Source organism: Mauremys mutica, chromosome 1 (assembly GCF_020497125.1).
Source record: "Mauremys mutica isolate MM-2020 ecotype Southern chromosome 1, ASM2049712v1, whole genome shotgun sequence".
In the NCBI taxonomy this organism is placed as follows: Eukaryota; Metazoa; Chordata; order Testudines; family Geoemydidae; genus Mauremys; species Mauremys mutica.
The window spans coordinates 82,447,744-82,736,101 of record NC_059072.1 but is presented as its reverse complement, the minus strand read 5'-3'; the positions used below and the strand labels follow the sequence as shown (position 1 = coordinate 82,736,101).

The 288,358-nt window shown below is 43.1% G+C and overlaps 4 protein-coding genes across 10 annotated transcripts; 1 reads left to right on the top strand and 3 right to left on the bottom strand.

Annotated features, from left to right (window-relative positions):
• Positions 1-20,281: 20,281 nt before the first annotated feature.
• On the bottom strand, positions 20,282-25,132 carry SOCS2 (suppressor of cytokine signaling 2). Of its 3 annotated transcripts, XM_044980861.1 has the most exons (4): positions 24,869-25,001; positions 24,018-24,121; positions 23,359-23,613; positions 20,282-21,730 (listed from the first exon to the last, which is right to left on the bottom strand). In XM_044980861.1, the coding sequence occupies exons 3-4, from the start codon at positions 23,492-23,494 to the stop codon at positions 21,273-21,275; spliced, it is 594 nt and encodes a 197-aa protein (XP_044836796.1). In that variant the 5' UTR covers positions 23,495-23,613; positions 24,018-24,121; positions 24,869-25,001; the 3' UTR covers positions 20,282-21,272. The 3 variants fall into 3 exon arrangements, with proteins under 3 accessions (XP_044836796.1, XP_044836812.1, XP_044836804.1); XM_044980877.1 differs by lacking the exons at positions 24,018-24,121; positions 24,869-25,001 and adding an exon at positions 25,049-25,132; XM_044980869.1 differs by lacking the exon at positions 24,018-24,121 and having other exon boundaries at positions 24,869-24,999.
• A 33,036-nt stretch (positions 25,133-58,168) lies between these two features.
• Positions 58,169-72,565, bottom strand: MRPL42 (mitochondrial ribosomal protein L42). Of its 2 annotated transcripts, none has more exons than XM_044980847.1 (6): positions 72,413-72,565; positions 68,506-68,693; positions 65,790-65,853; positions 61,507-61,591; positions 60,053-60,216; positions 58,169-58,293 (listed from the first exon to the last, which is right to left on the bottom strand). In XM_044980847.1, exons 2-6 carry the CDS (start codon positions 68,588-68,590, stop codon positions 58,248-58,250), a joined length of 444 nt encoding a protein of 147 aa, XP_044836782.1. In that variant the 5' UTR covers positions 68,591-68,693; positions 72,413-72,565; the 3' UTR covers positions 58,169-58,247. The 2 variants fall into 2 exon arrangements, with proteins under 2 accessions (XP_044836782.1, XP_044836772.1); XM_044980837.1 differs by lacking the exon at positions 72,413-72,565 and adding an exon at positions 71,814-71,962.
• Positions 72,566-90,125: 17,560 nt separating this feature from the next.
• On the top strand, positions 90,126-111,832 carry UBE2N (ubiquitin conjugating enzyme E2 N). The gene is made up of 4 exons (XM_044980812.1): positions 90,126-90,363; positions 109,804-110,050; positions 110,270-110,410; positions 111,139-111,832. Exons 1-4 carry the CDS (start codon positions 90,334-90,336, stop codon positions 111,177-111,179), a joined length of 459 nt encoding a protein of 152 aa, XP_044836747.1. The 5' UTR covers positions 90,126-90,333; the 3' UTR covers positions 111,180-111,832.
• NUDT4 (nudix hydrolase 4) lies at positions 108,845-174,141 on the bottom strand. 4 transcript variants are annotated; one of them, XM_044980793.1, is made up of 6 exons: positions 173,854-174,141; positions 155,873-155,983; positions 134,661-134,705; positions 128,276-128,363; positions 109,766-109,834; positions 108,845-108,902 (listed from the first exon to the last, which is right to left on the bottom strand). In XM_044980793.1, the coding sequence occupies exons 1-5, from the start codon at positions 173,950-173,952 to the stop codon at positions 109,809-109,811; spliced, it is 369 nt and encodes a 122-aa protein (XP_044836728.1). In that variant the 5' UTR covers positions 173,953-174,141; the 3' UTR covers positions 108,845-108,902; positions 109,766-109,808. The 4 variants fall into 4 exon arrangements, with proteins under 4 accessions (XP_044836728.1, XP_044836736.1, XP_044836708.1 ...); XM_044980801.1 differs by having other exon boundaries at positions 128,276-128,360; XM_044980773.1 differs by lacking the exons at positions 108,845-108,902; positions 109,766-109,834 and adding an exon at positions 118,825-122,680.
• Positions 174,142-288,358: the final 114,217 nt, after the last annotated feature.

Sequence of the window (288,358 nt, the reverse complement as noted above, 5' to 3'; positions counted from 1 at the left end):
ATATCCTCATTTATACTCTTTGTTTGGAAGTAGAAAGCAATATATTGTGTTTAGCCTGATACATGATATCTGGAAAAAAATCAGTAGCAAAGATTCCCCAAAGGATTCCGTATCTACATGCTACATAACTTTAATAAATATGATCTCATAATAGCACACGAGGGGATTAACTTTAAAAAAACCTTGCCACTTGCTTGTTTCTTAATTAGAAGGCTGTATGTAATTTCCTGTGTCTTCTGAGTCACATTATGTATTGTTTACATAATTCTTTGAAGATGTAAAACTCTCCAAAAAATAGGACCACTAGTAGTAGTATTTATTGCATTCTTTTCCCCCCATGCAATTGAATGACTGTGTGTTTCATATTTGAACATGGGTCACTAGGTTAGTTGTACTATCCATCAATTTATATTTTGTGAACTATCACTATAATACACTTTGCGTTTGACCCTGTGAAGTGCTGCACTTGCCCAGCTTCTGTGGACTTTAATGGGAACTGAAGGTGCTTAGAAGTACACAGGATTGGACCAAATTTCATGTTCTTTTTTTGGGGGTCTATCACTAATGAGTTTCTCTAAATGATTAACAACAATATTTAGTCCTAACGGATCTTTTTATCACTGTTTTTTTTTTTAATCTACTTACTTGAAATCTGTTGGGGTTATTGTAACAAACATTTGGACTCATTACTCAGTGGAGGTATTGACTTTGATCTGTAAGTATGTGCTAAGCCACATGAAAGTACCACACACAGAGCTGTAATGTATACAGTATTATACACAGTTACCTACTTTGCACCTCATTTGAACAGCTGCATAAAACTTAAAACAAATGAGAAAAACTTTCCCATATAAGAGTAATATTGGTAAACTAGGACCCATCTCAACAAATATATTGGTATTTTTACAGTGTTTTTACTGTACTTCAGATGCCATATACAAACCAATACTTATAGTTTATTGTTAATAATAGTATCTTATTAAATATGGAAACCTCTCTCTCAAGAGTCCCTTTTTTATCTAGATATTTGAAAATGTAATACTTAAATGACAGGAGCCTATGATCCATAGATCCAATAGTGTGATTTAATGTAATTTTTTGTCACATGTGATCAAAGTACTTTCTTCTGAGTGAGGCTAGGTGTCAGACTTCATGTGTGCTTGAGTGATGACAGGTGCTTGCTTTTTATAACCCAATTTATTTTTTAAACTTAGTTTGCAGCACATATTGTATCTGGGGACTGCAGCAGGGATTAAAGAAAAGAGCGCCTGTATTACCAGAATGTGTTGCCTTGAAGATGTAGGCAGTCACAGCAAGCCTGCTACCATCTGCTCTGAATGCTGAATGCTGTTCCTTTAAGAAACAAAAATAGCAGCTGCTGCAGCTGCTCCTGAAAATTTTGCCACCTTGTTCTGAAAATCTGATTTGTAAGTAGTTTAAATCACTCAGACAATTAAGCAGATTTGAAGTTGTTTATGGAAACTTTTCTCAGCTATTTGTTGGAGACTGTACTCCGGAAATATCTGCGACAAGGCTAAGAATATATAAACCAAAGTATTGCTGGTTAGAGTTAATATACTGCATATGCTAGGCGTATTTTGCATTATTGAGATGAGTCTGACTTAAAAAAACAAACAAACAAAAAAAAAACCTCCATACCTTTTTTCCTTCAATTCTTTCACTGATGTATGGCTTACAGCAAAGTTAATACTTTATGTAGGCCCAGGACACATTACAACCTAAAAGGCAGGATTCAAAGGTATACTGGGTTTGAGAAGTGTTTTAAAAGAGTTAAAATGTATTTTATCAGTATATATTTTATCACTTAGGTAGCATTTCTGGAGGGGCAGTCTGTTAGCAAATCTAAAAGAATATTTGAAAGTAGTCATCCCCCCAAAAAGTGGCATGCCCATTTTCTGGGATGATTTCAATGTGAGGCATTTAAATTATTTTAAAATAATGGCTAAATAGCACCTTACTCTAACACTTCCATACATTCAGGTGAATGTTTTTACCTCACATACATGTACAGATTTGTCAGTTTTTCAAGAATAGAGATTGAGACTAATAAAATCACTACTTGACTCAAACTGGTGTACCAATATATCATTTACACATTAGTGTATTTTATTGAGACAGTCACACAAATGGACAAGTTCTTCCTTCTTGTGCAGCAACACCAGTGACCTGGAAGCGGTATATTATAATTGTACCTAAAGTGCAACTGAGATGTTTGTCAGGCTTTCAGATACCACAGAGAGTTTGTAGGGCTGGCAGTGAGGAAATGCAATATTTGTAAACAGAGCAAAACTGATATGGAATCATGGATGACAATAAACAAGCAACCTCAGGATCCATTTATACAGTCACTCTTCAGAGCAGAGCCATGTGGTCTCTGAAAGCCTCCCTTCACAATTTCCTACTTTTCTGGTGGCCTGCTTGTTTCTCTCAGATGTATACAGAACATAAGGAATCATATTATCCAGGCCTGTGGTGACCAAACACTGACACCTGCAATGTCACATCGCCGGAAGCCTGAATCTGTATTTAACGTGCATACATTTGAATTTAAAAAAAAAAAAAATGAACATCTGACTGGACCTGTGCCTTCCTTGGCATGACGCAAACTATTACTTTGATTTATTATATAGTGCCCAGAAGTGTCACAGGCACTTCACAGAAGAGGGAGAAATTCATAGGGCAAAATCCTGATCGCACTGAAGTCAATAGCAAAGCTCACTGACTTCAGTCATGCCAGGATTTTACCCATTGTCTTTGCCCCCAAAGAGCTAAGGCCCAGATCCACCAAGGTACTTACATGCTTAAGTCCCAGTTTTAGGTTCCACTGTGATCCACAAAACCCCAGCCAAACTCTGTAGGTGCCTAAATTCATTCAGCGCCTCAGTTTTCAGGGTAGACGTTCCATAAGTGATTGTTTCTGCCTCCGGACACAAGGGCTGCTGCATCCCTCTAGGTATCTCACTCCTAAGTTCCAGGGCAACTCACAGCCTTGGGGAAGATAGGTATTCATAGTCATGCATGAGGCCTGGTCCAGTAGGTAGTCTCTGAACACTCTATGGGATCAAATGCCATTCAAAATGGCTGGAGGTAGTGATGGGGCCCACCTTATAAGTTTAGCCCAATGATTAGAACACTCACCTGGGATGTGGGTGACCCAGATTTACTTTCCCCCCTTTCTATCAGAGGGGAGAAAGGATTTAAACAGACTTCTCCCACATCTCAGGCATGCTGTGTTATGGGACTCCCTCAGTCTCTCCTATTGAAGCTGTTCCATGGTGGCTAACCAGTGAAAGTGATAGGAACTGGGGGACTGAAGCCAGGGGTCTCCTACCTCAGGTGGCTGCCCTAACCACTGGACTAGGTTCTCTCTCTCTCACTCGCTCTGGCCCAAAGACCATTTAAAAATCCACAGTGGAACAGTCATTGGGCCTGAGAGAGAGCAAGCAAGAATGACTCTATAATCCTGTGGTTAGAGCACCCACCTGTGAGGTGGGAAACCCTGGGTCCAGCCCCTCAGCACCTATCACACTTTCCTTGGCATCTCCCATTGGCTACCTTAGGTGGCTCTGCACCTAGTGTGTTGCCTTTTGTGGATCACATTCTTAGGCACCTGTCTCTCCTCAAATACTATATAGGGAGGCTAGGTGTCTAACTTAGTCTTATGGATCACAGTGGTGTTCGTGTGCTTTTCTAGGTGCTGAAAAGTTAGACGCCGCAATGTTCAGTGATGCTATGTCTAAGTCTCTTCATAGATCCCTCCTGGCCAAAGGAAGTATAGACATGAAGCAGAGTTAGATTGACAAACAGGAAAAGATGGGGCAGGAAATGATGAGAGCAACATCAAGATGATCATGTGGTTAATCCATTTAAGGCATGTGCTCATCTTGGTGTTTTTTAAAATATAAAGCAATAACTGGAAATAGTAAATGCAGTTCTGGTTGCATAAGTTCATCAGCAGCAATAGAAATCGGAAGTTGATTAGCTCTGTGTTTCCCCTGTAGTTAGGGCAAGAATGCAGAAGCAACACTTCAGGACTGCATGACTTCCTTTGGCTAAAATATCTAGATTAGGGTGGCCTGTCAAAATCTGGCCACCACTCTGATAATGTTATTATTTTCTTTAAACATGGATTACTAGAGATCAAAATGCCAGACTTTACACGTGACCACACATTAAAAAAAAAAGCATTACAAAGTTATCGATTCTTTTAGAAACCCCCTCACAAATATAATTATTAAAACAACAACAACAACAAAACAAAAAACCCAACAACCCACACCATTGGGAGGATTCTTTATACAAAGTAGCGTCTGGTGCTATATTAGCATCTAAATATTTTATTTATTTTCTACATGATAAAGTGTTTTTCCCCCCCAAGTGATAAAAGAGCCAAAATGCACTTACATTGGTTGTACCAATTTTACAATCAATTAAGACTATACTTTGTTTTCAGTTGGCAGTAGAATGGCATTCCATTTTAATGACAAAAAAATTGAAATCTGACAATCTACATTTGTTTATTTAAAACACACCTAATTTGTCAAATCTCTCATAAAACTTCTGAAACCAAGTTGGGAATAGAAAAATACACTACATGGTTATCAGTTTAACTTAAAACAAATAATATAGATTCACAGAAACCATTTCTGAATGTGTCTAGAAAACTAAAATTTTATTCAAGACATTAAATTTTGTAATACACTTTACATTAAAACTAAATAATATAGACTGTGTGATATAAAACGGAGGTTATATTTTCAGGAATTCTCTCTCCTTAGGACATGTTGGCAATAAAAGATCTAGTTTATTAATTAAATATGGTGCATGCACTATTGAAATATATACAAGTTAAGCAAGGAGACTTGGTATAAAAAAAATCCCTTGCTAGGCAAAATTGAGACCCAGGAACAGAGGCAGGTCACAAGAGAGTTTCAAGTATAGTTTAGAGGAGTTTGGAAGGCTCTCTTTCCAAAATCACCTCTACATGCAATTTCATGATGACTAGCAATGGAACAGTGGTGGTGACCTGCAACGGATGTGCCATGTTTTCTTTTCTACCTGAAGCCAGAAAGGACTTCCTATGCTGCTGGAGGAGAAGACTTGGATTGGAGGGGCAAGCAGAGATGCCACTGAGAATCAGAGATGTGAGGAGTTTCTAGACAGCCAGGTTTAGGAAACATCAGTATCCCAGGTTCAAGGAAGAAAGGAACTGGCCACCAAGGAGTCAGAGAGAGAGAGAGGAAGTCAGAGAGGCTAGTACCTCATAACCAGAGGCAAGAGTTCTCAGCAGTATTCTACATGGCTGAAGACAGAAAAGGATAGGCAGGCTGTGGTCACCAGCGAGAACCAGGAGGAATTCCACACAGCTAGGAGTTTCCAATCAATACCAGGTCCTCAAGACAGAAACTGTGGAAGATAAGTTTCAAGAGCCAGCTGGTCCATGGGAATGGAGAGGTGTACAGGACACAACAGTGGACAGCAGCTTGGCCCAACCTTAGAAAATGTTTGTCTACAAAAAGAGTTCTCCAACCATTCAAGAAAGATAGATGATCCTGGCAGGGGATACAAAAGAATCAAAAGAACATTCTGCAATGACAGGCAGACAAGAGGACGATGTGCTGGCTTCCAGGAGCTAAGACACAAAATATCACTCTAATATTGGATAGGCTTTTTAAGTTCATAGGAAAGGAGCCACTGGTGATGGTTGCATAGGCACTAATGACATGAGATATCTCACAGATGATAGATGATTTTAGGGAACATGAAAGTGTGCTGAAAAAGAAGAACATCCAAACTATCTTCTTGGAGATCTTTGCTATACCACAAGCAGAAGGCAGAAACTCTGGAAATAAACCACTGGGTAGGTAAGTGGGATAGGGCTGTGAGGTTTTGGTTTTGTGTAACACTGCTCCACCTTCTAGGTGGAGAGAGGGCTGTACAGTTTGGATGGCCTTCCCCTCAGTGGAAGTGGGATCAGTCTTCTCAGGGACAGACTGGCTACAGTAGTCAGATGAGCGTTAAACTAATAAAAGAGGACGGTAAAAAGAGGGAAGAGATGAGTGCTCAATACAAAACTGAGATGTTGAGAATAAAATTAATCAAGGAACCAAAGGGCATGAAGAGAAGAAATTCTTGAATTGCTTATACACCAATGCTAGGAGCCTGGGTAATAAACAAGAGGAATTGGAATTGCCCATTTATGAGTATAAATTTGCTCTAGTTGGTATTACTGAAACCCGGTGGCATGATTCTCATTATTAGAATGAGAAAATCAATGGTTATAATCTATTAGGAAGGATTGAGGGGGAAAAAGGAGAGGGGAGGGGAAGTGGCACTATCAAAAATGGTATTACCTGTTTCCAAGTCACTGATCACTTGGAAGAAAATGATCTTGAATGCTTATGCACCAATGTCCTTATAGAAAAAGCACAAGATGGGGTACTAGTTGGTGTCTGCTACAGACCACCAGATCACACTAGGGCAGGCCTGCACAACTCGTAAAGCGGCGAGGGCCACATTACTCCAAAGAAAACAGCTGAGGGCCGAAACCTCCCGGCCTCACAGAAACACCCTGCCCCAGGGCTGCCCAGCACTGTGGAAACAAACCCTCCTTCCCCAGCGCCGCCCCACCAAAACAGCTGTGGGCCAAAAAAGGAAGGTTGGGGGTGGGGAGGTGATACTTTATTTTAAATCAACCAGGGGCTCCCAGCTGAAGAGGTGGCTGGGAGCCCTCAGGGTCAAATTAAAAGGCCCGGGGTTCCGGCAGCTGGGGGAACCCGGCAGGGCCGGCTCTAGGTTTTTTGCTGCCCCAAGCAAAAAAAAATTTGGCTGCCCCCCGTCCCAGCCCTGGGCTCCCCCCTGTACCCCCCTGCTGCCCCAGTCCTGCGCTCTCCTCCCACACACCCACACCCCCTGCCGCCCCAGCGCTGGGCTTCCCCCTTTCTTCCCCACCAGTGCCCTCCTCCCACCCCGCTGCTGCCCCAGCCCTGGGCTCCGCCCCACCAGTGTCCCCCCCCCCACACCTCCTGCTGCCCCAGCCCTGGGTCACTAGTAACTCGCTCCCAGGGCGGGTCATTCAGCAGGAATTTTGGATGTGCACAAAACAGAGCTGCAGTAAAGTGGAACAATTTTCAGCTTGTGTGATTGGAGGATATCTGGATGCATATTATAAGACTGTCCTCCATAAATGAGGAAAAGTTGAGGTGCCTTTATTATTCTTTTGTTCCACTCTTTCTTTCTATGGGGAATTTGCCAATGCAATATCACTGTCTTCCTTTTAAACAAACAAAAAGGCAATGGATGTTGAAAATAGCAATTCCAGTCCTAATAAGCATTTCTTGCTCAATTTTATCCTACTTTTTCTACAGCAAGTTACAGTGGATCAGTATATTTGATTTGGGAGAAATGAAGTAACAGCTGCCCAAATGGAGCTTGAGCACTCCTGAATTTTGAGGTGTTCAAATCTGGAAAGCAGGTGCTAGGGGTGGGGTTCCATGGGGGAGCATGGCAGCAACGTGTCTGAAGCTGCACGGAGCCAGACACGCTGGTCTGAGTGGCACGGTAAGGGGGCTGGGGGTTGGAGAAGGGGTAGGGGGTTCCGGGGGGCAGTCAAGGGACAGGGAGCAGGGGGGGTTGGATGGGGCAGAGGTTCGGAGGGGCAGTCAGGGGACAGGCAGCATTTGGATAGGCATGGGATTCCCAGGGGTTTATCAGGGGACAGGCAGAGGGTGGGGTCCTGGGGGGAAGTTGCGGGGGTCTCAGGAGGGGACAGTTGGGGACAAGGAGATGGGAGGCTTAGATAGGGGCTGGGGTCCCAAGGGGCAGGGGTCTTGGGAGGGGACAATCGGGGGACAAGGAGCAGCGGCATTTAGATAGGGGGTGGAGTCCTGGGGGGCAGTTGGGGCAGGGGTCCCGGGAGAGGGGTATCAGGGGACAAGGACCAGCAGTGCTTATATAGGGGATGGGGGTCCTGGGGGGCAGTTGGGACAGGGGTCCGGGGAGGGGGCAATCAGCAGCCGCGGGCCGGGATTCAAAGGGCTCTGGGCTGCCCGCAGCCGTGGGGAGCCCTGAGCCCCTTAAATCCCAGCTGGCCCCGCCACCGGAGCCATGGCCGGGATTCAAAGGGCTCTGGGCTGCCGCAGCCGTGGGGAGCTCTGAGCCTTTTAAATCCCAGCCGCGCCTGGGATTCAAAGGGCTCTGGGCTGCCAGTCGTTGAGGGCAGCCCTGAGCCCTTGAAATACCAGCCACGGCCCCGCCGCCAGAGCCGTGGCCGGGATTGAAAGAGCTCTGGGGTGCCCGAAGCCACAGGGAGCCCTGAGCCCTTGAAATCCCAGCCACGGTTGGGAATCTCTGCGGGCAGGCCAGAGCCGTTTGATTCCTGGCCGCAGCTGGGATTTAAAGGGCTCTGGGCTCCCCACTGCTGCGGGCAGCCCAGAGCCCTCTGACTCCGGCCGTGGCTGGGATTTAAAGGGCTCAGGGCTCCCCGCCGCTGCCGGCAGCCCAGAGCCGTTTGATTCCCGGCCCCAGCTGGGATTTAAAGGGCTCTGGGCTGCCTGCAGAGCGCCGTGTGCAGGGGATTTAGAATCCCCCGGCGGGCCGCACAGTGAGGCTCCGCGGGCTGCATGGCCATATGTTGTGCAGGCCTGCACTAGGGTTTAGGATGACTGGTTCCTTATGCACCTATTTATAACGTACATTAGAACCTCAGAGTTATGAACACCAGAGTTACAAACTATTTGGAGCTGGAAGTATGAAATCAGGCAGCAGCAGAGACCAAAAAAAAAAAGGGGGGGGGCGCGACAAATACAGTTCAGTGTTGTGTTAAATGTAAACAACTAAAAAAATAAACGGAAAGTTTTAAAAAAAGCGACAAGTAAGGAAACTCTTTCGGTGCTTGATTCATTTAAATTAAAATGGTTAAAAGCAGCATTTTTCTTCTCCGCAATAAAGTTTCAAAGCTCTATTAAGGCAATGTTTAGTTGTAAGCTTTTGAAAGAACAATCATAATGGTTTGTTCACAACTATGAACATTTCAGAGTTATGAACAACCTCCATTCTTGAGGCGTTCGTAACCCTGAGGCCATGTCTACAAAGTTAAGTTGACTTAATGTAAGTTGACATGGAGCCTCCAATTTAAGCAAGTCGATCTTGAATGTCACACTATGCTCATTGTGTCAGGGGAGTGCATCCTCACTAGCAGGGCTTGCATCAACACATGGAGCACTGCACTGTGGGATAGCTACCCACAGTGCATGTAGCTGAGTGGAATTTTGGGTTGGGCTTAATGCCTTATGGGACCAAAACATTGGCACAGGTGCTTATGGGAATATGGCGTTAGCCACCCATGATGCACTTACCTCCCTCCCTGAAATCAACAGCAAACAAACCAAATCTTTCTTGCAAGCCTGGGTTACCCACGCAGACACCACAGCATGAAAAGCATGGACCCCCTCAGTTGTACACTGTTGTTAAGCATTACAAACACCTCGTGCCTTATCCTGCAGTATTTACACAGCCGATACTGGAGCCGTTGCATGGAACAATGTGATGCCACACATGCAGCTCTGCTGGAAGACAAAGAGAAGAGCAATTCGCAGTTGCTGGTGCCAGTCACACATCAACTTGACATGGATGAGTGCCATTTCTGGGCCCGGGAAACAAGCACTGACTGGTGGGACACATCGTCATGCAGCTATGGGATGATGAACAGTGGCTGCAAAACTTTCAAATGCGTAAGGCCACTTTCCAGGGACTGTGTGAAGTGCTTTCCCTAGCCCTGAAGCACAGCAATACTAAAAATGAGACATGCTCTGACAGTGGAGAAGTGAATGGCAATCACTCTGTTGAAGCTTGCAATGCCAGACTGCTATCCGTCAGTAGGGCATCAATTTGGAGTGGGTAAATCTAACATGGGATCCAAGTCTGCTGGGCCATCAACAGACTTCTGCTAAGAAGGGTAGTGACTCTGGGCAACGTGCAGGACACAGTGGATGGTTTTGCCGCTATAGGGTTCCCTAACTGCAGTAGGGCAACAGACGGAATGCATATTCCTATCTTGGCACCACACAACCTTGCCAAAGAGTACATAAACCAAAATGGATACTTTTCAATGGTGTTGCAAGCAGTGGTGGATCACAGGGGCCGTTTCACTGACATCAATGTGGGATGGTTGGGAAAGGTACATGACGTGCACATCTTAAGAACACAGGTCTGTTCAGAAAGCTGCAAGCAGGGACTTTCTTTCCAGACTGAAAAATAAGCATTAGTGATGTTGAAATACCAATCGTGATCCTGGGAGACCCAGCCTACTCCTTGTTCCCTTAGCTCATGAAGCCATAAACAGGCAGTCTGGACAGCAGTAAGGACCGGTTCAACCATAGGCTGAGCAAGTGCTGAAGGGTGGTGGAATGTGCCTTTGGACATTGAAAAGGTCGCTGGCATTGTTTGCTTACAAGGTTAGAACTCAGTGAAAGCAATATCCCCATTGTTGTTGGTGTGTGCTCCATAATATCTGTGAAACAAAGGGAGAAAAGCTTCCGCCAGGGTGGGGTGATGAGGCAGATTGCCTTGTGGAAGCCAGAAAATAATTAACAAGGATTTAAAGGAATTTTAATGCATGTCCGTTAGTTAGCATGAGTTAGGCTAGCTGTGACCCTAATGACGTGAAATTTGTAAAAGCAAAATAATGTAAAACAAAGTAAACTGTGTAAAAAGTTATTACGACCTTGCAATTCAGATAACCGAATATGCAGTCTTGCTTTTTTTTAGAAGTAAAACAAATAAAATAGCAAAAAAGCTTATGTATAAACAAAATGTATTTGTTGCTTTTTACCGTCTGTATTATTGCTAGAAATCGTCTGTAACAAAGGTATAAAGCTTGCTGTAATTGTTTACCAGTTGAGAGACCTGTCCAGGACTGGGGTGACCCTGTGTCCTATGGCACTCTCTCCCTCCATTGTAATTACTAAAGAAATAATAAAGTATTTAATTTTGCTGCACCCAAACAAAAAGCGAAAACTGAGTTTTTCTCCGACAGCCTGGCAGCCAATTTTGAGCAGCCAGACACCAGGGCAATAACAAGAGTACATCAAGGGGCTCTCTGTCTCCGTGAGGCTTTGGAATACCAAACTGTCCCCTCTGTTTGCATTTTCTCCCCTGTAAACTCTCAGTGGTTTGAGCATTGGCCTGCTAAACCCAGCATTATGAGTTCAATCCTTGAGGGGGGCACTTAGGGATCTGAGGCAAAAATCAGTACTTGGTCCTGCTTGTGAAGGCAGGGGGCTGGACTCAATGACCTTTCAGGGTCCCTTCCAGTTCTATGAGATAGGTATATCTCCATATATTATTATTAAACTCCACCCCCACCACCCACCGTGTGTTGGATGAATAAAGAGCCTTTTCTCCTCAATCTGTTGAGTTTTAATATACACACAAACACACAGACAGCAAAGAAAAGTAAGATATCAGCCCTTCTGCCCCAGGTTAACACTGTGGGGGGAAGAAACAAGGAAAGCTGGTTTACAGATGCACTGCAGTAACAATCAAAGGTGTGGGAATGGGCACCCTCTGGTCCTTGTACCCTCTCCTGGTGCATCTGACGAAGTGGGTATTCACCCACGAAAGCTCATGCTCCAATACTTCTGTTAGTCTATAAGGTGCCACAGGACTCTGTCGCTTTTTACAGATCCAGACTAACACGGCTACCCCTCTGATATTGGTGTGGAGTGAAAGGGATACTGAACTCCGTCACACCCCGCCTGATAGGATGTTTTAGGGAGGAGGATGTAGAACTGGGTGATTATAGCAGCAGGCTCAGCATAAGCTGCAGAGGGACTCTAGCATCCAGCTGCCTTTCTTAAACCTCAACCAGATGCCTCAACATGTCTGTTCCTTCATAATCCACAGCATCTCTTCCTGTATGACATGCTCTTGTTCCCTGCATGCTCTTCTATCCTCCCTCTCCATGTCCAGGTTCTCGGACAGTGTAATCCTCCATGCTCTGAGCTCCGTCTTGTCACTTTTGGAGGTGCACCTTAACTCATTAAGCATGTCTTCCCGAGTCGTCTTTTTCCACCTTCTAATCTGGGAAAGTCTTTGTCCCGGTATGGAGGATGTGCCGACGGAAAAGGTTTCAGCTGCAAGGAATGCAAAGCACAAGGATAGCATTGACAGTGCATACACGTTTTTGGTGCAAGGTTAATTTTTTTTAATTTAAAAAAAAAAATCAGCCCTCAATACACTTCATTGCAAGCCACAACATAATCACAACTCCTGGCTATTGCAAGAGTTGGTTTGCTGCTCCAGCCATGGTGAGTAAGGTGGCAAGAGGTCTTGTGCTGCTGCTTTTGTGAAGACATCCTTGGGATTGGAAGTTGGAACTTGAGAAAAGCCCCTTTTCCCCTAGGAATCTGGAGGGTGCTTGAGGGGAGGCACCATTGTAAAGCCCCCCCAAATAGTTTGGTTTTTTTACAAAAGCAAGACTGGGTTGTGGGGGAAGGGAGACAAACAGGAAGCCTCCCTTTTTTCCAAATACTGCTTGCAACACGGTGATTCCTTCCAGCCACAACCCTGGCACATTTGGGAAAGCGTGATTGTGTGACCCAGATGTCACCAAACGGGGCAGATTACTTATTGAATTATTTGCGGTTTAAGGGCTAGCATTGAAAACTTCCTCAATTTCCCCTATGTGATATCACTCTCCTGAGGGTAACAGAGGCAGCAAGGGAGCAGATGCTGCAAGCGTCTGGATGCAGACCAGGTCCTTATGCTGCAATGCTGTGTTCTGCAATGATGCCAGAAGAGTGAATAATGGAGTGGTGCGGGAAAGTGTCCTATTGTGGTGGATAAAATAAGGCAGCCCTTCCCAGAAACCTTCTGCAAAGGATTGCAGAGTACCTCCATGAAAGCTTCCTGGAGATCTCCATGGAGGATTCCTGGACCATCCCTGTGAAGATAAACAGTCTTTTTCGGAGAGCACCCTCTGCGTAGCTGGAGTGGCTACCGATACCTACTACACTTACTTTTTTGCTCAGATTAAACATAAAAAATAGCACTACAGTTTGACTGGAAATGTGTACTCACCAGAGGTGCCTTCCCCAGCATCACGCTCCGCTGCCAACTGTTCCTATGACGGGATGGGCTCTAGGGTTTAAAAACAGTTCTTGGCTGCTGGGGAGAATGGATCCTCCGCTTGCCTGCTTCACATTCTCCTCCTCTTCCTCGTTGTTGCTCGAGGCCGCCTGGGGCTCCTGGGAGGTATCTATGGAGCGTTTTGGGGTAGTGATGGGGTCGCCACCAAGAATTGCATGCAGCTCCTCATAAAGCAGCATGTCTGTGGGGCAGAACCATAATGACTGTTCACCTCCCTTATCTTCTGCTATGCTTGCTGAAGCGCCTTTATTTTCACGCAGCACTGCTGCATGTCCCTGGTGTAGCCCTTCTCCCCCATGCCCTGCACAATCTTGGCATAGATGTCAGCATTTCTTGAGCTGGATCGGAGCTCTGCCTGCCCAGACTCTTCTCTCCCCCCGCCCCCCACCAATAAGATCCATCACCTCCTGTGTACTCCATGCTGGAGTGTGTTTGCAGCCTTGAGTCTCCATGATCAGCTGTGCTGGTGAGCTCGCCACACTGATCAAACAGGAAATGAACATTCATAAGTTCCCAGGGCTTTAACAGGGAGCGGCTGTTTCCTGTATACCTGGTTGATGTGTAGTGGAGTTGAAGGATGGCAAATCAAGCACTACGCCTCTTGCAGAGGTGGAGTACAGAAGTCGACTTTACAGGCCACTAAAGTTGATAGAAGGGACTCGGTAGTGTAGACACATACATTATTAGATCGACTTAACGCAGCTCATGTCAACCTACATTTGTAATGTAGGCCAGGCCTGAGCTTCTGCTCTATAGGAAAATAGCTGTATAATCATGGAGGACTTCAATTTGAGTGATATATACTGGAAATCTCATGCTACCAATATTAAAACATCCTTGGAATTTCTAATGTTTAGATTAGTTTCCTAACTCAAAATGTGTTGGATGTCTTCTTGATATATAAAAAGTTAATGGTACCTTAGGTACAAGTGATCATGACATTTATAATGTGCAAACAAAGTCCAGACCAGTGATGATGATATACACACACACACTCTCTCTCTGCTTTAACAGGACCAAATTCACAAAGCTGAAGACAATTCTGAGCCAAAAAATCAGCTGGAAGAATTTAAATCAGGAAAATGTAAATAATAATTGGGAAATTTTCACTAGATGCCCCCAAAGCCACAAATCAAGGAAGATGGCTGTTAAAAAACCACTTTGGGCTAGAAGGGAAGTGAAGACACTTATCAAAAAAAGTAGTATGGAAGAAAAGGGAAGTGGATAGTAAGGAAAATACATCAGAAACTAGTAACTGTAGAAGATAGATAAGGGAGGCAAAGGGACATAAGAAGAAAGTTATAGCCAGGAGAGTTAAGGACAATAGGGAGATGGTTTAAGTTTTATAATGAATTGTCAATCAACATGGGTTTGTAGAAAATAGATCCTGACAGAATAAGTTGATGATTTTTAAGATATTTTATTTGAGACTACAAGTTTGGTTGATAAAGATAGTTTTGTTGATGTACTATGCTTAGACTTCTGTAAGGCATTTGACTTGGTACTGCATGACACTCTGATTAAAAAAAAGATTTAAATTAACATGGCACACAGTAAATGGATTAAAAACTGGCTGATAGGTCTCAAAATGTAAATGGGGAATCGTCATTGAACACCCGTGTTTCTAGAGGAATTCTGCAAGGATCACTTCTTGGCCCTAGGTGCATTAGCATTTTATTAGTGACTTGGCTGAAAACAAAAATTTGCAGAAGGAACAAAATTTGGGGGAGTGGTAAATAACGAATTCAAGTCACTGACACTAAGTGATCTGAATGCTTGGTAAACTGGGTGCAAGCAAACAATATGTCTAAATGTAAACATAAATCTAGGAACAAATAATGTAGGTCATGCTTATAGGATGGGGGAATCTATCCTAGAAAGCAGCAACTCTGAAAAAGATTTGGGGGTTGTAATGGCTAGTCAGCTGAACAAGAGCTAATGTAATCCTGAGATGCACAGAGTAAGCTTGAGTAAGTACAAGAGGTTTTTACACCTCTGTATTTGGACTGCTGCTAGAATACTGTGTCTGGTTCTGCTGTTCACAATTCAAGGATGTTGGAGAGGATTCAGAGAAGGCCCACAAGAATAATTAAAAGGATTAGGAAACATGCCTGATAGTGATAGACTTAAGGAGCTCAATCTATTTAGCTTAGCAAGAGAGGGTAAAGGGGTGATTTGATTAATACGTAACACAGGGAACAAATATTTAATAATGGGCTTTTCAATCTAGCAGAGAAAGGTATAACAATCCAATTGCTAGAAGTTGAACAAAGACAAATTCAGACTGGAAATTATGCATACCTTTTTAACAGTGCAAGTAATTAATAGTTGGAACAGTTACGAACGGTCATGGTGGAGTCTCCAGCACTGATAGTTTTAAATCAAGACTGGATGTTTCTCTAAAAGATATGCTTTAGGGAAATTCTATAGCATGTGTTATACAAAAAGTCAGACTAGATGATCACAGTGGTCACTTTTGGCCCTGGAATCCATGAATAAAGCTTGAAATGTTCATATAATATCTAAATTTAAAATGATGTTTACAAAATGTAACTCTTGATGAACAGTACTGGAAGCAATTTTTTTAAATTATATTTAATCTGGTATGATTAATCTCTGGCCAAAAAAAGATATTGTGTAGCTCTAAGAGCAGAACAACCTTCAAATGTGCATATAGCATATTCCTTACAGGAAGAAATCCCTGGAATGCATGGCAATAAATATTTGCAAAGTTTAATACATATTTTCTACCTAAGCAATGTTTAGTTCATTGTTTAAAGTACATACATAAAAAAAAAGAAATTTACAAATGCATTATGTTCTTTATGCAGTGAATCTACAAGTTGAATTTTTAAGTTTGAGATTTTTCAATATTTCATCCATGTTTAAAATGAAAAGCACCTATTTTAATAGTGTGTGAATTAGACATATTGAACCATATATACAAACTAACCCTAAACGTCTGACTTTGACTAATAAGGGAAAGAAAATTAAGAGTCAGGTTGGGCTTGAAATGAAGTTTCAGCTCTATTTTACTTACAAAATTACAACATATCAAACATAAAACTAGTTGCTTGGTATTCTGAATACAGGGGAGGATTAGAAAGCTGGTTTTGTTATTTAAAGGAAGAAATTAAGTACCTTATTTTGGTAAGCTTATATTTCTTATCCCAATTTTGAAATGGCCAAATCAATATATGTTACATTTTTAAAAGGCTAAAACTTTAGGGTACGTTTTAAGAAGTCATTAATGACTTATGGAAAGTTTTGCAAAGTAGTCTATTCAGAGACTTGTCATTTTCTATATTTCTTCCCTAAAACCCATTTTAAAACAGAACAGGCTCCTCCAATTCTCTACTACTATATTTATTCCCTGGTTGTAGTTAAACTAATTTTTTCTTTGACACTGCTGTGGATTGATTATGTTGTCAGAGACAATCAGGGAGCAAAGAGAAAGAGCAGATTAATGTCTTCAAAACACTGATCTTAATGCAAGTAATTTTCTTTACAGATAACATCCCTCTGAAGTACTTCAACTAATTTCCCTACAGACAGGCATTCTGTTACTACTGCTTGTGTAATGTAGTCACATATGATGCTGGGTTTCTTAATTTCATCTCTCCCCATCAAAGCATACCCATATAAAGACATCACCACCACGTAGCTTAAATTCATGGCAGATGTTATAAGAGTATAACTGAGTTTAAAAACAGATTAACAAAAATGTAATAATTAACAATACAAACCTTTACAATCCTTACATACAAGCACATATAGACTGAATCTTGTACAGGCTAAGTCCCATATAAAACTGCTTTTCATATAAGAAAGTGAACAACAAGGAATTCCATAACCAAAAAAAAAATCACAGAAATAATGATCCATGATTTTTTCCTTACTAAAGATGGTATTTTAATTATGTCCATCTTTGCTGGGGAGGAGAAGGAAAGTTGTCCCATTATATCATTAGTTATGGCTACAGTCCCACAGTTAGATCGATACATGTGGAACTTGTGTGCTATGTATTATGGGATGAGAAATTAGCAGAGGTTTTGTGGAGATTCAGATATTACGTGGAAAAATGAGTGATATACAGTACTGCAGGTTAACAGAAAAGCCCACCCTGAAATATGGACCAAATCCAAAACCCAAACTCAATGAAAGACTGACTCCATCTGATTGTAGGACTGGGGCCTGAACATGTATATTTAATTTTAACAAATACAACCACATTTAAAAAGTTCTCTTACAGTGGTTCTGACAATTCAATATACCATGCAACTGTTTCTCACATGAAGTTTATAGAGCCTGATCTAAAGCCTATTGAAGTCAACAGGAATTTTTCTATGGACTTTGGACTGGTCCTATATGAAGCAATTTCAGACATTTATTTTTCTGCAGCAGGCAGAATTTAAACCTCAATTATCTAATGCTTAAAGCCAATTTGATCCAAAACAAAATAATCATTTACATAAGCCATGCCAGTGAAAGAAAACTAGAGAGATATTTAATTTGGTTGTTTTCTTATTTTAACTCTGTATCAGAGTCAACACTGAAAAACTTTCTGCATAATATCCATCCCACTCTTTTCTAATAAAATCTCTGCTTGTTTCTCATCCCCAACTGCATAGAGCCCTGCACAGATACCAATTTTGTATCTGCATTCAATCCGCAAACACGGTCTGTGGATATAAAGTAAATACCACTACACAGCTTTTGTTCTTGCATTTTAAATTTTTTCTTAATGCAACATTCAGCTTCTGGAGCATTTTTCAAAAATTTATTTATTTATTTTTGGTTGGTCCCAAGTGTATGTGGGGGGGAGGGGGGGGAGGGAGGGAAGCAGGCCCTCTCCTTTTTAAGTAGGGTTTCTTTTAGATTTGACTGCAACAAAGAGCCACACGGTTCATCACTGAAGTCAGACACTACAAGTCTGATAGTTTTTATGTATCTTATTGCTCTCTAAAGCTCTCCTTGGAAATATGTAGACTATTATGCTGAAGTCCTTGCCCTCTGGCCCTGCTGAGAGCCCAACAGCCACATGTTTTTACCATGAGCTTGGTTTTCCTAAAGTTCAGTCTTATAGGCAACAACATATATGGATTTCAGTTATTTCTTTCCCTCCCCCCCCCCTTCTTTAAACTCACTTTCCACCTGCACTATTAGTATAATAGTACCTAGGAATCCTAATCACAGCCCAGGACCCCATCACGCTAGATGCTGTACAAAGAACAAGACGACCGTCCCTATGCCAACGATCATACAATATAAGAGACAACAGATAGATACAGACAGACGGGAAACAATCAGACAATATTGGGAGCATGAAGAGGTGGTTTTCATGACCTTCAGATCAAGATAATAGGCAGTCTTTTGTGTGGACTGGCTAGCTCACTAGGTGGTTTCTACTGGTTCCCAACAAAAACCCATCTAACTATGCTGGGAGGCCTACAAGACACCTGCTGACCCATTGTCACTGGCAAGCCATGACTCATTGATTGTACTAAGTCAATAACTTACTGTAGCTTCCTAACAACCCTGCTTCCCAAAACAACTATAATTTGTTTGATCCACTTTTCTAACATGTGGTAGATTCTTTAGGGGGCAAGGACTATCTTTAGGGGTCTGTAGTCTCTCCCTCCCCCCCAAACTTAGTACAATACCCCCCCCTCCACCCTGTGGCATCCCTGAAGTCAAATGGCCATTAAATATCACATTCTCCACCCCCTGCAACACCCCCCCCCAAAAACCCAATAAAAAAACCCAGCAGTTAGTTATCAGCAAGCATAAGAGCTTGCTGTTGGCAGTAGTAGCACATCTCAGTGGATCCGGGGAGGGGGTGCAAGAAGGGGAGGAAGACAAGGAGACAGGAGGAGACAGCAACTGGGGCTAAAAGATAGTCTCCCATAATCTCAACCATCCCCTACCAAACTGAAATTTCCAGCCAACAACTGTAGTGCAGTCATGTGTTTTTGATGCAAGTGAATCTGCAAACACTGAAAATATAGGTGCAACAAGTAGCAGAATAGAGGGATACTGTGCTTTGGTAGCTGCTGCCAGATGTTCTGGCTTGCTACTGGGGGACAGAACCTTGCAGCAATCTCCAGGTCTAGCATGTCATACATATATCAGGCCAAGGTACTCCAGAATTAGGGTTCCCCAGAAAACAGGCCAGTGGTTAGACCAAGAAGGCATGATGGGATCAGAGAGCTCTACTCTTGCACACTTCTAGGAAATCAAATTTTTAAATAAAATAAAAGCTTCAAGTGGGCAGGGCCAGCTCCAGGCACCAGCTAAAGAAGTAGGTGCTTGAGGCGGCCAATAGCAAGGGGCGGCACTCCAGTCACTATTGGGGCGGCACGTCCGGGTCTTCGGCGGTGGGTCCCTCAGTCCCTTTCGGAGCGAAAGGCCTGCTGCCAAATGGCCGCCAAAGAGTGGAACGGCGCAACTGCGCTGCCACGGCTTTTTGGGGGGGGGGCACTTGGGGCAGCAGAAAACCTGGAGCTGTCCCTGCAAGTGGGCCTTGGAGCCTGAGTTGATTCTGGTCATATAGACTGAAGTCTCTTTACATTAGTGGATATTGGGTCTGGACAGTAGCATAAAAGGAGTTTTGCTCAAAAACAAAAAGCCATTTGTTTTGCTTGCCTTTCAACCTGGGCAGGTTTAGTTTATAGTGAGTCTCAGCAGTCCTTGTTCAAGCTCTGTTCTATTTGAAAAAGCAGACATTAAGATAATCTTAACTCTTTGCCTGTTTATAAAAGTGATAACTGAGCAACAAACTGTGGACTAGTTCCTCTATGTAACCACGTATTTCTATTACCCTGCTCTGTGTGCGCGCATGCATACACACTTATCAGACTAGGGTCTTCATCCCATTTGCAGCTTCTGGGAGCTACTGAAATACAAGTATTATCTTTGCTATTTTCTCTACCATCATTTTAGTTACAGAAATTCAAACAGTCTCTACTCCACTAATATGAATAATCCAACCATCTGATATTTGTGCACTCACTTGTATATTAGTTAGGGGGAAAAGAAGTTGAGGTTCACAGGAAACATGACTATCAGAAAGTAGCAAGTTTCAACACAAATTAGAAGGAAATACAACCTGTGCAGTTAGGTACACTTTATTGAATACAGTCTGAAGTCTGACAGCTACAGCAGTGTATAAACAAAACTTTCCTATAGTTCTAGGAAACAAATTGAAAAAGCTCTTCTACATTGTAGAAGGCAGCCATAACTGCTGATATTCATGCTTAGATATTGAAACTGAGCAACTGCAGAGCTGCTGTGTAGAGTCTATGGCCTCATCCAAAAAGAGGCTAAATAGTAAGAAGGGAAGATGTTAACACATCCACAAAGATGCTGGTATACCAATCTGGTAGATCAGTGACACACTGGGGTCCCCTGAAAGATAATGAAGTGTTTTCCCTTAAATCCAGTTTTAAAAGCTTATTTCCAAAAGGTTTTTAAATTGGATTACTGCAGTACTCTTATGTTTGCAAAAAAAGACAAACAAGAGCTAAAAACCCCACAGGATTATGGTTCAGTACAGACTAAACTGAGGTTGATAGCTTTTTGGCTTGGTTGATTAGTTGCATAAGTTTGGCCAGAGAATCACAAGCACAAGCCACTTAACATTGCAAAAGCATACCAGCATCAGCACCTAACTAGCCTTGGAATCAGACAACTGAGGCCATTTACTTATTCTATGACCTTTTCCATCTAAAGCTGCAGTCTCTCCCACTTCCTGTGTATCACCACTTTAGATATTACTTGGTGGCCATTACAGTGCTCTACACCATTTTCTTCAAACACAACACTATACATCTTGGACAGGATCCCAAGGATGCCAACATACCTTGTTAAGAGACTGCAGCCTCACCCCCTCCACTCCCATCAAAAATATGACTTGGGAAGGCTCTGCGCAGAACCTTATTTGGAGGCACTTTAAATCCAAACCTTCCCCCCCCCTCAATAGACTGACCCTATTTTGATAATGAATTCCATGCTGAATTGTACAGCTGGATACTCAGTTCTTCGGCTGATTTTAATAGTTGCATTCAAAGTTACTCTCCGTGAGACATATTTAGAAAAGATATTTATACCTGGTATTGATACTCTTTCAAGTACTCTTTTAATCTTGTTGGTAAAGGCAGTTCCAAGATCTTATCTGTACATTTGTTTATAGTTATTCTACAGTGATGTTGCAGAGATGGAGTTGAAGTATAGAGAGGTTTGTTCAAATAAAGATGCACTATTCCATTTGATGGAGTTTCAGGCCCAGTTTTTCTATCCTTGCATGTAAGAACGTAGTATTCAATCAGATGGACCACACTATCAAATTGTTTAAGCCGAGATCTGACACATATGATGGAGTCCAGTCTGAATTTGCCGTCTTGATACTCGATACGCAGATTGGTTGGTCCAGCTGATGTTTTTACCGAGATAGTCAGTAGATACTCTGAATGGGAGCTGTCTCTAACCAAGAAAGTACCTTCAGGAGTATCTTGTAATCTCTCTTTGGCTTCAGCAACATTCATACTGCCCCAGTACCACCCTGTTAGAAGAGAGAGATGGTTTGTTGTTTTTTCTCTCCACAAAATAATTGCAAGAAAAAAAAAGTTTGTAGTATCTTGTTTCCTTTATCACTAGAAAAAGTAAGTACTATAACTTGCCAAGAAGCAGGCATTTTATAATGTCTATTAAATATTTAACTTAGTTTATTGTATAATGTGTCATCACGACCCTGTCAGATCACTATTTCCATGTGTATTCCTGTGTGAATACATATTAGATTTCAAAATTTGCTGACACTATCATGTACCATCCTGTGTACAACATTCCAAATAAGTTCATATCAAACTACATAAATGCTTGAAGTCAAGAATGATTCTACTTTTAATAATTCTGGTTAGCTTATTAGTCAAATGATAACTGAATTAGTTAGAAAAAAAGACAGTACAAGTAAGAGGAAATCCATGTTATGAAACAAGGCTTCCATTCTGGCAGTCTAATGAAGATAAAAATCGTGCATTTTGTAATGCCTTTGATTGTCCCTTGACCTGCAAGTATCCCTCATTTTAAAAACCAATAATTTCTAGAGCTGTATGATGAGCTATTTTTCCTTTTTCACATTTGAGTGATATAAATATAGCTGAAAAGGTTTTAAAAAGTGTATGGGAACATAAGAGGGCTAAACTAAACTCTTCTGAACTTTGGGAAACTCAAGTTTGATACTATTTTTAACAATTTATTTCCCCCTGGACAGTAATTCTGAGTTCCATCTGGGATAACAATGCTATTTAAGTGTTTCATGATTTTATTAAGGCTTAATTTTTATATATTAAGTGAAGCTATCTTTAACAAAAAAACATGGTTCTCAGAGAATTTGTAAGAGTAGTTTTTCCACCAGATACCATCCTTCCAGAACAGGCGACTTGAAGTTCCAGGATTTTTTTAAAAAGTTTTAAATTTATTTAAAAAATAGAAACCCAGTAATCTACAACTGGATTTATTCCCCCGTTCATTGCTGCGTATGGGATTGAGGTTGTGTCTCTTCCTTTTCCTCTACCTAAAGACAGAGAGAGGAGGAAACAAAGCCCCCTGAGCTGGTTTCTGAGAAACAGTCACCACAGCAAGACAATGTGTTTTTAAACCAGCAGTTAAAAGCGACGTGGTTGCAGGGCGCGCAGCGCAGGGTGATCCAATGGAGAGCGGATTCGCATGAAATTGCTACAAATCGCTAGTCCGCCCGCAGCCCGAGGGAGGGAGCCTGGGCAAGGCGGCTCCCCGCGAGTCTCCCGCTGCCTAGCGGAGCTGCTGCTCGGCCGGGGCGAACCGGAGGAAGAGGCCCCTCTGCCCGCGGAGTCGGAGGGGAGGGGAGCCGGCCCCCGCCGGGGTGGGGATGTGACCCAGGCATTGGGCTAGTAGACCGTTTATTTGCCACTGCGGGGAGACAGGGGACGCTCCCACCGGCCGGCCGCTGGCCAGCCTCCCGGGGTCGGGGGAAGCAAGCCCGGCTCCGCAAGGGGCAGCGATAGGTTGGGGCACCTCCACGCCGAAGCCGCCTCCCCAGGCGGCAGACAAGTGTCCCGGGGACGGGCCCTGCGCTAGCCCGGCCCAGCCGCGAGGTCCGCGGTGCATGTGCCCGGCCGATCCCCCGGGAAAAGCGCCTGCCCCGCTTACCTGCCCGCCTCAGCTCCTCCATGGCCGCGGCCAGGCGCTCCGCCGCCGCCCGCTCGGTCCCCTCAGCCCGGGGACCCCGCCACTCGGTCCCGGCCCGCTCCGCGCCATCCGAGGGCTCGAAAGAGCGCAGGGTCATTTGGGGGGAGGCAGAAGTCACCCGCCGGTCACAGCCCGGGAAGGACGGGGGGACTCCGCTCCGCTCTCAGCGCCGCCCGGACATGCCCCCAGCCCCTTGCCCGGGGCGCCCGCCGCAGCCTGCAAGCCGAGAGGAGAGCGAGCTTTACCGCCGAGCCTCAGCCCGCGCGTCCTCGCGCCCAGCCCAGCGCCCACCTCCCGGGTGCCGGCCGGGCGGAGCGGCCTCTCCCCGCGCCCAGCAGGGGAAGGAGCCGCCCACAAGCAGACGGGGCGGGCAGCCCCCCACTGGCGCTGAGACTCGCCTCTCCCGGCGCGGCGGCCCCGGGGGCGCAGCTCCAGCTGAGGGGCCGAGTCCCCAACGTGCCCGCGCGGGGAAGGAGCGGAGGGGCCGCCTCGCTGCAGCCAGGGCAGCGCCGCTGTTGCTGCTGTCGAGGAACACGCGGCCCCGCCAACAAACCGCCTGGCGCGGCCGGAGCCGGGCGGCCGCAGAAGGCGGCGTCTGGGGCACCGAGCCCGGCTCTTACCTTCGCCTCACCAGCGTCCCTGGGTCAGTAGCCAGGCGGTGGGGGGAGGACCGGGACTCGGAGACCAGGAGAAGCCAGGTGGGGGTCGGCCCCTGGAGCCCAGCCTGTGGGAGACGCCGGCGGGCTCAGGTAGGGGGCGAGCAGCAGGTTGCTCTTATTCGCTAGGCTGTTACTGCGCGGGGCGGGAGGCGCCCAGCCGGGCAGGGCCCCCGGGGCGAGCCGCGCGCGGCGGGGCGGGAGGCGGACGGGGAGCCCCTCTCGCCCGCACCGCCCAGGCCTCTGCTAGGGGAGCGGGCAGGAGCCGCCGGGCCACCCCCCGGCAGGCAGCGCGGAGAGGCGTGCACGTCTTTAGCCCAGGGCGCCCCCCGCCTCTCCGCGCTGGTGACTGCACAGGCTGCTTTCCAGGAACTTTCCAGGAACCGCATCATGTGACAGCGCCAGCTCTGGCGCCTCCGCACTGAAGGGGAGCCGGGCCGGAGCCGCCGCCGCCGCCAGGCGTGGAGCAGCCTCAGCAGCCGCCCCTCCCACCCCGCACGGCAGGGAGGAGACACCCGGCTGGGGTACAACACCGGCCCCTCTGGCCCGGGCCGGGGGCGGCCTCCCGGGGCTAGTGAATCCTCCCTACGCCGGCGCATCGCTGCCCTGCGGAGCCCCGACCGTCCTCGGGCCCACGCGGTCTGGGGGGGCGCGGCCGGAGGTCGAGGAGGATAGGCTGGGGTCAGCAGGCGAGGCAGCGCGTCAGGCGGCTGCTGTGATCGCAGCGTGGCTGGCTGACACAGCCGGGGGCCAGGTGTCGCTGTAGGGTCGAGCCGCCCTCCCACGCCCTCTGCCCCCGTGTCGCCCACACATACCAGCTATTCCCTCTGTCCCGGGAGCCCAGCTCCGTTGGCGGGGCGCTCTTCGGGGCCGGGCGGATTGACCCAGGAAACCCTCTTCTCCTCCTCCCGAGAGTGATCGTTGCTTTTCGGGATACAAACCTGGGGCCCTCCTTAAGAGCCGGGTGGCGCCCGTAGCAAGGGGATCGCCCTCACCTGGGGGCACCTCGCACTGCCTGCACGCCTCGGGAGTTGGGCGTCCCAGCCTGTCTCTACGCTTGATGTTGCTTCCTTTTCCCAGGGAAAGTCGGGACTCGGGAGCTGTAGCAGCACCTGAGCCTTGCGCAGTAATAAAAGGGCTCGGGAGTTCTCTTTCTCTGGGGGAAATCAGTCTCAGGCCTATTAGGTACTTAAAGGGACACTGCCAAGAGTTAGAAACTCTTTATACGGATATTTTTATAGTTGAAACTCCTGCCCCCACACATGCAGGCACTAAAATATCTTTTTATTACAACCATCTACTAGTCTGTTGTTCCATTTTTATATAATCTGTAAACCGCTTTTGGTGGGGCACACAGAAATGGTGCACTGTAGTCCTCCTTCTGCTGGCTTTGCATTGCTTAGGGCTGTTGATGTTTTGGTAGGAGGCTTGAAAGGATTCGATTTTTGCCTGGAAATGTTGATAAATGTGGATTTCACAGGACAGACACCTGTGAAAAATATTTCCATGGATAATAATTGAAATTTACAGATAGGCAAAGTACGAAAAATGCTGCTTGACAACGTTTGAAAGTTGATTTAAGGGTATTCAGTTTGTCTATTTTGATATGAGTTGACAGCTAGTGTTATAAGTTATAAGTCTCAATGTCTACTGTCATTGAATAATTATTGTCTAACCCCCCATTGTCTGATCCACCATAATTTCTGACAGCTGTGAACATTTAAAATTGATAAAAATAGAAAAATTACACTTAAAATAATTATCTGTCAAATTATCAAATAAATATTGATTTCTGCCAACCCTATGTATTATTTAAAAGCAAGCAAAATAATAACCATGTTAATATCAGGTCTATTCAAAATAGGAAAAATGTAACGAATTGCCTAACAGAAGAGGGCAAAATTGGGATGGAAAATTGTTTTTAGGTATCATGAGATAAAGGATTAGAATTTTTTTTTAAATCCTAGAGACTGCATTAAAATACTTAATTGTGTCTTTAAAAATTCAAAATCTGTGGCACGGGAAAGATGCAAACATATGTATAACATTGCTAGGTTTTGTGGCATAGCAGGCAAAAGGGTGAGGTCTAGTGATAAGGTAATGTGAACTTTACTATTAATATGACTTCTGAATAAAAGAACGTAGGTAGAATATGTATGTGGATTCACTATCCATACAGAGAGAAAGCTCTGGGAGTGTCAAATGTCTTTTGAGTTCAGACTTTGGGGTAACTCCTGAAATAACTACTTTAACATCTGAAAGGGGGGACTGTTTCAAACAGCTGTGTTTAAAACAAAACAAAAAAAAGATTATTTGTAATATATAAACATAATGCTGAGGATGTGGACAAGTGGAGAGAAAGATTTGAGTTAGTTTTGTTTAGTTTGCTAGTTGCCAAAAAGAATTGTTAATATTTAGCAGGCCACTTATACAATTCATGAGGTTCCTTTGAAAAAATCTACTTTGCAAAGTGACTCTGTAAATATGGCATTGTGGGCTTCCATGTTTATAATGTCTCAGTGATTCCAGATCACATTTGTTTAGTTTGAACAAAAAGATGGTTTTAATTACTGCCAGCATCTCAAATTCAAGATGGGAGTTAAAAATCAAGCACGCTTCTTTCTGACTCATGCATCGTCACTAGTGCTATAAAGTAATAAAGATTTTGAAAACCATATTCTGCTCCTATTTTCATCTGTGCTATTCACATGTTTTCAAATTCAGCTCTCTGTTACTCCTGTAGAACCCATTTGTTTCCAATTGCACACATGCAATGGGGATCAGAATATGTCCATATAGTTCGGAACTTAGTTAACAATTCTGATGTTGATGATGTGAGCACTTGAATAGGATTTAGCACACTCTTTCAGAACTGTGCTGCTTTTGCATTGTTAATGGGAGTTTTAAAAAAAAGTAGTGCAAATGCATTTTTGTTGTTAAAATAATTGTGTCTCTGAAAATATGCTGGGAGCAGATCTGTTGCTCAGGAAAATGCTATTTTAATTTGGTAACTTTTCAGATTAGGACCACATTTTAAAGCCACTCTGATTCATGCTGGAAAACTTTGTAATGTATTCTACCTAGAGAAAAAAGCTGCCCTTATTACAGATTTGCTGTATGTATCTTCTCCTGTTTTGTTAGTGGCATTTGTATGTAAATTGTATTTTAAGATTTCCTTTGCTCCTGCTGTTTATTTCTCATTTGAAGTCCTAATCCCCTGTTTGTAAAATCACAACTGGCTGCTGTAAAAATGATATTGATGTCACAAGAAGGAAATTATTACTTCAGATAGAGAATAAACCACAAGGACAAAGAAAGTTTTAAGAAGTAAATAACTTATTTTCATTCAAATATCACTATAAAAAGGCTAGAACAAAAATTAAATAGAAAGTATATCAGCAGGATCTCTTCTGAATAGAATGCTCTATTAAGTTTTCCATTACAAGTTATTACCTTTTTTAAATAATGTTAAGGGACTGTCAAATTTACAAAAGCGAGGAGATTCAAACTTAAGGCTGCAAATCCATTGTTAAAAAAATCACACTTTTGTGCCTTATTACTGTAGTTCAGTACATGTTTAAGTTTATAGACTGTTTTGAGACCCCCATAAATACCTGTAGGCTTGACAGGATGAGTTAACAGTTCGCTGTTCCTACCTATAATCTGTTAGTCTGTTTTCCTTTTTGCGTCGACAAGTCTTTCAAAATGAATAGGGGAGAGAAAACATTTTTTTAAATGTAGGAAAATACAATTCATTTAAATTAGCTATGGGATTTGGGGGCATGTGCAGTCTATTAAACTATACAGTATATACATTAAACTCCTTTTCTAGAAATTGCCTAGATTGCAAACTGATGGTGCTCCTTTATCTTCTTTGGCACTGCTATTTTGGGTGCATATGTGGTCTGCCCTGTACTACACAACAAAATTAGAGAGAATGGAGGAGAAGGAAAAAGGAAAAATGGAGAGAGGGGAGAAAAGTAAACTCAATTCTTAAAGTTTAGCATGGAGTAGTGCAAGCTGGAAAAAGGATTTTAAAATCTGCTCCCTAACAATGGTTCTTCTGGTCAAAAAGTGAAAAAGTTAATTTGTTACAAAACAGGGAGTTTAAAGTGATCCTTGCAACTTGAACCAAAAGGTTTATTCCTCTGTCTCCCTGCTTTATGGGAACAATTCTAGGGGAAGTGTAACATACATGTATAGTCGAAACTTACAGTTTTTGGCATGTATTGACTAGTTAATATTCTGAAGCTCTTCTGAGTATTCAAGACAGGTTAAGTCAGTTTTTAGGACCAATTCATCCACTGAAAGATTAAAAGCATGAATTTCAGAAGTCTCTTGGGAGCCTTTTCCAGACACTTTCAACAATACATAAATCTTGTTTAGTCCAGTGCAATATCCAATAGTTGAACTGATGTATGTAGTTTTGTACTACTGAGAATACTTATATTTTCAAAGTGCTATTGAAAATCAGGAACAGAATACACTGATTGGCATGTCAGACATGCTTTCAGTGATGTGCTCACAAAGAGGAGGGGTGAGAGACTGGAGGATTTATTTGTGTATTTTCTCATTTAAGCAAAATTCTTTTTTTCATAACCAAGGAGGGAGGCAATAGTTTTTGGCAAAAACACGAAGTGCCTTTTGATGGAAATGTTTTTACTTTTGTTCTTGAAAAGTATGCTGGTTGGCAGGTTAGCACAGTGTTTTATTTGTGTAATGGAATGAGTGGAGGAGGGGGGGCCTTCACCCAGATTATGGCCAGGTTAAGGTTGCTCTGTGCTTCTAAATAGATGTAAAGTAGGTTTATCCAGCTACTGAGGGGAATATATGGACAGTGTAAATGAGCCTTTCCTAATTCTTTCCATCCCTGCCCCTCAAAGCCCTGGTGCAGGATACATCACAAGAACATCCTTGTACTCTGATAATTTCCAACTGCTGGAATAACTCCTTGGCCAGGGAATATATTTCTTAAGGAGTTCAGTATTGTTTCTCAAGCATCCCCAATTACTAATTATTTGCTGTATTTTGACAACTCCTTACCAGAATTGATATAAATAACAATTTATAGCCACCAGCCCTCCACACCATCCCACTTTTGTAACAACCACCCAAATACCCTAGCTTCTGGGCTGAGAAATGTGCATGCCAAATTTCAGGCCTTGCAAATTATAACAAGCCAGTTTTACACACACCCCAAGAACAGGGTTTTTGATGGAACCCCCGAAGACTTCTTTGGTTCCTGACTCTGCAGCCAGGAGGAGAAGGAGAAGGGCTTCTTCTTCTACAAACTGTTTTTGTTCTTTCCATCAGTTTAATGGATTGAGTTAGATAGTTCCTAAAACGTAAATAAATACAACAGAGATACAACAGATATTTTTGTAAATGGGATTGGCCTGCTCTTTCCAGCCACTGAAGGAACAGAATGTTTTTATGAAATAAATCATGATTTTTATCAAATAATTTTCCTGTTAGCTGCATATTTCCTGCCATTTTAGCTATTTAGATGTGAATTCTTAATATTCTTTATGAATATGAAAGTGCTAAATGAGAATACTCATCGATTCAATATACTCAGTCATTTTTCTTTTGTAAATCACTGAAGTTGTCAAAAGACTCTAGTTATAAAAGAAATCTAGATCAGGAGATATCTGAATTAAAAGAGCAACATTAAATGACAAAATAAAAAGACATGAAGAAGGGCTCTGTGTAGCTTGAAAACTTATCTTTTTCATCAACAGAAGTTGGTCCAGTAAAAGATATTGCCTCACTCATCTTGTCTCTCTAAAATAAAAATATTATTTTCCTGCAGAGATTGCGGTGAGAGAAAAGGATCATTTCCTTTGCTGGATGGCTAGATGAATGGTTGCCAGCAAACCAAGAACTCTGAACGTAATCTTCTTCCTTTTGTCTTTCTCATTTGTTTCCTCTGTTTCTTTGCTGTGGTGGTGGTGGTGATGGTAGTGCGTGTGGGGGAAGATATGGCACTAGGACCCTTCTCTCATTTAATTATATGCTTTATATTATAATGTTTATATTGTGGTAGCACCTAGAGGCCTCAACCAGGCTGGGGCCTCATTGTGCTAGGCGCTGTACAAACATACTTAAGGAACTGTAAGAAACATGTCAAATTCAGTATTTTCATAAGCTTTGCAAATATATTAACTGCATTTTAAAATAAAATATAAACACACATTGACTTGATACTTTGGGAACTGATTGGAAATGCTGGTGCAGGGGAGGTGGAATCTGATGGCACAGAGAATCAAACATAAATCATAGCATTCCATACACATATAAAGGTCCCGTCATATTAAAGGATCTTAAAGACTCTACCAAATAATGGGGCAAATCCTGTTCTATTTGAGTGAGACCAGAGAGGGAGCACTCTCACCCGGCCAAGATCAAGGAGCCGGTTGCTGTGAGACCCCAGTTGGGTCACACCACCTTGGCCCCTTCACCTGTTAGGGTCACGTTGACCCCTGCCGCAGTGGCGGTGCAGTTGAATCCGGACCCTCCCCGTTTGCCAGCCCCACAGAGCCAACAGCTACAGCTCCCATTGACTCCTGAGGTATTTGTGGCAGCCCAGGACTTGTTACACCATACGGCGCCATTTTTCCCTGCCAGGAGCGACGAATCGCCAGAACTGGGCAGTCCTACGGCACTGTCAAGAGGAAAGCTGGTGATGATGTCACGGCACTCACCATCTCCAAACCTCCACGCAGCAGGAATGTCCCAGATGCGGGAGCCATGCCGGTCCCCTAGCCCATGCCACAAACTGTTAGTGCCCTGCATTGCAGCTCCTCAGTGCAGCTCCTCAGAGACCTCAGAATCAGAGTCTGATCCATTTGCTCAGACAGGAGTAGGAGCAGGAGATCAAGGTCACGGCGGGATCGTCATGCTTACCCAGCACCGTGGCCTGCTCACTGGCAACAACCGACGCAGTGGCCCTTCTGGACACCCTGGGCCTTCTGCCAAAGCCAAGGGCGAAGCCAGGGGTCCCAGTCTAGAGCGCATCGGTATCTTCAGTTACCTTTATACCCCTCCAGCTCCGTCGCCTCCGGGAATACCAGGAGTGGCTCTGGCTTGCAGCTCCGTGTTTCTAACCAGCGGGCCATTGTTAGCAGGTATTGCTGTAATACTTGCAGAGCAATGGCTAAGTTTAGAGAGCTGCTCCCGCAGGACTCCCATGCCGAGTTTTCAGCACTGGTGGAGGAGGAGAAGCTTATCTCCCAAGCCTCACTACAGGCTGCTCTGGATGGGGCAGATGAGGCTACTCAGGTTATGGCCACAGGGGTTGCCATGAGAAGAAGCTCTTGGCTACAGATTTCTGGTCTGCCTTATGAAGTCCAGCAGACTATTCAAGACCTTCCCTTTGAGGGTTCGGCTCTCTTTTTCCGAAAAGACAGTTAAAAGGCTGTATAGCCGAAAGGACTCAAGAGCCACCCTCAAGTTGCTGGGCCTCCACACTCCTGCCACCCAGCAGAAGTACTTCAGGCCACAACCCCCTCCACTGTTCTACCAAAGAGAGAACCGGCAGGACGATTCCCAGAGGAGGAACAGGAGTGGCAGGAAAAGACAACACCCGTCCTCAGGCCATGACTCTGTCCAATCCAAGTAATCTTTGGGCCAGAAACAGGCCTTTTGAAGGTGCGCATGAGGATGGCGCACCAGTGCATGGACTGAATCCAACCCACCTTATTGTCACGTCCTGACTATCCCCTTTCTACCCTGCGTGGGCCCGTATCACATCGAACCCATGGGTGCTCCGCACGGTAGAAAGGGGATACTCACTCAAATTCTTGGCCCTTCCACCCTCCTACCTCCTTCCTCTTCAGGGTCCCTTCTCACGAGCAACTCTTCAGACAGGAGGTGCACTTGCTCCTATTGCTGGGAGCAGTGGAAGAGGTTCCTCACGAGCTGAAGGGCAAGGGCTTCTATTCCCGGTATTTCCTAATACCGAAAGCCAAAGGGGCTCAGGCCCATCTTAGACCTGCGAGAGCTCAACAGGTTCATGAAGAAACTCAAGTTGCACATGGCCACTTTGGCCTCCATCATCCCTTCCTTGGATCCAGGGGACTGGTATGCGACCCTTGACTTGAAGGACGCGTACTTTCATGAAGCAATCACACCGTTCCACAGAAGGTACCTCAGGTTTGTGGTGAGCAACAACCACTTCCAGTTCACAGTCCTTCCGTTTGTCCTGTCAGTGGCGCCTTGAATATTTACCAAAAGCATGGCAGTCGTGGCCACGTTCCTGCGGAGGCGGCAGGTACGGGTGTTCCTGTACCTCAACAACTGGTTGATCAAAGGCTACTCCAGGGCCCAACTGGAGGCACAAGTTGACTTCATAAGAACAACGTTTGACAAACTGAGCCTTCTCCTGAATGTGGGGAAATCTGTGTTGTTCCTGGTTCAGCGGATAGAATTTATAGGGGCGGTACTGGACTTGACACTGGCCAGGGCATACCTCCTGGAAGTGAGGTTCTGGGCCTTGGGTGACATCCTTCACAGTCTCAGACAGTTCCCCACCATCACAGCAGAGAATTGCCTCAAACTCCTGGGACACATGACCACTTGTGGTGCAACACACCAGGCTTAGGGTATGGCTACACTTGCGAGTTGCAGTGCTGGTGGAGGCTTTCCAGTGCTGCAATTAGTAAGTGTCCACACCTGCAGGGCACATCTAGCACTGCAACTCCCTGGCTGCAGCGCTGGCCGTACACCTGGCTCAGCATGGGGAATAAAGATTGCAGCGCTGGTGCTGCAGCGCTGGTCATCAAGTGTGGCCACACACCAGCGCTGTTATTGGCCTCCAGGGTATTAGCAGATATCCCAGAATGCTTTTATAAATTACTCTCTTTGTTTTGTTATGCAGCCTCTCTTTGTTTTGTTGTGAACTCGGAGCTCCGTAGCTCCTTTGATCCATTGATCCCGGTGCTGCTTATCTACAAACACAGCTCCTGTTTGCTGTGATCAATCTGTGAACAATCAAATGAGATAATGAGGCAGGCAGGGAGTGAGTGTTTGCTTGACAGAAACGGGGCAGAGGGGAGAGAGGGAGTCCGTTGGCTGCAGGCTGTTTGCAGTTAAGAGTTAAGGGTAAGGGATCGGGAACATGTTCTGATTTTTCAAGGCAGGAAGGTAACACACAGTGTTGGCTCCAAAAATCCACTCTCTCTCTCGCCCGCTCCCTGTCACACTACGCCCCACCCCACCCCCGTCTTTTGAAAAGCACGTTGCTGCCACTTGAACACTGGGATAGCTGCCCATAATGCATCACTCCCAACGGCACTGCAAATGCTGCAAATGTGGCCACACACCAGCGCTGGTAGCTGTGAGTGTGGCCACACACCAGCGCTGGCCCTGCACAGCTGGACGACCAGCGCTGCAACTACCAGCGCTGCAGATTTGTAAGTGTAGCCATACCCTAAGACTCCAGCCACTCCAATTGTGGTTAGCCTCAGTGTATTGGCCAGGTCGGGACAGTTTGGATAAGGTCATGACTGTGCCTCGTGCAGTCCACGACTCCCTCCTGTGGTGGCTTGACCCGCAGGTAGTGTGTGCAGGGGTCCCCTTCACCAGCCCCCCAGCCATCCCTCTCACTAGTGATGGACGCGTCAGCCTTGGGCTGGGGAGCACATCTGGGAGACCTCAGGACGCAATGTAAGAGAGCTGAGCAGTCCTCCTGGCATGCCAGACTTTCGCCCACTTGGCAGGGAGATGTGTATCAGTTATGATAGACAACACCACAGTGATGTTTTATATCAACTGATGGGGGGTGCGCATTCCTCTCACCTGTGCCAGGAAGCCTTTTGGCTGTGGGACTTTTGTGTGGAGCATTCAATATACCTGCAAGCATCGTACTTCCCTGGTGTACAGAACGAGTTGGCGGACCATCTCAGTGGGTCTTTCCATGGCCACGAGTGGTCCCTATGCCTGCATGTCACAAACTTCATCTTCCAATGGTGGGGCTTTCCGCAAATAGACCTGTTTGCCACATGATGCAACAGGAAGTGCCGGCAGTTTTGCTTCTTCCTGAATCACAGCCTGGGCTCCATTGCGGACGCGTTCCTCCTCCTGTGGGAAAGCCATCTTCTACACGCATTTCCACCTATCCCTCTCGTTCACACGGTGCTCCACAAGATATGGAGGGAAGAAGCTTCGGTGGTATGGATAGCTCCACCCTGGCCCTGCCAACACTGGTACATGTCTCTCCTGGAAATGTCCATGGAAGCTCCAATCACTTGCCACTCTTCCCAGCCTTGATAACTCAGGATCATGGCCCTCTCCAACACCCAAACCTCGAATCGTTGCACCCCACAGCGTGGAAGCTCCATGGCTGAACCCAGTGGAGCTCTCCTGCTCAGACCCAGTTAGACAAGTCTTTGTTGGCAGTAGGAAACCTTCCACCAGAGCTACCTACCTGGCCAAATGGAAGAGATTTTCAATTTGGTCGGTGCAACCCTGTCTGTCTCTGACGCTTGCCTCCATACCACTTATACTGGACTACCTTCTGCATCTTAAGCAGCAGAGGTTGTCCATGTCGTCAGTAAAGGTTCACTTGGCCCCCCCATTTTGGCGTTCCATCCAGGCGCAGAGGGCCGGTCGGTCTTTGCCAACCCAATGGTCAGCCATTTCCTGAAAGGTCTTGACAGGCTATACCCACATGTCCGACAACTGGTCCCAGCCTGGGACCTCAATCTGGTTGTGATGTTGCACTCTATATGATTTTATGAAAATATGCTAATGAGCATGACTATAATATAACCGGAATATGCTGCATGCAAAAGGTCTCTTGTAAGGTATCATTACAAAGCCTATAATCTACTGAGTGTGGTCATCCTATTCGTATGTATGTATGATCTTTCATATTTGTAGTTTCAGATACAAGAATAACTGAGGGCCTATTGTGATTATGCAAAGTGTAGGCCATTAATGGTGGTTTGGAATCTTGATGGCTCCAATCAACCAGGACAATTAACTGTGGATGGCTCTGTTTGCTTGCAGGCCTTCCTGTGAGTCAGGCTAGGAGGAATGAAGGCTTGGGGGGGCGGGGGGGGGTCTCATAGGACATGTGACCATGTCACCTGATACTGGAATCCATCTTAAACCTGGTGCTTTTCCATTTAGGAGGAGAGGTGGGGACCAGAGAGACAAAAGATTCCCGCCTTGTGCCAAAGCTATATAAGGGGGTGGAACAGAACAAAGAGGACTGCAATCATGAGAAACCCCCTTGCTGCCACCTGAGCTGGAACAAGGGCTGTACCAGGAGAAAGGATTGTGCCCAGACTAGGAAGGCATCCAGTCTGTGATAGAAGCTTATTAAAATCTCACCCTCAGATGTTTCATCTGTATTCAGTTTTCTTACCGTATTAGGCATAGACTTGCGTATTTTATTTTATTTTGCTTGGTAATTCACTTTGTTCTGTCTGTTATTACTTGGAACCACTTAAATCCTACTTTTTTATTTAATAAAAGCACTTTTAACTTATTAATTAACCCAGAGTATGTATTAATACCTAGGGGGTGGGGGGTTGGGGCAAACATCTGTGCATATCTCTCTATCAGTGTTATAGAAGGCAAACAATTTATGAGTTTATCCTGTATAAGCTTTATACAGGGTAAAATGGATTTTTGGGGGTTTGGACCCCATTGGGAGCTGGGCATCTGAGTGTTGGAGACAGGAACACTTCTTAAGCTGTTTTCAGTTAAGCCTGCAGCTTTTGGGGGATGTTGTTCAGACCTGGGTCTGGGTTTGTAGCAGGCTAGCGGGTCTGGCTCAAACCAGGCAGGGCACTGCCAGAGAAAATGGGCTTAGAGGTAGTATAGGTATATCAGTTGGCAGTTCCCAGAGGGGTTTCTGTGATCCAACCCGTCACACTGGTCCTTTCCAAACTGATGGGGCTGCCCTTTGAACCACTGGTGACATGCTCCCTGCTCTACCTCTCGTACAAGGTGGCGTTTCTGGTAGTGATAACCTCGGCCAGGAGGGTGTCTGAGCCCAAGGCCCTAACATCAGAGCCTCCTTACACCGTGTTCTATAAGGATAACATTCAGCTCAGGCCTCACCTGGCTTTCCTCCCGAAGGTTGTCTTCCAGTTTCATATCAATCAGGACATCATCTTCTCAGTGTTCTATCCTAAACCACAGTCCAGCGCCAGGAAGCAGAGGCTTCACTTGTTGGCCATCCGCAGAGCGCTAGCCTTCTACATTGAAAGAACAAAACTGTTCCGGAAGTCCATTCAACTGTTTGTGGCCATGGTAGACAGGGTGAAAGGTCTTCCAGTCTCCTCAATGAATTTTGTTGTGGATCATGTCCTGCATCCGTGAGTGCTATAACCTGGCAGAGCACACTGCATCAGGGCGAAGGCTTCTTCAGTAGCGTTCCTGGCTCAGGTTCCCACTCAGGAAATATGCAGAGCAGAGATGTAGTCCTCTATACAGACCTTTACATTGCATTATGCTATCACTCAGCAGGGCAGAGATGACGTGGCTTTTGGTAGAGCAGTGCTGCAGTCTTCTGAACTCTGACCCCGCCTCCAGAACTTAGGGTTGGGAGTCACCTGATTGGAATGGACATGAACAAGCACTCGAAGAAGAAAAAACGGTCACTCACCTTCTGGTAACTGTTGTTCTTTGAGATGTGGTGTTCTTGTCCATTCCAATACCCCTCCTACCCCTCTGTTGGAGTAGCTGGCAAGAAGGAACTGAGCGGATGGCGGGTCGACAGGGCTCTATATTGAGCGCAATAGAGGCACGACTCCAGGGGGCACCCAGGCCAACCGGACAAATCATAGGCGCTGACTCCTTAGGTGCTCCAGGGCTGGAGCATACACAGGGAAAAATTAGTGGATGCGCTGCATGCACTGGCAGCCAATATAAGGAGGTATAGCTGCAACATTCAGGCACTTGTATTTCTGGCTGAGATAGAGGGCACAGACACTATCATGTGTCTTCTGTATAGACTCCCTTGAAGTTCTGGATATTTTTTAAATTGTGTGTGTGTACATACCCGCACACACACATCTCTGTCTTCCAAAATCCCACACATAGCACAGCTGGATGCACTACGATATTCCTGCATTCGTGTTCTAGAAGTTGCCAGGAAAAAACAAGAATTTACACTTCAAGGAGCCCAAAAGTTTTTCTTCACAGTTGTTAGTTCTGTTGCTCAAAGTAGAAGAAAGGAGTTAATGTCTGTGTTTCTGGCAGACAATATGTAGGCAATTATCTGTCCTCGGCCAGACTATGGGTAATTAGCATTTACATGGTGGCAAAAAGTCAGCTCTGAAGCTAATAGGGAAAATTAAAACAGGACATATAGTAGACAGTTCCAAAAGAAAAGAGCTGGGAGGTACCCAAAGTAAGAGAAAGACAGAACTTTTTAAGACTATACTTTTGTTTAATTGGCCCAGTGTAACCAAATTCAGACCTGTTGTTGAGGTGACATTGTCATCACTGTCTTTTTTAAAGATGAACTAGAAAACAAACAAACTTGAGATCCCTGAACAATAACAAAAATAAATGAGATTTTTAAAAACAATATACATGTGAGCACATACATGTGTTTTGGTAGAATATCTTTTCTGACTGCTCTGGGCTATGTCATGCATTGTGGATTTTTAGCACTCATTTTCTTCTCTGAGCTTACTTGCCTGATCATATTTATTCATAAAGGTATAATTTATCTGGAAAGATGCCTGAGACAAAGTAGAATTTCAGGCCACATCAATCTAGGTCCAAAGAAACTGCAGCATCTTCTGCTGTGGAACAGTTTTTATCCTGGGAGAGAGCTGAAGAGACAGTAAACCATTAAATGAACTTTTTGAGACAGAGGCTGGACACCATGCAGGATGTTGGCACAGCTACTCAACGGTATTTAGGTGCCAAACTCCCAGGAGCTTCTGTGTCTGAAAGGGGGCCAAGAATAGACTCTCTGACCCAGAGTGTCAGCAGCGCTGTACTGCAAGGGTGTAGTTTAGGGGAGACATTGCCTCTCCCAAACTGCAAGCCTTGGGAAAGCATGGAATTTGCTCTCCCCACACACGTGGCTCCATTGGTCTGACTAGAGTTGCTCCTCCCCCCCCCAATATAGAAGTCAAACTACACCTATGCTGTACTGCTAAATCAAGCAAAACTGGCCCTGGGAGGATCAGGTCAGATGCTTTCCAGTACCCACAGCATCTTGCTTGTAGCTGGAGAAGGAGAAAGTGGTAAACATTTGTTTGAACCCCAGGGATCCTTTGCTGCTCCTACAACCCCTTGTGTCCATCAGCATGACATACACAAGAGCAGAGACTAAACCAGCACACAGTCAGTCCAGAGTTGGAAGTTCAAAAAGGGCACCTGTGCAGTCCCTTCCTCAGTTGTGCTGTGTTCCTGGGCCAGAGCTGAAGATCTGGGCCAGTATTTAGATCAGTACAAAAGCTGGAGTTCAAAATGATAGACCGTGAGCCTCGTAGCTTTGGCCTTGAGGGTACTGTACCACCTGTGCTGAAAGATAAAATGACTATCCTCACATTTAGATGACCTCAGTATGAGACAACGTAGCTGAAATTTAAGAGTGGTGAGGCTCCCAGAGGGAGCTGAATCCACGACTAAAGAGCATTATTGTATCACTTTGATCTTTTGGACAGATCTCTCATCAGAGGAGTTTTTGTTGTTGATAGCCTGAAAATGTCTAAAAGAAAACAGATGGGTGTCAAGGTCTGCATTTGAAGCAGTCAGTTCTGGTGGTTAGAGCTATACTCAAGAACAGGTAAAGGGTTGGAGCTGGTTGTAGAGGTGGGACTGAGCTGAGGGCAGCTGAAACCCAAGGTTGGGGACAGACTGTGGGTCAGAACCGAGATCAGAGTTCGCAGACGAGCCAATTCAGGATGGTAGTCAGAGTCCAAACACAGGGCAAAGGTCAAAGCCTGATAGGAGTCACTCGGGGGGTCAGGAGGCAGCTACAGGGCTGGAGTGGGTCAGTAAGAGGGCATGAACAGTCAGAGTAGGGCACAGGAAAGGCTGAAGCAGGCATGAATGAAGCTCAGGCAAGGCCTGGGCAGGACCTGGATCAAGGGGAGGCTGGAAACCATAGAAGTCTGTGACACTGTGAGAAAGCAGGAGGGTTCCTGGCCAGGAAATGCTGTTGTGCAGACTAACATGCAGCTCTGGCATGGTCAGAGAAATACCGGTGCCTGGGGGTCATCTGGTCCAGGTCCTGCCCAGGGATAGGCTGCTGCAGTACACCTGAGTGCTGAGTTGCCACAGGCTCTGCTTGAAGGATGAGTCAGTGCAGCATGCCTGAATAATAAGTCACTGCAGGCTCTGTTCAGAGTGCAAGTCATGGCTGCTTAGTGAGCAGCCCTGGTCTGGTTGCAGGTTTCCCACCCATTGGGTATCCTAATCCACATACGGCATCTGTAAAATGTGAATTCTTTGTTATGAACAAGTTTATAACACCTCCTGTATCTATTTTGAATCTTTATATAAACACTTCCACCTCTCCTGCTTCCACAGTCTTGTACTGGGATTGTCAGAAGGTGAGTACACTGCTGCCTGTTTTTTAAGTTAAAGATTAAAATAATATGTAAGTTACCCTGTTCTGCACCAGTTACTGTTTTGTTATGCTTTGTCTTTAGCTGTTTGTTATACCAATGAATGTGCAATACTGTAAAGGAAGTAAAACAAAAAATCCTACTGTTCACTCTTACTCCTATCCCAGACACCCTGACTCCATGTATGACAGCTTGAGATAGGTCCATATCAAATTAGGAACTCTATTATGTTGTCAAAGGCCAGGCCTGCCCTCTAGTGCTCCCTTCCGTCTAAATATGGCTCTGGTGAGGCTAGTCTGTTTTCCCTTTACTCAGGAACCCTTAAAAAGTCCACATTGCCAAGATATTTAAAACATTCCTCTTCTGGGGTCCAATTTATTAAGTCCTACACAAAGCCTTACAAAAGAAAACTCACAAGGGCTTCCTCCCAGTTTCTACTGAGCTGACCGCCCCCTCCAGGTCTGTCTTCCTTTTCTCCCAGCACTTCTTGCCTAGGGCTTGGCCTTCTCCAGAGGTAAAACTAGGATCTTTCCCCTCCTGACTCAAGGCATTGCAGGAGCCTTCTTAGTCCCTGCAGTGTCCGCAGACATTGGTTACCTACAGTTGTCTTCTCCTTTGTAAGGCCTAGGTGCCTTCCCTTTTGCCCAGTTGGGGAGCAGATAATCAGCCCAGGTGCAATGGACCCCCCTCCCCTTAAAGAGGCCAGTCATCCAGTGACCTCACCCCATCCCCAGAGTCTTCTTATACCCAAAGTTAGGCTCTATGGTCCTCTTTTTGTTAAATTCTCCAGCCAAGGGGGCACTTCTGACAGGAAAAGATCTTGTAAATCTTTATTGATAGCCCCCCTCTTGGCATCCACGTGATCAAAGCTTGGCCAACACTATGTCTGGTGCACTTCATACAACTCATGTGGTTTTCAAGGGTTCTTGGTGTGACATTGCGCTCTGTATGATTTTATGAAAGTATACTGATGAGTATGAATATAATGTAACTAAAATATGCTTCATGCAAAAGGTCTCTTGTAAGGTATCATTACAAATCTTATAATCTATGAGTGTGGTCATTGTATTTGTATAAATGTATCACTCTCGTATCTGAAACTAGAAATATGAAATATAACTCTGAGGTCCTATTGTAATTATGCAAAGTGTGGGCCATTAATGGTGGTTTGGAATCTTAATGGCTCCCATTAACCAGGACAATTGACTGTAGATGGCTCTGTTTTACTTGTAAGTATTCCTGTATACGCATGTGCTGGCAAGTGGGTAATGAAGTCTTACAGTGACGTGATCATGTCTCCTGAACTGGAATCCATCTTTAACCTGGTGCAATTACATTGAGAAGGAGGGGTGGGAATCCAGAGGGACAAAGGATTCCCACCTTACGCAAAAGATATATAAGTGAGTGGAACAGAACAAATGGGGCAGCCATTATGAGAAATCCCCTAGCTACCACCTGAGCTGGAACAAGGGCTGTACTAGGGAAAGGATTGTGCCCAGACCAGGAAGGCGTCCAGTCTGTGAAAGAAACTTACTGAAATATCTCTGAGGGTGAGATTTTATCTGTATTCAGTTTTATTACTGTACTAGGCTTAGACTTGCATGTTTTATTTTATTTTACTTGGTAATTCACTTTGTTCTATCTGGTACTACTTGGAACCACTTAAATCCTACTTTCTGTATTTAATAAAATCACTTTTTACTTATTAATTAACCCAGAGTATGTATTAATACTGGGTGGGGGGGACGACAACTGTGCATATCTATCAGTGTTATAGAAGGCGAACAATTTATGGATTTATTTGGGGTTTGGACCCCATTGGGAGTTGGGCGTCTGAGTGTTGAAGACAGGAACACATCTTAAGTTGCTTTCAGTTAAGTCTTCAGCTTTGGGGCACGTGGTTCAGACCCTGGGTCTGTGTTGGAGCAGACGGGCCTGTCTGGCTCAACAAGACAGGGTGCTGGAGTCCCAAACTGGCAGAGAAAGCAGGGACAGAAGTAGTCTTGGCACATCAGTTGGCAGCCCCAAGGGGGTTTCTGTGATCCAACCCGTCACACTTGGCATGTCATAATTTGTACTCTGTATATTTTAAACATCCAGTCCTTGGGCTACCGGTGAAGTAAATCAGCAAGGTCATGCTGTGAGTCTGATTTAAATTTGTATAAAACTGTTTCACTGCTCTTTGGGAGTTTACCAAAATACACATAACCCCCATCAGCACTGAGACTGACCATGACGATATCTAACCTCCTCTTGAGGTTTCCAATTATTAAGGTCAGAATCACCTCGCCTCAAGCTTTAAGGGTTTCATTTAACCGAACCCCCATTTATTCTTCCACCCACATTGTTATATGAGTAAGACCCTCCCCTTTAAGCTCCAATGTTTCCTTTCACCACTTTCTCTTCTGCACATTTTTGCTCTTCCATCACCAGAGCTGGGCAACTGATTCGCAGTTACAAGGTGGACCTCATGGTCGTGGACCTCATGGTCTTACCCCCCCGCCTATTGCTGCTTCTTGGAGCTCTCCTCTTCCTCAGCTTCTGGCACATCTCTTTCTGCAACTACTCCTGTGTAACCCTAGAGTCACATCTTCAGGAAACAAACTCTTCAATGGACTTCAGTGACCTGCTTTCTTATTGGTTCAGAAGGCTTGTGACATTGTCTAGCTTGCCTTGCAATCTGGTGACTTTATTAACCAGCTCCATTCACTTTCTCTCCCACTCAGCAAGTACATTGGCTTTGCATATATGTGGGGGTGCTTTATATATTTTTAATAATTGTAAAAAATAATGCATGTTTGGAAGTGACTTCTTTGTGTTCCTCTGCATGTGTGTCTAACTTTCTGTGCTTCTATTTGTGTGACTTGTCCCGATTACATCTGATGTTCATGTGGTCCCTGTATGTATTTGCAAAATTGGCAAAGCCCTGTTAGGTAAAATCTATATATGCCTTAAATTTTCCACAAGCTCGTTTTCTATGCTTTGAATAAAGAGAAGGAATGGGTGAGTGGGGCAAGGTAGTCTGCAAACATGTGTGCCTTGCTCACCAACTATGGGCTATAACTTCTGCCTCATTGGTTGTAGGCACAGTGGCTAGATGCACTCTTGCACTCAGCCTTTTTGACAAACTAGAAGAAAGGAAGGAAGGCAGGCAGTTTTTTCTGAAGATCAATCGTGTGAGCAATTTGTTTTCATTTTAAAATAGTTAACTTCGACCATTACGTACATTTAGTTTGCAGCAGCGTGCATATGTTTGTATCTGGGGGTATGTGTATAGCGCAATCCAAGACCATACCTCAGTAGACATACTTGTGCTAGTTTTACCTGTGCTAGCACTACTAAACTGTAGATGCGGTGTGGGCTGTACAAACCCTCCTGGAATCTGGCTGCAAACTCAGTTTGCTGAAGCCCACACTGCAACCTCTACACTGCTATTTTTAGCCAAGCTAGCGCAGGCCTGTCTACCTCAGTTGCAGTCACCTTTGATTGCACACCCTTAGGCTATGGCTATAGTGTGAGGGTGTGATTGTAGCAAGATTCAGCATATCTTGCCTACTTCAGCTCTAAATATTTTGCTCATGTAGCAAACTACAAACAGAAAATAAGCATCAACTCCTTATGTGTAAACTGCAAGCGAAACTGTGATTGTAGCAAGGGTAGGTGGACCCCAGGCTAGCTTTAATTTAGCCAGCATAGATAACAATAGTAGGCATGGTGGTACAGGCTTTATCACAGGCTAGCAAGCAACTGAGTATATATCCAGGCTCCCTGGACGGCTTAAACTCAGATTGGTAGCATGCACTACCATGTCTGCACTACTATTGTTACCTGTGCTGGCTAGATTAACCCTGTCACAGTTCTGTCTACCCTTGCAACAATCATACCTTCATCTGCAGTGTAGACCTACGCAAAAGGGATTTGTGCTTTTTGTTTTCTGTATGTAGTTTGCTACATAAACAAAATATTTACTGCTAAAGCATTTGATGTGCTGAATCTTACAGAAAGCCTTTTGCTTGTGTTTACAATCTTACAGATACTAAAATGTACATTCTGAAAGAGTTAGTTTGTTAGCAGAATGGAGATACTTTGTGATAAGAACAAGCAAAAATTTTATCAAATCCTTTTACCACAAATAGTTTAAGCAAAGTGTGCATTTTGTCTCATAATTTACTCAACCCATCTCTTTACTCACAAGTTGAATAATGTCTCTTTGATAGAAAGTTAACAGTAAATACATAATGTATATTTCACAGTTAATTTCTTTTAAAGTAGGATGTTTGTGTTTCAATTATTTTGAAAAAAACAAATATGAGTGTGTCTGCATACTTTGGGGTTTGTCTATATTAATGTTATCAAAGCTGGGTGTAAAACATGGGGAAAGGAGAGGGGGAATTGGGAGCAGGGTGTGATAGGAAGGTGACCTGGGCAGCCTTGCTACCAGTGATTCAGAAAGTAATATCTTTTCTCTGTGCTTTATAAAAACTAGTTTTAACAGGTGTCTGAGTTACAATGGAAAACTGCTACCTGATGATCACTGATAAAGTTCCTCTCAGAAGGTACCAGAGTGAAATCAATTGCCTGTTCAAGAAACTTTTCTCAGGAGTTTGGGACAGTTTGAGCAACAGTCAGATGACCAGTGCTCCTGCTGGGGGGAGGGTGGGTGTGGAGAGGGGCAAAGGCAGAGTGAGGGCAGCTATCTTCAGCAGCTTTACTGAGCATGCTCAGTCTGTGCAAGCTGAGCAGCAGATTGAGGGCAGGCGGGGGGAGGGGGCACATGACCTTGCATGCCCTCCCCCACGCATCGCCTGAACAGATGTCTGCAGTTTTCTTTTTCATTTGTCAGTGGGCAGCTACAACTAAGAATGTAGTTTTGTATTTTCAGTGCTTGTTTCTCTTCAATTATTCTGTGCGAACACACATTGAGGCATTTTAGTTAACATTTAGATGTATTTTTCTGTATTTATTCCTTTGCACATATGCTACACATCTTTCTTTTTACATTTTACCTGTTCTCATACTTTTAGTTGCAGCTCTTTATCATTTCTAGGGTTGGCACTATATGTAAGTTATTGGCTTAAAGGATCTGGCCCATGAACTAAATCCTATTGGCTTCCTTCCCTAAAAGAGGTGGGCCTCGGGTGGAGGTCATAGGATTTAAAAACATTGGCTTTTGCATTTTAGCTTTTCCCCCCCGTTATTTTAGCTGTAGTTCTTTTCATTTATAGGGATGGTACTATAGGTCAGTCTGGTTTTGTGGTTCTGGGCCATACACCAAATCCTATTGGTTTCCCTCCATAGGGCCCTTGGGGGGGTCATAATGGCTTGGGCCAGGCCCATCTCCAATTATTCATGTAGGATCATTTAGATTTACAAGTATCTATTTTAACAAGCCTCTGCACATATTTTAAAAGATCTCACTGTGTTCATGTTCTAGCTTTTTTTAATGCATTTAGTTGTGCTTCTTTATAATTTCTAGAGATAGCAATACTTCTCAGTCACTGATTTAGGGGTTCCATCCATCCACCAAATGCTGTTTTCCCTTCCAAAGTGAGGAGAGTCTTCCTTTTGGGGATCAGGAGTAGAAAGGGATTAGGACAAAATCTGAAGAGGAAAGGTTTAAGTCAGAACATCAGTTTTGGGATATCATCATTTCCTATGATGTTGTCATTTCTGGTTAAGGCAAGACTTCTGGTGATACTGAGGAAGCTGGGATTTCTGGTGATGTCATCCTTCATATATTCTCTCTCAATCTCCTTGACATTTAGTACTACAATACAACTTGCAGGGCATAAACCAACCTCTAACTAATTGAAGAAAACTTTGCCTGGGGGCAGATTATCCCATATCTGCCTCCACTGCAGGGTTTTTGTACCACCAGCTGGTGCTGGCCACTGGATCTGACCATGGGTCTGATCCAGAATGGCAATTCCTATGTCTGTCCATTCCAAAATAAGATTCCTAGCCATTTCTTTAACAGATATAATAGAGATTAGAATTATTTAAAAAATAACTGTTGGATTAAATTTTAGCCCGAATATTTAGCTTACATGAGTAGGAAATAAGTGTGAGAGAGTGAATAAAAGGAACATTCTTGAATGGTTTCATAGTTAAGGTATTAAGATTTGTACTTAGAAACAATACTTACAATCCTTCTACTTCACATGTAAATAATTAGATTTAGCTTCCAAACCCAACGCATTAACTTTTCATGGATCAACTGAATTTTCCACAATATTTTCTAACTTTAGCAGAGTAACTTATGAAAATGAGCTCTATTTGAAATTTTTCCTGAGAGGCTCACATTTCTGGGGATCTCTCTCTCTCATAATAGCTCAAGGACAAGGCCATTTAAAAATGTAAAACTTCAAAACAAAAACAGTTATTCCCTGTATTTGATCTTCACAAAAACTAGCTGATAGAACAGTCAAGTTCTGCTAGCTACTTCTATTCTCTGACACTGCCAGCCTGTCTGACCAGCATCACTCCTCACAGTGACCCTGGGGAGCCAGTGAGACAGGCATGGTAGCAGGGAATATGTTTGAAAGCTAAATGTGGTAAGGGATTTGAGAGTCCTGTGATGAGAAGCAGAGTTAGGAGGTGAAGTATGTTAAGGTGTGGTGCTGTGCAGATGTGGGTACTTGGGGATAATTGCAGCTGTTGGGGGGATTTGGTGGTACAGGGAAGGACAGCATAGAATGTCAGGGTTGGAAGGGACCTTAGGAGGTCATCTAGTCCAACCCCCTGCTCAAAGCAGGACCAATCCCCAACTAAATCCCAAAATGGCCCCCTCAAGGATTGAATTTATCAACCCTGTGTTTAGCAGGCCAATGCTCAAACCACTGAGCTATCCCTCCCCCCAGCATCTATGTGGGAGGTGGGACATGAGGGGACAATACATATCAATGTTGGTAGCAATGTACATGACAAGCTATAAATATTGATTTTTAAAAAAAACCCACCAGCTTGGAAATCTCTCTAAATTAAAATAAAATAGAATAAAAAGTCAAGATTGTATTGACTTTTGCACTTATGCAACCTTAACTCTGACCACAAAAATCAACTCTCAAATACCACATTATTTCATAACATTAACCCTTCCTTATACATTCCCATCTAGTTACTACAATGACACCTTACACCAACTCACCATTATTATTTTCTCTGTTGCACTGCTCTCACAAAAGCTTCATATGCAAATGAAAAGAAACCATAAAACACACGTGATCTGAACCCGTATTCATCCCTTGTGCACTTTTATGACAGTCTTTGTATAAGAATGCTTTGTGAGGCATCATTTGAAAACTCATAACTCACTGGTCAATATTGTCTTGATAAAATGTGTGTGGGAATATTGTATGCGAAGTTATAAAATTCCACTGTATAGTGTTACTAAAACATATTCCAAGGCTGGGAAGTGGCCAAACCAGTGCCTCAGAGACAAAAGACAAGCTGATGCCTCAGCCAGGTGTAATCAGATCAAATGGGCCATCACCTGCTTACCTGGCTATTCATTGGCAGGAAAAGGAACATGGGCAAAATGTACATCTTAAAAAGAAACAGCTTGGGGTTCTCCGAACCTCAGCTGGACATGCTTCCCAAAGAAGAGAAAGAACTACAAGGGAAGGCAGACGCCCCCCAAATGATTCCTCTCTTTTTCTCTCTCTCCACAACACAGACACCTGAAGAACAGAAGCAGCACTGGACTGAGGGAGGGAGCCTGACTAAAAGAAGTTCATGTTTCAGAAATCCTGCTGGCTGGTGACAGAGACCTTGCTCTAGTTTAAGTTAAGCATTAGTTGCGTTTTACTTTTCTTGTAATCAATTCTGACTTATGCCTCTTTATTAATGACAAAAGGATAGATTTTAAGTGAATAAAAGTAAACTTGTTTTATTTTATCTAAACCAGTATGTTTCAGTTGAAGTGTTTGGGAAACTAAATTTGGGATAACAGGATTTGTGCATATCATATTTTACTAATAAAATGATGGACTTTATATGCACTTGTATTGTCCAAGAAAGAGCTGGGCAGTATAAGACATACATTTCTAGGGAAAGTCTGGAACTGGGAGTTTGCTGGTGTTGCTCTGTAGTGAGATTCAAGAGTGGCTGGCTACAGCACTCCTACAATAACTGTGAGTAACGTACAGGCTGGAGGCTGAGTGAGAGCAGAGTAGGAGTGGTAACTTTCACAAAGAAGCGGTGTAAAAGGCACCCCAGGTTAGAGATTGAGGGGACACAGCTGTTCATCAGTCCATATTGTACAACACAACCATGCTTCTTCCAACAAACTTTGGTGCACCTCTTAGTGCTATCTTATGTCTCACACTCACACACACACACACGTTCAGCATTAAGGTTGTGAGTAATGGAGGAGGTATAATTTCTTCAATTATATAGCTTATTATTAATCATAACACTCAAGTTATACACATATCTAGATTAATACTGTAAACAGGACCAATTTGCAGTCAGAGTGGTGATATGCCTCTGGGACAGGGTGTAACGGCTTTATGGCCCCTTCTGCCACACCCTGCCCCAGGAAGCAGCAAGGTGGGAGGAGAAGAGCAGCAAAGGTAGGTCCTCCAAGCCTGCCTAGAGAGGCATCACTGGGCAGCCATCTTTGAAGCTAGAAAGCCTTGGTTCTCCAAGGCTACAAACAGCAAATCAGTGCCCAGCAGGCTCAGATAAAAGGAGATGCAGGGCCTTAGCCTATTCGTTCCTGACTGGGACCAGAAGAGTGAAGAAGGGAGCTCCTCTTTGGCCAAAGGAGCCTGACAAGAAGAGGTTATGGTTGACTGAACTTACACTAAGATTGCAGTGGGAGAAGAACCTGAGGATGTTGACCCTGAGATTGGGCTGGAGATAAAAGGGCCCAATAGCACCGGTTGATTGGATTTGAGCAGTATGTGGCTGCTGTGTATAGGGTTCCTGGGTTGGAACCTACTGGCCACACACAGGTAAAGTGGCATAAACTGCAAAAGGGGGCAGGGCTGATTTGGGAGCCCAAACAAAGGGCTGAATTTAAAGGGCGTAGAGCTTGGCTGAAGAGCCTTGCAAGGGCAAAGAGACTTATTTGCTGGACTCTTCAGACTAGATTTATGTGACTTGACTGGAGGGCCAAACCACTGAAGACCTGCCATGGTGAGCAGCCTGCAAAGGTCACTAAGGGCAGGAGAAGGACTGTGATACCTCATCCAGTTGCTTGGAAGCTTCAAGAGGTGAGTGCCCTTTTACAGGCCCTTTGTGATATCGCCCTTGTTATATGAGAAACAATAAAATGTGATTATAATATCCCAATTATATCATGCTATGCCTCAAATCAAAATCAGGTGGCCCACTTTTTACTAGTCTAAGAAGCATAGAAGTCAAACCTTCAGGCCCATTGCTCTTGTTGTACGAGCCATTTTCATTTGTTTTCTACTGTGCACAGTGTTCTAAATATGATAGTTAAATACCGTAGAACTAAGACTCTAAATTGTATTAAAAGTAGAAGTCAATGAAAGGTACTACTTGTACACCTCTACCTCGATATAACGCTGTCCTTTGGAGCCAAAAAATCTTACCGCGTTATAGGTGAAACCGTGTTATATCGAACTTGATTTGATCCACCAGAGTGCGCAGCCCCGCCCCCCCAGAGTGCTGCTTTACCACGTTATATCCAAATTCGTGTTATATCGGGTGGCATTATAACGGGGTACAGGTGTATTTCAGAAGTGCCTGGGGGCTGCAATCAGTATCAGAGCTCCATTATGTCAGGTGCTTGAGAGGCATGGAAAACTAATGTTCATATTATGAGAGAGACAGGTGAACAAACGTAAGGAAACTAAACATGACTTCAATTATTTGTAGTCTGTCTTTGAGACTTATGGGGTTGATCAAGGGTTAGGAGTAAGCAGGGGAAACTTAACAAAACAAAGTATTGGTAAACATCAGTAACTTTGAAGAACAAGCCATCTTGTACAACCTTCTTTAGCAAGAAAGTTCTAAATATCCTTTAAGATGATGTGCGTGAAGAAACTAAACACACTTCACTGACTCAGCCACATCTGTATTTATTGATTCTTTATCTGAATGATGTGCTAATGAGACTCAGCAGCAGCAAGGGTCGTCTTATCACAGTTCTAAATAGAAAGTCATTTTTCTCTTATATACACACTACTGTAAGTACCAAGAAAAATAGCAAGAGTGGTTGCTGGTAGCTGTTCTTTTCCCATGATTTTAAGACATAGAAACCTGCAAAATGTACAGAAATACCATTCATATAATATAGGCAAAGCCTATTCAGGTCCACCCTTATTTTCCTCTAGATATTAAAAAGTGTTTTAAGACTGATGTGCAAATAACTACTATTGCATGACAATGCTAAAGATCAGAACCAGCTAATCAGTTCTGGTTTAGACACACAGAAGTGGAAGAGAATACCTATTAAAGAACAGCATATGTCTGTTTTTATTTGCTGTATATAGCCTTTTTCCAATGTACTCATTTGTCCCGCCTGCATGCATGCAGCACACCCCATTTGATAAATGGAAAGGACATTAAATTAAGTTCAGAATAGAATGACTTTTCTGTGTAGAAAATATGGCCTCTAACTCACCTACTGACAAAAGATACCTAAATTCTATACAGAGATAGGACTTTATCTAAAGCCTATTAATGCCAATGGAAAGACAAAGAAGTGATCCCCTTCTTCTTGTTCTCATGCAATCTTATACTAATTTTAAGAAGGGCATGAAAATATTTGAAAACTCTAGTAGAGCAGGCCCTTAAAGATTCAAAAGCAATTGGGACTTATTTTAAATTAACGGTAAATGAGTTATTTTGGGATAGTAAAAATCCTGACTAGAATTGTCAAAACTTGGAGTTTGGTTGGTTGGAAATATGTTTAGTTCTGAATAGGAACTAAAGTAGCTTTTTGAAATTTCCTGCAAAATGAAAATTCCAAAATTTTTCATGGGGGAAATGTTTCAGAACTTGACATTTTTCAATTTTATAAATTCTATAAAATACAAAAATAAAACCATAAAATAAAATGTGAATTTTTTGAAACTCCAAAGTGTTTTCAAAACAAAATTTGAAATTTTGTTTAACAGGAAACTGTCCAAATTGATAGGATTTCTGTGAAAGTTTTCAGTTTAGATGAAAGGCTTTTCTCAACAAAAACTGTTTACCCAAAAGGTTTCTGTCCAGCTCTAATCTTGCCATTTAGATGTGGTGGTAGAAGAGTAGTATAGTAGAACTAGTGTTCACAATTGAAATCAAGGCCTTATTATACTGGGCACTGAAAACAACATACGAGACCATTTCTGTGCCAAAGCATTTACAACCGATGTAAACAAGACAGGCAAAATATGAGGAAGGAAATATTACCATCTCCCTTTTAAAGATTAAATTTCTTGTCCAATGTCTCCTCGGGAGTCTATGGCGATCCAAGAACTGAGCCTACATCTTCTGCATCCCTGTCTCCGTGCTTTTGCCAAATGATCATCCTTCCTTTCTAGTAGCTCATAGGAGAAGGAAACAGGAGGCCACAACAGGTGCAGTGGGAAGGGACTCAGGAGGCAACAGATGGGAAAGCAGAAGTAGGCATATAGGAGGAGCTTTACTCCTCTTATTGGCAGGGGTGAAAGTAAAATTGAGCTCTTACCAGTATGGGGCCAGCTCTGGGCCCCCCTGTACGGGGCAAGGCCTGGGGCAGAAGGGGTGGGGCTGGGGGTCAGCATTTCCCAGCCAGCCCATCTGCGCTTTAAGCAGGGTCCTTTGCTGTGGCAGCGCTTTAACATCTCTGCCCCTTTTGCACCTCCCATCGGCGGCCCTGCCGGGTTGTCACTGCCCCTTTTGCGCTCCCCCATCGGCGGCTCTCCTGGTACGGACCCGGCAGGGCCGCTGATGCAGGGACGCAAAAGTGGCAGTGACATTAAAGCGCTGCTGCGGCAGCACTTTAAGCAGGGTCCTTAAAGCACTGCCATGGCAGCGCTTTAAAATCAGTGGTACGGGCTGGTACTGGCGGCTACTTTTTACCGGTATGGCGTACCAGCCTGTACTACCTTACTTTCACCCTGCTAATTGGCTCAATACAAGGATAATTGGATGACACAATGGCCTGTGACATACAGGAGCTCAGACTAGATGTAATGGGCCCTTCTGGCCTTAACCTGTATGAAAACTCCTTGGTGCAACAAAGCCCAGATGTGTTCATCTTAAAACATCCTCCAGAACCTCTTTAATTCATTCTTTCCGGAGGAGGAGGGGAGCTGAATTGGAGGGTTTATGTCTTTGTAGTTGGGGGAGTCTTTTACAGTAATGACCGACAATAGGTCTGCTTTGCCTTTTATTGTACTGTATATTTAATGCATTTATCTGAACTCACTACATGCTGGGGGAAAAAAAGCCATTCCCAAGGCTGGGTCACTGACTTACAAACAGCATCGGGCTGTTACTCATCTCAAAGCCTCTCTCTTTGTGCATGTGTGTCCCTACACACTTCAAGCTACTTGCTTGCCACAGATCCACTCCTGGCAGCAAAGAAATCAAGTGAGTATCCTCTTTTCTCTGGTGCAGGGAATGAGAGCACCTCCTATCTGATTCCTGCCCACTGCCTACTTAGTGCATTTTTCAAAGTAACAGTGTTGATTATTAGATTACTCTTCATTTTAAAAAGTATAAAAAGGCTCTCCAGTACCTTTTGGCATAAATTACAAAAAACAAATCAGCTAAAACTAGCAAACAACCCTAGCAACAGCCATTAGCACCACTCAGCCCACACCAGAAGAACCCACGCTCCCATTCAAACCACAGCCCCCTTCATGCCCCTCGTCCTCAACATGCAAGGTATACCTGTCTTGCTGCAGACATATGGATGGGTTAGTCCTCGTCTCTCAAGTATTTCAAAGCTGAGTCTACTTCAGAAAAAGCCATTACAAAAAAAAAATCATCCACACTTCCAGCATCCCTCCTTTCACAATATTCAAGTATACAACTCTAAATTATAGATCTGATTTGAGACTAGTCTAATTGAACTCTTGTACATGACTGCCCTCTGCTGGTTCTATTGGGAATCTACAGAATCACATCATTCGTACCTGGGAAAGGGAAGGCCTGCTGACAAATGAAAACCTCCTCTCATGCATTGCTGTGATGTCTCAGGTGTGTTTTGTTAAGGTTTGGACAGTTTATTAAGATGAAACAATCTTCCTTGCACTTGGATACAAAGAACTCAGTCCACTTAAATTATATATGAATCTGGGAACAAGTTTTCTTTAGTACAAGACTGAAATCAAACTTTCCCAGTCATAGGGTAGCAAGCATAGAAGGCTTTAAAATCAGAAAAAAATGAAGACCACAGTAAGCTAGAAGGATGTAGTATACCAAACTCTCTGTGACCACAGATAGGGGCAGGGTTTGAAAGGCAGCATTAAAAAAAAAACAAAAAACAACCATCAGATGTGTGTGCATGCAAAACAAAGTGTCTAATAGAGCTGTACAAAATTCTTAACTCAGAGAAATTTGCCTGCTTTCAGGTTTTATTACAAACATAACCCTAGGGCTAAATTTGTAAAAGAGATTTTGGTAATTCTGGTCTGACTTCAAATGGGCCTTGGTTGACTAGTTTCAAGTGAATCCTGAACCATTCAAATTCAGTTGTACTCCCCATTCGGTTGGGTTTGTCCCCATCTGTCATCTCTTGTCCTGTATTTAGATTGTAAGCTCTTTGGGGCAGAGATTGTCTTTTGTTCTGTGTTTGTACAGTGCCTAGCACAGTGGAGTCCTGCTTCAGGACTAGGGCTCCTAGACACTAGAATTAAACAAAAATATGGTTAAACTCAAAACTGTAAGTCCAAGTGAACTGAAACAATAGTCCAGAAAGCTCTCTTCCTAGCCTCTACACAGCTGTCTAATATCACAGAATTGGAGAGAAGAGGAAATACTGTTAATAGCAATATTTTAAATCTTGAAGATTTTTAGCCACCAAGGATATGTCTACACTGCAGCTGGGACTGAGCCACCCAGGCTGGGTAGACAGACTTCCACTAGCAGGGCTCGAGGTAGCGGCCTTAAACCTGTGGACATTGCAGTTTGGGCTAGAGTGTGGGCTCTTAAGCCCACTATTTTAATTGCACTAGCTCAAGCCTTGCCAGCACGTCTGTACATGTGGCCTGAGAGGATGCTTCCAGCTGCAGTGCAGACATACCCCCCCCCAAGACATCTCAGACATTTTTAACTCTAGCTGAAGAGATCTGACCACAAACTAACTGAATTTAAAGATGCAAAGAAGGGGAAGAGCAGCACGTAATGACATTCTAACATGAGATTTCTGTAAAGCAAACTGTTATAATGGAGAAAGACATTGAGCAGCATAAAAGTTTTGGATGAGGGTGGGGGGAATGGAAAGTCTAAAGAAGGCAATTTGATCAAAGAATCTAGTGATTTTTAAATTTGGGATTAAGCCAAGGAGGGGTAGATTTAGGCTCGGTGATTGATTACTGGAAGTTCTAAACAATCCATCTCTCTGTTAGGGCTTTCTATAGCGTATCATTGTTGTACTTAATGCTCAGGACACTCTGCATACTTAATAGGTTTGGGGAAAACCACTGAAGGAAATAATGCCAACTGGAAGGGTGACAGGCAATTCCAAACATAGCAAGGCAGTTTTCATCAGGGGATTTTGCAGGACAGCATCACACTATCACTGAGTATTTGAAGGGAAAAAACAAATAGGAACAGGTTAAGATCAAGTCTTATTTACTTACTCCTCTTGGGAAAACTTGACAAGGCATTAATTTCTTTGTAAGAGACAGCATGAAAAGGTAGGGGCAATATATTCAGAAGGAAAGTTAGGTGCAGAGTATTACCATGTTAATGGCATCTAATCTCCCCCACTATATCAGGCCTACTTTAACAATGCCTCCTTTACACTCTTTAGTATCTGGGGGCATAATCCATGTGCAAGACAATACACCCAATAGTTTAGACATAAGATCAAAAGTTGCAGCTCCAAACACACTACCAATATCCCTATACAATATAAACTGCTATGAACACTGAGACATATTATGCGTTTCTAACTGGTATTTCATAGGAAATAACATTTTGCAGGCGAGGGGAAAAAAATCTTCCTTTCTCATTCAATTTGTGATATTTAATGTCTGGAACAGACAACATAAAACATACGCCTTTACACAGGCCAAATCCTCTTTCACGGTAGACTTTTTTTTATTATTATTCAGCATGTCAAAGACATTGTATAATATGCTGCCAAAAGTCACCAGCCAATTTCATAATTAATTTTAAATCAGCTATCTTGACTGCACAGCAGCAGGATGGAGTGCGACCACTTCATACTCTGCTAGCAAGAATGTTTGTTTTGGGGTGAGGGGTTGGTCAACAAACCAACTTGCATTTAGATTTGGCTAACGCTTTTTTAAAAATTTGAATTTTACGGATTAAACTGTTTATCTTCTAAATACATTGAATTACCTTATGTATAGTTTTTCCAGGAGTATATAATGTCTTGCACAAAAGTCACCATTCACTGTCATGTACTTAAATAATATTGAGTTATTTGCTACCAATTTTCATGTACTGGAACTTTCAACTTCACACATCACTTGTGCTCTATTTCTTTTGGTAATAATACCTTCATTATTCCATTAATTACTATTTACAGCAACCTCTTTAGTGTACATAGCTCCTTAGAGGATGTTAACCTTACAGCAGACTGACCAATTTTTCCCCTCCCCCATGGAAATAAAATGCTTTGTAATTATTACCAAAAAAAAAAAAGACTTGTTTGCAGAAACAGTGATCAAAATGAATTGGTACTCAACTGTCTATGAAAATTAACAGGTAACACACTAGAGGTGAGACTCGATGATCATGATTGCTTTTGGCCTTGGAATCTGATTTGGCGGTATGACAGAGGCAATGCAATTGTGTGGGTAGGACAATGGACAGACTCAATAGACCACAGTTCTGTTCCTGGCTCTACCATTAACCTGTTGTGTGACCTTGGTCATTTTGTGCCTGCTTCTGTTCCAACCCTCTTTCTATTTTGGTTGTTAGCTCTTCAACGCTGTGACTGACTATACAGCACCTGACACAACCTGGCTATGATCTAGTTTGGGGCATCTAGGTGCCACTCTAGAAAAAATGATGACCTGATCCTGCACAAACATGACTCCACCAAAGTCATTTGGATCTCTCCAGACACACAAGGATCCATGCTAGCACTGCCTAATAAAGGACTGGAGCCTAAAACAGTAGTAGGCATAAGAGATCCAAAGAATCTCATTATTATTGAGAGGTCGCTGCTTTTATAGGGCATTTTAATATAAAAATACTTGAGCAGATGGTGGTGTGCTCTGCTGTTTCAGAGGAGTTATTTCCTCTCAGGGCTTGGCTACACTTACGGTTTGCAGCGCTGGTCATCCAGCTGTGTAGGAGCAGCGCTGGTGTGTGGCCACATTTGCAGCATTTCCAGCGCTGTTGGGAGTGATGCATTATGGGCAGCTATCCCAGCGTTCAAGTGGCCGCAACGTGCTTTTCAAAAGAGGGGGGTGGAGTGGGGTCTAGTGTGACAGGGAGCGGGGGGGGAGAGAGAGAGAGAGTGGATTTTTGGAGCCAACACTGTGTGTTAGCTTCCTGACTTGAAAAATCAGAACATTTTTCCGACCCCTTAGTCTTAACTCTTAATTGCAAACAGCCTGCAGGCAACACGACTCCCCGCTGTTTCCCTGCCTGCCTCTCATTTGATTGTTTACAGCCAGGTACAGATGATCACAGCAAAGAGGAGCTCTGTTTGTTTTTTAGATAGCAGCAGCGGCAACGGAGGAGCTCCACAGAGCTCGTTCACAACAGGGAGGAGGATCTCATTTGATTGTTCACAGATTGATCACAGCAAACAGGAGCTGATAAGCAGCTCCGGTAGAAACGGAGCTCCGGAGGTTCACAACAAAACAAAGAGAGGCTGCATAACAAAACAAAGGGAGTAATTTAGTTAAAAGCATTCTGGGATATCTCCTTATTCCCTGGAGGCCAATAAAAGCGCTGGTGTGTGTCCACACTTGATGAGCAGCGCTGGATCACCAGCACTGCAATCGCTACACCCCAACCTGGCCAGGTGTACAGCCAGCGCTGCAGCCAGGGAGTTGCAGCGCTGGATGTGCCTTGCAGGTGTGGACGGTTACTAATTGCAGCGCTGGAAAGCCTCTACCAGCGCTGCAACTTGCAAGTGTAGCCAAGCCCTCAGAATTGCACTTAATCCCCATCTAACATCCAGCAACCATGCCTTTTTTCCCCCCCTGGGTAGGTCAGGCATTAAAAGCCCAGAGGGCAAAGAGATGCAGGAATAGAATCTATGTAATGGTTGCTGGAGGCTGCCATGGAAAAACAAAAAAGGCAAGTTTCAGAGTAGCAGCCGTGTTAGTCTGTATCCGCAAAAAAAAAAAAACAAACAGGAGTACTTGTGGCACCTTAAAGACTAACAAATTTATTTTAGCGTGAGCTAAAGAAGAAGAAGTGAGCTTTAGCTCACGAAAGCTCATGCTAAAATTAATTTGTTAGTCTTTAAGGTGCCACAAGTACTCCTGTTTTTTTTTTTTTTAAAAAAAGGCAAGCTACCCCAAATGCCCCAGCCCCATTTTGCTAGGCACTATACAGAGATTTTAGATGCTGGCCTGGAACTGAGCTTCAGTTACACTGAAGTGTTCGGAAGTAATGTCAAATACAGCTAACAAATATTTATATGTATTTATACTTAGTGCCATACGGCAGGAGACACTTCTTTTATTAAACAGATTCAATGGGGCTGGTTTCAGTCCTCTGCCCCTTCCCATAAAATGGAGTATTTGCCAAGCTTTCAGCCTTCCAGGGTCCAAAAGGCAGCTGAGCTTGTCATAGATTAATGCTACCAATTAGCTCAAATTACCTGTAGTCAAACCCTATCTTCCACTGTCCTGCCTCCCCACAAATTTCACCCACATGAGGCAAACTTCAACTAGAACATGGAGGATATAAACATCAATCTTCTGAACTTTAGAGAGAGACTAGAAAAAGTATTTCTTAAGGGCCAAGCCTTCCCATGACAGGTTGGAAAGGCCCTGGTATCTTCAGTGACTACCCTGCCATGGCAGACATCCCTTCCGCCACACAGCTACAACCATACAGTCATGTGCATCTGACATAACCTTATTGAATGTTAGCTTTATAAATAGCTACATTTGGGAGCTCCAGGCAGTCTGTAAAAATATGAGTAATTATACCTTGAAACTAAGCTGTAACTAGAGCTAGCCAGTTTCTGTAAGAGACGATAATTTTAGACACTTGTAAGGTGCTACCTGGAGGCAATTACATTACTTGCAACCATCAACAGCTGCAGGAGCCTAATATTATTTCATCTCAATCTTAAAGGTCATCTGTGTTTCACTTAATTTCAATCTAATAGGAAGCCTGAGGCATTAAACTCTGTTGCTGGGACTTTCCATCCTGATCATCTGTTCCTACCCATACAAGAATTTCAGAATCAAGTTTTATTTATGGAAAAAAGACTAATGATAGAACACTAATACAGAATTGATCAGCAAAACTCCTGTTTTTGTGGTTTATTTCCAGTATGGATAATGACACAGAGCAGAGACACAAATTATTGTAATCATCTGTCTTTAGGAGTATTGAGTTTCTTGCGTCTTCTGTGATACCTGGAAGAAAAAAGAATTGCAGTGGTAACAATTTGGTACGTCTTCTTGGATTTTCCTGACAGGATTTGTTTGTAACCAGTAGTCTACAGCCTACATATTAGTAGAGCTATAAAAAGATACACAAGAGCTGCTCAGCACATTTGTCTCCTGTTCACAAGGTGTTTCCTACATAAATAACACTGCCCCTTCTACTGCTGCATGAACAAGTACACAATACAACCAACTTGAAAATTCACATCTGAATTTTGTACCTACTTTAGTCACAACCACCACGACCAAGATTATTAAAAACAATTGGCAAATAAAACTTCAGTTTTCCCAAGCTTATTTACGCTATGCACTTGATAGCACTTTGGATAAAATTCATTTCACTAGATGGTCAGATAGCTTCTCCCTTGCTGAAAAGGGTCCTTAAAAGTCAAGAAAATAAAAAATGACCTGATCCTTCATCAGGATCTGCTCATATGACTCCACCAATGACTCCCTCCCACTTTCTAAAAGCATTTAAAAAAAAATCTGAACATACTTTTTTTTTTTCTTTTTTTTTTTTAAAAAGGATGGCCTAACTGGTATCATTTTTTAATAGTCAATTTCACTAAAAATTCAAGTGGACAGTGTCCTTTCTACTAAAACTAGCACCACACTAAATCAGAAGATATTCTTGATTTCATATACAAGAAAGTGAAATGATGTTGCTTATTGTGAAAGAGCAGAGTTTTTACACATTTCTACAATCAATTCTTCCTCATCTAGTCCCATATGCTCTCTCTTATATAACTGCAGTCATTCAGGGACAAATTTGGACCAGCTCTTCAGTTCTCTGTTAATTTCAGCCAACCTAAAGTGTTATGAAGCCACTTTAGAAAGGACTCATAACAGAGGCTAAAACAGGCTTTGTTTCCACTGGCACAGCTGAACATAGATAGTGCTTAAAGTGAAAGTAACTTGATCAGGAGTGCTTTCTCCTCACAAATCTTACCTTTTAAGAGACTGCAAATATAAGAGCTGACAATGCTTCCCTATCACAGGCCCTTTGAGACAAAGGAGCATCCACGGGTTTTCACAGTAATGTAAGGCTCTAAAAGCAACTACTACTAGGAAGGATTCTAGAAAGTTACCACTGGAGAATGTACGTATTCAAAAGGGGTAGATAATGCTGAGAATTTTATTTCCTAAAGGCTATAAGTCTCTGAAGAGAAAATAATTTGACCGAAGTGGGAGAACTGAGATCAGTAACTAAGGTTTGTCAACACTACGGACATATTACCAAATTTATCAGCATTGCTGATATTGGTGTAGCTCCACTGTTGTTCGGAATGTTGGAAGCCCTAGTGTAGACTGCCACTGATAAGCACCGTGTCATCTAACGCGGCTCAGAGCAGGTTTAATCGACAACAGAGATATTAGGCAGAAACTAATGTTCTTGGTCAAAGGTACTTTACATAATAGATTGGTTTCACAGTGAGACATTAATGAAGAATGCAATAATCATCATCTAATCAGATGAAGAAAAAATCTCCCTTGACATTACTGTACAATATTCTTTTTAGTAAAATTCTAAGACAGTATCTCCAGTGAAAATTAGTTAAGGAATTTATCCCTATGTAAAATTAAGTGTTATATAAAATACTTAATAGTCTGATGCTAACATTACTATGTCATACCTAATGAGTTACCGTAGGAGTGATTTTAGCCCATGTTATTTATTCCTCTTACCCTTCAACCCCCAAAGGACAAATACTTCAAAAAAGACACTTACTGTCCGACAGGGTACCAGCGATGTTTTGTTGTATAAAACATTTTGCTGAGCTCCTCAAATGTAGGACCTTTGCTATTCTTTAGCTCCTTCACTTCCAATCTAGATTTCAGCACTTGATCGTGTGTTTCTTCTTTGTTATCCACTGGATCTGGTCGAGGTATGGGCTACAAAATCATCAGTAATGAGCACATTACTTTAGTAAGCTCTTAGTATTTTTTTAGCTCTAACTAAAACATTTAACCACTCCTCTGAACTGTTCACAATCCATCACTGCAGTATTTTAGTAGTGCATACGAATTAGAAAGTAAAACAGTCTCAAAAGAAAATGTCTATTTAGTCTATCTTATCCAAGTTGAATAAGTGCAAGGAATACAAAGGACACAAATGATAGAAAGAAAATTAATTTATCAAAATATAAGGTTTTAGAGGCAGGTTAGGCTCCTATAGAAAGCCAGATTCGCTTTGATTAAAATCAATCTACTTTGTGCCTGTCCTACTCTGGTTGTAAATCTCTTTCCCAGAATTGTATCCCCCATGCCTACAGGGGGATCTGTCTGCATCCCCTGCAGGTAAATCTCTCCTGTGGAAGCTATAGCACAGAGAGATTAAGTGACTGGTTCAAGATCACACAGGAGTGAGTGGCAGTCAGAAGGAAAACACAGATTTGTTCTATTCAAGTTCATATACTGCACCCCTCTCAATAGTATATTTTTCCCTGCACCCATCAACAGTTTGAATTACCACTAGATCAGAGGTGGACAAACTACGGCCCGTGGGACCCTCCTGCCTGGCCCCTGAGCTCCTGCCCCAGGAGGCTAGCCCCCGCCCCGCCACTGTTCCTCCTCCCCCGCAGCCTTAGCTCACTCAGCCACCAGCGCAATGCTTTGGGCAGTGGGGCTGCGAGCTCCTGGGGCAGCACAGCTGCCGAGCCAGGGCCTGACCCAGTGCTCTGTGCTGCGCAGTGGCATGGCTGGCTCCAGCCGGGTGGTGCGGCTGCCTGTCCTGGTGCTCTGGGCAGCGCGACTGTAGCACCGCCAGCCACCGGTGCTCCAGGCAGTGTGGTAAGGGGACAGGGAACTGGGGGGTTGGATGGAGCAGGAGTCTCGGGGGGGGGGAGGGGCCATCAGGTGGCAAGAAGCAGGGAGGGTTGGATAGGGGGCGGGGGCGGGCAACGCCTGGCTGTTTCAGGAGGCACTACCTCTGCTAACCAGCCCGCCATACAATTTTGGAAACTCGATGCGGCCTTCAGGCTAAAAAGTTTGCCCGCCCCTGCTCTAGATAGTAGCCAAATTCATTATAAATTTATATCACAATACTCTGGCCATGTTATCCAGTGTACTGAGACACTTCATAAGAGCTAAAAAAAGGATAGCCCAAAAGAACATTGTTGGCCAAATTAAAGATTGTCTGTGCTTTCAGGCAAACAGGAAACAGTTGTGCAAATCTGTATATACCTGTGTGTGCTCATATGGAATTTCAACTGAAGGATGGTAGCAGACAATTGTCCTTCCATCCGATGTCATGGCAAGTTCCACTTTACTATAAAAGATGAAAGGATTATATAGATCAGTGTATCTCTTTATTCACCCTCTTGCTCAGGTGAGAGCACTCTGGAAGAGACATGAGTTAGACTGGCTGACCAAGAAACCAGCGGAAAGTCTAGGGTATTATGTTCACAAGTTGTCTTTTGAACTTTAGATAGCAATCTTGAAAATTTTACTCACTAAGGCCTGGTCTACACTACACGTTTAAACCGGTTTTAGGAGCATTAAACCGATTTAACGCCACCCCCGTCCACACTAAGAGGCCCTTTATATCGATATAAAGAGCTCTTTAAACTGGTTTCTGTACTCCTCCCCAACGAGAGGAGTAGCGCTAATATCGGTATTACCATATCGGATTAGGGTTAGTGTGGCCGCAAATCGATGGTATTGGCCTCCGGGCGGTATCCCACAGTGCACCACTGACCGCTCTGGACAGCAATCAGAACTCGGATGCAGTGGCCAGGTAGACAGGAAAAGCCCCGCGAACTTTTGAATATCATTTCCTGCTTGCCCAGCATGGAGCTCTGATCTGCACGGGTGGCGATGCAGTCCCAAATCCAAAAAGAGCTCCAGCATGGACCGTACGGATGTGAAAGGTGTATGGGCAGACAAATCTGTTCTATCAGAGCTCCATTACAGATGACGAAATTCCAAAGCATTTTAAAAAAAATCTCCAGACAGAGGGCACAGCAGGGACTCAGCACACTGCTGCGTGACAAGCGTAACGGAAAGCCAAAGAATCAAATGGACGCTCATGGAGGGAGGGAGGGGGGACTGAGGACTCAAGCTATCCCACAGTTCCTGCAGTCTTCGAAAAGCATTTGCATTCTTGGCTGAGCTCCCAATGCCTGTAGGGTCAAACACATTGTCTGCGGTGGTTCAGGGCATAGCTCGTCAATTTACCCCCACCCACCCACCCCCAGAAGGAAAAGGGAAAAAAATAGTCTCTTGACTCTTTTAAATGTCACCCTATGTCTACTGAATGCTGCTGGTAGACGCGATGCTGCGGCACTGAACTGTAGCATCCTCGCCTCCCCTCCTTGGTGGCTGATGGTACAATATGACTGATATCCATCGTCATCATCAGCCTTGTGGCAGATAGTATAGTACAGAAGGACTGGTATCCATCCTCATCATCAGCCCATGAGTGCTACTACTTCCCAGTAGATGGTACAGAATGGCTGGTAACCGTCTTCATCATAGCAACAGGGGGCTGAGCTCCATCAGCCCCCGCCCTTCATGTGTAAAGAAAAGATTCTGTTCTACCTGGACTATCATAGCAGCGGGATGCTGGGCTCCTCTCCCACACACTGCTTAATGTCCTGTCTGGACTATCATAGCAGCTGGAGGCTGCCTTCCCCTCATTTTATCTCACTAACAAGTCACTGTTTCTTATTCCTGCATTCTTTATTACTTCATCACACAAATGGGGGGAGACTGCAACGGTAGCCCAGGAAGGCTGGGGGAGGAGGGAATCAACAGGTGGGGTTGTTGCAGGAGCACCCCCTGTGAATGGCATACAGCTCATCATTTCTGCGGGATCTGACATGGAGCGGCTGTGCTCTCTGGTTCTCTGATACACTGGTTCTCTAGTACACTTGCCCCATATTCTAGGCAGGACTGATTCTATTTTTTGATACCGTAAAGGAGGGATTGACTCAGGGAGTCATTCCCATTTTTGTCTTTTGCACCCCTGGCCGATCTCAGCCAGGGGCACCTATGACAGCAGCAGATGGTACAGCACAGAAGGACTGGTAACCGTCATCTCATTGCCAATTTACAATGGCATGGTAGATGGTACAGAACGGCTGATAACCATCTCTGCTATCATGCAAAAGCAAATGAATGCTGCTGTATAGCGCTGCTGAATCGCCTCTGTCAGCGGCATCTAGTACACATACGGTGACAGTGACAAAAGGCAAAACAGGCTCCGTGGTTGCCATGCTAATGGCGTCTGCCAGGGCAATCCAGGGAAAAAGGGCGCGAAATGATTCTCTGCCGTTGCTTTCCCAGAGGAAGGAGTGACTGACGACATTTACCCAGAACCACCTGCGACAATGATTTTTGCCCCATCGGGCACTGGGATCTCAACCCAGAATTCCAAGGGGCGGGGGAGACTGCGGGAACTATGGGATAGCTACAGAATAGCTACCCACAGTGCAACGCTCCAGAAATCGATGCTAGCCTCGGACCGTGGACGCACACCACCGAATTAATGTGCTTAGTGTGGCCGCGTGCACTCGATTTTATACAATCTGTTTTACTAAACCGGTTTATGTAAAATTGGAATAATCCCGTAGTGTAGACATACCCTCAGTGATTTAGCAGACTAAGAACCACTGACTTTCAATGGGACTTAGACTTCCGAGTCACTTAGACATCTTTGAAAATTGTACCCAGCATCAGGTTAAATGCATAAGATTTCCAAATAGTTTCCTCACAGTATTTTTTTTATTAATATTTGGAAACTAGGCTTAAAATGTCTACACGATACCTAGAAGCCAGAACTAAAGCACAAAAGACAATGGCAACTAGCCCCTCTCAATAAATTTCAGGGCCAATGCCCTACAGAAGAGTCCAGCACCTCTAGTCCACTAGGCACGAAAGGGAGCTGGGATTTCTACCAAGTGCTAGGCTCTACCAGTCAGCTTCTAGCTACTAAGCATGATAAATGTGAAGCTCCACCAAACTCATTCTGCTAGAAGAGATGAGGCCTGTCTCATCTTCCCTGGAGAGCCTGTTAGCGTCTATGAGGTGAGAGGATCTACGCTATTCTACCCTCCCTTCCCCACTTCTTTAGATTTCTATCCAGTAAAGAACTCCAGTAACTGATTATGTTGCTACTCAATTTTCCCAAGCAGCTGCATGAAAGTGCCATGACTTTTGTCTAAGTACCGAAAAGCAGCCATGCTCTTTAATTTTCACTGGGCCTCTTGACAAACCTATGAATATCAGGAGAGGTACTACAGCCCTTTGTCTATAGCAGGGGTGGGCAACCTTTCAGCAGTGGTGTGCCAAGTCTTCATGTATACACTCTAATTTAAGGCTTCGCGTGCCAGTAATACATTTTAACAGTTTTTAGAAGGTCTCTCTCTAAGTCTATAATATATAACCAAACTACAGTTATGTAGAGTAAACAAGGTTTTCAAAACGTTTCAGAAGCTTTACTTAAATTAAAATGCAGATCTTATTAGTTTAGTGTGATCCTTGCCCTTGCTGAGTTTTCCAATGTCTGGTGGCACGTATTTAGATACTTTAAGCTGCACATGGGCTTCTGAGTTATAAGCTGATAACTGGCTGGCAGGAGGTCAGCGGCTGGAACCCCAGATCGGCAGCTGAGGTGAGTGGAGCTGGTAGGGCTGAGCAGGGCCGGAAGCCTGGACCCTGTCTGGCAGGGGGCCTGTGCTGGAAGTAAGGTGAGTGGGGCTGCGACAGGGACCCCGGCTGGTAAGGGGCCAGCAGCCGGAACCCCAGAGCGGCAGCGGGCTGAACGGGTTAGGCCGCCCAGCTCTGGGGTTTCAGGGGTGGGCTGAGCGTCTCCGCCAGCCCCCCTCTGGGGTTACAGCCGCCGACTCCTGCCAGCTGGGGTCTCAGCCCACTGCCAGCCTGGGGTTCCTTCACCCAGGCCAGCAGCGGGCGCTGAGTGGGACCGGCGGTGGGATCCCAGCTGGCAAGGGGCCAGCAGTGGGAACCCCAGAGCAGTGGCAGGCTAAGCAGCTCAGCCCGCCGCCGCTCTGGGGTTTCCACCACCGGCTCCTGCCAGCTGGGGTCTCAGCCTGCCAGCCTGGGGTTCCTTCCTCCAGGCCAGCAGGGGGTGCTGAGTGGGAGCCCGGCTGACAAGGGGCCAGCAGCAGGAACCCCAGCCCACCCCGCGTGCCATCAAAAATCGGCTCACGTGCCACCTTTGGCACACGTGCTGTAGGTTGCCGACCCCTGGTCTATAGATTCAGGAAGACAACACTGCATCAATTTTTCACATGATTCACATTTGGAACGTTAATTTCACAAGCCTTATGTCTAGAAACAAGGCTCTTCAGAAAATGGCTAGATCAATCCAAAACTTGCAAGAGGAATAATTGGCATAAGGAAATCAGCAAGACTGACAGCAGGTAGGGCAATTACTCTAATATTTATCCCTGAAGCTATGGGTCAAATGAAGTCCATAGTGGGTCAAAACAGATTTGATTGTGTACCAGTTATAGTCTTCTGGAAGGACTGAATATGTAGATTTATGGCGAGCACAATGCACTGCTCCATCTGCAAAGACGAGAAAAAACACCAATGAGAACAAATGAAACTGCAGCAGAATTAATTTTATACCCGCATTCTGTTATCTCAAACATGAGCGAGCTCAACCAGAAATGCACCTTTAGTTTAAGTTTAACCGATCCATTTAGAAAGTGTCTGGAATATCATGCCAATATTTCAATCCTATTATAATACATATTTCTAAAACTGCAACTTGCCCAATACGTGGGTGTTATCCCAGTGTTATCCTTGTAGTACTCTAAGAAGTTGCAAAATACCCATACCGTACCGAACTGGCCATGCACACTACTCCTAAAGTAATAGTTTCTTACACAGTGAAATAGGATCACTGCTATGCTAGAGGGCTGCATTACTTTGTTGCTGCTGTAGGCGAAGCTGTGCACTCAGAGAAAGCAGCTTAATATGGGGCTGCCTGCTTCAAGTGCGTGTACAGGAGTGATGAAGGGAACCATGAGGGAGGCAGAAATAAAAATTATGGGGAGGTGGAAGTTACGTTCCCCAGCCCCTGCTCACAGAGCTGCCTTGCCTTTTACCTTCTAGTTACTCAGCCTATGCCTCCATCCTCTTCTTACCTGATCCCAGAGGTTGATCCCCTTGCCCAAAGCCCTGGCTGGGAATCAGTTCCCGCAAACAGAGCCTGCCTTTCTCCTTCCAGGCTGTTTTTGAAGAGGTTGAGCTGAAACCCTAGGGTTTGTTATAGACAGTCTCTGCCCTTGCCCCCCCACTTCTAGTCCCTGATTTTTCCATATCTACTTCCCCCATTCCTGGTCCCTGCTTCCTCACCACTCCCCACCACCACAACTCCCAACCCCCTGCCACTACGCCCCCAGGTCCCTGCTCTCCTCTCCCATCCCACTACCCTCCAGTTCCTGCTGCTTCCCCCAACCATCCCTGCTCCATGTCCCTGTTTCTCCCTGACTCTCAAAACTCCTTCTAAAATGCTTACTTTTCTTATACTCCAGGCTACAGACAGACAATCTCCCCATGCAAGTTAAGATACTACCTCTGATACGCAGCAGCAGGGGGCACCACAGAGATTCCTCTGCCTGCAGTACTAGGCAGTCTGATTTTCCTGTAAAGCAGGCTGTCCTGATTTTCCGATTTTCACCAAAATCAATAGGATTCTGCCCACTGATGCCTAGAACATTCCCTGAAATGTTGGAACTGATCAGCTGCAGTGTTCAAAAACTATCACATTACATACAAACAGAAATGCCAGGAAGTTATGTAGAGCCTTGCTTTGCCAGGCTAACAGATATATTGAACAAGATAAATTATGAATATAAAGACCGTTATCCATGACAACATCCAATTCCAAAAATGCTTTCATGTTTCATAGAATTGCAGCATCTTCACTTTTCCCCAAAACTGTTTGGGGTTTTAGTTCAACAGTAATTCATGAGCTCATGCCTCTTTACTACCCTGTGAACTGGCCAAAACCAGAAACAAACTCATACATTTTATAGCTATCTTATGATGTACTCTTCCACTTGTGGGGGTTTGTTATTTTTAAATATTAGCATTTCAGTGTGTCTCCACTTTGAAGATGATTTTATCAAGAAGTACATGTAGTGGTAATCTGAACTGAGATTTATGGGGTTTTTTTAAACTGATATTTTTCAGGGATTTATTAGGATGACATGCATATCTGTGTAAGAAATTAGGCTCATGAACTCCAAACTCTGAAACTCCAAACATCTGAAAGTGATCATAAAAATAACTAGTCTGGATACAGTTCTTCTAATGTTCCATTATTTTACTGTTTACTACAAGTATGGATATTGTTAAATATTAATACTCCATTGCTTATGGCAGATACGACACAAGTGTCTTACTTCCCACGTATTTCACAAAAACAGGCACAGAAACCTAAAGCTAGGCCTAATCTACAACAGAAAGTTTTACTGGCAAAACTCTTCATTTGTTGTCACTGCCTGGTGTTCATTCACACTTACAGCCTCAGTGTAGTGAGAGATTTTATTACCACCACACTTCAAGCTCTGAATTACATTCACAGGAAACAATAAGGAGTTTGGGAAGCAGAAAACCCAGAATCAGCACAACTGACAAAACATTTTTCTTCCAACTTTTGCGGTCACAATTTAGAAGAAGCGACATAGCTCATCTTCGACTTTATATGAAGATGGAGATACTATAAGATTTTCTTGGCAGTGCTTACAACTCCAGAGTCCTAACGCTTTTTCTTCCACATATTGCTATCTTCCACTAACACCTCCCCAAAAGCCAATCTGAAATACCGCAAAATCATAACATTGCATATTATTGCTCCTTGTTCAAGAGAAGGTAAACATGAGCCTAAGAAATCAAGTTTTCAAATCTCAGATTCCTCCTAATCTTAAAATGCTCTTTAAAGCTTGGTTAATGGAGCTAATCTATTTTAAAGTTCAACACTGGAAACTTCAAGGGCAACCAAGGTAAAACGTGACTTAGTAACACAGCACATACCTGGTTAAAGTTTGATATTTATGGAGTTGAAATATAAAAGTCACTTCCCTGCCTGTGTTACTGTAAACTTTGCTCAGAACTAAGTATCAATGCAAGAGTCTTTTAAAAAAGAAAAAGAAGAAAACCAGAAAATTTCTAAACATAGGATTTTCATAAAGCAGCACTATTTCTTACTCTGTACTGAGGCCTGCCTACTGAATGTTGCTACATGCATCCACATAGTACTGGACCACACAGCTCTTCTCAATGCTATTGCCATGGTCACAGGAGACAGAAAATTGGTGCTGGAGAAAGAAATATTCTGGACGCAAACGGTATCCTTTTTACTGCAGTGCACACTTCTGAAGGAGCAGGTTTCATCACTGTTCAGGAGACAGAAGGGTTGACAATTAGTTTATTTATAAAAGATTCAAGATCTATGAAAGATATGACTTGCACAGCACCTTATATATTGTTCAACAAGTGCTGGAAATATTTGTAATGAGTTAAGAATTAGCATCCACTTACTAAATAGTACTCCTGAGGGAATTCTGTGCCAAAAAAATAAAAAATTCTGTGCACAACACATTTAAAATTCTGTATAATTTTATTTATCAAAATAACACAGTGATTATATTGTGTTATTTTGACAAATAAAATTATGCAGAATTTTAAATTTTTTGTGCACAGAATTTTTTATTTTTGGTGCAGAATTCCCTCAAGAGTACATTAGTTCTGGGTGGCACAATCTGGGTGTGGGCAGCTCAGTGGAGGGGTCCAGGTGTGTGTGTGTGGGGGGGGGGGGGAATCAGGATGCACAGGAGCTCATTGGGGGGTTCTGGGTGCAGGGGGAATGGGGCTCTGTAGGGGAGTCCAGGTGAAGGTAGTTAGGGCTCAGCTGGGGGAGGAGGTGTGGGGGCTCAGCAGGCAGTCTGGGTGCTGGGGGAGTGAGGCTTGGTGGGGTGGGGGTCAGGGTACAGCTGGTTAGGGGGCTCCCAACGCAGAGGGTGAGGCTCGGGGAGGAGAGTGTGGGGGTTCTGGGTGCAGAGAGGTCTGGGTGCCAGAGGCTTCGATGCAGGGGGTCAGGCTTGGCGGGGTGGGGGTGGCTCGGTGGGAGGGTTCTGGGTGTAGGGGGGAATAGGCTCGATGCGAAGGGAGGTGGGGAGAGGGCAAAGAGGGGGAGCAGCTTTCCGTACTGTGACCCCTCCCCCCTGTGGCTGAGCAGCAATGGGGCCAGGAAGGGATCACTGTACGTGGCGCTGTTCCCCCGTCTGCCCGGCCCCACTGCACCTAACTCCTTCCCATCAAGCCTCACCACCCCCCACCCAGAACCCTCACCCCACTGAACCTGACCCCCTCTTCATGCAGGCTCCCTCCCCTCCCCCCCAGTGTAGAGCTTCCTGCACTCGGGGGAGATTTCTGGGGGTTGATTTGACCCAGCCCTGGCTGCTCCGTGCAGAGAAGGGGGAGAGAGACTTATCTGCGCTGCCAGGGAGGGGTGAGTGAGTGAGCACTGGTGCACTAACAGCAGAAGCTTTGCAGGAGGAGGCACCTTTGGTGAGTGTTCTACCCACTGTGCTAAAAGTTATAAGGTGGATACCACCACCTCCTCCAACCAGATTTTGAATGGGACCACTCTAGTAAGCAGCCTCTAAGCACACCTACCAGATCAGGCTAAGCACTTGACTTATGTGGACAAATACCTATCTTCCCTTCCCAAACTGCCCTGCAGCTTAGGCAGGAGATAGCTGTCTGGATGCTCAGAGTAAGGAAGCACTGTGCATGCTCAAAGGCAGAAAGTTAGGCACCGTAGGAACTTTTATCCTGAAAATGTAGGCACTGAGTGAGTTTAAGCACCTACAAGGTTCATTGGAAGTTTTAGCAATCACAGTGGAACCTAAAACTTGGACTTGGGCCTTTAAGTCTCTCTGTGATTCTAGTCCAGGGGTCGGCAACCTTTCAGAAGTGGTGTGCCGAGTCTTCAATTATTCACTCTAATTTAAGGTTTCACATGCCAGTAATACATTTTAACATTTTTAGAAGGTCTCTTTCTATAAGTCTATAATATATAACTAAACTATTGTTGTATGTAAAGTAAATAAGGTTTTTTAAATGTTTAAGAAGCTTCATTTAAAATTAAATTAAAATGCAGATCTCCCCGGACTGGTGGCCAAGACCCCGGCAGTGTGAATGCCACTGAAAATCAGCTCACGTGCCGCCTTTGGTATGCGTGCCGTAGGATGCCTACCCCTGATCTAGTCCTCAGTCTCTATAATATACAGTGTATGGGCCTGGCTTCTTCAGATCTTGATAAGAACATCAGCATCCTTTTCAGAACACTTCAGAATCAGTGTTGTCAGCAAAACCACCCCCACAGCAGAAATGTATAGGCTCTCGCACTGCTGTCAAACAGATATACACCTCTACCCTGATATTACACGAATTTGGATACAACATGGTAAAGCAGTGCTCCGCGGGGGGTGGGGGGGAGGGTTGCGCACTCTGGCGGATCAAAGCAAGTGTGGTTTAATCTATAACGTGTTATGATTTTTTGGCTCCCAAGGACAGCGTTATATCAGCATAGAGGTGTATTTAAAACATTTCTCCTCAAGTCCTAATAGCTATGCCAATCAGGTGTGTAGAGGGAATGACCTGCCAGGTAGTTTGCCTATAATGAAAGACATCCTATGCAACTTCATCAGAAACAAATGCAGAACATGTCTAGTAACTGCCACACCCCATTTCTGGATGTTTCTGGATCAGGACATCTGCTCTGCACTTTTCAAATGTGCTGAGACATAACATCACAATGTTAAGTGAGCTGAAAATATTTTTTGTTGCAGCCTGTGCTCTCGCATATCGCACTAAGACTTATTAATATTACCATCATAATGTAAGAGAGGTATAAGATAATGCTGTGTTTGTAAGTTAAATTTTCCTGGGACCACATAGTTAATAAAGATAAGGTGTACAGCACGTGTGGTTAGCAAGCAGATAGAAGCTGAGATCAAAAAGGAATCTTTACAATTTAAAGCACCAAACTGTAGATTAACTGGTTAATTCTCATGGGACAAGAGTGCCACCACTTTGTGTACACTGCTTATACAGGGGAGTGCCAACAGTCTCTGAATGCATGGCAGGATCTACCACAACACTGTGAGGCCTTCATTGTCCTGAACAGCACATAGCGCAGAGAAGCACCATGGTCACCTTAAATTAATCTTGAACCATATAGTGAAACTTTGTCAGCACAAAACTGATACCTGTGAAATACTGTAAAGGCTTTTTACAAAGAGCCACACTCAGAAAAGTTAAGCTCCACTGCTTTCCTCCTTTTCTTTAGACTTCAAATAACAAAACAAAACTAAGTTACACTGGGACTATAAAAGCCTTTAAAAATATTCAAGACGGATCAAAGGATGGATGATTAATATATCGTGTTTTGGGGAAAGACTCCCGTAATCTTCTAGGCTGCCCTGTCACCAAAACTAAGGCTACTTTACTTATGAACAAGAGCATCCACACAGCGATTTAAGGCGCTGTGACTTATGTGCATTAGCTTCACACCTCTATTGTGTTCACACAGACGAGCCCTTAGTAAGGGAAGGGAATAAGGGAATTTGAGGGAGGAAAAGTCACTGTTAATTCCTTTACATTGAAATGCTTTAACTGGTTTTCCATGACACCCATACAAATGGGCGGCTGCTGATGCTGCTGATGCAGTATTAACCACGCAATCAGCATGAGAGTTGCAAAGCCATGAACAATAATGGTGCCTCTAATATATAAGCCGCCCCCAGCCCCGTGAACAGCCGGGCCCACGCCGCAATCCCAGTAACGGGGAGTAAAGGCAGAGAACACGGCAGACGTTACTGCGCATGCTCAGTTCGCAGGCTCATTAACAGCCGAACAGCAATTCGGTTTGGCGGCAGGAGCAGATTGTGACGTTACGTCTCCGGCCGCTCACGCGCGGCTCAGCCTCCCGCCACGGCCCATCATCGCCTTCCATCCCTCGGCGCCCCGGCCCCGCCGAGCCCACCAGTCACAGCACCGCTGGAGCCCAGAGCCAGGCCGCGCCCGGCCGGTTGGGAGCAGCGGTTACCTGGCCCAGCCCGGAGAGCGGCCCCATCATCTTATTTTGCGGGGCTCCACAGATTCAACTGAGAGACGTCCAACTAATCAATCAGTCTGTATGTAGCTGCCCACCGCGGCGCGCGCGGCGACCGGAAGTATAGATGTATATTTCCGGTGACGTAGACACACTCAAAGCATGATGGGAAAAGTAGTCCACATCGGTGAATAGGCACAATACAAAGAGTCAGTGTCCAAAGCTCCCGCACGAGGGGTGCCCTGCCAGCCCCACCCCTCCCTCTTACCTGCCACCAGTGGGGGTGCCGTGCCAAGTCCAGCCCTGCCCATCACCAGCTTGGGATGCCAGCCTCGTCCCCCGACCTGCCTCCAGATAGGGGTGCCAGGCCCAGCCCCACCCTGCCTGCCAAAGGAGGGCCAGGCCCAGCCCCACCTTCCCTCTCATGTGCCATGAGAGGTGCCAACCCAGTCCAACCCTGCCCACCACCAGCCAGGAATGCCAGGCCCAGCCCTGCCGGCTACCAAGCCAGGGGTGCAGACCAAGCCCCGCCCCTCCCTCTTGCATGCCATCAGCTTGGGCTGGCAGGCCCACCCCCACCCTGCCATAGGGGTGCCAGGCCCAGCAGCTCTGTCCTGCCACCAGCTAGGGGTGCCAGCCCCCCTGCCTACCACCTGCCAGGAGTGCCAGGACCAGCCCCACCCCTCTCTCCCTCCTGTCACCAGCCAGGAGTACCAGGTCCAGCACTGCCTCTGCCACCAGCAAGGGGTGCCAGGCCCAGCATCCCCCCAACCCTAGTGGTGTCAGGCCCAGCAGTGCCCAGCCACATGGCCTTTAGATGAAATGCAAGGTCATCTCCATAATGTTACCTCAAAGGCTGTTTTCTTCCATCTTTATTCAGGTAATGCTTCCATTAATCTTCAGTGGGAGTCTTGTCTGAAATAACCTGTGCCCAATCCTGCAACCCTTATCTTCATAGGTCACTGATAAATATCCAGCATTAATTCTAGGCAGTTTACAGGCAATGACCATGGCTTGTTTAATTTTTGGCTCCTTAAATGCTGCATGGTTAGATTCTTGTTTACTGGCTTTTGTTTCTCTCCTTCAGCAAAATTTACCTCTTTCTGCAGTTATGTCTTATTGCTGCAGAATAATTGGTTGCACTGCTAAATTTGCAAGGCTACATGTAGGATTTTAACTACAACGCATTAGTCATCAATTGTGATCTCTCAGTTCCAGCAGAAAAACATTTTTGCCCATGAATGATCTCTTGTCAAAGGCAGACATCCATTCTTATCCTCCTGGACCTCTCTGCAGCTTTCGATCCTGCTGATCATGAGATGCTGCAGTCCCACCTGAGAGAGGTGGCAGTGATGCACTAAAATGGTTTAAGTCCTTCCTAGAAGGACTCAGCTGAAGAGCAGTGATGGGAAACTGCACCTCCACCTCACTTGTGGAGGATCAATTCTCTCTTGAGTCCTATTCAACTTCAACATGCTTCCCCTTGGTGACCTGGTAAGAATGTTTTATTAGACAGAACTGTCCAAATAATGAAATTGTTGCTTTGCTGGCAATGCTGCAATCAGTCAATAAATAAAACCTTTGTTTTGGGTCATATTGAAAATGAACATTTTTGGCAAATTGAAAAGTCTTTTTTAATTGTGGATTAAACTAAACATTTTGACCTGAAACATTTCATTTTGGTTTCAAGCATTTTTATATATTTTTAAATGCTTAAAAATAAAATTGAAGGCGATTTCTAAATGAAATGTCATTTTGAATTGAAAAATTATTCATTTCATTTTGAAAATAGCAAAACAGGACATTAGTGTAACCCCTTTGGGGTCTAGAGAGCATGGCCCCTTTAAATCTTTTTTCCCAAGGGGGAGGGGGAGAGTAAGAAAAAGGAGGGAAACTCCAGGGGGCAGTGCTGGAGCTGGAGAGAGAGAGAGAGAGGGGACGCAGCATGGCTGGCCCTGGAGAAGGAAGCAGAGAGAACCTGTCTGAGGCCTGAGGAGGACAAGCCCGATCGGGGACAGCCCAGGACAGGAGCCAGGAGGAGTCTTGTGCCAGGGGGAATCACCCGAGAAGGACAGGCCGGAGCTGGACCCAGTATCACGGCTGCCCAGAGCTGCCTGGGGCTGTGAGTACTGGGGCTTGTGACTCTGCACTGGGAATAAGGAGGGAGGCTGTTAGATAGTTAAGTGGGGAGGTGGCCGCTCTGTGTGGCTTTGCAGAGAGCGGCAGAAGAGGGCACCGGAGGGGTTTGCTGGGGAGAGTTCACTGGCGCCGAAGACGACCAGGAGCACCCAAGACTCACCCCCGGACTGGAACTTTGCTCAGGCCTCCTGAACTCTGTGTGCAGACACGTTGCTCAGTGTCTGCCCTTCCAGACTGTGCTACCACTGGGTCCGTGGTGCCTTGGTTTGAATGCAGCCCTGTTTTACTGCTCCCCCTATATTTCTCCTTCTTGTTTTTCTCCTCCCAGCCCTCTGTAAATAAATATCTCCCTTTGTTATGTCCATTGTACTTTTCCTGTGGGTGTGTGTGTTCACTCTGGGGGGTTTGGAACAGGTGCCCCTGGGGTGGAAGGGATTTCTCTTGCTGCATTCCTGCGCGCGCTGTCTCTTGGCCAGAGCTGCCTGCAGAGCAGACTCCATCTTGGCCACGAGGGTGCTAAAGTTACATTTAGATTTTAAAAAAAGTTTTTTTCCAACTCAAACAATTCAGGAAAACTGACACAAATTTGCAAAATGTTTCAGTGTCACACAATCTCTTTTTTTTTGTCAAAAAATTTTGTACAGACCTAGTTATGCACTCATGTGCCAGCGATATGCAGCTCAGACACAGGTCTATCTATCCTTCCCACATATCACTATCACCAAGACAGCCCAGTGCTTAGAGTAGATCAGCTCATAGGATACATCTACTACTCCTGGGGAAATTCTGTGCCAAAAAATTAAAAATTCTGCACAGTATTTTAAAATTCTGCATATTTTGTCAAAATAACACAATATAATCACGCACAGCTGGGACTTGGGCTGTCAGCTCCAGGTGGTTGTAGCTCGGGCTGTCAGCCCCTGGGGCTGACAGCAGAGTCCCAGCTGGAAAAACTGGACAAAGGAAGCATTCCGGTGGAAATCACAAATTCTGCATGAAAAAATAAAATTCTGCAGGGAATATTAATTCTGAGCAAATTCTCCATTATGTAGTGATGCAGAGTTCCAGTAGGAGCAATCTATACTGCATTCTCCTTTTGGCAGCATGTAGAGTATATACCTGTATAGCCCACTAGCATGGGTATAAATAGCCGTGTAGATGATGAGGCACGGTTTAGGCAAGTAGGGTAAAGACATATCTGAAGGGTGTGGGTATTTACGCTGTTATTTTTAGCAGTGAAGTGTTCTGCTGCCGGAGCCTTTCCTTGCCACAGGGAAGTACTCCGGCAGCGGGAAAAGGCTACACCCTGCCAGAGCCTTTTCTCATTGCAGTGAAAGGCTCCGGCAGCAGGGAGCTACTAAAGCCTTTTCTTTCTGACAGAGCCATACACTTTTGCATGTACCTACATATCATGGTATAAACGCAGGTTGCTTTTCTCTGCGGCATGTAGTTACAAGTGCACTACATGCAGCTACCAGTGGTGTGTAAAGTAGATAGTCATAGGTGAACAGCTGGTTGAAGCCAAACCCAGGAAAGACAGAGGTTATGCTGTTGGGCAGAAGAAAGCACTTTGAAGAACTTGCAACCATGGTGCAGTGTTGTTTCGTTTAAGGCATGTCACAGGGTGGCACTGGCCCTTTAACAAGGAAGAAACCAGTGCACCCGTGTCAGCTGCTTTCTAATTGGGTCAAGAGAGGCACATGGGCCACATAAATGGGAACTTCCTAGTCAGGAAAAGGAGACGGTGAGAGCTATTAAAAATCAGAAGACCGTAGGAGGTCCCTGAAGAAATCTGTAGGTGGTTTCTGAGGAAGGCTGAAGGCAGAAAAGCAGCAAGAGAGGCTTCCTGACTGACCTCCCCAAGCCAGGATGGAGGGGGCTGAAGGCAGGAGAGCAGCAGAAAGATTTGCCTGCTGACTTCCGAGCTGGAGAAGGCTGAGGGCTAGGGAGTGAGGAACGCTCTCCTGATGAGGATGATCTCCTAGTAGAGAGGCTGTGGAGGTTCCCGCTGGGAAGACGAGGGTTGCACTCCAACTGGGTGGCTGTCCTAACAGAAGGACAGAAGAAGACTGACAAGGAGCCCAGGTGTGATGGAGTGTGGTGTGAGGGGTGTTGAAGGACTAGTTGGCTTGGGATTTTAAGGAGTACATGCAGAGAGGTGAGAAATGGACTGTGTGGGGGACTTTTGTTATGGACCATTTGTACTATGTTTTTGTAATAAACTGGCCCTAAGGATGGTATTTCTGAGTCAAAAAAGAATGTTGTGGAATCCTTGGGGTGCCTGAAAGGGGAAACGTAGGCAGATAGATCTGTCTGGCTGCAGGAGGGTGCTCCAGGTGGGATGACAAAGCACACATATCAATTGATCAGTTCAGTCCATAGCTTAGAAATGCTTCTAGATTCTTGCCGATTCTAACCTCTCACACACAACAGCATCCACGGGTAAAGGTTTTAGTATCTCCAGTTGGCTAGAAGACTGTCCCATCTGGCAGACAATGACGTGCTTTGGTTATACAAGCATATGTCACCTCCTATCTGAACTACAGCCAGGCAGTACACCTTGATGGTTGACTATGGTTGACAACTCTGCTCCTCAGGCTCAATGGAGCTCTGTACAATAAGGGTAAAGGTCATCTGTTCAGGAGACAGAGCTTTCTTGGGACACGACTGTGGAGCAAGCTCTCCCAGAAATTAGGGGCTATCACAAACCTCACCACCTTCCAGTCCAACGTTTACTTCTTCAACCTGTCTTCTCTAATTTAAATACAGAGCAGCGTGTGAATTTTAAAAAAAAAACTAAAAAAAATTAAGCTCTACCAAAACAAAACACTACACTACCCTGCACAGACAGTTCTTCCCCTAGGGTGAGCATGAGAAAGAGCAAACCATGTGACAGATGTTAGTCATGTTGCTTAATACACTACTGGAAATTACATAGATACTATGGTGATAAGGGCAGTATAAGAACCTATGTAGAAAGAACAAATGCTATTTATACCAGTGTATTTGCTTGTACAAAGATAATTTTTATTTTGAAGTAGTGCTATGTGAATTTATTGGAGACGATGTACACACGCATGCTCTTCTAAGTGTTCATTTTGAGAGAAGTCTGGAAAATGCCACAGGTGGCTGTGAAACTACATTTTCCTAACACTAGAAACCTGTAGCCCAGTGGCACTCATTCATTCATGAACTGAACATAACATGAGAATGGCCATACTGGGTCACACCAAAGGTCCATCTAGCCCTGCATCCTGTCTTCCAACAATGGCCAATGCCAGGGGCTTCAGAGGGAATGAACAGAGCAGGTAATCAGCAAGTGATCCATCCATCCACCCCATTCCGAACTTCTGGCAAACAGAGTCTAGGGACACCATCCCTGCCCATTCTGGCTAATAGTCATTGATGGACCTATCCTCCATGAATTTATCTAGTTCTTTTTTGAACCCTGTTATAGTCTTGGCCTTCATAACATCCTCTGGCAAAGAGTTCCACTGGTTGACTGTGCGTTGTGTGAAGAAATAATTCCTTTTGTTTGTTTTAAACCTGCTACCTATTAATTTCATTTGGTGACCCCTAATTCTTGTGTTATAAGGAGTAAATAACACTTCCTTACTTACTCCACACCAGTCATGATTTTATAGGCCTCTATCATATCCCCCCCCTTAGTCGTTTCTTTTCCAAGCTGAAAAGTCCTAGTTTTACTAATCTCCCCTCATATGGAAGCTGTTCCATACCCCTAATCATTTTTGTTGCCCTTTTCTATACCTTTTCCAATTCCAATATATCTTTTTTTGAGATGGGGTGACCACATCTGCATGCAGTATTCAAGATGTGCGCATACCATGGATTTATTCAGAGGCAATATGATATTTTCGGTCCTATCTATCCCTTTCTTAATGATTCCCAACATTTTGTTCACTTTTTTGACTGCTGCTGCACATTGATTGGATGTTTTCAGAGAACTATCCACAATGACTCCAAGATCTCTTTCTTGAGTGGTAACAGCTAATTTAGAGTCAATTAATCAGAGCATCTCTCAATGAACCATAAAAGATACAGAATTTGCTATCTCACTATTTTCAAAAAGTTCTTCTATCAATATATCTGCCACCCTGTCTGTGTTACTTGTTTTCCGTTGCCATTTTTTCACAGTGTAAACACCACATGGTCCTCTGCAAGGGGTATGGTGCCTTACTGAACTCAGAAGAAAAGCTACCCACAAGAGTATGAAAAGCTGGTAGCTAGGGTTGTGTCTCACTTCTATACTCTTATCTTTTTGGTACACTACTGGAGTGGAATACATTCAATTACTCCTGAGGGAATTCTGCACCAAAAAATAAAAATACTGCATACAATATTTTAAAAATCTGCAGATTTTGTTAGTAAATAAAAGTGGAGGCTCCAACATGGAGTGGAGAGCACAGGCCACTGACTGCACAGAGGTGGGAGATGACCCTGAAGCTGCGGCTGGGTGTGTCCCTACCTGTATGTGTGCTGGTGGGGGCTTAAGAGCCTGTCACAGCAATCCAGTGTAAAGGGAGTCCAGGCTGGTAGGCCAGGTTGGCTCAGTGGTACTCCAGTTGCAGGTGGCACCCTGGGGGGAATCCATCACAGGGAGTCTGGATGCATGGGATTTGGGTGGACAGGGGAGCAGATCCCTGTACAGAGACCCTTCCCCCACATCTGAGGAGTAATGGGGGCAGGAAGCAGGGGGGTGGGTGCTTCCTGCAGCTGGAGGAGGTTTCTGGGGGGGGGTCTGACCTGGCCCTGGCCCTAGTCACTCCTTGCAGGGGGAAGAGCAAGTCCTGCCCTGCCTGTCCTAGCTTAGCCCCCACAGTGATTTACCTCTCTGCCAGTTGCTCCAGGTGCCCAAAACAATGCACCCATACTGCTCGGGAGGGGCACATGACCGCTCTTATGGCCTCCCTTTGCTTCCTCATCAGAAAGTCATTTTTCTGTGGGGAAGCAAAGAAATCTGGGGAGAACATGAATTCCGCATGCATGCAGTGGCGCAGAATTCCCCCAGAAGTAACATTCTGTGCAATAGTTTACCATGGACTACATGTAATCAACTATCTCTTGTATAAACTTAATCTACTTGCCAATAGCTTGTGATTCCCGAGGCCTCTTTCCACTGGATTTTAAGATTCTCTAATTTTACATCCTCTGACCTAATTAGTTTAAATGAAGTAGCCACTGGGTTATTGAGCAATTCTCTTCCTAAAATGTGTCCATTTTAGAGCTAGGACTGAAGTTGAAAATCCTGTAACCTAACCCCATCTCTAAATTCTAAAAGGTCACAATTGGCGGTATCTGCAAAAAAACTCTTTTCCAAGTCAACCAAATTCCCCCAGTATATTTCAAGACTATTTCTAGAAAACAGCAAACAGTTCTTTAAGCTACAGTATACTAACTCCATTTCACCTCAGACACATAATGTTCCTAAAATCTATTCTTAGAAACAGGTTCTGCCAGGTGGCAGCTTTTTGGGAGACAGACAGGAATTGCTTCAGGACTCTTAAGAAGCATGGCTGCACACCTCCCAAGTACGTCTGGAAATGCAGTTAATAAGAAACAGTTTCTTACTGTAACTGTGGTTCTTTGGGATGTGATGCAGATGTGTATTCCACTTAGGTGTGTGTGGACCCAGCGTGCTGGAACCAGAGATTTTGCTTAGCAGTACCCATAGAGTTCTGCCACTTGCACCTTGTGGCTATGGCCCCTTCCCTGGCTATATGAGGTGGTGCTGCCCTGACCCCCTTCAGTTCCTTTGCATCAAACACCCATGAGAGGAGACTCTGATGCAGAAGGGACAGAGGGTGGGTCATGGAATACACATCTGCATCATATCGTCAAGAACCAGTTACAGTAAGTAACCATTTCTTCTTTTTTGTGTAGATGCACTGTGTATTCCACTTAGATGACTCCCAAGTAGTACCCCAAGGAGATGGAGCTTGGAATCTACCTAAATAAGGATATTAGGAAATACGGTTTCACTAGGAGGGTGGTGAAGCACTGGAATGGGTTACCTAGCGAGGTGGCGGAATCTCCATCCTGAGAGATTTTTAAGACCCAGCTTGACAGGAGGGTCGGGATGGCACTTCCTCAAAATCCCTGGCTCCGCATGCTGGGCACGCACACACCTAAGTGGAATACAAGTCTGCATCTACTCGAAGAACTACCAATACTTCATTTGCCTCAGCAGGTCATGGATTGTGAAGAGGAAAGTCTCATTCTCTGTTAACCAAATCCGAGATAGACTGCGCTGCCCATTAACTGTTCAATGTTGAGGGCCAATGTAAAGGCACATAGTGGTAATATGGGACTGTGAGTCTCAGCCCCTGGGAGCCTACGCCTTTGGAAAATCATATGGTGGTCAGTTTTATTCTAGACTGGCTTTTCTGTCAAATCAAAAACACACCTATACTTTCCTACAAATTCAGATGAGAACGTCAGTAGGAAACATTCTGAGGAATTAGCTTACCAGCAGAGGAATACTCAACAGGAAGTGTTGCATGGTAATTAGTGCAGGAGCCTGAATGTCAGGACTTCTAGTGCTAGCTCTCCCATTGTCTTGCAATGTGACCTTGGGAAGTCTCTTCTCTGTGTTTCAATTTGCCCATCTGTGAAATGTGTCCAATAGCTACCTATCTCACAGGGGCTTTGTGAAGCTTAATTAAAATGTATGAAAGTCCTCTGAGATCCTTAATAGAAAAGGTGCTACATTATTACAAAAAATAATCATATTTAGAAGTGATACTTTATCCATAAATTGATGGTTTTATCCCATGTCAAAGACAATATCTTAACATTAGTGAGAGACAAGTCCATAAGCCCTTACTCCTGAAATAACAGACCCGAGTCAAATATCCAAAAGCCAGTCCCTTTCTATATATTTTCAACCCAGTGCCATTTGTTTAGGAGCATTTATCCCATTCTCAAATGACTATATAGCTAGAGAGTTCTAAATTTTCTGTCAACTTTGTAATCTAGGCTACATGTTGTATTAATAAATTGTCTTCACACAAAGATGTTTTATTCTGCCTCTCCCCTCATACGTGAATCTGATGTATTCTGTGATCTGTCAATCTGGTTAGCGCTAGGTATCAATTGCAAGTGTAAATAACAGAGGTGACAAAGATCAGCTGTGTCTAGTGCTTCTGTACAGCCGAAAGAATTTGATATATTGGCTTCAAGTAAGTGGTATAAGGCCTGTATCCAGGCAGCAAATTCATCAATAAAATCAAATGCTTTCAGATTTGACACAGAGATGGTTACTGTGAGTGGCACCCCGTTTTGATGTTCCAGGTAAGTGAAACTTGAGACAAAGTGCAAATCTCCCCCCCTGCCCCCCATTTCAAGCTCTGTCACTGTCACAAGGTAGAAGCATTCCTGTATTTTTGTGCATGCATGCTGTATAGTGTATGTGCAAGTCACATCAGATTTCTGTGCTTCAGTGTCCCCAGCTGTAAAAATGGGGATAATGAGGCTTATACCTCTTTTGTAAAGCATTTTGAGATTCACTCAGGAAAAGCACTATATAAGAGCTAGGTCTTGTTATGTGGATGTAGAGCATGTGTGTGTATTAATATATCCCTGGTGTATTTTTGCTGGTTCTTTTGTTGAAGTTTTTAAATGTCATTGACAGTTAAAGTTTCAGAATGCCTTCCATTGTATAAAATGTTGTTTAAGTTTTGAAATAACATTTGAATTGCAACCAGACTTTAAGAAGATTGGAAAGAGGATTGGGGGGAGCTAAGAATAGTCTCAGCCCCTGTCAAGCCATACATGAAGCCAATCAGTGAGGCCCAGATCCTCACAGATATTTAGGTACCTAATTCCCATTCAAATTAGCTAGGGCGAGGTGCCTAAATATCTTAGAGGATCTGGACCTGAGTAACTTGACCAGAGCCAGAGCTGTCACTGAAGGGTGAACAGGAGCACTGAAGGATTGCCCTGGGAGAACCACATAATTAAATTAATTATTTATACTTGTGGCTTACAGTGGGACGGCAACTGTGCAGAATGGCACATTGGTGGATGACATGATGCTTAGCCTTGTTCTCAGAGCGAGTGCAGTCACAGTGATGGGGTGAAACACTAGGGCACCATTGTGAGAACTGTCATATGTGGCTGCATGGTGTGGTACAGATGTCCTGGGGTAGCAATGCTAACATTCTCCTAAAGCTTTATCAGATTTAGAGTCAGTTTTCTAGTGAGACCTTTCAGTTTCAGTTAAACTAACATATCAATCTAAATTACTGCCAAAGAGGACAATCCTGGTGTGACATTGCACCCATAATGCTTTATAGAAATATGCTTATGAGTGTAAATATGACATAATTGGAATATGTTTTATGCTAGATATGCCATGTAACATATCTTTGCAAAGGTTATGATCTACTGAGTGTGTTCATCCTATTTGTATGAATGTATCATTCCTGTATCTGAAACTTGGAATATAAAATATAACTCTGAGGTCCTATTGTAGTTATGCAAAGTGTAGGCCATTAATGGGCATTTGGAATCTTGATGGCTCCCATTAACCAGGACAATTGGTTGTAAATGGCTCTGTTTATTTGTAAGTCTTCCTGTATACATGTGTGCTGGCTGACTGGAATCCACCTTTAACCTTTTCCATTTAGAAGGAGGGGTGGGAACCCAGAGAGGGACAAAGGATTCCTGCCTTGTGCCAAAGCTATATAAGGGGGTGGAACAGAAAAAACAGTCATGAGAAATCCTCTAGCTACCACCTGAGCTGGAACAAGGACTGTAGCAGGGGAAAGGATTGGGCCCATACTAGAAGGAGGCTAGTCTGTCAAAGAAGCTTATTGGAACATCGCTGCGGGTGAGATTTACCTGCATTTAGCTTCCTACTGTATTAGGCTTAGACTTGTGTGTTTTATTTTATTTTGTTTGGTAATTTACTTTGTTCTGTCTGTTATTACTTGGAACCACTTAAATCCTACTTTTTGTATTTAATAAAATCACTTTTATTTATACATTAACCCAGAGTAAGTATTAATACCTGGGGGGGAGAGGGGGAAACAGCTATGAATATCTCTCTATCAGTGTTACAGAGGGTGAACAATTTATGAGTTTACCCTGTATAAGCTTTATACAGGGTAAAATGGATTTATTTGGGGTTTGGACCCCATTGGGAACTGGGTATCTGAGTGCTAGAGACAGGAGCACTTCTTAAGCTGTTTTCAGTTAAGCCTGCAGCTTATAGGAGACATGGTTCAAACTTGGATCTGTGTTTGCAGCAGGCAAGCGTGTCTGGGTGAAACGAGGCAAGGTACTGAAGTCCCATGCTAGCAGGGAAAATGGGCTCAGAGGTAGTCTAGGCACACCAGGTGGCTGTTTCCAAAGGGGTTTCTGTAACCCAACCCATCACACCTGCAAAATTACCAGATCATGAACAATTACAGCTTATATCATGGTAACGAGCAGCTGTCCACATGATCTTGCATAATTTCATTAATAATAATACTTTGGACTTGTACAGCACCACTCATTCAAGATTCTCACAGTACAGTAAAATCTCTCTTAAATGACCTCAGGGCATAGACAATAATCAATTGCTTGAGGAGGTTTTTTTTTTTATAAATAGGTGTCAGAGATGTACCTGGTGGGCCAAATTTATGCTTGGTGTAATTTCACTGGCCTCATTGGATTTACATCAACAAGAGGTTTCATCTAGAGCTCCATTGAAGTCAACAGAATTCCACCCATGTGGAACAGCCTGCAGAATTGGGGTGTAAGACAGGACCTGGAGAATACTATATCCTGTTGAAAATGTAGCGGAAATTTGGGTAAGCAGATGTAATTATTCAAGTAAAAGTTTAGGTAGGACTAGACTCTTGTGGGCAGGGACTATCATTTATTACATGTTCGTGCAGCACCTAGCACAAAGGCCCAACCTGGCTATGGCCTTTAGGAGCTACCACAATATAAATGTTAAATAATAATAATGAACATGTATCTATTATGCATCATTTTCATAGAAGCTAAAAGAATGTGTCTCTTGGTATAGCTAAGGGGAAAGCCCCCCTTTCCAGTAGGAAATTTAAAGAAAGGATAATGAATTTAAAGAAAGGATAATGGCACAGCTAAGAAACCAACAAGAACTGCTTCTAGAAAGAAGGACTCCTTTCTCAAGGGGACTGAAACTGGATAAGCCATTGTGGAGGAAAATATTGCCATAAAAGAAGAAATGAGGAGACAGAGACCCTACAATCTGCTTTCAGAATGCTGTCTCAGTGACCATGGCTTCCAGCAAGCCTGTTACCATTTAAAAACTTGCTATTGTGTGCGGGAGAAAAAGCATATTGAGCCATGCACACAATCAAATGTTTTTAATACAAGATAGGAAATTTTAAAGGACAATGAGCATTTGTATCAAGCTGAAAGAAGGCAACTCCTATTACCTGGATAACTAGCTATGCTTTTAAAAAATATTGTTTTGGAACACATACATTATAGCCTGTGTGGAAATCCACTTTTTAAAATCTATTTTTCTTGCCCCTTTTCCCTTCAAACAAACTTTTTAATGACATACAAACCAGAGAAGCACCATTTGTGTCATTGCATAACTATATGGCTGCTCGAATTCCTTTGCCATGCCATTTCAAAGTTATGATATGACAGAAAGGTATTAACTCATTTATTACCTGGATAGTAACTACTTTGAAAGCCCATGATGCAAGAACAAACCATTCCACGCATAAGTGCATTAAGACGCATCTTAGTAGAATTTAAAAAGACCATAAATGAAGGTCAATTTTTATTATACTCCCTTGTGGAAGATACCCATTGATAGATGGAGCTTTGGATTTGTCCAATGATCCCAGGTTTAAGGCCACATTTTAAGTGGTGACGTGGGTGGTCCATGTGGGAAACTCATTGCAGGTCTTGGGGCTAAGTCTTCATAGGTCTGACCACAGAAGACAAAGTTTATTAAGTAGACAAAAAATGTTGACGGCTCCTTTCCTGGACATACAGATTGCAACATTAATGAGGAATACCTTTTCCATCTTCAGACAGCCAGGAAACTGTCTTTTTCTTTTAAGTGAAGACTTTGGCTCTGTGATCTCCATTTTTGTCACATCCAGGATAAATGACTACAACAACTCATTCTACATGTGTATGAAGGTAAATGCCACAAGAAAACTTAAATTTGCCCAGCGTACAAAAGCCCACTGAGTGAGTGACAAAAACTAGCAAAACACTATGCATCCCGCTGGCTCTTTTGAATTCAAAATCCTAATCTACAGTACCTTTAATTTTAATGGCACCTCAGAAAAACCCACCAAGACAACTATACTCCAATAAGGATGCTGCTGCTAGGCAGACATAGGATAAGACTCTCAGGGCAGACAGTAGAGTCCCCTCAGCAAGCTATGCAGCTCATTATTAGAAGAGCCTGACTTTGTTTATAATCTAAATGCAAGACCAATCTTTTTTCCCAAGCCTTTCTTCAGTAACACCGGCCCCTGCTATTACCACTATTCAAGGTGGAGGGTAAGAGAAAGAGGAGGAAGAAGAAAGACAAGATTAAAAGAAATACTGAAAAAAATGTTCTGGACTATGAAGAGATGGAAGAATGAAACTCATTTAGACTTGGTTTAAGATACCTAGAGTTATATGGAGTTTAGATAGCATAGTGATAACCATTCTAAAAATACCTAGGGCCCTTTGTTTTAGGTTTTTATTTAATTTATTTTTTCTTAGAAATTTATCATTTTTTATTACTACAACAAAAACAGATGAAAATCGATACAAAAACTATTATTAATAATTTTTCTGGGTAAATATTGGGGTTTATTTTGGTGGACGGAAGGACAGGGGAAATGTATTCAGTAGATTAATGCTTTGATGAACAGAATTCAATGTGGTTTGCGGCAGAACTAAAACAGAACTCAGAACAAAATGCCACCTATAAGTGCCACCTATAGAAAACAATCTCTCTCTAATCCCCCAGTAAAACTTTTCATTTGAATAAACAATTTACTGTTGTAGACTTAGAACTATTAGCCTGTAACTTCGATGCTACACCATTTGCAGCGCATACACTCAACTTCATTCTTTTCTCCTGTTTTTGGTTTTTTAAAACTTTTGAATATTTCTTTCTGTTCTGAAATGTATTCTGATATGGATTTTTGTTTTCTTCCCATTTTAGTTTAGATTTTAAACCATTATCTGCTAATGGCTTGAAATGTGTGCATGGTGGGCATGAGATTCATCAGTAAGTTCGTGCCTGTTTGTTTATTGTGTGTATCTTCTAGACTAATACATAGCCTTACGTCAACATGCAGCTTTGCATATACAGACTAATGTATTATCATAATACACATATAATTAAATGTATTGTATTTTCCTAATAAAACAAGTTATTTTTTACATATTTGAAAGATATAAAAGTAGAGTGAAAATTGGAAAAAACAAATACTTTTTGTAAAACCTGTGATTTTTTTTGATAAAAATTGGTTTAAACTGAAAATGAAGAAGCTTTAAAATACTTTAAATAGATATGTTCATAGTCCATAATTAATAGATTAAATTAGAATAATGATCCAAAGTTACCATTGAATGGCACATCATTATTACAAATAAAGATATATAGTTTAATAACTAATTACTTCTCAATTGCTAAGGCTGTCTCTGGATTATTTGAATACTAACTTCATTTTTTCAATAATCCCCTCCCCCTACCCTCCTCTTCCATCTCATTGATAAACCTTCACTGCAATTCGATCCCCCTCAAGTGATCAGATATCTCCTTCTGTAATCCCATTCCCCTCAAGTGATCAAATCCTCTAATCCTTCCCCATGCTGATCAGTGATAAGTAATTATTAATATGCAGACCATACAGTTTGTTGTCTGAACTAATTTATCCCATTCCCACCATTTTCCCAAATGCTAAAATTCTTGAGAATGCCACTACTGTATTTTATTCTTTGTTACAATTTGCTGCAGGTTTGTCATGCTTCAGAAGATTTAATTTTGACTGCTGGAAATGTGTGTTAAATATTATTTGTCTCAGAATTCCCTGAGTCAATTAACCAAAAGTTTCTTGAGATGGCACGTTTAGTACCATATGGATTTCTGAAATGAGTAGTAATTAAATAACCTGTATGGTTCTAAAACTGCCATGTCTATTCACAAGATGAAAGCTCTTAAATGTAATAATTCTCCAGGTTTACAGATTACCTGGCCCAAGATATGTCTCAAATTATCTTGATTTTATTTCAGCCAGGGTCCAGCTGCTGACAATTAGACACACAGTTGGAGTAGCTGGCTGTGCTCAAGCTGCTGCTGGATCAGTTTGAAAAGGAGGAGATTTCAAACTATGATGAATAAAACAGTATGTTTCTCATGTTGAAAAAATACTTAGCAAATCATAGAGTATCCCCAGAGAGAAGAACCCATGCTAAACATATAGTTATTTATAAGGGAGTGGGTTGCCAATTGACCAAATGTTTAATCAACACAATTTGGTCCTGCCTATATGCTAGGACAAATCTATGCTAACAGTAGGTTAAAAACATAGTTTAGTTCAAAAAGGTTTTCCTCTGTGTGTTATAGCCTCTTCCTCTAAGGACTAGGATTTCATTTGTGTACTGTGTCACAGCACTCATCTAACCTATGAAACTGATCCCATTAAGTTTGGTAGCTTAATACCTGACTGACTGGTGGGAACCAAATTGTTGTAACTAGGTTTTTTATATATATATATATAATTTGGGTCTCTATACATATGGACAGACCAAACTATGTTATGCATCCATGCTGTTTTGCAGGCCCAGCAATGCATTCAGGTTGGACTCTCTCCCATCTGCACATGACAGGGCAAATATCTCTGCAATCACTTGCTTAACTTTAAGTAGGAATAGTCTCATTGAAGTCAATTAAGTCAACAGAGCTACTCACATGCATAAAGTTAAGAAGGTGTATAAACACTTACAGGATTGGGACCTTATTCAATAAATTTTTATCCTTTTCCATGAGTTGACTGCAAAAAGATTAGCATTTTCTTGAATTTATTTGTAATTTGAAGTCCAATCATTTCTGTCAATAACTGTGATCCACAACTTACTCAAAAACAGTTGCAAGATTTTGATACAGTATTCAGAATTCAGGTTGTTATGGACACACAAGTTGCATGTTGTGTTTCTGTTTCTTGTTTGGAGGAGGAAGAAATTTGCTTTCTGCAATATTTCCTTAAATTAGGCTTGTCAGAACTTGATTTTTTGTGTAATTTTATTTTTAAGAATTTTTCTTTTTTTATCTATTTAAATTTTCACAGTTGCACAAAATTGTAGGTTTAAACATTTCGTTTTCAATTTTTATCGATTTAAATGTTCACAGCTGTGGGCAACTATAAGGGGAATCATAAAATTATTTAATTACACTAGACCTTGAATTCAAAAAGTTAAAGCTTTATAACCATTAAAATACAAACTGTCAACCTCACATCAAAATATACAAAGTAAATGTCCTTAAATCAAACTCTAATAAGTTCTCAAGCAGCATTTTTTATACTTTGCCTATCTGTAAATTTTGATTATCAATGACGGAAATATTTTTTAATCAGTTTCTATGTGTACAGGGAAATCAACATTTACCAGTAAGAGTCCAATCCTTTCAAGCTTACTTATGTGCTCTTTTGATAAACATTCCTGATAATAAATTCACCTGCAGAAAGCATAAACACAGTTGAAGCAAATTCAGTTAAATATTTGAAAGATTATTTGTGGAAAATCTTTGTATCTTGTGTAACAGAACTATACATTGCTTTAAAATTGATTTTATGAGACCACAATTCCCCTATGAATGTGAGACTAGGATGACATGGAGGTAGGTAAGAAAGGCCTGGAATAATAAAGAAAACTGCAGGTTTCAGAGTAGTAGACATGTTAGTCCGTATCAGCAAAAACAACAAGGAGTCATTGTGGTCCCTTAGAGACTAACACATTTATTTGGGCATAAGCTTTTGTGGGCTAAAACCCACTACATCAGATGCATGGAGTGGAAAATACAGTAGGCAGGAATAAATACAGAGCTATATGTGTAGAAGAACCTATAGCTGCATGGATGAGCCTGTGGTTGACTTGGTATGTTGGGGGAACCTATAGCTTAGGGGCAGGAAGTCTTTTCTTGGGTGTTGCTGGTTGGCAGCATCTGTGGGGCTTGGTGTCTAGGTATAGCTATATGTGTGTGGATTGGGTGCGCCTGTGTGTATGCGCAGGTGTGGGTGGCTGTTTGGCTCTGTTATGTGGTGCTGCCGTGTGTATGTGTCTGGGATCTGAGTGCTAGCTGGCATGGGGGTCTGGGCGCTGCAGGGTGTGTATGGCAGACAGTCAGGAGGCTGATGGAGTGTGGGGTGGGGGCTGAAGGGTGCCTGTGTGGGGTGGGAGCTCGGTGCTGAAAGGTGTGTATGGGGCGTGTGGGAGCTGGGGACTATAGGTCGGTCTGGGGGCTTTAGACAGGTGGGTTTGGAAGCTGTAGGGTGTGGTGGGATTCTAGGAGCTACGGGGCAGCGGTAGGTCCACGGATCTCACGGCAGTTACGCCCCACTCGCCCGGTTACGGCAGCGGTCCCTGAACCACAGACTCACCTCTCGCTCCTCCCCGCTGCCGTGACTACATTTCCCAGAAGGCTGTAGGTAGTGGAGTGACGTCAGTGGAAATAGATCACGCGTTCCTTCCGGTTGTGCGTGAGTACCGAGCGGAGCCGAGACCCAGCGGAGCCTGAATCCCGATAAGACAAGATGGCCGGGCTGCCCCGCAGGATCATCAAGGTAACCACCATCCCCCTCCCCCACTCGGCCCCCACCTGCCGCCGCCCCCCCGCGCCGGGCGCAGAGCGCGGGGTTTCCGGTGCGCGGGGCTGGGTAGAGCGCGGGGAGGCGGGTTCGGCCGCTCCGTTGACCCGGGGAGCCACGGGCAGGCCCGCCGGGCTGGGAGCGGCGCGGGAGCGGGTAGGGCCCGTGCCTGGGGAGCCGCCATTTGCCCCCCACCCCCGGGCTGCGTGAGCGAGGACGGCGGCTGCGGGGCCCGGGCGGAGTCTTGGCGCCGCTGCTGCCGACGCGGCGCGGGGAATGAATGAACAGGTGAGGCCGCGGCCTGTGCGCCGCCTCTGGGCCCCCGGTCTCTTGGCCCCGGGAGCGGCGTTAGCCGCATCCGCCCGCCGCGGCGCAGCTCCCCCGGCCAGCCCCACCCCGGCCTCGGTGCCTCCGGCCCCCCTCGGCGCAGGAGACGCTCAGTTACTGCGCAGAGCGTCCTGGGCTTCTCAGCGGGGCAGGGCCCGGCAGTGGATTTCGCAGGGGGCTGCACCTTCTGTGACAGCGGCAACGAGGAAAATGCGGTACCAGGCTGAAGGAAACAACGTGCTCCAGTGCGTCGTGCGCCAGCATCCTGCTCCCACCCGCGTTTCCTAAGGAAAGACTGTGACACCCCCCCCCCCCCTTTGAAGCCCGTCTTCAGCCTTGCAGTTAGGGCTTCCTGGTTTGCGCTAGTGGGGATTTGTTAATCTTTTGATGACTCAGGACTGACTGTCTGAGGAAATAAGGTTACACCAGTTACGGTGACTGCCCCAAATAGGAATTGTTAACGTGTTGTCTAGACTGTTTACAGTATCTGTGAAGTATGTGTTTTGCTTGAATTTTAACTGTAAAAGTTTTTTTTAATAACCCCAGCAAATTAGCTCTTTCCGCATCTTTAACACTTAGAGTAGGTCTAAAATTATTTTCATTGTAGGTGCTTCTTCCTAACTCGATGGTAATTTATAGGTAGTGAGCAAGACAATTCTAAAAGGAATTTCTCTAGGCATCTAGTGTAGTAAACAAGTAATCTTTAAACTGTATATGAATTTGAAACTCAGAACAATGAAGACCCCTTGAATTCCGGATATTTGGGGTGTGTACATCAAATTGTATATGGAATAAGGGTTTAAAATATTTTTGAATATTGTGGATATTGTAAGTAGAGTTCTTTCAGTAGTAGTTATCTAAACCAAGCAGTATGTTAACATGATCTGCCTGACTTCTCAATTTGTAACAATACATTCATGCAGTGCAATGTGAATCCAACAAATTTCTTGGATCACACTAATATGTTTGCTAAAATATGTAAATCATATGATTACTTCAGAACTACTCTAGTTAGTTCAAACCACTGAGTACTCTGAGTCTGGTAAACTTCTTTGATATCAACTTATATAAATATTACAGCAGATGGAAGTGAAATCACACAATAAAAATTCACGAATGCAGCACAATATTGACCTGATATGGATCTGTCCCCTCTTGTTAGTACAACATAAATATCCTTCTTACTACCTACATCTACAACTCCAACTTTTCAGAAATGATGTGATGACTAGTTCTATAAAAGTAACAAGTTTATTCAAGTAACAAGGTCCGTTTGATGGGAAATAACACTGTTTTTCCTATTTAATTGATTGAATGTTATACAGATAATTTATAATGCTGTAAAGCTGTTCTTGGCTGAACACACTGAAAGTTTGCAACCAATGCAAACAGCAGAGAACTGGAAAGTTTGCAACCAATGCAAACAGCAGAGAACTGGAGAACTGACAAATTAGATTGTCTTAAAATGAAAAGTTGCATAATAGCTGGGATAATAAAATTAGAATAGGAAAAAAAACACACTAAAACTATGCAAGGGTATTATTAAGATCATAAAGTTTATTATCAATTTCTTAATGTTTACGAGCCATGTTGAGAATTTTTAAGGACAAAACTGGATTAATACAATTTGATTTGTCACTCATTCAGCTATCTCAATGAACAGCAACCACTGGAAATGTTACTGAAATGTGTAAGGGTAGAATATTTAGGATTAGAAAATGTAGTGGAAACAAGATTATTGGGGTTGATAAACATTGATTTTGATGATTGGATTTTTATTTAAATAAACCTAATTAAAATTAAATATGAAATTGACAACCTGTTAAGGCTTAAACATATAATCGAGTACAATCATATAAATTAATCACAAAATAAATAGTATATATTTGCTATCATGTTTTTAAGATAGTCTAATCAATGAACTGGTGGAAGTTACTGGCAGAGCATCTAGAGTCAGAATGTGTTGAATGCTAAATCAGCTTTTGACAGCAATAGCCTCTTCTGCAGGTGTAGAGGTTATTTTCTTCACTTCTGTTTGTTCAGTTTAGTTAAATAACTAGTTCACTCAGAGTTAAGCAACTAATTGGGAATTGAGAAAGCAAGGAAGCTACTTCTCTTCCAATATGTGAATAAAAACTAGGTGGGCGGGGATGAAATCTACTAGAGCTAAAATCTTGAAGGAGACAGTAACCAGATACAATTGGTTCAACTCACTAACTACAGTTAAACTGCTTTAACTGAGTATTACATGCAAAACATGTTTTGATGAAGTTTGTTTCTAGCACATTTAAGATAGTTTTATTTAATCCAGAAAAGTTCACATTTAAATATATAAAATGTTTTTGTTCATTTGTAATTGAATTTTCATCCAAATAAAACTAGACACATCACAAATGTAATATTCGTCTAGTAAAGAAATGCAGTATCAATCATTGTCAAACAATAAAACATATAAAAAGAATCTGAATAAATGTAAGTTAAGCCATATAATTGCTTAAATAAATGTGTAGTTATAGTGTATCCTCCTGGTTAATAAAAAGAAGAATAAAAATTTGTATAAAAGCTTTATTTAATGGTAAATTGTTACCAACCAGTGAGAATCCGTTTTTCCTAAAGAAAAGGTTACAGTACAAATACAAAACACAAAATTGAAGATTTAAGTAAGTGTCCTGCTTGCTGATTAAAATCCATGATTTTAATTGCTTGGCTTTAAATAAGCCCACACTGTTTGTTATGGAGAGCTGCAGCAAAAGCTCTATAGTTAAGCTGAATCTCCCGTTATGTTTTAGGTGTCTTTGGATTCACCTCTTTATCGTCACCAAAAAATAATGAAACTACTACCTCTAAGCCGGTAACAGGTTCCTCTCCCTGCGGTGTTTTTGCTTTCTTTTCATGAGAGCTTTGAAGCAAATAACAATTTATTTCCAAGGTATGGATGGAAGTGTGTCATCCAGAAAAATATCCCAATGCTTTTTTGCCCCTTGCAGCTTAAAACTAGACTGGATATTTGTCTGATTTTTTGGAGGTGCTGGTTGATCTTTTGGAAAGTACTAATTATTAAGAGAATAATGCACACTTTAGGTTAAGTATATAGATAAATATATTCAGATGCCTCCATAGACTCCAGAGCTTTTGAATTTTGGATTGGTTATTATGGATTGTAGTGGTCCATTTTGTAATGTCCATACTGTGCCTTAGAATGGGGGTGTCAGACATATAGCCTTTGAGTCACGTTTGGCCTACATGACTAAAATTGTGCAGAGTCTGTTTATTTTTCTAAATGGAAGTTTCTACCCACCATGGCTGCAGAGAGAGATCCTTCCCAATCTAAATTGGTTGTGTCTACCTGAGTCTGCAGACATCTGAAACAAATAGCTATAGTGAATTCCAAAAGCCAGTGATACTTGAATTTCAACATCAAATATTCCATTGCTGATCGTTTTGATGGCATAGGAAAGAGAGTGGGAGTGAAGCCCTTGGTGGTCAGATTTTGGAGTTGCAGGGAAGCAAATGCAGAGAAAATAATAGAGGGAAGATAGGTCAGAGGGAGAGAAACAGAAGGTTGGAAATAGTGGTGGCCTAAAAGAGAGCATATTTTTTTTTTTTTACCAAATGTGCGTGTATGAATAAATAAAAGTTTAGTTACTAAATAAAGACTCTATTCTCCCCTTGATATCTTTGCAAGCCTTCCACTGATATTTGTGGGGGATCTGCTCTGGATTGAGGAGAGTATGAAGTTCTAAATGTATGTTCTGGCTGATGGGGCATATGGAATCCAGCTCTCTCTTCAGCAGGGGATTGACCACCTTCTTGTTGGTATGGTGTCTTCAGGTTGGCCAGGACAAAGTCTCACTACTCTTCAGTCTGCTGCTTCATGATTTTGTACAGGCTGGGTCTCCTCCAGGAGGAGGGAAACCTGCCCCATGCCTCCTCAGCAGAGGACTCTACATGTATGTGGGACTTCGTGCTACTCCAGTAAAGGATTTTGGAGGGTAGCATAAAGTGATTTAATGGTACTACTGCCAAGTATTAATGTATTATAGGGGGTAAAATTAGTTGATTTGCTGTATGTATGTGTGTTCACTAGCATTAGTTGGGAGCACTGAGTTCAGGCAGCAGGAGAGACTGATCTGTTTGGGCCTACACAATGGGGGTGGGAGACAAGGCTGGATGGGGTATAGCTTGAGGCTAGTGTATTTCAGCTGGGCAGGTAATTTTTTCAAGTCCTGAGCTGAAGACATGGTTTATTAGAGAAACGTGCACCAGAATAACTACATTGATGCAGTGTGTCTGCATTAGGGACTTCACACTGATGTGCCATTTACATTAATGATTTAATTCAGTGAATTTCATTGGAGTAGTGCATCTGCATTGGAGAAATTTACACCAGTGCAACCCATCCCCAGTGTAGAAAGGAACTCCGCTTCATTGTATAATATTTCTGGGGAATGGTCCTCTGTGTAGTCACTTTTGGTGAAGAGATGTAAAAGACTGTTTCCAGTTACACTGATCTTAAAGAACTGTTTTGCCACAATGAGATGGCAGGTGTAGTCTAGCGCAATTAAGCTATTTTGCAATCTTCAGCATCACTGGTATGGTGGTGATGAGCCTTAGGATAGAACTATCTTTTGGTTTTTGATGGTTCTGCAGGTGTTGGTAGGTGCCTAATTATGGATAGTTGACCTTCATTGTGCGCATTCATACATACATTTCCATGCTGACATTTTTCTTTGAGAAAAGTACAGCACTCTGTCCAGTGATTTTCTTAAAAGTAACCAATGGAAGTTTACAATCAACTCAGATGGTTTTTACCTAAATGTTTTAAAACTTGAGAATATGCCGTATTGTATTAAGATTTTAGCAAGTAAAATAAAACCAGTTTGGTTCATATCATACAGTGCTGGCTATGGCTACTTTGTTTTCTTCATGGGCCATTACTTATGCATCTGATAAACTCCTTTTCTAGACTTATGTGTGAAAATACAGAAGATGATGCACTGATATATGAAGTCAGTGAAACAGGTCCACAGTTGGATCTCCTCAGACCACTCTATCCCAAAACAGGAAAACTCTTTCCCCATCAATATACTGTTAGTCTCATAATTAGATGAGCGCTCTCCTTCAGAAACCCCCCCCCCCCATTTACCTTTTTACATGGAGCCAATCTGCCCTGGAGAGGGAGAAAATCATATTTTCCCACTCTGATAGAGTATGAAAAAATGAATGTTCACTCATATCATGCAGCTGGCTGTAATGTCTTTTTTTTTCCTTGTCCACATGCCATTATGCTGCTTAATTTTAACCCCAACGGCTCTCTAACCAGCTGTAGTTTCCATTCTGTATACTTCAGTTTAACTTTCCAACTGTGATATCATGGCTGGCTTTAGGCCGATTCCCCTGATTCCTGTGAATCAGGCCCTGCAAGGTAAGGCCACAGAAGACAACTGCTGCCGAGGAAGGACTGTCCGCCGAAGTGCCGCCAGAAACAGCGGCAACCGAATTGCCACCGCTATCTTCAGCGGCAGCTAAATCGCTGCCGCCAGCGGCATTTTGGTGGCAGCTCTTTTGAATTGGGCCCCGCATGTCCTAAAGCCGGCCCTGTGTGTGATAGATAGATAGTGGTAGAACATCTTAATTTACTTTATTCCAGATTCTTACTAACCGCAGGCAAATTTATGATATAATACATTTGTTAGTCTTAATTCAAACAAGTCCTCGCAAAATAAATGGTTTAATGTTAATATCAATGTTGTAATAAGATATGTAGATGAGTGGTTATTACATTGTTTTACCAGTGTATTGACTAAGGTGAGGCAAGGGGAAATCCCCAGACAGTTATGCTCAAGTCAGTCATGTGCACGTGGGAAGGAAATGATGGGAAGCCAAAACTGGGAAACAGGTCCATGACTTGCATGAGCATAGCCAGGATGAAATGGGCCCGTGACTCAAACTGAAATTGTAGGGAGAAGAAAAATGGGTCTGACTCAATGCGGGAGTCAATAGTTGAAGGCAGAGTAGAATAAAAGAAATGATTTGTCCTGCATGGTTGGTAGGTGAGTGATAATTTCAGGTTCTTTAAATTATCACTTGACTAATCTCTGATTACTGGCTAAGACTTGCTGCTTCTATCTCCTTTAGCCATTTTTCTGGAGAGTAGGGATCACACCTAAATCTCAGCTAGAGAGCAAATATTAAAGAAACAAACCAGTAGGCATTTTAAACTAAAAGCCATTTCTCTTCATTCTCATCGTTCCTGCATTTTTACCCCAACTATTTGCATAGCATCCTCCAAGTACAAAATGTCATCCTTACGACTCTTGCAGAAAGTGAACTTGAAGAGAGCCAGTCTTGAGTCAGTAATATTTTCCATTTCAATTCAGTTAAATTTAGCAATAAACCTTTTTTAAAAAAATCATAATTTTCAACGGCAGTAGTCTCCAGAACCTGACACTTACATGTGCAGCATTAATAATAGGCTTTTATGTACACCGGTTAATTATCATATTTGAAACTTATTTTGGTGATTTACACAGATTTAGTATCAGAGGGGTAGCCGTGTTAGTCTGGATCTGTGTAAAGCGACAGAGTCCTGTGGCACCTTATAGACTAACAGAAGTATTGGAGCATAAGCTGTTCTAGAAGGTGCCACGGGACTCTTTGTCGCTTTACACAGCTCTAGTTACTGCTAGCTTAGACCTGGTGTAAACACAGGTTGTACCATTTTAACTAAATCAGTGTCTAAACAGACTTAATATGGTGCAACCCCCTTTTCTGGGCACTTTGGTTTGAGTGCTTTATATTGACTGACTGTAACTTGTCTGTCTTTTATGCCATTTTAAGAGTGCCCATTTGAGGTTCACTGATGTAACTAAATCAATTCCTAAATTAATTTGATTATATCAGTAGAATTTTTGTGGGTAAACAAAGTCTTTTACTGGATATTTCAGATGTGTGCTAGGGAGGGACGCATGCTGATAAATCTTGATCTGGAGTTTGTTTTAAACTTCCGCTAAAAAGTAGCACATCCATCTACCATTTAAAGTGTTTTAATTATGAACACTAATATAAACTGGAAACAAATCTTATAAGGAATAAGTTTACAACATTCACGTATTTTTGAAAATTGGACTTGTATTGGATGGGTTGTCACAGCTCCAACAACTTCCACAAAAATAACTATTTTTTTTTTTTGCCATAAGATCTCCCTTTGAATGACTGTAAAACAAAAAATATAACATCCCTTTCAAATTTGGGTGAGGCTTCTTGTCATAACTGCCACTCAATATGTAATGAAAGGAGGAAAAATGTAAAATGGCTCTCTAACCACCTGCTTTGTAGATGTTTTTGCTAACTACATAGTGGCTAAGTGACTATTCACCCATCAAAGCATAACATTAAACATAGTGAAACCCCTTTAAAATAGGTGTGAGGCTGAATAGAAGGGGTGAGATCGGTGTAGAGGTAGTGGCTTAAACTCTTGTGGGGGGATATGTTCAGAGTGAGGAGAAAGGATCCAAGAAAAGAACCATGAGGAGAACCAGTAGATGAGGGTGAGGCGCCATTAAAGAATGAGCCAAAAGATAGAACCAGTAAAACACAAGCAAACAAGCCGAGAGGGGATTGTATAGAAGATGAGCGCAGTCAGTAGCTACAGAAACAGGCAGATTAAGGAATTCTTGTATTGTAACTCTACATTATTCCAGGTTTTCCTGAAGATGGGAAAACTTCACAGATAAGCACTAGAGATGTAGGATTTACAGCCACCAATCAATTCTTGCCTTTACACCTGCTGGTTTGCTAGTCATTCACAATAAGATCAAGCTGTTTGCATGTACAGTAGGTGGAGTTGATTTAACTTTCACCTTGATAGGCTTTAACAGAGTACATGTATACTTTTTATAGTGTTTATCCTGTAAAGACTGGGAAACTCAAACGGGAAGGCATAGAGTGTGTAAAAAGACTTCCATATTTGGCTCTGCAGATCAGAGAAACAATTATAATCAATATAAAAGGCGCTACTGAAATACATGTAATTATTGTGGCTCAGTTTCTCCTCTAAAATAAAAAGAATACTTTCCCATCTTTGTCAAATGCTTTGGGATCCTTTGATGTAAGGTGCTACAGCACTCTGCAATAATCTGCATATACCCTTGTGTATATTTTAGTAGCTTCAGCATGCTGTTGCTTAGTGGTATAAATAGGAGATATTGATCTTCTCTGATCTCATTTGTCTTTCTCTAAACAATGAGAACAATGCTGTGGAGCTTAACCACCCAGAATAAAATCTGTCCCATATGTGAGATCTCTCACTTTGCTGGGTTTCACTTTCTGTATGTTGGGAGAATCTTCTTTTCCCTCTGCTATCCTTCCTTTCTCCCAACCCAAAACAAAAAAGCCACACCCCTCCAAGGGGTGGAGTATTTCTTTTGGCTATAGCAGTTAACTGGATTAATTAAAAAAACAAATCATGTACTCCTTGTTCTTAAAATAAAATAGTTGACCCTTTCTCCTTCCAACACCCTTATTTATTTAGTTTATTTTATTTATTTTTGCATGGCTTCCATCCCCATCCTGTTCCCTGTACATCTCTTCCTCTTCCCCTTCCCCATTAGTCCCCCAGATTCAATTGGTCCCTCTTCCTTTAGGGAGGTGATCCCAGAAAATTCCCCCAATCAGTGGGACTCTCATGATAAATGAAAGATGGAATCTTTTGTTCCAGAGCCCATCATTATGTTCAGCCAGCCTGGAGGATCAGAAAGCAAGATAAGGTGCTCTTTCCACAAGGGAGAATACTGCTCCTTTTGGCTTGAAGAGAAAAGGATCAAGCTGAAGTTTGCACTGTTTAATCACTGACCCCAAACCTACCTTCCTTTAGGAAGTTCCCTGTTTCTCTCCCTCTTTTCTTCTCAGTGGACATCTTTCTGTTTGTCTTAATCAGCCCTGCAGCAGGGAATTGTGAATCTTCTGTTGTTGGTGAAACACTAGATGCATGAACATATACACCTCTACGCCAGTATAACGCTGTTGTCAGGAGCCAAAAAATCTTACCACGTTATAAGTGAAACCGCGTTATATTGAACTTGCTTTGATCCACTGGAGTGCGCAATTCCCCCCTCCCCCCCCCGGAGCGCTGCTTTACTGCATTATATCCAAATTCGTGTTATATCGGGGTAGAGGCGTATCTGGTTCTCTCCTGGTTTCAAGAATTATTTGTGGGTGGAGAAGAGTGGGCTATTCAATCACCCATAGCATGTAAATACCTATGATTGTGTGAACATTCACAATTAGGAAAGCTCTGGCTCAGTCACACACAACTGGGGCACTTTTCTAAGTCTTGCAAAGTACTGGTGAATTTGGGTGGGGGGAAGATTGGTTCTCATGCTTTTGTCTTTGCAAGGGTGCTAACCTTGTCAGGTGTGTGTGTGTTAGGGTTTTTTTTGCTGGATGGGAGGAGCTGTACTCTGGTGCTCCACTTACGAATGTGGTGAGGTGTTTTAACTGGCTTCTTGGCACAGAGGTTGGGTTTTTTTGTTTGTTTGTTGTTTTTTTTTAATCCCGGTAGTGCAATGGAGTAGTCTCCTTTGTATGAACTAACATGTCTCTTGAGTCTTGGCAAAAGGTGTCAGAATTTTAAGCCAGTAGAGCAGCCTGTCTAGTAGAATGCTCCATAGTGCATCTGGGAATCTTCAGTCAGTCAAATTGCTTGATTGGCTGAGATTTCCATGTAGCAAGGCTTTCACTACTAGCAATTATGTATTTTGGTGAAGAGTCATTCTCTTGTGACTCTGGATTTTAAAGAAAAGGAAAAGTAACAGGGTTTAAAAAAAATACTCAGTGTTTCTGAAGTTTATAACTGACTTGTAACATTTTTTTTCTTTTGAGTTAGGGGGTGTTTCATTAATGTTCAAATTAACAGGCTGTGGAAATGTGAAAATTAATCACTTGTGTTGAGAGATTTCCGGCTGCTCAAATGATACTGCCACTTGGTACTGAGCTGATTCTGTACTTAAAACAAGGCAGAGGAAGAACTTTCAGAACACCACTCTCATTATATAGCTTTAAATGACCTATAGCCAATAATAATATTAAATCGTATTTTCAAAGCCCATTCTTTCTGTGACTTAGTTTCAGTAGGCCTCAAAGAGCCACATTTTCTAGGTCTTGCTAAAACGTTTTGTTCCGAATTGCTAGATGCCATTTCTGGCTATCAGTGATCAAAAAGCTAATTTTGTACAGACATTTATATTGGGATTTAATGTGTTTTTTGCAGCCTGCCTGTAAAATGTTATACATAAGACTCCTTAATTTGCGATATTGTGGAAATTGTGGATCCCACAATATTAGGCTTCCACCATAATTTTGTCAGCTGTGCAGCACTGGCTAGGAGCCCTGGCTGCGGGTCCTACACATTAATGACTGTAATATACTTGCAGCAAAATGTCTGGTCACCACAAATTAGCAGGCATAACATAATACTTGAGTATTTATATTGTTCCAGCAAATTTTTCTTCTCTGGCTTTTCCAAATTACTACAGTTAATAAGGGTCCATTATTACTTTTTTGCAACTTTGTGTGTCTTGTCTGCAACTCAGCTGCAATTATTTGACAATCATCCCATGATTCAAATAGGGCCTTAGTTATATATTTTTTGCAATAACAATGGAGAATACTGCATATTTTTTTCTATCTTGTCTGAACTCCCTATTTTATACATAAAGTATTTATTTAGGCTGAGATTTTTAAAGATTGGATTTAGACTCCTGACTGCCTAAATACCTTTTGAAAATGACTTAGGCTCCTAAATCAGTTAAGCATTGTGATGCTGAGCACAGCAATGCCTAAATACCTGTAAAAAAAAAAATCTTGGTCTGTCTTATTTTTCTGTGAGTAAGTCTAATAAAATTTTGTGTTAATTGTAAATATAGGACTTTCTTAGGTCCTGATCCAGTAAAGTACATAAGCACATGCTCCAAGTTTTTGAGCAGTTCCATTGATGTTGTTGGCACTACTCACATGCTGAAGTGCTCTGTAGTATCAGGGTCTTGGTGAGTTGAATTTAAAGGAGACTGGCAAATACTTAAAGTGGGGGCAAATCAAATATCCTTATTTTCAAATGGCAAGGACAAGAAGGGCATTCAGCATTTGTTTGACAACTTTATTTTCTAGTCACTTTCCAGTCCCCACTGTAAAAGGGTATTAAAATACAAGCATTACCTTGCCTTTTATAATTAATCTAGGCAGCATTCTCTAAAAGGTAATGATTAATAACCTTTGTATTTTTAATGCCTGGCTTCATATTCCAACAAGTTTGTGTTATAGTGCCTTGCTCAGGTGTGTTGTTCAAGTATGAGAGCCCAGAAATCAGAGTAACAAGGGACAAAATTTACTGTATTTAGATGCTGCATAACCTCCCAGTGTAGTGTCACTACTCCTGTGCCTATACCCAACATTTTGCTTCCCTTCAAGGAGTTTAAAAGCTCCACAAGGCAGAAAGCACTGTAATGGGAGTTTTGCTGCTGGGACAGCAAACATTGGGTTAACAAGCAGAGTCTGCAAGAAATACATGAAGTGCATAAAAGTTGTACTGATGTAGATAAAATAGTTATAACTCCCCTCATGTGGGCATAGTTAGCACAGTTTTACTGTGTTTATACCAGTATAGTTTATTCTAGAATGGGAAAGGGAATAAGCTATCCTGGTGTAAGCAGGGCCGGCTCCAGACCCCAGCGCGGCAAGCACGCGCGTGGGGCAGCCCTTTCCCGGGGGGGCGGCAGGCTGGGCCGGCGGACCTGCCGCAGTCATGCCTGCGGGAGGGCCACCGGAGCTGCGGGACCAGCAGACCTGCTGCAGGCATGACTGCGGACGGTTCGCTGGTCCCGCGGCTCGGCTGGACCTCCCGCAGGCATGCCTGCGGCAGCTCAAGCGGAGCCGCCGGACCTGCGAACCATCCGCAGCCGCGGGAGGTCCAGCCGAGCCGCGCGACCAGCGGACCCTCTGCAGTCATGCCCGCGGGAGGTCCGCTGCTCCAGCGGCTCCGGGGCGCCTCCCGCGCATGACTGCTTGGGGCGGCCAAAAAGGTAGAGCCGCCCCTGGGTGTAAGACATCTCTCTACTGGAATAATTGTATCCACATTAGGGATTGTACTAGTATTGATCTAAAAATAATCCCCACACCCTTAACCAAAGTAGCTATAGTGTTATAGCTCTCAAGTTCAGACCTGGGCAAAGACTACAGCCTGGTCTGCATCACACGGTTAGGTTGACATAGGCTGCCTTGCATCAACCTAGCTGTGAAAGTGTCTTCACTTAAATTTGGCTCTGCTGACATAAGTGCCTCTTTGTGCCAGTTTAGTAATACCACCTCCCTTAGAGGCAGAGTCACGGTCAATGCTGCATCAGTGTAGACATTGTGTTGCTTACATCAGCAGTTACTGGTTTTCAGGGGTTATCCCACACTGACAATACAAGCACTCCCAGTGAGGTTGTGCACCATTGACACAAGGAGACAAGTGTGTGCATGCAGAAGTGATTTAATGACTATGGTGGTTGTATGCCAGAGTAAGTTAGGTCAACATCATTTTGTAGTGTAGATATGGCCTAAGGATATGTCTTCACTGTTTCCCCCCCCACCCCCCAAATCTCTCTCACACAACTGTTTGGAGGGGGGTTGGTTTTTTTTAACATAAACAACTAATGCAAGCTAGCTATCTTGCTTTAAAATCCTAGCCGAGACCAGGCTGTTTGATGTAGCTGGGTGAGGTCAGCCCTAGGTGGGGGTATAGTATTGATCTTGCCTTGCTGTCTCCTAAAACTAGCTGTCCCCTGTAAAATCCTGGTAGAGATAGCATCATAACTAACGTGAATTAGTTTTATTTCTGTTTAAAACAAAAAACAAACACCCTTTTTGGCAGTGAATACATAGCCTTTCACCAAATTTATGAAACAGTCAATAATTTCAGTAGGTGAGGCCTGGCTTTTCTCCCTTACACCTGATTGCCAAAATTTTGTTAATGAAAGTTGGAAAAAAAAATCAAAATTTAATGAACACTTCTGTGAAAAGCTTCCCACCATTTATGCCTAGTTACTCTCACTCAGCTTTAATCTGGTGGATATGCCAAAAAAAGTGTTAACTGTCTCTTCTAGAAAGACACATACTACATTTGTTGATACAAAATAAGTAGTCATACAACATATTTAGCCAGAGATTAAGGTCATAAGTGTTATATAACTTAGCAGGAGTTTTTATATATTTAATTAAGTAACGTGGTGGTGTGGACTGTCTGTGATCTGGGTACTTTTGTTTCCTTCTCAATTCTATTTTCATTTAAGACTCTTAATTTATTTTTTTCTCATTTTGTGGGTATTATCTGCTTAATCATAGCTGATTAAAAGTGGTTTTAACTGTGATCTTTGAATAAAACATTTGTATTATCTTTTTGTCTTTTTATAATACGGCTTGTAGCAGATTTTTATTTGGCAAGTGCTTTACAGCTAATTACTGTATGAGATAAGTAAACTGATAGTACTCGCCTTTAATGATTGTGGTGCTTTACTTTCTTTGTGATCTGATGCTTTTCTATAAATGAGGTTTTTCTGCTCAAAGTAATGGATGCCCTTTTGGCTCTGAGAGACACCTGTGTCAAAATGGTAAATATAGCCTTTAAATATTATTAGTTTCCGTGTTAATTTAATAAGTGTATTTTATCTAAACAGTACTTTGATGTACTCCAGTACAAAGAGGCACATCCATCTTGTTTTGTAATCTTGCTGATTTGCAGCTGTAGTAGTGCTTCAGTCTTTGGGGTTATGTTTTCTGGGCACCCAACATAAAATATTTTTATAAACGTCATGTAGTGTGCACTGCGTAAGCTTTAATTCTTGTAGTTGTACAAGTTTTTACTTCTATAATTTTCTCTCCCTTATTGCTTTGTGAACGATTCAGAGGGGAAATAATGAAACTGACTAGATAGAAGTAGTCAAACACACAAAGTAAAGGAGAGAGAAAATAGACGTTTTTCTAGTAATCTTAAATATGGTAATAGTTACAGTTTCAGGGTTAACTACATCTTTGACCCTCTCTTGGGTAGAGTGCGCTCACTACGCACTCTTTTTCTTCTCTCCCCCTTCAGATCAAGGTCCCTCTGTACCTCACTGTGATTTTTTTCCCCCAGTGGATCTGAGCATGGTCCTGCATTTGTGGTTAACCTTTCTCCACCACTTATCAAGCAGTCTTCACAAAGTAAAATACACTTAGTTTTAGGGTAAAAGCATTGCAAAAAAAAAAAAATACAGAAAACAATGAAAGTTTCTATGTATGTACTAAAAGCTTACCAGAGGTCACATTGTGCCCCCTGTCCAACATAAGTTTCTGGTAGATATCAGTCCGTCAAACCCCTCAACTTTGGTCTGCTCTCCTGGTTACCAGTTTGTATCAGGTTTCAGCAGGGGCGGCTCTACAAATTTGGCCGCCCCAAGCAGTCATGCCCGGGAGGCGCCCCCGAGCCGCGGGAGCAGCGGACCTCCCGCGGGCATGACTGCGGAGGCTCGGCTGGTCGCGCGGCTCGGCTGGACCTCCCGCAGCTGCGGGCTGGACCTCCCGCAGCTGCGGGTGGTTCGCTGGTCCGGCGGCTCTGGTTGAGCTGCCGCAGGCATGCCTGCGGGAGGTCCAGCCGAGCCGCGGGACCAGCGAACCGTCCGCAGTCATGCCTGCGGGAGGTCCACTGGAGCCGCCGGCCGAGCATCCCCTCCGCAGTCATGCCTGCGGCAGGTCCGCTGCTCCCGGGGCTCCGGTGGACCTCCTGCAGGCATGACTGCGGCAGGTCCGCCAGCCCAGCCTGCCGCCCCCCCGGGAAAGGGCCGCCCCAGGCGGGTGCTTGCCCCGCTGGGCTCTGGAGCCAGCCCTGGGTTTCAGACCCAGAACCCTTTGGATAGTATAACTGTTTCTTTATCAGTTTGATCTTTTGATCTCTGACCCCTGTAGCAGGTAGTATAAGTCAGTGGTCCTTTCCTCCCCAGGAGAGTTTTAAAAGGCTGTTTGTTTTTTTGTTTTTTTTTGTTTTTTTTCCCTTCCCCTCCTGCACTAATCGCCCCTTAGGGATTCCAGGTTCCACAGGTTTTCATGTTTTAAACATAAAATAAAGATGCTGCAGTGTTTGCAGTATCGGTAACAGAAACAGATTAAAAATGCTTTAACACAAGGATGGGTTTCTCTTATAATTGATATACTGCATAAACATAAAGCTTTCTTTCAGTAATGCAGAAGAATGGAATTGTGCAAGTTCAGTCTGATAACTTAAATTTGGTTTATGGCTGTGAATACATTGCACATATGTTTGTTTTATTGAATCATTCTAATGTCCTCTCCCTACTACATAGGAAAACTTGAACACTGCATATGAAATAGCTCTTCCTTCTGATTCTTTGGCCTGGTCTACACTACGCGTTTAAACCGAATTTAGCAGCGTTAAACCGATTTAACCCTGCACCCGTCCACACAACGAAGCCTTTTATATTGATATAAAGGGCTCTTTAAACCAATTTCTGTACTCCTCCCCAACGAGGGGAGTAGCGCTGAAATCGGTATTTCCATGTCGGATTAGGGTTACTGTGGCTGCAAATCGACGGTATTGGCCTCCGGGCGGTATCCCACAGTGCACCATTGTGACTGCTCTGGAAAGCAATCTGAACTCAGATGCACTGGCCAGGTAGACAGGAAAAGCCCCGCTAACTTTTGAATTTCATTTTCTGTTTGCCCAGCGTGGAGCTCTGATCAGCACGGGTGGCAATGCAGTCCCAAATCCAAAAAGAGCTCCAGCATGGACTGTACGGGAGATACTGGATCTGATCGCTGTATGGGGAGACAGATCTGTTCGATCAGAGCTCCATTACAGAAGACGAAATGCCAAAGCATTTGAAAAAATCTCCAGGCTATGATACAGAGTCCACAGCACAGTGCTGTGTGACCAGCGTAATGGAAAGCCAAAGAATCAAATGGACGCTCATGGAGGGAGGGAGGGGGTACTGAGGACTCCAGCTATCCCACAGTCCCCGCAGTCTCCGAAAAGCATTTGCATTCTTGGCTGAGCTCCCAATGCCTGAAGGGTCAAAAACATTTCCCCGGGTGTTTCAGGATATATGTCGTCAATTTACACCCTTCGCCCCCCGAAAGAAAAAGGAAAAAAAAATCTCGCCTTTTTTCAATGTCACCCTATGTCTACTGCATGCTGCTGGTAGACGGGGTGCTGCAGCGCTGAACACCAGCATCCCCTTCCCGGTGGCAGATGGTGCAATATGACTGATATCCGTCTTCATCATCAGCCTGTGAGTGCTCCTGGCTGGCCTCGGTGAGGTTGGCCGGGGGCGCCTGGGTAAAAATGGGAATGACTCCCGGTCATTCCCGGCAGATGGTACAAAACGGCTGGTAACCGTCCTCATCATAGCAACTGGGGGCTGAGCTCCATCAGCCCCCCCCCTTTCATGTCTAAAGAAAAGATTCTGTACTGCCTGGATTATCATAGCAGGCTTCCTCCCCCTCATTTTATCCCACTAAAAAGTCAGTGTTTCTTATTCCTGCATTCTTTATTACTTCGTCACACAAATGGGGGGACGCTGCCATGGTAGCCCAGGAGGGAAGCAACAGGTGGGGTTGTTGCAGGGGCACCCCCTAGAATGGCATGCAGCTCATCATTTCTGCGGGATCTCTGGGGCTCTGACACGGAGCGGCTGTGCTCTCTGGTTCTCTAGTACACTTGCCCCATATTCTAGGCAGGACTGACTCTGTTTTTAGACAAAACATAAAGAAGGGAATGACCCGGGGAGTTATTCCCATTTTTGTCCATGCTCTCCCGCCCGACCTCAGCGAGGCCAGCCAGGAGCACCTGTGATAGCAGCAGATGGTACAAAACGACTGATAACCGTCATCTCATCGCCAATTTACAATGGCATGGCAGACGGTGCAATAGGGATGGTAACCATCTCTGCTACTTTGCAAAGGCAAATGAATGCTGTGTAGCACTGCAGTACCGCATCTGTCAGCAGCATCCAGTACACATACAGTGACAAGGCAAAACGGGCTCCATGGTTGCCATGCTATGGCGTCTGCCAGGGCAATCCAGGGAAAAAGGGCGCAAAATGATTGTCTGCCGTTGCTTTCACGGAGGAAGGATTGAGTGATGACATTTATCCATTATCACCTGCGACACAGTTTTTGCATTGGGATCTCAACCCAGAATTCCAATGGGCGGGGGAGACTGTGGGAACTATGGGATAGCTACGGGATAGCTACCCACAGTGCAACGCTCCAGAAATCGACGCTAGCCTTGGTACATGGACGCATACCGCCGAATTAATGTGCTTAGTGTGGCCACGTGCACTCGACTTTATACAATCTGTTTTAAAAAACCGGTTTATGTAAAATCGGAATAATCCCATAGTGTAGACATACCCTTTTTTGCTAGGCATTTTTGTGTAGTGCAGAGTGGGAAGCATTTTCTTCGGCATAATGGTGGTGGGGTTTTCCTTTGGAGAGTTCTCTGTAGCAATCCAGCCTGTTCATAGGTTCATCACTTTTAAGGCCAGATGGGACCATTGTAATGGTCGCTGTGGATTTGATTTAAATCACTAGTCAGGAAGACTTGAATTAATCATGGTTTTCTACATAAAAGTGCATACTTGTTGGTTGTTATAACCTTAATACATATTCTTCACAACTCGGAGATGTAGGCTTCATTTTCAGAAGGTACACACTCTACATTTTTAAACAGTGATTTATTTTGGAAACTTTTCAGATTAGTTTTACAGCTATATCAGAAAATGACTGTTGGGTTATTTCATTTACCAAAGGTAATTGAAGCAGGTAGTTCACCTCCCAATGACTTCATAAATATCTCCAATTCAACAGGTTAATCATTAATATTTGGAGGATTTTTTTGCTATGCTGTATTAAGAGGAGAACATCACCAGAAGACATTTACATTTTTGTTTAAATTAAACAACAACATTAAGTATTCTGGATTTTTTTTCTTCAATGGCAAACATATAATATTTTAACAAATCAGGCGCATGTCCCTCACTTCTCACATTTATCTCCAGACTTCTTCTCCTTGTCCAGACCTATTCCACCCCCAACAATCTTCTATTCATTGAACTTCTTGAAATTTTGCACTTGTAGAGAGAGGTAAGGGATTGACTCTGTGTACACAAATTTGCAGAGGGACAATAGAGTTGAGGTCTGTTATTTCTCACCTCTAAACATTATTTATTTAAAAACATTTTTGCTGTTAACAAACATGTTACCTCTGGAAACACAAATCCAGTTTGAGAGCTGCAAAACTAAGCATCTCTGATGGTATCTTCTAGACTGAGCACTGAGTCCCATTGGGTAGATAGAAAGATTAACCTAAATAATCTATACAGAGGCCTGTGGAACCCCATAAGATTGGGTCCCTAATCCATGAACTATTGGAACTCATTTACAAAACTTTTCTTAAACATTACATGAATATATTGTCTCATACTATAGAATTAGAATTTATAATCCCTATTCCATGATGAGATACATTATAGCTCAAAGATATCTTAATTAAAACCATCTTTGGATAGGTTTTTCCTCAAAAAGCATTTTATCAAAAAAATCAGATTTAAATTAAAAAATGGTTTTTTTTATTTTTTTCTTTAAAAAATCATTGATTTTTATCCACCCTGGTAATGATCTAGTCTGACCTCTTGTATAGCACAGTCCATAGCACTTTCCCAAAATAATTCCTAGAGCAGATCTTTTAGAAGAACATTCAACCTTAATTTAGAAATTGTCAGTGATGGAGAATCCACCACGATGCTTGGTACATTGTTCCAATGATTGATTACTCTCATGCCTAATTTCCATTCTGAATTTGTCTCGCTCTTCCTATGTGATTGTTTGTTGTTTTTTTTTATACTTCACCTAATATGAAAAGTCATTTTCTATGGTTTTGCATAAATCTACTTAAAATGAATATTTGGTATCCTGGTACAAATTTTGTCTAAATATGTTTGCTGTGTTTTAAATAGCTTGCCTTGGTTACACCATGACTCTTTCTTCCTCCTCCTCCAGGAAACTCAGCGCTTGCTGGCAGAACCAGTCCCTGGGATAAAAGCAGAGCCAGATGAGAGCAACGCACGTTATTTTCATGTGGTCATTGCAGGTCCACAGGATTCCCCCTTTGAGGGTGGGACATTTAAACTTGAACTATTCCTTCCAGAAGAATATCCAATGGCAGCTCCTAAAGTACGTTTCATGACCAAAATTTATCACCCTAATGTAGACAAGTTGGGAAGAATATGTTTAGATATTTTGAAAGGTAAGTGTCATCCTTTCCACTAAATACATTTCTCTTAATTCATCCTAAGCAGGGAAAGCTGACAATTTAGATGTTAAAAGGATTACAATTTTTTTTTTTAATTTTAGCTTGCTCACGAGGCTAGTTTAAAAGGCTTTAATCTGAGAGGAAAACACATTAAATCTGGGGGTGGTAATAAAGAATGTGGTATTTCATACTACTGTAAATCTGTCTCTTTAGATAAATGGTCCCCAGCTTTGCAGATCCGTACAGTTCTGCTATCAATCCAGGCTTTGCTAAGCGCTCCCAATCCAGATGATCCTTTAGCAAATGATGTAGCAGAGCAGTGGAAGACCAATGAAGCCCAAGCCATAGAAACAGGTAGTGTATCACACAAGTCATTACTTTTGTATTTGTGTGAAATTTTATGAAAACTAGATCACGGATGTGTTTTTAATTTAGAACTTAATTGTAAAACCTGACCTCCAGTTTTGTGCTTGTGACTCACAAGAACAATAGTTTGCTTGTGCAGTTGATAGCCCTGAATGCAGGTGCAGAATCAGAGCCAGAGTGGAGGTCTTTTCCAAGGATCCACTTAGCTTGCACGTTTTAAAAAATTTAAAAAAAAAAAAAAAAAAAAGTTCATTGACTGAACTCTTATTGGGAAAGAGAAACCATTGCTTTCTGTACTTATATCCATATCCTTATATCAGTTCTTTAATAAATTGCAGTTTAGGTCCACAGAGCTCTGCAGCATCTCTAAATCTGCTTCTGTTGCAGGCTCTAATAGAATGTAGTTTCTGTGGTAATAGAATAAACAGAATAAACAGGCTGCATTACGCCTTCCCATTACAGGATCCTCTGCAGCCAGGCCATCTGTTCCCAGTGGCATCTGTTTCGGTGAATCTTGTGGGCTTGGATTGTGACTAACATTCCACAGCTAATGTGCTTATATTTGTGAAACAGTAACATAAAAATTAATTTAAAATACTCAGGTGCCTCTGCTTAACAAGCTCTTCTAATCAAAAGTTTGGGAAATGGAGTATATTGAAATGAATAAAATGAGATTTTATTTCACTTTAAGAGTGTGCTTTTTTTTTTCTTTACAGCCAGAGCATGGACTAGGCTATATGCCATGAATAATATTTAAATTCGCTCTGAACATCAAGTGTGCATCACTTCTCCTATTCTGCCAAGACCTCTTCTCTTTTTTCTTTTGTTTGCATTTAATGGACACAGTCTTAGAAACATTACAGAATAAAAGCCCAGACATCTTCAGTCCTTTGGTGATTAAATGCACATTAGCAAATCTGTGTCTTGTCCTAATTCACTGTTGTAACGCATGAGCAGAGGCTAGAAATATCATCAGGATTGTTGTGAAATTGTTTAAAAGCAGCAGCACATCTCTGCTTTTAATAACTTTTTCCATCATGTTTTAAGTATAAGCACTGTGAATGAAGGTAGTCAGGGTTAGCTGCAGGGTGTTTTGTTTTAATTTTGTGAGCTCCTCCTCTTCCCTTTTTTTATGGTGATGCTAAACGCATTGGTTAAAGCAGCTAACCAGTTACACTTTAGGATATGCTCTCTAGCCAAGTCTAACTTAGATGCTGTAGATGGACAAGCTTGATTGTTTGAACAAAAATGGGAACATTAAACATCCATCACCTTCACTAATAATATTGTGATTCTGCTGTCAAGTGTAGAAACCTCCTTTCAAGAACAAGCTTGTGACCATTTTGTATGGCTTGTCTGGAAAATCTTCTGTAAATCTTATGTTTTAGTAAAATATTTTTTTTTGTTCTACTTTGCTGTTGTACAGTTATTTTGCTGTGGTTTTCATTTCTCTACTGTGACAATTGTATTAAAAAAATTGAAACCAGAACAGAACAATTTGTCTTCTCCAGTCTGACAGATTAAATAGTAAAAAGAAGAATTTTCAAATTCCCTTACTTTTGTTGCTGCTGATTTGTATTACTAGCTCATGCCACGGTGTGTTCCGAAATTGGCCGAGATAGTACAAAATTATATTAGTAACTGATTCTTTCAAAATGAGCCTCTAAGTATAATTTATCACAGTCAGAAAGGTTTGACAATGCATTAACATGTATATACATAACATCTTATGTATCTTTAAAGCAGGAGGATAACAGAGCAAATGACAGCAGTAACTGGGTAAATGTGTCACTTGTCTGTTTTGTGCTGATTATCAGGTATTACACTATGCTCTTTAATTCTAACTCATGTCTCAAAAAAAGCATATAAAACACCAGTGTACAATACAGCTGTTAGACCAGCTAATCAGTCAATTGATATTTGCTAAGCTACTTTCAACTAGCCCCAACTGATCTTATCTATAAGCCTAAGTAAGCTGAATATCACAAGAAAGGTTTATTCATTTGGAGGAAGCAAATAATAGCTTCTTGCTTCCTTGCTATTACATTTATAATTTTTTTTTCATGTCTCTTGGAAGCCCATTTTAATTGCTTCTTCAGTTCAACTTCATATCCCTTTAAATGCTTTTCTCCTTCCTTTTTTTCCCTTCCTAGTTGCCTCCACCCCCACCCTCCAGGAATGTTTTCTGATCTCTAAGCTTTCAGTGTGGCCAGTCTGAACTGTATAAATGACAGCCTACAATGGGAATGTATGTCTTGCAATTCACAGTGATGGTTATGTAGTCCGGTGGTATTCTCTGCCTCCCACACTCCTATTCTAGTATCATCTGGAGTTTCTATAGAATGTGGTGTATTTATTGTGCTCTTATGTAAGATGAAGATTATCTATTAAAGTTACATTTTCAACATACAAATGCTTTCAGTGACTGGTAACTGGTATTGTCCCTCAAAGTTCACTGCATAGTAACATCACAAAACTTGGTTCAGAATAATTTAGTTCAGCACAAGATTAAGACACTTAAAAAGCTGGGTTTAAAGTTAGATTTCCTTATTGGATGTAGTTTCTCACATCTGTGGCTTGCAGCAGATCTTTAGTCTTATTCAGGTTGAGTAGGCCTCTTTACTGTAACTAACAAATCAGGTTTTTTGTTATTGAGATGAACATTCATGCAGTTTAGTTGGTGGAAATTCTCTTGCATGTCATTATTTGGGTGACTAGTTAACTGAGCATACATCTACCCTTAATTGTACAGTAACTGATTTTTAACATCGTAGATGGCTCTTCTGAATTCTTCTAAAATGAATCTAGCTAAAGATACACTTTAGTAGTACTAAAAGGTTTTTTTTTTTTTTTTTTACTGTTCACATTTACCAATGGATGCCTTTATTAGTATACTCTGAATATGTAACTGAATGGAAAAAGTACTCCTCCAGTCAAGCCATGGTAAAAGAATGGGGAGTGCAGTAAATTTCATTGTGTGTGTATAGAGGCACCAATGTATCCCCAGGCTTTTAAAGATTCTTAATGAGTCTGGAATGTAGCTGAGAGATCTACTGGTTGAGTGTTGAATAGCTTCCCAACCTGCTTTTTCTCTGTGCAGTTAAACAATGTAAAGGTGTGGGTAAATAGCCTTGATGTGTCTACAGATTTAAGTTGTTTAGAAGGACATGCTTGTAAATGCTTATTTTAAAAACAATTGTAGATTCTAAAAACTTCTCATGGCATAACTTCAGTGATATCCACCATGATTGTAAGAATCCATAAGTGTGGACTTCAAATCCAAAATAAATTAAAGCAAAGTAGGATCTATGAAAATATAATTGTATATTATAATAGTCACTTAACATCTGAATCTTGTGCTTTTAATTAAGCTTAAAATGCAATGTCAGATATTTTCTGCCTTGTGTCAAGTGATGCTTGCGGATATTTGACTTCCTGACTCGTATTTGAGAATGTTTGAAGTTCTTAGCTCATCTGTATAGTTGCCTGAATTATCTGAAACCGGATTAATGGAATTTATTTTTCAAACGGTAGTTAGAGATGCCCCACTATGTTTTGTTATCTAATGTTCATTCCATGACCTCTAGAATTAAAATTTGCCACAAGTACAAGTGTGGTTGCCTTACCATAATGAGTACTAGTTAGAATTGTTAACCTTTACAGAAGAATTACAGTGTTTCCTTTTATAGCTTTCCTTCAATGCTATTGGTGCTAAAAGCTAACTGGCCTGAAAGCCTAAACAAGAGTTGAAGCTGTATTTTAAATATTAGTTTATGGATGAAGTTTGTGTAGGTAGAAGGCATACATTGTAAACCAGACCCTAAATTGTTATTTTTTTGCAACAACTAACTTTAGTCTAGGTCAAGGAAATACACTGGAAGGTCCTTTGTTCTTGCATTTAACATTCTGAAATCTGAACTGTCATTTTTAAACATTTAGCCATGATTTTACATGGAAATGAGGTTGTGTATAAATCACTTAGAACTGATAGAATAAATGTCTTGGATATTAGGTGACTTCTGTAGCCTAAAAACAGTGAAGTGTTGCTTCTATAGCTTTCAAGAAAGCGTATCTCCCAACACATTATGGTTACTGTAAAACATCTTAATGGAATAGTAAAATCAAAAGTTGTGAAATTTCCCTCAATTTGTGTGTTCCTACTTGGAATTATTTTGAGGGTTACTTTAAAATAAAATGTCTGTTATAAACAGAACCTGTCATGACTGTAATGTAATGGACACTTGAAATAAAAGGAAGCGTGATTATTCATTGCATATACACTGAGCATCATTTTTTAAAAAGTGGTCCCTTTTGTAGTATGACCATGGTATTGTTCAGTTTCACAGTGGTCTTAAATGTCTGTGCAAAATAAGAAAATAAACTTTGACAAATTTTTAAGCCCTCCATAACTCTTGTTTTCCATTTGCTGCTGCTTTGTAGTGGGAAGAAAAGTAAACCGTTCTGTCCAAAACCTCTCGGACAAAGGTTAGACTCAGTTTCCTTGGTCTTGAAAAGTTATTTTCTGTTTCTTGCACAATATAGGAGTTTTTTAAATGCTTTGGAAGTGTAATTAAACTATCCAACCGACATTCCTAATTGCTTACTGTAAAAAAAAGTTTACAACACCTGTAAAACACTGAGGGGTTAATACAACTGCATGTGTCCACCACTGGTAATGGATTTCAGGCCATAAATACAAGTCGTGTCATCAAAATGTTTAAGATTTTCCTTGTGACCACTTAATTCTGTAGCACTGCAGTGTGTGTGAAGAGTGGCACACAGTATCTAAACTGCTTTATTACTGATGTTTGATGCTGCATCATCTGTAGTAAGTAGCAGCCTGGACTTGAGTGGAAGGAGTAATGATGGCAAATGAGGGCTGATTTACTTTTTCCAAGCACTGAACAAACATGAAGTACATGTTGTGACTGCAAGAGGTGGAGCAAAAGTGTAACTATTTTAGCAAAACATAATTACTCTGGTAACATGCACTAGTAAAAGAAAACATATCTGAGATAACTAAACTCAGACAGCTGTTTGATGGCAAGAAGCTGTCAATTTGACTAGCCACAGAACATCAGCTATGAGAGGAGGCATGTTCACAGTAAAGAGTTGAGGGATTAATTTATGCAAATTTGTATTTATAAAGCACCCTTTGCCAGAAGAAGTTAGCACATGACATGAAAACACAGTTGGGGGTGGGTAGGGGTGTCTTAAATATGAAATAGACATCACTGGAAGATTGGTCACACATAGGTCTTTAGTTGTGGCTGCAGCACCTGCAGAAGCATTCCTACTACAAAATTGTTCCAGAAGATGCATTTTAAAACAAGTTTCTTGCCTCTAAGGTTGTGGAAAAACTGTAAAGTGATGTACCTTCCTGAGGCTGCAGATAGCCTAAACAGTTAGGCTGACAGATGTAAACCACCACCCTGCTTCTTGCACTGGGTTAACTAAAAAGCGTATTGCTATGCAGTGTAGTAGCAGGCACATACCCAGCTAATTGCTTATCTTAGTCAACCCTTCCCCCTGCACCATCTTCCTAGGTGTTGATCTTTTCCCTTGGATCCTATGACTTCTTCAGTCCAGTTGTTTGTACAAATGCGGGCTGGGCCATCTTGAAAATTGGAATATTAGGGCAAACAGTATAAAAAAGCCAAGAAATATGGTAGGGGAGTTTACACTGGAACCCATTCAATAAAACCCTCACTACTGCAGACAGGAGCCTGCCATGTCTTAAGGTAGGTCTGCCTTCCTCTACTGTACGTGGGAGCCTACACTCCAGCAGCCTAGCGAGGGAGTGGACAGGGAGGAGCTAAATTAGATGGGAGCAACTGCTGCATCTCAGTGTGTGTATGGGGGTGGGGGAGGAGCAGTCCCTATATCAAGGCTTGGTCCCTTAAAAGGGGGGTTCTGTGTAGCTAACCCCTGGGGCAAGACTTGAGATGGTGCTGACTATATTCTTACCCTTTATTGACTAACTGAAGGTGACAACCTGGTATGAGGAAAAATGTTTGGGAACCTTAACTACCCAGCACAGCTAGATGTAGGAGTTGAGCCAAGCCCCTTAGAGAAGTAGAAGCTGATTATACAACAGGTTTGTTCATTGCCCTTGAGTTGTTCGTATCTTTGAATCAACTGCCTTGACCATTGGCAGTGCCATTCTTGGATTCTGTTTCTTTTGACAAACATTTCCCTTTTATGTAAAAGTGGGGAAATTGTCCTAAAATGACAGCCCAGGTATAGCAAAAGTAGTTTAGATTGCAATAAGCAGGTTAATACACTACCTGCTGCTTTCCAAGGATGAGACAGACTGTACCTGTCCTTTCCATCCATGAGAGGTACTGAACACAGCCTTTGTCCTTGAACAAATGTGGCAGAATGTCACCTCTTACCTCCCCAAAAAATGCAGAAGATGGTAGTTGTTCCCCTTCCCCCTCCAGTAAGTACTTTGCACTTCCCCTCCACTCAGTAGGGGACTACACTGTGGAAATTTGGCTTTATGACACCGGTGAGGTAGGTAAGTTTCCTCCCTGTGTACAGATGTTAAAAGACCTAGAGCTGAGAGGCACCAGTAAGGCATGCCCAATTTGAATTGTGTTCCTGAAGCAGCCTTCAAAAGAGCAAGGCTGTAGTTTAGGGTCAGGGATGAGATGAAAACTACTGCTGGCCCACTGCTCTAGTTTGTATCTACATGCTGCTTTATCATCAGGTGCTGAGGTTAGATAAGGGGTACATCAGACCAATTTATGCCTGCTGGGTTGCTGAGTGAAGCCACCTCTGGCAATACCACAGAGGCAAGAAGGAATGCTGAGATACCCATTAGCCTTTTCTACATTAGGAGGCAGACAATCAAATACAGATGTAGGCCTCACCACCAGCACATACCAATAAAAAAATGCTACACCAGAGAACCAGCTGGCTAAACTAAAGTAATTCATCTTCATGTCTTAGGAGAGATCTACTCAAAGATCACATGTTTGTAGGGGTTGTACTTAAAAGGAGCAACTGAAATGGGGTAGACTAGAATGCTCCCAGGCTTCCAATTTGCTTAATTACACATAACCAAGCAGACCAAAAAGGCACAATGGCTGCTTAAGACCACTGACTAGCTCGCTTTAATTAAGTCAACCAGGATCAAGGCCCTGTGTCAGAGCTTCAAACCCACACAGCAGACAGATTACAGTATACCTCTGCTACAATGCTTCCCCAGTTAACACCATATGCACCCACTGTGTCAAAAAGTTCTCCAGCTTCAGTCTGGAGTGCAACAGGATTAACTGATCAGCTGGTAGTGGTTTGGTCTCAGGGAGAACAGTAGGGAGGTGAACATCACAATACAGCCAGTCCTTGCCCTCTTTCATGCTCCCAACCTTGTCCATGAGAGGTGGGGGGGGGAGGGGAGGGGGAAGAGAGAGAGAGGAGATAGACAAGAGAAAAGGCAGTTGTCAGGATGGGGTTTTTTTGAGAGCAGCACTTGGAGGGACAGTAAATACAGACTACCCTTGATCCCATCTTTCAGAATGCTACACAAACATGGTGCTTGAACCTCAGTCTCTGAAAATGGGTATGACCTTTCTAGGTTCTCTCCATCAATACTCCTTTTAGCCTAGGGCCATTCTACACAACTTCCTGGCTCCCAAGCTCCTGGAACTCCCTGCAGGAAAATAGTGAAATGTTTTGGTGATAGCCTTCATGGCTCTCTCAGAAAGCTTTGCAAGCAGCATCAGTGTTTGCTGGGTGTCCTACATGAGATATTTATCATGTGGGAGAAAGAATGAGTATGAAGTTAAGATCCCCTCTCCCATAGTGGGAACAAGTGCCAGGATGAGGGAGAAAACTTGCCCTCCACAGCTGGTACTAAAAGACAAAAAGGAAGCTTTAAAACTGCTTTTCCTACAAAAAAGCCAAACTAGTGCTACAGTTTAGGACTATCAACCACGTCTATGTGGTAGACAGGGAGTAAGGAATGTGACTGATCTGGCTGGAGCAGAGAGGACTTGAACATTTACACACCCTGGCAATTTAATAGGCAGCTTGAAGAATGAAAACAGCTTAACTCTGCCAAGTTCAGTTTAAAACGGTTTGTGACCAGACAACTCCTACAGCACAGGGCTGTAGAAGCAGTTAAAAAAAAAGTTCTCAACTGTATTTGCACCCACACTATTACTTGGACTATTCAGAACACAACAGGAGCACGTGTGCATGACTGTCAGTTTTAGGCCACATTTACAATGATGTTTGAACTGGAGCACGGAGAGGGCTAACCATGGTTAAAGCTTCTTGGTGGAGCTATATTTAAGCAGATCTCAAACCCTTTTCAGATAGGGCATATGCATTGTATATCAGCACTTTGCTACCAGTGGTAAAACTAGTGCCTACTGAAAGATGACACACATAGCACTAGTTCAGATTTTATTTTGATATTTATCTCAAATATAAAAAGTCAAAATTCTTACATCAATCTTTAAAGAAAATCCATGCAAGCAGTTCAAAATGTTTACAATTTAAGTTGGAGATTTTCCTTCAAATTTCTCTTCTCAGAACCAAGCTGATAAACAAACCAACTAGGTTTTTCCTTTTGATTTTCTCCACAGTGACTTGTCAATACACCAATGTTCGGCAAAGTTAGTGTGCAGTAAGTCACCAAATTATGCTTTTCACTTTAACAGTCTCTGTGCAATACACTTGATACTTTTGCAGTGTTAAAACATCCATTTTAAAGTAGGTATTTATTGTAACTAAACTTCCAATTCAGGTAGAGCAGAAGCTATTTCCATTGGCAATAACATATCACATTATTTTATCTTGGGTCATGATGATCCCAAACCATGGCTGCTACAGGAAAACCATTGATGCAAATCAGATTCCTTTATCTGTTCACAGACCCAGGCAAGCCTCAGAGCCGCCAGCAGCTCACTTGGGGGGAGGGAGGTTAAAAAGGTAAATTCTAGTCCTATTTGCAAAAATAATGCACCACCGTAAGCCATAAAACCACCACTAGTTACTTCATAAACCAAACTGGAAACCTTTGTAAGAACGTGAGGAAACTGCTGGCAGTAACATGCTTCTATAGATAGTCTTGACAGCAGGAGCTGATGGAAAATTTTATCCTCCTTATCCCAAGTTTTACACCATCCATTTCTGTAGAATTTAACTTTACTGTTCACTTATACTGTTAAAAGACTCAAACATAAAAAAGGAATTTGACAGAATGGTTTTCTGTAGCATACGTAAAGCAAGAGCCTGCACAGTATTGCCAGTTTACCTTTACTGTCATATATTTCAAAGTTCTGTGAATAGAAAAACATAGGAAATCAAATTGAACAATACAGGGCTTCATTTTGAAAGCTGCATAGAGACCGAAGAGATCTGTACAATGAATGGCATTTAAGAATTCATGTGGCACTATTAACAGTCAAAATGTGTGCAACCAAAATATTAAAATATTTATAGGCAATCAACAATTTGTTAGCAACAGCAATTCTGTACATTTTTACACAGTTATCAAATACATAGAGAGCTACAAAATAAGATCATGCATTACCACTAATATCTTATACAAATATGGGTTTTCTTTTCATTCCAGGAGTCTGAAACTGTTTTGAGATAGAAGCAGTTATGAACTAGAAGCCAAGTAACTACTTTGGACTTTTGTATGTCGTTTCATGGATTATGTTGTACAATCAAAAGAAACTTCTCAAAAGGCTAACAGTTACGAGCTCAGTTTAATGTGTTAATGACTACTGAACAAAAATGAGTGTCAATGTACATGACTGAAAAGTTAAAATGGTTCACTGTTTCAAAAAGACAGACTAGATCAACTTAAAAAATCAGATGTTTCTATTACCATTAAACCATTCTGTCATTGTACATGAGACATTCTTTTCAAAGCACCTGACTTCAGCTCTCCAGATGTTTTAATTAGTAAGTCTCTTTTCAATTCTGTAAGCCCTTCAGTCAGGACGAAAGCTAGGCAATGGTGGTGGTGTTTAGATCAGAAGAATTAAAATGGGTTTAAAAATCTCATGAATTGTTGAGATTTTGGCCCTCAAATACCTGAAGTCTCATGAGATCAACTGTTCATGATGATTCCACCATTCTGTGGTGCATCTGAACTATACGTAGAAGACATGCCTGCTCTTCCGATTTTAGAAGTGACCTGGAACTAAAACCATAGGGCTAGTGCTGATCCGGGGATTTAAAAAACATCCCACCTCAAAGTTCAGGCAGCTTCTGTTTTTTGGCTCATGTTTAGGGCCATCTCTAATCAGTAGTATTTATGGCCTCTTCAAAGAGCAGTTTACATGAGGTGAAACCTCTAAAACATTACTATCCATGGTTTAAATGCATTTATATATGGCACAAAGATCTCATTCTTCAAAAAGGATCACTTGTGGCACCAATATTTTCCTAAAAAAGTGTAACAGCACGCAAAAGTTTAATTTATAGCAGCATTTTACACAATTTGTGCTAAAAAAGTAGAAGTTGTGTGTTGAGTAACAAAATGTTTAAATTACATTTACTTTCCATTTTACACTCACTATTTACCAGTTGGACTATTTACAAAGGGTTCAAATGCTATGTAAAAATGAGTTTACCCAAAACAGCCTTCACAAGACGCACAATGTTTACCCCAACCTCAGTTTTGGCTTTCTGCCCAGAAAGAAGAGGTGACTGGAATTAATATTTAGATTCCAAAAGTATCTGCATGAGCTAGATGGCATTCTTTGTAGAAAACGGTCTTAATGGCACAGTGGCAAGAACATGTTTGGGACCCATGGTTAAGTTCAGTTTCTATCCTTTTTGGTTGACAGGTACGGGGGGAAATGGTAATTATGACAGGATGCTGTCCCAAGTTTACGCCAGTTAGTTCTACTTTCACTTCAGAGAGCAAAAGCCGTTATTTTGAACAGTCAAGACTATTTTTGAAGTATTACAACTTTAATTGGGATATCCAGCATAGTCATTAATAAGGTAACAAAAATTTTGGTATATCTGAAATGTCAATACCAGCCCATTCTGCTCCTAGTCCACAAAGTGCCATTCCCTCTTGATTACTAGTTTGCTAACGGACTTAGACCTAGCCATGTTGTTCCCTTATAGGCATAAATTTCTTCCAAACACTGTACTTTCGTCTTATATGCCACAGAAGCTACAAGAGACTCAAAACTGGAAGAAACTGATGCAATCCTAGAAAACTATGGGATCGCACCATCAGCAAAATGAATGTTAGGATATCAGAGGAAGGCAACACTTAATGATCAGCGGGAGTAGGGGGGAACATGTTTTCAGTTTTCATGTACCTCTTTCTACAATTATGAATTTCTTGCATATTTGGCCAAGTACTACCAAAAAAAAAGTCTTTGAACAGCTTTTGGAATTGTAGCAACAAAGCATCAATGGTTGAGCCTCTTTTCCGAATCTTTGCTCGAGCTGTCAACTACATTTTGTATGTTAAGATTCCACAGGTCAAGGTAACAAAGGGAAAAATGTTGCTTGATGTTTGAATCCTTTGCTGTGATTGGCTGGATGTATTTAGCGCTTTATTGTAGTCATGCTTATGTATCTAAGGTGAATAGGATGCTCAGTTTCCCAGATAGTGGTAGTATTTTAGAGGTCATCTAGCACTTTAATTGTATATTTTGAGTGGAAGTTTAAGAGAAACGTTACTGCCATTTGTTCAAGAATTTTCCTGCTAAACAATTTTTTTTTTAAACGACTACCTGATTAAAAAAAATTAAACCAAAATCTGGAATAAGTTCCACTTAACCCAGATGTTTGTTATTTTTAGCAGATGTGTAAGTTTATATATTGATCATTTTTAAAAAATGGCCAGTTAAGGCATCTTAAAAAATTCCATATATGGCTTTCGTTTGCTGAAATACTATTTTACATTGTTAAAAGGGAAAAAAAAGTCAGTGTCTGAATGTTATGATGTATTCACACATTTTGCTGAGGACTGATAGTCAAAGAGGTCTGCATGTGAACACAAATACATTCCCCCCCTCCTCCACCTTGTCATGGCGCATGAGTAAAAAGGTAATCCCAATTTTTATCTCACAGTAGAGGGCAACCCAGAAGTCTGTGCAGAAGTGACATATAAGGAGTTGTTATCAGGAAGATTGGGGACCACAGAATTCCCATTGGTGGGGGAGCAGCCCAGTTTCAGTTTTTCCAGGTATTCCGCATGAACAGGCTTATGACACTGAAGAACCTTGATAGCATCTTCTACTTTAAACCATTCTCTTTTCCTTCCTGAATGAGTAATTTACATCAAAGAAAAATATGTTACAAACAAGTTTCAATAGCAGTTCAGCTACAATAGCCAGTTCCAAAAACTCCAGGTCCAAAAACTTAAAGGTCAAGTGCAAAGCAAAAATACAAACTGAATTAAGATCAAACATCCTCCCCCCAAGCGTAAGTGGGGGTGGCATGTAACACAGGAGTAACAGCTGAGCAGCAGAGGAAAAGTGGTCTTTATGCCTCCCCCTCTTTAGTGTAGAGAGTCCTAAAAGATTTGTTTTCCCTTGTTTCTTTACATTGGAAATCCAGGATGTCTGCGCTCTGGTAGACTGACAACTGGAGAACAGGGAAGTGACATCAAGAAAAGTTGGACAACAAAGATTTAGTCAAACTTATCTTGTTCATTGAAACTAAACAGATGCTAACAAAAACATTTTAGATACAGGGTCTCTTTTGTAGAGGTCCTATACCTACTCTATCCAGTCCATCAGTTTATGCAGAATCCATGCTCTTTAAAACAAACACATCTAGTCCTAATGGCTGGGAACAGGAACAGACGGATTCATGGTTGGCTTCTTTATAGCATAGGGTATGTCGACACAAACTCCTCCTGAATGACTCCTTGTGTGGACACTTATGAAAGCAGTGCCATTTGCCAAACTAGCATAATCCACTCAGTGTTCATGCCTGAAGTTATTCTGGAATAGCTATTTCACTTTAAACATACCAGAGGGAACATGTGCATTATTCATCTGCCGTCTTCAAGATGATAGAGGGGGAGTAAATTTAACATCTGACATTTGGCAGAGGATAGATTAGTAGCAGAACTCCAGGCACTGGTAACTGATAAGGAAAAACAGGCAACTCCTGAGGAGTACCTCCAGCCAATGAGAACAGAGCAGTCAGGAAGTTTGCTGAAGCAACCCCTTTAAGTTGCTAAAATGCTCTTAAACCTCATGTCTCAGCTGATAAGACTAAATGAAGCCATCTAAAGCACAGCTGCTAAGAAGCATTTCCTTTAAGAAATATTTTTAAAATATTTGAATTAGTTAAGTATAAGTTATTCCATTTTTTTCTACATCATATAGTGACAAAAAGTTGTATTTCTTTACCATTCATATTTAAAGATTGTTTGTATATCAGACTCCAACCACAAGCCCAATCCTCTTGTACTAAAATTGCAAAAATTTTGCTACTGTATCCTGAAGTCAATGTGTTCCTTCCTGATTCATGGAGGATATCCCAAAATGCAATGAATACTAGTGTTTATTTTAACCCATACAATCTTATTTACTGCCACAAAATACATGATTGCGACACCTTTAATGATCCAGAAAGAACCATAACACACCAAACTTTTCTTATTGTGTACCCCATTCCAGATCGACCAGCTGCCTGCATACCCCTACCCTTCTCATCACTAATACTGTGTGTGTTCTTAACACTGTCTTCAGCCATCTGTCCATATTTCACTGTTACATACAGATATAGTTATAGTGCAGAGGTAGGCAACCTATGGCACAGGTGCCAAAGGCAGCACGCGAGCTGATTTTCAGTGGCACTCACACTGCCCGGGTCCTGGCCACCGGTCCGGGGGGCTCTGCATTTTAATTTAATTTTAAATGAAGCTTCTTAATCATTTTATAAACCTTATTTACTTTACATACGACAATAGTTTAGTTATATATTATAGACTTATAGAAAGAGACCTTCTAAAAACATTAAAATGTGTTACTGGCACGCAAAACCTTAAATTAGAGTGAATTAATGAAGACTCGGCACAGCACTTCTGAAAGGTTGCCGACTCCTGTTATAGTGTGATGTATAGAACTGAAAAAACCCTCTAAGTTCTGAGCTCAGTACGCTGGACAGTTGCTGGGCAAATGAACCCGCAATGTATGGTGATTGGAGGTGAGGGCTCTGTACGTCAGCATCTGTGTTCTCATTGGTATATCTTGAAGTAAATTAAACTACCATATTTTATGTAACAAAATGTCCAGAGTTGTAAAGCTTCATTTGAGTAGCCTACTATGAAAATGCTATAAATAAAATCCACCATTACATAATTTCTCCCCCCTCCCAGAGATGTCTTGCATATCCCCAGGGGTACATATATCACAGTTTGGGAACCCTTGCACTAAGGGTTTGGAGTTATTTCTACACTGAAAACATGAAAAATCTGTTAATTCTATTTTCATTTTGCTGTACAACTTGCATTACATATATTGTGCTGCTATTGTAATTTTTAAAACATTCTTTTAAAGGGACACTGCCATGACAGACATACCACTTGATGGCAAAAAACGCAATTCTATACATTTATAGTATTATGTTAAAGTATTAAAATTCCAGTTCCTGAAATGGGAAAGCCATCTACTAACCAAGGATACTGTTTTGGATCACACATACTGCTCAATGAGTGCAATATGTTAATATTTAGGTAACCACATGGAAGGCAGACTAACTTGTTAGGGATATCTGTAACTGATTATATTTAGCAAAAGGGTAGTCATGTGATACATTTCAAAAAATGCTTTTTAACTAGACTGACTACATCACTGGTTCTCAACCTGCAGTCCATGGGCCACTTACTGCCCAATCAGCACACAGCTGTGGCCCATATGACATCCTCAGGGCCATACAGGTAGTACACATTGTGTGGATGCAGCCCACAACACAGAGAAATGCATATGCAGCCCACAACAGTAAATGGGTTGAGAACCACTGGACTAGATACTCTATGCATCTAAACCAGGGGTTGACACGTTTTCAGAAGTGGTGTGCCGAGTCTTCATTTATTCACTCTAATTTAAGGTTTCGCGTGCCAGTTATACATTTTAACGTTTTTTAGTAGGTCTCTGTCTATAGTATATAACTAAACTATTGTCGTATGTAAAGTAAACAAGGTTTTCAAAATGTTTAAGAAGCTTCATTTAAAATTAAATTAAAATGCTGATCTTATGCCGCTGGTCTGCTCAGTCCACTGCCGGCCTGGGGTTCCGTTCACCTAGGCTGGCAGTGGGCTGAGTAGGACCGGCGTCCGGGACCCCGGCTGGCAAGGGGCCGGCAGCCAGAACCCCAGACTGGCAGCAGGCTGAGTGGGGCCAGCGGCCGAGATCCAAGACCAGCAGTGGGCTGAGCAGCTCAGCCCGCTGCTGGTCTGAGGTCCTGGCCCTGCCCACATAGAGTGGGTACCTACCTTCTCCCTGGTTCGAGCCCATTCTCTTCCTCTCTCTCTGCACTGAGCTGAGGGTGGGAGTGCAATGAGCACTGGACTGGGGGTGAAGGAGCAGGCTGGGGGTTGGGATGTAGGGTCTGGCCAGGAGCTAGAATGAGGGAGGGGGCTCAGGGTTGGGGAAGAAGGTTTGGGTGTGGAGTGCTTACCTGGGCAGCTCCCATTTGATGCAAGGGGTGCAAGAGCTCCCATATGGTGCGAGGGGTGGGGGGTGCAAGAGTCAGGGCATGGGGTGTGTGGGGGCTGGGTATGTGTGGGGATGCAGGAGTCAGGGCAGGGAGCTGGGGGTGTGTGAGGAGTGTGCAGGAGTCAAGGCAGAGGGCAGGGGGCATGTGAGGGGCTGCAGGGGGTAAGGGCAGAGGGCTGGGTGCGTGTGAGGGGCATGCAGGGATTAGGGCAGTGGCTTGGGGGGGGCGGGTAGGGCAGGGAGCGGGGTGGGAATTGGGACTCCTGGGCTCCAGGAAGGGGCTGGTGTCTGACGCTCAGGGGAGGAGTGCTGGGAGCGAGGACTCTGGATTCCTAGGTTTCCAACTGGGCTCTAGTTGTTCAAGGGGGTGGGGGGGAAGACTGAGACTAGGGCTCCGGACTCCTGGGTTCTGCCCTCAATGCCAGAGGGGAGCGGGATCCAGTGACCTGGGGTGGGGAAAGAGGCGTGACCCAGCTGTTCCCAGGGTCCAGCAGGCGGCGAGCTGTAGCCTTGGGTTCAGGCTGTGGGACGCAGCCTGCCCCAGTACAGAGCTGAGCTCATCCCGGCACCGGGGCTGCAACCCTGGGGCAGCCTGCATGAGTCCAGGGAGCGGGGCTGGCCGTACTCAGGGCAGGTGAGCACACGGCGCAGCTGGGACCCAGGACCCTTCCCCACTTACAGGCCTCATGGGCACTGCAACTCTGGTGAGGCTGGGTCCCTCTTCCTGCCCCCGCCAGCGGGGCCGCTCAGACTCTGCGGACACCAGGTAGTGGTATGGACACGCTAACCCGGAAACACAACCTCCTGCCGGAAGTGACAGAGGTCAGGAAAGCATGTGCAAGTGCCAGCGGGAGGGGTGGAGAAGAGCGGGCCGGGCTGGGCCGGATTTTTAATGGCATGCTGCTGCCTGCCGGGGTCCCGGCCGCCGGCCCTGCTCAGCCCGCTGCTGGCCTGGGTTCGGCAGTGGGCTGAGTGGGGCCGGCGGCCGGGACCCCAGCAAGCAGCAGTGTGCCATTAAAAATCGGCTTGTGTGCCGTCTTTGGCATGCGTGCCATAGGCTGCTGACCTCTGATCTAAACATAGCACAGGGGTTCTCAAACTGGGGGTTGGGACCCCTCAGGGGGTCATGAGGTTATTATGTGGGGGGTCATAAGCTGTCAGCCTCCACCCCAAACCCTGCTTTGCCTCCAGCATTTATAATAGTGTTATAAATTAAACACTTATTTATTTATTTAAGGGGGGGTCGCACTCAGAGGCTTGCTGTGTGAAAGGGGTCACCAGTACAAAAAAGTCTGAGAATCACTGACATAGCAGGCTTTAGCCAGTGAACATAACTTATGTGTAAGGTTAAGATTTTTTTCACGGTTATTTTTAGGAAAAGTCACAGACAGGTTGTAGACAAACAAAAATTCACAGAAGCCTGCAACCTGTCCGTGACTTACTAAAAATGATTGGGGGAGGGGTGTGTGAGACTGCAGTCCAAGCAGGGGGAAAGACAGCCCAAGCCCCACTCTGGGAGGGGGGGCCAGATGGCTCCAGGTACTGCACTGCTGGTTGAGAGCTCTGGCCCTGCTGCCCTGAGGCTGATGCGGAAAATGTCACAGAGATCTCAAAGTTACGGAATCTGTGACTTTATGATCTAATCTTATCCTTGCTTATGACTAATATTGGTGTTGCTCAAGTGCTAGAGAAGTGATGAAGTACAAGTTTGACTAAAGCTAGTCAAAGTTTTTCATTAAAGTTTGATAATGCCTTTGTCATTGTTTTTGTATGGAAATCAAAACACCTTTTTGTTTTCTGGAAACAAAAATTGGAAGTTTTTCAACAAAAAGCAAAAATCTGCTAAAAATAGTTTTCCATAAAACATACCCATTTTCTAAACACTTGCAATTACGACTAGACTAATTATGACTAGACAACTGGGAGTTCCAATTATGTCTAAAGTTACCGTTTATCCCATCTTATTGCTTTATAAGGCCTACTTCATATATTGTGTTATTTCTATATTGTATTTGAAGGTTAAGTTTTGTACAGTTGAGGAAAGCATTTACAATCATTTCAGTTTTGCCACAGATTAGGGTTCTCTCCAGATTTAGAAAAGAATCCACTGTTGTAGGTTCTAGAAAATAAAAATACACTTCATAATTAAAGTTAGCACAGAGCAAGGATAAAAACAAAAACTTGCCTATATTAACTGAATCCTCCCAGTCTTCCAATATTTCAGTCACTGTCAGAACATAAACGTAAGTCCTATGCTTCCGGTCTTGGTTCTGCTTGAATGTTAGAAATACACATTTTAATTCACAGTAATTTGGAAGTTATTTTTAAAGACATACTTTTTAAAAAATTCACATTCTTAAATTATTTACCTTAGATTAAGGTGTGCAATGTATCTGCTGACAACAAAACCAACTCTTTTATTGACTATATTCAATAGTTATAAAATCCTTCATAAGCCTTACTATTGCAGCACTAAACAAGAGAATTTGAACTTCCATTTTTCCATCAAACAGGAAAGCCACCCTTAGTATTGAACAGAATCAAAATTGAAAGCATAGTGGATGCTATGGTGTGAAAACTGGATGATATTCATTTAGTTAACTCTCGAACATCTACATTTAGGAGAGAGTCCGGGAAGGACCATCATGCTCATCTAGTCTGACCACATGTATAATGGAGACTACAGAATTTCACTCAGTATAGGTGAAATAGACAAGGGATTCATGAGCAAGAGAGTGTGCTCCTTAATCATTAATACTGAATCTAGATCTACCAATAGTAAGTTATGACTGTCAATGTTCCCTCTAACTTTTTCCATCCATGTGTGGAATAAATTTTACGTGCACCAAGGTAATGTGCGGATGTGCACCACCAGTAGAAACAAAAAACCTATAATTTTTTTTTGTATTTTATATAAACACTTTACCATAGGGATAATTACTCCAGCCAGCACAGGTTAAGCATTTTAGAACTCACTACCCAAAGAAGTAAATTTAAGTGTAAGAAATAAAAATTATGAAAATGCATAGACCAGTCAAAACAGTAAAACAATACTTTGAAAGAATACAATTACAGAGAATATAGGTGCATTGCAGGAAGTACCAAGTAGTAACAACAACAACTAGTATGAGAGACGCCGTGCGTGGTCTCACTGAAAGCTCTCCTGCTCCTATCCTGAGCCACGTCCCCCCTCCCCTACTCTGCAGACATGAGGTATTGAGTGTGGGCAGCACCTGACATCAGCGCCCCCCTTCCACACCCTGCACGAGGGTCCCAGGAGCAATGTGGCTGCAAAAGGGGGGGAAGAGGGGGGCACCTGAACACAGCTACCAGATTGTGCACAGCTCTGCTAATCAAGTACGTGGCACTTGAATCACTCCCGGGCGGCTGCCCGACCACACAGCTTAGAGGGAACACAGGTGACTACTATATAACAGAATGCTTCTTTCACCCTGGAGGTCTGACTGGTTAGCAGACCCCACTAACCTATTAGAGAAAGCCTCTTTCTTCTTCCCTAATCACCCAACAGCTTACAGTTATGGGTAACTCATGGATGACAGCAAAGTAAGTACCCTTAATGGCTGCTCTTTGGGGCTCTCCAAAGCCAGTTTTAACAAGGTAGAACAGAGAAACAGATTGAGCATCAGAGACAAGAGGATTTGTAGGGGAATTTAAGCTGGCTACTGGAACAAAACTGAACCATCTAACTTGGTTTGTAGTGACATATGAGACTTCTGACTTATCTACACAGAATGTTACTGTGTGGCAAGCCAAAGTGTGAATCTACAGTGCATGAGATTGCCATGCAGTACTGTCTCGTGTAGACATGCCCTAATAGTGCATATGTAGGCTGTTTTAAATAATTTACTGTTTTGTTCTAATTCCTAAATAAAAGTTCTAAAAAGGTTGTTGGTCAACATCAGTCATCAATCCTTAAAACCCTGTTAGAGTTGCAGGCTGATAAGCAAGTAGTGTACCCAGATCCCAGTCTAAGGGTAGGAGAATTGAGAAATTCCACACAGGGACAGGTAAGGACAAGAAACCAAACACCTAAGGTGGGCACACTCAGACTAAAAAGGGGCAAAAGGATGTAGTAACTGCAACAGTGATAGAGGGAACTTCTCCAATTCAGTCAACTTAGTCCTCACAGCGTAGGCATCTTTATTGTTTTACCACTGGAGTCCAGCATGCCTGCCCAAAAACAACCTAACAAACTATTCAAATATGTAGCTTAAGTCCTAGCTTTAACCCCTTCTCCTAAAAGAGGTATAGTGGCCGGTTCCTTACCTTCTAGCTTTGCTTTAGAGATGAGGCATTACAAATGGCCTCTGATTTAGAAAGTTAAATATATTAGCTGGTAAGGAGCTCCATCCAACGTGCCCTAAAACTGAAGTCAGTTATCTAGGGGAGTGAAGCTGTTTAAGGTGCGGACATGCCTCCAACTGAAAAGCCAGATAAGGGATGAGTAACTAGACAGACATGATACAGCTGTTACCTAGTCCGAGGGCTTGTCTAGACCTGCATGCTAAATTGGTGCTGCTGTGATCGATGTAGCAGCACTGATTTAGCAGGTCTGGTGAAGATGCGATAAGTTCATGGCAGAGTGCTCTCCTGGTGACTTCAGTGCTCCAACTCCTTGAGAGGTGAAAGCTAAGTTGGAGGGAGAGCATCTCCTGCTTACATAATGCACAGCAGACACCACGCTAGGTTGAGATAAGCTACATTGCTCAGTGGGGTGATTTTTTCACATCCCTGAGCGACATAGTAACTCACATCGACTTAAGCAGCAGCGTAGCCAGGCCTAGGAGTCCTACAGTATTAGATGTAGCCTAAAAGAAATGCTAGGGCTACACTATGAAACAATCTGAGCAATAAAGTGAAAGCAACCAAAGAACAGAGGTACCAAAGAATATTGTGAGTGTTCTCAGTTAAGGGGGAATCCAGAGGAACAGGCTGCCCGCAATTAGGCTAATCCAAATTTGACGACCTTTAGGGCATGCCACAAATCCTATCTGTGTAAGATTTTGTACCAAAATGATTGTATAGGTTACATACACAAACTAATTTAGGAAAAAAAACACACAGAAGATTCCAAAAAGTCTACCTATTAGGGATCTCATGCATATCTAGTTTACCTCTGAAATATTTGGATATTATGGTGACACTCGCGTGAACAGTGGCTGAACTTGGAGAAAATATTAACCAATCAGCATTTTATTGGTTTCTGGAAACCTACAGCTAAAGTAGATATAGCAGATGCAGTAATCTCTCTGCCTCGCTCCATGTGACTTGGGCATCAATCCATCAGTTCCACAGCATCCTCCTCAAGAGGTAAGAGTATTGTACTGTTAAAGATGTTAGAGAAACAAGGTGGGTGAGGTAATATCTTTTATTGGTCCAACTTCTGTTGGTAGTATTTGACATGGAATGTGAAAGGGGTATTTAAGTATGGGAGACAGATTTTTGCCATTTCCAAAGATGGAAGTGTATCCCTGGGCCATGTATGTCTTAGCTGATTCAAAGTTTGCATTTTATCCTATTCATAGGCTGAATGACATTTTTTTTTAAGTCTGTTCACTGGCAGGTTGCTGCTCTAGATAAACTCCACCTAATATTTGATTCTGAACTTTTGTAATGTCAGTGCCTCTCTCAATATATTTCATACTACCACATAGAAAAATTGTATGTCTCTACTCAGACTGCCATTTAAGATCCAAAGAAGGAAGAAAATTTGAAGCTATCTGGGTTTTCAAAGTAGAAAGAAAAAAAATTAGGAATGCGAGTACTCAGACATCATTTAGACATTGAAGCCATATTTTATCTCCTATGGTATATGAAGCCATATTTTTTAACTCATGTCTTAAAACTAAATATCTGACAATCAAGTGAATTTGTTTTAATTTTAATTCTAGTTTTTATCTGTTGATGCTTCATAACTGTTCAACGGTCATTGCAGTTTAGCATAAAGTCTGACAGTCACACGACTGGATATTTTGAAACAGGGTATCATCAGCCTATGGAACTGACTGCTGCACAATATGGAAAACAGACAAGAACCAGATTAAAATAGAAGCACTTGTAGTTTAACTAGGCTAAAAGTTACTCTGAACATCAGTACTATATATCCAAGCTTACTATCAGCTATCTCAAGGAATTTCTGCTCTCCATGGTATAGCATATCGAAGTATGCAAGGTATATTATGTTTGTCTTTCTCTGAGGCAGTTATAGGTTTCTAAACACTTGTTAGGACTTCAGTTAAGAACTTGTGAAACAGTTGGTATAACCACCATTTAAAATACAGCTACATTCACTGCATTGCTTGATGTGTTATGTCATCAGTCAAGCCACTGTCTGAGAATCAGTCCTTGAGAGGCATGGTTTTGGGAGGTAAATAAGGTGGAAATTGAGAACTACTTTCAGGGTCTATGTAAAATAAGATTTGTAATTTTTAAATCTATTCTTTAACAATCTGTAATCCTAAACATTAATTTCCATTAAAGAAGCAAAGTTATACTGAGACTATTTTCTTGTTGACAAATTTCATCTATCTTTTTATTTACTCCAATTTAGTTTAGGATCACCCCACTTATTTTTCATACTGGCAAGGAGTTCAAGTGCATGTGTTAGATTTCAGCCATGAAATAATGGTAAAATTATCACGTTAGAACCTTTTGTAGTAGATGTAATTCACCCTACCTTTCTTTATAAGTTAATTTCCTGTGCCAGACAGTATCCGTTTATATGTTACACCTTCGCCTAATAAAATTGTTTTCATACAATGGCCAGTCAATGCAATATGTTCAACATGCCTTTTTAAGTAGGCACCTTTATTTTGTATAGCATTCCTTTTCCAGGACAGCTTGGCATCATTTAATGGATCCCACCACACACTTAAGTGGTGCTTCAGGTGCATATTGTACTATGTATTAAACTGAACCATGTAACTATTTTAGTTATTTTGGCCTTGTTAATATAAGCTATTTATTTATAAGTACCCAGTAAGGCTTTTATATGGCAGATATAATTAACACATCTACTCAAGCTTTGCTTTGATTGTGGAGCAGGGGAAGACTCCCCTTGTCTTTGAAACTATTGATCTGTTACACTTTTAAAGGGATAAAGAACCTAATATGCTACTGTTGCAACCAATGTTTAAAGTAACTATAGCAAAAATTGGAGGTTTTATTCTCCAATTCTTTGTGAGCATTTGACATTATTTTGAATCATCAGTTCCCCATTTGTGTGGGTCTGCCACAAAGCATCAGGGGAAACATTTTTAAAAAACAGGATAATAGTGACTGTCAAACTACAAAAATTGGAAGATACAGTTGTAGTACCAGAAGTTAAAAAGTAACTCAAGCTGACTAGATTGGGTCCCTTTGTCACCCACACTTCAAGGACAAAGGAATGTTGTTTTGGGGATTTTTTGCTTTTGAGAAAGCCTGATTTTTAGAATTGATTTTTTAAAATCTCCAATATACTAAGAATGTTCAATCTTGTCTTGTGTGAAGCCAAAAGTAAAACCAAGGAAATGGACTGAAAGCTCTCAGAGACCTTAAAAGGACTAGGTATTGAATCTGAGTTGCCCCCACTGATATTTTGACTGATTTTTTTTTCCCGTCTTTCATATGAAGCACCAGAGATGGCCACAGCTGGAGAAGGGACATTGGATAGTATTGGCCAGTGGTCTAAGGTGGTATCAAGCATTCTCTCAAGTCTTGCTCACGTGCTCAACAACTAACTGATGCCCATACTCAGGGTCAGGAAGGAATTCTTCCCTCCTCCCCCCGCCCCAGCCAGACTAGCAGTGACTAGGTCTTTTTGGTTTGTTTGTTTAAAAACACAAACAAACAACACACAAACCAAAAAAACCCACCTTCCCTGCAGCATGGAACTAGTCACTTGCTAGAAACATCTGGGTCTCATTCTCTGATTTCAGGGGCTTCAGGCACTGGTTCACCCTTATCTCTCCTGTTCTATGTTGCATACAACGGAGAAGTCTTACGAGGGCAGTAATACTTTGGTTTAATGCCAGTGGGCTTTTAGTGTGCAGGTGGCTGGGTAGTGTTCAGTAACCTGTGATATACTGGTGGTCAGATCAGATAATCTGGTGGTATTTTCTGGCTTTATAGATCTATGGCTATTTTAGAAAGTTGGGTGTTGAAGAAAATGTTTAGTCTGAATTAAAAAGTCTGGTTTCACTTTTTTGGTTTCCAAGTGTCAAGCCTATTAGTTCTTCAGATATCCATACATTTCTTCCAGGACAATTGGGAAGAGAACACCTGGATTTCCAACATCTTGAAGACTTCCTACTTTCCAGGCCCTAAACATCAGAGAAGCAAAAAAGCACAAGCCCATTTCCCCACCTCCTTTTCCAACTTTTTTTTTTCTTTTAACCACTTTAAATCTACTTTGTAAGATCAAAACAAGTAACACTTGACTTTCTCGGAGAACTTCAAATCTGGTACTACTGCACAGATGTCGGTTTCACCAGCCTATCAACTTGCACAGTCGACACATCTGTATTTAGGTATGTGGGTTTGGGTTTTTTTGTTTTTAAATAGCTCACCTCAAATATCCCCAGCAGTCTGCCTAGTTTTCCCTTTACTCCAGCCTACAAAAGAAAAAGAATAAAGTGTTACCATGTCAGGTTGGTTTTTTTTTAGTTCAAAACTGAAGTCTGACTTGTGCTTTTGTAATGGAGTTGCTGCAAGCCATATAAAAATGGATTACACAGTTTTATCAGCAGACACTGTAGAATATTTACCTAGACACCATTATATTACTTCAAAATGACCCCAAACTTTCTGGCGTCTGAATATGCTTATGGGTCAAAAAAATTTGTCTATTCAATAATTTGTGGACCTAATAGGAATAGGAAGATACATATCTGATCTTATTGACTTAAGGTGGTGTGCAAGAGCATATTAGCACCAAACTGCAGAGAACAAAGAATAGCTGAACTCACATATGCATCCAGACCTAAATGTTATTTTATTTGCCACATTCCTCATAAGCTATTTACACATTAGAAAGAAACCAAATGGGGGACAAAGTGAGTTAAGGTGAGTAGAATGAAATAAATGGAAGCATTAGAGGCATACTTTACCAAGACTGAGTAATAAATTCAAACTAAAGAACCAACAGAAACCCCTTTAACAGGTCAATAGTCATTCCATAAGAAGTAGAAGTCCAGCCAGTGATGTCTGAGAACACTGTCAACAGGGTAAATCAACAGACAGGACTCTAATACCATTTTAGGATACCTGATATGCCAAGCAGAGTTATATGAATTGCCCTCACACAATCTGGACATAATACTTACATTGTACATGGTTCACAAATACAGATTTAAGTCATGCCCAAACCTACGTTTGGGATCCCCACACCTGTAGTTTACATCTCTATTTTTTGAGTTAGCAATGCTAAAATTCAGAGTTTTATTTTAGAAATAGCTTCTCGGCACACCTCCTATACAAGAGAAATCACTCTCTACCTAGTTTTCTTCACTTTCATATCTACAAATAGTTTGAAATATTTCCAGTGAAGAGGCACTATTTTATGCTTTACACTTAGGTTTGGATTTGCAGTTTGTTCAGATTACTGATTTACGACTCAAGGGTAGCAGACCCATTTGCAGATGAGGCTATAACAAAGGGTTTTGTACACTTGAAATGTTTCAGCAGCACTGCTGCAGCTGCAACACTTCCGCATAAATGCTACCTATGCCAATAGGAAGGGTTCTAGGTAGTCCGCCTCCCCGAGAGGTAGTAGCTAGAGTGATGGAACACTGGTTGTTCAGTCGGCTTAACTAGGCCACTCAACTCAAAGAGTTGTGGATTTTCACACCCCTAAGCGATGTATTTAAGCCAACTTAGTTTTCTACTGTGTATCAGGCTTCTGTATAGCCTTTTGATATAATGTATATAATACATGAATTCCCAATACTGTAAAATAATTTTCCAGCCTTCAATCCCTATTTCCTGTCTTAGCTAAAGGATCAGAATAATTGATGGTATTTTATGCCTTTGAGATATTTAAGGAAGAAGATGGATTTTAATGAGAAGCTCAGACAGGAGACAAAAGCGTGTAGAGGTTTTAACAAGCTGCTAAGAGACACTGCATATTGCTTTATAATGAGCTCTCATGACCACTAAAGTGAACATTTTTTTTAATTTTATTTTAAACAAAGGCAGATGGCTGGTGTTCTTTATGAAGCATCTTTGGAAGATTAGGACTGAGCTCAGTCCTATTCCTGGCAATGGGAGTTTTGCCACTAATTTAGTAGTAAGATTGGGCCTGAAGTTACTGCAGAATACACAGCCAGCTGCTTTGAATGCATAACAGCTTGCTAGAACTATTACTACACAGCTTTGAGCACACTTTAAAAAAATAAAATTTTTTTAAACACCTGAAAATTAGGGTTGACCTAGCTACATTGCTCACAGTTGGCAGTTTCACAACCTGCCTAATGGAGTTGGGTTTACTAACCCCACTTAGATGCAGCTAAGTTGATGGAAGAATTCGTCCATTGACCTAGCTACTTACAGAATAATAGAAAAACCATGTAATTGTAATAAGTGTCTATGCTACAGCAGCATAGCTGCAGCACCACAGATGTCCTGCTATAGCTGCTTGTAGTGTAGTCATACCCTCAATGAAGACAGCAGTAAGCCTTCTGTTGAGCATACTTACTAAATAATCCTTTGTATACCACTGAACAATACAGCTGAGACTCAGAATATTTACTGCCTTACGTAATTCATTGGAGGTCCCTGTGTCTACTGTAACTTCAGATGGAATTTCTCTGGTCAAATTCTTATTTGACCAGTCTACTCTCCCAGCATGCAAGTAAAACTTGGCAATTTAGTAAATTGCCTGAAATACAGAAACCTGTATTTTTAACAATACTCTTTTTAGCATGTGGCAATTCTAAACTTTACTGTACAAGATTAGAAATATTCATTTTTTATTCTCTCCAGAAGTGGTCTCTTCTTGCCACTCCTAGAATCTGAAGTCTGAAAGAACCAGCTATTCTGTAGTAAAAATGACAGTTTACTGGAAGTAAAGTTAATGGAGAGTGTGGCTATTGTTGAGGCAAATAGATTTTCTTCATAAAGGAAACCTGTTGGTTTGCGTCTCTAACTGTACCAAGACATTTGTCATTTGAGAAAGTCAGAAAAATGTAGAGTCATGCAATTGGAATTCCATAGAATGGTTCAGTGAACTGAGAAAATTGTGTCATTCCAGAAGCTACCCTATTGACAACTTTTTAAGAATATAGTTAGGTTATGTTTCATCTGATCCAATAAAGCTTTAAGTAAATTGGGATTTGTTTTGCTTGCTTGTTTTTCAAGTTTCTCCCAATTCTAAAGCACCCTAGTCTGACAGACCATGTTAAATTGGGTTCCAGAAGTCTGACAAAGTTAGATTAGCACACTTCACTACAAATACACGATTATGGCTCCTCCCTACATCAAATGCCACAGACTCTTTTGCAAAATCAGTTTGAACTGGTAGGACGTATTCAACTGCTTAGAGCAGTGGTTCTCAACCTATTTATAATTGTGGGCTGCATGTTACCTGGGCTGCAGGTTAAAAACCACACAGACTCCTCCCCCACCCCCAGCGCCTCCAACCCAGAGATCCCTCCACAAAGTGGGGTCAGGAGTGGAGCCCTGGGCGGGGGGAGGCCTGACAACAGCCCCAACATTGAACCTGGCTATATGGGGCTGGGCGTTAGCCCCACCCTGTGGGGCCGGCCAGTGACTCCGACTCACCCTGCCCAGCAGGGCAGCCCGGACGTCACGGCGCTGGGTGACCAGGCAGCCAATAACCCAGACCTGCGAGGCCACGGCCTTTAGCACACAAGTGGGCTGCAGCTGTGTGCTAATTGGGCTGTGGGTTGCAAACTGCTGGCTTAGAGTAATAAGTTTTAAAAGAACATATTAGGCTAATCATTTAGCAGTTTTAGTCAAATCTTCCAGCAACTCAGGCTTGAGTCTGCAAATGACTTTTAGCCCATATTATAGGAAAGTTGCATTTTATACTGGAAAGTCTGGAAAAAGCTTTAGAGGTGATCCAGGGAATTACAGATCAGTAAGTCTTACACTTGTACCTAGCAAATAGGGTTGTTCTATTTTTAATTAGTTCAAACATCTAGGAGATCATGATGCAACTGATCTAATCAGCCTGGTTTCTACAAAGCAAAATCATGTCTCACCAATCTTAGAATTCTTCGATCATGTCAGTAAAGTAATGGATATAGAAGAGCCAGTTAAATTTAGACTTCCAAAAAGGTCCTGCCAGATTTTTAGTAGCCTCTTGTGCAAGTCCTGAGGCATAGGTAAAAGACTGGCTAGAAAACAAGACAGTAGAATTAAATGGTCAGTTTTCATCAATGAAGGGTTAACAACAAGCAGGGTGCCTCCAGGAAATTCAAGCAAGTTGTGTGGTAGCAAAATTTGCAGATGACTCAGTTTAGATTAGTCAGGACCAGGGAGGACTGAGGAACTTCAGAGAGACTTAAGCAAACTGGGCAAACAGGCAACAGGATGAGAATTTAAATTCAGTGTTGATAATGCAAGATAATGCACATGGGAGGGGGAAAACTGAAGTGCTCATACTCTTTACAAGGTTTCTTTCCTGTGTTAATTTAGAACCTAAGTGTCACTGTAGACAGCTCAATGAAGACCTCTGCTCTAGGTGCAGTTGTAGAAAAAAAATAAGGTGTTAAGATGTATAGGGAATAGGATTGAGTGTAAGAATTTATAATATTTTATATGCTCATGCAGTATTGGTCACCCCATCTCCAAAATAATATTGCAGAAATAGAGGGATTCCAAGAAGGAGTAACAAGTATGAAGTGAAGGGGCAAAACTGGGATTATTTATTTTAGGAAAGGAGTAAGAAGGGATGTGACAAAAGTACATAAAACAAATTGTTCAGAGAAATTAGACAGCTTCTGTTTTTCCTGTCTTGTAACAGGAGCGAGATCAGCTGGCAGATCATCCTTTCCTGAGTCCAATGCCATCTTAGCAACCTCCTTGGAGCAAGTCTATTTAAAGCTCTAAGGCCAGCAGGTCCTAACAGGACTGACACTGAGCAGCAATCTAGAATATTCTCTCTCAGGAGCTGGGGGAAAATGCATACAGTATGTCAGACTAACAGGGCTTGAAGATAAAAAGGTTTTGGCTCCACCATAAAGCAGGAAGGGAGCCTTGGTACCCGGTTTTCAGCATGAAAAGAGGAAGTTGCTCACCTTGTGTAATAATGGTGGTTCTTTGAGATTATGTCCCTATGGTTGCTCGACTTCAGGTGTGTCTGCATCCCTGCACTTCTGATCGGCGATCTTTGGTAGCAGTGTCTGTTTGGCCCACACATGTGCTCTCACTCATGTTGTGTGTTGAGGCTAATTAGCGCTGCATGGGTAAACCACCCTCAGTTCCTTCTCTACTGCAAAGTCTCCATTGAGAACTCTGAAGGAGAGAGGAGGAGGATAGGTTTTGGAGCACCCATAGGGACACACCTCAAAGAACCTTTGTTGCTGCACAAAGTGAATAACTTCCTCTTCGAGTAGTGTCCCTATGGGTGCTCCACTATAGGTGACTCCCGAGCAGTATCTCTGATGGGAGGTTGGGGCTTCAGAGTAGAGTCTTTTATGGATGACACCACTATGGAGCCAAAGATTGCTGGAGACTCTGCTTCCGATGCTATCGCATAGTGTTCTGCAAATATATGAGCATCAGATGCCCAAGTTGCTACCTTGCAAATTTAGGAGATAGGAACATTCTTGAGGAAGGCACCGTACATGGAAACTGATCTCATGGAATGTGTATGGATTCCAGATGGAAATCTATTGCAAGCATGACAGCAATGGTTAATACAGTTCAAGACCCATTTGGAGAATTTCTGGGCTGATATCACAGAGCCTTTTGACCTTTCTGCAGTGGAGAGGAAGAGCTTTGGTGATTTCTTAAAGGCCTTCATCCTGTCAAAATAAAAGGCCAACGTCCCCCTAATGTTGAGTGTATGTAGTATAGCCTCGCTGTTGTCATGTAAAAAGTGACAGAGTCGTGACACCTTATAGACTAACAGACGTATTGGAGCATAAGCTTTCGTGCATGAATACCCACTTCGTCAGATGAATCTAGTGGAAATTTCCAGAGGCAGGTATAAATATGCAGGCAAGAATCAGTCTAGAGATAACGAGGTTAGTTCAATCAGGGAGGATGAGGCCCTCTTCTAGCAGAAGAGGTGTGAACACCAAGGGAGGAGAAACTGCTTTTGTAGTTGGCTAGCCATTCACAGTCTTTGTTTAATCCTGAGCTGATGGTGTCAAATTTGCAAATGAACTGAAGCTCAGCAGTTTCTCTTTGAAGTCTGGTCCTGAAGTTTTTTTTGCTGCAGGATGGCTACCTTTAAATCTGCTAGTGTGTGTCCAGGGAGGTTGAAGTGTTCTCCTACAGGTTTTTGTATATTGCCATTCCGAATATCTGACTTGTGTCCATTTATCCTTTTACGTAGGGAATGCTGTCATGGTGAGGCTATGGGTAAAAGTGGGGAGGTGAATGCGTTGGTTTATGTGAAAAGATGAGGATGCCTTGGGGATGAACTTGAATATTGCCTAAGAGTGACCTAGTCTTTAAAGAATACCATGAAAGAGGGGTGGGGTGTGTCATTAGTGCCGCAGTCTCCCCCATTCTCCTTGCCAAGGTGATGGCCATTAGGAATGCCATCTTCATTGACAAGTAGGTAATCAAGCAGGTGGCCACAGGTTCAAAAGGCAGTCTAGTTAGGCTTTTTAAAACTAGATTTAGATCCTATGTTGGAAGGGGGTATCTGGTTTGGAAAAAATCTATTTGTAGCTGGGTGAGTGAAAACAGAGTATCCCTCTATCTGTTGATGGAAAGCCGTTATGGCCGCAAGGTGTACTTTGAGCAAACTGAGGGATAGCTCTGTCCTCTTGAGATCTAATATGTAGTCCAACATCATAGGGAGGACAGAATATGTCAGGGTGATTTGTTTGGACCAAACCTAAAACCCTGCCCACTTTTGCAGGTAAGTGAGGTGAGTAGCTAATTTTCTGCTGTTTAGTAGCACTTCCTACATCTCCTCAGAGCAGTAGTTCTGTGCTGGAATCATGAAGGAGCCAAGCCTGGAGCCAGATTATCTGCAGGTTGGATGGAGAGTTTGTCCTGTGAGACGAGGTAAGGAGTGGGTTGAAAATGGATTGATGGACACATCGCAAGCTGTGACAGGTACAGGTACCACATCTGTCTCAGCCAGGTAGGAGCAATCAGTATAACATTTGCTTTCTCTTTTTATTTTCATCAGGACCTTCTGCAGCAGAGGGAAAGGGGAAAGGAGTATGGGAGGCCCTTGTCCCATGGGAGACTCAGAGTCTCCTAACAAGAGTTTTCCCAGTCTGGCTATGGAGCATAGAGTGGGCATTTCCTGTTCAGATAAGCAGTGAATAAGTTTATCAGTGGGGTTCTCCATTGATAGAATATGCTGTGGAGTACTGTTGGGTTCATTTCCCAGTTGTGGTCATGTGAAAAATTGCGACAAACTGTCTGCTGTTATATTCTGTACTCCTGGTAGGTAAGTCGTGGACATCAAAACATTGTGACAAATGCACCAGTTCCATAGCTTTAGCGCTTCCGTGCACAGTGGGTATGACTTGGCACCCCTTTGGCAGTTTATGAGTACATGCACACTGTAGTCTGTCATGATTTTTTGTGTGCGTGTCCCTGAGCAGTGGGAGAAAGTGAGCACACACATTTGACCACTGAATTCGAGTAGATTAATATGGAGAGTCGCCTTCATGGGAGACCACTTGCCCTGAGTCTTGAGGTTGTTCACATGTGCTCCCCAGCCTATCATGGACGTGTCCGTAGTCAGAAGCAACGTGTGGGGGGGGGCGGGTAAGGGTGTGTGAACGAGACCCTCATACAGACATTTGTTGGGTCTTTCCACCACTCCAGGGAGTGTGAGCCTGGAGGGCATCGACAGAGGTTTGCGTGGAGAGGGATAGCTCAGTAGTTTGAGCATTAGCCTGCTAAACCCAAGGTTGTGAGTTCAATCCTCAAAGGGGGCCATTTGGAAATTGGCCCTGCTTTGAGTAGGGGGCTGAACTAGATGACCCCCTGAGATCCCTTCCAACCCTGATATTTTATGATAATCTGTGTGTTTGGTCTGTAGACAGATTTGAGTCATGTCACCTCCTCTGTAGTCTGGCAGGAGATATTTCTAACATGCCTGCCTCCACATGCCCAAGAAGCTGGAGGCAATGTCTGACATTTGTAGAGTGGTCAGGCTATGAAATCTGTATTGGGGAGAGATTGGCCCCTATAAACACCAAGTGCTGTACTGGAGTTAAGGTTGATTTTTGGACATTGATTTGTAGACCCAACTTTGTGAATACATCCATAGTTCCCTGGATGGCCCATAGGGCATCTTTGAAGGAGTGGGTTCTGAGGAGACAGCTGCCTAAGTATGGGTAAATCATGATAAGGTGCATAGATAAGATACTCTGGAAGCTGATGAAAGGCCAAAAGGAAGTACTCTGTACTGGTAATGGTTCTGACCTAGGGTAAATCTCAGGGATCATCTGTTGGATGGTTAAAGTGATATGTGAAAATAGGCATCCTGGAGGTAGAAGTCAAGAACCAAGTCTCCTTGTTCTAGAGATTTTTTTTTTTTTAAATCACTGCTAGTGTGACCATCTTGAATTTGTGCATTCACATATTTGTTCAATGCTATGAGATCCAGTATGGTCTCCAACCTCTTTTCTTGGGGATCAGGACATATTGGAATAAAAGCCTTTACCTCAGGTGTACCAGAATGGGCTCTATGGCTCCCAGGCAGAGCAGATAAGAGTGACTGTTAAGATGAGAAATAGCTTGAGAAGGGCCCCAGAAGAGGGATGGGGAGAGAGGGAGGTGAAATGGATAGAGAATCTATTGGAGATACCCTCCAAGGGGATGTCTACACTACCCACTGGATCGGCAAGTAACGATCAATCTATCGGGGATCGATTTATCGTGTGTAGTATAGACATGATAAATCTATCCCCTATCGCTCTCCCATCGATTGCTGAACTCCAGCTCAGCAAGAGGCAGAGGCAAAATCAACAGGGGAGTGGCAGCCGATCCTGTGCCGCAAGGATGCGAAGTAAGTAATTCTAAGTTGATCTAAGATATGTCGACTTCAGCTACGCTATTCTCATAGCTGAAGTTGTGTATCTTAGATCAATTCCCACCCCCGTAGGCCAGGCCCAAGACCCATCAGTCAGTTTTCCCAATTTTGGAGGAAAAGAGCAAGGCAGCATCCAAAAGGACACAAATAGCGAGTTGCAGTTGTTGTAGGGAGTGGTCTCTCAGGGCCTTAATCAGAGCATCAAATTGGTATTTTGAGGTGAAAGTCTGGGATGTTGATGATTGAGGGCTTGGCTACGCTTATAAATTTGCGGCGCTGCAGCAGGGTGTGAAAACACACCCTCTCCAGCGCTGCAAATTGCGGTGCTGCAAAGCGCCAGTGTGGTCAAAGCCCCAGCGCTGCGCTGGGAGCGTGGCTCCCAGCGCTGTCCGTTATTCCCCACAGGGAGGTGGAGTACGGACAGCGCTGGGAGAGCTCTCTCCCAGCACTGGCGCTTTGACTACACTTAGCGCTTCAAAGCGCTACCGCGGCAGCGCTTTGAAGTGCTAAGTGTAGCCACAGCCTCAGAGTCTGTTTACACCTCTCAACTTTAGACTTTTGTTGTGGCTCATAGTAGCGCTGCAGCAGGTATTGGGGGAGCCATGATTTGTCAGAAGACTGAGGACTAAATTTTCTTTTCTGTCCCAATGTGTAGATCCCCAAATCCTTCAGTGTGGGCCTAGAGTCTTTGAGAAGGTGAAGTGATGTGTCACTCTTATCTGTAAACAATTTGGAGCCCTCAAACATTGTCTGTACCTTCTTTGGCAGCCACAAAAGGTGTGATGCGACAAGCATCATGGTTATGACTGCTGTGATACTGAGGGGGTAGCCGTATCTGCAGCATCTAATGCAGTCTAGAATGCTGTTCTCTCCACTAACTGCCCTTCATAAATAATGGACTGTTCTCATTGTGCTCCTGGCAGATGGTCAATAAAAACATTACGTTTGGTATAATTAATGTGGTCATATTTTTGTCATAAAGGCCTGGTAATTCACAATTCTGAAGCACAAGGTTATCAAGAAGTATGCTTGCCTTCCAAATAAGTAAAGTCTTTTCCAGCACTTATCTTATGGGGGTATTTCGTGTGATGTTGGTGGCCACGGGAATTCACTGCATCCACAATGATGCAGTGAATTCCCGTGGGTGTGACAAAAATTCTGTATCCTTGGGCATGTATGTAGTTTTTAGTCAGCTATTTGCATGTTGGTGATACTGAGGCTGGTGTTTGCCATATTACCTCAGCTGGACTCAAAAGCACCAAGTTAATTAGGAGGGTGATCCTCGAGGAGGACATGTGCAGTATGTCTAACAACTTATGGTAGGTGTCCTTCACCTCCACGAGAAGGATCTACAGTGTATCACCCTCTTTGTGATGTTCTGAAATAGTTTGCCATGGACAGCGGAGGGAGAAACATCGCCTTGTCTGTGGAGTAAGATGAGATTTGTTTGTGGTGTGGCCTCCTCTTCTAGTCTGGTCTCCTTCTCCAAGTTTTCTCACCAGGTTCTAAGGCTCTGGATATAGAGGCTGAAAGACAGTGCCTCAGACTCCCAGTAGGTAACAATAGATACATGGGAAGTATGGGGCCTGTAAACTGCCCACAGATCTCCATATGACCACTAGTGTGGTGGAACTCGTGGCTGGTTATACCACAGGAGTGGAGGCTCAGAGCAAAGGTGTATCTGGGAAGTTGCCAATTTGTAGACAGAGGAACCATGGTGAGAATGCCAAGAAAGTGACCAGGTGGCCATCCTATCTGAGGATATGCTGGATACTCATGGAGCCGATAAGGAGAGTGAAAGTGAATGCCTTGCTGCTGCTGTTGATTCTGGGATTTGAGATGCAGTGAGTACTAGTACTGAGTAGAGAGGACTACGGGGATCTCAGATATAATCAGGTCCCTGGAAAAAGAAACTCCTGCAGGGCCATGATCAGTACTAGTAGGGCTTGTCAGTATTGACTTCTCAGTACTGAGAAAATTAGCAGCCTTACTCAACGTGGACATTCTGACAAGAGTTGTTGGTACAGAGGATTTCTGCGCTGATGCAGTCTTTGTAGGGATAATATGGTTTGTGTTCTTGCCTCGGACACGTGGTGCTGCTGCTTTGGAAACTGTTACTACACACTAGAACTTAATGTTTCCTAAGTTTTACAACCCCTGTTATTAAGTATACGTGGTATCTTAAATTGACAGTTGTCATAGTCTAAGATTTTCTGCTTAAATATTGTATTGTGTACAGTATATAAAAGCTTCCCAAAATGGAAACGTATCACTAAACATAAAGCAGTTTAGAGAGGTTTCTGCTTTTTTCCCCATTGAAGCCACTTCTATGGGTGAAAAATGGAATTCTTTACAAAGAAGTACAGTTAAGTTATACAGAAAGGCAATCCACATATTTTCAGTTTTGAGATACTATTAGATAAGAAGCCCCTGCTGTCAAGCAGGCTAGCTTTCATCTTGCTACTCATGACATGGGGTTCCAGGGACTAAGAGCTGTTGCCTGAATACTGTATACAAAGGACATATTATTGCAACATCTATATAAATACTTGTTCTGTTTTCATATTTCAAAATCTCAGAAATTACTGAATGACATTTAAGAACTTACTGTAGTTTGCCTGGGCTTTAGGCGACTTTCTTGTTCATAACTTAAATTTAAAAGCAGTCAGTCTTCTAATATGTCTGACTTCTTTTACTAGAAGTTTTCTACAAAATGGCCCTTATGAAGGCAAATACCTCCAAAAAGTGATTCAGTTTCAGTTAGAGACAGCATTATAAAATCTTAATCTTAATTTCAAATTATGCACATTAAATATATTCTAGAAATAAATTGCAAAGTTTTGAACTGAGTTGGTATCAGGAATTTGAAGCCTATCCTAGTTCAGTGGTTCCCGACTGGTTATCTTTAGATAGGGCTAGTTTCAAAAGGAGTAGATGTTTCCAGCTGCTTTTATAAACGTGGCCAGAACTTTATGAAGAACTACCTTGAGCCCTGTTAAAATTGTTAAAAAGTTCCCACTGCAAATACTGCTGCAAACATAGCAGTGGGGACTAGAACGTCCCACCACTAGCAGAAGATCAAGGTGGCTGGGCAGCACTTTTAGGGTGAAGGAAGCTCTATGCTGATCTTAAAAGGGTCAGATGTGTCACCAAATTTGCTCATTACTGAACGCTTATCCATTAGCTAGCATAAAGCCTTGTAAATGTGTTCTGCAAGTTATATTGTTCCAGTCTCAATCCCAATTCCACTGACAGTCTTTTTTTAAAACAAAAAATCAGAAGTGTCCCTTAAAACTATTGTGTCATCCATGAAAGTCAAGTTCTCACAAAAATAAGTCACTTATTTTTTGAAGAGCTTGTTTTGATCAAAATGCCAGTTTAAAGACAGGAGCGAAATGATTCAATTTTATATTTGGCACTCTTCAGTGGTAAAAATAGAAGTTTTCCCCTCCTCCCCATTTCTTAACAAGGGGAAAGATTTTAAACCCATTAAAAGTTCTTACTCAAGACAATCAAGAGTTTTAGAATAGTTTTAGTGTTTACTCCTGGAATGTTTAACAAACAAAGAAAGTCTACAGCAGAATGTGGCTAGATTTGAAGTTCCAGGGCATTTATAAAACTCCCTTACCCAAAGGTTAGAAAAGAATGGTTATTTACCTTAAAGTTACCATGGTTGTGAGTTGTCCACACAGATTCTACTCTTTGTGCACAAGCACCATATGCACACACGATTGGATTCTTTTGAATAGCAGTGTCTTGGAGCAGTGCTTGGGTTCTGGATACCCTCATGACCACCAAAGCTGAGGGCATAAGGGGTGGGGCAGCCTCAAACACCTCAGTTCTTTTGCCAATGAAGAATCCCAAGTTAGCAGGGAAAGAGGATGGGTCACAGAATCTGTATAGTCAACACATCTTAAAGAATCAGACTTACTGTAAAGGTAAATAAATTATTTTGAGTGATTGTCCTCACAGTATCCTGTTCCTGGAGGTGTGCAAGAGTCCTACTTATATAGATTGGAGGACCACACCCGTCTCAAGCTTGCATCTGATCTAGACGCGTGCACCAAGGTATGGATGCAGGGTGGTAGAAGTGTGGAGTGAACTCCAAGTTGCTGCCCTACAAATCTCAGTCAAGGGGACATTGTTCAAGGTGGCACCAGCAGTCATCACTTGGGCTTGAGCTGAATCAGACTTAATGTGTCCAAGGGAATTTCTTAAGACAGCAGGCACTCGTGCAGTCCAAAACCCATTTAGACAGCATCTGCACAGCTACTAGTTTGTCCTCATCTTCTGCACATGGGACAAATAGCTTTGGCAAGATCCTAGGTAGGCAAAAGGACAATGCTTTAACCACATCGAGCACATGAAGCTTTCAGTGAAGAACATTGTTTGGGAAGAGAAACTGGAAGAAGAATGGGCTGATCAATATAAATGGGCTGATCATTCTTAGGCAGGAATTTCAGATACTGCCTCACTGTAACCTTTACTTGTTTAAGGAGGACCACTCCACATAAGGATCTCCTATACTTCTGGCCAATGGGGCATCAGGAGAGGTAGCAATGGGCTCAAAGGGAGGACCCATGAAGCCAACTAGTGTGACAGAGATCCTACAGAACAGGGGAATCTGACTGGTTGAAAGGCATGGGTCAGTTCTTTAACAAACCTCATTACAGCTTTTGTTTTAAAAGAAACATTACACAGAATAGTCTTCAGATCCTTGTATTTGACAGGGTGTTACCATACGGGAAATGACTGCCTAGGAAGGAGTACTGTGGAAAGGGATATGGGGGTCATAGTGGATCACAAGCTAAATATGAGTCAGTAACACTTGCAAAAACAGCAAATATCATTCTGGGCTGCTTCCAATACTCCTGCTAATACAAGACACAGGAAGTAATTCTTCCCCTCTACTCCGCAATGATTAGGCTTCAACGGGGGAGGGATAGCTCAGTGGTTTGAGCATTGGCCTGCTAAACCCAGGGTTGTGAGTTCAGTCCTTGAGGGAGCCACTTAGGGATCTGGGGCAAAAATTGGTCCTGCTAGTGAAGGCAAGGGGCTGGACTCGATGACTTTTCAAGGTCCCTTCCAGTTCTAGGAGATAGGTATATCTCCAATTATTTATTTGGAGTATTGTGTTCCGTTCTGGGCACCACATTCAGGAAAGATGTGGAAAAGTTGGAGAAAGTCCAGAGAAGAGCAACAAAAATGATTAAAAGTCTAGAAAACATGACCTATGAGGGAAGATTGAAAAAATTGGGTTTGTTTAGTCTGGAGAAAAGATAGGGGACATGATAACAGTTTTCAAGTATATAAAAGGTTGTGACAAGGAAGAGTGAGAAAAACTGCTCTTAACCTCTGAGGAAATGACAAGAAGCAATGGGCTTAAATTGCAACAAGGGCGGTTTAGGTTGGACATTAGGAAAACTTCCTGAGAGAGTGGAATAGGGAGGTTGTGGAATCTCCATCACGGGGGATTTTTAAGAGCAGGATGGACAAACACCAGTCAAGGACAGTCCAGATAATACTTAATCCTGCCTTGAGTGCAGGGGACTGGACTAAATGACCTCTCAATGTCCCTCCCAGTTCTTTGATTCCATATTGGAGAGTGAGCATGACATGTCAATTTAATAAAATCACTTAAAATGAGTGTGTACAGATAGAGATTTCATTTAGTAGACCAGGCATGTCTACCAAATATTAATATTCAAAGAAACTGGATAGGTATACTTTTCTTGCAGGTGACTGTATTTAAGAGTATTAATAAAAAGGTACCCAAATATCAAAGTACTTATCTGTCCTCTAGTCTATTTTGGAAGCCTGCTTTATGACATATGATTTGACACTTCAAGAGGTCCTAATAGAGTCAATGTTGATAGGAGCACTGTGGGAGTGGGGATGTGTAGACCAGCTTGATGGTGCCCTTCTGGACTCTGAAAAACTATGGTATTCCTTCCTCCATTGCATAGCGAGGTCCCACTGTGCGAGCCTCAGTGGAGATAGGTCATTTCAATGAGGATGGTCTGCTGTGCTCCCTGGGAGACAAAAGTGGCAAAAATCCTCCTCCATAAGTGGGGCATGCCATTCAGATGTCTTGTTCTTAGATCTATAGCTGGTTCTGATCAGTCATGAGGGACCTGTCTATCTACTGATTGCCTCTAAATCTGTCCAGGATTGGAGACTCTGGTACTGTTCCCAGAGCCAAGCCTGCTGGTGTGAAGAACTGTCAGTGCAGATAAGAGTGTTGGTACCAAACACAGTGTCAGCTCTTCAGTGGTCAGTACCAAAGTTTTCTTCAGCACTGCATTCATCAGCACAGCACCACCCAGAGCTAGTGTAGGATCAACCGCCTGAATGGTACCAGTAGCAGTGTGGCGTTTCTTATGGAAAGCTACCATCTTTTGTACCACTTTTGCCTTGGAGCTTGGGCGAGGCTCAGCCTTGAAGCTCTGACGTATGGGAGCTTTAGAAGGGGCTGTGTCTTCTGGCTGAGAAGGGAAGGCTAGGTCCTTCCCTGATCCTTGGAGGGGTGCTCTTTACCTCCTCCCTCCTGTGCCAATATCAGGGGATATAAGTGAGATTTCTGAATGTCCCTCAAATTTGGGGTGATATCATGGCTCACTGGACAAATGAGTGACATAAGAAAGTGGCCTCTTCAGTTGCCTATTGTGATCAGATGCTTGTGTGAATGTTTAAGAAATGAAGTTTCCATCTGACTTTTCTTGCCCTCAGGGTGTGTCTGAAGTTTTGCACACTGAACAGTGCTCAGCACATGTTCCTCTCCCAAGCAGGAAGCACCTCAAGTGTGTTATTGTTATGCATCTTGCAATACAGCAGTGCCTATTTTAAATCCTGTAGACTTGCTTTTGCCCATTTATACCTAGGTGCAGGGTGTCTAGCCCTTGCACAGAAGGTGGAGGATGTAAGAAAACCTATCTATACCTTGAACCTCGAAACTACAATAAACTTTACAAATGGGTCTAAACTAACTTATTAGAATAAGTAACAGTTCATAGATAACAAAAAGGTCAAATTATACTGTCAACTACAGTGGCTGCAAAAGTTCTTGCATGGTCTCTACTTTTTTAAATTCTAGTTCATAGCAAATATTTCATGACTAAAAGCAGTGTGTTATGAGCTCCTTGATATTTTAGTATGAACAGTGAGCAAAAACCAAGTATTTAAGGGTACCTTTAGCTAATGCATGAACTGTTCAAATATATAATTTTAATTGCAGGATCATGGCTTGTTCATTCAGCTATTCCCAAATCTAAGCTAGAGAAGAATCCTAGAGAACTATTTAATGAAAAACAGCTTAGAAGTATATTTTAGTATGAATTTCAGGATTTCATGTAAAACAGAAAGGAGTCCAATATGGTCTACATAGCCATATTTAAAAAGCTCTTTCGAAATACTCACTAAACTATAAGATGCTTCAGAAGATAAGACTTCAGGCTGGGATTTTCAAATAAGCCTAAGACCTTGTCTACAGTAGGAAAGGTTTGCTGGTGTCACTTACACCCGTTCACCTTCCCCTAAACAAAATAGATTCTCTCAACCAAGTGACCTTTTTGCTGGTATGCTTCATTTATACCAGGACTTTCATTAGGGGTTTTATTTCCCCCCCCCCACACACACACACACACATAACTATGCCAGCAAACCTTGAGTAGACAAGGCTTGAGCATCTCTGCTTTGGAAGATCATAAATTAGTGAGCCAACAGACTGATACCCAACTCAAACTCATTAATTCATTTTGGCTGATCCAGAAGAGAGTCACGATAAATCAGACCTGGGAACAAGTATATCAACAGCTTTTGTGCTGACATGTTACTTAGGACAGTTTTATGGCAACTCTTCAGCATTAAGAGAAAGGGGAGAAGATTCATCTTAAGGGCCTGGTCAGTGGTACTCTAATACACCACCACTGGCATCCAGCACCAGGCTTCAATTGTTAAGAATGTTCTGCATAAGCAATGCTACAACTTGGACTGATCAATATTGAATACCTTTATGCTTATGGGGTAAGCTTTTCCTATTAAATCCTAAACATTCTATATGATTTCTTGATTTCCACTGAACAGCAAGTGCCTCAAACCACTATTTGCATAGTAGCTTAACATGTTGTGTTAAGTAGCTATGAGCAGCTTCTTTGAAGAACTGAATTAAAGAGCATTGCCCCGTTCTAATTTTGAGGAAAGGACAGGAATATACACTAGCAGGTTCTAGTAAAATCCACTCTTAAGGGAACTTCCATTTGAGCAACTAGCCATGACTGGGCTAAGTAGGATAAGTGGTCAGAAGCGACCTACCGATTTTTATTTTTTGGTTATATAGTCATATCCAGGGCTCTTCTAGTTTGCTTAAAGAGAAGTATAGTTTTTGTTGGAAGCTGTCCACTAGTTACAACAGAAAAGGTGAGAATTAAGATGATTTGTTTGTGGTTTTCCTTGTAGAATTTTGTTTGTACAGTTGCAATAGCAAGTTAGAGCCTTTATTCAGGTTTTGGGAGTCAAATAGTCAGTGTTAGCTTGTTAATCCTATGCAGGATAGGACTGTCAGGTCACTGCTTTGAAATACCTCTTTGCAGTTCTTTTGAAATGTTTCATGCAGTCAAGTGTTTAAGACATTCCTTTATCAGATTTTATGCATTCCCAAATATCGGTGGTCTTTAACATGCATCCAAGTTGGAAGATAAATTCAGTTTTAGCCAGACCTAGGGGTCATAGGCCATCAGCTGATTTTTTTATATAAAATATTGCAGTGTCAAACAGTGCTGACAGTCTTACCTCCTGTTTCCTGTAGATGGAGCAAAACCCATGCTGTAGTTTAGTGAAGCAAACTTCTGTATATTTATCACCCAGTTAAAAACTTTGAAGTTTGATTTTGTGAGTTGAAATTAATATGGCATCCAAGCTTTGCCAGATTTATATCCCAAAGACACTGAATAACCAAGCAATAATTTACTTTCTGATGTAACACTATTCTTGCACTTTTTTGCATGTTCACAAAGTAAAATCCAATGAGTTTCTCCTGCAGGGAACACAATTACTGCAAATGCAGAACTGTAGTCAGATATCATACATAATGCAGAACACTTTTTAGGGAAAGTTTTTGTAGGCACTTATGTATCCCTCCATCACTTGTGTTTTATTATTTTCCATGTATTTAAAGAACTACTGGAATGAGTTTCCTAGTCTAAATTAATCCTCTATGAAAGTTCTCTCAGACATGGGACTACCAATACATTAAATTTCATTGCATCAATGAAATGTAGCTGTTGCAGAAGGTTATGTTTGCAGAGAATATCCTTATATTCAATTTTCTACAACGCCAAGACTCACTTTGTTTTAGGCACTCTTATTTAAAGTTTGCTGAGAGACAGGGCCTGGTCCTTTCAGCTGGCCAATCCTTCACTACTTTTGGAGACCCTTCCCTTTTGCAATCACAGCCTGTTTTACTTCCATCCTCCATACTTAAAGAATGAAACCCCTGATTAATAAAGTGAAACCCTTAATTAAGGGAGTGGCTTGCCAAGGCCTCTTCCTTAACCCATATTTTTTTAAGTGCTGTTTAAGATGTTTTGCATTCCGTTTTAAGTATACTCAGATGCCTCATTATATGGGTATCTGTACAAGGGATATACAAAGTTTCTTTCCTCTAAATGCAAACTACAATAGAGAACTCAAGGTGTCAAGGGATCTTAAATTGTTACTTGTGTTTGTCAGAGGATGAAGCCATCCTTTAAGGCTCGTTTTACACTATAAAAAACAGCAATAATTAAACCTGGAATAAGAGTATGATTTAAAATGCATATTAATTTAATTGAAGCTCAGATTAAATATTTGCTTGCAATACCTAAATATTTTAAATCTGTGGCTTTTATGATTTTAAATAAAAGGTTGAAAGAATGCCAGTGCAAACTGCAGTCTTTCACACCTAGGCAGAAAGCTTGCTAAAAACCAGCTAGCGTCTACTACTTCTGTTCGAGAGACACATGCAGCAAGGGTTAGGCTCATGTCAATATGCAGCAATACAGCGACCAGTACCTCTCAAACTGCTGTCTTGTTCTCTAGAATCTCAGCTTTTATTTAAAATAAAGCTAGTTACCATAGCTTTTATGCTTTTTCCAACTAACTAGTTTAACCAATGGAGAGATGTTTTGGAGAGTCTACAGAGAGCTCGGAACAAAAGTTTGGAATTGTGAACGGCCCCTTTGTCCTCAGTGAGGTATGTTACTGTGTGTTTTGGATTTTTTGTTGTTGTAGAAATAACTCCATTTCCTCCTGATTTGAAGATCTATAGAAATCCCTTACCAGGACAGCATCCCTGTATTTTTCCCCTTTTATTTTCAACTAGGGCCTTCACTGGTCACCACCTTCTGGAAGTCAGAACAAATGCATATATTCTTGATGTACAATGCAATACTTTTTTAACCTGACTGTCCTTCCTGAAGCTATAACCCTCTATACCAACATTCCAGTCATGAGATTAGTTAAACTTAAAGTGAAAGTGTCAGATTAATTATATACATTTCACTTTACTGCAGTTGATCATTGATGTACTTTATTTTAAGCTGGAAACTAGCAATGCAAATCTAGTTGTGAAGTAGCTATCACAAATTAGGTATAATATTCTTGAAGTATTTCTGCAGACTAAGGGCTTGGCTACACTTGTGAGTTGCAGCACTGGTGGAGGCTTTCCAGCACTGCAATTAGTAACTGTCCACACCTGCAAGGCACATCCAGCACTGCAACTCCCTGGCTGCAGCGCTGGCTGTACACCTAGTCTGCTTGGGGTATAACGAGCGCAGCACTGGTGATGCAGCGCTGCTCGTCAAGTGTGGCCACACACCAGCACTGTTATTGGCCTCCAGGGTATTAGGAGATATCCCAGAATGCTTTTAAGTAAATTACTCTGTTTTGTTATGCAGCCTCTCTTTGTTTTGTTGTGAACTCAGAGCTCCGGAGCTGCTTATCTAAACAAACACAGCTCCTGTTTGCTGTGATCAATCTGTAAGTGACTGTGAACCATCAAATGAGATAACCCCCTGCCCACCTCATTCACAAGGGTTGAGTGTTTGTTTGATGAGAGAAAGGGGAAGGGGGGGGAAAGAAAGTCAGTGCTTCTTATCTGGTCTGCAGGCTGTTTGCAATTAAGAGTAAGGGGTTTGGAAAAATTTCTGATTTTCAAGGCAGGGAGCTAATACACAGTTTCAGCTCCAAAAATCCACACTCTCTCTCTCCCCCCCGCTCCCTGTCACGCTACACACTACACCCCACCCCCCTCTTTTGAAAAGCACGTTGCTGCCACTTGAATGCTGGGATAGCTGCCCATAATGCATCACTCCCAACAGCGCTGCAAATGCTGCAAATGTGGCCACACACCAGTGCTGTTCCTACACAGCTGCACGACCAGCGCTGTAACTCCCAGCGCTGCAACTCTCAAGTGTAGCCAAGCCCTAAGAGAAACAGATGAAGCCTGTAACTGTGTTTAGATAATATTTTTAACTAGTTTGCTCAAGCACAATATTTAAAACTTGATTAGCAGTTTACTTAAAAGAAAATCCTCACTTGCTGTAAGTGTCAAGCTACTGAAAGGAACTGTTTGTTCATCAAAACTTAAGACCTCTAAAGTTGGCTCTGGAAGAAAAATGTGGGTTGTTCCTGTCTTGCTTTATTGATGGATAATGGCCAGAAGCACTATTTTTACCATTGAAATATCAAGTCTCTTCTTGAAGAATTACCATTATTGGTGTTCACCACATACCACTTGTAAATTCTGTTTAATTTACTGTATATGATCTTGAAGAAATTTTATGGTGCAATGCTTTTAGCAGCTGTGCATGTAGATGAAATATTCACTGCCGGAACCATTTACAGAAATTTTAGGTACTAAGCTATTGCTTATATGGCGTTCTCACACAAGTATATGAACACATTACTTGATGCCAGAACATTAGTTTTTTTCTATTAGAACAGAAACTCAGCCCTCAAATGAAGAGGCAGAGGTGAACTATTCAAACAGTCTCAATACTTTGTCAGGAGTTTGAGTTAGAGTATTTTAAACTGAGGAACACACTAAGAATCCCTTTCCTTCCAACTACTCAGGTCTCATTACTTGATTTAAGAGAACTACTAGTCCTCCAGTAGTCCATAAAGTCTTACAGGTAAGATAGAAAAATCTGAAATTAAGGTAAAAATAAGCAGAAAGGGTTCCCCTCCGCCCCGCCCCCCCCCCAATCTTGCAGGCTTCTTTAGAACTCCCCCCCACACACACCTTTACCCTTTGCATGTCACATTCTAAGAACTTACTATGTCTGCAAAATCCAGGTTTCAATCTAAATATTGATCATAACCTACTTCCATAGCAACGTATTCTGATCATTTATTTTATGACTCATCTCATTTTTAATGCAAATTAAGTCTGAAATAGGATAAGCTATAAATTCTTTGGAGTTTGTGGATCATTTGAATTTTGGGAAATTATATTGTGAAAGAAGTCACTGAAGTTCTGATTTCTTTCTCTTTTTTCCTTTAAGATCCCTATCTGAATATGAGTGGAACTATTAAATCTAGGTTTACCTCTTCATAAACCTCTCGGACTGCAGCACCTCCTGGTTCCTCCTCTGGCTCCATTCCTCCACCTGGTACAATCCACTGATCTGGGTACCGGCTACTACTCACTAACAGCACCTGAAAGGTCAAAATACACACATTTAAGCAGTCATTTGAAAAAAATCTGATTTGAGAGTCTGAAGGCTACTAGCCATTTTCCTACAGTGCACTTGTTCACAATGCCAGATGGATTATAGCTTTCAAAAATGTAAATCAGAAATAACCTGCAGCTACCAACTTAAAAACCTTGAGATAATGAAGGTTAAGAGTCAAGATCCTCAGTCCTATACTCAAACCCCTGCACATGTTTAAATAGGGCATTTTCTTGCATCACATTGTTGAGAACTCTTCTGACTGTTGTACGATGAAATATATCAAGTTGATTTAGAGGGACATCTTTCTAGACTGATAGAATTGTCAAAAATATGAAATTTAAGTTAGATATTTCCCTGCAATGTTTACAATATTGACATTGCATGATTTAATGATGCAACTTCAATATAACTTGTTGTTCAGGTTAGAGAAATACAAATAAAAAGCAAGAAAAAAAGTTAGTTGTACATTTTGAAAAATGTATTAATCCGTTATTAGTAAATTAGGAGATATTTAAAATGTGTTTTGTCTTCATGTTTAACTATTTTGCATTAAAGTTGGAAAGGACATATTGGGCAGATAGGTACAACGGACCTTTAATAAAATTATCAGAGTGGGACTCCACTGTGCTAGGCATTGTACAAAGAGGACAAAGATGGCTTCTCCCCCAAGGAGCTTTCTTGTATAACTGTTGCTGCAATAGAATTTTAGCATTGTACAGTTCTCACCATTAGCCAGCAACTGCAATTTAAAATATTTTACCATCTATCCAAGAATGTACTGAAGTTAAGATATTTCACTTTTATATAAAACTATGGCAAGGAAGACCATGAAAATGGAACTCTGATGGTCAGAGCATCTGGAGTTAGTAAGATTATCTATATTTGAGGCCATTTCCACTCTGACTAGTAGATTCTATCTGTAGTAATTCAGTATGAAGCTTCTTGCAAGTTAGCACAAGATATCTTATGTGAATCACTTTTCTCCTTAGACAATATATTTTCCTTTTTAAAGACGGAAAGGAATACAAACATGTACTATAAGCAAGCTATTCTCAGATAACGAAGCCAATAAGTCCAAAAGACCAAAGTTATGTAGTGATTGAATTTTCAATAGAACATATTTCTCAGTTTAGCTATACTAGATGTTTGGATGATCACATTTGGCCTTATTGGGAGGGTAGGGGGGTTTACAGAGATTTATTTTTTTGTTCTGTAAAATCAAACTAAGGAGTTCTTAATTATAATACTCTAGAACAGGGGTAGGCAACCTATGGCATGCGTGCCAAAGACATCACACAAGCTGATTTTCAGTGGCACTCACACTGCCCAGGTCCTGGCCACCGGTCCAGGGGCTCTGCATTTTAATTTAATTTTAAATGAAGCTTCTGAAACATTTTAAAAAAAAATCTTATTTACTTTACATACAAAAGTTTAGTTCTATAATACTGACTTAAAGAAAGACCTTCTAAAAACATTAAATGGTACAGTATTACTGGCACACGAATCCTTAAATTAGAATGAATAAATGAAGACTTGGCACACCACTTCTGAAAGGTTGCTGACATCTGCCCTAGAAAATATGCAGATTATATCCGATTCCAATAAAGTTAAACAGAACAATGTAACAAACCTATGGCTGGAATTTGGGGCGTTTTGTACTCACAGGGGGAAGCTTGTTTGATTTTCACATACATACTAGTATTACCACCACTGGATAACATATTTGCCCACTATCACTCAAGTGATTTTTAGACAGCAGAACTGGTTTCTATTAATACTTTGTCAAAGACAAAAGTCCTAATTTATGGAGACAGTTACTACAGAGCATTATACTGCTGTGACAACTCCTATGGTCCAGTTATTAGTGGTATAGAAGAACTAAGTTGGACTCTCTCTCAGAGCAGGGAAGGGAACCCACTATTCACTGGGCCTCTGAAGTGAACCCAGTTTCTTGTATAGAAGGCCAGAACACTGACCACAGGATTACCCCACATTTTACAACCTACTTTTGCTAGCACAGTTTAAAACCTAAAACTATTGGTAATAGATAAATTAACTTACTATGACTCATGAAGTTGCCTATATGGATCTACACCGCTCACTTCTTCCTATTAAGGCCTGGGCTACACTAGCAGAGGGGGTTCAAACTAAGGGTACGTCCATACTACCCGCCCGGGTCGGCAGGTAGCGATCGACTTCTCGGAGTTTGATATATCGCGTCTCATCTAGACGCAATATATCGAACTCCGAACGCGCTCCCGTCGACTCCGGAACTCCACCACCGCGAACAGCGGTGGCGGAGTCGACGGGGGAGCCGCGGACTTCGATCCCGCGCCGTCAGGACGGGTAAGTAGTTCGAACTAAGGTAGTTCGAGTTCAGCTACACTATTCGCGTAGCTGAACTTGCGTACCTTAGTTCGAACCATCCCCCCCTAGTGTAGACCAGGTCTCAGATACACAAACTTCAGCTACGCTATTTGCGTAGCTGAAGTCGAAGTATCTTAGTTTGACTTATCTGTCCGTCCTCACAGCGGTGAGTCGACTGGCACGGCTCCCCCGTTGACTCCACTTACTCCTCCTGCAGAGGTGGAGTACAGGCACTGATTAGCGGATCGATTTATCGCGTCCAGACAAGATGCGATAAATCGATTCCCAATACATCAAACACTACCCGCAGATCTGGCAGGTAGTATAGATGTACCCTCAGTCAAGAATCTATTGTAAGAGACTATGGGGAAGGAGATACAGAACATACATAGGGAGTCTACAAAAACCAGTTATGGTAATTAAATGTAAGAGCATTAACTGCTAGGTTCCCAGACTAGATGATTACAAAGTAGTTTTTAACCCAGGGAGGAGTTTGAGAAGACCCACTGAACAATGATTGTGGAACTGCTCTCCTACTCAAGCATCTGCTCTAGAAGCTAATGACAAGGGGTAATGCTGTGTAAACATATCAATATAAATCCAGGTAGCTATTTTGCCTCTCTGGGGAGAAGTGTTTTTAAAAGACACTAAAATAGCTGTCCTAGCAAGGACAGTATTTACTTCAGGAGGAATTCTGCACGCTATTTTAAAAAGCTGCATATTTTGTCAATATATCAGTTTAAATTATTTTGGTAATTTATTCCAAAATAAATGTAGGCAAGTACATCTAACAATAGAGACAACAAAAAGATTCCCCAGGAGTAAAGAACTAAAAAACTCTACAACAACCCGGTTCCAATTCCTGTTATGCTTTTTGTTGGGTGCCTCAGTCTGGGTGGGTCACATGTGCCAGCTGGGCACGTGTGTGTGTGGGGGGAAGAGAATCTGCCCCTGTGCTCTCAGACACCCACCCCCCAGACCTTAAGCAGTGAGGCATCCCCTGGCCTCCTCTCCACACTCCCTCCTCTCCAGAGCCCAGGGATCTCAAGAGCATGCAAGAGAGAAACAGACTGATGCTGGGTCCTGAGCTAATACAAAGCCACCTCCTTCCTTCAGGACATGCTGTAAACCACAGCTGCCCAGAACCCTCCAGCTCCCTCCCCCTGACAGTGTCCTGTATTTGCAAGCTGGAGAACCAGGCTCTGCTGGGTCCAGCAGCTTCTGGTGGCAGCCAGCAGCTCTGCAGAACCAATTCTGCATGGAAAAATAAAATTCTGTGCAGAACATTAATTCTCTGCAAATTCTTCACTGCACAGTGGCACACAATTCTCCAAGGAGTAAGTCTTACTGAAATTGTTGAGGCTACCTTAGAATAGATGGGGTAGGAACTGGAAAGGAGCAGTGGTAGATTACCAACCTGCTCCTACAGCAAGGTACCTCTGTGCTTTCATTAGTTAACGCTAAAGTTAACATGGAGATGGAGCCATTCACAATATGAATCTTCAGGCTGTAGATTCAGGCAGACAATCTGTTAGTTTACCACTATTCCATCAGGAATGCCTTTGTTTGCATGTAAGATTTTGCCATCCCAAGAGCCACAAACAAATTTTTTTCTCTTTAAGCACAAGATAGACGCTTCCAGAAAAAGAGTACCAGCCCAAGCTAGACAAGTTTTACCTCCTGGGCTTGTCAATGTGCTCAAGCAACCTAATGATACTATGATCCTTGGTCTCTCAAGCAAGAAGTCAGTCTTCGCTACTTAGTGTCTAGGTGAAAGCCAGCTCACATCAAGTGCCACAAATCTAAGACTTTGGAAATATCATGCATTACAAAATGTCCTCTATATACTTTAATACTGCAGCTTAATCTCCCCTTGTCTCAAGTGGTGCTTGGGAGAAAGATACAGTAGAGTTAGATTAATATAAAGAGGCTTTGCTAAGAGCTTTGAGAGATCAGAGCAGCATCTTATCTTTATAGAACACACGGATGGATCAGCATGGAGAATGGAAAAGGAGTATGCATCAGCTTGGAGAGTCTAATAGAAATGAAGACCAAAAAAAGGGATGTAAAAAAAACATTCGCAAATGAGTGGGGCCACTGATTTGGTTTGCACTACAAGTAAGTTCCAGGACAGGGACAATTCCTAAAAATGACAGACCTATACCTTTTGAAAGTTTCACCACTGTAATAAGGAAAGATTATCGAAGATTCCTATACCAGGGAGGCTGAAGACAGAAATCTGAAGCCAGGTGCACTCTCAAGCTCAGGAAGAGAACAAACAGCAGCAAAGTAGGCAGTCCAGAATAAAGGGAATGAATGGAAAACTGGAGAGAATCCTATCCTTTATCTTGTCCAGATGAAGTAAAATTTAATGGAAAGTTTTCTGCTTTCTAACAGCATTTTCCAGACTTCTACAGAAGAATCTTTCCAAGTTGCTAAACTAGTCAGCAACTAGACTGTTGTACTCTGGGACTTCTGGTTGGGATGCAGGATCTAGCTGAAGAAAGTCTCTCAGACTGCTTGAATTGAAGGATGCTGAAAAGCCAGAGATCTTTGTCATTACACAGATAATTCCAAAAGTTCAGCAAGTCACCTCTAAGAGTTCATGGAAACTTGAAATCAGAGGGAAAGACTAAGTTTGGGGACAACCCTCAGAAACTGAAGATGGCAACAGCCCTTCTAAATGCAGCTACTAGTTATTTAGAGAATGGACAACCTTTATAAAGGACACTTGAGATGAACAAGTCCTTATGGAAGCTCAAATAAAGATCTAACTGGAGGCAATCCTTTTGGGGCACTGGGGAATCTTTTGCTTTTCTGGACCCCAAACTGCTTAGCCTGTATTGCCCAATCAGGTCAAAGAGTTCATAGTATCTCCATTTTGGAATCCAAGGGCTAACAAATCCTGTAAATGGCACATCTGTTTACCCAAATACAGGTGTACAGTATTGAGAGATCCTAGAATGAACATCAGACCCCATCACAATTAAGGGTGAGGTTGACTCTGGGTCCTTCAATCTGATCTTTGTGAACTAAATGGATGATATATGGAAAGGGCAAATAAGAGTGCCCTCTCTTGAGGACAGCAGAGGAAGAAACTGCCATATGGAAAGGCAATAAAAAGGCCATCCCCACAGATGCCAGACAACAGTTTGAATCACCAGATCTGATGGTGTAGAAGCATCCAACAGTGAAAACTGCCTATCAAGATTATATTCAAAAGCAAAGCATCATATTTCTGTTACTAAATGAGTCCCTCAACCTCCCCAACACCAAGCTTACAGTGGTGACGCAGTTACTATGTTGGGGGGGGGAGGGGAAAAATCACAAGATTCAAGACTTTTTACCTCTTCTCCCTTGGTTCCAAAGAATAATGGTGTCAGAACAGCATCACTTGAAAGCACCCCAAATTTGCTGTGAAGACTTTACATCAATGCTGACACAGAAGAGATAAATGCTGCCATTGAGCACTAACACCATTAACAGAAAATTTGGGGAATGGGAAAGTTGTATCTGAGAATTCTCTAGAATATTCTTATGCACTGGAACTTGCTTTACAGGACCTTGAAACACCTGACATCAAGGCTTCTCTGGCTGTAGAGTGTTTGTCTGCTGATGTTGGACTCAACATCAAGGTCTGTTCCAGTTCAGTGCCTTACATGTAGGCAATAAGGCCTACTTCCCACAAATTGCCACTTCCCACAAACTGTTCTTGAGCACTATACTCATGCTCCACATATGGATTTGGAGAAGCTCAGACACATGGAGTAGAATTTGGAATTGTATTTTTCCAAGGCAGAGCAAACACCAGGAGTATTCATCTGTGATGAGCATAGGATAATCCAGGGGGGCATAGCTTGAAGATGGTCTCCACCATCCCCCAAACAAGAAAGCAGACCCACAATAAGTGGGCAACCATAAAGACTAAATAAAACAGCCAAATGAGGCCCCAAACACAGAAGACCTTACTTACTAATACTACCTTAACCTGAAAGCCCAGAGTAGTTTCCTAGACAAAAACAGAGTTAAGCAATTGTCATCGCCAAGATTCTCCTCAATGTTTATGAATTAAGGCTGATTCCCCTTATATCCTTTAGTATAGGTATATAGGGAGGGTGCATACATAAGAGGTGCTACTGAGAAAGTTCAGCACTTGTAACCTGATGGCATGTATATTTGCTTGAGTAGGGATCCACTTAAACAATCCTCAAAGAGCAACTTTCAAACCTTACAAGATGATTAAATGCTAAGCACAGCTGACATTCCACATAACATGAACATTACACACAACTTCATGCTGATCAAACTAGTGTTCACTGGAGTTATGTGAAGCAATCAGTAATAGTCATCACTATTACATTAAATCATTCAGAGCTTACTGGAATGGTTTTAATCAGCATTTATTGTTTAGTTAAGGACTGAAAACAAATTCCAATTTTACTAGTAGGGGGATAAATCAGAATGCTTACCCTGACTAGAAGCTTAGCATAAAGCCATGCATTTTTAACACAACTACATAAAATTTTACCATTGACCTGAGCAACAGTTACCACAAAGCTGTGTTTGTATGATGGATTGTTTATAGAGTGAACGTACCCTTTGAGAAATAGGCAAATGCATGTTAAGATGACCAGATAGACTTCATAATGATAGGTACAGTAAGGAAACCCACAAGTGTGAAGTCAGTTGGTTACAAGTCAGCAGTACTCACTCTGAAGCTTTTGTCTGGCTCATCACCTCTCTTCCCACTCTCATCTGTCCTGGGAAGTTTTCCTCTGAATAGGAAGTGCACTAAACAAGATTTCAACTCTAAGGAGTTGAATGTGAGGCAATATTAACTAGACTATCCAAAAATATTAACACCCCCAAGAAAAAAATCTTAAGGCACAGATCTCATTCAGTTCACTCTAATTTTGCAACATTTACCTCTTAGCTCAGAGAGCTGAGAAGCGATAAGAGTATCTCCATCCAAGAATTTGGTCCATTCGTGGAAGAGGAAATCCTGCAAGCTTACTCTGATCCATACTCTTCATGTCTAGTGGAACGTTCAGGACTATCTGGGACCCCCTCCCAGAAGTAATTAGCACCTTCTTTGCCTGGTTCAATTAGACTTCCCCCTTCAAAGGAGGAACAACACTTAAGAAATTATCACATGCTACTCAGTGACCACATTTGTGAGCAAGCCAACAGAGGTGCTAACAAAGTCACTTCTAATTTGTTAACCAAAAAGGACCCAGAATATTGACAATTAGGTTTCAGATAGGACACAGGACAAACTGTATTTATTATGCCAATGGATGACTTGATCTTTCAATGGGTGACATATGGCTGAATTTCTCATTTGATACAGTCAGTCACCAAATACATCTGTCCTTCCTCAGAGATGTAGCAGTATTGAATGAATGAGCACAAAAATCTGCAACCCTTCATACTCTGAACCCAGAGGATCACTAAGATGAACTATACCACACCTAGGAACCTCACCTGTGAAGTTCCACAACACAAAATACTCCCCCTTATCCTATTAAACATGAAGCCACTGGGACATTTGAGACCCTATGGGATGTGTCAACAATTCACTGGCACCTAGCTCTTACTAATATAAAAAAAAGCACCATCTCCCAGCAGAGTATTATCTGCACCAGGATAAATAACTGGCTGAAAAGGAAGTGGGAGATAACAGGTTATGCTGATAGGGAGAAGGAAGTGCTTTGGAGAACTCACCACATATACAATCTCCCTAGAGAGCTTGCTTCCTCCAATTAAGGCAACATGCAATTTTGGACTCAACACCTCACTAGTTCTAGATATCAGACTAACAACAGCTAATGAAGACACCTGCCATCTATAGCTGGCTAGAAGATGCATCCCACCCTATCAGATAGATTTGGCCACAGTGATCCACGCATTTGTGACTTAAGAATGAAAGCACTGAAAAGCTCCAACTGTTCAGAATACAGCAGCTCATGAACCCACAAGCTGCCAAGAACCCATTCCCCCACTGCTCTGCTCTTTAGAGAATCAAATTCCAGGTTTGGATAACCTGGCACAACCTGTGAAATGCTAGCCAAGGACTTCTCTCTACACAATTATTACCATTGCTGTTTTAGGTAAACAATGGAGCTGTCAACTACAAATGTTGAGATGAATGCAAGCAAGAAAGCAAAACTAACACATGGCCTATGACTGTTCCTGGAGTTCTACATCAAAATCTCACTAGTTCAGAAAACAGTGCAACACTTATTTGACATGATCATAGCTTGAGGAATTTTTCTTGTCTAATAAGGAAGGCTCTCAAATTGCATAGCAAGGAATTAGATTTCTTGCCATACTATCGCTTATTTGGGATCCCTGACCCAAATTTTGTCCCCTTCCCCAAAAGCCTGGGGAGGTTTTGCCTTTGATGACCAGTCCCCTCTTCTTTGGGGATTCTTTCTTATGTGAAATGAAGGTGATTTGGATAGGTTAGCTAGCTACACCCACCTCTAAATTTAACTTCTCCCAGAAGCTGAGAGAAAGTTAATCTCTTCCACCTGCCACAGAAGCTAAGTGAGCCAGTGTGGCTGCAGCTCAACTGAAGCAGGGAGGCAAAAGCTGGTCTCCCAACAGGTCTTACTGAGCAAATTTTTACCCCTTATCTGAATTACAGAATTAGCTGTACCCTGCATTTAAGGAGGAAGAGAAGCTGCTAGCAATCTCCTGGTTAGAAGAAGCAATTGGAAGCTGCCTAACCCAGCTGTGTGGCAGAACATGTGGCATCATGGGGCTTTTGTTATATAGAAAGCACTATTAGAAAAACAGGAGATTAAAAAACTCTGGGAAGAAACTCAAGACAGCTGTAAAAGTTTACTAGTCTTTAGTAACTGAAGGAAACATTGCATGTTTCTCTTGGGCTCTTTTGATCTCTTTGCTTATAATAAAATGCTTAAGATTTAACACCTCATGTTCTGGAATAACATGTTATGTAATAAAGCTATGTATAACACATTCAAAATCTACTTTAAAAATTGTAAGGTTGCAAAGTCAGTCACTCAAAGTTAGAAAATGCCAAAATCAAAGTTGACTTGTGCATATTCTTGTACCTGAATTCTGGCTTATCCTAACTTTTGAGTGCTTGCCTTTGGAACTTTACCACTCAAATTCCTTGGATACAGTTTTTAAAGGTTTAACAAAAAATCCTGTCTTGTAGAACCATATTACCCATCCCCAAATGGTGGAATCAGCAGGGTTGGGATCTTTAGATCCACAGCACAGTCCTCTACCACTTGAGCTAATGGAATAACTGGCAGCAGACTGCTATTTTCTATGCCGTCTAGCCACTAGAGGGGGATGGAGACACTTCAAGTGCTATTTGCTAGACAGCAAAGGAGTGTTTAGACTCAAGAATATTTGTTCAGTTTCAGATTCTTTAGAGGAATGCCCTAGTGATTAGAGACCCATCTGTATCCTCTTCCTTCACACCTCTCCTCCTGGGCAGCTCTTGCCCCACAATTTCCCACATACACATTTCTATCCACCCTGTTTCCTCAACCTGCTGTCACTTCCTCCTCACTGACTGCATGTCAGGAGGACTGTTGAAAGACAGGAGAGAGTTTCCCTTCTCTCAGTTACAGTGTTTAATGCCAGAGTGACCCACAACAGCTCGAAAGAGCAATTGCACTAGAGGTCCTTCTCAGCCCCTGCAGCCCTGGGAATGCTCAATCGCTCTATAGGGATGGCATGTGCAGTTTGGACAGCAAGCTGGTCAACTTAAACATGATCAGACATTAAATATTCCTGCAAGAAAGTCCTAATGTAGGCAGCAGCCTGCCTTTTTGGTTGCATCATGGTGCCATCTGCTAGCAAGATGAATTAACAGAAAGTTGAGCATCTTAATTGGCTAGAATCTTCTACAACCAACACTATCTTTATTTGTATACTAGGCCATCAATGCACAGTAGAACCTCAGTCAGGAACATAAGGGTTATAAACTGACCAGTCAACCACATGCTGCATTTGGAACCAGAAGTACACAATCAGGTAGCAGCAAGAGACAAAAAAAGCAAATACGGTTCAGTACTGTGGTAAATGTAAATTACTAAAAATAAAGGGAAAATACCACATTTTTCTTCATAGCAAACTTTCAAAGCTCTATTAAGTCAATGTTCAGTTGTAAACTTTTGAAAGAACCACAACTTTTTGTTCACAATTACAAACATTTCAGAGTTACGAACAAGGTGTTTGTAACTCAGATTCTACTGTACATGGCAGTTTAGAAAGCACATTAAAAAAGGGACATGGTCCCTGCCCCGAAGAGCTTACAATCTAAACTGACTAGACAAACATACAGAAGTTAACTCAATGGAGTGGGGGGAGGGAAAAGAGTTCAGTCATTAAACTTCCTCCTCCAACAAAAAGAGAATAGGAGCATAGCCATTAAGCTGCTTGAAAATGTGGCAGGATACCCACCTATCCTAACAGCATTTAAAAATGTCTCATGGTTGCTATGCATTTGTTTAATTTCATACATCTTTTGTAACTGTTTAGTTTGAAAAACTTTAGCATTTAAGTGCTAACTTAACATTGCTAAAAAAAGGAAGTTCTGAAAAAAACAACCTACATTTCACTATCCCATTTTTCTGAGTTAAAATAACTCAGTTAATAACTTGGTTTTTGGAATTAGGCCTAAGTATCTAAGGCTAAGCCTACAGGAAACCATAACATCTTGCTCTTTTATTACTATTATAGTGCTTTAAAATTTTACCATTTTGATATTTGACAATATCTGACTTGTCAAATGCCTAACTCTACTCAGTGTAGACAGAATATTTGGAGAATTACTACTAAACTAGCTATTCAGAGTATCTCATAACTTGACCAAACTTGGTCAATTTTTCACAGGGCTGGCAAAAGGCATGCCCTTGATACCAAAGCAACCCCTATGCCAAATTTCAAGTTTCTGCTCCAAAGCTAGAGCCCCTCAACAAAATGGTTGTAAGTTTTGTTTAATATGGGCCAAACATTTTTCCCTAATCTCAAAAACCAAGAAGCCACTTCAGATGAATTTTTTTTTTTATAAACTAAATCCTAGATGGATAGCCATCATGGAAAATTTCAGCCTGTGTGGTTAAAGTTTATAATGGGAAGTATAGTGAAGCCTTAACTATAAGAGTCACTTATAATACACCTGTAATACACATACACCCCATACCACGGAGCATAGAAAAGCTTGTGTTCTTGACTACATATCATGGCAGATGCTTTTACAGCTTCTGGTGGGATTTTGTTCAAAGGGTTCATCATATTTTCAAGAAGTGATATATATGGGTTTTTGGACTAAAGAGTTCTGTTAAGCCTGCTTCTCTAGTTAAGTTAAGATACTGTTACATATTTCCTTGATCTGTCTAAGAATCACTGTCTAGTTTCTGTAATTCTAAAATAGTTTCTCTTCTGTAACTGAGCTTACCATGGGTCCATAATATTACCATTTCAGCTTGGACTCCAGAAACTGAAGTCTGAGGAAGACTGCAACAAAACTTTAAAACTGGAGCTTTTCCCAAAGACTGGGGAGGACCAATGCTACCAGGTTGTGCAGCTTTAAGTAGCATTTCACATGTATTGATGCCTCAGGAATTGTCTATATTGGGAATCTATTGGCATAGCTATGCAACTGCTAAAGTTATCAGTAACTTCATGTCAACACATTTGCTCTGAGTGCCTTTTTCCACTTTGTAACAAACTAAACTGGAAAAAAGTACTCTTATTCTGCAATAACTGTCCATATGGGGAGTTATACTGATAATTACAACAGTATAGTTATGCCAGTAAATGTTCCCATATAGGCAAGCCCTAAGACTGGTTCTCAACCAGGGTACATGTACCCCTGCGGGTACGCAGCAGTCTTCCAGGGGGTACATCAACTCATCTAGATATTTGCCTAGTTTTACAACAGGCTACATAAAAAGCACTAGTGAAGTCAATACAAGCTAAAAATTTCATACAGAGAAAATGAGAAAGTAAGCAATTTTTCAGTAATCGTGTGCTGTGACGCTTTTATATTTCTAGGTCTGATTTTGTAAGCAAGTAGTTTAAGTGAGGTGAAAACTTGGGGGTACGCAAAACAAATCAGACTCCTGAAAGGAGTCCTGTAGTCTGAAAAGGTTGAGAACCACTGCCCTAAGACATCAATATATGTGAAATGCTACTTAATAAAACCTTCTATCACAACCTGATAGCACTGATTCTCTCCATTTTTCAGGGAAAGCTGCATTTTATACAGTATTAAAGTTAGATTAAACAGTGTGGAGTAATCAGCATGCAGCTGCTGCATTGAAAGGTGACCTCTAAAAAAATAAAAAAAGAGGAGTTTGCCTTATGTTGTATGAAGGCCAGAAAGGTCTCAAACTCTTCTGGTTGCACCCCATTCCCCTTTTTTCCTTTATACACACCCCGCAACCTTGGAAACAAAACATGGAAGTTTAACCTAACTTTGTTGGGAGGTCTCAAATTGGGAAGTTGTTCTCTCCTTAACTGATGATTCAGGAGTGTTGACTAACAGACACATTCCCAATTATTTGTAAAGCATTTAAGTTAAATGACTGTTCACTAAATAAAAATATCCTTCCATTTAATCACTTTCAGTATCTTTGTACCTGTGATCACGAGCCTACCAGTCCCACAGTTGTACCCTGAGCTGTACCCTAGTTGCCCAATTTCATTAGAGTCTTAAATCCATGCAGAGTACAAACTGTTGTAACCAGGTTTCCTGGTTATTATTATTTTTTTAATTGTAGTGTTGAAAGGACCATAACGGGGTGGGTGAGCCAACATTACTTACAGGTGACCTGAACTCAAGTCCCTTTACATATGTTAATACCCAAGAGCTTGAACAGGACAGTCTTTGTATGGTTAAGCTGGACAGACCTATACTCTACTGAAAATTGATTGAGAAAATTAAATGACAAAGACTTGGCCCACTATGCAAACATCTCCCTCACCTTAAATGCACACCACAGCCATATCAAATGGGATCTCACTTCAGCTTGAATCTGAGCCCAAATTGCAGCAGAATGTGTTTTTTACTAGTAAAACTTCAGTATCTCAATCACTTTGGGCTCCTTGCAAGAGCCATTTTTCTCTTGGTGTTGTGCTTACCGCTACTTGTAGGTAGTGGGGAAAGTGTGGTTTAAGGATCAGCATGTCAATAGTTCATTTGCCAAAGTAGGACAAAGTTCATACCTTTGAGAATCATTCAGTGGTAAGGAGGACCAATTAAATATCACTGACCTGTCTTGGCATTAAGATACCTAGAAAAGCACACTACATCTTTGCAGAGGAGAGATTCTGCTTCTAGGTATTTGATTTTGTTAGTATTTAAATTTAGATAATGGCTCCAAAATTCTTTAGGTCCAAAGAAACCAAAACCTAACAGGTCAAATTAGCCAAATATCAACATTATAGAACACTACAAAACCAAGACCATCCTCTCTCAAGCCAGCACTAACAGAAAACTACACTGAACAAAACCTTTGCAATATACCTGTGAACAAATTCTACTCTGACAGTTAAGTGAGAGGAATATGTTCCAGTCAAAAGCCATGTGCCCCCAAATTTAGGCATTATACAGTGCCTAAAGCACGTTTCAGATACTCAGTTAGGACTTGTATTTATGGGGGGAAATGGTGCTTTTTAAAAATAATAAGATATTAATTTTTAAAAAACAGTGAACAAACATGACATCTTGATGAAGCAAGGTGGGTGAGGAAGTATCTTTTACTGGACCTTGTGTTGCTAATATCCTGAGACCAACACGGATGCAACACTGCATATGACACCTTAATGTCAGATCAGCTAATTTTTAAAAACACTCTCCCATAATCAAGACAGGGTATGTGGCCATTGTTTTCTTTTGCCTAGAAAACATTCTAAACATGTATTAGCTAAATGTTAAAATCTTAGTGTACAGAAGACATTTGTGGTTTTTAAACACAGCTGAGGTAAATACTAATTCAATCAGCTAGCATGTTAAAACTACACCATTTTTCCTAGTGCAGATATAGCCTAAATGACTGAAGTCTGTAGGTATGCAACATGAACAGAACTGGTCTCTCAAATGGACAGGAGCCAGACAGCTTTTTACATCAAAAGGTAATCATCTGGAAAGCTCATTCAATCCAGGCCCATACATAAGAAAAAGTGATCCTACTAATAGGGAGACATTGTTTGAAACAACTCAGTGGCAAAATCAGGCAGGAGATCCTTCTATTTTATTAATTCCCCCCCCCAAAAAAATATGCATAGATCAATAAGGACCAAGGAGCTACAATACAAAAGGAGGCAAACATTCACTACATGTACATGCTATTTGCTTCTTGGAGCTTTTATATTATGCTATAGAGTAAATGCTTTTATTATGATGCTTCTTTAAAGCACTGTTGTTGCCCATGTAATATTACATTCAACATAATTAAGTCAAAATAGATAACCTGTGCATCTTTTTAGACACTTCTGGTTTTGGGAGTTTGCCAGACATGACTATGGTACATAACAGATTTCATTTACAATCTGACTGCATCACATTTAAGAAGTGTACACTCTCAGGGTGTCTTGGACAGTACCAAAAAGAGGTTAATGCATGCTAAATGCAGAAATGGATGAATTCTTATTACAGCAGCCAAGTGTTTAGAATTTACTGCAGGACCTGGCAAGCCCCATCTCAATCAAAAAACTGGGGAGGCTATACTAGAGAGTACACCACAGGTGCTGCTGAAAGTACTAGGCTAAGTAATATGAACAAGTGATGAACATACACCAGGAGCCTAACAAGAGGTTTGAGGACCACAAAATGAAATTAAGAATTTTAAGTTACTACTTTTTCATACCTTCTGTTGAGGTTACATAATGATATAGCTCATGTGACTTGAGTTAATTCAACAAGTGACTAGCTGTTCAAGGAAGTCGTCTGGAAAGGACTATATGAATGTAAAGAAACAGTATATTTCTGAACACCTAAATTAAGGCCATGTCTACACCTGCACTTATGTTAGCAAAACTTTTGTTGCTCTGGGGTGTAAAAAACAGGACATGTGAGCCAGCTGTAGGTGTTTAATTGCAGTGTAGACATCAGCTGATTGAATGAGACAAGAAAGCTGTAACAGTGTTGAAGTGCTGCACAAAACAGGTGTTTGAGCACCAAGAAAAGCAAAACCCAGTAGTTCTTGAGTAGTGAGATAGGCACTCAAATTTGAGAAAAACCAATGCAAAAGCATTGAAGTGTGCCAGAACACCTGAGGTACTGCTGGGATCCAAAGAAAAGGTGGTGCAATAGCTGAAGAGACATGGGGCTTGTCTACCTACAACACCGCTGTGGCACTTAGGCCTGGGCTACACTTTGAGGGGGGGGTGGGGGGCTGAAGTCGTAGTATCTTAGTTTGACTTACCTGGCCATCCTCATGGCAGCGAATCGAACACCGTGTCTCTCTTTGACTCCGCTTACTCCTCCTGCTGAGGTGGAGTACAGGCATCGATTCGGAAATTGATTTATCATGTCTAGACAAGACGTGATTAAACAATCCCCAATACATCAAACACTAGACATACCCTTAGTGAAGATGCCACCGACCAGAGAAAGGACCAGCACTATCTACACCAGGAGTTTGGTTAGTATAACTGCATCGCTCAGGGGTGTGGATTTTTCACACCCTTGAGCAACACAGTTATACTGATAAGTTTGCAGTGTAGACCAGGGCATAGTCTCTTGCAGGTTGCTCCTTTGCAGACCATGGTAAAGGAGGAATTGAGTGCAATGTCCAGAAGTTAGGATAGTCTCCCCAGCTATTGCAGACCTCAAGGGTCAATACTCTGATAGGGGGCTTCTTCTGTCTCACACTAAGGTTGCATATTCTAGGAATATGAAACCTGAAAGATGGTATCTTTAGAAAAAATACTTCTTCCCATATGCAGATGAGGGGGGAAAACTCAAGTCTTATAATTTCTGGTAGACAAGTTTCATTACCATTTTAGTTATTTAAGAACATTATTAACTCAAGTTTCTAGCATTTGTTTCCAAATCACAGATAATGTCTAATTACATTGTGCAATGCAACCATCAAAAAAGTTCTTAAATGACTGCCTGTGCAATTGACCTTGATTAAGAGTACAGAACTTTGTTACCTCCTATATTTGCTGCAATGTAAGACCCCGCTCACATCTATATTCACCATTTCAACTTTCCTCTAAAATTCAATGCAATGTAGAAAATGTCTATACAATATTTTCAAACTGTGAAGTGTTCAGTCTCCACAAAACTGTGCTAAAGGCTACTCAAATTTCACTCAATTAAAAGTAAAATCCAAGACAACTATGCAAATTCACTAGTAGGGCACAATCAGGTTTATCCCAAGTTCATCCTAACACTGTCATCACATACCAAGTATACCTCATCTTCAAATATATGCAGTATAATCTGTTAAATTACAAGTTGCTTTACCAAATATTTGGTAAAGATGCAAATCATGAATATACACTTAATTAAGAGAAAGTCAGCATTTAAGAAGTTACTGTAAGCTAATCATGTTCCGGTTAACGTCAGCGCCAAGACTGCTGTACAGTCAAATCATAATTCTAAATACCCTACAAATTAAAAAGACAATAGATTCAGAGACACCGTTTTCGCCCACTATAACGATTCTGGCCACAAATCGGAGCTGGTGCCGCCTATCTGTCAGCACTCCGCTTTACACGCTGGGTTTGTTGATTATAAAATGGTGACAGTCCCAAATATCTCAGTCCCCCGCAATAATGAAGTTGAAACACAAGAAAGAAAGTAATCGAAGTGATGTTTCGCGACGTTATACTCCGAAAGAGACATCTCTCTGTTCGCCGGACGGAGCCCCACGGGAGCGTCAGCGGAACCAGACGCCCGGCAGGGCGATGCGCACAGGTCATGCCGAGAGGATGCCGCTTTCGCCACATGCGCGGAACCAGGGCTCTGAACAGGCGGCTTTTAGCTCCAATTCGCCGTACAAAAGCCGAGAAGTCTGAGACCCCCCCGCAACTTTCCTCCTCCTCCTTCATGGAGTCACCGTGACATTTTCGGTCTGAAACCCCCGGAGCTGCCCGCCCGCCCGCCCCCGGCGCCCCGTGCTCGCCGTGGCGAAGCGCAGCAGCAGGACCGGCGCCCTGGCCCGCAGAGCGATCCGATCGGGCCTTAGGCAAGCGCCACGCAGCCTGGGAGGGAGGGAGCGAGCGAGGGCGTCTCGCACCCAGCCATGCGGCTGCCGCTACCCTGCCCTGGGGCGAGGGAAGGGGAAAGAGAGCGGGACTCGCCCCGGAACAGCCCCTTCCCCCCACACCCCGCGCGGCACAAAGGGACCGGCGGGGACAGGCGATGGGAGCCCCCCCCGCCAGCCTGGCTCCGGCGCGGGGAACCATCTCCCCACCCCCCGCCTCCCGCCGCCCCAGCGCCCAGCTCACGGCCCTGCCCCGCCGCTGCCCCGGCGCGCTCACCTCGTCCTCCCGCTCGCTGCGGAAGCACAGACACGCCGCCCGCTTCTTGTAGCCCTCCCGGTCGTAGGTCCGCGTCTGGTTCGGCTTCAGCTTCATCATAGAGGCGGAGGTGCCCGGCCGCCGGCCTCCTCCGCCGCCCGCCCCAAGCCCCGGCGCGCCCGGCAGACGTGGCCCCGCTCCGCCCGGCACCGGCCGCGGCCAAGCTGCGCTCGGTCCCGGCGGGGAAGCGTCTCTCACAGGAGCGAGGCGCTGCCGCCCAGGGCGCCGCGCTGCGCCATGGAGCCCGCCCGTCCCCTGCCCAGCGGCTCCCCAGCCCCGCCGCCGCCTCCCTGCGCTGCCCGGCTCCGAGCGCCGCGGCGGCCGCTCCTGCGCCCACTATTTAACCGTAACGCACATTCCTGCGCCCGCACGGCCCCCCGCGCGCCGCCGCCGCCTCCCCGCCGCACTGCGCAGGCGCCACCTGCCCGGGGAGGGGCGGGGGAGTGGAGCGCGCGCGAGAGAAAGAGGGGAGCGGGAGGGCGCTCAGAGGCGGGCGGGGCTGGCGCGGCAGCTGGAGGGGCGGGGGAAGGCGCTCAGAGCTGCAGCAGAGGGAGAGGGCAGGGCGGAGCGCTGGCTGGATGCGATGAGTGGCAGCTGGAGGTGGAGGCCAGTCCGTCACTGGGTGATGCCGTGAGTGCAGAGCAGGGACCGAGGCACTGGTGAACATGGCCCATCCTATTCTCTGCTTAGTCACCCATTAGGTGTGTTCTACTTAGTGGATTAGCTATAGCGTAAGTGCTGGAAGTAGGGATGTTGCTGCACTCTCTAGGCTTGAAGTGGTTTCCATCATATACATGGTTTACAGTTTGGTTCAATGGCTCTCAGCACCCCCGAGCTTTAGATTCACTTCTGTGCAAGTTCCTATCATAGCTGTGCTAGGGGGAGGGCTCTTTTTACCAATATAACTTTGTGGGTGCTAGGGCTTTTGCTAGCAGAGTTGTGTCGACTGGGTTTGAGCATGCTTGACTGTCTTAGCTATGCTGGCAAAAGTTTTAAGCATAGACCAGGCCTGAAAAACATAAGCCTGGCAAACTGATGTCAGGCTGCCCACTTACAGGTTTGCACTGGTATAACTAAGGGCTTCTCTATGCAATGTTTTTCCAGTTATACTAGTAGTTAAACTACTACGCTGGTATAACTCTCCCATGTGAACACTCTTACTCTGGAATAAGGATGGCTTTTTTGGCTTAGGCCGTGTCTACACTACCCACCGGATCGGTGGGTAGTAATTGATCTATCGGGGATCGATTTATCATGTCTCATCTAGATGCAATAAATCGATCCCCAAATCGATGCCCGTACTCAACCTCGGCAGGAAGAATAAGCAGAGTCGACTGGGGAGCCACAGCAGTCGACTTGCCGCCGTGAGGATGGCCAGTTAAGTCAAACTAAGATACTTCGACTTCAGCTACACAAATAGCACAGCTGAAGTTGTGTATCTTAGATTGATTTCCCCCCCCCCCAGTGTAGACCAGCCCTAAGGCCTGGTCTACACTAAGAAATTAAGTCAATATAACTATGTTGTACACAGATGTGAAAAATCCACACCCAAGTGATGCAGTTAAACTGGTCTAACCCCAGGCATAGATAGTGCTAGGTCAACAGGAAAGTTCACTGAAGTGCTAAAGTGGTGCAGCTGCAGCATTTTAAGTATAGACAAGCCCAGTTTAAAACGCTTTCAAAGTGAGATAAGGTAAACTGAAAAAGGCACTAGACCTAAGCTATGTGTACACTAGCAGTTTTGTCGATCAGGGGAGTGAAAAAAAATCCCCCTGATTGACAAAAGTTTCACTGACAAAAATGCCGGTGTGGCCAGCACTATGTCAGCGGGAGATGCTCTACTGCCAACCAGTGCTGGGTTTACAATGTCTCCAGCGGCTCCATGGAGCTGGGCCCATGCTCAGAAGGGGCTCTGGCCTGCTCTGTTTGCACTGTGTCCTGACACCCCGCTGGCTCTCCCTGCCCACCACTTGCTCCTCTCGGCCTGCCCCCTGGCCAGCCGAGGGCTCCTCCGCCCCCTGGCCCTACCCCCCTGCTCCTCTCAGCCCCACTGGCTGGACCCCAGTGGACTTCCAGCTCTGGGCACTCTCTGCTTCCCACCACCTGAGGAGACCCACCTATCTCCCCGGAGCTGAGCCGCCTCGGACTGGTGCAGAAACCTGGCCAATCTCAGCCAGGTGGAGGGGGAGAGAGTGTGGAGGGCTTGACTGGGCCCCTCCAGGCAAGTGTGTCTTGAGGGACCCTGGCTGGGGCAGGTCCTGGCCTGGCTGATCGTGCCACTCCCAAGGGGCCAGAGTGATTCCCGGCCCTGGAACCGGCTCTGGCTGCACTGGCAACTGAGCCCGGCAGACACAGTTGCCTCCCAGCAGGCCGGTGAATGTGGCCGGAAGGCAGAGTGTGTGGGAGTGGGTCTCTTGGAGAATTGGGGGAGGGGCTGGGCTGTGAGAGGGTGGGGAAGGTGTGTGTGTTGGGGCATTAGGGAGTGTGGGTTCAGGGGCGGTGCTTGACAGTTGTGGTGGGGCTGTGGGCAGGGGTGGTGTTCTGCAGGGCACTGTGCATTTGTGGGTGGGTCTCGGAGGGGCACTGGGCATAGTGGGTCCGGGGGGGTTCTGGCCATAGGGAGTTGGGGGGTGTTGGGCGGGGGGCTGTGTGGCGCGGCATAGGCCCACCCCTGAGGGGAAGGGGCATGCTGGCAACACAGGGCTGGGCAGGCCACTGTGTGTCTAGAAACTGATAGTTAAGATAGTTAAGACCAAAGCAGACTGTGACAAACTTCAAAAAGATCTCTCAAAACTAAGTGATTGGGCAACAAAATGGCAAATGAAATTTAATGTGGATAAATGTAAAGTAATGCACACTGGAAAAAATAACTCCAACTATACCTACAATATGATGGGGGCTAATTTAGCTACAAGAAGTCAGGAAAAAGATCTTGAAGTCATCGTGGATAGTTCTCTGAAGATGTCCACGCAGTGTGCAGAGGCGGTCAAAAAAGCAAACAGGATGTTAGGAATCATTAAAAAGGGGATAGAGAATAAGACTGAGAATATATTATTGCCCTTATATAAATCGATGGTACACCCACATCTCGAATACTGCGTACAGATGTGGTGGTCTCATATCAAAAAAGATATACTGGCACTAAGAAAGGTTAAAAAAAGGGCAACTAAATGATTAGGGGTTTGGAACAGGTCCCATATGAGCAGACATTAAAGGACTCTTCAGCTTGGAAAAGAGGAGACTAAGGGGGGGGGGTATGATAGAGGTATATAAAATCATGAGTGATATGGAGAAAGTGGATAAGGAAAAGTTATTTACTTATTCCCATAATACAAGAACTAGGGATCACCACATGAAATTAATAGGCAGCAGGTTTAAAACAAATAAAAGGAAGTTCTTCTTCATGCAGCTCACAGTCAACTTGTGGAACTCCTTACCTGAGGAGGTTGTGAAGGCTAGGACTATAACAGTGTTTAAAAGAGAACTGGATAAATTCATGGTGGTGAAGTCCATAAATGGCTATTAGCCAGGATGGGTAAGGAATGGTGTCCCTAGCCTCTGTTTGTCAGAGGATGGAGATGGATGGCAGGAGAGAGATCACTTGATCATTGCCTGTTAGGTCCACTCCCTCTGGGGCACCTGGCATTGTCCACTGTCAGTAGACAGGATACTGGGCTAGATGGACCTTTGGTCTGACCCGGTACGGCCGTTCTTATGTTCTTATGCTGGTTTGTAAATAGTGCCCTCGCATTGGGCGGACCAAGGCCCCCCCTGCTATGCCATGCCCCATTGCCTCTGGCTGGCCCCTTGCTCCAGGGACTGACCTCCCCGTGCGAGGGCTGGCTCCAGGTACCAGCGAAGGAAGCAGGTACCTGCGGTGGCCAATAGAAAGGGACGGCACATCCAGGTCTTTGGCGGCACTTCGGCGGCAGCTCATGCGCTCGGCTTTAGTCTTCGGCGGCAATTCGGCAGTGGATCCTTCACTCTGTCTCTTCCTTTTCGGCGGTACTTCGGCGGCAGCTCAATCGATTTTTTTTCCTTCGCCACTTGGGGTGGCAAAAAAGCTGGAGCCTGCCTTGCCCCGTGCCATGCTCCATTGCCTTCATGGGGGTCCACAAATATGTTTGGCGCCAGGCCCACAAAAGGTTAATCTGGCCCTGCTGCCAACATAACTACCGCTGCTTGTTAGGGTTGGTTTTACCTGCAGGAGAGCTTTTTCCTGTTGGCATAGAGTAGCTACATAGGAGACCTTACAGCAACAGAGCTGTAGCAGTACAGCTGTACCGTTGTAAGGTCCATAGGATAGACATAGCCTGATTCCAGGATAAGAGTGTTCAAGCTGGGAGATATATCAGTATAACTGTAAACCCTTTCTAGTGCAGACAAGACCTTAAAGAATACTTTGCTGATTTAATAATTATTCAGAGAAGTGTGAAATGGCCAGTCATCTGGATGGGTGTTAGTATAGATGCCTATTAGTGGTAATTTAAATGTCAGCGTTAACTATTTCACTTTGATCAAATCTTCCCACTCCTTTCTACATACTTTGAACAATTTGTTGTGAGTGGCACAGTATTGTCAATCTCAAGTATTCAAAAATCCTGAATCAGCTGCTAAAAATCATCAGGTTCACTTGATTTGAAGCAAAACCATCACTGCCTAACCCAAGGATGTTCTTTACACAGGCATCTGCAAAACAGCTTCATGCTGCTCTCTCTACACATTTACATAGCATTACTATTAGGATTTGGCCTTACAGCTGAGTTCTTCTGGTGCAGTGAAGATCACAAAGCCCAGGATGAAGCATATAAGAACTCAGAACAAAACATTATTGATCAAGGCAATCTGGCTATGGACTGAATTTGCAGCGTCAATTAGGCAGTCCAGATTGACTATCTTCATTAAATGTTGCAAAATCTTCATTTTTGAAAAAGTCACCATAAGAATTTTACACTCACTATACTGACACCTCCTTCTACTCCATAATCCCTAAAAGCAAGCAAACAAAAAACAAAAACTTATCTGAAATGGAGGTTTTTACCCCCAAAATTGAAAAGAACTAGCAATTTATGTGGAAGGTGTTTGGATACTACAGTGATGGGCAGATGTATAAAGCCGTAAAATAGATAGATTGAGTCTTGGTTCCATTTCAGCCATTTTACATCTCTTAGTGCAAAGTAGCTGGATACACATACCCCTAGTCTGCTCCAGTGGCAGGGGCATGAAGAGGATAACAGCCTATTACTACTATCAGTTACTCTGTTAGCTCCCTTGGCAGAAATCTATGCTGTGACTCTAAAGGGCCAAACCCTGCTGATGACTTAAGTTTGGGATCAATAGGGTTCCACATGATCAAATTTCTGTTTTTTCAGTTTGTTTTCTAATCAACTTACGAAATTACACCCAAAATAAACAAATAAAACATTAAAATAACATGAAATTTGCAAAGTCAAACACTCAAAAGTTGGAAAAAACAGCATTAAGGTTGCTTGTGCCGCATACACTATGATTCAGTATTTAATTACATGAATGCGTGTTATTTTCTGCACATTCAGAAAACAGGATGGACCTACCCTAGGTATGAATCAGGATTGTCTAGTGAATAAGGTTGTTGGCTCTAGTACCCCTGTATCATTTGTTGCAAAAGCTTCTGAATGCAACCCTGGAGAACTGGGCGCTATCCCTGTCTCTGCCACAGAGTTCCTATGAGAATACTAGTCTTAACCAGTTGAGCCAAAATTTAGCCACTAATTGTGTGTTCCTCATTTTCAGAGTGTCAAACATGAAACGCCTGAGGTCAGATATGCAGAAGTGCTAAGCACTCTCAACTTCACCTGAAGTCAATGGAAGCTGTATTTTGAGCATATAATCTCCTATTAAAATGGTAAGTACTTTGGAAAATCACAGCCTTAGATGTCTCAAGCTGTATATCCAAGTTTAGTGCATCCTTTTGACAATTTTTGGCCTCAATCTCTCTGTGTCTCCATTCTCCCACTGTAAAAGGGTATGGGTGGGTGTTAAAACTACCTCACCTTACAAGGGCATTGTGAAGATAAATTCATCAATATTTGTGAAGTACTCAGATACTATAGTGAAAGCACCTTAGAAACTCCCATGAGGTAATTAATTTTGTATTCAATGTAAGGTTTGGACATATGTGGTAAATAAGGGCTGGGTCTGCCCTACTAAGTTTTGCTAGCATAGCTATGTCAGCTAGGAGTGTTAGAAAAATTCACTCCCCGCCCCGCAAGCGACATATCTATGCCAACAAAACCCCTAGTGTAGACACACAACTATACTGACAGAAGAGTGCCTTTGTTTGCATAGCTAATGTTGGCCATCACTGACAATTTTAAAATCAAGATTGGATGTTTTTCTAAAAGATCTGCTCTCGGAATTATGTTGGGGAAGTTCTATGGCCTGTGTTATACAGGAGGTCAGAGCAGATAATCACAATAGTCCTTCTGGCCTTGGCATCCATGAAGTGGTATAGCTACGTGGGCAGAAGAACTCCTTTTGCCAGCATTTGCTGCATCTCCATTAGGAGGCTTTGCTGGCCTAGCTATATCCCAAAGAATCTGTAGTAGACTATCCCCAGGCCTGTGTCTACATATTGAATGAGGAGAATAAAAATAAATATTGAGTAACTATCCATTGATTGACTTGGCAACCATAATGTTCTCTTAACGTAGTTTTTTAATGTAATATAGATAAACATAGTGTGTATATATTCTCTTTCTGTGTATATGTAAAAAGTTTTCTTGTACGTACTGTTAGCATGGGCCTGGTTGTTCTTTCTCATAGCAGTTGTGCTCACATTTTCTTTTGGGACATCCCTTGTGCTCCAGGAGTGAGAATCCTCCTCAGATGGTAACTTTAGAGAAGGAGGACTTACTTTTATCCCCTACCCCAATTCAGTAAGGTATTTAACTTCAGATACATGAGTTGTCCCATTGTGTTCAATGTAATTACTCAGGTAATTAAGGGACCATATCTTGTAATTCTGCTTTTCTAAAAAGATAATCTTGCAGGATTCTTAGGCCTAGTCTACATCTAAAATTTAGGTCAACCTAGCTATGTTGCTCAGGGGTGTGAAAAATTCACACCCGAGAGATGTAGTTAAGATGACCTAGCTCCGGTATAGATACTGCTAGGCTGACGGAGGAATTCTTCCATTGACCTAGCTACCATTTCTTGGGGAGCTACGTTACCTATGCCAACAGGAGAACTCCCTGCCCTTCAGAATCAAAAAACTTTAAGAACTGGGTAGTTCTATTAATCTTGTATTGATAAGATAAGAGCCAGGAATAAGAATCCTGCAAGATGATACATTAAGAGAAGCAGAATAACAATGTGTGTAATTCCATTTAAACTTTAGATTCATAATAGCTAGAGATGGAAAAGACCTGTTACCTCATCTAGTCCATATGCTTTCTAATGCAGCAACAGTATATTCGTCTGTGTTTTGTCCAGTCAGTGTTGCCAGTTCTTATGATTTAATCATGAGTCTCGTAGTTTTTGTGTTTTCCCAGAAGCCTTAGTTCCAAGAGGCATGTGATTAGGCTTTAATTTAAAAGTTTCTAACCCTTTTGGTTTTGGAAAAAAGCTTGAAAATGTGACCCAAGTGTAAAATAAAGACTCAAAAAACAGAAGGGAAATAAGAACACATTTATTTTTAAAAATTACACATTTTTGAGGAGCCTGAGTCATGATTTTTGAACATCTCGGGTAAACTTTACTATGGTCTAGTTTTAAATGTCTGGAGTGATGTGGCTTCCATTACAGATGGAAATCTGAAATTATTATAGATTTTGTAATCTTTAAAGATTATTTTTTTTAAAGTTACAAGTTTTGACGATTTTATGTTCTTGTAATTGTAAAAAGGCCATGTTATTTAGAATTACATATAATTAAACTTTAGAATTTTAAACCATTAGCAGTAACGTGGAGACCTTGTGGAATATTTGAAAAGAAATAAAGTAAATAATGGTTATAGATTTTATATTACCATGCAGTCAAAGTATCTGTCATGTATATCAAGTTTCCTATTATTGATTGATATACCCTGTTAATATGATACTTGGTATTCATATGATGGTTCATTAGAAATGCATAAATTATACAATTTAAAGGAGCTGCTATGGTATTAGGTCAAAGGTCCATTTCACTGTGACATTAACGATTCAAAATAATATTTTATTAAAGTGTCTCTCTGTTTGGAGCTCATACAATAGCAATAATGATTTGATTATAAAGTAAAGTTGGACACTTTGAATTCAAATGTATTTAGAACTAGTTTACACAATGTAATATGTAATGATGATGTAACAAAGGTTCAAAAAGCCTTGGTAATCAAACAAAAATATATCTCCAACTAGTTTTAACTAAAATCTTGAGAGAAGCAAAGTTTACCTTGGTGTGACTATGAGCAAACTTTTTCTTCCTTGAGATTGAAGAAATGGTTTAAAAATTTACAGACATAGGTTTTCTGATTTCCTTGACCTACATTTATTACCCAGATTAGAAACTGCGGGATTTAATAACTGTGTTCTGGGAATTGATACCAGAAAAAAATATATTTTGCACTCATGTAGTTTATCATGATTAATAAAAATAAGACATTTGTGTTGGAGGTGCTTTAGTCATTTGTTTACCATTTATCCTGAAAACAGAGAAAGCCCAACTTTGTTCTCAAATCGGTGAGTCAGATTAATAGATCTGTGTTAATAGATCTCATTGTTTTTAACTGTCTTCATGCTAAATTGCTATTTGTTCCTTCATGATTCTAACCCTTTTTGGTATGTCACCAGTTACACTGCCACAGAAATGCTATAGTCCAGAGGTAAACAATCTCTTTCGAGCACACTGAATGCCTCAGAGAGCACTATATCCTAATTCAACTGCATCATAACCCAGTAAAGAGGCTGCCCTGTAATCATATCAACAAAAGTTACCAAGGATTGTAGAGACCAGAAATGGGAAAGTCAACTAGATAGTCATATTGGGGATCTTTTATCTCCTTTTCTATGCCAGGACACAGCCTTAATTGTATTTTTTTGAATCTTAAAAAAAAGGTTCAGAGTGAGGGAAGAGCAAAGATTCATTAGGTAGGTTCTTATTTTAACACAGTTCACCTTTCCCAAGTTACAAATGAAATAGGTGGTGTTTCTTCTGAGATTTAATAATGCCACCCTGTGTTAGCCCTGATGAGGTGATCAAGAGCAGTGCCAATTTATTTCACTGTAAATAGAGAATCTTTATGATGCTTTCACCAGTTATGAACGTTGCAACATTAAACTTACAACCTTTGTAAATGCCACTGCCATCAAAGAAGCTTATCAAGAAACACATACGTGCTTCTTTAAATAACATGAAACATAGGAAACTAGAAAATATTTATTTCCAACTCTTACTCTCCAGTAAAGCAGTTTTTAATACTACGGCCTATGTTCCCTAGCCCCAGATCTGCACCCTGTTTTCTTGAATCTAATATTCCCCGCTACCTTGATATAACGCCACCCGATATAACACAAATTTGGATATAACGCAGTAAAGCAGTGCTCCGGGGGCGCGGGGCTGCGCAGTCTGGTGGATCAAGTTCAATATAACACGATTTCACCTATAATGTGTTAAGATTTTTTGGCTCCCAAGAACAGCGTTATATCGAGGTAGAGGTGTACTAGAAAAATATATTTTTTTAAATTAAAATGTACTGGTTTACCAGATATGTGGATTAAACTTCCAATATGCATATCATCACTTTTATTCAGGCTGAACCTTTGTAATTGTTGATAATCATATCTCCAGGCAATTTGTTATTGAGAGGCAGGTCAAACTGCCTGGGTGATAATTCTGTGATTCTGTTACTGAAAATTATGATCACTGTGTTCCCGTGAAGATAGCTACTCTCTTAAAAATGCCACAAGATGCTTCAGAGTGGACTTTTAGCCATAAAACAAATGGATGAATACTGAAAAATATTTTGTTGAGTAATGGGCCTCATTGTTAGTTCCCTTATGGCCCTTTTGTACTCTTCTGGCATCATAAATGGGCCTTGAAAGGGGAGAAACAGTCCCTAGAGATATCCCGTGTACAGGAGGCCTCCCAGGCTGGTGTAGAGCTGATGTAATAGCTTTGTCCAGCCCCTAGCATAGTCAGCATGTTGGGCGTGGATCAGTGGTGGGAAATAGGTGTTTTCAGTTTATTGTATTACTAATTTAGCAACATTTCCTGATATGAATCCAATATTTTGAAGATTTATGTTCAGTCTGAAAAAACATTTGTACCATTGTAGCAGCTCAATGGAGGCTACACTCCATCCCACACTGTGACCCATGATGCAAGTAGTTCACACCGGGGATTAATTTTATGCCTCTTACTCTCCTATGCAGGTGCATAGAGTAAGGGATAATCCTGCTGTAAACAGGTAATGGGGGTTGAGGAAGAGACTACACCTCAAAATATGGAAATGTAGAAGATGCTGGTACGTATATAATCCTTTTGGGCAGGACACAATGTCAAAAAACTTATATGATAGTGCTCCAGTGATCAAATGGATCAGACAGGGAAATTAGTCATCTTTTTGGTGAAGATTGTCCCTCATGCGCCAGAGCATCAATTTCCTACACTAATTTGCACCCGTAATGCACTCATAGTTTGGATTTCCAGAATTTTGCACAATGTAGTAGATTTTGCACACAATCGCTTCTCGGCCTTCTGGCTGAGGGGTGAAAACATTATCTAAAGTTGTATCTGTTCTTATTGATTTAGAACAGTAACCAATCAGTGAGCTGGGCACCAAATGTGCTTCTTCTAATGAAACCAGTCTTGTATCTAGCATTAGCTATTGAGTTTTTTACATCCTCCCAAAGACATATAATATCAAGCAGAACCATGAGGGATGCAGATGAGTCCCTGGGCCAGACTGTACCCCCATACAAGAAAACTTGTAGGAGGAAGTACCATTACAAGAAAATTCTTCTGATGGGGTGAATGAGCCCTACCTTGGACCAGGGCAGGAAGAGATTAATGGTCTGTCTTGGAGGCAGGGGCTGAAGCCAGCCTTTCTCTGTAAAACCTGCAAGCAATATCAAAATAAAGACCTACCTCCTCCAGGTAGGGCCCCCAGTTGCAGAGACCTTCCCTGCTGAGCTTCCTCCCCTGCAAGGTCATTGGTAGAAGGTCATTCTGGCTAGAAAGGCAATGGTGCTATTATTATTAATAGAGGAGCTTATAAAGGATATACAGAGCAGTGAAAAAAGGTTGCCTGAGCAAATTTCTTTCCTTTTCTCTAGGAAGCTTGGAGGATCTTCTTGGCTACACCTGACCATCAAGTCCTACTTGTTAGGTTGTTTTGATTATTTGTTATATTTATGTTGGTATGTTTGTGTAGCCAGGCAATGGGCAGGGTATTTGAACTTCTCTCTGATATGAGGTTATAGAAATCTAATATGCGAGTTTTTTTCCTAACAGAGTGGCTCTTTCTTTTGATTAAGCAGAAGAGCCTGTGTTATTTATGGTATGGAAATGTACTGGGTGGTTGACTACAATACACTGGATAAAGATTCAAACTAAACATAAGTAAAATTATATTCTGTCTCCATGAGTACAGAGAAAAAAATCATTAAGGTGGATCAAATGACCCTGTGCATTGATCTAGGAATTTTTTTCTTGAGTACTTTCATCCAAAGAAACTGCAGATTTTTGCAAACTTCGGACACCTTGCTGCAAAATGTTGAGTGCCAGAATCATTGAAATGCTACCATCTTTACAGTGGAATGCAGCAGTCCTTTAACAGTTGATGGGAACTCTATAGAATAGATCAGGAAAAGCAGTGATGAACCATATTATACCCTATGGAACCTGTGAAGCAAACCTTAGTAGATAGAATATAATGATGAACTTTCCTAAATAAATGCATCTCTTGCATCACCTCAGAATGTTTTGCAGGATTGTTAAGTTTTAAATGTCAACCAGGTTATTGGAAAAAATTAATGCGGGGTGAGGTGGCAGAGAAAGCAATAAAAAATTAATTGACTTAATTTCTTTGCTGTTTTCATCAGAAAGCTTCTCTTCAAAATGTTGACTTTTGACCCTCGCTTTGTTTAGTCAGGCCTAACCTTTCTCCTACAAAACACTCTTTTGAAAGCTTACACGTCAGTCTGAGAAGACTCCTCATATCTGCCCTATCAGCTTTTTATGGAATTTTGTCATAACAAGCTGTATTACAAAAGGATACACCTTTGATAGTCTAAAATCATTGTGAGATATCTGGAAGTAGGTAGGCACACACATCAGCTTGTTGCTGCATTTTCAAGCAGCAGAGCTGGCAGGCGATGTTTGAATATGTTCCAAATTCTGGTGCCAAATCACTGGATGGCCTGATACTATCACTTTTATTTCAGCACTTTGTTTCATAGAGTGATTTATCGTCTTTTTGCCCATACAGTCAAATTCTGCTCGGAGTGGAGGGCCAGCACAAGAAACTACTAAAGCTCAGCCTACGGGTTTTATAGGATGAAGTTAACTGAGTGGTCATGGACGGGTGCCTGTGTACCCCGGCACACCACAGAGCTGGTCTCTCTGCCAACCTACACGGGACTGACATGAAAGAGCAGTTTTTGGGCACTCTATAGCAGTGGTTCTGAACCAGAAGTACACGTACCCCTCAGGGTACACAGCAGTCTTCCTGGGGGTACATCAACTCATCTAGATATTTGCCTGGTTTTACAACAGGCTGTTGACAGATGTTTGGCTGCATGTGTGTGTCTCAGGCTCTCTTCTTACTACACAGGCTACAAAAATAGCACTAGTAAAGTCAGTAGAAACTAAAATTTTATACAGACAATGACTTGTTTATACTGCTCTATATACTAGCCACTGAAATGTAAGGACAATATTTATATTCCAATTGATGTATTTTATAATTATATGGTAAAAATTAAAAAGTAAGCAATTTTCCAGTAATAGTGTGGCTGTGACATGTTTGTATTTTTAGGTCTGATTTTGTAAGCAAGTCGTTTTTAAGTGAGGTGAAACTTGGGGGTACGCAAGACAAATCAGACTCCTAAAAGGGGTACAGTAGCCTGGGAAGGTTGAGAGCCACTGATCTAGAGACTCGGCCTGGAGGGAGGCTTCAGACCTACCTGTGTGCATGTGGCGGTAGTACCCCACATAGCTGCATTGGCTGGTTTAGCAGCTGTGGGGAATGGCTGCACCACTTCATGAAAATGGTGCTGTGCATCTCTGCGATGGGAAACACTGGTTGCAAACAGCAGTGGTATCACAAGATGTTGCCTCAAAGACATATGAGGTTGTCACCCTAGATGGATACATATCATCAGAGAAATGTAAGTCTGGAAGGGACCTCCAGAAGTCATCTAGTTCAGCCCCCTGCACTGAGGCAGGATCATGCATCTTTAGACCATTTCTGACAGGTGTTTGTTTAACCTGTTCTTTAAAACATCCAATGTCAGGGATTCTGCAACCTCCCCTGAATCCTATTCCAGTGCTTAATTACCTTATAATTAGAAAGCTTTTCCTAATATTTAATGTAGATCTCTCTTGTTCTACCTTCAGTAGATATGGAGAACAACTGATCCCTATCCTCTTTATAGCAGCACTTAAGATATTTGAAGAATGTTATCAAGTCCCTATTCAGTCTTCTTTTCCCAAGACTAAACGTGCCCAGTTTTTTTAAACCTTTCCTCATAGGTTAGGTTTTCTAAACGTTTTATCACTTTTGTTGCTCTTCTCTACCTCCTCTCCCCACCACCACCTCTGCCGCAGAGGAAGAGCTAACAGTGGTGTTGGCAACATGTCTTTTTCCTCCTATTGCAGGTTCTTCCAAGTACCTGCAAATTAAGGGAAAAATCCCTGCCTGCTTTCCTCTGCTAGCAAACTCCCTTAGGGTATGTCTACACTACCCGCCGGATCAGCGGGTAGCGATCGATCTATCAGGGATCGATTTATTGTGTGTAGTGTAGACGCTATAAATTGATGCCTGATCGCTCTCCTGTCAACTGCTGAACTCCAGCTCGGTGAGAGGCAGAAGCAAAGTCGACGGGGGAGTGGTGGCCGTCGATCCCGCGCAGCCAGGATGCGAAGTAAGTAATTTTAATTCGATCTTAGATACGTCAACTTCAGCTATGCTATTCTCATAGCTGAAGTTGCGTATCTTAGATCGATCCCCCTCCCCAGTGTAGACTGGGCCTTAGTGTCCTAGCCACATATCTTACCAGCCACTGGGAGCCTCTGTGTTTTTTAACGCCTGGACCCCACACCCAGCTGGAATGGGTAATTCAACCCTCTCAGCTGCCTCTAATCTCTGGCCTATTCACTGCTCTCACTTTAAAGAGCCCTGCTAGAAATCAGGTCCTACCCCATCTAACTTCATGGCAATCTAGCCCAGATGGTTGGCAATTTAGCCCAGACGGTTGGGCAGTCAAGCCTAGATTTCAAACAGCAAACCAGTAAACAAGCCCAGAGTCCTACCAAACTTGATGACAAGTTCCCAGCACAGCACTTCCTCCCCCCGCCCAGTTAATCAATAGCAATAAGACAGATGTGCTCAAGAGATATTCAACAGCTGGGTAATTGCCTTAGTCTCCCAGCTGGCATCATCTCACCAGCCTGTGGAGGAATAGATGACATCTCAAAATCCCAGAAGGAAGGGACACTGAGTCTACCATTTTGCCCCCACACCTTGGCCCTGGATTTCATGTTCTTGTTTCCACCTCTCTAGAGCCACAAAACACAACCTTCATGCAAGTGGCATGAATTTTACCTATAGAAGCACAAGACCATGGCATCTAATAGCATTAGTATATACAGGAGTTGAGAGGGGATGGGGGAACTGCATTATGGCCAGTTTTAGAAGCTTTTTGCACTATCTGTATAATGATGAGACTGAATTTTGCAAAGTCACAGGGCAAAATTTTGCTCTTACATGTCCACATGATAGATCTCAACACAAGTAGTCTGACGTTTCTGATGTACATGCATAAATCTCCCAGTGACATCTCTGTTACGTAGAGGTATAACTTATACATCAGAAAGCAAAAGTTTGTCCTTAGTTCAAATCACAGAGTAAGATCTCTTTGGTACCTTCTGTGTGTGTGTGTGTGTGTGTGTGTGTGTATAAGTTACTATCCCCATTTAAATTTCAAATGACTCAGAAATATTCGCTCTTTCCTTCAATGACACTGGGAGAGAATCTGAATTAACTTAGAATCATAGAAGTTGAAGATGAAAATGACCTATTGTATCGTTTGTCTTCTCCCCACTTTGCAAGATCAGGTTCCTGTTAGAAGATGGAACGCATGTTAAATAAGCCAGTAACTTTGTTAATACAGTCCAACTTCAGGGACCTTTGTTATTGGTACATTTTAAGCCTGTGTCTGCAACATATTTACTGCAAACCCCAGGCTGATAGGACATATAGTGATCCTTCTATGAATACTGAAGAATTTCCCCTCTTGGGTTTTACAACTGTGAAATCTTATGTATTTTTTTTTTACTATGATTTTGTTTTCTCCATTATAGCCCAACTGGGAGCAGGCCCACTTTACATCCATATATTCTTTGAAAAGTATTAATTAGTCCCATATTTATTCTGAATTCTAATGCACATTTTAAGTAGCTCTGCTAGGTCTTAGATGCCCCTGGCATAAATGAAAAATACAATTGCCTAGAAAAAAATTAAGTTAGAAGCTGCTCCTCCCTCTGAAACCCAAAAATAAGCCGGCCATTGTTCCCTTATCACAAATACCACCCACTTCCCAAAAGTCTGAGTCAGTAAGCTTTGGAGTGTGCCCTGGTGTAAATCAGGAGTATTTCTAATGTAGTCAGTGGACATCAGAATCAATCCCTCTGTATGGATTTATAATACTTTCTTCAAAGTGTGAGGTGATTAATATGATAGACCAGTTTTTTTAACAATGATGACGACAGCCAATATATCTTAGTTCTCAAACTCCATTTATATAGTTTTCCATGCAGTACAGACAGGAAGACATAATCCTAGTGAGAAATTTCTTAGCTTAAGAAATACCTTATTTCTCATTTGTTTCTGAAGTTATTTTCAAAATTTATGGCAGTATAGTAGAGGATATAGACAAGCTGTAGAAGAATACAACTTCTGTTGATTTTACAGTCTCTTTCCTGAGACTGTTCTTACTAATAAAGGAGTTAATGAACAGATTTAGTGAAGTTAGGAGTCTACAGAAAACATCTTTTTACATCAGAAATATCTTGACAAGAACAATGCAGACATAAAATTAGCCATTAGCAATGTCTTTGTTTTTTAAAAAGATATGATGGGGGGATGGGGGACAGACCTGAGCTCTACCCACTGTTCATTGTTTGTTGCATTGCTTTGCTATTTGCACAGTGAATACTCCTTACAGAGAGGGACTGGTAAAGCTATGCTGCTTCAACATAATATATCCATTTTGTTTTTACTAGCATTTCCCTCTGAATTTCCTGCTAAGCCCACCTTTTGCAGAGTGCTCTGCAGCTGTGTCGTACAAGGTTTGATATTAGTGTTAAAAGAAAGAGTTGATGCTATATTAAAGATGAGCCAGATAAATGGTATTTTAAACCAAAAATTTAGGTTTAGAATAGGGGTTGGCACTTAGACTGAAACTGAGTAAAGATTAGGTGGATAGATGGTGCAGAAATTTTATCAGCTGTTATTACCAAATTTCATACCCTAATCTAGAAATGTAAAACGATCCTGCAAAATTACCACCACTCTGAATGTTGGAAGTCTTGTGAAATCAGTTATTAGGATAAGTTTTCTGCTGTCTTGGACTGTGGCTGAACTAGATCTGGAAATAGGATATTTGCTATGTGGTGTAGAGGGTTTCTGTTTCTCTTGGAACCAAAACTGGTGGATGGTATTACTGTACCAATACAGCACAAATTTAGAGGAGCATTTACAAAGGTTTACCCAGGGCCTGCTCCAGGCACCAGCCCAGCAAGCAGGTCCTTGGGGCAGCCAACGGAGAGGGGCAGCACGTCCAGCTCTTTGGCAACAATTTGGCGGCGGGTCCCTCACTCCCTCTCGGAGAGAAGGACCAGCTGCCAAATTGCCGCCGAAGACTGAAGTGGCGGTGGTAGAGCTGATCACGATTGTGTGTTTGGGGGTTTTTTTTGTTTTTTTTTTGCTGCTCAGGGTGGCAAAAACCCTGGAGCCGGCCCTGGGTTTACCATGGGATGGTCCCAGGGAAGTCTAATAAAATAAATGATCCTGAATACCGTAAATAAAATTTAACAAACTAGAAGCTGTGCATTTCTTGTAGCCTTTACTATTCTCTTTCTCTGTACTCATTTTCTTATTCCATGTCTGATTCATTCTGGACATCTGCATGCAATTTTCTCTTTTCTTTCATCTTTTTTCTTTGAAAAGTAGCATCCCCTCATCATTTCCTCTCCTCTCCTTTCCTATACACATACACACTACTGCCAGGACCTGGCTCTCTCCCATGTTGTTCTTTCTTTCTCACCCTTACTCACCTACTTCTGAGCTCTCACATGTCTGCTCCAATCTCACCTCTCTGTTACCGTTGCTTCTACCTGTATTCCATTGTGTCTCAAGGTGCTTCTTCTTTCTCTTTCTCTAATACTAATTACTAGCATTTATATAGCACTCTACAGTCTACTATAGACAACAGTCCTGTAGTTTAGATCTTGCAGGTGGACCTTTGCACTACTCAAGTCAATGGGGCTCCATGAAAGTGAAAATATTTTCCTGCCCTGATCCAGTTGCAGAATCAGGAGTATGCTTAATATTATCAGTGACAACAGCATTGTGAGGTGGCTAGTAGGTAAGTATTACCCCAGTATAAAAGATCATCAGTAGACCTAGACAAATAATGGATTTTTGGTTTGCTAGATATTCCAAAAAAGGATTTTAAAAAAGTTTTGTTTAATGTAAAATCAAAAATGAAAAATTTCAAAAAAAATTGGTGAATCAAAAAGTCAAAAAAGATTGAGTCAGGTCAAAATAAACCAAATTAGGAATGTTTTGATTTGGGGCATTTTGATGAAAGGTGGACGAGATTAACTAAATGATGGAGTCAGGGGAAACATGGCCTCCCTTATAACCTTTAGCCCAGTGGTTAGGGAACTCATCCAGGATATAGGAGATTTGGGTTCAATTTCCCCCTCTTCTTTTCACATCGGTCTCACAAAGTGCAGAAGAGTGCTCTACCACTAGGCTTTAGAAGTTGGTCCAGTAAAAGAGATTACCCCATCCACCTTGTTGCTCTATTAGACTATAGAGTCATTCTCACTTTCTTTCTCTGTCCCAATGACTACTGCCATTATGAATGACAATGAATAGTGATTGAGCCCAGGAAAGAGTATGATAATGACTCTAGCGCCTGATGGTCAGGGCACTCAAGTCACGGAGGATGTAGGAGACCCATATTCAAGTCCCTACTCCAGTGATGATTTATAAGAAGTGGAACAGCTTCAACAGGAGAGATTGAGGAAAAGCCATACCAAAATAGCTCAGCCCAGTGGCTAGGGTACTCTGTTGTAATGTATAATAAATATATGGAGATATATGTATCTCACAGAACTGGAAGGGACCCTGAAAGATCATTGAATCCAGCCCCCTGCCTTCACTAGCAGGACCAAGTACTGATTTTGCCTTGATCCCTAAGTGGCCTCTTAAAGGATTGAACTCACAGTGCTCGGTTTAGCAGGCTAGCCCTCCCTAAGTTTAAAACCCATCTCCAAATGAAGGAGAAATTGAATCTGGATTTCCTACAATGCAGGTGAGTTTCCTAACCACTGGGCTAAAGATTACAAGGATGGTCACCCTTCTCCTTGTTTTGCTAATCTATTCTTTTGCTTTTGTCCAAGTGCCTGAAACGGAAAGAAAAACATTTGAGTCAGGTTGAAACGAAACATTTTATTTTGACATTTCTGAAACATTTCAATATTCTCAGTTTTGTCAAAACTATTCAGTGACCTCAACACAAATGCTTTAATTGTTTTGAGTTGGCTGAAACTGCATTTTTACTCACTGAAAAAATTTCACCCAGGTCTAATCTTAATGTCACTTTCACTGCAAAGCATTACAGAGTGCCATGCTAATTCTATTATGTCAACTCCAAATATACTTTCTTCTGATTCAGAAACAGTTGAGCATTCCTATTCACTTTGATGTAAGAGCTGCCATTAGATTGATTCTCAATTTAACTTGATGTACAGATTTCTTATATAAAGAGTAACACAGAACAAGCAAGAAGTTGCAAAGACTTCATTATGCATCAAAGAATCCTGTGGCACCTTATAGACTAACCGATGTTTTTGCAGCATGAGCTTTCGTGGGTGAATACCCACTTCTTCGGATGCAAGAAGAAGAAGTGGGTATTCACCCACGAAAGCTCATGCTGCAAAAACATCTGTTAGTCTATAAGGTGCCACAGGATTCTTTGCTGCTTCTACAGAACCAGACTAACACGGCTACCCCTCTGATACTTCATTATGCATGTTTATGTTTCATAATAGCACTGTGTCATAACGTCTCATATTAAACAATTTTAAATATTATATGTAAGCATTAAACCGAGATGTTAATTTTATTCTAAGATAATTAGAAATAATGACTATTTTACCAACTTCCCTGTTATATAATCATTTTGGCGCATGCTGTGAAACTATTTCAATAGCCTTAGTCTTAAAGGCATATAATTACTGTAAAATGCAGATTTCGGTGTACTTTTATGGATAATGATCAAACCATGATATAGCCCTTACAACAGATACCTGAAGATATCTAATTTACATATAGCTATAGAGCATCTGCCATCATACAAGTTGTAATTAATTGTACAGTATAGATTACCTCATCACATTCTAGAATGAGTGAGCTATTATGAATAGTATTACATTTTTTTGAATAGTAAAACAATCTAGATAAATATTTCAAGCACTTCCTTTTTAACAAATTCTTCACAAGGTAATGAATATTATATTCAGAATAACTAGGCCTAGATTTCAGTGGTTGGAGTGGAATTCTGCTGTCTTTTACATAAATGAAACCTCACTCAGTGGGGAAAACTGAGACTAGAATCTGGTCCATGGTGTGCAAATTTTTCCTTCCTGTACTATCAATAAACTGCAAATTCTGATTTGTAGTACCTCTGCAGGCTATTATATAGTGTTGCAGTCAGTATTGAGAAGAGAATGTGTTTTAGTTCCTTGTTACATGAATTAGGAAGGAGAGATGAGTGAATAATTTATTTATTTATGTATTTATTTCTTCAGTAGCTGAACTGAAAAATCTGGAAAAAAAGTCATTTCCTTTTGAACGCAAACTGGTTTTTGGGGGTTTTTCTTGCCAAAATGAAAAACTGAAACAAATTCGAGTCAAGTTAAATGTTTCAAGTTGTCATTTCTAAATGAAATGTGATTCAAAGTGACAGTTTCAAAACTCAGTGGTTCATTTTGAAATTAGACATTGAAACAGTTTGTTTTGAAAAACAAGTTTTGCCAGAAAATGTCCTCATTTTTTTTTCAGCTCAAAGTGTATACCAGGGGTCAGCAACCTTTGGCACACGGCTCGCCAGGGTAAGCATCCTGGCGGGCCGGGCCGGTTTGTTTACCTGTTGCATCCATGGGTTCGGCCAATCGCAGCTCCCACTGGCTGTGATTCACCATCCCAGGCCAATGGGGGCAGCAGGAAGTGGCGGCCAGCACATCCCTCGGCCCGCGCCACTTCCCGCCGCCCCCATTGGCCCAGAGCGGCGAACCGCGGCCAGTGGGAGCCACGATCGGCCAAACCTGCGGACGCAGCAGGTAAACAAACCAGTCCGGCCTGCCAGGGTGCTTACCCTGCAAGCCACGTGCCAAAGGTTGCCGACCCCTGGTGTATACAATATAACTTTTGAAAGCCACACACCCCAATCCTATATTAGTCATTGCAATACAGGAACATATTGCCAACAAATATGGTCAGAGCTCAAGGGCAGCCACTCCTTTTTCAGGATAAGAGTGGAAATATGTCTGCTGTAGGTGGCGTAATGGGGAGTAGCTGAGGCTGAGAAGGGGAACTGGAAGGTGGATTATAGATGAGAAACGGGGAAGTTGCATTATTTAAGTGGTTATTTCCTCGCTTTTATGGCTTGTTTTGATGGGATACATAGTGTAATCTTAACTCACAGGTGACTACGTTCTCTCTGCTCTCTAATTCTGGACATGCCTGTAGTCCAGGGATTAAAGGAGGGAGCATGGGGGACTGCAGCTTCTTCTCCCCATTGACTCCAGACTCTACATGTGTACAGAACGTCAGTCAAAAGTCTGACACTTCATCTTTTTAAAACTCAATCTTTGAAGGCTTTGGCAAACTGCTGAATTATTCTTTGTTGGGGTTTTCTTTTTCTAATATTCCTAAAACTTGTTGACCCTGCTGGACATATATCTAGAGCCCTTCATCAGTAGTGATGAGTGACATATAACTGCAGACACTGAGGTCTAAATTTTCAATCTGATAGTGTGCAATTGTATTAGTGCACACTTAAATATTTTCAGTATGTTGCTCTGAAGAAATTTAAACCTTCTGGATGCCTAACTAGCCACAAATATAAGTGGGTATGGCCAGGGCCGTCTGTAACGATGCTGGTTCTGGTGGGACCCAACTGAGAGTGCCAATTCAGGACAAATTACTTAAAACAGGGCAGTTACAGCCCAAGGCCGGGGTTTTTCCACCTCTAAGTTAAACCAAACCAGCCAGACAAAGAGGACTTTGGTATCACCCCCCTGGCTAACCACATGTCACACAAGCAATTCCCTTAGACACTCCAGTTTCCCAGTATCACCACCAGTGCCACTCGTCATGGGGATGAATGGTTATGAAAACCAACACCCCAGTAAAATTAAAAAAAGGTTCTCTTGATCCCAAAGAACCAAGCCCCAGACCCAGGTCAATATACAGATCAGAACTTACCCACAAATCACGCTGTTGCCAGTCCTTTAGAATCTAAAATTTAAAGGTTTATTCATAAAAGGGAAAAGATATACATGAGAGCTAGAATTGGTTAAATGGAATCAATTACATACAGTAATGACAAAGTTCTTGGTTCAGGCTTGTAGCAGTGATGAAATAAACTGCAGCTTTAAATCAAGTCTCTGGAGTACATCCCCCACTGGAATGGGTCATTCAGTCCTTTGTTCAGAGCTTCAGTTTGTAGCAAAAAGTCCCTCCAGAGGTAAGAAACAGAATTGAAGACAGGATGGAGATGAGGCATCAGCCTTTTATAGTCTTTTCCAGGTGTAAGAACACCTCTTTTTTCTTACTGTGGAAAATTACAGCAAAATGGAGTCTGGAGTCACATGGACAAGTTCCTGCATACTTTGCTGAGTTACAAGGCATATCTGCCTTCTCTCAATGGGTCAATTGTATAGCTGATGGTCCTTAATGGGCCATCAAGCAAGCTAGGCAGAGCTAACACCAACTTGTCTGGGATGTCACCCAGAAGCATAGCATAAATTTGAAGTACAGACAGTATAGAGCTAATATTCATAACTTCAACTACAAAAATGATACATGCATATAGCACCATAATTATAACCAGCAAGCCATAATCTTGTCTTAGACACTTCATTTGACCCCCTTTATACAAGATTCGGTGCCACAACAGGGCTTCGGTTGCAACCATGTTCTATATGGTCCCAGATTATGTCAATAACGTCACACCATCCTTAGCAATTCTGGGCCCCTATGCAGCCTACCCATGGGGAGGGTGTGTGTGTGGGGACCCAGGCCTCTGCGGGGGGGTGGAGCTGGCTTGGAGAGCAGGGGGAACCACCCCCCAGCACTCAACCGGTGATGTGGCTGGGTCCGGGTTGCTGCACTTCCTGCCACAAATGAATGCAGGCCCGGCCCTGCTGCAGAGCTCAGGGGAGTGGGGGCAGGGCTGGGGCAGAGCAGGGGTGGGAAGAGGTGGGGCTGGGATGGAGGCAGAGCAGGGCAGGGGCCCCGGGGAAGAGGCAGAGCAGGGGCTAAAGCAGCACACAGCTGCACAGGGAACCAGGAAATTTCATGCCTCAAATTTCCTGGTGCCCTATGCAGCTGCGTACTTTGCGTATGGGTAAGGACGGCCCTGGGTATGGCTAGAATAGGGGTGGCCAACCTGTGGCTCCGGAGCCACATGCAGCTCTTCAGAAGTTAATATGCGGCTCCTTGTATAGGCACCGACTCCGGGGCTGGAGCTACAGTTGCTAACTTTTCAGTGTGCTGAGGGGAGCTCACTGCTCAACCCTCGGCTCTGCCACAGGCCCTGCCCCCACTCCACCCCTTCCTACCCACTCCCCTGAGCCTGCAGTGCCCTCGCTCCTCCCCCCTTCCCCTCAGAGCCTCCTGCACGCCATGAAACAGCTGATTGGGAGGTGCGGGGAGGGAGGGGGAGGCACTGATCGGCGGGGCTGCTGGTGGGTGGGAGGTGCTGGGAGCCGAGGGTGGGGGGAGCTGATGCAGGGCTGCTGATGTATTACTGTGGCTCTTTGACAATGTACATTGGTAAATTCTGGCTCCTTCGCAGGCTCAGGTTGGCCACCCCCAGGCTAGAAGAAAGGCCATCTTAAGCATGCTTGTTCATGTTCAACATAATTAGTCACCTAAATTTGTATTTGAAGAAAAATAAATTGATTCTGTTCTTGTATTTTCAGGCAGGCAACACTCATTGTTTTAAATGGAAATTTTACCTTCACCAAAATTGCAGCAATTAGGCCTGATGTATTTTTTCAATGCTTTGTTTTTTATTTTATCCAAATAAAATTGCATATGAATATGATTTTGGAAAGGTTTTTATGTCTTAAAAATTTGGTTTTTATAGCTTACAATATTAAAAACTTAAATTACTACTCTGCACTTTTCACACCTTCATTTGAAGCAATGAAAGCCTCTTGCTTCAATGTAAAACGAACAATCAGTATGAAGCAACATAGAATAATGTAAATCAAGCTTGAAAATATAAGGGCAACCTCTTCTCTTGAACTGAGATGAATCTTCCCATATGGGAACATTATTCCATAACTTCCCACTTCAGGGCTTCTTGTTACACCGTATGAAGTATCTTTTAGTAAAATTATTAGCCACCATTAGGGTAGATCAGTCGCTGACCTGACAAGTATGGTAAGGCCTATGACTTCAGTGATAATTTTGCTCAGTTATAGGACATTGGCAGTTCCAGCAATCTCACTGTAGGTGGTAAAATCGTTGCTTATATTCTGCTCAGCTGACGTGTCAAAACAGTATTGGAGAAGCTTCTACTAGATGTCCAATGTGGATTTAAATCAGGTCAAAGCACCACAGAAATGCATTGAACAAAACTGTATGCGGGTCTTCATTGATCTAAAAACCAGTGTTCAACACTGTGAGTAGAAAGGGCCACTGGAAAATTCTAGGAAATTTTGGCTGGCCCACCAAATGTAACATCATATCTCAATTTTACAAAGACATGACTGGTCAAGTACTGTCAGATGGTGGTCTCTCTAATCAATTTAATGGGGGTGAAACAAGGCTGTATGCTGGCACCAGTCCTCTTTGGTCTCTTCTTTGCAGCTGTTCTGAATTATGCAGTTAACAATCTTCAAAAGGGCATCTACGTAAGGTACAGAACTGATGGAAAACTCTTCAGTCTCTGAAGGCTTATTGCAAAGACAAAAGTTCTAGAGGAACTCATATGTGAAGTATTTTTTGTGAATGATTGTGAAAGTGACCTACTGCTTATCCTTGACAGGTTCTCAAAAGCAACTAAACAGTTTGGACTCACCATTAGTCTGGAAAAAAATGAAGTCCTCTTCCAAGCAGTCCCATCAACCACCATCATAGAGCAATCACCACTGATGGTACAAAATTAATGCACATCAATCACTTTACATACCTTGGCAGTACCATCTCAAGTGACAGTTCCTTGGATCAAGAAATATCAATTAGAATCTGAAAGGCAAGCTTGGCTTTTGGAAGACTTCGCTATAGGATACTCACCATATACCAACAAACTGTCAATGAAACAGCAGCTGGGAGGCTTTAGACTGGACGCAGCTGCAGTTATTAGAATGTGACACTTCAGGTGTTCACCTTGAGGATTTTGACCTTTGCGACAGTAAAAACAGGTTCTTACACTGTGAATTTCTAATTTGGTTATAAAACCTTCTATGAGGAAATATTTTATCACCTATGGGGACATTCCACCCTGGACAGAGGGCCATCACTTCACTCTTGGTGATTAGAGAACAGAAAGAAATTCATTCAAAGCTTTGCTGACTTCACAAGTTGTGGCTTCTCTCTGTGTTTGTTTCATTTTTGTTTTGTTTTGTTACACAGAGGCCAGACAAGCAGATGCAACAACAAAATATAAAACTCTTCTGAAGAGAAGCATTCATTTAGCAAATTTTACAGTAGGATACTTAAGAGGAATGTAAACAATCCAAGTCTCTGAAATAACATTTTTATCACCTGGTTGATTAAACTACATTGATTTCCATTACTCTTTGGATGGGGAAAGATTGTTTGTTTACTAATAGGCTAGACATGTCATGTCTTATGTCTAATGATAAGTAAGTTCTTTGGCATAAAATTCCTAATAGAGAATAGATGCAGAAAATGAAGCATATTTCTTGTCTTTCTGCATTGTACTTATAACCAATGTTAAAATTGTGTCATGATTTGTCCTTAATGTTGTACAGGGACAGGTTATAGGAAAATCACTTGGAAAGAGATAGGGGTTGTAGTTTTGAGGTGTTTCTGCAATTTCATGAAACCAAGTTTATATTTTAGAAAAAGGATTTCCAAGATTTGATTAGCAACATAGAATTTGCATGATAAACTGATGTACAATAAGAACAGGAGTACTTGTGGCACCTTAGAGACTAACAAATTTATTTCAGCATAAGCTTTCGTGGGCTACAGATCACTTCTTCGGATGCATAGAGTGGAACACACAGACAGAAGATATTTATACATACAGAGAACATGAAAAGGTGGAAGTACCCATACCAACTGTAAGAGTCCAATCAATTGAGATGAGCTATCAGCAGCAGGAGAAAAAAACAACAACAACCTTTGAAGTGATAATTGAGATGACCCATAGAAGGTACAATAGTATCACCAAACTTGTCAACTCTACCCTCCAGACTCTCGTCTACCTTTGGTGTTAAAGGTGAATTGCAAGGAAACAAGTTTTGACCTTTGTTTCAGCTTTATGATGTCTAATGCATGACAAACTTCACTAAAAATGTATACAACACCTGAATTTCTATCCTGGAAGACCCTGGTTATGGGAGAACTAGTAAAACGATGACAACAGTAAGAATGGAAAGTGAAATGGAGAGGGAAGATATTTTTGTCAGACGTAAAACTTTTTTTGCTAATGCCTGTTTAACTCTAATTGTCTAATGAGTATTTGGAAAAAAGGATGACTTAATTTCAACACCATTGCCACTTTTTCACAAACTTCTCATACCTTTAAGAAAGTTCTGCAGCAGAAATAGAAATATCAGGAATGTCACCTAATCTAGGGTAAACAAACAAACAAAAACCCAAGCAGAACAAACAAAATGTATCTTTTCATAATTTTTTGCTGATCAACTCTAACTGCAAACCCTTAGTGATGAAGTGAAAAATTTTCTGTAATATTTTTATGATTCTGATGCATGCCTCAATTTCCTCTGCACTGCACATTGCTACCCAGTGGAGCAAAACGGTGAACAGGGCTCCTGGAACAGCACAGGAGACAGGAGATATGTGTGTCACCTAGCTGTCTGGGTGGAGTGGCTGGATCATTAAAAAACTGACGCAAATTAACAGAGGATCCAGGAAAACAAGGAGGCCCCCCAGCCACTGAACAATCAACACCTAAAAACAGGAAACCCCCACAGACATGATATGCAAACTGAACAGGAAAACCAAGGAGAAAAAGGTGTCAGGTCAGGTGGATAGAATAAGAGCTTCCCTCTGGGGAGAGACTCAGTTGCTCTCTCACATGGGACTAAGGACAAAGAGACAGGGGAGGGAGCGCTGGAGCTGGAGTCCATTACAGGTTAGCTGGCTTGTGGCACTGCCTGGTCAGAATGGACTATGGTTTAACCTCTGCCTCTCTGTGCTAATCTAAAGACTTTCAGATTTTGTATGCCAGGTGACTAATAAACCGTTACCTTGTTTTGGAAAGACTGCCTGGTGTCACTGCAAATACTCACTGAGAGCATTGCACCCTGATAAGCTACAGTACAAGTCTCCCACAGGACTCTGGCTCGGCTGGATTCACTGTAGGGAGCCAGAGAGAGAGAGAGAGGAATTACTGGTGATGAAGGCTGGGTCTCAGATTTGGGGCCCGGCACATTAAAGAGGTGACTGACTCCCAAGAGACTGGTTACAGGCTGGGACATAGACCAGGCCTGTGGATCCATGACATCCTTGTTGGCTTTAACTCTTAATTGAACCAAGCTCTTAGCTGGAGTGCTCCTGTATTATTTTCCAGGATGTGTGCTCTACTCACCTAATTGTCAAAATGTGAATTTCCTGATTCACTGCTGTGACTTCAGAGACTGCAGATTTCTAGTTCCTAAAATATGCTCCCTAGAAATTGTTCTGCAGAGTCTAACATGCAGCCCAAAGGATGTCAACGTGGCTCCTTAGTTTTATTACTGCACAAATAGCTTGTCATGGACTGTTGTAGCTAGAAGCTTCATACCTCAACCCTAAAGACTTGGACTTTTATTAATTATAATTATTGACATTTATTTAGTAATGCCAAAACTTATAATGCACTAAGTTATTTGTGCTTGCTTTGCTTGATCCTGCTTCCACTGTAGTTAACGCAAGTTTTACCAGCCGTTTCAGTGGGAGTAACATATGTCCTTGTATGTACATGGGCACTGGAATTTGAAAGATTTGGATGAAAATAAGACACTTACCTTTTCAGTATCATATAAGAAGCCCAAGCCTTCAAACACTGAGCATGCTCAATTCTTTTTTATGTCAGTGAGTGACAGGTGTTTGGCATGTCACCAGGAGGTAGTCATCAGCTTGCAAGATCCGGCCCTGCAAGTCAAAGCATTCCTAGGAACATAAAAAGCTTTTATGGTTAGATTATTTATCTAGATTTCTATAAATGCTAAAAGGTCTCTTACTTACATGCTCTTTACTCCCCTGGTATAGTTAAAATACATTCTAAGTGAAACTGTACAATTTAAGATGATGAACCACCAGTGAGCCAGGAAACAAACCCCATAGTCAGCTGACCGAGGGAAAAGCTAGGCTTTGCAGTGTGCCCTGACGGTCATCAGATCTGGGCTATTTGAGGCTGGGGAGCAGTCAGTTTCCCCTTGATTTATATCAAAAGGGCTCCAGTTCAACCACCTCTGCTGATTGCTACTATGACAGTATGGCATAGAGAGAGCTGATCTAATGGGTAGGCAGATCCTAAGCCTTTTATGGCTTTAAAAGTTAAAACCAGAACCTGACATTTGCAAGCCGCTGGTACACATTGCGGAGCATTTTTTTTTTAGTATTCTTGTGGTACACTAAGAAAATCAATGGGAGGATTACTAATGGAATAAAGTAATAGCACAAGCAAGGGTGATGTAATATGATCCTTAATTAAGAAATAGAATAGAAATATATAATTTCTTAATGTAGAAATATAATACAATCCTAAATTACTAAACTGATTAAATAAATCTAGTTGAGTTTCCAAGGCTGGTATATTTCATCATCAGTATATAGCTCAGGGTTTCTCAAACAGGGGTCGCCGCTTGTATAGGGAAAGCCCCTGGTGGGCCGGGCCGGGCCGGTTCGTTTACCTGCCCCGTCCGCAGGTCTGGCTGATCGCGGCTCCCAGTGGCCGTGGATCGCTGCTCTGATCCAATGGGAGCTGCTGGAAGTGGCGCGGACCAGCCCGGCTCGCCAGAGGCTTTCTCTACACAAGCAGCAGCCCTAGTTTGAGAAACCCTGATATAGCTTGTTGTCTAGCATCTTATGCACTTATCTTTACCTCCTCAGCAACCAGAATTTCTGCTTCAAAACTGGGTTTTCTTAGGCTGAAACTTGGCAGGAACACATTCCAAAGAAAATGCTATAGGGCAAGATTCAACTTGTGCTGCTATCATTTACAGTTTTCATTGAGGTTCATGTCCTTTAGTACTGTCTTGATTTTTTTGGTGAATATCATAACTAGGGCCCTACCAAATTCACGGCCATAAAAAACACGCCATGGACTGTGAAATCTGGTCTTTTCACAAATTTCACAGGGAGACCAGCATTTCTCAAATTGGGGGTCCTGACCCAAAAGGGAGTTGCAGAGGGGAGAGGGGTCACAAGGTTATTTTAGTGTGATTGCAGTATTGCCACCCTTACTTCTGTGCAGCCTTCATAGCTGGGTGGCTGGAGAGCAGCAGCTGTTGGCCAGGTGCCCAGCTCTGAAGGCAGCACCCCACCAGCAGCAGCATAGAAGTAAGGGTAGCAATACCATACCATGCCATCCTGACTTCTGTGCTGCGGCCTTTAGAGCTGGGCAGCCAGAGAGCGGCAGCTGCTGACAGAGGACCCAGTCCTTACTTCTGCACTGCCACCAGCAGCAGGGCAGAAATAAGGGTAGCAGTACCGCTACCCTCCCTACAATAACCTTGTGACCACCCCACAACTGTTTTTTCGGTCAGGACCCCTACAATTACAACACTGTGAAATTTCAGATTTAAATAGCTAAAATCATGAAATTTACTATTTTTAAAATCCTGTGACTGTGTGTGATGCTCTGTACCTTGGGGGAACACCCAGCACCCCCATGTTCATCCTTGTAAAATGATTGTGTGGTATCCAATGCAAAGTTTGTCATGTCGGGTGTTTTTGGAAGGCTCATGATGCACTGAGCATGGTTGTTATAGTGATATTATAGTAATTGTCACAGTAATGTTACAGGTCATATTTTCATGTATATAGTTATGAGTCTGAAAATATGTCCTCATGGCTTAAAGCAAGCCCAGGCAAAAACTCTCCAAGAACAGAGAGGCAGTTCACACCTCATCAGGGCAGTTATGGGACAAACCCAGCCCAGCCTCATAGGAACAAGGGACGCTGGCTTAGGAAGCAACAAAAGAATCTGTTAGACTCTCGAGGGAGCCACCCCCATCCTTTGGTCAGTTTGGAACTGCAACGAGGTAATGCTCTCCTGACTCTGAAGGGGGAGGGGGGCAAAGCCAAGAGGGAAGAAAGGACACAATAAAAGGGAGAGACATTTGCCATGCTCGCTCTCTCTCTCTTTCACCTACATCTACAGACATCACCACCAAGCGACTGAAGCATTGATCAAAGAGGAGAGCCTAGCTGAAGAGTAACCAGCCAGCCTGTGGTGAGAAGGCTGTTTGTAAGGATATCTAAGTTTGTAAGGACATTGAAAGTGTTAAGATTAGCTTAGAATGTGTTTTGCTTTTATTACATTGGACCAAATCTGACTTGTTATGCTTTGACTTATAATCACTTAGGGTACGTTCAGACTACCCGCCGAATCGGCGGGTAGCGATCGATTTTGCGGGGATCGATATATCGTGTCTCATCTAGACGCGATATATCGATCCCCGAACGCGCTCCCATCGACTCCGGAACTCCACCGGAGCGAGTGGTGGTAGCGGAGTCGACGGGGGAGCCGCGGACGTCGATCCCGAGCGGTGAGGACGGGAGGTAAGTCGGGATAAGATACTTCGACTTCAGCTACGGTATTCTCGTAGCTGAAGTTGCGTATCTTACCTCGACACTGCCCCCCAGTGTGGACCAGGCCTTAAAATCTATCTTTATAGTTAATAAATCTATTTGTTTATTCTACCTGAACCAGTGCGTTTGGTTTGAAGGGTGTCAGAGGCTCCCCCTTGGGATAACAAGCCTGGTACATATCAGTTTCTCTGTTAAACTGACAAACTCCTATAAGCTTGCAGCGTCCAGTGGGCATAACTGGACACGGCAAGACTGAGGTTCCTAGGGTTGGGTCTGGGACTGGAGATATTGGCTAGTGTCATTCAGTTGCAAATAGCTGGGAGCAGCTTACATGCCAGAGGCTGTGCATGAACAGCCCAGGAGTGGGGATTCTCACAGCAGAGCAGGGTACGGCTGGCTCCCAGAGTCAAGGATTGGAGTGACCTAGCAGATCACCAGTCCAGATAACACCAGATAGGAACATCACACTGTGAAATTGACCAGAATGGACCGTGAATTTGGTAGGGCCCTAATCATAACTTTACAATGTACAGTACACCCAAAGATGTCCTATTGCCAGCCCAAAAATGGACACACACATTTTCTGACAGAAGGCAGATGAAAGTGAAATATTTTCCTTCAATTCTTTTGCACTCACAGACGTTTGAGGTGGGAGGTGGGGGAGAGGGGTTCAGTAAAAGCTGTAACAAATCCTCAGTTTGGAAATAGCTGCCTTGGGCTCTCTGTCTTCCTCAATATACTATTTCCCCTCATATCCCACGATGTAGGAAGCTGAACTGCTATACAAGATCATTCCAAAGGAAGGTCACCTTAAATACTGCTGTACACTACTCCAACTTCTATTTCATTGTGTTATTAATAACTGATGCAAACACTCTGGTTGACAGACATGGTAACTATACCCAAGTTTACTTTCAAATAGTTCGTTATAAAATAGCTAACAAACATAGTTCATATACAGTAGAAGCCTTTGAGTTATTTCAGGAAGGAGTTTGAAAAAAAGGAGGGGGAAATAAAAATAAATAAGACCATCAGAGATTGCATATTATAATAATTAGTGCAAAGTCACGGTTCATGAAAGAGCCATAGTACTGTAGCAATAATCAACTAATGCCAAATTTATTATTAAAACTAATCCACCAGGTTATGCCAATTGAAGTGTAATTGCCTTATGAGGGAAAACATGGGTAAACACAAGCTTATGATAGATCACCCAGCACATAAGTTGTGCTCTTACTTGAATCATAAACCCCTCCCCGGTAAATATAGGGGCAAAGGTCCACCCAAACCCAGATTCATCAAGATTCATGAAGTTTTCTTAATATTGTGGTTTTGCCCAACTGTTACATAAAACCCAATTGCAGAGCTCTGAGGGTGTTGTAGGCCTCAATATAAGTTGCCACTAAGATTCATCTCTTGAATATCTTGGCTACAAATTAAATACAGAGGCTACTTTACAACTGTTACCAACTTGTGCATCATGACCTCATTATGCAACGGTATACATATTACCATTAGCTTGTATGTAGTTTTATTAGATTTTGTGAGATGTTCATTAATACTCGGCATTTTATGTGTTCAAAGTGCTTTACAGATATTCATTAAGAAAATGTTACATATAAGTAATACCCAAACCATTACATATTGTGTGCTTGACTGTGAAATCTATTGTTCTGGATTTATAGGAGTGTATCTCTACTGAAGTCAATGCAAAATATTCCAGTTTTAGACCAGTGTTTAACAGTTCACACTGACCATTTTAGCTACTATAGTTCTCATTAAATTATCCTGGTTCTTGTTTAAGGAAATATAAAATATTACTTCTGTACCAGGTTTCTTTTGGGATTCACATTGGCCACATTTTCACATCTTAATCGGTGATATAGTTACCTCCATGCATTAGGATTTGATTCACCCTGGGGCGTGGATGTTTGCTAGTTGCATGCTCTCTCAGGCTTTGGGGCAGCTGCTTGAGAGTGAGGACATGCCCGTGGAGAATGGAGGCAGTAATATCGCCTTTGTCCGCTGACTATAGGAAGTCTGGCCAGGCTCCATAGCAACCTCACAAGTAGGAGTTCTATAGGAGATGTGGTGAACCCAATGTCTACACTACAAACTTACGTTGGCTCAAGTAACGTCGGCATACAGCTGCCACAGTTAGTATGCTGCTTGTGTGCATGCACACTTGGCTCCTTGTGTTGGCAGTGCATGTACTCACCAGCTATGCTTGTATTGATGCAGAAAGTGGTGATCCAGGGGTAGGTATTCCACTGTACAACTCACCTCCATCCAGTGGACTGTCTTTTGGAAGTTTTGGCAATGCATGGTGGGGCTGAAATGAATTGTGCAGGGATGACTGGGAGCATGGGGTCAACTTCCCAGTTTGCAACTGTCTCCATCTTATGTTATCTATATTCCATGATTTTCACACCTTTTTTTCAAAATCCCACAAACGCTTGTGCCCTTGTCTCTATCCACCATCTCTGACAGAAGTGTGGAGGCTGCACAGCTCTTCACTATTGTCATAAGTGTTGCAAACACAGGGTCCATGATCCTGAAGTACTGCAGAGCCACAGGAAGAACCGAATGAGTGGGGAATATGATGATTCCTTGGAGGGCAGACTGCCGTGGGACACAGCAAGAACCAATTCAGGGTTGTTGGTGGCATTCATAGAGTAGCTGCTGATGGTGGAGCGCTGCTTCGGAGCCTGAGAAACAAACACTGACTGGTGGGATCTTATCATAATGCAGGTTTGGGACGATGAGCAGTGGCTGCAGAACTTTCAGATGCCAAGGCCACATTCCTGGATCAGTGTGCTCAGCTTACCTCAGCCCTCCAGCATAGGGACACCAAATTGAGAGCTGCACTGACAATGGAGAAGTGAGTGGTGATCGCACTGTGGAAACTTGCAATGCCAGATTGTTACCGGTCGGCAGGAATCAATTTGGAGTTGGGAAATGCACTGTGGGGGCCACTGTGATGCGAGTGTGCAGGACCATTAATATATTGAGATATACCAATCTCATAGAACTGGAAGGGACCCTGAAAGGTCATTGAGTCCAGCCCCCTGCCTTCACTAGCAGGACCAAGTATTGATTTTTGCCCCAGACCCCTAAGTTGCCTCCTCAAGGATTGAACTCACAACCCATTAATCGCCTCCTGCTATGCAGGACTGTGACTCTTGGCAATGTGCAGGACATAGTGGATGGGTTTGCAGCAATGGGGTTCCTTACCTGGGGTGGAGCAATAGGTGGCACATATATCCCTATTTTGGCATCAGACCACCTTGCCACTGAGTACATCATCAGAAAGGACTACTTTTCTATGGTAATGCAAGCATTGGTGCACCACCAGGGATGCTTCACTGATTCAGTGTAGGCTGGTCAGGGAAAATAGATCATGTTTGCATCTTTAAAGAACACAGGACTGTTCAGAAAGCTACAAGCAGGGACTTTCTTTCCCAACTGGTGGATTACCATTAGGAATGTTGAAATGCCAGTAGTGATCCTGGGGTACCCAGCCTACCTCTTGCTCCCTGCACTCATGAAGCCTTCCCCCGCCACCCCACCAGCCCCAAGGAATGATTCAACTACTGGCTCAGTAAGTGCAGAATGACAGCTTAATGTGTGTTGGTGGTTTGAAGGGTCACTGGCATTGTTTACTCACAAGATTGGACCCCAGTGGGAAAAATATCCCAATCATTGTAGCTTCCTGCTGTGTCCTGCATAATATCTGTGAAGCAAAGAGGGAAAAGTTGCTGCCGGGCTGGAGGGTAGAGTTGGAGTGGTTGTCTGCTGAATTTGAATAGCCAGACACAAGGGCTATTAGAAGAGCATAACGTGGTGCTATATGGCTCAGGGAGGCTTTGAAAGACCATTTTGACAATGAGCCAGAATAGTGTGTGTTGTTGTAGCGGCCTTTTGTGTTCTGATAGGAATTGTGTGGTGATTGCTGTACATGTAGGAATATAACATTGTCAATACTCCTATTAATTTTGTAGGTGAATGATCCTATGAGTTGTGTGACACTGCAGTAACGGCTAATTGGTTGCTTTCAGAACTGCTGAGCACTCTGCAGCATATGCTGTGAACTAAGAAAGATGAATTATGTTCCAAACCATAGAATTTTATTCTGCAACAAAATCAGTGTTAAAACAAAAACAAAGAAAAAAAAACCCTTGCAATTTTAAAACAAATACATTAAAAACTTAATAATTAAGAGAGCAGAACTTATGAAGGGGAAAGAACAGTCATGTCCATTTCAGCTACATGTACACCAACCATGGCTTTTGCAGGTCAATGTATGTGATGCTATGATTGTCTTTAATCTCCCCCTGCGTAGAGTGGTAGGCAGGGCTGGTGTTCACGGGTAGCGAGCATGGCAATTGCCCGGGGACCCATGCTATAAGGTGCCCCGTGAAGCTAAGTTATGGGTGGTGGGGCTCGGGCTTGGGCTTCAACAGAGTAGGGGCCCACTCCTGAGTTTCTGCCCTGAGCCCCAGTGAGTCTAATGCCAGCCCTGGTGATTGTGGTAGTGCAGTGACCACTGACACTGCGTAGAATGAGAAGAGGGGGGATAGGGAGGTCCCAGTATTGAGTTCTCAATGGACTGCAGAGGGAGGCAAGCCCAGCGTTGTTGAATCTACAGGACCACCAGAATCTGGAGCATCAGTGTTTGCTGCCTGAGAAGCCCCTTTATGTCCTGGTGCATCTCCCTCCCCTTTTCCTGCTGGGACTCCTGGGCCTTTCTCCTCTCCACTCTTTTCTTCTCCAGGCTGTCTGCAAAGTTCATCCTCCAGGCCCTGTGTTCACAACCTGATGCAGCACTTGTTTGCAGGATCTCACTGAAAATATCACTCCAAGTCCTCCTCCTTTATCCTCCTTATCTGGCTCAGGCATTTTGTGGGTGTGGAGGAGACACCCTGAAGGCCGCAATGGTAGCAGCTGAAGATTAAATACTCAGCGGTACCATTTGTCAAAAAGCAAAACTTAAGATGATGAACTCATTCCTCTTGCTCCCCTAAAATTGTAAGCAATACGTTCTCACTTCCGTTTGGACAGCACCAACCAGGGTGAGAATGGCCCTCCGGGAGTTGGGGAAATGAGGGAATTGCTTAGTGGAATTATTCTAGTTGTGTAGAGCAATGGCACTGAATCCTGGCACCGTTTTCCACAGGCAGGGGTGATTTTAGCTGGTATCTCACTCCTCAGGGTTAACAGATGCAGAGACAGCACAGCTGCTGCTGGCGTCCTGATGCCACCTGGACCCATATGCTGCTAGCCTGTGTGCTGCAATGGTGCCTGCTGAAGTAATCGCTGAATGGCGTGGGAAAGAAATAAGGCAGCCCTCCCTAGAAACTTTGGCAGAAGATTGCAGAGTCTCTCCATGAAAGTTTATTTGAGATCTCTCATCAGGGTTCAAGGAATATCCCTGTGTACATAAACTGCTTCGCATACACCCCCACCCCCAATTCTAGAGGAGAATGAAAAGCAGATATCAATTCTATCTGTCTTGGTTATACCACTCTCTCTTCTAGCACGGGTAAATTAATGAAAAGTCAAAAGCTGTGTCCTGCTACTTTGGGGGTGCCACCCTGTAATTGAAAATTTATCTACACACTTACCTCACGTTCCTTCCCTTGCATCAAGCTCACCAGTGCCCGAATGGCAGGACTGGCTGGACTGTGATGGAGTCAAAAACCAGGCCTGGCTCACTGCACAGCTGGGTCACCCAGTTGCCTGTCTCCCCTACTCCTGGTCTCTGGTCACAGCAGGGACCTATGACTCAGGCTCTTTGGTGTTCATGGTGGTATGGAGGATGGTGGTGGGGTCTCCACCGAGGATGGCGTGCAGCTCTTTATAAAAGCAGCAGGTCAGCATCTCAGCATTGGGTTGATTTTTGTCCTTCCTGGCCTTCTGATATGCCTGCTGCAGCTCCTTGGATTTCACGCAGTACTGCTGCTGCTGGTCCCTTTCATACCCCTTCTCCTGCATCCTCTGAGCAAGCTGCTCGTACAGCTGGTATGAAGCTGTGCCTGCACCGCCTCTTCTCCCCACAGGCCCAAGAGATCCAATATCTCCTGCCTACTCCAAGCAGGAGAGTGTCTGGAGCATGTAGCTGGCATGGTCAGCTGGACAGGTGCACTCAACAATGGATTGCTGCTAGGTGCCAAGCCAGGCCATCAGGAAAAGGAATTTCAAAAAAATTAGCAGGGCTTTAAAGGGAAGGGGGGGATGGGGCTTCCAGTCTACGTAACCCTTGGGAAGTGGAGTTCACAATGGTGACTTGAACAGTCAGTGTGGGGCATTGTGGGACAGCTGCTGGAGGACGGTTATGGTCAACATAAGTAACGCAGCATCTACACTCGCACTGCATAGATCTAAGTACATCGACTGTGGTGCTACACTTCTTGGGGAGGTGGTGCTGCTATGTCAGCATAACAGGACACTTGCAACAGTGAGAGACACATTTAAGTGTAGACACATACACGACTAGGTCGACATAAACTGCCTTGCATAGACCTAACTTGGTAGTGTAGACCAGGCCTAACTCACCAGAGGCTAGCTCCGAGGCATTTTGTCATGTTCGTCCAACCACATGATAGCATAGTAGTCTCGGGACCAAATTGTGTCATGACAATGTCATGAATCATATAGTGTAGATGGGGCCCAGTGTGACCTTGGGTAAATCAATTCAGCTTCATTTACATTAACCTTGATGAACCTGTGGAATTCATTTCTTGTTTGTAATATCTTGCAAGTGTGGACTGAACTGAAGAATGTTTTCTAAAAATAAGCCTCCTCCCGCACCCCAGGATCTAGCTTAACTAAACATGATTCTAATGTGGCTTGATCCAGTCCATGTTGGACAGTCAAATCATAAGAAATCGACCAAGCTGGAACTGTGTTTATACTAAGTTTAAATTTCATCTTACATTAGAATTTTTACTAGGATGATGCCCTGCTTTTGGCTTCCCCATCTGTAAAATGGGATAGTAATACCTGCCTACCACAGTGACACTCACTTGATTGTTGGTAAAGTGCTTGGAAATTCTGATTTGAAAGCTCTGCAGAAAATTTTCTCCAGGCAAACCGCAGAAGAACCATACAGTTGCGTCCTGCTAAGTTTTTGCATTATATGTGGACCCTGTCATGGTTATAACAGCTTGTGTCCCAAACTGCAGTAGCTTAATTAGTTTCATTTAGCATTGGACAGACCGTTTTACAACCAGGAAAAAATGCTTGCCATTTTTCTTAAATAGCCACTTTTGAGCAACCATTTTTGAAAATATCTAGCTGTAAGCCTTGTCAACACTAGAAGTTTTGTGTGTGAAAAGCCCACCATTGCAAATGCCTTTTCAGCTGCACCCATGGTTTCAACATTGGGAGCCCAGCATAGATGGACTGCTAAAACTGGAAAGCTGCGTCCGAGTCATTTCTGAGGAGACTTCACTGACATCATGTCAAAAACTGGTGCTGGTGCCAGAGAAACACCTACTAGGACTTTAATTGCCTCTAAAGTTGGATTAGCAACAGTGGGAGGGCTATAGCACAAACCATACTGTGGGCAACATGTGTCTCTAATCTTGCCTCATCTGTAGCAAACCTAGAGGATGAGTAAGTGGTAGCTTCATTTAACTGCTGTTGTATCTGGCAGGGACAACCCTTGAACTCGATGCACTCTACCCTTTGAGGACATACTGTTGCAATGCCTAGTATGTTAAAACTTGTGATTGTTAGAATGAAGATTAGTTGGTCCAAATTCCCTTCTTAATTGCACTGGCCAACCTCATTGACCTCAGTGTGGTTACACTGATGTAGCAGTGAGGGCAACTTGGCTCCTGAAGCTGTAGAATTCTGTAGATCTTGTTTGAAAACCTTTTCCAGCGTTTTCTTCACACTTGTTTTTTTTGGCAAGCAGTTATTGGGTTGTAGTGATGGGGTGGGAAGAAGGGGTTATCAAACTCTCCATACCAGGCAAAGCTCCTGGTTGCTTCAGTGGGAGTTTTAAGAGGAATAGAGTGCTGAGTGGCTCAACAGTAAGGTACAGACAAAAATTAACCAAATTGGGATCCATTAAACTGATGTAATTCCATTGTAACGGTGTAGCTGGGAGAAGGACCAAGTTCAGTGAGAACAATACTCCAGTTGACTGTCCAATACTCCCATAAGGTAATGCAAGAACAGGAAAATTCCTAGCACTCTTTTTAATTCCTCCTGTAATATGTCTGTGTCCCTTCCCCTTGGGCATATACATTTCACAACTTCTGAAATTAAAGCTTAAAATATGTTCAAGCAATGCTTATATCCACTACATTGTACATCCATGGCACAGTAATGGCAGTCTGTGTCTCCCAAGCTCATTAGTGGTCATAGCCCTTTGATAGGGACTAGTTTATAGGCAATATTTAGTAGTATGTTAGGACCCAAAAGACAGTGCCTTTTATTGGGTAATAAAAGCTCTGCTGCAACAGCCTCCTGACAAGTTACCCTTTTCAGTCAGGAATCTGTCTCAGCCCCTAGGAGCTGTTAGAGCAGATAGCAGCTCAAGCCAGATCAAGTTTTTTCTTGTACGTAGTCAGAAGGCTATTTGTTTCTTCTGGATGCAGACCTTGCAACTGTCATCCTCGTCTTAGTCACCTCCAGATGGAAGTACAGCAGCACACTACATGGGCTACATCTGCACTCAATGCAGAAATCAAAGGTTGTGTAAAATGCAGCAGCTTGTTTGTTAGTGGCATGATTGCCAGTTGCATGCTTTCAAAAATCATGAGTCAGGCCCCAGAAAATCATGAGATTTTGAAAAATGTTGGGCTTTTCATTTGCTTCCGGCTACGTGAACCATTAGAGGTTATGTTTTCAAACTTTTCTCCACAACCATGAAGGATAGAATCTTTTTTTAAAGGACAGTTGAAATTCTCATATAATCATGTGACTCCAGGGAACTGAAGCTGTAAAAAATAACAAATATTGTGACATAAATAAAAATAGTTGGCAACACTGCCATGCATCTTTCCAGGAACACATGACACTAGTGTGTTTGGAGACTGAGTGTAATGTAAGGTGTTGATGTCTGACCTATAAAGCTTTAAATGACTTTGGACCTACTTTACTGAAAGACCATCTCTCTCTGCTATCCTGTGATAGCTGATCAGTGGGGGTGCTTAAGCTGGAGTCCCACTTCTGTGAGAAGGGTCAGTTGGCAGGACATTCTTCTCTGCTTTGGAGCTCACACCCCTGAGTCTCCAAAATAGTCCTAATTTATCAATCCTCAGGGCATACTGCAAAGGCCCACTTGTTTTCCCTAGCAGCAAGGGGTTGGGAGGATTCTGGTAAGAGATTGTAAAGCTATCTCCAGCTGCTAGGTTATTATGTTGGGCAAAGGGAGGAGTTACTGGTCTGATCTATTTTTAAAATGTGTCAGAGTGCCTAAAGCAAAGGATAAACATTCCTTTCTGTGGAATGACTTTATAAATCTGAAAGTCAATAACTAAATATAAATGGGTAGAGGCAAATCCATTCTGCTAAAGAAAACAGCAGAAGGCTTAGCAATATATCTACCCAAATACTTACGTTTAGATATGCATAATGCAAAAGATCAGGAGATGAGCTCTTAGTGCACTGATGTTCACCCTGTAATTCTAGATACAGTACATCTACATACTAACATGCCCTGGGGTGAGATTCTTTTTCTCCCAAACTATTAACCTCTAAAATTACTTTAGTAACAAAATACATAAATAGTGTATATGGAGAATCCTACTTATGAAAGACAAATAGGATTTTTTCCAGCTTATTTACATTTTAGACTTTTTCACTAATTCTGCAAAATAAAATACCATGTAATTAACAGTAAACTCAAAGCTTGATGTCCCCTCCCCACAAGTGAATTGAAGGAAATGTGAAGTGCAGGTGCTCAGCACCTCTGAAATTCAGACCCTTATTCATAAATGAGTTATATTCAATACAGTTCATAGCAGATATTCAGAAAGAAACAAGTTATTATTGGAAAAACACACTGTAGCTATAAATAGAAGTAAAGACGGGGCGGCTCCAGGCCCCAGCACGCCAAGCGCGTGCTTGGGGCGGCATGCCACGGGGGGGCGCTCTGCCGGTCGCCGGGAGGGCGACAGGCAGCTCCGGTGGACCTCCCGCAGACGTGCCTGCGGAGGGTCCGCTGGTCCCACGGCTTCGGTGGAGCATCCGCAGGCACGCCTGCGGGAGGTCCACCGGACCCGCGGGACCAGCGGACCCTCCGCAGGCACGTCTGCGGGAGGTCCACCGGAGCCGCGGGACCGGCAGAGCGCCCCCCGCGGCATGCCGCTGTGCTTGGGGCGGCGAAATGGCTAGAGCCGCCCCTGAGTAAAGAGCAGAGATTTGCCATCAAGTAGCTCTCTAATAATTTAATATGAGGGTGAGATCTCTCACTTAAGACGTGTCTATATGGTAATCAAGCTGGGGTGTAAATCTACAGCACTCTAGCCTGTTGCATGCTAAGGAGCCATGTGGACCCTGCTACTCTGCACTAAAAATTCCCTAGTGTGCTTTGATCTACTGTTTAAAGAGCATTAGATCAAAACACACTAGGGGACTTTAACTAGCTGTGTGGACCCTGCTGATGTGCACTAAGAGTATGTCTACACTGGCAGAGTTACAGTGCTGCTCAGAGAGCACTGAAGGGTGTTGTGTGTACACACTGTCAGCTGCCTGTGCAGTAGCATGTTCACACTTGCAGCAGTATTCGGAGGGGTGCACTCCGGGAAGCTATCCCACAGACCCCCTCTTTCTCTTCTGCTGCTAAGAGTGGTGGGAAGGTGGAGGGGGTTCTGGGGCATTCTGGGTCTTGTCCCAATGCCCCATGATGCATTGCTTCACATCCCAGCAATCCCTGTGCTACCGTCCACTTTTGGCAGCATCTTTCAATGGTTTGTGTACTATGCGCTCTGCTCTACCTCTTTGGTCTGCAAGAATGCATCCTGCACTGTTGACCAGTATGCTGCTCGCTCTCACTAAAACTCACAAGTGGCAGTGGAGTTATTTCTTAAACTACAAAGGCAAGAGCAGTTTGACATTGATCTCACCATGTGTAGTAGCTACGACACAAGATTGTTTGTGGTATTCATGGAGGTGCTGACCACAGTGGAACACTGTTTTTGGGCTTGGGAAACAAGCACTGAGTGGTGCGATCACATCATCATGCACATCTGGGATGACAAGCAATGGCTGCAGAACTTTCGCATGAAGAAAGCCACATTCATGGGACTGTGTGATGAGCTCGCCCCAGCCCTGTGGCACAAGGACACAAGAATGAGAGCTGCCCTGCCATTGAAGAAGCATGTGGTGATTGTACTGTGGAAGCTGGCTACTCCAGAATGCTACTGATTGGTTGCTAACCAGTTCAGAGTGGGAAAGTCGACCGTTGGACTCGTGTTGACGAAAGTGTGCAGGGCCATTAATCATATCCTGCTCCAAAAAAACGTGACTCTGGGCAAGGTGCGTGACATTGTGGATGGCTTTGCACAAATGGGCTTCCCTAACTGCAGAGGGGTGATAGATGGCACGCATATTCCAATTCTGTCACCAGACCACCTAACTGAGTACATTAATCGGAAACGGTATTTCTCAATGGTTCTCCAGGTGCTTGTGGATCTCCGTGGGCGTTTCACAGACATTAACGCAGGTTGGTCCAGAAAGGTGCATGATGCACGTATCTTTTGGAACACTGGCCTGTTCAGGAAACTTTCTTCCTGGACCAGAATATCACTGTAGGGGAAGTCTAAATGCCCATTGTGATCCTGGGAGACCCCGCCTACCCCTTGATGCCATGGCTTATGAAGCCATACACAGGACACCTTGACAGCAACAGGCTGAGCAAGTGTAGAATGACTATTGAGTGTGCTTTTGTCTGTTTAAAGGCCCGCTGGCGCTGCCTATATGGGAGGCTTGACATGGCCAATGACAATATTCCTATGCCTATAGCTGCGTGCTGTACGCACCATAATATTTGTGAAGAGAAGGGTGAAAGTTTCACTCAGGGCTGGACCCCTGAGGCTCCGCACCTGCAGGCTGAATTTGAACAGGCAGAGACCAGGGCTATTAGAGGGGTGCAGTGCGGGGCCATAAGGATCAGGGATGCCTTGAGTCAGCAATTTGAAGCTGAAAGGCACTAATATTTGCTGCTATGCTTGGGAGTGCAGTGCTTGTAATGCTAGGAGGTGATTGTGATTGGTACAGACAATGCACTATGAAGGTGTAAAAAAATTGCCTGTGGCTTTGCAGGGCTCTGTTTGCTTTCGATTAATGGAATAAAGATTGCTTTTAAACCCAAACAATTCTTTTATTAAAAAACAACAACCAGAGGAGAGAGATAAATAAAAAAACCCAACACATCAGCACTGAGGAGGATGGGGAAGGGAGGGTTCCAGGAGAAGGTGGGGTCCTGGGATGGTTAAAGATTTGTGTATGTCCAGATATCATATCCAGCCTTCTCCTTTGGAGTACAGTGCAGCAGATACTTTTAAATGTTCAGCAGGGCTAAACTGCAGAGGGATGGGTGTTGAGTGCAGTGGGTACTGGGAGTCCACACTGCTGCACTGTGAGGAGGGAGGAGTGGAATGTGGCGGATATAGACTGGAGCCAGGATGTTGATAAGAGTGTGTTGGCAGTGTCTTGGGGGGTGCATGGGAAAGAGTTTTGTGACAGAGGCTGCAGGGGAGGGCGGGTGCGAAGCTGCTCGGTTTGCAGTGCTAGTAGCGCCTGGAGCGTGTCCACTTGGCGCTCCATAACATTTAAAAGCAGCATGTGGTGGTACGCACATCATACAGACACAAGCCTGCTTTCTGCAACCATCCTGCCCCCAACAACTCACTTCAGCAATTCCCAAAATCAAAGCCACTTACCAGGGGGCTCCACTCCTGTTTGCGCTTTGCCAAGATCCAACAGTTGTGACTGGCTAGCCTCCTCCGGGATAGAGAATTGCTCCTGGCTGCATGCATATCTGACCTCCGAGTCATCCTCTGCCTCTGGGTCCCCCTCCCTCTTCACATCCTCGTCCAAGATTTCCTCCTCCTGGCTCGGTCCACTCTCAAGTGGCATGCGAGCCACCAAAGTATCCACAGTAGACTTCTCAGTGGAGGTGGGGTTGCCACCGACTATCATATCCAGCCTTTGTAGAACCAGCAGCTCATGGGCACAGCACCGGAGCGGCAGTTTGCCTCCCTCGCCTTGTATTAGGCTTTCCGCAGCTCCTTCACTTTGACCCTGCACTGCAATGTGTCCCAGTCATAGCCCCTGTCTGTCATGCATCATGAAATTGGTCTGGAGGTATCATAATTCCTACTGCTGGGGCTGCTGGGACTGGACAGACTCCTCTTCCCAAATACTGATGAGGTCCAGCAGCTCTGCATTGCTCCAAGTGGGGAATCGTCTGGTGCATGAAGCAGGCCTGGTCACCTGGAAAGATGCACTGAGACTACTGCATGCATCACTGAGCAAACAGGAAGGGGACTTTCAAAATTCCCAAGGAATTTAAGGGAGGGGTGGATGATGGTTGGTCATCTGAGGGCAGGGCAGTAGAGTTCAAACCGATGACCAGAGGGGCGAGAACTGGCATTGTGGGACACCTCCCGGAGGCCAATCACCGCATTGTAATCGACCAGGGTGTCTACACTGGCCCTACAGCGCTGTAGCCCCGGCGCAAAAAGCTGTACTCCTCTTGTTGGGGTGTTTTTTTTACAGCGCTGCAACTGCGCAGTTTCTGTGCACTAAGTGGCTCAGCAGTGTATACACCTTGGGAGGTACAGTGCAGAAAGCTGCTTTACTGCCCAGAAATTTGCCAGTGTAGACAAGGCCTTAGTGTGTGACAGGCTAAGAGCGCTGCAGATTCACACTGCCGCTTGCTGCGCACTAAATCACCATACAGACAATATCTTAGTCTTTGCAATACCCCTCTCTTGCCTGACTCTCCTTCCGAATCTCTGAGAAGAGGGGGAGAAATGTGTTCTTGTAACATGGCTGTACCAAGTCTATGCTGGAGATGGCTAACTTGTGTTTCATGAGGAAAATATATCCCAAGCCTCAAGATGCCAGGGGATCGTATTTCATTTACATCATAATTTATAAGTAATCCCTGTATTAACTTCCCCCTCCTTTTGTCTTCTGCCTTCCACAGTTTTTCCAAACTGATTATAACCTGTTTTAAAAGTTATACTCATTTTGCTCAGGGACATTTCTATCTAATCACGTGGCCCTCTGTTGTACTTTTTGAGGTTTTTATTTTAGTTTTCTCACTAATTTAGAGACCTAGAGTAAAACTTTCAAAGCACCTAAGTCCCATTTTCAAAAATGACTTAGGCACCTAAGTCCCACTCACTTTCAGAGAGACTTAAGCTCCTAAGCCACTTGGGTGCATTTTGAAAAAATTATCTTAATGTTATATGTTCCTGTGTATATAAAACTACAGGTTGACAGGGAGCAGGTTTGAAGAAACTCAGATCTCAATATCTGAAAATACAGATTTATTATCCATTTACAAAACAAACACCTAATCTGGAATTCTGTCCGCCTTGGGCCAAAGCCTCAGCCCTGCTAAGGTCCTTTTTCACTGCTCAGAACAGCTTTGTAGGGGCTGCTGAGGATTCCCCAGTGCTGGACATCTCTAGCGTCAGGAGCATGTAGCAAGGTGCCAAGTGGGCAAGGTGCTGGGCCAGATTGTAGCGCTCTGGCTGATTTTTGGCTGAGATTGGTTGCTATGGGCTGGCTGCAGCTGGCATGCCTCAAATCAGTTGTTAGTTTGCGCTAGGAACTCTTCTGCCCTCAGGATTAGGAAAGTTGGCATGGAGCCACCTTCCATCCCAAGTCTCCAGTTGTGCTAAATGGAAGCACAGCACAGTTGAGGAGCTGTCTCCTTGTTTTCCTAGTTTCCATAATTTAGCTTGGTAGGAGTAAACCTGATGCCAAAACCAACTGATCTTCCACCTACGTAGCTTTTATAATGAAACAGTTAAACAGAGGAGGTCCCGTTTTGAACATAGGGCTGTATTTGTGTGCACAAATATTTGCATGTTCATAAATGTTGTACGTGTACATTCAACTATTGTGCACACAAGTGATAGTGCCAAGATTTTGGGAAATGATAAAAGCACCGAATGGTCTCATAACATCCTATCTAGTTACTGGAAAGGTCACTTTGGTTTTTTTTCTTATAATCTAATATTAGGCAAGGTTGCCACCTTTCTCCTCCTCTTTGATTAGTAATAGAACACATGGACAGACAAATTTGGTCATTGAATACTACTAGAGTTAAAGTGGATGGAGTCAGTGATAAAGTTATTGGGCTTGATTCTCATTTACACTAATGCCACTTTACACTTGTCTGGCAACGCAAAGATACCCTAAAGTGGAAGTAGCTACACTTGCATCCACTTTAAGACCCCTTTACACTGCTTGTCAGGTGTAAGGTGGCCTTAGTGTAAATGAGAATCAGCTCCACTCTGATCACTGGCTTTCCCCACTAATCCTATATTAATCTTTCAATACCTGCTTCTTTAGTGCTAAATAATTCCAGTGCATGATTTTCTAAAATCAGAGGTGTTTGTATAACCTACTTTGATGAAATAGTATCTAGTATATTCCTCTTAATGCGGTGGGTAACGGATTCCAACTATTAGCAGCCAAGTATTTTTTCAGTTTTTGTCCCATAAGATTTTTCTGCTTGGTACAACAAGGTCAGCTCATCTGGTGTTTGGAGTTACTGTGTGCTATCAACTTGCATAAGTGATTCCAAATATTCAGGGGCCTGACCACAACTACACTTCCAAATGAGACTTGGCTAGCAGTGTTTCCTCCTGCCCTTTAACTGATAAATCCCAGTTTGGCATATGTCAGTGATATCCTAAACTATTACAGTACAAATCATTATTTCAGGCTTGACAAAGCCCTGGCTGGGATGATTTAGCTGGGGATTGGTCCTGCTTTGAGCAGGGGGTTGGCCTAGATGACCTCCTGAGGTCCCTTCCAACCTGATATTCTATAATGATTGGAAAAGCTATTTGTCCATTGACATTTTAGTGACATGAATGTGGAGTAATGAAGAGCTATATAAAGCATAAATTTGAACTTGATTGTGTAATAATGGAGAGGGGTAAGTGCATTGGACTAAAGCTAAACACCCTGCAGGTGTATGGCTTAACTGGGAGGCAGGTACATATACTTATATTAGAATATGGCATCAGAATTAGTGTGGAGGTAAGAGTTAAATATATATAGAGAATATATAGAGAATCCTGGCTATTGCTAATCTGTGCAGTAGGCTTTGTTACTGATTTGTTTGAATAAGCTATCTACCTATTTGCTTTCAATAAATCATTGTTCCTAACATTTAGGCATATAATGTGGGAAGAGGAAAAGGAAGCAGAAAGGGTGAAAGGCGGCGGGATGTGGGAGGGGTTTCTGTACTTGTACAGTGTCCATTCATGTTCAGTCCTCTTCTGTCTAGTCTAATCACTGTTTTACCCTGGCATGTTGTCTCCCCTTTGCAATAAAAAAGGAAAGACTAATCCCTGTACACACCTACACCGGGGTGTGCGTAATACTGGTTCCAGTCAGGGCCGGCTCCAGACCCCAGCGCGGCAAGCACGCGCGTGGGGCGGCCCTTTCCCGGGAGGGCGGCAGGCTGGGCCGGCGGACCTGCCGCAGTCATGCCTGCGGGAGGTCCACCGGAGCCCCGAGATGACCGGACCTGCCGCAGGCATGACTGCGGAGGGGACGCTCGGCCGGCGGCTCCAGTGGACCTCCCGCAGGCATGACTGCGGACGGTTCGCTGGTCCCACGGCTCGGCTGGACCTCCCGCAGGCATGCCTGCGGCAGCTCAAGCAGAGCCGCCGGACCTGCGAACCGTCCGCAGCTGCGGGAGGTCCAGCCGAGCCGTGCGACCAGCGGACCCTCCGCAGTCATGCCCGCGGGAGGTCCGCTGCTCCCGCGGCTCCGGGGCGCCTCCCGCGCATGACTGCTTGGGGCGGCCAAAAAGGTAGAGCCGCCCCTGGTTCCAGTGCTAAAATTTTCCTAGGGTGAAGGCAACCACCAGGCCTGTAAGTGGGGTGTATTCCTGACTACTCCGCTGGTTGTGAAATAAGCTGAAGGTGAAGTATGGCTCTTTATATTGGTTGAGCAAGGACTGAGCCATACACTCACTCTGCCACCAGGAAAAAGTTATCAAAATAATCCACTGTATTGTACGTATTATTTGTCATATCCACATTTATTATCTTGGAAGTGTCTGGTGATGTAAGTTACATAGTTACATAGTAGAATCCCGTTATAGAATTGCATAGTAAAGTTACAACATGGTGACTTCCAGCATATAGTGAAATTTGGACCCAGTTCCTGATATTGGGTTGTACCAAGCATTTGGATATGTGATGAAAAAGAAAAGATCAACATCCTTTCTCCAAGTATCTTTCGTTTGCTAGCAGTGCTGCCCTTTGCACTGTACTAAAGGGCTAGATCTGGCTTGTGAATAAAAGGCTGACTTTTGGAAAGGACACTCCTGAATCCTCAACTTATCTGAAGGAAAAACACAACATACTTCACAGCAGAGGCTGATTATGGTGAGCTTGAGGTCAAAAAGAGTGGGAGAGAGAAGTGTAACTAATGAATAGTCATCTTTGAGTCTGTAGACAACCTGAAACAGCTTTAATTTCTGCAGCACGTGGTCGGGGGAGGAGGACAGGGGCGTAAACAACTCGGGAAACTGCAGGAGAAGCAGAGCTGAGGTTGGGAGGGCAGAACTGCTGTTGCTTTCATTTCTCTAGAAAAGGATAGACCTCGCCCCCCACTTTCAGACCATTTTAAGCATTATGTATAAGAATCATAATCCACCATATGTTGTGAAAAGCTTTATGTATCAAAAGTAGCATATGGCCCTGATTTTGCAGACTTGGCTAAAGAATCATAATGTAATTTGACCTGCAAGGATAAGGGTTTGCAACTGATTAGATTCAAGTTCTAATAACAGCTTAAATGTAACATAAGAGATCTTCTTTGACTGGGAAAATACATGGAAACACAGAGCAAATACATAAACCTCTTGCATACCATAGTGATGAGCATGGTATAAATGTTGTAGGTGACAAATGGTAGAAATATATGGGGCTTTGATTGTCCCACTGCTTTGAAAATGTACTTCCTCTACAGAAGATAAATATCTGAATAAGCATCCTTCTCCAGGAATCCCAACAAATGGTTTTACATAATTAACAAAACAAAACAAACAAAAAAACTATGGGATAAACACCTTCAATCTGGTAATTAGCATGTGCCTTTTCCCCCTAAGATCTCTAACAAATACACATATTTATAATCCTATGTAACTTTCAGAGTAAAAGTTTCAGCTCTGCACGTAATCAGTTGTAAGAAGGATACATTGTTGGATTCGGAAAGTGTTGTTTAGCAAGTAAAATTATGCTGGGTAGTTTTGTCAGTCATACTTAAATTTAACAGTGCAGTCAGTTTCAAATGCCATGCTGCAAGGCGAGAACAGGTGTTAACAACTCTGCCCTTCTTCCTAATGCCAAATGAAAGAAGCACAACTGTATGCCCTTTTAAAAAAAGGAAAGTCTGTATGTTGCCTGGACAAGGCTTCAGAACATCAACCCTTAAATATTAAAAAAGTGGGGTTTTTTAATTGACACTTGGTTTGAGCTTTTTTAAATGCACTGTCATGTACCTACTAAAGCTGGAGACAGATCCACTCTAAAAACTAGAAAACAAATATGCTAATGATCAGACATGCTAAATCCCCTGCAGTACTAGTCAGACCCCACAGCTGGAGCACTCAGTGTTGCAAGGGAATCCGATCTAAAATTCCTATTAATTAAAGGAAAGAATACATTTACAAATCCAACTCAAACTGTTCAAACACTTGGACTGTGTCAAATATGGTGCATACAAACATGGATAATAAGAAAACCTTAGTGTCTCAATTTTAAGTTAATGGAGGATAGGTCCATCAATGGCTATTAGCCAAGATGGTCAGAGATGAAACCCCAGGCTCTGGGTGCCCCTGAATCTCTGACTGCCAGAAGCTGGCATTGGACAACAGGGGATGGATCATTAGAAAATTGCCCTGTTGTGTTCATTCCCCCTGAAGCATCTGGCACCGGCCTGAGTCAGAAGACAGGATACTGGGTCAGATGGGGCATTGGTCTGACCCAGTATGGCCATTCTTATGTAAGGCCCAAACAGGCTAGCAGATTTTGCAGTACCGTCTCCCAAAAGTCTATTGACAGGCATATTTCTGAAGAGGCTAAAACAGGAAAGGAAACCTGAAGATCGTGCGGAGGCTTAAATTCTGCACTCATAGTACTGCTTCTGAAATTTATATTAGTCATGAATTGGTCCTCAACATGTCTCATGAAGCAGTTATACAAAACATAAGCTTGACTTTTATGGTCACCGCTCACACACTGTAGGCTGTCTACCCAAGGCATAAATGCTAGTAAAACTTAACAGTTAATGAAGGTAATACTGATCAAGGAAACATCTACAGAAGTTTGCTAAACCAACTATTACAGCCCCAGCTCCACGCAAAGGACCTGTTGAATAACCACCCCACAATCTGTAGGCAGTCCTGTTAATTCCATCTCAACCTGCACAGTCTGAAAAGGTGGTTCTCACTTAAGGAGGCAGGCCCTTAAAGACACAGTAGCCACAAATGAGCATCCAGAAATATTATTATCCTTCCCCCTTGCACTTCCTATCAAGTTAAAGATTAACGAGGTGGCATGCGGAAACTACTTCGTTCTGCGAAAAACACAGCTATGGATTTACTCCATTCTGGATATTGCTATCAATAATATTTAAGTCACAGAAAATGTGACTTTTTTTTTTCTAACTTGTGACATGCACCAGTTGAAGATTCAGTTTTTCAGGTTTAACTGAATTCCTCTTTAATGATTTATTCCATTAACAATAATTTGGACAATGCACCATAGATGAGGATAGTGAAGCGCAAATATCTGAACTCACAGTTCAAACCATTTGAAAGGAAACTCCATGTGTGACCCAGATCAGCAAATAGTAAATCTGCCAAGGCCATGGCCCTGTCAAGATTAGCTATCCCCTATCCAGAAACCTGAAAAGATGTTCAAAAATTGATTAGAGCAGCATTTTGAAATACTGAACGATGGAGGTATTATAAATAAATGCATGACTAAGAAGTAAATATTCCAGAGTGTTATAACATTTTCACAATTCCTTGAAAATACACTGTTGACTGAGTTAAAAAAACCCACATGCCTGATTATTTTCTCTCATATATTAATGTGAATCAGAAGTACCTTCGTGGATTTTAATAGATCTGGTATAAATGGGAAGAGTATCAGGCCCTATGTATTAGAAAAGCATTAAACCTTGCCTTTACTACAAATGCTTTGCAAGTACAGCTACATTGGTATAGCTATACCGGCATGTCAGAGGCAGATTAGGGGTTTGTGGGGTCCTGGGCCAGAGCAAGTGGGCAGGTGGATCAGGGCAAGCCCCAACCCCACTCCCCGGCAGGAGCACTGAGTGGGGGGAGTGGGGCAAGCCCCCACACCCCGACCCCCCTCCCTGGCAGGTGTGCTGGGTGGGCTGAGTGGGTTGGGACATGGGGGCACCCATTTTTAGGCCCCCCCCCAATTGGCTGGGGCCTCTAGACATGGAATCATAGAACTGGATGAGGTCATCTAGTCCAGTCCCCAGCACTCATGGCAGGACTAATTATCTAGACCATTCCTGACAGGTCTTAAAAATCTCCAATGATGGAGATTCCACATCTCCCTAGGCAATTTATTCCAGTGCTTAACCACCCTGACAGTTAGGAAGTTTTTCTAATGTCCAACCTAAACCTCCCTTACTGCCATTTAAGGCCATTGCTTCTTGTCCTTTCTCAGAGGTTAAGAAAAACAATTTTTCTTCCTCCTCCTTGTAACAACCTTTTACATACTTGAAAACTGTTATCATGTCCCCTCTCAGTCTTCTCTTTTCCAGACTAAACAAACCCAATTATTTCAATCTTCCCTCATAGGTCATGTTTTCTAGACCTTTAATCATTTTTGTTGCTCTTCTCTGGACACTCTCCAATTTGTCCACATCCTTCCTGAAATGTGGTGCCCAGAACTGGACACGTAGTGCGTAGTAGAGTGGAAGAATTACTCCTCGTGTCTTGCTTACAACACTCGTGCTAATACATCCCAGAGAGATGTTCGCTTTTTTTGCAACAGCGTTACACGGTTTGCTCATGTTTAGCTTGTGGTCCAGTATGACCCCCAGATCCCTTTCTACAGTACTCCTTCTTAGGCAGTCATTTCCCATTTTGTATGTGTGCAACTGATTGTTCCTTCCCAAATGGAATACTTTGCATTTGTCCTTACTGAATTTCATCCAATTTACTTCAGACCATTTCTCCAGTTTGTCCAGATCATTTTGAATTTTAAACCTATCCTCCAAAGCACTCGCAACCCCCCCACCCCAGCTTAGTATTGTCCGCAAACTTTATAAGTGTACTCTCTATGCCATTATCTAACTCATTGATGAAGATATTTAACAGAACCAGACCCAGAACGGATCCCTGTGGATCCCACTCGTTATGCCCTTCCAGGATGACTGTGAACCACTGATAACTACTCTATGGGAATGGTTTTCTAACCAGTTTTGCACCCACCTTATAGTAGCTCCTTGTAGGTTGCATTTCCCTAGTTTGCTTATGAGAAAGTCATGAGAGACAGTATCAAAAGCTTTACTAAAGTCAAGTTATACCACGTCTACCACTTTCCCCCCATCCACAAGGCTTGTTACTCTGTCAAAGAAAGCTATCAGGTTGGTTTGACATGATTTGTTTTTGACAAATCCATGCTGACTGTTACTTATCACCTTATTATCCTTTAGATGTTTGCAAATAAATTGCTTAATTATTTGCTCCATTATCTTTCCGGGTACAGAAGTTAAGCTTACTGGTCAGTAATTCCCCGAGTTGTCCTTATTTCCCTTTTTATAGATTGGCACTATATTTGCCCGTTTCCAGTCTTTTGGAATCTCTCCTGTGTTCCATAACTTTTCAAAGATAATCACTAATGGCTCATACCTCCTCAGTCAGCTCCTTGATTATTCTAGGATGTATTTCATTAGGCCCTTGTGACTTGAAGACATCTGATTTGTCCAAGTAATTTTTAACTTGTTTTTTCCCTATTTTAGCATCTGATCCTACCTCATTTTCATTGGCATTCACTATGTTAGACGTCCAATCGCCACCAACCTTCTTGGTGAAAACTGAAATAAAAAAGTCATTAAGCACCTCTGCCATTTCCACATTTTCTGTTATTATTCCCCTCCCCTCCTCTCCCCCCACTGAGTAATGGGGCTATCCTGTCCTTGGTCTTCTTCTTGCTTCTAATGTATTTGTAGAATGTTTTCTTGTTACCCTTTATGTCTCTGGCTAGTTTGATCTTGTTTTGTGCCTTGGCCTTTCTAATTTTTTCCCTCCATACTTGTGTTACTTGTTTATATTCATCCTTGTAATTTTACCTAGTTTCCACTTTGTGTAGGACTCTCTTTTGATTTTTAAATCAGTGAAGATCTTCTGGTCAGGGTGGTCTCTTGCTAGATTTCCTATATTTCCTATGCAGTGTAATAGTTTCCTCTTGTGCCTTTAATAATGTCTCTTTGAAAAACTGATAACTGTCTTCTATTGTTTTTCCCCTTAGACTTGCTTCCATGGGATCTTACCTAGCAACTCCCTGAGCCCTGGTCTACACTACGGGGTTAGGTCGAATTTAGCCGTGTTAGGTCAATTTAAAAATGACTGCGTCCACACAACTAACCCTGTTCCGTTGACCTAAAGGGCTGTTAAAATCGACTTCTGTACTCCTCCCTGACGAGGGGAGTAGCGCTAAAATCGACCTTGCTGGGTCGAATTTGGGGTAGTGCAGATGCAAATTGATGGTATTGGCCTCTGGGAGCTATCCCAGAGTGCTGCATTGTGACCGATCTGGACAGCACTTTGAACTCCGATGCACTAGCCAGGTACACAGGAAAAGCCCCAGGAACTTTTGAATTTCATTTCCTTTTTGGTCAGTGTGGCGAACTCAGCAGCACTGGTGACCATGCAGTCCCCATAGAATTGTAGAGCATAGAATGTTTCTACACTCCCCCTATCATCTCTGTCCCTGAGGTTGTTGCAGATTAGAAGGCGAAAAAACCCCACTTGCGATGACATGTTTTCCAAGCTCATGCAATCCTCCCGCACTGATAGGGCACAGCTTAATGCATGGAGGCATTCAGTGGCAGAGGCCAGGAAAGAATTAAGTGAGCGCGAAGAGCGGAGGCAGGACGCGATGCTGAGGCTAATGGGGGAGCAAACGGACATGATGAAGTGTCTGTTGGGGGAGAAAACAGACATGATGAAGGAAGCATCTGTTGGAGCTGCAGTAAAGCCAACAAGAGCACAGACCCCCGCTGCATCCACTGTATAACCGCCTACCCTCCTCCCTATGTTCCATAGCCTCCTCACCCAGATGCCCAAGAACGCGGGGCAGGGGGAGGCTCCGGGCACCCAGCCACTCCACTCCAGAGGATGGCCCAAGCAACAGAAGGCTGTCGTTCAAACAGTTTGATTTTTAGTGTGGCTACGATAAGCAATGTGGCCTTGTCCTTCCCTCCTCCCCCACCTCACCTGGGCTACCTTGTTCGTTATCTCATTTTTTTTTAATTAATAAAGAAAGAATGCATGGTTTCAAAACAATAGTTACTTTATTTAAAAGGGGGGAGAGTGGTTGGGAAGGTTTGCATCAAGGAGAAACACACACAACTGTCACACCGAAGTCTGGCCAGTCTTTTAATCGCCCTGGTGTCTGGCTGCCCAAAATTGATAACAGAACGTCAATGATTGCATTGGCTACTTGGATCACAGCAGCCCACACAGTAGACTTGCCCACAACAGCAGTGGTGACGGTGAGCTGAGCGGACTCCATGCTTGCCATGGTATGGTGTCTGCACGGGTAACCCAGGAAAAAAGGCACAAAACGATTGTCTGCCATTGCTTTTCACCGAGGGAGGGGCGACATGTACCCAAAACCACCCGCAACAATGGTTTTGCCCTATCAGGCATTGGGAGCTTAACCCAGAATTCCAATGGGCGGTGGAGACCACTGCTCCGTAAGTTGATGCTAGCCACGGTAGTGAGGACGCACTCCGTTAACTTAATGCGCTTAGTGTGGACATACACAATCAATTGTATAAAATCAATTTCTAAAAATCGACTTCTATAAAATTGACCTAATTTCATAGTGTAGACATACCCTGAGTGTGCTAAAGTCTGCCTTCTTGAAATCCATTGTCTTTATTTTGCTGTTCTCTCTCCTACCATTCCTTAGAATCATGAACTCTATCATTTCATGATCACTTTCACCCAGGCTGCCTTCCACTTTCAAATTCTCAACCAGTTCCTCCCTATTTGTCAAAATCAATTCTAAAACAGCTGTCTCCATTTTCTGAAATTAAACAATAGTCTCCAATACATTCCAAGAATTTATTGGGTAATCTGTGCCCTGCTGTGTTATTTTCCCAACAGATGTCTGGGTAATTGAAGTCCCCCATCACCACCAAGTCCTGTGCTTTGGATGATTTTGTTAGCTGTTTAAAAAAAGCCTCATCCACTTCTTCTTCCTGGTTAGGTGGTCTGTAGTAGACCCGTACCATGACATCATCCTGGTTTTTTACCTCTTTTATTCTTACCCAGAGACTTTCAACAAGTCTGTCTCTTATTTCCATCTCAATCTCAGTCCAAGTGTATACATTTTTAATATATCAGGCAACACCCTCTCCCTTTTTTCCCTGCCGGTCCTTCCTGAGCAAGCTGTGCCCTTCTACCAATATTCCAGTCATGTGTATTATCCCACCAGGTCTCTGTGATGCCAACTATTTCATAGTTGTATTTATTTACTAGCATTTTGAGTTCTTCCTGCTTATTTCCCATACTTCTTGCATTAGTATACCCACATCTAAGATACTGAGTTGATTCCCACCCCCGACCTCCAGTTCTGTCTTGTCTCTCCTTTATCCCTGCTATAACAGCCCATGCTCCCCCAAATTCCAAACCTTCTCCCGGATCTCCATGTTCTTGACTTACTTGTTGGCTTTGGTCACCTGCCCCCTTCAAATCTAGTTTAAAGCCTCTCTAGATTAGCCAGTCTGTATCCAAATATGCTCTTCCCCTTCCTCGATAGGTGGACCCCATCTCTGCTTAGTAGTCTTTCTTCCTGGAACACTATGCCATGGTCAAGGAAGCCGAAGCCTTCCTGGCAACACCATATTCGCAGCCAGGCATTCACCTCCCGGATGCATCTGTCTCTGCTTGGGCCACTACCCTTGACTGGAAGGATTGAAGAGAACACCACATGTGTTCTGAACTCCTTCACCCTTATTCCCAGAGTCCTGTAGTCACTTCTGATCTGCTGAGGGTCATACCTCGCAGTATCATTAGTGCCCACATGGATGAGTAGCATGGGGTAGTAGTCAGAGGGCTGGATGATCCTCAGCAATCCCTCCATAACATCTCGGATATGGGCCCCTGGCAGGCATCATACCTCTCGGAATGCCATGTCAGGGCGACAGATGGGTGCCTCCCTCCCCCTCAGAAGAGAGTCACCAACCACCACTACCCTATGTTTCCTCCTGGGAGTGGTGGCTGTGATCCTCCCAGCCTTGGGGGTACATGGCTTCTCCTCCACCTCTGGGGGTGATTCCTCATCGCTCATTGCCAGGGCAGCATATTGTTTTTCCATCACCATAGTGGGTGGGTTGGGAGTAGGCGTGGAGCATTGCCTGCTGCCAGAAGTAACCAGCTGCCAGTGTCCTGCCTGAGACAGACCCATATCCTCCTCCCCCGATGGTGTAACAGTAGTCCTCTCTAGATGGATAGCTTCCTCAGCCTTAGCTGTCTCCATGTGAATTCTTTCAAGGAATCCCTCATGTGCATGGATGCTCCTCAGCCTAGCCACCTCCTCCTGTAGCTCTCCCACCTGCTGCTGAGAGATTCCACCAGCAGGCACCTTTCACACAGACTGGGCTTTCTGTGAGTGGGAAATGCAGGCCACAGTCTCTGCAAATCCACACCAGGATCTGGGAAGAGGAATCCATAGTTAGGCTGTCTGTCTGGATACAGGTGCAGGTGGAAGAGACAGGAGTAGTGTTGGCACTGATATTGTGGCTCTTCCTAACCATAGCAATTATATTATGTCTCCCTCCCACAAACTCCCTCTCAAAGTCTCATTCGCTAGCTCCCCTTGGTCGCTTAGCCTCTGGCTTTTAAGGCCTTCTCTCCTAGGTCAGCCCTACTCCCTCATTGATCATAAGGCTGATTGAGGCTGATCAAAGTGAAATCAGCATTAGAATAGATGCAGCTGATGCTGACGGAGTTTTTCTGTCTGTATAGTAACACCTCCTCCCCAATCGACATTAGCTATGCGAACAGAAGCATTCTTCTGTCCGCATAATTCCATCTATACTGGGGGCTTTGACTGACATAGCTATGCAGACAAAACTTTGTCATGAATACCTTGCCTTAAACAGGACTAGGGTCTGAGCAACAACAGAGTCTCATAGAATATCAGGGTTGGAAGGGACCTCAGGAGGTCATCTAGTCCAACCCATAGGCGCCGACTCCGCGGGTGCTCCGGGACTGGGTGCACGAGCACCCACTGGCGCCAACAAAAGTTGGTGCCTGTGGTCCAACCCACTGCTCAAAGCAGGACCAATCCCCAACTAAATCTCCATGTCCTTGTCGAGTTATTTTTATGTATCACTTATATCAGCATTTACTTAGGGCAGATTCTGTGGCAGAATCAGGTTCTTCAGGCCAACTTGCAGAACTGATAACATTACAGCTTCCTCTCTTCTCCCTTACTAGTGTCTTTTAGTAAAATAGAAATAGCAGCATTTTATGCAATTCCTCTGAGCTCTGACAACCCCATGTGAAGTCAATGGAACTGCAGGCGTTTGGTGCCTCTGGAAATTAGGCATTGTGCCATTTTCAGGAAGCAGGAACAACAGAGTGAGTTAGCTTTAAGCTGGTTTTTTGTGCCTTGTTATAGTAATAAACAGTTTGCATGCGCTACAGTACTGGCTCTCTCTTAAATGGAACACATCTGATTCTTTTCCAGTGATACTGAAGAACTCCCTGTTACAGATGCCAGGAAAGAGAAGAAGTAGGTGACTGTAATGCCTAGCCAAAGGGGAAGGATGAAAAACACACCTTTTCCCTTACAGCCAGAAAGGATATTGCACATCTTTTTCTGTGTTGTGGTAGAGATAGGAGGCCTCTCCCAGATAATGAGATTCCAAAGCAAAAACAGGTTTCTTCGCTTAGCAGACCCAGGTGCAATAGGAGTGGGTCTTTTTCACAAAGCTTCCCATACAAGATGGAGAGCATAAGTGTTCAAAATAATCAAGCAAAGTGTAATCAATGATATTTAATGAATGCTCAAATACCCTCACAATTTCCATGAACTATTGATGTGCTACCTGTTTGTGTACATAGTTTTTGACCAATTAGACACAAATTATATTAACATTCATTCAGAAGTCTACTGCATAAGGCATATTGGGCTCTGATTGGCTTTTGAAAGCCATGAAGCTTTAGGGTCTGTGAACTTGATTGGGACTTTCCAGTAGATTTATTTGTCATTTAAAAAAACCTGGGCGAGAGCATCAGCTGGTAGAAATTGTCATAGCTCCATTTCATTCAGTGCAGCTAAGCCAATTTATTCCAGTTGAGAATCTCACAATCAATATTTAATAACCTACAGATTTCTTCATTTGTCTTCTCAAAACCAGGACTCCTTTCTATGCTCTACTTTTTGTAGGTGTGCTTGACTCAGTCTGCTTTTATCCATATTTATCTTGAGTTGAAATTTAAAAAAAAATGTAGGAACCCATAATGTTTTTAAACAGTAGTTAAGAATCCCTTAGTGCCAGGGCCGCCCAGAGGGGGGGGCAAAGGGGGCAATTTGCCCCGGGCCCCGGGCTCCGCAGGGGCCCCCAAGAGAAGAGCGGAGGCTCCCGCCTCCGCCCCTCTCCTGGAGCCTCAGCGCATCAAGCGCCGAGTCTCCAGCCGAGCCCCTGAGCCCCGCCCCGATCCGAGCCGCGTGGTGAGGGGGCGGGGATGGGAGCTCCAACGGGGCCTGAGCCCCGCCCCACTCAGAGCGGCGTGGGGAGGGGGCGGGGCAGCTGCCTCCGCTCGGCGTGGAGCTCCCAGCCCCGCCCCCTCACCACGCGGCTCTGAGCGGGACGGATCTCAGGCCCCGCCGGAGATGCGCTCGGGTAAGAGGCTGGGGCCGGGGCCGGGGCCGGGGCGGGGGGAGCGGGACCCGCCACCGCTGCCGCCGCCGAAGCGCAGCCCGGTCTTCGGCGGCGGGGGGCCCCTTCTGTTCCGGGACCCGCCGCCAAAGTGCCCCGAAGACCCGCGGCGGGGAACCCCCCCCCGCCACCGAATTACCGCCGAAAACCGGGCTGCACTTCGGCGACGGGTCCCGCTTCGGCGGTAATTCGGCGGCGGGGGGGGCTCCCGCCGCGGGTCTTCGGGGCACTTTGGCGGCGGGTCCCGGAACGGAAGGGCCCCCCGCCGCCGAAGACCCCGGGCCCCCGGAATCCTCTGGGCGGCCCTGCTTAGTGCAGCCAGCCTAAATGTAGCAATGAGCTTTGCGTATGACACCCCTGCTTGTATTCTACTTGTTAGGGAAAACAATTCATCAGGTTCTCAAATTCATGAGGTGGAAACTGAAACTATTCGCAAATACTTCCTATTTGGTCATCCTTATAACTGTCAGAAAACTGCTCAGGTTAGATGGCAGGAGGGATACAGAAAACAGTCCAGTTTCAGTACCTGTTTCTTATACTACTGAGCTTTTCAGTTCACAAGCACTCTTGTATGAGCTCTAGGCAACAAGCAAACTTTTCCAAAGACTGTTGGCTAGACCGCTAAAGAGCTGCTTGATGATGATACAAGTTTTACATTTTTAATCAAAATGACAAAATACACCTGAATCTTCCAAAACTTCAGACACTTATTCTTGCTCCAGAAATATTTGTTCTTAAAATTACAGTCAAGTTACCCAATCTTTGACACGCCAGAAAAGCATATGTAAGTGATAAAGTTATAAAACGCAACAGAACAAAGTTCCTTTAAGGGTAGTTACTGACCCTCTAATGTCATGTATCCTCTAGGACAGGGGTGGGCAATCTTTTTGGCCCAAGGGCTACATCTGGGTATGGAAATTGTATGGCGGGCCATAAATGCTCACAAAATTGGGGGTCAGGGTGCCGGAGGGGGTCAGGGGTCTGGCTGGGGGTGTCAGGGCTCTGGGGTGCAGCCAGAAATGTGGAGTTCAGGGTGCAGGAGTGGGCTCCAGGCTGGAGTTGGGGCATGGGGTGGGGCAAGGACTCTGGGGTGGGGCTGAGGATGAGGGATTGGGGGTGCAGGAGGGTACTCCAGGCTGAGATCAAGGGGTTTGGAGGACAGGAGGGGGATCGGGGTGGGGCAGGGGGTTGGGGCACGGGAGGGGATAAGGGGTGCAGGGTTTGGGGTGCGCTTACCTCAAGCAGTTCCCAGAAGCAGCGGCATGTCCCCTTTCCAGCTCTTATGCAGAGGCGCAGCCAGGCGGCTCTGCGCACTGCCCCCTCCGCAGGCACCACCCCTGCAGCTCCCTGTGGTTCCTGGCCAATGGGAGCTGCGAGGGTGGCACTTGGGGCGGGGGCACAGTGTGGAGCCCCCGGCTGCCCCTATGCATAGGAGCCGGAAAGGAGACATGCTGATGCTGCCGGGAGCTGCACGGAGTGAGGCAAGCCCCCAACCCCACTCCGCAGCTGGAGCAGGGCAAGCCCTGGAACCCACTCCCCGGCAGGAGCTCGAGGGCCGGATTAAAACATCTGGAGGGCCAGATGTGCTCCCCGGGCTGTAGTTTGCCCACCCCTGCTCTAAGAGCTGACTCAGATGACACTATCTTGTCACATTGATCCCAGTGTAATTGATTGGCGTTTTGCTTAAATAATGACCAACTAAGGATGTGTTACAAAGACCTGAACTCTGTCTACATTTACCACTGATGTATTTTTGGGCCATGTCAACACAGGATTTTAGGGAATTTTCTCACTGTTGTTCTATTTGTATTATGGTGGTACCTCAAGGCACTAATCAAGAATTGGAGCCTCATTGCGCTAGGTACATTATAGAAATATAACCAAAATGTTCCTGCCCTTAAAAGCTTACATTCTATAAGACAAGAGACAACAAATAGATACAACAGACGGATAAGAGCATGAGACAGTTATGATTAGTGGAATAAGTAACAGTCACAGGCTGTGAATTAAACATATTAAATCTTTGAGTGCATACCAGGCCTTGATGGCAGTTTCTATAATATGTGCACTAACTTATCTAGTGTAGATAAATTCTAGCATGTGGCATGGGGCATTTACTGAACATTAATGCAGCTATCTCTTGGGCACTTCATGTTTTATGCACCTTGTTTAACCTCACTCTGCTGATGGTTAGAAACTTTCTAATTTCCAGCCTAAGATTATTCATGGCCAGTTATACCCATTTCTTCTTGTGCCAACATTTTCCTTTAGCTTAATTAGCTGTTCTACCTCCCTGGTGTCTACTCCTTGATGTATTGACAGAGAGCAATCATATATCCTCTCAGCCTTAATTTTGCTAGGATAAACTAGCAAAGTTTTTCGTCTCCTATTGTAAGATAGGTTTTCCATCCCCCTGATCATCCTAGTAGCCCTCCTCTGCATCTGTTCCAGTTTGAATTAATCTTTCTTGAATACTGGTAACCAGAACTGTACAGGGCAACACATGATTTAAATCCACCTCTAAGTGATGAAAGAAAGAATGCCAAATAATATTTTAGAAATAGCCTTGTGTTTGTATGATGGAGGCAACACTACACTTGCAACCTATAGGGCTTATCTACACTAGGTTTCAGCATTGATGTAGATATTTTGGCAGCTGCACCAGTGCAAATCCTTAGTGCACTTGCACTGCACCAGCATAAAGAGTGATTTCTGCTGGTGAAGTCACTTTTTATACAAATGCAATACATCTACATTAGTGACTTGCACTGATGAATACCAATAAAGCCATGTGAGTATGGTCTACGCTCAGTGTTTGTTTGTGTGGTTGCAGTGAGCCCATAGTGGATGCATCAGCAAAAACAATCCCAACAAGTTCTCTCAAATTCCACAGTTAAGTCCACAAAGCATTCATGGATTTTAACAGTGACTCATAGATATTTACAGCCTTTGTGTTAAGCAGCTGAATATGAATGGATGTATAAACTAATTGACAGGCTGGCTGGTTCTGCTCTCTAGCAACACATATGTAGGCAATCAATGTCACCTTACTGACTAAAATGTGAATGCATCAATTAACAAAAATCTTGGTTTGAGTGCCAGCATCTTTCTGCTGCTCTCTCTGTCTAAGGCCTTGTCCAAACTAGAAAGTTTTATCAGCATAAGTTCTGCTGCATCCTGCAGCCAACATGGCTCTTTTGGCAGAGCATGTTCACATTTGGTTGCCTTTGCTGAGACAGTATATCCTCAAAAAAAAACAGGAGTACTTGTGGCACCTTAAAGACTAACACATTTATTTTAGCATGAGCTTTCGTGAGCTAAAGCTCACTTCTTCGGATGCATAGAATGGAACACACAGACAGGAGATATTTATACATACAGAGAACATGAAAAGGTGGAAGTATGCATACCAACAGGCAGAGTCTAATCAATTGAGATGAGCTATCGTTAGCAGGAGGAAAAAAAACTTTTTGAAGTGATAATTAAGATGGCCCATAGAAGGTGTGAGGAGAACTTAACATAGGGAAATAGATTCAATTGGTGTAATGACCCAACCATTCCCAGTCTTTGTTTAGACCACAGTTAATAGTATCTAGTTTGCATATTAATTCAAGTTCAGCAGTCTCTCTTTGGAGTCTGTTTTTGAAGTTTTTTTGTTGCAAAATTGCCACCTTCAAGTCTGTCACTGAGTGGTTAGAAAGGTTGAAGTGTTCTCCCACTGGTTTTTGAATGTTATGATTCCTGATGTCAGATTTGTGTCCATTTATTCTTTTGCGTAGAGACTGTCCGGTTTGGCCAATGTACATGGCAGAGGGGCATTGCTGGCACATGATGGCATATATCACGTTGGTAGATGTGCAGGTGTACGAGCCCCTGATGGTGTGTCTGATGTTGTCATAAACAGATAGTTAAGGATTAATTACCCTTTCTTTACTCAAGTTATCATAAACAGGGAGGGGTGTGGCCAGCACCCCAAGGCACAGACATGACGGAAACAAGTGACCAACTAGAGCTTGCTCGATTGCAAATACAAATCCTGGAAGCCAAAGAGAGAGAACACAAGATGGCCATGGCAGCCATGGAGGCAGACCAGAAAGCCAGAGAGGCAGACCACATCAGACAAATGGAATTAGCAAGAGCTAACCCACATGTTCCAGCCAACCCTAACAGTCCTTCTCCAGGCACTGTTCCCCATCCCAAGAAATTTCCCACCTACATGGCAGGTGAAAACACTAAGGCCTTCTTCAAAAAGGTTAAAAGGACCTGCCATAGGTACAGCATCCCTGAAGACCAGTACAAGGACTGGTCAGGAAAGTGGACTTTTGCTGTCTATAACAATTATTCCATCCCCATGCTACTGGGGGAAGACTTGGCCAACCATGTGCAGCTGGCCAAGAGGGGGGGAGTGGTCACCCGCAGCCAGGCCGAACAAGCAGGCACTCCCATCCCTGTTCCTGAGCCATCCACCAGGACCCTGTCTGTGTTACCAGAGACCCAGACAGAGGTGGTGGAACCGGATCTCATGCCAACAACTACAGCAGCCATAGTACATCCAGTCCCAGGACCGGAACTGGAAAAGCAACCAGCGGCAGAACCAGCGCCAGCACTGACGCCAGCGCTTGCAACTCCACCGCCAGGGGGCGCCAACGGGCCTAAACTGGCAGAAGCAGCAGACAACTCTACCCAAGAGGCTCAGCCAGAGCCTGAAATATCACCTTGTGCACCAGCGGAGAGCGGTCCACAGTCAATGGAAACAACCTCATCACCTACATCGCTCCCAGAGGAACTGGTGTCTCCCGCCTCAAGGGAACAGTTCCAGACAGAGCAGGAAGCCGATGACAGCCTTAAGAAAGCTTGGGCGGCAGCACGAAGCAACCCACCGCCTCTCAGCTCTTCTACCCAATTCCAGTTTGTTGTAAAACAAGGACTTTTATATACGGACATTCTTTCTGGTGAACACCAGGAAGGCCAGCATCCTCAAAGACAGTTGGTAGTTCCAACTAAGTACTGGGACAAGCTCTTAAGCTTGGGCCCTGACATCCCAGTGGGCATTCTGGGGTCAACAAACCAAAGACAGGTTGGGAAAGTCCTTCCACTGGGAGGATGGGCCAGGACGTCGCCAAGTATGTCCGGGCAAATGCATAAAAAGTGTTGTTCAATGTCAAATATCTTGTTGTTTACATACTTAGTAGTATATGTAATAGTGCATGTGTTTTGTTTATCTGTTTATTTTACAGTTCTAGGAGGAAATCACCACCAGTAGTTCCCACTGTTGGCGATTTGGGGGGCGTGTCATAAACAGATAGTTAAGGGTTAAGGGCTCTTTTACCTGTAAAGGGTTAACATACAGTACCTGATGACCACCTGACCGAAGGACCAATCAGAGATAAGATTTTTTCAAATCTCTGTGGAGGGAAGCTTTTGTCTGTGTTTTCTTTGTTTGTCTCAGGAACTCTTTTGAATCTAAAAGAGACCAGTCATGTCTCCAAGTTCTCCTGGAGTAGTTTCTACTAATTAATAGTGAGTATTAATTAGAAAGGCGAATTAGTCTTATGATTTGATTTCTATATTTGCAATTGTGTGTTTGCTAAAGGAAATGCTTTATTCCTGTTTGCTGATATTGCTTTTACTGAGAAAAGGGGGAGAGGGGATTCTCTCCAGAGATTGATAAGGTTATACCCTATGAGTGTCCAGCTTGGGCTCATAGAGATTCTGTATTTTCTTTTTGTTCTCTTAATAAATTCTTTTCTTTTCTTTGGACTTGGTTAATTCCTTCATCTGTGGAAATTCAGGGGAAGGTGAGGGGGGAAGAGACAGTTCCTCCTGGGTTTGATTCAAGCAGTTTGAATCAGGTATCTCTTTCCAGTGGCTAGGAGAGAGGGTTAGGGTGGGGGGAGAATACCTGCGGGTCACCATCTTTGAACCCACAAGCTCAAAGTGGGGGTGAGATCCCAGAACAGATGTGATTAGGTCCTGTGATGGTGTCACTTGAATGGATATGTGGACAGAGCTGGCATCGGGCTTTATTGCAAGGATAGGTTCCTGGGTTAGTGTTTATGTTGTATGGTGTGCAACAAAAAAACTTCAAAAACAGACTCCAAAGAGAGACTGCTGAACTTGAATTAATATGCAAACTAGATACTATTAACTGTGGTCTAAACAAAGACTGGGAATGGTTGGGTCATTACACCAATTGAATCTATTTCCCTATGTTAAGTTCTCCTCACACCTTCTATGGGCCATCTTAATTATCACTTCAAAAAGTTTTTTTTCTTCCTGCTAACGATAGCTCATCTCAATTGATTAGACTCTGCCTGTTGGTATGCATACTTCCACCTTTTCATGTTCTCTGTATGTATAAATATCTCCTGTCTGTGTGTTCCATTCTATGCATCCGAAGAAGTGAGCTTTAGCTCACGAAAGCTCATGCTAAAATAAATTTGTTAGTCTTTAAGGTGCCACAAGTACTCCTGTTTTTTTTTTGCGGATACAGACTAACACGGCTGCTACTCTGAAACCTGTCAAGTATATCCTCACAGTATCAGGTTTTATTGGCACTGTGGATAGGCATCCCAGTGTCACCCATGTCACCACCTGGTGCATTACCTTATGAAAAATTTCTGCACTGCTTTGTGGCATTGTCACAATTACTGCTTGGGAATTATGGGAGTTTGAGTCTAATTCTCACATCCCTCTGGGCCATCCTATAGTCTACTCTTTTTCACACCTTTTTCCTTCTCACTGTCAGAAACATGGCTTTTGTACCAATTAGTGGAGCTGCCTCATCCATTTTAAGGACAAGGGAAAGGGATTCTTTTGTATTTTCAGAATCACAGGAGGAACACAGAGGATACGTGCAAGAGAGTGAAGTGACCAGCTGGAATACCTGCAGGTATTCACTGACCAATTGCACAGAGTGGAGTGGCAGTTTTGAGTCCGGAGTGGTGGGACCAGCTCATAGTGCAAACCTGGGACAAGCAACAGTGGCTTCAGAACTTTCACATGCAAAGGGTTGTGTACCTGAAGTTGTGTGCCAAACTCACCCAGCCCTTCAGTGGAGAAACACTCAGATGAGAGCTGCTCTCCCAGTGGAGAAATTGGTGGTGATCGCTGTCTGGAAGCTTGCAATCTGAGATTGTTATTAGAGAGTACTTCTCCATGGTCATGCAAGCATTGGTGGGTCATCATGGATGATTTAGCAATGCTAATACTGACTGATCAGGAGAAGCCCTTGATGCTCACATCTTTAGGAATACAGGACTTATTGAAAAGCTGCAAGCAGGGACATTTTCCCCACACAGTCTTATTGACATTAATGGGGTTGCAATGCCAGGTGTGATTCTTGGGGACTCATCCTATCCTTTACTTCCCTGCCTCATGAAGCTGTAGACCAGGCACCTGGACAGAAGCAAAGACAGAGTTAACTATCTCCAGAGCCACTGCAGTGTGTGCCTTTGAAAGATCAAAGGGCAGGTAGAAAATGTCTCATGACAAGGCTGGATTCCAGTGGGGAAAATAGTCCTGATGTTGCATGTTGTTTATTGCATAACATCTGTGAGGCCACGGGGGAAACATTACTGCCCGGGTGGAAGGATGATGTGGCCAGGCTGTCTGCTGATTTTGAGCAGCCTGAGACATGGCCAGTTACAGTTGCCACTACAGGTGCTGTGCTGTTGAGGGAAGCTTTAAGACAGCAGGCAGTAGTCAAGCAATGCTTTACTTTGTGTTAGTGCATGTACAATAATTGGTTTATCAATTGTTTGGGGTGGGGGAATAGGGGCTATTGTTTTAGAGGACTTTCATGTCTGTTGTAAGACGGAGAATCTATTTTTTGAGAACTCAGAACTTGTATCTGTTGTCAGTGATGTTTAAAGAGAAAGTTGCTGGTCACATGCAGCTGCATCACAGCATGCACTAGCTGTATTCATAGCTGTCCTCTTTGTTATCCACTGGGGTTGAATGCCAGGAATACTGCTGTTTGAAGGGGTCAGGGCATATGGTCCTAGCCAGAGGATCTATTCTCCACATTGTGTAGTGGCTGCTGAGTTGCTGATCAGTAATGTGCTCCAGCATCTCAGTAGGATTTAAAGTTGCAGATGTCTTTGTGCACCTCTTATTCTCTTTCTGTATCTCCTTGAGCATGCACTACTGATATTCCAGAGTCTCGTGGACCCTGGCCTGGGCCGCCTGGATCAGTTTGGAAAACATGTCTCCCCATCCTCTTTGTCCTCATTATGCTAAGTCACTCAACAGGTGTAAAGGGGATACTCAAGGATACCCCAGCAAAGTCTCTGATAGACACAGTCATTGCTAGTTGTAAAGGAGATGCCAGATAGCTGGGAAAATGTAAGGAGGATCTCAGAGGGCCAGGGAAAGGAGATGCCTGTGAGGGCTGTCATCTGGGGCCACATACTGCCAGACTCTTGAAAGCTGATTTCCCCTCCTTCTCCAAGAGCTTATTAAAGTGGCTTGAGAAGGTGTCCTACTGTGGAAGGAGAAACAAGTCAGCTCTACTTAGAGACGTCCAGGCAAAGATTAAATATTATTTGCTGGAAAAGTTCTGTGAAATGGTGCCAGCAGATTGCAAGACTCTGACCCAATATGAATGACCTTCTCTGCAACCACCCGAGTCTCTATCCTGTGGGACCAGCTGGGTCTCAAAGAGCACGTGGCTCTTGTTTCCGGCACCATCCATGTCTCTATCCTCAGTGACTTCTTCCTCAGTTGCCGGTTAAGGGGTATCCACTGTCATTGATTGGCAGGTGATGGGGTACCAGCTCAGCATAGCTTCAAGCTGTTCATAATAGGGCATGTTTTGGGAGGCAACACCAGCCTGGAGGTTGTGTTCCTTTGTCTTCTGGTGAGCCTTATGCAGCTCTTTCTCTTTTGCCTGGCACTGACCCTCACCCCTGCTCTGCCCCTGGGCCTTCATAGCCTTTGCAATTTCCTAGTATATATCTTTATTCCTGCGGGAGTTCCACAATTATGCATGCACGTGTTCCACCCTCACAGGTTAAGAAAGTCTAGGACATCTTTTCTAGACCGTGCAGCAGCACCAGGGTGTGGTGGAGACATGCTTGTACAGATGTGATTTCAAAGGTGGGACAGCAGGAAAAGAGGCATTTCAAAAACATGCTGTGGATTTCAAATGGGGGACGGCCTTTCGGTCACTGTGACCCTCTGGACAGTGGAGCTCAGACATTTGACTAGAGTGGTCACTGCTGCAGGGACAGTTGCTTTGGAGGCTTGTTGCTGGAGGACATAGTACAGGTACTTCTGCATCCACAGTGGCATGTTGCTGGTGGAAATGTTTGGGAACTGGTTAACTTCCCTGGCAAAAGCTGAGGGTTTTGTCAGCAGGATACAAAATTGAGTGTGGATTCATGCCAGGCTGTGCCAGCAGTTAAAGTTTGCAGTGTAGACCCGGACTAACTACTGGTTCAGAATGGTTTAGAGTGAAGTGTAAAATTCATCCCACGTCTAAACTTTTAAGCGTTATTACCTCTTCCTGGTTTCATTGTCAAGTACGATTCTTTGTGGATTTTTTGGAAAACACCTTACTTGGTTGTCTGTCTGTTCCTGAGACTTGAACCCTGTGCCCCAGTTATTTTCTGTAGCATTGGATTTCTCTTCCTGAGGGAGTCTTGTTTTTTCAAGAGAGAAATTCTGACAATTTCTTTTTAGCATTTCACCTCAAGATTCTTGGAGTTAGAATTACATGGCTTTTTAACAAGCCAGTTGGGTCAAAGCAGGCATCTGGGAGTCAGACTCTTGGTTCTAGTTCTATTCTTCCCACTGACTTATTGTGTAGCTTGCAGTTACGAGGCAGTTACATAAATAAAGATGAGGGAGTGAAGATGTAAAAGGTCAGGCAACCTCACTGAGGTGGAGATCAGCAGGACAGCATAATGTTGTGATGGGGTGTGTGTGGAGAACATGTGGTCTGTATTCTTACCCACTGGGGGCACTTATTGCAAGTCAGCTCTGTTTGCCCATCTATAATAGCATACATAGCACTCTTCTGCCACAGATCTTGGCATTTTACAAAGGAAATGAGTCTCATGAACCCCATTTTACAGATGGGGAAATTGAGGCACAGAAGTGACGTGCCTTGTCCAGTTTCACACCCCTGGTCAGTGGGAGAGCTTCTGCGTCCCAATCCAGTAGCTGATTTACAGGGTACAATTTACTATTACAGATTGTTGATTTTTTGTTTGCTAATGATCACTGCCCCTCTCACCCTCTTTATTTTTAAAGCTCTGAGTTAGTAACAAAGGCAGTGGGGCCTAGTGGACAAAGCATTTTACCAGGCAACCTGCTGTCTACTCCTGGCTCTGCAGTGTGACCGTGGGCGAGTCTGTCTCCAGTTCTGCTCTTTGTCTTGTCTATTTAGACTGTATGATTTTGGGGCCAGGGACTATCCCTTATTAAAGCCCTGTCTTCACTGTCTTACCTCAGTGTAACACACATTAGCTGTCCTTCTGTAAAAACACAGTGACAACTAGGCACTTTCGTTTGACTGCAAGGTCAACACTAAACCCCTGCCCATGGGTGTCATCTCCTAGTTTACCTCATGATAAAGCTAAAGTGCCCTGTCTTTACTGTTTTTACAGCAGGATGGCTAACACTGAGGTAAAAACACACTTATCAGCAGTGAGGACAAGGCCTAAGTGTGTGTACAGTGTCTAAACAATGGGGCCCTGATCTCAGGTGGGACCTATAGGCCCTACTGTAATGCAAATCAGATCTTTCTTACTTTCTTATAGACCCCCATAGGTCTCTGCAGGAAGATGATTCCATGCTGCCAGCTGTAAATACAATATCACAGTTCTCACAATACTTAGTGTTTCTTAAAGCCCTAGAACCTGGAATTATGTGAGATGATTAACTTATTTTTTTTTAATTAAAAATAATTTTTAAATGGAAAGTGTCTAGCCACTTATGGTTGCAGAGAGAAGCTTAAAAATGTGAACTCTAAAGAATCAGAAGGCAGCAGAACCCTGAATCTATTTTAAAAATCTCATGACTCTTCAACCAATCTCAGGATTTTTGGGGCAGTGGCTGCTCATGACTCTTGAATGCTTAGGTTTGGCAATACTGATCGCTGTGGGATCACCCATTCTTTCACACTATATCTCATTTATGAAGGTCATTTGTGGACTTTAAAGGTAAAAATAAGTTTAAAAGTATGCGGTACATGTTGTGAACTTGTGGTGTTTGGTCATTCGGTATAGAATGACTCAGATAACTGCAATGAAGGGACTGGAAATATCCACCACATCCATGGCTCAGTCTGACTACATCTTATTTTACAGGATTTTGGCCTGGGCCTGCTCCCAGCTGAAGTCTATGAGAATTTGGCCTTGGATTTCCATAGGCGCAGGTTTGGAACCTTTATATCTAAATGAGGCTATTTTCCCAATACCCTCCTGATTTACTGTTGTAAGTCAGGAAAATCTCCACAAACAGATTGCCTAACAGGTTTTCAAGGACTCTGTCATGTGGGCTTTGCACACAGTCTGAGCTCCTAAATGTAAACTCCCTTGTATGGGGGATTTACATTTGACCTCTAGACATAAGCATTAGAATTGTATGGTTAGGTTTTAAATATGGTGTTTTCAGACTCATTCCAGTGTTTATTTTACTCTTCAGAACTAACATAAGCAGACCAAAGCCTCCCTAGTACTTGGAGTGTTGGGATAGCAATATATTTGTTTAAACTCCCACTTTTTTATCTGATAGAAGACAAATCCAATATATCTTTGCTTGCTCCTGTTATCTTTTTGGATTTCTGTAGCAACAGAATGTCTGTAGCAACAGAATGGCTAAGCGTAGAAGCACTAAAAATATGCATTAAACATCAGTTAATCCTTTAAAAAGAGAATCAGAGAAATAAATCAAGTGGGTATCTAAAGGAGAGGTCAGGTCTGGGGAAGGGGTGTAACTGCTTCTCTTTCCAGACATAGGAAGATTCAGATTTGTATGTGTGCTAAAACAGCAAAACCACTATTAAATCAAAATATTATATACTGCAAACTTCTTATCAAAAACAATCCCTTCCCTTTTCACTTCATTATCAATGTATCTGTCCCCTTCTATAATTTTCTTTTTTCTCTCTAAAATTCTTTCTTAAATATTTTTTTAAATATCTGACCTGATCAGTTCTGCACATGTAAGTGATTAGTATTTCAGAGTTGGGTGACAGAGTTAATCAGAGGTTAGAAGGACAAGGTGGGTGAGGTCATATCTTTTATTGGACCAACATCTGTTGGTGAGAGAGACAAGCTTCCGAGCTTTCACAGAGCTTCACCGACTCAAAGCAGTACCAGACCCTGCCAGAACAACAGATACAAAACCTGCAGACATACCTCTGCTACTTCAGTGATCAACATGCTCCACAACACACCTGTCAAGATCTGGGGTCCTACCCATGCCTACTACAACATGTGGTGTACCTTATCCATTGCACTAAATATCCCAATAGCAACCATGTAGGTGAAAGCAGACAATTACTACGCTTTAGAATGAACTCACTCAGGAAAATGATAAAAGGTTGTCACTTTCCAAATGCAGCTGCCTTGAGAAACCTGACAAAGGAACAAGACATTGATGCAGGTGAACACTATTAAATGCTGCATTACTGGACTGAATGTGCATCAAGAAGATAGGAGTAGCTTTAACAAATAGGCAGAATACCTGTGAATAAGTTAAACTAGTTCAAGATGGGTGACTGACTAGTCTCTGTATTCAGATGATACTTGTATTGGGAGGTTCCATTTGGAAATATTGGAAATAGTGAGATTCAGAGAAACGTATATTGGAATCAACAGGTGTAATGTGAATCTGTCTTTCAGTATTTAAGAGCTGTGGCTAGCTGTTGGTTAAAACCAGCCTCTTCAACTGTTGGACAAGGCTGAAGACTTAGTGCCTTCTTCTTCCAAGTTACCTGTGCAATCTGCTGTGCAGTGATATGAGAGGAACTAAATTTGCTCTTAGGAAGAGAAGACTGCATGGCAGGACGGGTAGAAAAATAACTAGGTTTTATACAGTGCTTTTCATCCATGGGCCTCAAAGTGCCTTACGAGGGGGACAAATACGCTGTCATTGCTACTGCTGGCTTTAGTTTTTTTTTGTTAGGGACGGCGGCAGAGGAAAGTGAATTTGGGAAGCAAAGCTGACATAAGGGCAGAAGCAGTGGAGATGGTGCTTCCTCTTTAGGGGGTGAAAATGGAGAAGGTGAGTCATATTTGGCAGGCATAACTCCTAGCTCAAATACAAACAATAGTTTTTCCAAACACAGAGAGCCAGAAGGTTAAAAGTTCACCTTTTTTGTACCGATACATTTTAGAGTCAAATAAAAGCAGGTGTCTTTGACCGATATTCATTTGTAAGTGCAAATTATTATTTGGAAGTCTAAAGCCACTTGATCTTGGTTAGGACCTGTAAGAATTACTGTAGAACAAATAATGTAATGAGGTACTTAGATCCCTCAAACTAAACTGTTCTTTCATTTTGTTATGCTGCCCTTCTCAAGTCTGAGCTGAAAATTAGATCCTTTGGAATAATATTAAATACATTCAAAACTAAGCCCAGCAGCCAATTGTATCAACTGAGCAATACCAGTAACACCAGTGATTAGAAACAAAAATAGTCTAGGATACTGCTTTATTTACTGTCTTCTCTTGAGAAGTATATACATTTCTGATTCTGTTTTGGCATGTGACACCTTTGTGCAAGGTGATGACTAAATAAACACAGCTACTAAGGACAACAGCTTGGTTCTCTCTTTGAGCTTCTTCTCATTTCTGTGGGGACTCAATAAAAACCTATTTAACTTTGTCAGAAGTTCTCCTGACAATTTACATAATGTGTGTTGCCTTGTAATAATGAGAGAATCTGTTGTAAACCTCTCCTTGCCTCCAGGAAGCAATCCCAATGGCTGCAAAATGCTTCAGGCACACACAGGACAATGTAAATACTGTCACTGAGTGACTCGTTTGCCCTTATGAGACTTGAAAATGTCTCATTAACTTCTACATCTAACCCTATTTTTTGGTAATATGTATTGCCAGATATCTGGCAGACTTTAATTCAGCTAGGAAAATATGATTGACATACATATTTAGCAAATGTATGAGTTATCCCATCTCCAATAATCTCTCAAGATGTCAAAAATTACTCAGTCTTGAAAGTAGCATGATGGTTAGAACCATGGGAGCAGAGCTGGGCCAATACCAAATGCTTTTGAATTTCACATTAAACATCCAGGAACTGAACAGACTAGAGAGATGTACTTTGCTCATGACAGCATAAGGTGCAAAAGAGCTTTTGTTCCACCAGTTACAGAGTCATTTCTATAATGCCATCCAAAAAGACAGCTGGGAATTTAGGAGTATTGGGGTTGTTTGTCCTACCTGTCTGATTTAGATCTGCTTACCTTATCGTTTAAGCATAGGTTGAAGCTGTGATAATTTTCAGAAAGCTCTTTTCCATTGTATTTCAAGGGGCCAAAATCCTGAAGCATTTAAACCTTTAATTTAACTTGTGCTCCTAGTGACTATAACAATAAAAACAATTACAGCAGGTAACCCTAAACAAGAACTAAATTGGGAATTTGGGTGTCCCTTGCCAGAAAACTGATGAAATGTCCTGCATTTTACATCAAGACATTACCAAACACTCAATTACAAATGTTTTTAAATATGCTTCCCAGGCTATTGCTATACTATGTATAGAGTTTCAAAACACCTCTGCACTAGGAATAGGACCTGGAGTGGCAGGGCATTTCCCTGATCCTTGACCCTATTGAAAGGCTGCTCTAAGTTCTTCCAGCCAGAGCAGTCCCCTAAGGACAGCTTCACTGACCAGGGGCTGTTGGAGCACATTATACTCTGGCTACTCCCCAGAACACCCAGAAATGCCCTTTATGCTGGCTTTTCAGCTCCTTGGGATTTCTCTTAGTTCAGGGCAACTCTGTTTCCTTTCTGTCACTGGACCAACACAAAAGCAGTGGGAATCTGACCTATTAAATAAATGCAAAGTGCTGGTTACACCATTGGTATTCAAGAATGTACAAGAATTTCTTCACCCTTTATGGGGCAGATTCTGTCAGTGCCTTTGGGGATACAAAACTCAATACTTTTTATTCCCTGAAAGCAGGTGCTCCTCAAATTTTACAAAGGATCTGAGATATTACAAGCCCATCACACCTGTAGAATTTGGTTTCACAATGACAATATATGTAGGTAATGCTACATTTACATGCTCATTATCAGATTAAAAACAATACTTTGCACTTGTACAAAAATATGGTGGAAGAGAATTAAAGATGTGTAGCAACCTTGGTAAGAGATTTTTCTTTATGTTACCGACCTTTTCTCAACTTGACAGGATCAGCTGTTTTCATTTATTAATGTCCATTTTAATAGATCCAGTTACAAGGTTGTGGATATATTTTAATTACAGTTTAATTAGTTATTGGTTTTGATATTTATACCTTAGGTTCACCTGCTTACAATTCCAACAAGAGAATTCTGATCTATAAGTTTCATTGCTGTCCAACTTCCCCAGTTAATTTCATAACTTGAAACTTTGCTAATTTTTGGCAAAATATCTAATACCTGGTGATGTTGATGCTTGTGGATCTGTTCCAAAAACTCTTGTCAGATTTTGCTCAGAGTTAGTCATGTTAATACAAACATGACAGACCTAAACAAATTTCATGGCAACAAATAACCCAAAAGTCCTCGCACAACAATTACGAATTGTAATTCAATTCATTACAAAACAAAGGAAACAGAAAGCAAATGTAGACTGGGCACAGAGGGAAATGCATAACTGGCCATCTCACTTTTACTGAGTCAGAATATCTGCTTTATTGAAACGCTCATAACTAAACAAAAAAGAAATTCCCCACACCATTCTTTGTTTTTAGCAATGCAATAAAAGCCCCTCTCTTTCTTAATATTTTTATTTCCCCCCTACAATCGGTAGAGTGAGAATCTACCATAGTACCATGAAACTCAGAAAGGGTACTGCTGAAACCCTGGTTCTCATGCCAATCCTGTTTATAATCTCTTTTGATCTGTTTTTGAGATAACTGAAAAATCAGTTGTATTAATCATCTGGGGTAAATTTTAAGCCCACTAATGTAAATGGCAAAATTCCCACTCATTTCAGTGAGGCTTGAATTTCATCCTGGGTTTATGATGTCTGAGTACTTCATATTGCTCACACCCGTGTCTTTGATCAGACAGGAAGAACTGGTTACCCTTTTGTTAACTCTCAAAAGGCTTTTGTTATTGGAGTTACAGTACTGCCAGGGGTTACTACTTCACAAAGAGTACTAGCCTCAGGTTATCTTCCATACAGTGCCTCTCACATGTGACAGGAGCCTAGAGGCAGCAGACAGCAGCTGAAAGCTAATTTGACTTCACACTATTAAAACTGTCATCCTGACCTCACTGGGCAATAGTACCTTCTGTAGTGAGAGCTGCAAAGGGCAGAAATTACCTTACCAATCATCAGTCCTCTCCCAACTGCTAACACTGCAAGCAATGCTACAGCATCTGCCAAAATTTAGACAGCCACTGTCAGCTTAAAATTCACACTTCAGTCAATATTTTTACCTGCTGTTACAAGTAACAACTAGGATGACTGACTGAGATCGGAAAAAAACTGTTTACTTTAGGAAGTTGACAACATTTTGATTTATAAAAGGGAAACGGTGAAAAAGTCTATTCAAAAGTAGGCCCCAATCTTTCAAACTGTCTGATCAGGCAGACCCCTATTGATTTCTGTAGATGGAATTTTTACAGAAACCTTCTCTTCCTTTGCCTGCAAAGAAAACCTGACAATTTTCCAGGCTAAAACAAACTTTAAAGGGTTATAATGGGAGCAGGTTGCAGCCTTAAGTAGGAGAAGCTATTTCCCCTTTGCAAAATGTAGTGATCTGGTAGTGTCTGTTTCTCTCCCCTATCCCTAAACACCCTCTAATCTGACTTGAGGAGCCATGAGGGATAATTCTTGAGGAAGGGGAGCAGAGGGGGCAGAGGAAAGGGTACATATGTAATACCTTATCCCCAAACTCGTTACATCTTGTCATGTGCAACAACTATACAACATAAAACATGGTGGGTGGGGGTAACTGGAACAGAGATAAGGAGACCATGTCACAGTTCTGTAACAACCTATCCTGTCAGGGTGGTTAAACACTGGAATAAATTGCCTAGGGAGGTTGTGGAATCTCCATCTCTGGAGATATTTAAGAGTAGGTTAGATAAATGTCTATCAGGGATGGTCTAGACAGTATTTGGTCCTGCCGTGAGGGCAGGGGACTGGACTCGATGACCTCTCGAGGTCCCTTCCAGGCCTAGGGTATGTCTATACTATGGGATTATTCCGATTTTACATAAACCGGTTTTGTAAAACAGATTGTATAAAGTCGATTGTACTAAGCACATTAATTCGGCGGTGTGCGTCCATGTACCGAGGCTAGCGTCAATTTCCGGAGCGTTGCACTGTGGGTAGCTATCCCGTAACTATCCCATAGTTCCCGCAGTCTTCCCTGCCCATTGGAATTCTGGGTTAAGATCCCAATGGAAAAACAGTGTCGTGGGTGATTCTGGGTAAATGTCGTCACTCAATCCTTCCTCCGGGAAAGCAACGGCAGACAATCATTTCACGCCCTTTTTCCCTGGATTACCCTGGCAGACGCCATAGCATGGCAATCATGGAGCCCGTTTTGCCTTTTGTTACTGTCACTGTATGTGTACTGGATGCTGTTGACAGACGCGGTACTGCACTGCTACACAGCAGCATTCATTTGCCTTTGCAAGGTAGCAGAGACGGTTACCAGTCATATTGCACCATCTGCCATGCCATTGTAAATTGGTGATGAGATGACGGTTATCAGTCATTCTGTACCGTCTGCTGCTATCATGGGTGCTCCTGGCTGGCCTCGCTGAGGTCGGCCGGGGGCGCATAGGCAAAAATGGGAATGACTCCCCGGGTCATTCCCTTCCTATGTTTTGTCTAAAAATAGAGTCAGTCCTGCCTAGAATATGGGGCAAGTGTACTAGAGAACCAGAGAGCACAGCCGCTCCGGGTCAGAGCCCCAGAGATCCCGCAGAAATGATGAGCTGCATGCCATTCTAGGGGGTGCACCTGCAACAACCCCACCCATTGCTTCCCTCCTCCCCCAACCCTCCTGGGCTACCGTGGCAGTGTCCCCCCATTTGTGTGATGAAGTAATAAAGAATGCAGGAATAAGAAACACTGAGTTTTTAGTGAGATAAAATGAGGGGGAGGAAGCCTCCAGCTGCTATGATAGTCCAGGCAGGACATTAAAGGGTGGGAAGGGGGAAGAGGAGCCCAGCCCCCGCTGCTATGATAGTTCAGGCAGTACAGAATCTTTTCTTTAGACATAAAGGGGGGGGGCTGATGGAGCTCAGCCCCCAGTTGCTATGATGAGGACGGTTACCAGCTGTTCTGTACCATCTGCTGGGAATGACCAGGAGTCATTCCTATTTTTACCTAGGCGCCCCCGGCTGACCTCACCGAGGCCAGCCAGGAGCATTCACAGGATGATGACGAGGACAGCTATCAGTCCTTCTGTACTGTACCGTCTGCCACTGGGGAGGGGAGGGGAGAGGATGCTGCGGTTTAGCACTACAGCACCCCGTCTACCAGCAGCATGCAGTAGACATAGGGTGACACTGAAAAAAGGCGAGAAACAATTTTTTCCCTTTTCCTTCGGGGGGGAGGAAAGGGTGTAAATTGACGACATACACCCTGAAACACCCGGGAAATGTTTTTGACCCTTCAGGCATTTGGAGCCCAGCCAAGAATGCAAATGCTTTCCGGAGACTGCGGGGACTGTGGGATAGCTGGAGTCCTCAGTACTCCATGAGCGTCCATTTGATTCTTTGGCTTTCTGTTACGCTTCTCACGCAGCACTGTGCTGAGTCTCTGCTGTGGCCTCTGTCTATCATAGATTGGAGATTTTTTCAAATGCTTTGTCATTTCGTCTTCTGTAACGGAGCTCTGATAGAACAGATTTGTCTCCCCATACAGCGATCAGATCCAGTATCTCCCGTACGGTCCATGCTGGAGCTCTTTTTGGATTTGGGACTGCATCGCCACCTGTGCTGATCAGAGCTCCACGCTGGGCAAACAGGAAATGAAATTCAAAACTTCGCGGGGCTTTTCCTGTCTACCTGGCCAGTGCATCCGAGTTCAGATTGCTTTCCAGAGCGGTCACAGTGGTGCACTGTGGGATACCTCCTGGAGGCCAATACCGTCGATTTGCGGCCACACTAACCCTAATCCGACATGGCAATACCTATTTGAGCGCTACTCCCCTCGTCGGGGAGGAGTACAGATATCGGTTTTAAGAGCCCTTTATATCGATATAAAGGGCTTCGTTGTGTGGACGGGTGCAGCATAAAATCGGTTTAACGCTGCTAAATTTGGTATAAACGCATAGTGTAGACCAGGCCCTAGAGTCTATGAATCTATGAATCCACTACTCATCCATCTTCAAATCCCTCCTCAAACCACTTATCTGCCATGATACCTACGTAAACTTGACATTGATTAGGCTAATGGTGCTGAGACCACTGCTAGCATGCTGACCAATATTAATTCCTCCTACTGCCCCATCTGTATCAATCTGTTGTCCCTTGTCTTACACTTAAACTGTAAGCTCTTTGGGGCAGGGACCATCTTTTTGTTCTGTTTGTGCAATACCTAGCACAAAGGGGTCCTGGTCTATGACTAGGACTCCTAGGCACTACAATACTACTAATAATGTAGCAGACTCTTATCCTGTGTAGATTGTGCACAGAGGGGGATGCACAATATACTGGCCATCTCACTTTTACAGAGGCAGAACATCTGCTTTATTGAAACACAGATAACTAAACAAAAGAAAAAATCCCCACAGCATTCTTTGTTATTAGCAATGAGATAAAAGCTCCTCTCTTTCTTAATATTTTTATTTCCCCCTATGATAGGGTGTATCAACCCTGCACCGGTGCAACAGGGATTAACCCTTCTTTCTTGCCCCTCGGCTCTGTTGGGCACGCTCCAACTGGAGCCAGGATATAAAAGGCGGCAGATGGGCTCAGTCTGGGCTGACTGCCGCTGAAGAAAGAGGTGTGCTGCTGACTCCCGGGGGAGGGCACCTGCACTCCAGGACGCAGAGGTCAGCTAACCAGAGACGGACCCTTACACACAGGTTCAAGACGCCATGCAAAGGGGAGAGACCGTGGAGATCTGGAGACGGTGGGCTGCTGAGCATCGGGTAGGAAGTGACCCAGGGAGACAGGCTCGGTGTGTTTTGGTTGTATCCCCACCAAGCAGATGGCAGGCAACCCTGCCACCAACAGGTCCCTGGGTTGGGACCCAGTGGAGAGGTCGGGCCCAGGTCCTCCTATCCTGGCCACCGCTCCCCATGGGGTGGTGGCCCAGCTCCCTAGCACCATTGACTCTGGCCGCTAGGCCGCACTGCCCTGACAGCAGGGGCCATTACTGACTCCAGCCATCAGGCCGCGCTGCCCTGACCTCAAGGGTCATCTGAGTAAGGCCACAGGGCCATGCAGCCCTGAGACTGGGGGCAGCCCTACAAATGCAAGTGCGGGGCCATAACACCCCCCACCCCCACGCCCCAAAGGGTGACAGGTGTATCAACCCCACGACACCCCCCTACAATCAGTAGAGTGAGAATCTCCATACCCGCACAGACTCAGCAGGGTAAGCTGCTACAAAGCTATTAAAAATCTCTTTGCCTCAGAAATTTATTATTAATACTAAAACAGCCTGGTTTGTAGCCCAGCCAATACACTGTACATCCTAATCTGCCCTGGCTTTTGACATTCAGAGAATGATTAACTTGTAAGCTTGTATGGTTTTCCTCATGAATGAACTCTGCTGGAGTTACATGTGTCAGTACAGCTTCAGTACGTATTAGTCAAATGTACAAACATTTGCTAAGTGCAACATTCTGCTTTCCAAAAAAAAAATGTGTAGGTCAGACTACTACAGTTCTTGGGGCCCTAGACTACGTCAGACCCCTGGCACAAAAGTCCCCTTGATGTCCATGGGAGTTGTGTACGAGGATTTAGGGCAGTACATGGCCCTTAGTTATAAAATAATTGGGCAATAAGGTACAGCAGACCATGTGGGAGCACTAATTAATACACTTACTATTGCTTATGACACCCGTCCTCTTGGCTGTCATACAGGGGGCTTTGAACTGGAGACCTTCAGAAATAAAAGCAAAAACTGCTGTAGCTTTAGCTCAGGAGCCAAGGCTCAATAGCTAGGGGGATGTAGTAACTCATGTCCTCTGTGGGTCAGCACAGATACGTAACACACACTCGCCAGTGAGTTACATTTAGCTGGGCATTAGAAAAAGTAGAGTGACACCCATTCACTCGAAGTGCACATAAAAGGTCTGATTCTGAGGCATCTCCACCCCATAAATACTGACTTAATGGGAAATGTGGCATCTCTGTGTTTCTCAGAAACAGGCCCTACAGGCATACTACCTCTAGGCCCAACGCTTTAGATATTTTGTTGGTTTTATTACACTGCCATGTTTACAGAAGTTTTCATGAAAGGTTGTTTTTAGATTTCAAAAACAACATTTTTTACTTGATTTAAAATGTCTCTCTGCTGCACTGATTGGAACTCAGACATTGTTCATTGAATGAAAGGGTGAAAAACCATAACGTCTACTTACATTCAGCTTGAATAATGACGTACATGTTTACACAGTAGTTTTGTAAAACTTTTTTTAAAACCTAAGTTTTGGGACTATAGTTAGTATAACAGTATAAATAAGTAAAATTAGGAAAGAAAGAGCTCTGTTGGGGGGAGGGGCAGGTTAGCTTGGAGGGTATGGAGACCTTTACCTTTAGGGCATGGATTAATTGCCCAGTAATCTGAAGCTGTTGCCATTTAATGGCTTAAGTGGCTTACATTAAATTAGTTGGTGGTTCCAGTCTAGTCTCCAGTTGACATAAGAACATAAGAATGGCCATACTGGGTCAGACCAAAGGTCCATCCAGCCCAGTATCCTGTCTACTGACAGTGGCCAATGCCAGGTGCCCCAGAGGGAGTGAACCTAAGAGGTAATGATCAAGTGATCTCTCTCCTGCCATCCATCTCCACCCTCTGACAAACAGAGGCTAGGGACACCATTCCTTACCCATCCTGGCTAATAGCCATTAATGGACTTAACCTTCATGAATGTATCTAGTTCTCTTTTAAACCCTGTTATAGTCCTAGCCTTCACAACCTCCTCAGGCAAGGAGTTCCACAGGTTGACTGTGCGCTGTGTGAAGAAGAACTTCCTTTTATTTGTTTTAAACCTGCTGCACATTAATTTCATTTGATGACCCCTAGTTCTTATAATATCGGAACAAGTAAATAACTTTTCCTTATTCACGTATCTTATTCAGGTATCTACAGAAAAATACCACCATGACCAACACATTAATTAGCAATTAATTAATTAGCAATCTCAGCAGGGGCCAAGTATGACTGGTTTTAAAACTCCGTCTCATGCCTAGAGGTTGGTCCCTCCACGGTAGATTGAGACACACTGACAGGGCATTATGGAGTCTTTCTGTTGTCAAGAAATGAACTACTTTGGTCTCCAGTGCTGTCAAGCTGATACTTCACATGAACAGTCTGAGGGCTTAATTCCCCCTGCATTGCACTGTATGGGGTTCTGTATACCAGGGGAAAATGGGTATGTTTGGCTCCCAAATAAGAAATATGGCATCTTACACCCTCATGTGTTGAGGTAAAGGATCAACAAGGTAAGGGAGTGCAGAATCAAGCCTTTAGTATTTATATAGCGTTCCATTTCTACAGAATAGAAAGATTTTCATATAAGTGAAAGAAGCTAATGTTTAAAGTTCATGTTGACTTCTGGACTGAATCCAGTAGACTTTTATTGGCATTATAAACATCACACTGGATTGCAGACACGTATGTACTGAATGCATATTAGCACAAAGGGAGCCCTGGCCCCATTTTTCCTAGGGCTCACTATTAGTCAGGGCTTCTCTCTTCCAGAGGTCAGTGATCATGTCCATGTTAACAAAATAAAAGGAAATTATAAAACCAAGGACATAATCTATTTCTAAAAGTACCCTGCGAGGCAAGGGGAAAGGGGAACACAGTTCCTCTTCTTTGTTTTAAGCAGACAGCATTTCTCCTCTACTTCCCATTCTCTAGCTTGATGGGGAGTGCTTGTTCCTAGATCAAGACTGCTGAAGGGAAGGTACTCCTGGAAGTGGAATTTTAAATGGAAGCAACAAAAGCTCTTGAGGCCTATCTGAGAAGTTTCTGGGCCTCTGTCTTCCCACCAATATGTGGAGAAGCAGAAGCACTTGACAAAAGGGGTGTGTCGTCTGGGAGAAGCCTATCCATCTCCATAGGCATGCGCACGGGGTGTGCCGGGTGTGCCCAGGCACACCCTAATGTAGGGGTGGGCAGACTATGGCCCGGATCTGGCCCCTCAGGGCTTTGGATCCAGCCCACGGGACTTGCCCCCCGTGGTGCCGCAGGCCCCACGCTGCTCTCAGATGTGGCTGGCACCACGTCCCTGGGGCCCCAGGGGGAGGAAGAGGGCTTCATGCGTTGCTCCAGGCACCACCCCCCTCAACTCCCATTGGCTGGGAACGAGGAACCGTGGCCAATGGGAGCTTTGGGGGAGGTACCTGGGGGCTTGGCAAGGGCAGCACGCAGAGCCCTGTGCCCCGCCCTCCCCCGAGGGCCGCCCAGGGATGTGGTGAGTGGTGCAGTGTGGAGTCAGGGCAGGCAGCCAGGGACCGCACCGATGCCACCCCGAGCCGCTTTAGGTAAGCGGCGCCGGGCCGGAGCACGAGCCCCTGCTGCCCCCTGCCCCCCAACTCCCTGCCCTGAGCCCCCTGCCTGCACCTCATACCCCTCCTGCACCCCAATTCCCTGTCCTGAGCCCCCTACCACACCCCTTCTGCACCTTAGCTCCCTGTCCTGAGCCCCCTGCCTGACCCTGCACCCCTCCTGCACCCCAACTCCCTGCCCTAAGCCCCTTGCCTGCACCTCGCACCCCAACCCCCTACCCTGAGTCCCCTGCTTCACCATGCACCCTAACCCCTTGCCCTGAGCCACCTGCTGCACCCCGCACTCCTCCTGCACCCCAATTCCCTGCCCTGAGCCCCCTGCCTGCACTCCACACCCCTTCTGCACCCCAACCCCCTTCCCTGAGCCCCCTCATACACTCCGCACTCCTCCTCTGCCCCAATCCCTTGCCCTGAGCCCATTCCTGCACACCGCACCCCCTCCAACACCCCGTACTCCCTCCAGCACCCCAACCCCCTGCCCCAGCCCTGCATACAATTTCCCCACCCCAATGTGGCCCTCGGCCCAAAAAATTTGCCCACCCCTGCACTAATGTCTCCAAAAAAAAAAGTGGCTTTGCGTTTTAATTTAATCTCATGATACGCTCTTTTAGTTTTAAAGTATGGATTGTTGTATTATGCAATAAGCGCCAAATTGCATAATATAGATGTTGTAGAAATGTATAGAAAGCCCGCGTTTGCTCACAGCATGCGTCCCCACTACTGTGGCGCCGCATTACCATTGGTCCTCCCCTCCCCCTCCGACTACTATTCAGGGCCGGCTTTAGGCCAATTCAACCAATTCCCCCGAATCGGGCCCCGCGCCTAAGAGGGCCCCGCACCCAAGCCCTGCCAGTGCACTGTACCAGGGTGGCCCAGCTTCCCCAGGGGCAATTTAAAGGGCCTGGGGCTCCCAGCAGGGACTGGAGCCTCAGGCCCTTTAAATTGCCATCAGAGCCCCACTGCTGGTGCCCTGGGGGCTATTTAAAAAGTCTGGGGCTCCCCTTGCTTCTACAGCCCCAGCCCTTTAAATAGCCCCCGGAACCCCGCCGCTCCCCCAGGGCTCCTGCGGCTATTTAAAGGACCGGGGTGGTAGAAGCAGGGGAGCCCCAGGCCCTTTAAATAACCCCCAGAGTCCTGGGGTAGCGGGGGGTTCCAGCTGCCTCTGCTGCCCCAGTCCTTTAAATAGCCCCCGGAGCCCTGCCACTTCCCCAGGGCTCCCATGGCTATTTAAAGGGCTGGGGTGGTGGAAGCAGGGGAGCCCCAGGCCCTTTAAATAGCCCCCGAGCTCCGGGGTGCTGCTGCTACCCCGGTGGGGGAGGGAGGAGGAGGAGGCACTTACCGTACAGGGTGGGCTGTACCCCCTGTACCCACACCCCCTGCCTGCAGCCAGCCCCACACTCCCTGCCCTGCCTGCAGCCAGCCCCTGCCCTGTCTCCAGACAACCCCTGCCGCACGCCCCTGCCTGAAGCCAGCCAGTCCCCCACTCCTCTGTCTCCAGGCCTGCCAACCCTTGCCGCACCCCCCTGCGGCCCTGCCTGAAGCCAGCCATCCCACCCCACATCCCCCTGTCTCCAGCCAGCCCCACACCTCTTGCCCTGCCTGCAGCCAGACCCTGCCTCCAGCCAGCCCCATGTCCACTGGTGCCCTGCAGTTCCCAGGGCAGTAACCCTGCACACCTGCTTCAATGAGAGGGTCAGGGAACAGCTGGGACCCACACATGTGCACACCCTAGGGTGACCAGACAGCAAGTGTGAAAAATTGGAACGGGGTGGGGGGTAGTAGGATCCTATATAAGAAAAAGACCCCCAAATCGGGACTGTCCCTATAAAATCGGGACATCTGGTCACCCTAGCACACCCCCAGGGAGTGGCAGGGACCCACACATGTGAAACAGAGCTCAGTTCTAGTTCAGGCCCATCTTTTAAAAAAAAGAACTTTAGGTAGGGTTAACGTACATCCGTATTTTCCCAGACATGTCCAGCTTTTTGGTTCTTAAATCGCCATCCGGGAGGAATTTTTAAAAATACGGACATATGGTAACCCTATTGGTACAAAAAATACATACTGTGGCACATCCCTTAATTCAGAACTTTTTACAGGGAACCGGTTGCTAAGAAATGAAAGGCTTTTTTTTACATGGTTTTTTTTTTTAGTCATCATCCCTGCCGGGGCCCCGCCGAAAATGTTCAAATTGGGCCCCGCACTTCCTAAAGCCGGCCCTGCTACTATTCTAGAAAATTCTTTGACCTATATAAGCGGCCATGTCAGGCGTGCCCAGCGCAGTGTCTACAGTGTTTGTAATCTTTGTTGTGTGTACTCTACTGAAATAGCATAACAAGCCCGTGGCTTTACATTTTAATTCACTCGTATGATACCCCCTTTTAATTTTAAAATATGGATCGGTTTGTTGTTAAAATAAGAAAAGGAGCAGACAAACTGAATTATAATGAATGTGCTGATAGTAGTGCAAATACCTCGAACTCCTCAGTTAAGAACTGTCTCATTTTTAAGTAAAGTTTAGTTGTTAATTTAAAAAAAATTAAGTTTAGTTAAATTTTAGTTTCTTTAGTTTGTTTGATGAATAAAAATAATGTCCTTTATGATTGAATATTCAATAAATGTTCGCCTTTAAAAAAAAATTCCCTGGGTGCACACCCTAATGAAATGTGCTGCGTACGCCTATGTCCATCTGCTACTCTTGAGGAAGAGATGGTTCTCCATGTCAGAACTGGAGAGAACAAGGAGGGAGACCACACCTCTATCTGTGCTCTCTGTTCACAGAGACATTCTATTCCTCCACTAGCTTCCAAAAGGAACAAGAATCTTTTATAATACTGTAGTACAGCCTTGCATGTCAGTCTAAAGCAAGGCTGTAAAAGAAAACAAAGATGTGTCGCCTAGCAAAAGAAACCTATATTCAGCGCTATATGTTTCATATCCATACAGACACTGCCTTGTGTTTACTGCTTCATGCAATACTATTCTGTAGCCACAAAGATCTCAAATACGAGCCCCAACGTTGTTATAGAAGCAGTTAATACCAACTAGCTAGCTACGGCCACCAAAGCCTTTCAGTAATCCACATGGGCAAGTGCAGTACTCCTTAGTAGAGCTGAGAGAATGATTGACTTTTCAGTTCAGTGGCTAAACCACAAATGGTCAAAAATTTTGTTTCTGGTCAACCTAAAAAACAAAACAATTAAAAATTAGTTTTCAGATGTATTACTCTTTTTAATTTTTAATATCTAGCTAAATTCTAAAAGAATTGTTTGTAAACAAAGTTAAAACATTTTTTTTAGAAAATGTCAACATATTTTGACTTTTTTAAAAATTTCTTTTTAGCTGAAATTATCTGCCAAATTGGACCTGAATTTGTAACATTGAGGTTGACCTGAAACTGAATTTTTGGGCGAATAAACTGTCTACAAAAATTTTGCCCAGCTCTACTCCTTAGCAAAGGGATCCTGAAGTCTTTGTTTTATGCAGAACGTTTGCCTTGGCAGGCAGACAAAATAGTGCCAGGAGCTGACTTTGGAAGTTAGAGGTAGGCCTGCAAAGCACCTTTTTATGGCCATCAAATGTAACTGACTTCTGCCAAGCAGGATACCCAGGACCAGCTAGTAGCATTCTGAGGAGGTTCTGCAAAAAGATTCTTTGTAACTAGCTCATCTTTTCTGAAGTGAAGAGGGAAACTTTGGGCCTATAGGGAAAGTGGAGCCCAGCTGCTTGTGCGAGTGTCTAGGAGTAGCTGCTAAGATCCTAAAATAAAAAAAACAACAGAGAAGTCTCTAAATTAAACTGGCATTTGGGCATTGTTAGGTACCTGGGCTTTGTGCACATCCTAGTGAATTTTAGGTTATTTTCTGTCTTTTATTACCACCAATTATTTAACTTTAGAAACAAGAGATACCAGCTATAGTATAAGTACTCGAAATAGCCCTCCGCCTAAAAGCTGTCGTCTTGCTCATTGCCTTCTACCTTTTCCCTATTCCCTTTCCTCATTCCATATCTGACCCATTCTAATAATTGCCATCAATGATTAGAATGGGTCAGATTTTTCTCAAGTCTGTCTTCAGTTTTTATTCTTTAATTCCATCCTTCTTATTCACCTCATCCTCTGTTGTTTACCGCCTTGTTCTTCTACATCATATTGGCTTTGTCTCCTTCTGTTCCCTAAGTTGTGTTCCTCATTCTCTTCTATCACCCTGGCTCTTGACAGTGCATAATAATTCTTATTCTTTCCTTTCTTTCTAATAAATATTTTTTGTACTCCACTGGGCAGACATTATCTAATTGTCAAAATAGCCCCATGAAGTAGGCATATTTTATCCCACTTTGCAGATTCAAGAAACTAAAGTAAAAAGCCTATATGATTTAACCATGGCTAAAAGGCAGAAATCAGTGTCAGACTGGGAATTAGAACACAGGAGTCCTTTAACTAGTTCCAGCACTAACCCATGCTGCATTTCATATTGCTGAACTGTTCCTCCTTGTGGCCACATTACGTGGGGTCGATCTAAGATTCGCAACTTCAGCTACATAAATAGCGTAGCTGAAGTCGACGTACTTAGATCTACTTACCATGGTGTCTTCACTGTGGTAAGTCAGCAGCTGATGCTCTCCTGTCAACTCTGCCTGCGCCTCTCGCCCTGGTGGAGTACAGGAGTCGATGGGAGAATGCCCAACAGATCGATCACTGGATCGATCACTGCCCGCCGATCTGGCGGGTAGTGTAAAGAAACCCTTAGTGCTGTAAGTAGCAGCACTGTTGGCAGCCTCTCAGAGTTGTGAACTGGTCTATGAGCTTTCTGGAAATGGAGGGACCCATGACTATGTTTCACAGGCCTACAAAATCCATCACTATGCAATTAGAGGGTGGAGGTGGGAAGAACAAGACTAACAAATGGCTTTTTAAAGAAAAATCACTAACTAACTTTGAACATTACTGATTGACTTACATTTGTAATGAAAAGGGCAAGATACATCTCCCTCTTCTCTCTCTAGATCCCCCCACACAATAAAAGTTGAAGATTAGTTTTGATACTTCTAGAGTCCCAAAAATCAGGGACATAGTTGAGGACTTGGTAAGCCCTAAAGGCTTGCTGTGATAACATACTTCTATCGGCAGTATTGCCGTGGTGCCTAATTCCATGGTAACCAGGCACTCTGATTTACTTGATCATGTATGCTCTTGTCCAGATGAATTGTGTATGGAAGAGGTAGGTGGGAGTAATGACACATGAAGGGCCTTGTAGAAAACTTCTAGCAGTTGTCACTCCGGTAAGACTCCATTTTTAGTTTTATGAGTAACTGTTGCACTTCTGATAGCATGAGGCTTAAACATAAATATGATCTGCGGCAGGCTGTCACATAACTGAAAAGACTCAGCCATGAGTGGTGTGTGAGTAAACTGGGCCAGAGATGAGGTGGCGTGTCTGTAAACAAGATCATGGTACTGGAATATCTTCTCATTGGTGATTTGTTGTAGCCAGATATGGGTTAAAGCATGAAATAAGACATGCATCTGGGTCATCCCTGTCAATCAGGATGGTCAGCTATACTGGTTTCCATGAGATCTAGTTTTGGGCCTTTTAGAGTAATAGGATATTCCTGGGGGAGTGTGAATCAGCCAAGGTTCCTCTATTGGATCTCGAAAATTCAACACATATGGCTACAGGAATGCTGTAGCACTAAAAGTGAAATCAGTTCAGCTGATATGCAAAGAACTGAAGAAATGTATTGTACAAGTGAAATACTAGGTGAAATTATGCAGCGCACTTCAGCACCAGCAAATTTGTGAATGATTGGAACAACAGAAGTGGCAGCTTGCATCCATTCTTCATACTTAGTCAGTTTTGTAGGTGCTGAGTTAAAGTAGGTAACATTACTTTTTAAAAACAGGCTTCAAGGCTGTTGCTTTGTGTGTGAGCCTTGCAGCTAAAAAGTGACTGGAAACTGCTTATGAGGGCTTTGCTAGGTAAAGATGAAGCTGTGTAGTCCTATATGGTACTGCTTCCCAGGCTATTGTTCCCTACAGGGCATGTGTGTTGTGGATTATTTTCTCCCACATGTAGTAGCTTGCCCCTTTCCAAGCTGAATCGAACTGTTATTCTCTGCTAATATTTCCAGTCTTGCTCTGATAGGCCTCCGTGTATTGCAATAGCCAATGAAAAGTGCTATTGATGTATTTCCAGCAGGGACCTAACTCTGTGCTGCTGAACTGCTGCAGCTTCAGGGCTAATCAGAAAATGGCCAGCTAATTAGAATATAAAGAGAACAGGATAAGCGCTTTCCCAGCCAATCAGAGGCAGGTTTTGGGGTAGAGCAAGGAGGAAGCCATGTTCTTTTGGGCAGGAGTGGAAGGAGAGTGTCAAACAGTTCTAATGCAAAGAGGGAGGGTCCAGGAATTCAGCCTGAGGGGTGAGGAGAGAAGGAGACTTGAGTGAGGCCTATACAAGGAGCCTTTCATCTAGTCAGAAAGGGCCCAAGAAAAGCAGCAGGTTGGGGAGCTGCAGAACAGTCTCTAGGGGAGCCAGCTGATAATCAGGCAGCTGGATTAGGACTCACGATGGCTAGGTGAGCTGAAAGAAGGGAAACGTCACTGCAGGGGCTGGAACCAGGAAAATTCCTGAGGCTTGGAAGTGCTTGAAAGTGCAAGAGTTTGGACTTAAAGTGGTGGGGCCAAATTCTTTGCTGGAGTAATTTAGTTGACTTCAGTGGAGTTATACCAGGAGAGAATTTGGCCTGTAATGTCCTATGTTAATTTTGAAGAGCCTGTTGCAACCTGTCTGGCTTGCAGTACATGTGAGGTTATGTAACACAGCAATGGGAAATTGCTGTAAGCTTCAGCCTCCCAATCAGGTCTGCCTCCGCAATCTGGAACCATCATCAACAACACCAACAGCTACTCTGCACATCAGATGTCCAGCTGGTGTGGATGATGATCCTCAGGTCCAGTTTGCAGGAGAGACTGCGTGAAAGTTATGTGAGGCCCAGACAGGAGGAGGAATGACCACCAAATTGAGAGAACACCTCTAAGTGAAGCTCTAAAGACTTAAAAAATTAAAAGTTCTTCAAAGGAAATATTTCATTATCCCAAAGGGTGCTCCCTTCCAGTGGAGTGCATAGAACTTCACAACTGATGGCCTTGAAAGTAGAGTAGTCACTTGCTCACCACCATCCTGTAAGATGTCTCTGAAAGAAATGAGTAGAACCATTTAAAAAATCTATCTGCCCCTACCTCATGCAGTCCGCTCAGCAACATCTCATGAGCAACAGGATGGAAAATCAAGTATTGGGAAGGACACTTAGCCTCTCTTCATTGCTTCAAGTAGAACATTCATCACCTGAGATGAATATGCTGTTTCTAGATATGAAAACCGATTGGTTGGAATACAACGCGTTGGAGGATAGCCGATGTTGGAGATGCTCTGTCACATCCTTCTCAATTACCTTTCCAGAAAGGGGTGGTTAAAAACCATATGACTGGCTTAAATACTGTTAGCAGATGAGCAAAACCTAATTCACAACATCTAAGTGTTACCAGCAGCTTGTCCTCTTTCTATAAATAAAGAGAAGGCATTCTACCATCACGAGGGCTTGGGTCCAACCCACAGGTGCTTTGAGCAGACCTTGTGGTATATCTAGAAACTCCAAGTGAGGCACTGAAAGTCAAACAAGGAAAGGAAATCTTGCTTGCCCTGGCCCTGATGTTTCTACTATGGAACTAGGAAAAACTGCTGCAGATCTGATCAGTCTTATCTGCAACATAGATTGAAAGCTCTTCCATGTGAAAAACAGCAGACTCTGCCATTCTTTGGAAGCATTCTGGGTTGATCCCACCACTCAGAACAATTCTGCAGGTTGGGATGTCACAGGTGCTGTATCAAATGAGAAGGATCCCTTAGGGCCAAATTCTCAATCAAGACTTCCACTTTTGGATGCTTCAGTTCTTGGATGACCAACCTGAAACTGAATTTTGAAAGATGCTGGGTACCTGCAGCTATCCTTGGCTTCCTTTGGTAGTGTGGGTTCTCAGCCCTTCTAAAAATCAAACCCATTGTATCTCAAATTGGTCACCCAAAATTTGAGATCATATTTGAAAACATGCACCTTGATTTATAGCATAGTCCCATTATAGGAAGCAAGATCATCTTGTGTTGCAGTAGGTCAGATTCAGTACTGGATCATCATTGATGATACCAAGGTGTCATACCAAGGGTGGCCTTTTGAGGGACAGTAGAAGGAAAGGCATCTGAGGCCAGTGTGCTGATGGATTGTTGTCTCCCACCTTATGTTTGGTGAGAGGTTTGTCTGTTTCAAGGAGACTTTGGTATCCAGCAAGATCCATTCAGCTTCTGCAGTAGGCCAACACTGTTAGTCCTCCACTCTGGAATAACAAGAGGTCTATGACTTCAGTGTGGAGGAGATGTTGACCAGAAAAAGGGCCCTACTTGGCAGGTAGTTTGCTTTGTTTTGTGTTGGTTGTTAATGAGGAATCTAGATTTTTTTTTTTAAATAGAAGATGACAGATCTGGATATTCATAACCATAGTTTTGGTACTTGACTTACTCCTTATGGCCCCTTTATAAAGGTGAAAGAAAAGCAAAGTGATTCAGCAGGGCTGTGTCCTCCATAAACCAGAAATCTTGGGTAGCTGTTTGTGGACATGTAAAGGGATTGTAGCAAAGTCCATGAAAGGATCACTAGTTCTTCAACAAAGCTACAGTAGCTATTCTTGGAGGTGGGGGTCTAACTGACAAGATAGATAAATTAGTGTAGTCCTAACTAGAATCAAAGGATTTGGAGAAGGATACGAAGTACAGGGAAATACTCTTCTGTGTTCATGGAGAACTCGGAGGTAAGCCAGTTAAAGATGTGCAAGGGCTTCCTCGGTGGAGATCAAAATATGGTAATCCAGGCGGGCATGCTTGCAGCTTCTTAAACTGTTGCTCTTTGACTCATTTGGAGAAAGGCCAGAAAGATCTTTTTGCCCTACCTGGATGCTCAACCTCCATTTGAATTTAAATAATTTAAATTTAATAAGAAAGCTATTAGGTGTAATTAGATTTTGATTTGGCTTCTTGTTTGCAACATTGGCAGTAAATGTACAGTATGACAATAGCATAGCTTTTGCCTTTTCATTTTTAAAAAGACGTACTAGTTTCCTTGATTAGATAGCAAGAAATGCTCAATGTTGCAACATGTATCTATTCAGCAGTGGCTGGGAGCATAGTAACAGATATGTCATCAGAGCCAATAATTTTAAGATTACAACTAAATCTTCTAAATTAGCTCTTTGAAGATACATTCCAGCCAAATCTCTTATTTTGTTGTCTGTACCTTCCTAGTGTTATCTGATCATTTATAATGAGTTAGTATAATTCAGATTATAATTATTCTAAACTGTTGAACACAGATTATTAATGTCCTTCATAAACGATAGTCAACTGTAATCTGATGTGTAGGATTCACTAGAAAAATGATGGTAGCTGAAATGAGATTGACAAAAGCACGTGTTTTGTTACCACTTTGAATTTATGATTTGACTTTGCAGGCAGAAATTCACACTGCATCCTGTGTTAAATTGGGGAGGTTGGGGTTATGTTACGAAAAGAAAGCAAAATAAACTGCCAGCAACCATTATCTCTCCCCTCTGGCAATGAGACATCATGAGAAAGGATTTTAAAATGATCAGATTCAGGCTTTCAGGTTTACCATTTCTAGCTATTAAATCAGTGAGTGTTGCCAGAACATGAATGTCCTACATGCAGAGAACCTATATAAAGTACAGTTAATGGAGTGATGTGAAAAGTGAAATAAAAGAAAATGCAAAGTAACTTGTTGCTGCAGCAATATTAAGATTTTTGCCAGTGAAAATTAGACTTGCATGTCGGAATGAAGGGGATATCAAAAGTTCAAAAGGTAAACTTTGTTAGCTGTGATATACTGTCATTGGCTGAATCATTCACATAGGGTCAGCAGCACTGTCAAGCTTGCAACAGAGTTCAGAGAGGGAGTGCTTTGTATGGGTGGGCATCTCATGGAAACTCTTCTGAGGGAGATTGTATAAATGTTGCAAATTTAAGTGTTAAAAATGGTCAGCTGTACTTTTAACTGCTAAATGTTCCAGGGCCTGAAGAAAAAAAATAAACGGCTGTCTTTTCTGTGGGGTTCTCAAAATGTTCCTGGTGGTGGAGAATCAGGAAAGCAAGATTATAACTTTAAATGGGAAAGGAGTAGGGGGAAACAGTGAATGCAGAGTGGCGTGTCCGTCCCTGATAGTTCCCCTAGATCAAAAGGTAGAGGCAGAAAAAGTGCCATCACTGCAGACACTGATGTAACAGAGGAGAAGGCAACCAGAATTTACCGCAGTTGCATCATCTTCCCAATAACCAGATTCAGTAGGGACAACAGCTAATCTGCCTGGCTACTGAACAATAGAGTTCTTATTATGGTAATTTGCTCTCAGGAGCACTAGCTCATGAGCTGCCTCTTTCTTTTACAAAAATGCAGCTTATCTAGTTGCATTGCAAGAAATAGCTTGAGTCCCCCACTGAGGTTAATGACATCAATAGCTTTTGCTTGGGGGTGCACCAGCAATCCACTTCATGTATATGTATCAAGTGAAATGCCTCCTTAATTCATCCTCAACCAGTAAACCAGCTAAAGGAAAAGTACAGTTGTTGCAAATGTACAGGCCTGGATTTTAAAAGTCAAGTGGCAAGAAAAGAAATGAGCATTAGGTCAAGCATTCTTACTGCAGCAGTGGAGAGAAAATATTTAGGAAAGTTTTACGTAACAAGCTGTATATTCAGTTGATTGTCCTGAATTAAATACTAGCAGCCAATTATTTCTATAAACACTACATACTCCATTTTCTTAAGATAGTACATTGAAAAAGGGTAACTTCTTGGCATGAATGGGCAAAATACATGGACACACACAATTAAGTTAAACTTTAGAGTCCAGTTCTTTATACTGCTCTGGATTTGTAAACTGTCATGCAACCATACAAAATGATTGAGAATTAAAACTGATTGTGCACAATGTTGGTGGTAGAATGGGGAGGGCAAAAAGGTTCAGTAAACAAGCTTATTAATAGGAATCTTATGACAAATGTCAACATAGAGGCAAACGTGATATTAAATACATGTGTCAAGTTATCAAGGATTAAGCAAAACTTTTTATAGTACAAACGCTTAGTATCAAATTTTGAAGAACAGTGACATCTAATGATATCACTATTTAGCTCTTTAACTATTTCTGATCAGACATTTATAAACAACAAACAGGAACAAAGTAAATGAATTAAACTATTTGTGTATACAGGTTGAGCTCAGTGCAGGAATGGCATTTACAAACACTTGGATTTAATATATTTGAGCAAAACTCTTGGTTTAGATCGTGTTCTCGCTCGCCCTCATCTGCTCTCCCAGTGTGCTGATCTCCCAGTGATATCAGTGGGAGTTCCACATGTATGGAGAGCGTAGAAAGGAAAGATCATGCAGTGGGTAAGGTGCTATCATGGGACTTTGGAGACTTTGATTCAGTTGCCTGCTCTGCCATAGTCTTTCCTGGGTGACCATGGGCAAGTCACTTCCCCCTGATCCTGCTCCCATTGAAGCCAATGGCAAAACTCCGGTTGACTTCAATAGTGCAGGATCAAGCCCCTAGTCTCTCTGTGCCTCAGTTCCCCATATCTAAAATGGGGATAATAAAGCTGCTCAACCTCTTGGGGTGCTCTGAGGAAAAATACGATAAAGATGATGAGACGCTTGGATATGACCATAATTGAGGTGGGGACCACAGAAATATCGTAGATGGATAAACGAACAATACCGTATTGTAGGTCTCTGACTTGTGTTTCTACATCCACATCCATCCAAGGACGTCAAAGCACTTTACAAGCATTCATGAATTAAACCTGTGAGGTAGGAGGTAGCTATTATTCATGTTTACAAATGAAGAACTGCAGAGGTTTCATTACTTGCCCAAGGTCACACAGCAAGTCTGTAGCTGAGCCAGGAATAAAAGCCAACTCTCGTGATTCTGTCCTGTGCTTTAGTCACTAGACCAGTCCCCGTTTTTGGAAAGGAGTGTGTGGATCTGAGAGGAAAGCCTTGTTCAAAGTCTACAGATTGGTCAATTCAAAATGTACATTTTGCCTCATATTGCTTCATTCAAGTGACCTTCTTTTCTTCCTTATCTATTAGTCTATCTAAACTTTGCTCTTTGTGAAAACATCATTATACCCAGTCGAAGCTGGACTATTGGAATTTCTGCAAGAGTCTTGCAAATCTCTGACAAAGCAAAACTAAAACTTGTGCTAGAAGAGTACTAACAATCTGTGCAATGTCAATCTATTAAGCCGTTTTTAAGACATGAAATAATGGACCAGATGCATTTCTGCTTGAACTCTACTGGCTTCATGCTTGCATCTATCAAAGGGGACAAATATTTCACTGAAATGAGAGCTGGCTTGCACATCAATGGAGTTACCCTAGATGTGAATCTGGCATGCTGAGTTGCTTGTGATTAATAAATGGGGGTTGTCTTTTTCATAGGAGGCAAAAAATAATGACGTTTTAAAAATGTTTTGGTATCTAACACATGCTCTTTCCTCTGTTCTGTGCACCTGCCAACTCTGGAAAGCTATAAATACAGATATGAGGGAAGAAAAACAGACACACCTTTTCAAATCTATTGAAGTACACTGAAATAGTCTGAAGTGAAAGAGTGGAAAAATGGCAAATGCACTGCTAGAAAAACAGGGATACTCTCTCCTAATCTGGGTCAGTGAGCATGAATGCTCTCTTCCTGCCTGGGTGTGTCACAAATTTAGATTTCTGGCCTAGGGCATGCCCTTTCTCTTTTCTGGGGCCCTCCCATTCTACATATCTAATACACCAGGGACCGGCAACCTTTCAGCAGTGCTGTGCCAAATCTTCATTTATTCAGTCTAATTTAAGGTTTCGCGTGCCAGTAATACATTTAAAATTTTTTAGAAGGTCTCTTTCTATAAGTCTATAATATATAATTAAACTATTGTTGTATGTGAAGTAAATAAGGCTTTTAAAATGTTTAAGAAGCTTCATTTAAAATTAAATTAAAATGCAGAGCCCTCCGGAGTGGCAGCCAGGACCCAGGCAGTGTGAGTGCCGCTGAAAATCAGCTCGCGTGCCGCCTTCGGCACCCGTGCCATAGGTTGCCTACCCCTGTAATACACATACTGTTCTTCTTTCCAGATTATCTATTCAATAGCACACTTGTCTCCCTTGGAGTCTGCAAGTATGAATTTTACAATGGCTCAGGGGCATTGGCCGGTGCAGGATTTTTTCAGATCACTCTTGATTGCACTCATATTCCACTTGCATTTAAGAACAAGTCAACACAGTGAATGGTAGGACTTTAGTAAGCTAAAATGTTGTGAGCACTGAGGGTCGTGTTCAGCAGCGTTGGCAAGTCTGATTAAAAAAGTTGACAGCAGCGCTCAGCAGAAGGGAGACCTGCTGCAGCAGCATTTATTCCTTGGCGTGCTAGAGGTGGGGAAGGAGAGGGGCTGGATTGGGGCAGATCAGCACCAAATGGAAATGCAATACTTGAACCACACAGCCACTTAAAACTGGATCGCCTCAGATCAGCTATTCCAGCCTCTTAAGAGTACTAGACAAAGGAGCATAGAGACCAGTGAAATGCTGAAAGGATAAAGTTTAAACATCATACCCAGTGTGATAATTAATCTGAATTCTGCTTGCTATGTGGAGTAACAGCTGCACCAGAACTGCCATCATTATTCCTGACCTGGCCCTCAGGAGGTGATGGCAGCTGGAGATCTTGCTTAATTTCTGACTAGTGTTTCTTCCGCTACTTAACAATTTTTCTTGATTTCTCAGAAACAGCCTCCTGCAGGTGTCTGAGAATTGGAGGAGTCAGACATCCTTCTGTCTGTAGAATTTTAATATGACAATACTTAGCATTTAGTGTAATCTAGCTTCAGCATCACATAGACTCAATTAATTAATCCTCACAGCAATATTGGGCCAGATCCTTACTTGTGTCAATGGAGCTGCACTGATTTACCTTCAGCAGGGGTTCTCAAAATGTGGCTTAGGATCCTAAAGTGGGTCATGATCCTGTTTTAATGGGATTGCCAGGGCTGGCGTTAGGCTTGCTGGGGCTGAAGCCAAAGCCTGAGCCCCACCGCCTGGGGCCGAAGTCCGAGGGCTGTGGTGGGGCTCAGGTTACAGGCTCCCGCCTGGGGCCAAAGCCCTTGGGCTGTGGCTTTGGTCCCCCCTGCCTGGGGTAGTGAGGCTCGGGCTTTGGCTTTGCTGCCCACGGCCCCCCAGGGCGGCGGGGCTCAGGTGGGCTCAGGCTTCGGTCCCCCCTCCTGGGGTCGCATAGTAATTGTTGTCAGAAGGGGGTCATGGTGCAATGAAGCTTGCAGACTACTGACAGCATATTATTTACATTTTACAAATGGGGGGAAAATCAGACATGGCAAATCAGTGCCAAAACTGGGATTATACCTTGGGAACTTTTAGCTTCTAGTCTTGCGCTCAGGCCATTAGCCCATGATGCTTCAAACACCTATGCATAAGGTCAATTTGCAGAACTTCACAGTTTAGCCATTCAGTATTTAATGGAGAACTTTTACAAGTGGTGATTTACACACACACGCACGCACGCACGCACGCACGCACGCCCCTGCAGAGATCTCTCAATGTATTTGGTGGCTTTTTGGTTTTGTTTTATTTTAGAGAATAGATTTCTCTATTGATAGCTGTTTGATTTCCCCCTTACAGATTTGGATCTGAAGTGACCCATGACCCCCAGTGTCTATGCCTGGGAAGAACAGAGAAAACACAGTGGAGTAATGGAATCTTAATCATAACAGATAATTTATTATATAAACCAGAACAGTCTCTGGGTCAGATTCTCATATATTTTCTCACACTGTACTATACACCTCCTAGTCCTACTAAAACGATTCTACTTAGATTGTAAACGCACAGGGGCAGGGCCTGTCTTTTTTCGTTCTGTTTGTTCAGCACCAAGCACAAAGGGGTGCTTGTCCATGACTAGGGCTCTTAGATGCTATGGTAATAGAAATTATTAATACTAATAATTAATAATGGATCCATTGGAGTAGTAAAGTACTGCATAACACAAGTAACAGTGGTAGCATTTGGCCCTATGTGATCATGATGAGGGGAATCCAAAGAGTGAAAATACTTTGACCATATTTAGGGAGCGCTGTCATTGAAGTTCAATGGCTGCTACGAATTCTATGATCCTGGAAAGACTAGTAAGGTTGGATATAGGACAGTAAATAGAGATTGAGAGAGACCTGATAAGGAATAATGATATCAATAGAAAGAAGTTATTCTAAGCTTATGTGCTGAATGCCTGTCTCAGAATTGTTATTTAGGACATTCAGTTTTACCAAATACCTTGACTAGATTTTTTTCCAAAAGAGATCTTCATGCTTCTGCAAATTCAGACGTGCACTACTATCCTGAACAAAGGAAAAGGCAAAAATGGGCCACTGCAGGGTGAGGTTACTCATGCCACATAGTTTGGAAGTGCTGAGTTTAATTGGGTCAGACAAATTTTGCTGTGATGGACTTGATGATGAAGTACTCCAACACTCTTAATCACATCCTGCCTCATCCTCTGAACCCTGTAACCCCTCAGCAAATTCCAGCCGTCATTAGGGACCAGTGACCATCGGACCTTTGTTAGAGTAAAGTAATGTAGACCAAAAGCCTAATGGGGAAAAATTGTCTTGAGTAAATTGTACTCCATTTTGCTTATTTTGCTTTGTACTCCATTTTGGTAGTTTTGAATTAGTAAGAAGCGTGTGCTTCTTATAACCCACACTGCATGTACCTATGCTCACAAATTCATCATCTGTGTTTAGAGAGTTTCTTTTCCCAGTTGTCTTCTCCTGCTTGGCTATAAGCATCTATCTCTCTCTCCTTCCCCCCACTTTTGGTAACCCAGAAATGATACTACTACTTTGTGATTATCTAGGTTCCCATGTGAAACTTGTTAATCAGTTTTACTTTTCTCTCAGAATAGTTGGATTCCCTGGAATAGTGCTCCACTCTGGTCTGAGAATTCTCTGATATTTTCAGTTTTGACTGCAGTTAGGCAAATTGCTATTAGTTAAACTAAAAAGAAGATACAGAGATGAGATTTTAATATCTGGCTACTTAAGACCCAAATGATTCACAAGACAGGCATGGTGACAAATCCTTGGAAAGGGTCTAGTAAAAAGTGTCCTGGAAAGAGCGTAGCCAATGAACAAGACTACCTTGGTGAGACTAGTTACTGACTTCACACCGTGAAGAGGCAGCCTTGAAAGACAAATTGAAATGTGCTTTAGGAAGGAAGTACTGTCAGTAAGCTCTATGAGGGACTGAGGCATATGGGGTGGGTACGTGCTGTGAAGTACAGTCTTTAGTGGTGCTTGAGACGGTCAGAGAGGACAGAAAAATGTATGAGATCATGCTTACAACTTGGTCTCTCTGACACATCTCCCAGTAGCAGAACATTCAAACCCTCTGCTCTGCTGTCATTAATCACAGGTTCTTTCTATCACTAACTTCAGTTAGGGAGATGGACTCGATGACACGAACTAAGGTCATTGAGTCCACTTCCTTGCAAATGCAAGATCACCTGTCCCCTGTAGAGCAGTATTTTCTAGTGTCCTGGCCAGTCTAGTTTTTAAATTTCTGTTTAAAGTGGCATCTGATCTCAACATACCAGTTGCTGCACTTGTTGCTACGTGTGCTGAATGGATGAGAGAACAATCCCATTTGAAATTTGAAATTCCTGCACCCTAAGTCTGCTGAATATGGATTGACCCAGACCTGAATTATTTACCTAATAGTTGCTATAGGGAATTCCCATTATCTGCTACAGTAGATTGATTTAAATGCCACTCTCTAGAAGTTCTCGTATTTGTAGTGTATCGTTTTTAAAACTAGTGTAGCTGAGGTATCTTTCCAAAATGTACTTGGCTTTCAGAATACAGTGCTCGTATGAACTCTGCAAGCCCAAGTACGTCAACCTGGGCTGGGAAGCTTGCAACCATGTTGCCATATGCTTTAAGGTTTCTGTGGACCCATTCCTAACTACTTGTGTCTGGCAGTACTCCCACTTCTATTCCACATTGTGTGGCTTCACACCTGGATCACCCAGGAGATGGCAATCAGGTGAACCTTAATGCCTCAGAGAGATAAAGATGGCAGACACTTGCACAAAGACCTGACCCCAGATGATGGTAAAAGTGAAAGAAGGAGCAGGAGGAGAAGAAAAGGCCCCTGTTTGTGCAGGCTGTGGCTAAGGTAGGTGTTAAGGTAAATCAGAAAAAGCATAAGTACTTATTTTCCCAGTGCTAGTCTCCATTCAACCAATGATAAAATGTTGCTTTTCCCCACAAATTTTGGAATTCCATTTCCATCTTTTTGTTCCATTCTGGGGTTTGCTTCGAGATGGTAGGATGTTTGCCAAATTATTTCCCTCTTATCCCCCTGTACGATTGCTAGGTGGCTGGGTGAAAGGCAGGTTAGCAATTCCATGTGCATCTCTGCAGACTGTCCTTATGCCTGGACACAACTAACAAAGGAAGTATCTTAAAATGGTATGACAAAGCAGCACTTCAGTTAGATATAGTTAAGTTGATGTACTTACAGCAAGCAAACTCATCTGATTTAACGTCCTCATGTAGATGTGCCCAAGGACTGAAAGTGAGGCAGATCATTGTCAACCCAGTGTCACTTTAAGGGAAAAATTAACAGGCCAGGCTTTGAATCCTTCTTTGGAGGTTGGTCACAACAATGCATGTTCTTATCAGAGGGGACTTGAGGGAATCAAATGTGGGTCTTTGTAGATAGGGACCTAAACATTATGGGCTGATTTAGGTGCCTAAACACAGATTTGCAGCCAAGTTTGATAACTGGATCTTTTAAGAACACAAAGGATCTCAGTGGGGTGAAGAAATATACCTTTTTGGAGAATTAGGTCAGTAAAATCACTGTATTCTGAAAGCCAAGTACATTTTGGCTTTTTATGGGACCCCTTAGAAACAAGTGCGTGATCTGCCCCGGTTTTCAGTAATGCCTGTATAAAAATAAACCAGTAGACAATACAATGTTTTCAGCATGTGAGAACCAAGTTAAGAATAAAGACTAATTACATATTTTGCAAAATGCACAATTGCTTTCTGTTTATGTAATTAAATATATCCAAAGAGGAGATTTAGGTTATTTTAGTACAGCCCTGTGGTGGCCATGGTTGACTTTCCAGTAAGTAAACTGATACTATGACAGCTAAATACTTGAAGAGGTCCCCATAATTAAACATCACACTGGGCAGTAATTTTCCATGTCCATTAGATTTTGTAGTTGAGTTAGGACAAACAGCAAACAAAGTGGGATGATGGCTTGAGAAATATTTAATATACTTTGTTAATGAATAGGCAAACAGCCAAAAAAAATTATGTATTGTAAACACAGACTTGTACTTTGGTTAATGCAAAATATAATCCCTTAACAAAACACACCATTCTAAGTAGTTCAGTGATACTGCCTCAAACAAACCAACACAATAACCAAGGAGAAGATAAAATTAAGGTTGCAGACACATTCATGGTTTCAGTGTATACTACCATGCAAGAATGCAAGTTTTTTTTTTTTCAAAAATCACCTCTGAACCAAGGAAATTCAAAATTAATGGTAACATTTCAAATATTTGGGTTTCTTGTAGTTATAGAAATTCACAGTCAAGATAATCAAAAAATACCTTAACTCTCCCCCATAGAGGTAGCATCTTCCTTTCTTTGCATCTAGAGTATGGAAAAATGTGCACCTACAGAAAATGAATTTTATGTGCTTGATTCGTATCTCTTGCATACTAAGTGTGATGCTTTCTCACCATATGAACTTGTTCTTTTCATTCAAGGGCTCCAATTTCATGGTCTGGGACTTTGAGGTTTCTATATGAAGACACCCAATTCTGGTTGTGGTGGCGCTTGGCTAATGAGAATTAAGGTATTTTGGTTAAAGTTACTGTAACTCTCTAGATTTTCTAAAATTTAAGAAACAACTCTAATGTTCACGAAAGGTAATATACACACTCAAGCTACTGCAGTGTGCCTGCACTGCAGCCTTCCCCACGTTTTTCTTAGTATCCCTCAGTTCTCATCTGGAGGGTCCAGCTGTAAGGGTCCAGAGCAGTGGTTCTCAATCTATTTACCATTGTGGGCCATATATGCAGGTCTCTGTGTGTTATGTGGGCTGCATCCACACAATATATGTGCTACCTGTATGGCTCTGAGGGTGTCACATGGGCCGCAGCTGTGTGCTGTTTGGGCCATGAGTTGAGAACCAGTGGACTAGAGGATAGTTAAGTCTCTATGGCTATAATATACTTACCCTCTTTGTGGAGACTGGCAGTTGCGTTTGGTGGATTTTGTGATATGGACACGTTAGAAATGAGATGCTCCTACCTCACTTCAAATACTGTAGGCCACCATCGGAGAATGATTTTCTGTTGCTACCAACATGGACTAGACAGGATTTTTTTCTTTCTCTACCTTCTGTCTCCGCCACAATTTTTTTCCTATTTGTGTTACATGTTTAGAAATTCCAGAAATATCAGTTCTGGCCTGTCACATTTTTGCTGGAAGTCTTCTTTGTAGTCTCAGAATTATGTATGGTGAGTTTACTCAGACTTTCAATTCAAGGGTGTCAAATATCAGAGAGGTAGCCGTGTTAGTCTGGTTCTGTAAAAGCAGCAAAGAATCCTGTGGCACCTTATAGACTAACAGACGTTTTGCAGCATGAGCTTTCGTGGGTGAATACCCACTTCGTCGGTGTTACGGGTGTTAAGTTAATTCATACGTTTAAAAATCAGAGTTATAAATGTCATCTTACCAGTCCTCCAGTCATTAGAAAGTTTTCCATGTCATCTTGTTGTTAAGGCAGTGGACTGGATATGGGAGATCTGGATTCACTCTCTGACTCAGACATCTTGTGTGACTTCAGGCAAGTTACAATCTCTCTGTGCTTCAACTCCCTGTCTGTAAAATGGGGATAGTAATACCTCACGTCACAACAGCCTCGTGAAGCAACGTTCTGTAATGTCTGAGGTGCTCTCTTCAGGTACAATGATGGGAGCCACAAGTAGATGGCTGGTAAGTAAACAAGATGGGAATTTCTGAGTTGAAAAACAAAGACTTTATTAAAAAAAAAAAGCCTTTCATTATAAGAAAGCAAATGGCACAAATCCAAATTTTGTTTTCTTTGCAGGTCACATTTTGAGGAAAAGGTTAATAAAGGTCAGCAGCAGGTGGGAAACACTTGTACCTGATATGATCTAGTCTCAAAATTGAGTTACCAGAGAATTTAGATGCCTCAGTTTCCCTTGCAATAAAATGTGGATGATTCGGACTTCTTTTTGTAAAACACTTTGAGATCTACTAATTAAAGGTGTGATATAAGAGCACAGTATTGTTGTTGTTGTTATTATTATTAATTATTAGTATTATTGAAATTACTTATATAGGCTTGGCAGAATTCCATTTTTATTTTTTTATAATTTTGACATAGTATCGATGTTTATTTTTAAGTAGCTTTTTCTATTTGTATCAATATAAATTATCACAGTTGTGGGAAGTTATGGGGGGATCAGAAATTGGTGGGTGTCAGACAATACCTATTTGATGACAGTAGAAGTTGAGAGTCAAAAAGTGAAAGTTTTATAACAGTTAAAACACAAATTGTCAACATCATGTGTAAAAATATACAAAGTGAATATCCTTAAACCTAGAATGACCAGATGTCCTGATTTTATAGGGACAGTCCTGATATTTGGGGCTTTTTCTTATATAGGTGCCTATTACCTCCCACCCCTGTCCTGATTTTTGACCCTTGCTATCTCGTCACCCTACTTAAACCAGACTCTAAATAAGTTCTCAAGCAGCATTTTTCTTACTTTGCCTGATGTACATTTCAATAATTATCAATGGAAATATTTTTTTGTCTCTTTGTGTGTGTGTGTGCTGAAATTGACGTTTACTGACATTTTCCAATAAAAATCTAATCCATCCAATCCCACTCATACAGCAGATTTGTGCATTAAATTAATTAAAATGACATTAGTAAACTACAAGTTATATTAACTTTCAAGGTGACTTAGGTTCCTAAGTGCCCAATTCACTTTTGAAAATGGGACTTGGTAGCCTAAGTCACTTAGGTTCTTTTGAAAAATTTTCCCACAGTACCTTTGGAAATGCAAGTAGTTCATACAACTGGATAGCATTTTAACCTGGCAAAGTGCAAGCCTTTATCACACTTTCACTAACCATTTCCAATAAATTCTGTCACCTATTCCCATGTCATCTTTTCACATCAGCTGATGAAGCCTCAAGAAAAGAAAGTGGAATGACTTGACGATAATAGAGAGAGAACCCAGTTCTGTCTCCAGTATCCAAATTTGGCACAGCAAGTGTTGAATGTCATTAAACTATCAACCAGTTCCATTGCCAAAACAAAAACAAGGGGAGGGCACAGGAAAGGGTTCTGCAAAGCTAGAAATGTGGAACAAATCCTGTATTTGCTTATCTCGAGGGGGTACTGCAAAACATAAAAAAAGGCCTCATTAAAGCACCGGAGATGAAACTAGGAATCCACAAAGCTCCTATAATGCAGCTGAAAGTGGATATAACACAACCTGCTTTTTGCACACAATCTGACAGCTGTTTGCAGGAACATTTGCCACATAGGTCACTGGAGAAAAAGAGTAAGGTGTTGACAGACTGACAAATGAGTTAGGTTGGCGTAGCTCCGACCCAACTGGAAAACAAACACTTTCATGTACATGCATATACAGTACTAACCACACACATTCAGATGAAGCATGCACCTAGTTGCAATCACCCCAAACCAAGAAATGCCAACCACTTTACCGCTCAATTCTCTGTTAATTAAAAAATATATATTAGAAATTCAAATGAAACTTATGAAAAGGCCTTCATTTGAAAGGCTGCAGCTGCTGTGCCTGGAAAGGATCGTGCTACTGTGCTCACAGGCCTAAAAGATAAGCAAGTGCCCAATTACTATGCAGAATTGCTCCCTGTTTCTCAGCCAGAAGCAACACTCCACTGGTGTCTTTCAGGCTTTTGGCAACCCCTGTGTAAGGAGAATTTTGCTAAATGGTCAGCTAGCCATGGACGCACACGAATACAATCTAGTCATTGTTCTAATTACTTGGCATTCAGTGGTACATGAAATCCCAGAAATGTAGTCCTTTTACACTTTACAGGAAACTCAATATTGAACATAAAAAAACCCCCAAAACCTTGCAAACTGCACTTTAAATGAAAGAAGGATTTTTTTCTTTGCTTTTCATTCCTAGGGCAAGGACCATCCTGTTTCTGGGAAACCTTTCCTCAATAGAGGCTTCATAAGGTGGTGGATCATTGCACCAGTATGGTAGACACTAGACCTGAAAACTGGTTTTGACCTAATCATTAGAACAGGGGACTGGGAACCAGGAATCACGAGTTTCAAACCCTGCAACTTGCTTGCCAAATTGCCTTTTGCACATCATTTAACTCCTATGTACAACACGTGTAATAATACCTACCATGCCATACAGTTGTCTCACTGGTTTGAGCATGGGGTTGGAAATGGAGTTGGAAGACCTGTGTTCTATTCTTGACTTCCACTGACTCACTGTATAACTTTAAGTTCCTTAACCCTTTGTACCTCAATTACTGCATTTGTGATGTGACCATAACAACATTTACCTACCTTTGGAAAGTGCTGTGAAGCCTATGGATGGAGAAAATGCAACTGTGCAGAGTATGATTCCTCTTTATTTTGTATTTTGAGTAGAACACTTAGAATATAGAATCATAGAAATATTGGGCTGAAAGGGACCTCAAGAGGTCATCTAGTCCATCGGCCAGCGCTGAGGCAGAATTAAATATACCTAAATTATCCCTGACAGGTGTTTGTCTAACCTGTTCTTTAAAGCTTCCAGTGACAGGGATTCCTCAACCTCCCTAGGTAACCTGTTCCACTGCTTCACTATCCTTATAGTTAGAAAGGTTTTCCAAATATCCAATCTAAATCTTCCTTGCTGGAAACTAAGCTAATTACTTCTTGTCCTGCCTTTGGTAGACATGGAGAACAATTGACCACTGTGTCCTCCTTAAACAACCTTTTACATTTTTGAAGGCTGTTATCAGGTTCTCCCTCAGCCTTCTCTGCTCTTGACTAAACCTACCCAGTTCTTCCAACCTATTCTCATAGGTCAGGTTTTATAAACCTTGGATTGTTTTTGTTGCTGTCCTCTAGATTCGCTCCAATTTGTTCTCATCTTTCTTCAATATATAACTGACTACCAAATCACTTACTTACCAAATATAAAAACTCTTCAAAGAGATTTATCCCCATCTCTTCTTTCACCTTGTGCTACTTTGGAGTTTTCATGATCTTAACTCTTGTTTAATAATAATATGTAGCATTTATATATCGTCATATAGTGCTGTAGTGAGGGGGTCTGGCCTCTCTTGGAGACTGATGAGGAGGGACGGACACACACTCCTACAAATGTGTTTTATCTTCAAATCATTTTACAGATATTGCATTCAATTCACCTCCTCTGGCACTGGGGGGCTGACCTCTGTGGAAGGTAGTTGGTATTTATATCTCATAGCCTTTAAGGCCAGAAGGTTCTATCATGATCATCTAGTCTGACCTCCAGCACATTGTAGGCCACAGAACCTCACCCACCCACTCTGGTAGTAGGCCTATAACCTCTGCCTGAGTTACTAAAGTCCTCAAATCTTGATTTAAAGACTTCAAGTTACAGAGAATTCACCATTCACTGTATTTCAAACCAGCCCGTGGCCAGGCTGCAGAGGAAGGCAAAAAAAATCCTCAGGTTCTCTGCCAATCTGACTTGGGGGGAAATTCCCTCCTGGCCTCAAATATGGTGATCAGTTAGACTCTGAGCATGTGGGCAAGACCCTTCAGTCAGACACCTGGGAAAGAATTTGCTGTTGTAATTCAGAGCCCTCCCCATCTAGTGTCCCATCTCCGGCCATTGGAGATATTTGCGAATAGTAGTTGCTGATGGGCCATATGCTCTGTGCTCCAAGAGGCATCTTTCTTTGCTGATCCATCCCATCTTCCATTCCTTGTAGGCTTTCTGCTTTTCCTTAATAACCTATTTGAGATTCTTGTTCACCCAGTTTGGTCTGCAGCTCTTCCCTCCAATTTTTTCCCCTTGCTTGGAATGCAGGCTTCAGATGGTTTCTGCAACTTTGACTTAAAGTAATTCCAAGCTTCCTCCATGTTCAGATCTTTGAGTTCTTCAGTCCAGTCCACTTCCCTAACCAGTTCCCTTCATTTTTTGAAGTTTGCCCTTTTGAAATCAAGGACCCTAGTTGCAGACCTATTTTTGTTTATCCTTCCATTTAGTTTTAAACTGAATTAGCTCATGATCGCATGAACCAAGGTTGTTCTCTATAGACAATTCTTCTGTAACATCCTCACTACTTACCAGTAATAAATCTAAAATGTCATCACTTCTTGTTGGTTCGGTGACTATTTGGTGAAGAACTATGTCAGCTGTCACATCCAGGAATATCTGGGCCCTACCATTATTAGTAGCACTTGTCCTCCAATCTATGTCTGGGAAATTAAAGTCTGCTATAGCCACAGGACTCTTTGCTGCTTTTATAGTCACACAGTTACCAGTAGTATTTATTTCATTAAAAATATTAAAGAGGTCTCAGTCCATATCCAAACTAGATCCTGGGGGTGTGTAGCTGACCCCAAGCACTATCCCAGTGGAGCCTCTGTTACCTTTCTATCCCAAAGTGATTTTGATCTAAACAGATACTGTTTTATCCATTCCATCACTTCTAATTTCTTTACAGTCTACCTCATCGTTAATATACCATGCTACTCCATCACCTTTAGTTTTATTTCTGCCTTTCCAGAACAGCACATACCTTTCAAAACCCATATTCCACTCATGATTACTATTCCACCATGTTTCCTATAATATCTGGTTTCACTTCCTGCACCAGTAGTTCTAGTTTCTCCATTTTGTTACTCCCGCTCCCTGCATTGGTGTACAGATGTGTAGCAGGGTGAAACCCTGCTCCTGCTGTGAGGGGTTTAAAAGTGGCCTGGCAGGGCTTGAGAGTGGTGGCTCTAAAAGCTGGGCTGATTGGGGAAGTGGCTGCAGCTGGGCCACACCCCAATCAGGCCACAGCTGGCCCCTATAAAAGGCCAGGGAAGCCAGAAGCCCAAGCAGACAGTCTCTCTCTGCCTTCAGAGAGAGAAGGGCCTGGCTGCAGGGAGCTAGAGACTGTATACCTGAGTGAAGGAGGGCTGGGGAAAGGCTGAGGAGCTGGAGAGCTCCAGCCTAGAAAGCCCCAGGCTGCGGCCTAGTTAAGGGCCAACAGGTACTAGGGGTTGCAGAGGGCAGCCCAGAGGTAGGCCAAGGCAGCAGGTCCAAACCCCTTTGCCTGTGATGAGTAGGCTGATACTGCAGTCTGCCCCAGAGTGTGGGGCTAGACAATGACTGGCAGTAGCCATACACTGAGGCAAGGTGGGGATAGAGGGTGGGGATTCCCTTAGAGGGGAGACCCTGAGAGAAAGGGGTTACTGCCAGGGGGCAGCACCCCCATGTAGAAAGGCACCGGGTCCAGGGAGGGACACGGGGGCCAGAGGACAGGTGGATCACCAGCCTGCAGAGGGCGCTCCAGCGCTGGAACGAGCTAATTCCCGGAGTCACCAGCAAGAAGCGCCGCGGGGGTGAGCTGACCCATTACACGTGGTGGAGAATGCGGGCATAGTGGTCCGCCCCTGATACAAGGGGCCAGGGCAAGGACTGTGGACTATTGCCCGGACTTTGAGACTTGACAGACTGAAGAAAAGATGGACTATTATTGGAGAGCCTGTGTGGCCCGGCTCGCCGAGCAGCAACCACGGCTGCTTCAGCTGCTGCAGGGGCGGGCACATGGACCTCAACAGGGGCCAGGCACCTTGGGCTGGAGGCCAGTGCCAGGGCCTAAAGACTGTTTTGCCTGTGGGCGACGGGGACACTTGAGAAGGGTGTGCCCCTACTGGGTTGGGGCAGAGAGGCCTCACCAAGACAAGACTCGAGTGCCCCCTGTGAAGTTAACAGGGGGGCTCCAAACTTGTTGGGCTTGTGAAGATCAGGGACACTTAAAGAGGGAGTGCCCTCATAGAGCTCCCAAGGCCCGGGCCAGCCCAGAAGGAAGGGCTAGGGCCCAAACAAGAAGGACTGGGGCCGTGGCAGGGGGAAGATGCCAAGGGTGCTTCCACTGCCACACTAATGGCCACATAAAGAGGCATTGCCCCCTGAGACAGAAAGGGGGAGTGCCCGAAACCAAGGCTCGGTCTGGGACTAGCTGCCAGGAAGGGGTAGTCCAGACTGAGGCCTCCAGAGGGACGGGTGCTGGGGCAGAGAGGCCCCACCTTAAAAAGGGAACCCACATAGTGGCCAGGAGGGCTGATGTGGGAACCCAAACTGAAGTGGGAACCCACATAGGACCAGAGAGGTCTATGGTGGGGACCCAGACTGTGAGTGAAGCAAGCAGGCTGCTCCAAGCGCTGGAGAGCCTGCGATCAGAAAGGGATTCTCTGCGGGCCCAGCTGAGGAGAAAGCTGGGCCGGTAGAGCACCCCACCTGCCCCCCGGTGGAGGGGTTCTTGAGGTGGGGGGTGTGTAGCAGGGTGAAACCCTGCTCCTGCTGTGAGGGGTTTAAAAGTGGCCTGGCAGGGCTTGAGAGTGGTGGCTCTAAAAGCTGGGCTGATTGGGGAAGTGGCTGCAGCTGGGCCACACCCCAATCAGGCCACAGCTGGCCCCTGTAAAAGGCCAGGGAAGCCAGAAGCCCAAGCAGACAGTCTCTCTCTGCCTTCAGAGAGAGAAGGGCCTGGCTGCAGGGAGCTAGAGACTGTATACCTGAGTGAAGGAGGGCTGGGGAAAGGCTGAGGAGCTGGGGAGCTCCAGCCTAGAAAGCCCCAGGCTGCGGCCTAGTGAAGGGCCAACAGGTACTAGGGGTTGCAGAGGGCAGCCCAGAGGTAGGCCAAGGCAGCAGGTCCAAACCCCTTTGCCTGTGATGAGTAGGCTGATACTGCAGTCTGCCCCAGAGTGTTGGGCTAGACAATGACTGGCAGTAGCCATACACTGAGGCAAGGTGGGGATAGAGGGTGGGGATTCCCTTAGAGGGGAGACCCTGAGAGAAAGGGGTTACTGCCAGGGGGCAGCACCCCCATGTAGAAAGGCACCGGGTCCAGGGAGGGACACGGGGGCCAGAGGACAGGTGGATCACCAGCCTGCAGAGGGCACTCCAGCACTGGAATGAGCTAATTCCCGGAGTCACCAGCAGGAGGCGCCGCAGGGGTGAGCTGACCCGTTACAAGATGTCTTAGTTGTTTCTGCATCTCTGTCCTCCCTCATGACTTTTGCAGCCTTTGTAACAGAGGCTTCTCAGGAGTTCCTCAGTAGAGGCAGCCAGGAGGAGTTTTAGCTGTACTCCCTCCCTGGCTACAGCTGCCCATCTTTGCAGTAGTGACAGTCGCTGGTGGAGTGGTGTTGCAGGCACCTTGTGCTGCTGCAGTCCCCCTCCAGGAAGTCTTTTCACTGCAGGGAGAGGGGGAGGAGCTTGTTCCCTGGGTTATGTGGTAGAAGCTGGCAGAATTCAGGGCTGAATCGAAGGCCTGGTCTACACTACATGGTGAGGTCAACGTAAACAACCTTGCATCGACCTAGCTGTGGAAGTGTCTTCATTTAAATTTGGCTTCCGCCGATGTAAGTGCCTCTCTACAATAGTTTAGCAATGCCACCTCCCCAGAAGAATAAAAAGCAAGAATATAAATATACAAGAGAAACCTATCTTGCCTGTAGTAGTGAGTGGAAAGGGCGAGAGGCTTGACCTGGGTAAGCTCATGACTGATGAAAACTATTACAAGCTTAGGGAAATGAATCAGCGTCCCAAACACTGACTCTTAAACCCAACCTGCTGCAGTCCTTCCTGTTACAATATGACATGACTCAATAAATACCCAACCAAACAGAACCCTTTATTTTGTTTTAGCTTAAGTCGACTAGGAGTTGGTGAAGAGAATCAGGCCTCACTTAAATCCAAATAAGTGTCTCCACAGAGGAGTTTGCACCATTTTACCTAAAACGGTGTAAAAACTGCGTAAACTAGTGCAACTTGTGTTTAGACAAGATTCAAGCCAAGGTGGCTATGTTTCACATGCTGTGAGCTGGGACTCAATGTAAACTCTGAGTCAACATGGAGCACCCATAGATTTCTAGAAAACAAGGTGCCCTTGTTGCTATTGCCCCATTAATGCTTGAGCTATGAACCTGTCACTCTAAACTGAACCAGTGCCTGAAAAAGCTGATCAAACACGTGATAGGGATGGAGCAGCAGGACAGCTGGTTGCCTGTGCTCTCTCTTGCCTGGCTGCAGACGCTGTGGTTGATTCACCCCCATGGATGCAGGAGGCGGGTGCAGTTTGTATCCTTGTATCCCTGTGCAAAGCTGTTCCATTGCTACCATCCTGAGGGGCTCTGCAAGGGGCGAGGAGCTTTACTTTGCCCTGCTGCACTGAATGAATGTTTCCAGCAAGGTCCCTGATGAACATCATCCACTTTGTGAACTTCCTGCCATGGGGGCCTGAGTGCCAGCAAACTACACCTTAGTAATTAGAGCAGAGCTCAGACACACTGCATGGGTATTCATCTGCTCCTTGGAACTATTGTTCTAGTCATGTGTCCACTTTCATTAGTAAATCTTACAATTTTAAAGAAGAGAGACTGCAGTAAAGAACAAAGTATCTATACCTACATACAATAGATATAGAGAGAGCTACGGCGCTCATACAAAACCAGGTCCATTAAGAGCATTATTATCTATCACCAATCTTATACAGTATAATTTAATTTGCATTAATTTGTACCTTTCAAGCTGAACTGTGATTAAATAGATTGTGATAGTTATAAGGTAAAAATATTAGTATCATAGATACAGAAAATAAACTGTGTAGGACTGACTCAGCGAATGGTGCGTATAACTGAACAAGGTCGGTGCCCCAATGTGGAGGTCAGCTATTTTATACATACTAAATAAGACTAACCAAGTCATAGAACATGAGGAAACATCCAATTTAGACAATTTATCCCATAAGATGACGTCATCTATTAGGTCAGATCCTTTTGATAATGTTACAAGAACAGTTCAAACTATTTTTATCCAGCCCTGTTCAGATGTCATTCGTTAGCTTCACAAATGCTTTGGTCTAAAGCCTGAATGAACAGGTGTAAGAACATTATCTGACCAAATATGAACTCATACAGGTTACATATTGTATGTGCTCATGCATTTATTTAGAAAATATATTCACTACCTTACACACTCTACTTGCAAAAGCTCTGTGTCCTGCCTGTTGAAATCTGAAGGAAAACAACACATATATCCTCCAAAGCCTTGGTGAATGAATGAACAAAAGTAGAAATTAAATGGAGGATGAGAAACATTTTTTTTTAAAGTTGGTTCTAATAAGTGGCATATTAAATCCTTTGTTTTAGTTGTTTTAATATTCAAAACATAAAACCTTTATTCACCTGCGTGATTTTTCCCTCCTATATCGCATCTGATAAGATTTTCATTTCTCAGCCACATATAGAAACTATTGTGGTTTTTAAAAAAAGCTTTTTAGTAGATTCAATTATCTGTAGTTCACTATTTCAAGGAAAAGCAGCAGACAAACATAATATGTTATGCTTGTTTTTCAGAAATCTGTGTGGGAGACTCTGCACTTGTTTACTTGTTACAGTTTTTAAAATGAAGTATTTTTAACTTATTCTGTTGTGTAGTCTGTAAAGATCATTTACTCTTAATTTATAATCTTTGTTTAATGGAAAACTTTGTGACTGCTTTACCATTTAATCTATAATATATATATTTAATCCCTTTCTAGAGTGCCCATACTTTGGATCAGGGACTTCAAATTTGGCAGGGGGCAACCTTTGTGTCAGGGATGCACCTTTTGTTGCCTCTGTGAAAATCCGCCCAATTTTGGCAAAGATAGAAACCTTTGAAAAACTGCAGTTTGCAAATGGTCAGTAAAGACTTCTTTAATTTTAGCAGCTAAATTATTCAAAGAGTCTGGCCTTACTTCACATGCCCTAGCTTCTCATAGTTCCTAGTGCTGACCAGACTGTGCAGGCACCATCCCCACACAGTCACTGAGCATGCAGCCCAGGGTTAAGGGGACTCAGAAGGACTTTCCCTAAAATGGCTGATTCAGGTTAGGTGGGGCTTCACACTGGAACTGAAAAAAGGGAGCATGTGTAACCTTAATTCTGGTATTTCCTAACCGTTCAGTGATTGACTTTGCAGCCTTAGGCCTGGTCTACACTGGAGGGGGGGAGAAATTGATCTAATAGTGTAGCTGAAGTAGATGTATCTTAGATCGACTTACCTCCCGTCCTCACAGCGCAGGATTGATGGCCGCAGCTCCCCCGTTGACTTCGCTTCCACCTCTCGCCCTGGTGGAGTTCTGGAGTTGACGTTCGGGGATCGATTTATTGCATCTAGACGAGACGCGATACATCGATCCCTGATAGATCGATTGCTACCCGCTGATCCGGCAGGTAGTGTGGACGTACCCTCAGTAATGTTCCTTTAGGGTAGTTTTGCGTGTGGAATATGAAATAGAATGATTAGAAGGTACATGTGCATAGACTTTGAACAATTACTTCATCTCAGAGGTGTGAATGTGCCTGATACAGTTCTAATAAATTTCACAACCATGTGTGCATGGTTGTAGTTCAGATGGACCACAAACCTGTAATGAACACCCATGGACTGTGAGATATTCAGTCACTGCACCTGGATCTTGTTTGAATTTTGCATTTGGTCATCACCTCTTTAATGGGCTGCACAAGAATCTCAGACAGAAACATGCCCAAGCTTTGTGGGCCAGAATCCAAATCTGTTTTGTGCTTTGTATTGATCTCTAATTTGTATGCATGTAGCATAGCTGTTCAGTTGAAAGATTTGTTATAATGGTACAAATTATTACATATTGTTCAGGCAAGCCAATGGAGCAGGTCACTGGTTGATTAGACTAGTTGCTTCTTCCTTGAAGATTTTCAGTCTGATGCAGTGTTTCCCCCAGAATACTGGATTTGATCTTCTTGACATTATGATCTATCAGTCTGGTAAATCACAGAAGCTGTTTGCTCAGATCATGTGGGCCTAGTGACCTTGAGTTGAGGAGGAAATGTCATGTCTGGATGCATTTTAGAATCTTAGACCCGATACCGAATATCCAAAAGAACGTATTGGTAGATAGGGAATGTATACCAAGTTGATTTGAAAA

What these genes read in the sequence shown, in the direction of transcription:
- SOCS2 (XM_044980877.1), bottom strand. Translation starts at nt 23,494, where the DNA reads ATGACCCTGCGCTCTTTCGAGCCCTCGGATGGCGCGGAGCGGGCCGGG. An exon ending in GGAGGAGCTGAGGCGGGCAG is followed by an intron (nt 21,731 to 23,358) that starts GTAAGCGGGGCA and finishes CTCTTCTAACAG; the next exon opens with GGTGGTACTGGGGCAGTATG.
- MRPL42 (XM_044980837.1), bottom strand. Translation starts at nt 71,866, where the DNA reads ATGCACATAAGTCACAGCGCCTTAAATCGCTGTGTGGATGCTCTTGTT. An exon ending in GTGGATGCTCTTGTTCATAA is followed by an intron (nt 68,694 to 71,813) that starts GTAAAGTAGCCT and finishes TCTCCTGAACAG; the next exon opens with TGATGAAACCTGCTCCTTCA. An exon ending in CGCTGGTACCCTGTCGGACA is followed by an intron (nt 58,294 to 60,052) that starts GTAAGTGTCTTT and finishes TTTTTCTTCCAG; the next exon opens with GTATCACAGAAGACGCAAGA.
- UBE2N (XM_044980812.1), top strand. Translation starts at nt 90,334, where the DNA reads ATGGCCGGGCTGCCCCGCAGGATCATCAAG. An exon ending in ATGTTTAGATATTTTGAAAG is followed by an intron (nt 110,051 to 110,269) that starts GTAAGTGTCATC and finishes CTGTCTCTTTAG; the next exon opens with ATAAATGGTCCCCAGCTTTG. An exon ending in AGCCCAAGCCATAGAAACAG is followed by an intron (nt 110,411 to 111,138) that starts GTAGTGTATCAC and finishes TTTTCTTTACAG; the next exon opens with CCAGAGCATGGACTAGGCTA.
- NUDT4 (XM_044980773.1), bottom strand. Translation starts at nt 173,952, where the DNA reads ATGATGAAGCTGAAGCCGAACCAGACGCGGACCTACGACCGGGAGGGC. An exon ending in TCCGAGAGGTTTATGAAGAG is followed by an intron (nt 134,706 to 155,872) that starts GTAAACCTAGAT and finishes TTTCTTTTGTAG; the next exon opens with GCTGGAGTAAAGGGAAAACT. An exon ending in GGAGGATTCAGTTAATATAG is followed by an intron (nt 122,681 to 128,275) that starts GCAAGTTTTTGT and finishes TTACTCATTCAG; the next exon opens with GAAGGAAAAGAGAATGGTTT.